Genomic DNA, 288,358 nt, shown 5'->3' on the forward strand with positions numbered 1-288,358 from the left:
AGAGTTTCACTGGCATTCATGTATTTATGGGGGAGCTACAAACACGAAACCTTAATTGTCCCACATTAGGCAGTGTCCCACTTTAGGGCAAATCACCCTATACCACAAATCTTCAATATATGGGAGATTTGTTGAGGTATTAATGCTACATGTGTTGCTCCAAATGTGAGTCTCTGTAGAGTTATCCAAATGTCTACAACATGTTTATTCCTGTGGATGCTTTAAATCTAATACTTTTGTAAGCACAGTTCATTTGAAGCAGGGTGTTGCAGCACTTTGTGATATCTCACCTGACCTTCTGACTCTTCTGACCACCACTTTTGTGTTTACCCAAGGCTCTCAACACTGATGAATAATGAGACACATTTTTAGGATTGTGTTTGTATTGACCTTATTAGTGTGTCTCCACATTACCATGCATCCCCCAACCCAGCTGCTTGCAGAACAGCTGTTTCAAGGAATCAATGAGACGTCTCAGCTGTGATTCAATACTGACTTGCATTTCTGCAACAATAGCACCATACCGTCCCCTGTGTTCTGTTGAAGAATGTCCCACCACTGAGAAACAACCACCTTAAGCCGGCTGATGAGAAGTTCAGCACCTGAACAACATGCAGAAAACATGCTGCCCATGCTGACCCAGAATCAAACTTCCCTGAGAGTAATAAAGAAATATTATATTTGTATTAAAAACTAGTAAAAAGTTTAGTAAAAAATGTAATGCATTAAAATTCCACAAGAAAAGCAATATGCTGTTCTTTTGGAATTTTAATTCATAAAAGAATCATGAGAAGAAAAAAAAAGAAATCATAAAATATTAGGCAACACATATTGTTTTGAACATTCATAATAATAAGCAGCATTAATAATAAATGAGCACTAGTAATAACTGAGCACTAATTCTGCATATTAGAATGATTTCTGAAAAAAATATGTCACAATGAAGACTTGCAATCACAGGAATAAATTATATGTATCATTATAATGTGATTTATTCCATTGATCTCTTGATCTGCTCACCAAAGGTCCATTTATTTTATCAGTAAAACAGTAACAATGTGATTGTGTAAATGATAATTTATGATGTTATGTTATTCCAATATATATATATATATATACATATACACTCTAAATATATGCATCTACTCACACATATATACACATATATAAATGTACTCATTCGGTTCTTTTTATTTACTGTGTAAACAAACCACAACCAAAAAGGAATTACACCTAATTCTTTTTCTTTAGGTTTCTAAAAGCAAGTTCATCTATTTCAAAGCCTAGAAGGCCAAGAAGTCACATGAAAACATTCACTTGTTTAAGCATGCAAAGATGAACAAGGAATCTGTTAAAAATTAAAAAGCGTAATCGTGTATGATTTATCATAATCCCCCAGTAACCCCTTTAAATCTTTATACACACGTTTTATCAGCAGACATCATGTTCATCTCTAGACTGATGATGTGTCTTACAGTAATGAATTCACTTTCAAACAGACTCTTGGATTTTAAGCTCCTCTCTTATAGCAGAGGAATACACAAACCCCTCTTCTGCTCCACTTTGGTAGGTGATGTCGTTTGGTTCCCAGACAGCACATTGTGTGTATTCTTTCACTTCTTCACATTTAGTGACTTTCTCAAAGGTTGTTTTCCTGACAAACAAACATCCCAATCCACACATATCAACTGATATCAGACAGAACACTTGTTTTTCCAAAGCACCTGCCATTGAAAGATACATTCTATTTACATTCTCCTCAGTTGTTGCATATTTCTCACTATTGAAATGTCTTTTAGCTCAATGCATCACCCGGAGCATGCATGGGTTATATTACTCTTTCTCATTGCCATATGGTTTGTATATTTTGTACACATGCTTTGTTTCCCCTAAGTGCTTCTCAAACAATATTGCTGTCTCATGTTGCTCTAGTTTACAAGTGAAAACTAAATAAATGGATACTGCAAACAACTGAGAACAAGAGGTCCTAAAAACCTCATTCACTTTGCTGCAATGGTAAGCGCATGTGCCCATTTATGCATGTCTAATACAAAAGAAGAAAGACTAAATGCAGCCTGTCAGTGTTTGGAAAGCTAAAGTCATTCACTGAAATTGAATTCAACAGATATGTAAAAAGCTCACATGAAGCACAGGGTTGATGGGAACAACTTAGATAATTAATCTTAACAGATTTAGACTTTTAGAATTTGATTTACAGGCCAAAATAATATGTTTTAATTGTGAATATTAAACTTTGTTTATAATACACTCTGGGAAGTACAGTAGATATAAGCATGTATATGAAATAATACAAATCTGCCTCTTAAAATTACAGAAGATTGCAGTAGGCTACTTTTTTTTAAGTTCATGCTATATTTAAACCCTTAAAAATTGCCATAGTGCTCTCTGTTCTGTACGTCCGGCTTCTCCTGTCAGGTTATTGTAGAAAGGACAAATGAGACTGATAAAACAATAGCAACTGTGACCCAGAGACTAAATGAAATCAGGGTATTAGATTCAGTATCTCACAGCTAATGGACGTTTCCTGGTGCCCATCAGTCGCCTTGAGACTAGACAATACAGTCCGTAGTGCACCTATAAAGGGAATGAGAGCGTATATCAGTGCTGAGTGTGCATTTTAAAGGATCCTGAGAGAAATTAACCCTTCAAATATTATTTTCCAAGAGTAAATTCTTAGAATTTTTTTTTTTTTGAGCATGGCTATTTCGACCATTAAACATAAACATCTGTCTTGTGACAGTACGGCTTATTAGTTATTTAGCTTCTAAAAGTGTTGATCATTGTTATCATGAGATAAGCAATCAGTTGTATTCCTGTAGCTCAACTGGTAAAATAAAATTAGCCTATTGGCAATGTCAAGGTCAAGTGTTTGATTCAAATCAAAAGTGTACAGCTGATGCACTGTAAGATGCTTTGGATTTACAGTAAGTGTGTGCCAAATGCACGAATTAGAATCTTGAGTGTACAATAAAGGTTCAGTGTTGCGAGTCATTTCCTTGCAGCACAGTTTGCACGAGGACCCAGGTCTCATGGCCAGTATCATATATCAGTGATTATCCTGTGGCCACTTGCTGTCCTGCCTGATCACTTTGCACTGGTCTTTAATCACTATAGCAACTGTTTGAATGTGCCAAAGTGTGTAAAGTGATACCATGTTTATATGAAGTCCAGATACCTGAACAGCAAAAACAACAGAAACAGAAACAAGCAATGCAGCTAGTGACAATACTGGCTTTGTGATTAGATTGCAGTGTCATTTTTTTCTATATTAAAATGAGCGATGGCTGTTTTCGAAATAGCCTGCTGAATTTTTGACATTTTCTTTGAATCCTTTGTTTTGCATCAGTTCTGTGAAGCGCATAAGCTAACCAAAATCTAACTAAAATATTGATTCGAAAACAAGGCTTCCATACGTACTGTTTTAAAATTTTAGGGGGATTTTTCACAAATAAGTGAACCAGTATTAAATGTATGGTTGTTTTATGGTGACTGGGAGACATGTTCGGTTCACTTAGTCAAAGACTATAGAATACCCTTAATAGCCTTTAAGGGACTTTGACATAGTTTTGTCAAGATAAATAACTTGAAGGAATGTGATATATCGTGGCCACGAGATCATTTTGTCGAGGTAACGACATCTTTGTGAGGTCATGCCCTCGATATCCTATGGTTGAGGGAACAACATCCATTTCTCGTGGTCACGAATTCTTAGAAAACAACATATTTTTCTCATGGCCATGAGTTTAATACGTTAGCAAATCTCCTGTTAATTTCATTAACATCCCACCTTTCCTGTAGTCCTGCCCTGTCAGTTTTTTTTTGTGGAAGCCAGCTCTTGGTGTGGATTATCACTGAGATGGAGGTTATTCATTTACACCTTTTACACTGGTAATTATCCTCATTAAATCGAACCGGATTCATTCTCCTGATGTACAGCCAAGCCATTTAAGGAGATAAAAAATTAATTAGAAATAGCGACAGAAACCAGATTATGTTTGATGAATCTCCATGAAAAGAATAGCCGAGAAATTTTCTGTTAGCACGGTTGGAAAGTCTTAGATAGCTGGTTATAAGCTTATCATTCGGTGTTAGAATGCACGGATAGCGTGTTTGTGCGTGTGTGGATAATTGATAATGTCTGTGCTTCATTTAGAGTAAACTAACATTTATCATTCTGCACTTAATCTACGGTAAAGACACATTCATTGTTCACAGAATGTTAAGTAGTTTTGTCTTGAAACTGATTATAGGAAAATCTTTCTATTATAGATCATGTGTTTGTTTAGACATTGTTTTTGTGTGGTGTGTTTAAAATCCAGATGTATGACAATGATTATGTATTCCTTGACTCCTTTGTTGTAGGCTACTTTAAAAACATACAGTGGAGTCCTGCTTCAGATCACTGTTCACCTTTGGATGACCTCTAGTGAGATCTCCATCTCTGGAACAGCACTGACTCGCTGCCAATCATCTATGTGGTAACTGAATTCAAAAAGCTGGCACTAAATGGAGGATGTTAATATTAGGTAATTTGTTCTGAGGTGTAAGGGATGGAAATAGTCTTGATTACATTAAGGGTTTAATGGCTCCCAATGTGTCACTCAGTAAAAAGTTGGCAAGCAGGTGCACTTGAAGAATATCTAGCACTTACAGTTTTGTGGTTATCATCAAAGACACTTGGATCATGAATTCATACATGGTGGATTTCAAATAAAGAAAGGGGAAATTAAAATTTAGCAAGTAACATGAATTATTTCAGAGACACTTGGCCTAGATTAAATATGAGAAGAGTGTGGTTGAATAGTTCCAGTCAAAACATTTGCACACTGTCCCATCAGAAGGGCTAAGGGATTTTAAAAGATTAAACTTTAAATCTGAGAAGCGATTTCTTTCTCATGAGGCAAGAATCAAGACAGATGGTCATTTTATTTTTGAAAATCCATCTTCTCCATTTATTTCTTGCATATTCATATTTCTTAAACGCCTGTCAGCTCAAATAATCACTAACAGTATAGGTGGTTGAAATATATAGGTCACTTTTTTTTATTAAATTGTATTTTTATCAGAATCTTTTTTTTTTTTACATTTTATCTTAATCATCTGTTATGATTATTTTATGATTATGTTTTATGTAAATTACCTTGAATTACCATTGTTTATAAAATGTGCTCAATAAAAAACAGGCCTTGCCTCATCATCATAATAATAATTCATTAATAACTCAATATTTATTTATTTTTTTGGTGTATAATTTTATTTTTCCTTTAGGTTTTTATTTTTGGATTTACCCCAGACTTTGGTAGAGTTCACTAAACAATAAATAAAAACAATTCTGGCAACTCTAGAAGGTAATGAAACAAAAATACTAAAATTAACCATTTCAAAAGTTCAAATTCAGTTACAATTTAACAATTGTGTACATTTAGAATTAAAACAGTAAAGAAATAACAATTTAATAAGAATAACATAAATAATAAAATTAAATCTGTCTTAAATCTGACTAATATTTGAAATTAACATTTACAAAGTGCTCTAAAGTGTTTAGTTTATAATACTAAATTATATAATCGAGATATAATTAATAAAAAAAAAAAAAAAAAAAAAAAAAAACGCGCCCGTGTGTTGTGTGACGTCGCCGGTCACATGGCGAGCGTCAGCCGTGTTGCAGGAAGTGAAGCAGTCATGGCGACCCCAGTCGCATTACTCTCCGAATCTGTGCTCGGATGGTCTATTTTCACGATTGTTTTACTGGTGAGATATATGAAGTACCCATTATAACGTGTATTTACTAGTATTACGTTGTTGAACGCGGGATTTCCGCGTGTATTCTGTCACGTATTATCCTGGTCGATGTGTATCTTATCCTGGTACATACAACACATAAGTGAATAGATCTAACTATTATGATTATATACGCCATATCATAAACCTGTTTATGTTTGCAGCTACAGTATATTTGCAGATTTTTACTAAGTTGTCACACTGAACTGTTTTACTAGAAATCGATGTTTCTAAAAATAGACGAATGGAACTGTTTTACTACCTCCTCCAGTTTCTATAATATAGTGCAGTTTATATTCAAGTACAAGTATATGTGTTATTAATATTAAAACGATTTTACCTACCATATTTTTTATGTATTATTTAACTGTATGTCCTTAACTGCATGCTTACTATTACTGTTTATGGGTACTATTACTTCATAGTTTTCTTTGTTTGAGGCGACTATCTGTTTGGTGACCAATGGCTGAAGGGGGCAATGTTCAGGAAATTGTATTGTTTTTGCAATACCATTTAGTGGTACAAACACACCGCACTATTAATTATAATCTGTTTTATTCTACCTGGTCGAGGCGTTTAATTAAAGTGCTGCCAGAGACTTCATTTTCTAATTAAAGTGCATCCTTCTCAAGTTTATCAAGTGCAAAGAGAGCAGTATTTCCTGTTATATAATTGATTCGGTGCATCCTGATTTAAATGCAGAGCGTTGGGTCATTATCTGACCAGCAATTCAAACAGAATCAAATACGCATAGGGTTCTTAATTGATCTTGTCTGAAAACAGCATCTTGTAATCACAAGCTAATTTTAGCTGTGTCCTGAGAGCTTATAAAGGGTTGTGTTTGGAATAGTTTCTTTTTAAAGTTGAACTCTATTAGTGTTTTTTTTTTTTTTTTTTCAATGAAGTACTGTACATAATGCTTTCCAGAGACAGCTGTCTCAGAGGCTTCTAATTCTGTAGGCCTTTTTCTTTGTTCTTAGAGAGGAGCTATTGCCTGCTAGGCCAGAAGTGCAATATAAATTCACATTTTGAGTTATCTAAATAGCACTTGTAAGGCTTGCATGGCCTTTAAAGTGAGTTTGTGTTATGGGAAGGCCAGCTGTCTGTTATAACACTCATCGGTTTGACACCAGAGAGATTTAGGCCGGTTAAACCATAAAATCTATGTATGTGAGTTTAATAAATGATAAATAAATGATAAATGTATGCCTAGCTGATGTCCTTACCTGCACTCTGGTCAAACTCTTATGTTAAAAAAAAATTTAAATAATTAATAAACAAACAAATAAATAGTAAAGACATCTGAACAAAGACGGAATTGATATTTGTCTACAAAACTTATTTCAAGCATTTAACCATTAGCCTTTAGGCTCAAAAATCATGAGACTAGTGGTATTGTGCATAACATTAATTTAAATGGATTATTTTGATGCATATTGTTCCCTTGTATCTTCAGGTCATCGTTGCTTTCTGCTGGGTCTATATTCGGAAATATCAGAGCCGGCAGGAGAGCGAGGTGATCTCCACCATCACTGCGATATGCGCTCTGGCCATTGCGCTCATCACGTCGGCTCTTCTTCCTGTTGACATCTTCCTAGTGTCCTTCATGAAATACCCCAATGGCACTTACAAGGTAACCAGAATCCTGTACAGAGATGTGGTTTAATGACAACTATAGCTCTGTAGCTCCATTATCCATGTTCTCATTCATTGTTAATTTTGTTTTATTGTTCAAAACAAAGTAATCATATGTAATGAGAGCTCTGTACAATAAGTGATTTGGATGTCTGGCATGGATGTTATTGCTATTAGTAGTTTATTGCCACCACTTGTGGATACAGTGGCATTTCCTTTCTAAAACCTCCCATTATTCAATCAAATGCAATAAGAAGAGAGTTCAGTACTTCAGATTTGAGTTCACAAACTGAATTGAGCACATCGTTCTTTTACGCTTGAGACTCAAATGATCTAGTGGTTACTATGGCAACTGAATGGCATAATTAATGAACCCACGGCCCCAGCATTCTTCCTTACGGATAATGAATAATTAAGGATAGAATTACCTCCTCTGACATGAGATCTTTAATGAGTGCTTCACTTAGAACTTCTGTGTAACTCGGTTTCTCCTTGCGTACAATGAAAGCACATCATGACCCGAGCCTGTCAAGTTGTAAAATGGAAAAAAGTACCCTCAAAAGTAATTAAGACAACTTTTGCAAGTCTTCTGAAGTCAAACAACAGCTTTATATCAGGCCGACTTTTTCTGTAGCTCTCAAATCTAATTTGCACTTCCACATATTTAAACTTTGGCAACATAATACTTTCGGCAACATATTAGTTCTAATATTGTTGCAATAGCAATTTGGAAATGTGTTCAGATGAGATATTCTAGCTATGATGGATCTCAAAGAATTCTGTAATATGGCTTTATATGCACTTTTTTTTTTTTTTAAAGATGCATTTTTCAAATCCGAATCACAACAGAGTCTGCCTTTCACTTTCTTCTATAGGAAAAGCACCTCTGCATAATATATTCTCTGAAAGATCCCTCAGAAATTGAAACTCATAAGACTTTACAACATCTTGAGGTTCAAGAAATGTATTGTACACTATTTTACATATACTACCCTATTTTCATTTTTGGGTGAACTGTCCCTTTAATTGGAGAGCAAGGGCCAGAGACTTTTAACTCCAGTGTTTGTATTTGATTACATTACAGTACAGCACCGTGAACTTATGGATGCCTTTGCAAAACACATGGAATGTGGAATAGATGTGGGCCAGACATGAGGTTATTTCCATTGTTTAACCGTCAAACATGTTTTGACTATCAACAGTTGTCCGCTGTAAGGGTTGATCTAAAAATAAATACATACACACCGGCAGTATATTCACCAAGCAGTGTAAATCACTGCTCAAGTGTTTGTAATGTTCAGAATAAATTGAGATTGACAGACAGTGCTGGCCTGGTTTTCATTTGAGATAATGAGCAGCCCTAGGATTGTTAAAAAAAGGTCAGGACCAGATATTACTTTATCAGAATTAGACGAGATTCATTACTGGTTTCATTTCGTTAATGGGAAGTTGAGGGTTTTGAAGTGTTCTGAAGAAGACGGACTTGCTTGTTCATATCAGAGATCATCAGACTAGGCGGAGGAGGTTAACCTAAAGAGATTCTCAGTGACTCTATCGGGTTAATCAAGATCTCTGGTGAAGCGGCTGATCTTTCTGTAACACACTTCCTCAAAACATTTGAACTTTTAATAGGTTATCTTGAGTCATAGAGTGCTGTTGTCTAATGTATTGAAAAGACCAGCACTATACAGTACACAGAGGTTATATTATCACGTAAATTGGAATGAAGCATTTCAATATTTTTCATTCATTATAGTCTGAAAAGTCCATTCAGGAAAAACTTGATGGTTCTTGATAATATGAAGATGTGCAATGCCTAGGATAAAGCCTAGGATTCTATTTACCTACAGTATAGACTTTCCCAGGGTTGACTATTTCAACTTTTAAAAGCTATTTATAGCTGTTCAGAAATATTAAATTTGTGTCTTAAGTTGCTGTGGTATATTTTGAGCAATAGCCAAAAAGAAAAAAAAAAAAAAACATTGTATTGGTCAAAATTATAGATTTTTCTTTTATGCAAAAAAAACATTAGCATATTAAGTACAGATAATGTTCCATGAAGATTTATTTATTTATTTTTTTTTTAAATTTCCTACCATAAATATATCAAAGCTTAATTTTTGATTAGTAATATTCATTGCTAAGAATTCATTTGGACAACTTTAAAGGTGTTTTTCTCAGTATTTAGATTTTTTTGCACCCTCAGATTCCAGATTTTCAAATAGTTCTATCTCGGCCAAATATCGTCCGATCCTAATAAACCATACATATATAAATACATCAGATGATGTATAAATCTAAATTTTTTGGATTTGTGTTTGCTAAGGTGAACTATTGCTTACATAGAGTTTTACAAGGATTAAACTTCATTTGTGTAACGGACATAAATGATATCTCAAATTGTGTGGGTTGTTGAGTAGGGTTGAGATTTTATTGATCGAAGTGATCAACAGATTTACATAGAAGTATGGAGTTAGAATTGTTGCATATTTACATATTAGATAATTCAATTGATTTTGAGTCACATATAAATGTCACAAATATTAAACAAATTCACAAAAATATTTCTTTAATATATACAGGAGTTTCACAAATTAACAAATACGAGATTTACAAATAAAAAAAAGTATCCTCAGATTTTCACAGTTGTTACAACAGGAAATTTCCCATGTAACTTTGCCTAAATTCATTTTTGTGAAACTCCTATAATATATATTTGTGGATTTCATTCTTTATTTGTTGAATGTGTTTAACTTTAGTGAATCTTTTTACATTTATTTGCGGCTCACAATCTATTTATATTCTATAAAATAAGACTTTCTGCCCCCATTCTGCCCCCATACCCGAGCTATGAAGGCCCAAGAATATCCCAGAAATGTGAAGTTTTGCTGTCGACTTGTATAAGACTCATTTGCCCTTGTTATAGAGTGTAGAAAGGTATTTATTCTAACTGTTCTAGGAAGCTTACAGCAGATTCTGATGAAAAACGCTCACCCAAATGGGTGGGAAAATGTCGCTTGATAATCGTTCTGAAGCCGCTGTGATTCACGTCGCATAATAAATCAGGCAGACAGGTGTTTTTTGTTGTAGGAGGTTGAGATGGAAGGAGCCATCAAGTCTTGGATAAACATGTAAGATTATGGCAGCGATCTCCTTGGCTCCGGCCTTCCGGTAATCCGTTTTTCTGATGTGACGATCAAATGTATCTCTCCTCCAGTCGAGTAAGCTGGCTTAATGGGCAGAGGAACCTTCCCGACTAAACATCTTCTTAATGCAGCCTGTGCACGTAGGACTCTGTAGGTTTATTTCTGTTTCTCTGCCCTAAAGAGATTACAGCAATGATTGACAGGCCTGGGTTTGGCTAATGAGGATGCAGTCTCTCTGCTAAACTTGTAGCAGTACTAGAGTTTTCTTGATAAATTGTTGTTAAATCAGGCTTGTTTTATTCTACAGATCTTTGTTATTCTGTAGGTGTTCTTTGGAAGCCCACAAAGCTGATCTGCTTACACTAGGAGACAGATTTGTGGCACCTACAGAGGCCTCAAGAAATATTTGGACGATTAAAAAATGTCAGTTTTGTTTACTGTGTTGTAGTGAGATCCTGTCCTCTCCAGTCCACCCCCCCCTTATGTGTTTTAAATAGCCAGTATGGATACTGGACTTAACATTTATTTTAAAGGCTTTATTGTAAATAAATAAGATTTGATATAAAATAAGATTTTAAATAATTAAGATTTTTGTTATAGAAGTGTATTTATTTATTCTGCAAGGGTGCATTAAATTGATCAAAAAATTACAATAAAAATATTTTTAATGACAAAAAAAAAAAAAAAAAAAAAAAAAGGTAAAAATGCTGTTTTTGGAACTTTCAATTCATCAAAAAAATCCTGAAATAGTGTTTATTTTGTATCATAGTGATATTTCACAAAATTACTGTTTTTACTGTATTTCTTTTTTATCAAATAAATTCATCCTTGTGTAAAAGACTTCAAAAACATTTAAACATTTAACATTTAAAGCACATACACTACCTTACATTATATTTATTTATTTTAGATATTAACAGAAATGGCATGAGGAGCAAAAATAATAATTCCATTTTCAGAGTGCCCATGGTTGTGGACAACTTGGAATATCAGGGAAGTTTAAAATTGTTAATTACATGCTTGGAAAACTGGAAAATTAATCAATTCTTAAAAAATGTTAGCTATTACAGCTAAAAAATTCTCTTTGCGAGTTTGATATGAAATGATTCTCCAATAATCACAGGTAACTGGCAATTTCATTGAAATTCATAGGTCAACATATATTTGTGAAATATCTGATTATCTCTGGACCTGGTTAGATTCATAAAGGCTGACAGCAAGTATCCAACAATGGAATTATGTTTTTCTAGTGCTGGTGTAGCAATTATGGGTTTGCTCTTTTGGCATGATGAAACGGTGAGTTATGAATGTGCGATGGAGTTCATCGAGACCGAGAGAAAGGAAGAGAGAGAGTGATTTACTGCGGCAAGGCAGACAGCAATTCTCTGGCATTTGGATCTACTCCGAGAACCTGTGAGTCATCAAAGTGTCAGGTCACGTTTTTGATGGGATTTTTGACACACTGGAAATAAAAAACACACTGCACCTGTAGAGCCACTTCTTTGTATCACCACTGTCCCATGGCACCATTTGAAGTCCTGTCATAAAAATCATGTTTTACCTCACTGTATAAAACAGAATATTTGTTGGCCTTGTTTTTATCCTTACATGAGATACAAATCCTGCATATTATATTGTATTGCACTGTGTATCTTATATATATATATATTAACATATTAATGCAGTATTAGTCATTTACAATATTGAATTAATCATGCCACCTGATATTCATAAAACACCTGTTTAATGATATGGCAATAAAGAACAATTTATTGATAAAAAAAGTGCTTTTTATGTCTGCCACAGTAATGTTTTCAATTATATAAAATTATAAAATGATCATAATATATATATATATATATATGTGTGTGTGTGTGTGTGTTTGTGTGTGTGTGTGTGTGTGTGTGTATATTTGTGTATATATATATATATTTGTGTGTGTGTGTATATATATGTTTATATGTATATGTATACATGTATATGTGAGTTTATGTTAATTTTATATATTATTAATTAATGTTATTTATTATTGTGTGCTAAATGAATCAACAGTGATGTGATTAATTTGATTAAAATATTTTTATTACTCAATTGACAGCCCTATAATCTAAAATATATTAAAGAAATATCATGATTTGTCTGTCATATTTTTCAGACATTGTTTTTTTTTTTTTTTTTGTGAATCCAGGAATGGGCAGCAAGCAATGAGACCAGGCAGCAGATCGAAGACACTGTTTTGTACGGCTACTACAGTAAGTACCAAATGACACTGTTTTGGTGCAGTAAATAAAATGTTCTTACCTTGCATTTTAGAAAATGTTCCATTCATATTCCTTCATCATCTGCCCTTATTGTTTGAGTTTCATTGTGGGAGGCGGCACAGTCCAGTCCGCAGCTCATCGTTAATGTCCATTCACTCGGGTTATAAATTATGGTGCGTGCACAATATGACATTGGCCTACAAAAAGCTGGCAGTTCAGTCGCAGGATGATTTTATTTGTGTGGAACCGTCTTGGTCAAATTGAGCTAAAATGAGTGCAGTTTTCGGCTGAATAAATCTCCTTGAACAAGGTCGGAAGGGCTCATGAACATGGTTGAACTCAGCTTTTTGGAACTGCATCCTCTCTTTATGACTTCATAGCGTTAAACATGTCTCAGTGAAAGCATGCACGCTTTAACAGAGTCCTCCATTGCTTCCACTTTAAATTATATTTTTTAGTAATGCTGGAACAAGGTAACATAAAATTAAGTTTTGACACAGTTGCTTGATTATTATTAGAGTTTGCAAACAGATGCTGCGTGGAACAGGCCGTCAGTAGTAGAGCTGCGTGGCATCTGTTGAGCAGCGCCAAATGTACTAGAGACGAGCTGTCAGCCAATACAAACCAGCCAATCAAAACCCCTCTCTTCCACAGTCAGAAAAGCATCAGAAGATTAACAGTGACTGCAGGTAGACACGTCGCAAATCCCCTGTCCAGCTGTCGGCCCCGGTTCTCCAAGAACAAAACAAAATATGATTTTATGCTCAAAATTGATTCGATGAAGTCTATAAGATATACTTTGACAACAAAACTTTTGTGATTTGTGGCCGAACATAATGCAGGGAAAATATGCTGTTTGTAGATAACTTGAAGCATTTACATGCAGTGCATTTACTGCAGCATTTCAGAGTGAAATAGAATATTCAGTGTGAAAGTACAAATTATTAATGGCATAAAAAAAAGTATATTATGAATGGTACTTATTTAGGTTTAAGGCTCATACTTAGGAGCCCTATCCATAAGAATTAGGATTGATGTTTGACTCGGCCTGCATATTTATGTTAAAAACATCTCAAATTATTTGACTTGATGAGTAGTGGTGTGGTGTTCCTTCTCTAGGTGTTTTTCTTGAGACTTGACTTGGTCCGATAAGAACCACACAATCAATGTTCAATTAATACTTTAGTAACTGCATAGTAACTACCTTTTCCTTTTCTAGTTGTTTAAAGGGATGGTTCTGTTATTTTTACTCACCTTCATGTTGTTCCAAATATGTGTGACTTTCTTTCTTTTGCAGAAAAAAAAAAAAAAATATATATATATATATATATATATATATATATTTGTTGATACCACAGACTTGAAAACATTCTTCAAAATATGTTGTTTTGTGTTCCTCCGAAGAAAGAAAGTCACTGTACTTTTAATATAATTTGTTTCATAAGCACGACCTTGGTGATGTCAGGAAAACAGAAAAGTGAGATGCAGAGAAAGGTAGTATTTTTAAGAAAGTCATTAAGAATATAAAAACATCAATTTCTGTTTCTTTCAGAACACGTAGTGATGAATTGTGCACAATGAGAGAAGGGGCATTCATTAAGAATGCATCCTTGGGCCGAAACCGTTTTACTTTAGTGGTTTAAAACGACCTGAGCACAGAGAAGCTGGAAACATAACCATGTCTCTTGTGCAAAAATCTTCACTACAATGCATGGATTATAAAATTTAAAGTTTCTGAAGATCAATTAAATAATTAATATAAAACAAAGTAATTTCCTGCTGGTGGTATATATATATATATATATATATATATATATATATATATATATATATATATATATATATATATTTTAAATCCATAAAACAGAGAGATGTGATTCTACAGTGAGATTATGAATTCCAAAATGAAAGTTGATAAACTGTGCTTTATAAAGCCAAATTCCACAGAACCCCAGTTCAGACTCTATTTTTAAACGCATAACTTCCACATCTTGTGTTGTTTGACACTATTCTTATGATGTTCTCCTCATGCTTTCTTGTTTCTTGTCGCATCCCTTTTTTTGTTTTTTTCACAAAAAAGTCTGATTGCTTTATTTCTGGGTTTTCTGGAAGATCAGGGGTTGTACCATGCTGACTCTGCTCAAAGAGACACCGGGGATGCTGCATGTGTACTTCTAGAAGAAAATGAAATTTGAAAAGAAACGCCGTCCTGTTGTGTCGGGTGGTCCTCTGTTGAGGCATCATGCGTGGAGGTGGGATAGAGTGATGAAAAATGAGATACGGGGGACTTTGAGTTTCTTAAGAAGATTGAGGATGGGGAGAGACGGCCGTCTGATGACGTGTGTGATTATGACTAACACAGCCTCAGCTGCAGAACGATCTGTTCACTAGAAAAATGGATATAGGGTGCAAATACGTAGGCGTTGGCTTTGAAGACCTTTGTGTGGAGGGGGTTTGAGTAGATGAGTTATGCCTGTGAATAGGTGCTGTATATGTCTGAGTCATTCATGGAACAGGTGTTGGAACAGGGAATTCGAAAGGACGTTTCTGTAAGATGTATTCTTAAATATTTTGATCTAAAACACATAAAAACAATATCTTTAAGTTCTTCTAAATTGGTTTGTCCAATCTTAAGATAAGAATAAAAAAGACATCAATATGAAAAGACATCAATATGCGGAAATAATGATGAATATGGAATTCTTGATGAGTTCTATCAGCCAAATGTCATCTCTTGAACATGGCTCGTGGAAACTTGTCATTTCTGCTTAATGATCCTATTTATGACAGTTCAGTATTTCTATATTTTCAGGTAAATATGCGGTGTGATGGAGGAAGCCAGCATTCACTGGCAGATAAATAATCTAATATTAAAAATAATAATTTAAGTAATTTTTCTTTAATAATTACATTTTCTTTATAACTGTATACACACACACGTACATGTACAAAATATTAATATATAGTTAATATATAGTTTTCTTTGGTTTTCTATATATGTATGTATATATAACAAAACATATTAAACAAATTGAATTAAAAAAATATATAAAATAAATATACTAAACAGTATTAAATAATTATTATTCACACTTAAACATGAATAGGGAAAATCATTTACAGTTTTGCTATTTTTCTTTCCATATGCTCCTTAAAAAAATAAAAATAAATAAAATAATAAGTCTGAAATACATTTTGAATTCATATGTTTAAGCCTTGTATAGTACACAATAGCCAGTTTTGCACTTTGTTAAATGTGGACACAAATGGTATTTCTTGCATGGAGTGACTCGTGTGCGCTTTTCAGTTTCCTTCTTTTTATTTCCAGCATGCTACAGTCATCGGGAACACGGGTTTATTCGGCAGTGATTTAATGTTTGCTTTTGTATTCCTGATGACAAATGTTTGACTTCCTTTTCGTTTGCTCTCGAGCTCATCCCGTTGTGCTCGTGGGGATGGACAGAGAGAAGAACAAATGTCTCATCCAGAGAAACGCAAGCCAAGCAGGAGGAGGAATAAGAAGGAATTTTAATCAATTGCAAAAGTGTGGTGTCAACACCTCTCAAGAGCTCATCCGAGGAAAAGTGCTTTTGTTCTCGGAAAAAGATGCGGCACGCTGCTTTTCCACCATCCACCATTAACACTCAACCATCTGAGCATTGGGTATTTGCATTAAAATCACCTGCTGCAGTGAAATCTAACGGTAATTAATAGATTGTCCTGAATCAATAGCTGTATTGTGCAAGCTGCTCCCGCAGTCTCTTGCTCTCAGGTCATTATACTGCGATTAACGTATGTAGATTGTTTTCACCACAGACAGAACTGCAGTGCCTTCAAACTGAATCATCCTGCTGCTTTTTTTCCTTCCTCTTGGTGGCATTTTCGTTCTGCTGCAGTTCTTGAATTAGTCGCATTGATTGCGCCCCCTCCCCATCTCTGCATCATGTGCAGAAGAGAGTTCCCAGCAGCCTGTAGGTGGAGATCAAGCTCCATCTATCACAGCAAAGCCGAATCCAATACATTTGAGGAGACTGGCAGGTCAGAGCCTCAAAGGCTTCTTTACAAAGCAGAATCTGAGATCCCTGTCCGCCCATGTCTGTGCAAACGGAATAATTACAGCCCTAACTTTATCCCTCCCTAGTGTGTGGCGATCACCACAAACTTGTCCTAAAGGAGGAAGAGATTGCTTTCTTCTGAAACAGTTGGGCTCTACAGACTTGATTGTAATTGTTTTATTACAGTGTGATCCCTTTGTCAAACTTGCTAATCAAGCATGATGTCAGGTGCAGAAAAATTCTGTGTTTAATTAGAGGAGTCGAATACGAATTCCAACATGAATCCCTCTCAACATCCAATGACCTGCTCAACAGCCCCTTCAAGAGTTTTTTTGCTTGTTACAGCTGCTCAGTTTTAATCAAACGCTGCAGTGCTGTGTCATGTGTTGAGCAGAAGATGGGTTTGTGCTTTTGTGTATGACAACACTTTACATTGTAATCGTGTGACAGCTTTCAAACCCTGAAACATATGAACTTCATAAATCCTAGAAAAATTAGACATTTCCATGCATGTTTGCAGACAGCCATACATTTTAATTTATATATATATATATATATATAATGAAGCCTAGTATTTTTAGAGTATCTCTTGACATTTTAGTTATGTTATAATTATATAGTAAATGTTTTATAAAATAAAAATAATAAAAAATTATAATTACAACAATAATGCATATTTATAGGTTATATTTTTATTTTTATTTATTTTTATATTTATATTTATGTATAAACCTGCGATAGATAGATAAATAGTAAATATTGTAATTATATAATAATCATATTATTAATGATAATACATATTTGTATTTATATACACACCTGCTCTTGTGTGAATTGAACTCTTTAACTTTTTTTTTTTGCACTATTAAGAAAGAACTCTGCACAGTTGTTCGTAAATGAGACCCTGTATGAGCATAAATGTGTTTTTTGGCTTGCTCTCTGTTCTTCGTGCATGTTTCAGCACGATCACTAATGGAAAGTGCAAGTCGCTGGTGGCGCCCAACAGCAGCGAGCACTGACAGATTGTGCATTTATTGAAGTGGGCAGCTGTGCATGGCGCAAGGTCCTTGAACCTGCTGAGATGAGAGCTCAGGCCAAAGCATACACAGGAAGGATTCAAATGTCGCCCCGCTCTGCCTGCCATTAATGCCCGGCCCAATTTCTGAGAGGCACATCATAGTGCATGTGCCTCGTGGCAGGGATTTTGATGATTGGGAGTGGGATGGTAAACCCAGATAGATTGCAGCTGAAGCCCCCATCCAAGACATCCCTGGAGATTAACCTCTTAGGTTATGCAATTAAAGGAAAAATATGTATTTGTTCAGATGGCCTGGGGCCAAGTCCTCGGGCAGCATTTCTATTTAATGTAGTGTTCTTTAGAGTGGACAGCCTCTACCTTAAGGTTTGGCTACACAATACAAGGTTAAATGGAAAAGCATCCCTAAAAGTCCCTAGATACATCCGGTATCTTGATCTTAAAGGCTTCCTATCATCCAGCCAGGAGTCTGCTAGCAAGCCACGAGTTTTTTTGAAATGTCAAGACTACTTAACAACTGAAAGCTTTTCCTCCATTTTAACTTGAAGGTTTTTGAACTTTCATACACGGATACCAGAAATGCTTTTGAGTCTGAAAGATAATCAGATCCAACTGTTGAGGAGGCACTGAGGTGTCCACCTCTGCACATTTAAATCTACATCTCTGGAAAATTAGACTAGGCGTTTGCTTCTCTGCTCGCTCTCCACTGCATCTTTTCATGTCCTCTCGAATAAGTAAAGGCCAAAGTCAGTCAGGTGTGTCCTTGTGCAGAGCTTCTGGACTTAAAATGAATATAAAAGATAAAAGTGAGGTAATTTGCACCCATAGATACAACTCTCTTGTTGATCTGTCTGTCTGTCTCTCTGTCTGTCTGTCTGTCATTATATTGATATATCTGTTAAATCTATCATAGCTGTCTGTTGTTATATGTGTCTGTCTGTCTATTGTTATGTATTTGAATTTATTTGAATTTCAATTTGTTGTAATTCTGCTTCTCTACATTCAACTTTGAATTGCAATTCTGCATCCTGTCTTCCACTTCGGTTCAAATTCCTTCAGTTGAATTGTAATTGAAGAGGCTTCTTCAGATCAGTTCTGAATGGTGCAGAACCCTGGTGAATGTAACTGTATTTAGCACTCTGAAATAGTGCCGACAATCATATTCTGCTGCTTTGTGACTGTATACTGAATATTTGCAAAGTTCATGCAAATCTGACGTATAAATCCTCTTGAATTGCAAAACGTAATTCTTTTTCATTTTATTTTTTATATATATTTTAACCATTCACTATTTAAAAGTAATATTCAGCAAATGCTTCATAATGGGGCCTTTGAATGCATATTTAAAGGCATGGGTTGTGCAGGGAATAAACTGTGAAATCAATTCAGGAAATAGTTCGCCAGAGTGCCAGTCTTCAGGGTTCATACCTGTACCATACCTTTATCTGTAACGTGTTGCATGAAGATGATCTTACCTCCCTTTTCTGCTATTTTCACATTAATTCACTATTTGTGGCTTGTATTACGCCACCACTTCAGGAAATTGATGCCCTTTTCCTTTCTGTAAATGGGAAAAGGAATCCCATCGAGTCGATGTACACCGCTAGGGGTACAGTGCTTTCTTTTCATCAGATGTCACCTGTTCAGAGATACATTTCAACTGCCTACATTTCTTTCTCTTCATTTTTTTCATTTTTTTTCAGATCTTCTGCAAGATCTGATATCTTTTTGCGAGTCCATGTCATTTGTTAAAGCAATTATTATGCTACTTGAAGGACACCTCTCTGCTCGAATGAAGAAGCAGAATGCTGTTTTGCTTGCTTTGGTTTGCTAGTATTGTGTGCTCTGTCACAGTCTCTTTCTATGAAGATCACTGAACCCTCCAGATGCAGCACTGTATTACCATCAGTATTCTTGCAGTGCTCCTGTCAGAGAATGTTTGGCCCCGAGAGGTCAGTGCTTCTAACAGCCCAATACAATTGAAAATTATTGCCTGTGCTGGTTTATAATCCGACAGGCCCCACATAGGCCAAAAGGCTTCGCGAACTGCTAATTTCCAATCTGGTGACAATCAGTTGCCGGTTCTCCACTGAATAAGTAGACGCCCCCTTCACATAAACCACCTGTGACATCTGGGCACGTTTGGAGTTTAAGTGCATATCTCCAAATGGATAGAGGAAATTTTCCGACAAACCTGCTTGACCTCGTTTAGCGTTCAGTGTTTGGCCCCCTGCCCAGATAAAAGACTTCTTGTGATGTGAATGCATTGTTTCACCTGTCATAAAGCTAACAGCTAACAAAAGAATATAGTGGGTTGACTATTTGAATTGTCTTACAGGTTCTAATAATAAAGGATATATACTAATGCATTTACAATTGATAACATTTCTTATATTATTAGTATTGAAAACAGTTTTGCTTCTTTATTTTTGTTCATTTATGATACATGTTTCCATTATTGTTCATGTTTTCTATTGTTTTTCTAAACTGATGGTTGAGTCTAAATAGATTTGTTTAATACAGCTTACCGTTGTATATTACCATTATATTCTTTTATATTTGCCAAATATGCATGGAGAAATTGAAGACTATTAATCCAGAGTTTAAAAAAGGATTACAATGGACTCATGGTAAATGAAAAAGAAAGGAAAATCCTGTCAAGCTTCACACTTAAGGGTGATATTGTCTCACTGTAGAGAGAGGTGAGCTTCAACCAGGGATTGAGCACTGTGTTTTTTCTGTGACATTAATGTCCCATTGCCATCTGCCCTATGGTGTGTGGGTCCATGTGCTGCTGACAGTTTTACAGGAAATGAAAAGGTAAAGCATGCCATCCCATGTGCCCCATGTTACAGAGATACTGAAATTTACTCGTATCTTCCTAGTGCTTTGTCAGTTTTTTCCCCCTAGGCTTCTCCTGACATCTCATTTTCACATCATTGTAATGTGTTTGTGCATTCTGGGATATGTAGAGTTTGGAGGATGATGCCCTTGCGACAGACTCCTTCCTTTTACGGGACAGCAAAAAACAAGTGTCTGTCAGACCTGTCAACAACCAGAGTTGAAAATAATAGTCTAAAACAAACACATTATACGCCAAATAGCCCAAAATTTACCAGAGCATGGGAAAGACTTTAATTAATTAAAATTTTTTACTGGTAGTATCAAAACAGTGAGTAGTTGTCTTTAAACTGACATAATTTATGTACAGAGAATCTAGGAATGGGCAACATAGCAGCAGTGATTGACATTGACAGTGATAGTTTTGGAGAATTATGGTTTTTATGACTTACAAGTGACGAGGCAAACAAGTTGCTGAATACAATGTCTAGAACCATTTAAATTAGACAGATTCATTTTGCTAATGAGATTTAAACCAGAAGCCCTATTAAAATATCTCTGTCTTCATATGGACATATTCGCAAGAAGCAGGACAAAGTGAGAGTGTGAAACTAGCCTGCTGCTGTGTGCATATCATAGCAAATAATTATTTTTTTTCACCAGGAGAAAGAAAATCAAATGGGTTTGGAAAGACATGAGAGCAACTAAACAATGACAGAATTTGGTTGAACCGTTCCTTTTTTGTAAGATCATTATGATATTTCTAGTGCTGCTATTGGCAACACAATCACAAACAAATAAGCTTTAATTTAGCAGCGGTACATTGTCAGTGGCTATTGAGTTGATTACAGCCGATTAAAGTTGTAAAGGAGAGAACAAATTAAATTAACCAAGTCCCCCCGGCAGACACACTTGCAGATTTAGTTTTCAAATATCATGTATGTTAGTTTAGCTTGAAGGGATGCATGACTCAGAACCCTCTTAAAATGATAACCATCAACATAACTGTTTCCAGGAGATGAGTCTGAAGACTCGAGTGTGTATTTATGAGACTGAACTGGGTGTCTCGCAGTGGATTCATCGACCCTTTCGTCTCCGCACCTGAGGGGGCATCGCTGCAGCACTATAAATGCAGCCAGAACTTAGTGGAGGACCGAGGTTGGCCATTTAATTATTTAGCTCCCTCTTCTCTTTGTCAAGGGGATTAATATGCTAAACTTTTCTCCCCAGTCAGGTGCTTTCCCATTATATCTGGTTAGATTGAAATGGATGATCTGCAGTAATGCAGTGCGGCTTATTCCCTCACCGTGTTAATATTCATGTTGTTATGATTAATATTACCCACTGGTTGGGTGCCATGAACTCAGACTAGAGAGGGAGAACAGTCCTGCAATGTGTGCCACTAGCATTGGATGGTTCTGCTTTAGTGCCTGTAGGCATGAGTCCATTGTTTTTAGCCATTAAATGACGACTTGTTGAAATAAATGCATTGCTGCTTTGTCTTAAGTCCATGTTATCCATATTTGACGAGCAATGATGAGTTTATTTAACAGCAAATGGAGATGAATTGTGCCGCTAAAGATGCACTGAAAATCTGCCACTAAAAATTGAAGTCAGTTATTTTTATCAACGTCAAATCAGTTTTGGTGCTTTTATGAAGTGAATTTATAATACAGTACAGCCTTTTTAAAACAATTAAACAAACCAAAGCAACCATAATCTCACCAGGAGCTGCAATTGCTGTCACTGAAATGTTGACATTTCCCTTTTACATATACTGGCCCTCATTTTCCCCAGCATGTTGTGTATTTAACCAGTATGCTCTTGATACTTCAGTGCACTACAGGGGCCCGGAATTAACGAAGATGCACAACGTGGTTTGTGAGGAAGGACAAATTGGGTTTCTTTTTTTTTTGTCCGCTTCATTTGTCTTAATTAAAACTCTTTGGGATTCTTGGGAGGAGTTGAATGTGTTAAAAGACAGATCTATGTTGCGAGTAACCTATATACCGAAGTGCCTGCCGTAGTCGTGATTGTCTGATTCTTTGTTTTGTTTGTTTGGCTTCATGTTCTGAATCATGCTAATGAATCACGTTATCACCTCGAGAAAGTATCCAGCCATGCCTCTTGCATCATGGTTATTTTGGGTTTACAGGGCCTGACATCCATTAGCTGTAGAGACCCCCCCCCCCAAGCCTAAAATAGCTTTTTAGCCCCTCTAAGTGTCCGCTTCCCATGAATTCATATTGCCTAGTGGTGTTATCCTACCACATATAAGAGGAGCTTCGCTTGGGGACTGCATATTGACCCATCCATCCATCCATCCACGTTTATGCATTTTGTTGATAATGTTCATAGCATAAACTGATATAAATGGTTCTTCAAAACTCAAACCTCAAGTGCTACAGAACCAGGGATGCTTGCCTTAGCAAACGCCACTAATTAACCAAACAAACCCTTCTGACAGATACAATTTAAACTGTTATTGTATTTCTAATTGCAGCAAATTGATACCGGCTGTCTTGGATTGGAGTTTGATGCATGTGGTTTGCCTTGAGAACACAAACTGTGTGGTCGTTCTCTCTGGATAAAGGATGGGTTGAACGTCTTGAAAGCTTTACACGAACACTAGAAAGCACGAGGAATTCTTTAATCAGGCAAAACTGAGCACTGGTCAGATGCCACAAGGTAAGCTGTAGCAAGAGCGTGTGAAGAGTTCGGAGTTGATCTGTATAAGCAGCTTTGATCCGCTGAACTCACGGATAAGAGCCATATGACCGAATCCCGTAGTAATCCAGAAAAAGTGCAGCAATCAAAAAAAATGAAGTTTTGAAAAGCACACGAACAGCTGGCGAAATCAGCCGCGGGGCTCATGAAACAATAACAATAACCGTTTTCACCCCATTATGTTTTTATTTTAAAATGTTGCTGCTCTGTTTTCCTCCTCGCCTGCTGTTAAAAAACATTTGTGTTTTACCCGACAGAAACGCACTCGGCTGTCCTTTTCACACATCGATCTTTTGGAATCGAAGCATTTATTAAATTAACACACATGTACACGTTTGACTGATGTGTGCGGAGCATGTTTACATGTTCTCGGAAATGAGCTTTTTGTCCTACTTGACCGCAGACAGAATGATGGATTCTTTTTTTTTTCTGCTCGTGGTAGGTCATTGCAAGCCGTTCTGGTGTGTTGCCAGTGTGGGAGACAGTCTGTTTGATTACAGACCTGTTTCTATTTGGAGAAAGATGTTCGGGGTGTTGTGTGATATGGTTTTGTCTTGTGTACTCCAAATTTTATTTATTTTTCTCATGGATCCAGCTGCAGTTTCTTAATCCACTCCATTCATGTATACAAATATATCTGCAGGGCTTTATGATGACACATTTTCCGAACTAAAAAAGGATGTATTATTAAAATAGCCTGTATCAACTGACCTACATGAGATGTGAAGATGACAATTTACAGGGTCACAAAAGTGTGTGATCCGCTTCAGGACTGAAATAGGCCAAGCTGACAATGTGAATTCATTGCATGACAGGGAAAGGGAGGAATCAACAAAATCACTTTCTCTGCCTGTCACAGTCTGTTACGTGAACTCTTGCAATATCAGTGATCTTTGCTCCTTTAACTTGATTATTTCAGCTTGTCTGCGCTTTGGGGCTTAGGACTCATCATGTGGCAGTTTTATTGGATTCTTGGAATCTTTACGTGTTAAGACTTTGATTTCACTTGATTTGTGTTCATATCCTTTATTCTATATATTTTTCACTTCGTGTTTTCATGTCATGTGTACTTGTAACAATGTGTACTAGACAATAATTTGTTTTTGATCTCTTATAAAGCCTATTTAACAAACCAACTAAAATTTGATTGAATTGATGTTTGCTATAATTAAATCCTGCTTTAATTTTGGGATTCGGTTTGATGGCTTTAGCCTTTTACATCCTCAATGGAAAAATAAGAGTTTTAATGAAAAATAAAATCTATGTAATATGTAACTAGATGTAGATAATTAGAAACTTGTTCTTTACTGTTATCTATATTATTTATATTGGTTTTATAAAAAAAAAAAAAAACACTTTTATACCATTTTACCATTTTGGTCATATATATATATATATATATATATATATATATATATATATATATATATATATATATATATATATATATATATATATATATATATATATATATATATATATATATATATATATATATATATATATATATATATATATATATATATATATATATATATATATATATATATATATATATATATATAAATTAAATTAAATTAATACATAACATTTTATAAATATATATATATATTTATAATTTAATTTAAAATATTTATAATTTAATATATATATATATATATATATATATATATATATATATATATATATATATATATATATATATATTATTTATAATGAACTATTTATAATTTAATTTAAAATATTTATAATTTAATATTTTAATATATATATATATATATATATATATATTAAAATATTAAAATATTAAATTATAAATATTTTAAATTAAATTATAAATAGTTCATTATAAATTATAATATATATATATATATATATATATATATATATATATATATTCTCTACATATATAAAATATGTATTTTGTAATTTATGTAATACTTTTTTTATATATATACTTTAGATTTTTATATATGAAATGTTATTTTCCAAACGGCTTCCTGCATCTTATTCCTTTTGAAAGATCTCATGCAACCTTGACATTTTTATTTCTGGCACCGAATTTATTCAAAATTCAAAAATAATTCATAATAGAAGAGGCATAGGTCATCATGTGTACGAGTTGCATTTTTTATGTTTTTAAATACATCTGGACACAAAGTGAATTCCACTTCATTGACCCTGTAACATCTACATACATTATGCATAATCTGCTGTATTTAATGTGGATCCTGACGGTCGAGTGTGCTCCAGGTGTTTAACTGGCCATCCTTTTCTCTTTCACAGCTCTGTATTCCATCATTCTGTTCTGCGTCTTCTTCTGGATCCCCTTTGTGTATTTCTACTACGAGGAGAAAGATGAAGACAACAGCAACAAGTGCTTGGTAAACCTGATAGTCTTTCCTGTCTATCTAGTACACCCATGCATCTCTAAAACAGATTGTCTTTCCAGTCTTACAAGATAATTCACACACAAAATGAAAAACTAGGTGGGAAAAGAGCTACGTCAAGCTATTTGTAGTCAATAAATAGTGTGTACTATACTAGTATGTAAAGCAAGGCTTGCTGTCTAAGGTTATAAAAGTTATAATGAATCATATCAACAGAAATGTCCTTGAAATATTGCTAAGTGCTATTTGCCTTATTACAGTTATGGTAGTTCATTTATAATAACCCAGTGAGTTCACATAGACTCCATCTGCAAGTAATAAAGTAATAAAGTGACGAAAAATGCAATCCTACTCAACTATATTGCTGCTCACTTCAAAAGTCAAATATTTTTCTCTAAGGACACCACAGAGATGTGCAAAATGACATGCTGAGGAGCTTCCTCCATCTTCTAGAAGTTATTTAGATCTCTTCCCAAACTTTCCACTCCTTCTTCTCCCTTGGAACTCTCAGAAGTGGCTTCGTTCCAAAACTATAGAGCCTCCTATGTAGGCACCATTTTCAAAGCATCATAGGTACTGTCCTGAGAGGGAGGCAGGATGATAATGCTGCCTTCTTTTTTTTGGCCCAATTTTCACCAGGGTTGCATATATCCTTCATGGAAAGTATAAACCTATAATGCATTTATTTTATTTTATTAATATGATATAATATTATTTTTCGTATTACTTTAAGTAAATGTATTGCAGCATGGCATTGTTAGTTTAGCTATAATAAGCTAATGCAGAACTAACTCAATTGTTAGTTGAGTTTATCATGTGTTATGACTGCTGTTTGTAAGCTGCACAACGTTGCTCATTTAATGTAGAACGTTCCAAATCAGTCACTTGTATGGTTCCATCTCAGTTAGGACACTGTGTTAGCTCAGGTTTTGGAACAGAGCCACAATGTCTTCATCAGAGAATGAACTAGGGACACTGTGTTCCTGACTGTTAAGTGCTGCAAATATGTAATTATATGCCAGCCCAAAGCCCCTCTCTACATGAAGCATAATTTATCACGGATTGATGACTTGATGAATGCAGTTTAATAAACCTGTTTTTTAATTCTCTCCTTACAGCAAGTGAAAAACGCACTGAAGTATACAATAGGATTTGTGATTGTGTGTTCAGTGCTGCTTTTGATTGGGTAAGTGCAAACTGTTGGAGTATAGTATTCTGTGTGTGTGTGTGTGTGTGTGTATATGTGTTTGAAGAGGTCGGTGTGAGCTTTACTACATCATTCACTCGTCATCTTCAACCAGGTACAGCAGGTGTGAGAATGCTGGAAAATTGCTGATAGTAACCAGCATTTGCCAAATTTATACTAAGATTACTTTTGTGGAATTGGAGAATAAACTGTAGCTACAATCAGAGTAGCCATTAATAGTTTAGTAGAGCGATATCTTTACAGGGGCCCCATCAAATGTTTATAATATTACATTTCTGGGTGATAACTTAGCAATTTGCAATACAAATGGCTCTAGCCAGATCATGAACAATGATTATTAATAAATTTAGATCGGCACCGATAATTTTAACAATTTTAGATCAGTGGATTCTGCAATCAATATATTCTATTATGAAAGTAAACAAGTAACTAAGACAGTTTATTTCTGGAGAGTCAGAGAGCTCTACATCTACTGCATGACATCAAATTAAAATTAACTTGAAATCAAAATTGAGCCTATATTATGCTTGCTGCTGATCATATTGTGTATGATTCCTGAGCGCGGGTTTACCCAAATCTAAATATGGGTCTTTTGGAGTCTTTATGGTCTTTTGTTGCTCCATGCACTTCCGTTATTTCTGATGTCTCAAGTTCTCCTTATTCTGTTTTTAACATAGTTCAAATATTCCAATTCTGTTTTTTAATAAATGTTTCTCAAGCACCGATCGGCTGACAATTCAGCTTTGCCATCTCAGTAAACAGTTATTTTTTAAATTGAAATCATATTTCGCAAATTCAAATTATAAGGCATCCATAAACCTGGCCATTTTCAAGACCTTGAAAGGTTTTGTTGTCAAGCCCTGTAACAATTTCTTGTCCAATTGTTGACCGAACTAATAGCCAACATCAAGTCTAAATCTGTACAGATACATGGCATGGCTTTGTGCCGTTTAACCTCGAGTTGAAACTTTTTGTTCTCAGCATAGACATAATGGATTTTCATTGCTGCTGCAAGAATAACACGTCTGCTCACCAGGTCATATAATTTAATGTGCTCTCAACCATTAAATAGTGTTCCTGTGGGGCAGGATACCTTCATCACACCTTCGTGTCATATAGACCCAGTGGGATGGGTTACTTTGATCGCAAAATGGGAAGAGGGACATGCCGTGGACCAAATTTAAAAGTGGGGATAGCACTTCGGACAGAAGCAATTTGGTGTTCATTTTACTTTTTGAACTGGAGCAGTCTTTTACCAAGAGTATTGTGTCTCAGGGTTCCTGATGGGAGAGGACATGATGGCCTTTTCCATCGTCCGAGTCCCTGTGTTTGTGATTGTTCATTTGGAGAGTGACTTCTTTTTGTTTGCCTGTTGTGATTGGTCTGTGCTAAGAATGGGACTTATAAATGGAGAGCTGACCCTTCCCAGCCTCTGTAGTCCCATTCAATCTATCGTACCCTTCGAAATGTCTCGAGAGCTCTAAGTGCACTCTATCAATGGCATACTTGGTCTAAGCTCTAGACACTCAGGCCCTGTCCCAAATGGATGTCCTCATGTGGACCTGCATTCACGTGGCCTTCTCTAGTGCATCTCTGTGAAGTCCACGAGACCGTAAAGTGTCCCATTTGTCAGTTTAGGTTTCAAAAGGGTGCTCACGAGGACATCTGAGATATATCTTAAGTCAGTAGACCGTATTTGGTCTATTAGCCTGCAATTAGCCACCATTCGTTGCTTACAAATTAGGCTGTGTGCTTTTAATTTAGTGTCTAATGTGATATCATTCAACTGGCCGAGTAAAAGATAACCATAGACAGTGACATAGTATTTTGGAGCTTAGTTGATGATGGCAAATGACAGGAAAAGTGGACACAAAGGTCAGATAAGTGTGAAGTCTTTGAGCTTGTGTACCTTTGCATAAACCTTCACAGAGTTCTTGGTCGATTTATGAATCCGCGTCCTGCTGAGTGAACAGGTTACAATGTAATTTACTGACACCCCTAAAAGATGACATTTTCATGCACGATGCAGCATTGCTGAAATGACACGTCAATTGAATTCGCTCTGAATATGCCAGCGATGCTGAATGATGTGGCTGCATTTAAAAAGAAAGTGTCCTTAGTTTGCAACCATTTGCATTTGTTGTGATTTGAATGCGGACATTTGAGCTTCTGAAGTAATTGGATGTTAACAGTAGGTATTATCTGTGTCCTTTTAGGGCTGCATGATTATTTCGTTACATATTGTGATCGTATATTGTGATCAACAACATCCTGTATCGTTGCTTGGATATTCAGACAAATAATTATTGTACATAAATATAAGTGTGCATATGCTGTATATCAGCATTAATAGTAAAATGTATTATAAGTACCTCTGTAATAATAATAATAATAATTTAACTTTTTTACATTATATTTAAATGTTTTTGAATCAAATTGTTTCATTTTGATTTTAGCTGTTTAGCCCTAATCTTTTTCTTTTCATCCAGACATTTAATAGTCCATTTTTTTTTAAATGAACATACTGTTTGACTTGCATATTTGCACCATTAACTTGGTGTGTTATCTGCACCATAATTATTTTTTGGAATAAGCAGTGGTCAGGCGAAAGAAAGAGCCATATATAAGCTATAATTGTTTGAGATAAAAACTATAGAATTGATACAGACTAAAACGGAACCTTATGGTTAAAACATGGGATTTTTTTTCAAACCTGCTATAGCCTGAGGTATTTGCTTATGCAACCTAACCCTGTGAGTGATGTTCTTCTCATTGGAGATTACTGGCTTTCTTCGTGTTGCAGATATGTACTGAGAAGTTGAGCATACTGTATTCTCAGTTGATTTTAAAGCTTGCGGCAATACATCACATGAGCTGTATAGTACAAGAATCTACATCATAGTCCACAACAACAGCCGTCAACCACATCCATCTATCTATCTATCTATCTATCTATCTATCTATCTATCTATCTATCTATCTATCTATCTATCTATCTATCTATCTATCTATCTAGACATAAATACAAGACATTTTACCATTTGGGTTAGTGTGTGTGTGTGTGTGTGTGTGTGTGTGTGTGTGTGTGTGTGTGTGTGTGTGTGTGTGTGTGTGTGTGTGTGTGTGTGATTTCTGAAGATTGGAAAATTCAGCTTTGCCATCACAGCAATAAATAACATTCTAAAATACTAAAATAGAAAGAGTTAGAAATCTTACCAATCCCAAACTTTTAAATGGTAGTCTATAAATGATATCATGACATATATGAATTTCTGTTTCAGGACATTTGTTCCGTTGGAATCTCCACCCAACCAGAACTCTACTCAGTGGGAGAAGGTGCAGTATCTGTTCGAGGAGCTGGGTAGCAGCCGTAAGTACCATAAAGACCTCTTTAGATGAAATTGCAGTTCAGTTTTACTGACACTTGCAAAGAAAATGGCAGAAAGAGCTTTGTTGAAGCCTTCCGGGGCCACAACACCAAAGCGACAGGTGCTTTTTAGAGAGCGACGGATGCTGCCAAGCCACGAGCAGAGGTGATGTGTGGGTTTGGCAGCACTGACATTTAGCCTCGTCAATGTCAACAGACCTCATTGTGCTACCTAAATTTGCTGTCTTGAAAAAGGAAAGGCCTGGCTGCTTTTGACATGTCTTCCATTTGAAGCACGAGTGGCAGGCCAATGTTTGCACCTGCACTTACACACATATGTGTGTGTGTGTGTGTATGTATATATATGTATATATGTATATATATATATATATGTATATGTGAGTCAATGTGGTGTTAATATCCACCTATTTTTCTCAATATATACATATAAAATATAAACATATATATATATATATATATATATATATATATATATATATATATATATATATATATATATATATATAAATAAATAAATATATATATATATATATATATATATATATATATATATATATATATATATATATATATATATGCATGCACGCACAGACACACACACACACTAGGTTTAAGATTTATATATATATATATATATATATATATATATATATATATATATATATATATATATATATATATACCAAAAATAATTAACTATTTACCAATGCAACATTTCTTATTTTCACTAACTTGAAATAACTTAAATAACTAAAAATAAAACTGGATGAAAACTAAAAATGAAGAACAACTATAAATGGACGAAATTAAATAAAAATGAAAACAGAACATTACAAATAATAATAATAATATTAATAAATACTCCTAATTGATTTAGTTTTCATATGTTGTATTTAAGTTCAAATTTTTCAAGAAAAAAGTATAGAAATCAATGCGGTATCCACCCTGCCGAGCATGAAGGATCATCCCTTTTCAAATTTTTTTTTTTGTTTGTTGTTTTTTGTTACGTTTCTTTTTTCTCTTTTTTGTCTGGTTGAGCAAAAGAAAATTAGTCTGTGAAAGGAAGCTCCCATATTATGTCCAGTGTCCATGTCTAGAGCCTTTCTTATCATCATCTGAAGGCTCGTTTGAAGGTCAAATAGCATGTCATTTTTTCTTTCCAGTAAAAGTCATTTTTTTGTGCCATTCTTTGTTTTGCGCTGTAAAAGCAAGTGTGATTCAATAACACCATGGTGTTCCTTCAGAGAAGTTTCCTTGTTAGGTTGGGTCGTGACTTTTGCTTCACTTTCCCTTGAAAACCCTCAAGTTTGCAGGAATGGAGCCACTAAGGCACCCATCCTAATCCAGTAATAGCCTGGTATAAGTCTGTGGCTCTTTGAGACAGTGTCTTATTCCTGTGTGGGGGTTTTAGAACTGTCATTGGCCCTTCCCAGAAGCCCTAGCTTAATGAATGGAAATCAAGCAAAAAGTCTTGGTGGAAGGAACATCAGAAAAAGGCCCCTTTTGAAAACAGGCTTGTTTGTCAAAATCTGCAGCAGAGCTTGAGGTTGACGGTCATGGTACCCTGCTGCTCACCCCCACTCCACCTGTAAAATTAATAACAGGACCGTGTGTGCTATATAAGGAGGATTATCATGTCCCTGAGAAGCCTCAGCTGCTGAAGGAGCATCATGACCCAAGCGGCAATACAGGCTGATGAATTCCACCCAGTGTCATTGAATTCTTCAGACATGCAGCAGTTCACTTGCCGGTTCCCTCATGTGAAACAGACATAAAACGTAAAGCGAATGCAATACCCGATTCCCCATTAGTGGGTAAGACTGGGGCGAGACGGCGAGGAAGCGTGCAGAAGGGGAGACAGCTGGAGATCTGATCTTATCACAGACATAGGCTTGAAAAAAAGGCTCCACTTAATTATGTAGCGGAGCCCTGGACCCAGAATCCACTCAGGCCGCTCTTGTTCTCTGATTTAACTTCCCACTGAGCTGAATGTGTTTCAGTGAGAGACACATTTAAAATTGGAGTTAGAGTGACGTAGTGTGATGAGAAGGCACCAGCTACGCCGAATCAAATTTAGATTTCATCACAATTTTGCATTCATATCTGTTCAGATCTGTTTTAAGGGTGTGGAAAACGTAAGGTTTTTAGGAAATCTCAAAATGAATATCTATTTTAGTCTTGTTCATATAACTTTGTGATGCCTGGAATCACTTGTAGCATTTAATTTTCTTTTTTTTTTTTTTTTCTTACACTAAATAGAATTTTTATTCTCTCCAATTTAGAGAGACTGTTTATTTTTTATTGGCTATGTAATAACATGAATATAATAATTTTACATTTAGACTGCAGTCATCTAGCATTTTTTGCATTTTGTTATTCTTTTAAACCACTAGTAATTTAATAACACTGTTAAACATATAATCTCATAACGAATATCAATTTTTCATTCTGTACATTATAATGTTGTGATGCCTAAATTCAACTACGGCATTTCAGTGATTGATTTTAGATTGTTGTTTTTATTAATTTATTATTATTATTTTATTTAATAAGAATTGTATAGGATTTTAATGTTGTAAGTTTATTCTTTATTGGGTAACATGAATATAATTTTGATTTTACAGTATAGCGTTTATTTAAAGTTAATCTTTAAAAACACTATTATTGTAATAATATTGTTAAATATGTCTTTAGAAAATCTCAAACTGAAAATATATATATTTGATATATATTGTACATTATAATGTGATGTCTTATAGCATTTAATTTTTTGTGGATTTTTTCTTTTTGTTCTTTATTCGCTATCATAAATATAATTTTCAATATTAATCGTAATTTTGATATTGGTGCCCCGTTGTCTGTACAAGAGTAGCTAGCTACCTATTATATATAGGCCTAGCATATGGCTATGGCTATGCTAAAACATAAATAAGATTAAGATAAATCTCTCTCAGTCAAAATAGTTATATATTGCATTGAGGTTTACGCCACTTTTGTTTGATAATGTTTATGTCTTTAATTGTATGGGAGCAGTGTGTGTTTTCTCTTTTTCTGTAATTCAGAATCCAGTGAGTGAGTTGGCTTTAGCAAGCCGCTTTCCATCTCCATGAGGTTATCATAGCAAGCTCATGTTGTGAATACTGCAGCTAAGAGCTCTTTAATATACACTTCTCAGTGGCAGCGGTCTCCTCTGTGCACATAAGCCCGAGGTGCTCCGTGCATGTCGAGATAAGGGCCTCCACTCTCTCCAAGTGCCGAGGAATCAGCCGCTAGAGCAGCTGTGGAGCTGCCTCAGATAATAAACAATATATTCTCTGTCCAATCCCTCAGAAAGTCTTCCGGGGAAGCGACGGAAAACGTAGGTCTCCCTGCATTGTGAGGAGTTCATAAACAGAGCGGCTTTCCGTACCAAACACGAACGCCATTGTCTCCGGCATCGCGCCTTCGCCACTTAACAAAAGCTGGGACATCACAAAGGGAAACACCTATTCAGATGTAAATGCTCATTTCAGCCATCAGACATCAAAGCGTCTCTTCTTTTTATATTCCTCCGTTTGCTACATTAGGAAGCAGGAGTGTAATCATCTTCATTTCTTCTCATTGGCTTTTGTGTCCTGGGGCTTTTTGTGTATGAAACGTGGTGGGTGGCGCAGCAAACACTTCTCAGACTTCATGTGGTTCAGCAAAATGGAAAGAAGTCATTTTGTGAGTGATGTAAAGTAGTTCCTGAGGAAAATAAACAGAACAGTAGGTTGCATTCAATTGAGGTATGCTGCAGGCAGACGGGGGCTTTCTGGGCTCAGGGCTGCCAGGATGCTGTGTTTTGCTCCGCTGGGCCATAGCTCAGAACCAGAGGAAAGGGAAATTGTGTGAGTTTGTGTGTGTTCAACTCTCCCGCTCCCTATGACAGGTGGGATCCTAACAGGGAGTGCGGTGGCGGTCACTTCCCATAAATCTGCCTCAGCTGGCCTCAGATCTGACAGCTGGCTTCATGCCCTCTCCTCTTTTCACTCATTTTCCTCTTCTTTTTTCTCTCTCTATCTCTCTCAGTTCCACATTACATCTTGTGTCTTGAGGACTAGGGATTCACAAAATGTCAAATGTACTTTACCAAGCCTGTACTAAAAAAAAAAAAAAAATTATATATATATATATATATATATATATATATATTGCAATTTCTTTGACGTGTGCCTGTTAAATTATGAAAGAGCAGAAAGATGGCAGTTTCTGGTTGTTTCTCCATAGATTTTTTGGTTAGTTTTGTAAGCTAGTTTTTACACTGTAAACATAGGTCAGCATTTTTTCTTTTACTGCACACACTGTATATATTGTCATATTCAGCATACTGTAAATTCACTATATACTCGTGAAAAAAGAATAGTTTGAATAATGAAGGTTATTTATAATATATTTTTATACACACACACACACACACACACACACACACACACACACACACACACACATATATATATATATATATATATATATATATATATATATATATATATATATATATATATATTGGTGTGTATATATATTAGTTATTGTATTTCTTGTCATTTGTTTATTAAATCTTTTTAATACTAAATGTATTTTTTTTTCTTTATTCTTCCTAATTGTTATAAGTGTTTAAGGTACTTTTGCATTTCCATTGTTTAACTATACATGTTTATTCTTATATTATGTTAATATTTATATTATTATTATTATTATTATTATTATTATTATTATTATTATTATTATTATTATTATTATTATTATTATTTATCAACAACAACATCCGTATAAACTGTTTAAATGTTTAATTTGTTGTATATCTCATATTTTCTTTATTTATTATTTGTAATAATTGAATACATTACGTTTTAATTAGAGCAGAATGTTTAGTAGCATGTAAGCTTTTGCTGTGGTATCAAGAATTGTGAAATTTTACTGGTACTGATATCGACTACTAAATAAAGACACATTTTTATTGAAGAACTTTCCGGAATGTTCTTTATATTTTCAACATGTTATTGTGACTATTAAAATTTAGAGGGCAAAAACTTTGCTGACCTTTCAGTAACTATGCCAGAGTAAGAGGAGGTTGGGAGAGATGGTAGTAAGAGAGGAGAAAAGATGAGGTGCATTGAGGAATTTCCCCGGGGGGCAGGAACTGCTCTGAATATCTGGCGTATGACCAAAACTTTAACAGAGCTCTGCGTTTGGCCCATGTCATAAATAAATTTCCCCTCTGTCTTGCAGATGGCCTGGCCGCCCTGTCGTTCTCCATCAGCTCGCTCACCTTGATTGGCATGCTGGCAGTGATCACATACACGGTGAGTGGCCAACAGAGAATTGGTAATGGTGGGTGGTTACTTGTGCCCCATCGATTTGTATGCCTTTAAGAGGGTTGTGTGAAGAGACTGCTCTGCACTGTCATAAGAAAGCAGTTTTAGACAATATATGCTGCTTTTTAAGTATGTCACAGTTGAATTCTGTTTGTCTGTTCTTTTATAGGCTAAAGTGTTTAATTTCTGTACCACTAGTATCATAAAAAATGCAAAAACACAGCCTTATCGGTCATTGATTGAAGAAACAGATAGTCCCGCCCTGAACTCATGCCTTTGGTTGAACAAGTGTCAGTGTTTTGACTATATAATGACATCAACTAGAAAGTGTTTTATTGCTATTATATATGTGTAAGAGAATAGTTTTCCTGAAGTGACTGTAGAGTCCATATGGGTTATCATCATGCGTAGGTTTCTCATATGACACAAAAGCCACCTGTATGGAAACAGTCTTTGATTATAGTGATCCTGAATGATGAAGCGGCCCCTCAGCGTTTGAAATGTTTTGTGATTCTAGACGTTTTGGCCTGCAATCGCTCAAAATGGCATGCTGTCACTTTTTCACCGATGTGTGTGGACGTGTGCCTGAGATGTCGGCATGATGTATATGCCCTGTTATCTCTCTTCTATTTATATATCTGAGCCCGAAGGCCATTAATAAATGACAATATTCTGATTCCTTCAGCATGCTGTAGCTGTTCTATTCGAATGAGATAAATTGATTGTACTGTAACACTTGTTAATGTCATCCATTTTTCATCGCCAACATCACGAGTAACCGGGATATGAGAATCTCCGCTTTATCAGGGATTGAAGAAAATGAGGTGGAATATCTTGCACTGAGGCACACTATTTTTAAATAATTATTGAAATATTTAAATTGAAATAAAGGAGCATATTCAATAGCATAATTCATTTTTTGCAGTGATAATGAAATCGGGTGGTGTATGTATAATTATATTATGTGATTATTTTATTTTATTTACGATTATTTGATGAATAAAAAGTTGAAGGGATATTTTATTTTATTTTAATAATACGTTAAATGTAATTATAATTTAAATTTAAATAAATGTTTTCCTTTGAAACATTTTATTTAACACAAAATCCAAAAAAAAAAAAATAACAATTTCCAAACTAAAAATAATAATGATATTAATAATTAAGCAGCACAACTGTTTTCAACATTGATAATAAATCAGAATATATTTAATTAACATAAGAGACTTCTTTAACAAAACATAAGACTGTTCCCAGTCCTTAGAAAATGAATGATTTAATGTTTAAAAAAATTAGTATATACAACACATTACATGTGCACGTTTAGTTTTTTTTAGTTGCATATTAATTATGCAAATTCTGTAAAAAGTACAGTATTGGGATACTGCTGTCATTAAATCACTATTAAGTCGTGGCTCTAAGTGTGTTTTTCACATAATTGTAGTACATAAGAGGGACTTTCAGGCTGTTGAATACAGCCCTGTATTAAAAGGTTTGATCATTTTCAGAACGCTCTGAAGATGGTAATACTCTCCTTTCTGACCTCGTGTAGTCAGAAGCTCAGAGAGTGGCTTATGGAGAAAGAAAGACTCCTAGTGTGCTGTTGTTTTTGATCTTCTCAGTCGTGGTACAGAGACTCAGAACCAATCAAAGATTCCTTGACAAAAACCATGGGTTCACTCAGTCAGGCTGGCCTTACTGCACTTTCTCTTCCCTACTGTTTCTTTTCTCAGCCCTCCTCCCCTTCTGCACCAATGAAGCCGAATCACCCATCCTCCCCAACCCAAGTTTCCAAAGCAATGGGTGATTTATCATACTGGCCTATGTGTTATTATTATGCATGATTAACCTAATGGAATCTAAGTGATGGGCGCCGTATGCAGCCGCAGTGTTGTCCAGGCTGGGCAGGTTAATTTATCATTGCACTTTGAGCCAAGGTGGCCACTTGCTCTTAATTCAAACCACTGGCCGAGATGTAAACTCATAATGACAACACCACGGCCGGCTGCGTTTCAACTAAACGCTAAAGCAAGCATTTCAGAGCTTCAGCACTTGATGTTTTTGGCCAATATCACACTTTGCTGAGCTACTGGGAAATTAATATTCAACCTAAGCACATACAAACAGGAGCCTCGGCTTGTTAATAAGCCTCTGAAGTGCCATATGGTCAGGGCGGGCGAAGCTAACTTACCTATCAATGCTTGGATGGCCAGCTCTTAAAAACAATCATGCTAGGAGTTTTAATCGTGCTTTTTAAGTGAAACAGCATGATGTTGCAAAAGTTTGGTTATTTCAGGCTGTTTAGGGGTGAATCGCTTATTCAGAAAAATGCAGAAGAGCTCCTTCTAGGTAAATGTTGCTTGTTCTTTGAACTGGAGAAAGTGTTTTTGCACATCTTCTTTTTTTTTTTTTTTTTTTTTTTACTTCCTGCACGATGGCTCATGTTTTGTTTTAATCCTCAGAATAGTGAATTCAAGCATTTGCATACTTCTTTTAAACCTTCCACCAATAGTTTTTAAATGACACATCACTGTTGTGTATAGTATATGTTGGCTCTTGCTACTTTGTTTGAAACTTTTCCAATTAGTATCACCAATCACCTTGAACTCGTCACCTCATCCACGTTTAGCGTCTGAAAGGGCCCTCCTTTTTTGACACCTTTATGTACTCGTAGACCCTCCTTTGTCCTGCTCCAAGAAGCCTTTATCCCCCTCAATGTTATGAGGTGCAAAAGTGTGTTTTATGCTTGATCGGGTCCTGTTCTGCTCAAAGCAGTTCCTGACCTCCCAACGTCTAAACCGGTTGCTGTGCTTGAGTAGTTTTAGACCTCAAAAAACGCCTCTTGCATTCTCACCTGAACCCATTAAATTGTCCTTCATTGGCTAATGTAGATGCTGAGGTCTTATATCAAGCTCACTTTGCTGCTGGTGTGACGTTACAATGAAAATTATTGACCCGCTGACTTTTTAATGTGCATGTAATATTTGCATATGCATATGAGCGTATATCACGGCTCTTTGATCCATCAACTTGACCGTGGGCCGTCTCGGTCCCTGTGCTGCGTGACACAGAGTGGTGATTTAAAAGTTTGGCTGGCGCGCTGACATTCAGCCCTGCAGAGTTCCTCTGCCTCTTAAATCTGCGGCCCAAAGATGCTGATTCCCAATGAGAGGGTGACCGCATTCATTTCCACTGATTTAATCATACTGCTGCAAAAATGACCTGTGACTGGCAAGAGAGCCTCTTCCTCCTCCTCCTCACTGTCTCGGGTGCATCTGAGGAGCCACTTCAACAACAAATTCCTCAATTCAAATTTTCTCAGGTCTCCTCTTCTATGTAGTTTCTTTTTCAGTATCTAGAAAATATGCCTTTTTCCGTCTGTCTTTTTAATTAGTTCAGTTCTTTTGTTTGCTTGTTTTGTTGGTTGGTTGGTTGGTTGGTTTTAGGGTTATGATATGCGTGCGAGTAATATATGTAAGTAAATATAAAGTTATAATGACAGTATAGATTAGATATCATGACTCAGCAATATATTATAATATATTATACAAATAATTGTTAGTTCATGGTGCTTAATATATGCTGTCATTTATTATTTATAACCATTGAATTGCTTAAAAGTTCCTAAGGAAGTTGTTTGATGGCTAACAGTGGCAGGGAATAGTTGCACACTAACTATGCATTGACCAATCAGCATCCAGAACCAGAGCTGGAGCATGCGTTTTATAAAACGTTTTAGATATTAAATTAATTTAGTTTTCACCATGACAAGTGACACAGATGTGTTTCTCTCTAACACTGTGCTCCACACCTGCACGGACGGTATAAATTGACAGCGTTATATTTACAAAAGCAACAGCAAATAGAATTAGCCTCTCATTCCCAGCAGTGTAACATGTTGGAATTTAATTTACAGACAACAAAAGGGACAGAAGAAATACCGAAACACCATCTGGCAGAAGACCATTGCTTGTTGCATGATGAATTCTCCATATCTGTTAGCATTATTTATTTTGACAGTTTTTCTTACTCTCGGTGCCCGTAGTATGTTTTTGTGACATTATGTGCATAATTACAGGATGCTCCACTGACATAAAAAATATGATTTGATGTTCATTTAAATGACCTCAAAAACAAAGTTAAGGTTTGAGCTGTTAACTCAATATAATCAAACCGCTTCATGGTTGTGAAAAAACAATTTTGGTTTTTATATATATATATATATATAATATATATTTATATTTAGAAGAAACTCAGAAAGCGCACACTTTTCCCAAGCAGGCTGTTGAACAAAAGCATCCTTGTGTAAGGGGGTGTACGCCTCCACTTTTACTCTTCTCTCTCTCTCTCTCTCTCTCTCTCTCTCCCCGATCCCCACTTTCATCCCTCTCTCCTCCAATCTCCCAGCTGACAAACACAACCACTTCATCTTCTATCTCTCCACCTTTCCTCTTTCTCTCTTTCTCTTCGCCGTCCTTCTCAAAGCATCATTTTCTCTCTCTCTCTCTCTCTCTCTCTCTCTGTCTCCTGCCTTGGGTCTCCTTTTCCAATCAGCACGAAACACACCTGTTTTTGTTTGGAGTGTCTCTTTTTTTTATTTTTCTCACGCTTGATGGACTGCAGGGGCGAGGAGGGCAGGAAAGAATGGGAAAGAGGAGGTGAAAGAGGAGGAGATGTCTCGCTGGGGCTGCAGGACAGATTCCTCTTTTATGAGGAGCGCTTGGTATTCGGGACATGGTCCGGCCTTTAGAACCCTCGTGATTCATAGCAGAGGGTGTCGCGGCCCGTGGCGACGGACGCACGCACGCATGCACTCGGCTTGACTCGAGCAAATTATGGGTTTTATAGCACACGTCACTTTCCCTGCTTTAAAAGCATCTTAGGTAGAGAAGATAAAAAGGTCACCAGATTTAGCCGCCTTCTGAAGATCTAATTGTGGCCGCTGATTTTTGTCAGCATTTTGATATGAAAGCTTTTGAAAATGGCAAAACCTCACGAATGTAGGTGCATTTTTCTCTAGGTGTGTGTGGAGGCACAACCTGGTCTCTTATATTCTCTTCCTGTATTGATTCGCCACCAGTGGAGTATTGAAGATGGTCTTTATTTTTAATTAAAGTTCACAAAGCCCATATTAAGAAGGCTAGCAGGCTTCTGACCCAAGCCTTTCTCTGCTCACCGCGTAAGACCTGCACTTTCTAATGCCGAGATGGGGAAAAACCCATCAATGAGTTCAGGGCGTTGAAATAACCTCTGATTTACAGCCCTGAGAAACTGCAGGGTTTTATCATATTCCGTACATGAGCTCAGATATTTCTTCTCTGATGCATTGTGCATGTGAAATTGCGCTTCATGCCGTCACATGGGGGCACTGTTAGGCTGTGCATTGCAGGAAATCAAGCCTTACATCTCAAAATGGTTGCTGCATACAAACACACACTCTCACACTCTTTGCATTTCCTCTTCTTCACCTTCATTGCACAGAAAACACATACATGCATTCAGTGGGCTTCTGAATGACAGCATTTAGAAAGTGCTCTTTTATTATCAAGTGCCATAATGAAGCGTTCGGCGGGACTCTTGGTGAAATTGTGGTGGCCCTCTGCCTGATGACTGTGAATGGTTTATAATTGGTCTTTAATGCGCTTTCTTTCTCCATGTCAGGCGTATGGGATGTCCGTCCTGCCGCTGAACCTGATTAAAGGCACGCGAAGCATCCTGTACGAGCGACTGGAGAACACTGAAGATAAGGAGGAGGTGGAGCACCAGATAGACAAGCTCAAAGCCAAGGTCTCTGTGCGTATGAATAGAATTCATATCAGAACTCTGCTCACTTTATTTAAGATGAGCTGCTTGTCTGTTGCTGTCCTTGAGGTCAGTGGTTCTCAACTGGTGGGTCGCGACCCAAAATTGATCTGAGGATGAGAATAAAGAATGCAATTTATGTACTACTGTTCAAACATTTGGGATACTTTTAATACTTTTATTCAGCAAAGCTGCATTAAACTGATAAAAATGACAGTAAATTACTGTTTTTTAACATAGATAATAGGATAATAAATGTTTTCGTGCAGCAAATCAGAATTATTTCAATGATCTTGTGACTGAAGACTAGTATAGTTTTTCACAATATTATTGATTTTACTGTATTTTTTATCAAATAATTGCATCATGGGTGAGTTTAAGTCTTCTTTCAAAAAACATCTTCCTGACATCCAAATGTTTGGACAGTAGTGTAGTTAAGATAAAAAATAAAAAGGCTTAAAAGCAAGGAGAAAACTCTTTTCATATCTACCTATATGTTGGTGTCAAAGGTTGTAGATAATAAGGTTAAGGTTAAAACAAGGCTAACATGGTTAGGTTATATGAAATCCTTTGTCTGCATAAACCATGAACAGAATTTCATAAACTAAAGGAAAATATGACCCAGACCACATTGATATTGGTTTACAAACAAACCTGTTGCTGTAACACTATATATATATTAATTAAATCATCATATGCATGAATGTAAACAAGGATAAACAATGTTTTGTACCAGCTTCAGCTTTCTGTGGTAATTAATTTGCTGCTGAGAAAATAAAACCATCAATATTAAAAGACATTTTGAATTTGAAACCATACTCCTAAACCAGTATGATGTATTTTTTCTGCAATAGTCAGTTATTATTTGTTTCTTCAGTGTGCTGATGGGCGTCCTCTGTCTATGAGAGACCGGAGGAACCTCCAGGATCTTGAAGCTAAACTACAGGTTCTGCATCGGCGGAGCCGTCACCTGGAGATCGCAGAGAGGACCTGCTGCAATAAAGTGGGCTCTGCTCTCCGGCCTATGAAGGTGTGTTGAGTTTTGCCTCAAATGAACTTTATTTTCTTCCTACATGTGCCTTTTGAAGTTTCGACAACCTCTGATTGGCCACATTGATGGCCACATTGTTCTGTTTGTGACAGTTTTGCAGTGTGTTTATCTTTTAATCAAAAAAGAGGTCATGCAAAAATAAATCTACATTTTTATGATCTTTTTTTTTTATTATTTTTTAATTATTTTTTAGTTCAGTGTACTCTGAAAACATTAAATTGTTTTATTTTTCAGACATCTCAAAGAGACTGTCTATTGAAACTAAGATGTCTGGCTCTGAATTTGTACAACTTTCTGACAATTGAAAACGCATTTTCACATTCACTATTCATTTTTCAAAAAGGGGAATGCACAAACTGATAATATGTGAAGTTTCAAGACTATGTAAAAGCGTCTACCAAATGCATAAATATGAATGTAAATTCCTGCATTAAAAACAGGGCTGGAGTTTATTTCGACAAGGTGATACAAAAATGTTTTAATTCTTAAGGTGAGAGAAAGACTAAATTATGACAAAAAAAACTCAAATACACTTGAATAGAATTTGCAGTGGTTCTAGATCACTATTTTGCTACTCATACTTTGCATCAAACAATAAATACTTCAAATCACAAACAGCGGTCTTCCCACGCACGGACACAGCTGAATATCCAGAGGTGAGAGGTCTCAGAGTCAAATGATCCCACTTGGAGTTCAGCTCTTTATGAACTGCAATCCTCACCCTGTTGCAAACCCATTTTATCAGAAGTCATTCAAATGGGTTGCATTTTCTCAAAATGGTTCAATGTCATGAAATCAAAATGAACCCCAATTGTCTCCCACAATAAGTGTTCCTGGTATTTATCAGAATGTGTATCTGCATCTAAAATAACTTTAATTTCTTCATACTGTGAGGGTGTTTTTTTTTCTTTTTTAAAGGTGAACTACTCAAGTTTAAATCAAGTTTTTTAAGGTTAACTAATCAAGTTAAAATCAAGTTTAAAGTTTAAATCTTGCCAGATTAATAATCTGGTAATTTAATGGCTGTTACCATTTATTTAATGTAGGTTACTGCAATGGTAAATACATTTAGAGGCTGTCTGCAAACTCTCATTCAGGTCTGTTTGAATTTCCTGTTTCACTCTTAAATACATTACATTATGGAAGTAAAATGGGTTGCAGGTGCTGTTTCATGTTTACTTTAAAACATTTCCTTGGTTTTTTAATAAAATCATTCTAAAGTTTTTGTGCTAGTAACCATTACACTTTCAGAACAATTGGCATAAAGTATGATTTACATAAAGTTTTTTTTATATATATATATATATAAGCTTAGACTATATAACATTTACCCTTTCTATCCTTTTTTCCACTTTTGAAGGGTTTTTCTTTTTTTAAGCATTTTCGTCATCTTCCTATTTAATTATTCCAATATGTCACTATCCTATCTTGCAAAGTCTAGGAGGAGGTGTGAAGGAAATTAATTTTCATGGTGACTTTGATGTAACTTGTACATTATGACTTTATTAGAATGCCAACACGTATTCCCAAGAAAATCAAGAAAACCTTTGGGTTTTATCACTTTGGCACAGATTTGCCACACTGAGCAACCACTTTGCTAGATGCATTATTTCACCTTAATACATTGCTTTCATCCAACTAATGAAGCCCTTTTTTTATTTAATATATAATATTTCTATTTATTTATTTGGCAGCTTTTTCAATATGTGTGCTCATTGAGATCTTGGCCTTGTTAAATCCATATGCTAACATGCTCCTCCTGTATGACTTAGTAAACTGAGGCGATTGAGCTTGAAAATAACAAAATGTGGATGAGTAAATTATGACAGGATTTCCATTTTACAGAGAACTGTCCCTTTAAGTATACACAGTGATGCAAAAAATAGCTATGACTGTCACAAACCTTCTGCACTCCTCTAGCTTATCTTTAAAATGTTTGTCTTCTTTCATTCGTTTGCTGTTATTCTTTGCATCGTTTCTTCTCCCAGCATGCTCTGCACCAGAGGGCTTCCTTGTTTCCATCTTTAGCGGCCTACTAGCAGCAGACATGAACATAGCACTCTAATGATAGACTCCAGACTCTATTTATACCTAAACTAGGCTTGAGATTTACTAATTTTCCCATAACAGCTTCGGGGGAAATGCATACTGAGAGGAATCTGTCTGCCAAATGTATTGTACTATCAGTCACTGCCCCTTGTTTATGCCGCCATGATGAACTGCACTTGTTTTAGCATTTGTCTTTGATTTACGATGCAAATGTAACGATTTAGTGCAGAGGTTTTCAGAGTATTTAAATCTATCTGAGGTCAGCATCTCCTTTTCATATTCTACAAGGGCCATTTTCAGGCTCGATTTGTGCTCCCTGCTGCGAATTCTCACGTTTTTTGTTGTTGTCACTAGCACAACATGTGTACTGATATTCAACAAGCTTCCATGCGCCTTGCTGCAACAGCCAATAGCATTACGGAATAGAGTCGTGAGGCCCAGTGGGTGGTGTTAACTGTTGCATGGGTGGTCCGATGGGGCGATTTAATACGTGTGAGTCCCTGCTGAAGAGTTTAGTTAAATTCAGCTGTCAGCACAGACTAATAGATGGCACACATGCATGTTTGTACACGAACACATCTATTACACTTTAATGTGGACCCACTCGGCAGATGTGATTGATTCCATTAAGAGAGCAGGTTAATTGACTTAAATTCTGTATCAGATTGATTAAGTTTGATTGATTTTAATTATTGTGTTTACCGTTGTATCTACAGCGGAAATTGGTTTGGAAAATTGAAAGTGGTGAATTGGAGGTGCTTAGGTATGTTAATGAGCCTCGAGAAGATAAAACGCAACATTTGCCATGCAAATTGGCCATATTTTCTCCTTTTGCGACAAGTAATGAGCACGCTGGATCTATACGTATAGTCGTCACGGTGGTTCGCTTGTAGCTGTAGTAGATATGCGCGCAGTTCCACACATGTCAGGAGGTTTGCACATTAGAACCCAGCAGGCCCCGGGAATTACGGCAGTGGCAGGTGGTTGCAAGACCAATTATAAAATGAAATAAACCTGTTTATGAAGCCTGTGCATGTGTGATGCCTATAGAGACTTTCAATATCATTCAAAGGATATAAAAAAAAAAATCTCTCCCTTAATGCACTTTTAGACAGTGCCCTGATAAACCAGCCCTTGGCAGAGCTCAGAGCAAGGACGACTATATGACCAGGGGCTTCTGACTGCCAGGGGCTTCGAGTGGTCCGTTATGGCCAAACATGGGGAAACAAGCCACTGCAGATGTAAAAATGATATAGATAAACAAACAGAGCTTGAAATTGTGCATAATGTGAAATAAACACACATAAGATATGAGAAAAGTTAACCATTTGCTGTACCTTCCTCACGGCAAAAAAAGCATCCTTAACATTTTATATCAGTTTTGATGTTGTATAGTTCATGGGTACATTGTGTTCTATTTTGAAGACCGTTTTGGAGATTTTGTTCTATTTTGCTCTCATTTGCATTTAAAGGCACCTTAACACAGCCAATTTAAGACTGCTCTTTGTCCTGCTCAAAATTTAGTGTAAAGACGCAATGCTAGATCAATTGACAGACTAAGTTATGCTTGCTCAGACCCACCTTAGCCCCGAGTATAAAAAAATACAATTGTAATTATTGTGTAAATGCATTTAAACCACCTCTGAGCAGCATTAAACAGTCTGTGTACTTCAGAAGTGCTTTATGTCATTTAAATTGGGCATAATTGTGCCTCTAAAAATTGCCTTTTCATAAGGGGAACAATAACACAGGAAAAACATTCCAAACATGTTTACATGTAACCTCATGTATAGGAACTTCTTAAATGAATTTAAAACAGGCACATATGAGTTTAAGTCGCTGTGTTTATGCTCTATCTTGAAGGTTGTGTAGCTGAAGGAATGCTGAATAATGAATTGCTCGATGCTGTAATTTTTGTTATTAATGTACTCCTTTCTGTAAAGTTAAAGCTCTGGCTGTCACGGTTATTACAGCAATAACTGCAAGCGTTTATTATTGGTGTTACAGCAACAGCTTGAGACATAAATTCCTAATATACTCTTACAATAGCTCCAGCTGTGTTTTTAACCACAAAGCGCAATTCTAGCATCACTAATAACTCGCAGTACCTCGTTTGAATTAGTTATAGATTATGTCTCGAAGGAGGATTCACGCTCGTTTACAAATCTATGTTCTCGCTACAGTTCACAATCTGTCAGATTGTTCTTGAGGGAAATGTGTGTCCAATGCGAATGTCACTTGCTATTGTGAATGTTCGTTAGGAGTCAAAGTTGGTATTAGCATTGTTTGGTCTAAACATTTCTAGTTATGTAATTATTGCAATAAACTATGTTAGCATAAATGTGAAATATGTACTCTGTATTATAATGGAGGAGCTGCTCTTAAAATTAGAGATAGATAGATAGATCTCTAAAAAGTATTTTCCGCTTGTTCTAAATTATTATAGATTTTTTTTATTTTTGCCACCACTTTTCCTTTGTTTTGTGAAAATCTGGAGTGATTACTCCACACGCGTCAGGGTTTTGTTTACTCTCTCAAGTCAAGTCAAGCAGTCGTGAGCTCCGGGAGGCCAGTCAAAGGCAGCCATTCCTTCTGGCATATTGGTTTTGTTTTGCTTTGTGGGTTGTGAGTGTTTGCGTCTCTGTCTTTGTTCATTTACCCTTTCATCTGCAGTTCAGTCTGTTCCTTATTTAGAGAGCTCGTGACCATGTCGTCCATATTACTCTTGGTGACTGTGTCAGTCTGTGGTGGGTCACACCATATGGCCATGTGTAAAACGACACAACCTCTGGGTTAGACACGATGGACCAATAGGGATAGTAAATTGCTAGTATATCTGTGTTTGTAAATTATTGCAGAGGAGTAACTATGTAGTATTGAATCAGTTCGTTCAGGCAGGGCATTTTAACGAACCGCTTCAAAAGAATCAATTCAGTGATTCATGTAAAGGTACTGTTCCTCCTAAAATGAAAACTCTGTCATTTTACTCAGCCCCATTTCGCACTGTCCACATGTCTTGAAGAACATCCAGGTAACTCTTTTCAGCATTATGAAAATGAATGAGAACTGGGGCCGTAGAGCTTCACAATAATGAAAAAACACAATAAAAGTATTATCAAAATCATGAATCATTCACCATATTCCAAGTCTTCTAAAGTCATGCAATACTTTCTGTGAGGAGCTATCCTATATCTTCATATGACTATAGAAAACTTGGAAAATAGCTAGAGCATAAGTCAGGGGGACTAGTTTTATGGTACTTTTATACCTTTTGTAAAGCCTTTCAATGTTTCTTCTCTTTTCCCATTCAGTATGATTGCATTGAAACAAGCAACCATTTCATTATTTAATTTCACTCATTTAATTCATAAATTATCATAAGTAACATTATAGACTTTTACAATGTTACAACACATTTCCATCTGAAATGAATGCTGTTCTTTCTATTCATTAAACAATATTATCAAGGTTTCAAAAATATATATTTATGTGTGTGTGTATTTTCTACGGTTGTGCCTTTTGGGGATATTCCACTATTCCTTAAAATAAAGTTACTAAACTCTTAAAAGCACTTTGTCCAACTCTTTGGTAACTTTTTCAATTTTTTTGTTTGTTAGATCTTGCTTGGGGTCTTCTTCATCCTGGTGGCCCTTTTGTTCTTCGTGACCTTGTTTATCTCCAAGTAAGTTCCATCAACCTACACAAAATATCACTCTTGATCAGACTTTTGCCCATTTAAATTATCTTTCCCACATACACACGCTTCCAACAAATGACTCACCCCATTGAAATGCACAGGAAGAATGGCGTCCCTTCAGTGCACAGTGCATTTGAGCGACACTTTGATTCAGTGCAGGAGTAACCATAAATCTGTTGTTATTGTGCACACACATTCATCAACACCTGCAGTGCTGTAAATTGGCTCACACTTACAATAATATACCATCATTCTATAGCAAACCATGGAGAACTGTAGTTAATGATGTTTTTAATTCAGTCTCTAATGTGATGATGCCGTTAAATGTGTTTGTCTTGTTGCAGTCTGGATAAGGCTTTACATTCAGCTGGCATCAGCACTGGATTTATCATCTTTGGGACCAACCTAACCAACCCTCTCAATGAGCTACTGCTGGCACTGCAACCGGTGAGCAGCATTCTCTTTTTCTTTTGTCTCAGAATCACATTAGGTTTGAGTCCCCGACATGAGTGCTGGTGACAGTTGTGTACAACCAGAGTTGTGTAATGGCTCGGGAGGAGAAGGTACCAGAAATGGAAAGCATTGTTCGCTTTGGTTTTACTACAAAACTTAGTAGCAGAATAACACTGGCCTGCGCCTGTCATAAGAAATGTGAAGAATGAGATCTGCTCACTGTAGACAATTTCTGCCAAGAAAAGCAGCATTACTCTCTAATTGGCAAGTGTACACTGTCAATCAAAAGTTTGGACACACCTGCTCATTCCTTATTTTTGCTATTTTTAATGTTTCTTCATATTTGAATGACAAACTATAAAATAGCAAAAATGTAAGTATGATAATTATGTAGTGGCCAGTAAATGAGATGCTTTTAAATCAGTATTGAAGCGTTTCTTTGTAGGCTGCTTTTCTTCTTCAACTTTTTATTGATTAATAATAACTATAAGAATTCAAAACTTAGTTTCCTAAAGAAATTCATACACTACCATTTCCACTTTCATCTGAAAGTGTATAAGCAAAAGCTGGCAGATCAAAAGGTTTTTACCATAATGAAAAACATAAATTTACTCAAAATTTTTGGCAGGCAGTGTACATCATCAATAGCAGTTTACTTCCTCTAATTAGGCTGTATTGCCTGAGCATAAAACATTCTCAAAGACTAAATTCGTAGTGGGTAGATTTGAATGCAGGATCAATTTGTATGGACAGTGAAGCCCAACATTATTTTTCAACATATTCCTTGCTCACTCTTTTTTTTTTCACAATCAGATTTTAAGCTCATTTCAGTGTATCTGAGATTCATAATGCTTGACAGGTGTAGTTTTAGGTTCATTTGTGTTTGCATTTATGCATCTTATCTGCTTAAAACAGAAACCAGGAAATGTGATGACACTGCACAAGCAATCTTCAAGTATGACAATGTCCAAATCCTTGAAATATAAAAGACCCTGAACAGTTTATCGTTCTGTCTGCAGTCTGTGGCCGCTTGCCGCATAAAAAGATGTGATGACCTCTGAATTAAGAGCTATTTATGAATCAGAAATAAGTGTGCTTTACATATTTAGTGCTTTTGGAAGCGATTTCAAATCCTTCAATATACTTCAAGTAGCAGGGTGATCAGTTTCCATGTGCTTGAGTAAAATATGATCACTCGCTACTTAAGATGGCTTGATTAAACCAAATTGTTCAGGAATCCATTGATTTCTGCAATTAGGCCAAGTGAAAAGGAAAAAAGAAAAGTAACTTGCAAAAGGATGAGACATGCAGGCCGGAGAATTATTGCTCATGCTTCCAGAAACATTTCTAATTTGTACTTCATGATGTCACTGACCATGTTCCGTCTGCGATATGAGGCCAACAGGTAAGTTCAGTGTGTGTTTTGCTCAGTTCAGCTCCAGTGGAGTTATGGAGGACAAGCTGCCAACGGAAGAGGCATTGCTGTTTCTACGAACCTACAGCTCTTCCAAGAACAGGAGGAACATTTTTTTAGCTTGACTTTGAAACAGTTCTGCCGTGTACTTCCTGTGGCTCTTTTGAGATGAAATGCATTGAAAATAGTCAGGATTGCTGAAAGATCACTTCAGAGTTGTGCAGCGATACATCTCTAGCACAGGAGTGACAGTATTTTAGGCCACCCCTGAGAGTGTATATTTATATAACTTTTGTGCCTCCAGCATTGTTTGGTTTGTGAAACATGCATCACTTACTCTGAAAAACCACTCTGGTACGCAAAGAAAAAGGCAGTGAAAGTGTGCAACACTGTTATGGCCTTCCTGCCATCTTCATTGTCAGGGTAATGGTTCTTTAGTCGACACTAAGGCCTGAAAAGTGTGTGTTGTGTGTAGATGAAAAGAGACTGCATAGTAGCCCTGGTGAATGGCTGAAATAGATCAAGATGTCATGCAAAACTGGTTGATTTTTCACTTCTTCCTTCAGGTTTTCCCACTGGACTATGTTCTCATCACCATCATCACTATGTACTTTGTCTTCACTTCCATGGCCGGGATTCGTAACATGGGGATTTGGTTCTTCTGGATACGGGTGAGACACAAACAGTCTCCCACCTCCAAATTTTGTCCAACTGCTTTATTAAGCATTTTAATGCTGTTGTTGTAGTGGATTTGTATGATTTAAATTTGGACATTTAGTTTGCATAGGCTAAATGTATGTACACTATGACTGCAAAAACTTCCTCTTTTTTTCCTAACAGTTTTTTTTAATACTATTAGTTAAGTTATATGCTGATTTGTGTTTCTATAAAAATTCAGTTCATAATATTTTATATAATACATATTTAACATAAAAAGAACTAAATCAATTTTTTTCTACAAGATTTTAATAAAATAATAATTTCATATAATATATCAACAATAAATATGGTGTATATTAAACCATATGCAGTACTTGTCAAAAGTTTGGAAAAGTTATGTTTTTTAAACATTTTTTAATGAGATATTTTATGCTCACCAAGGCAGCATTTATGCGCTAAAAACTGAGTTAAAAGTTTAATATTGTGAAATGGTTTGTTTATTTAAAATAACTCTTTTCTATTTTAATATATTTAAAAATGTAATTTGTTCCTGTGATGCAAAGCTGAATTTTCAGCATCATTACTTAAGTCTTGTCACATCATCCTTCAGAAAACATTCTCCATGTGCTGATTTGCTGTACTGTATATAAAAACAGTAGAAAAAATATTAATAACGAAAAAATCATCATATTTTTTATATGTAAATACAAATAATCATACTTGCTCTTGCATTAAAAAATACAAACCCAACATAAAATATTGGGCAAGGATTGTGTAGCAGACCTTAGTAATGCAAGTGTCTCGATTTTGACCCTCTATTCAATTTTTGCAGCTCTGCTATACAGTATATATCCTTGTTTTTGTTTATCTTAATGCAACATTATTTGTATAAAGCATTTCTGCGGTTCAGAGTACTGTACACTCGTAGTATTTGCTCAAATGAGTAATATAAGGATGTTTTTGTTTCTTTTTGTGAAGCTGTATAAGATCAGGCCTCAGAGAACCCAACCTCAGGCCCTCCTCTTCCTCTGCATGATCCTCCTCCTCATCGTCCTCCACACCAGCTACATGATCTACAGTCTGGCCCCGCAATACGTCATGTACGGCAGCCAGAAATACCTGCTGCAGGTGAGATGTGGGTTTGTTTGTGTAACAGTCAATCCCCTGTGCCGCACGGCATCAGGATTACAGGATTACAGCTGTCGTATCCCGAGCAAACAGGGCCCACGCCGGTGACATAAGTATGTAATGATCAACCCTTTACAAAGCAAGTGTTGGAAAGCCTTTCAAAACCTTCTCTCCTGACTCCCTTCAAAACCCATTAACTTCCTGCATCTGTTATGTATTGCTTTTTTCTTCTTCGGATGTCTGTACATTCATATGAGGTTTGACCTGATCATATTAAGTGTGAAAACTTGCCTGCATGTTCTTTATTGTGAATCTATACCATATCTTTCTATATGTAGCCTAGCAACTGCTGATCAACTATTGGCACAAAATCTGGCCAGGTTATTCTAGCCGAGATCCACCCACTCAGACCTAGATGTGATGCCTTTGAATACACTTTTTTTGTTTTTATGTGCTAACTTGAACCACAGTGATAGAATATCATGAACAAAAAAAAAACTCATCAGAAAGTTCGATAAACCCTGCCAGTCTAGGTTGACATGGCAATTGTCAGTCAGCGCTTGCCATTTTTATCCACACAATGCATCAGGTGGTCACGGAACAGACTGTGAGCGATCCGTGGCTGAAACTGACAAACTCTTCATCAATCAAATCGGATTTCTCTTCACTTTCTGGAAGGGCAGGCATTCTGCAGTGCTTTCCGGTGGTGCATTTTATCCCATTTGATTACATCCAAAAGTTATGCTGCCTTTACATAATAGAAGCTCAAATGAAGAGTAATTTGCTGTGAGGCTGACAAGCTGTCAGAAGGCTGATGGGGCAAATCGTCTTCTGAGGACAGAGAAGGAAGAACGGCTCGCGGCAAGATCGAACCTGTTCTACTCAGTAAACATCACAACATGTGTTGAAATCTGACCAGTTACACCCATCCTTCGCCCCTCTGCAGCGTTAGATGTAAATACTGAAATAAGCATAAATTAAATGCATATCTTGCAGGGTTGTGTTGAATTTAGGGTGCTTTTTAAATTCCAATTCAATCCCTGAATTGGAATTGACGTAGCAAACAGGATACAGAATTGGAATCTAAATCGGAATGGTAGGAAGAGTAATTTGCAGCAGTTCCAGTTCCATTTAAGTGCAGATCCAGGAAATGTAGTAGAAAACAGTAGTTTGCATTAGATTTGGGTTTGTGAAGAACTGTTTTTTTTTTTTTTTTTTTTTTTTTGGGCAATTCTATGCTCGTAAGATTCCTCAAAGAAGAAATATTAGTCATTGGTGAAACATCTGCAGTAATATAATAAAATATATATTGTGTAAATAGCACATATACATTTAAGAATCTTAATATACTAGAATAATAAATCCTGCATAATGCAATGAGGACTGTGTATTAAGACAGTAAATAGTCACTTTTAAATGTGTGCAGTAATAAATGGTGAAGACTTTCAGAATGAATAAGATTTCTATATAATTACAAATAATTATTAGACTCCTAATTACACCTAGATAGTTCATGTATGTACTTTTTACAAATAGGTTTACTCATTTCATCATCCAGCATAAACAGCAATGCATTGTTTCAAAGCACATGGAATGTGTAATTCAAACTGTAATCATATTTCTGAACACATTCCCATAATGTAATAACCAAAATATAGTCAGTCTGCCTCTTATAATTAGTACGTGTCAAATGAAATTAGGCAGAATGAGACTTTTTTTTTTTTTTTTTTTTGCTTTGTTTTTTTATCAGTATTCTTGTACAAATGTTCTTTATACTCTAGTATGTTTTTTTTGCATTAGTTTACTGAAGGAAACTATGTCAGTTGGGTTCGATTATGAATCAAGTCTTTAAAATGACTTAACTTTGCTCAACTGCTTATTAGGTGAACATGAACAGTGTTCAAGTCCTTACATATGTTTATGTGAAAAACATATTTCTTATGTTTACTTCCATGCATTTAGAGTGCTGTTGTATAGATCAGATTGGGCTTATAGTTTTTTGTTTGTCCCCAGACCCCTCTGCCCACAGCAGACCCATCACAAGGCAATCATTCCACTGCCGTCACTAAGATATGTGACGCGGACGCTCCTGAAGGTAAGACTCATTCTTTATCACCCACAGAATAACCAACCTGAATTGATTATGCTTCACCATTCTATAAGGAATGGTTAGTGAGGAGTTTTAAAGAGGTGATATCATGGGAAATATATACGCTTTGTCTTTTATATTTGAAGATTAGATTTGTTTGTTTTTTTTGCCTGCAAAGACACCATTAATAACAGAGGTAATTTACATATGGGGGTGTTCAATGTACAGTAGCAAAAACATCCTGTTAAATTCTAAGGGTCTGAAATGCATTTTTTGTGCAAGTGGTTTCTACTAACATTGTATAGTAAGTGGACTTCAGGTAAAAAAAAAAAAAGTATTGCCCATTTAAAGAGTCTTTGGCTGGGGAGCGCTACTGTGACTGCCCACGCTTTTCACACTTGGTTCATATTGTTCCCATTCATTTTCTTCGTTGTGATTAAAAAAAATAATTAAATCAGTTAAGCCATGAATTAAACCAATCAACTCTGAAAGGGAAAAATATATAGTATAAAATATAAAGTTTGGGGCCAGTAATGTTCAAAAGTTTGTGGTCTTTTTGAAAGAAATGAATACTTTTATGTGGCAGTAAAAGTCAAAAGTAACCTCTTTACATATTTGTTTATATTTCAAAATTTCAGATAATAGTTCTTTTGAACTATTTTTAAAATAATCTTTAAAAAAAATCTCCTATGGTTTGTACAAAAAAAAATTTCATATTTTAGTATTCTTGAGCACAAAAACAACACATTATAATGATTTCTGAAGAATCATGTGACACTGAAGTAAGGGCTGCTGAAAATTCAGCTTTGACATCTTATGAATATATAAAAAATATGTAAAAATGTTTGTGTAACAATATTTCACAATATGACAATTTTTACTGTATTTTTATTTAAATAAGTGCATACTTGATAGCATGAGATATTATTTAAATAATCTTACTGACCCCAAACTTTTTAAAAGTGGTTTATTTGCCTTTAATTTATTTGGCCTAACTGAATCAAAACTCATAAAACTATAATGTATAAATATAAAATCAGTGTATTAGAGGCTCTGTTGCATCCTTCTCAGTGCGTCATGGGAGTGAATCTCTTTTGTCAAGATTTATGTTTTCATGGTAGCACCAATTGGTGTCCTCAGAATTATGGGTAGTTTAGTTCTTCACTGGGAATTTTGCAATTAAACTCGACTGAAATCACACTTACATGCGCATACATCAACCATTAACAACCTCAGAGCTCATAGTAGGTCTGTTTTTAGAGGTTTATATTTTATTGTTGAATGTTGAGCATCAATTTCTCTATGGAGAAAACGAACAGGGTTTTTGTTTTTTTTTGTTTTACTTCTGGAACCCTACTGCTCTGCTCTATTCGCATCCATTATATATGCAACAATATGATATTTGTTCTTTTTTGAACTGTTTGTTCTCTCGATTACAGTGCTGGCCATGCAGATACAAGTTTGACTATATATCAGTCGCTCCCCGATGCAAACAGTTCTAAATATTTATTTGTATGTCAGTTATGAAGAGATGTGCAGCGTACTCCATAAATAGAACGAAATGGATTTTGCAGAGGACAGTTTGAAGAAGCAGTAGCTATTAATGATGCTAGGTGTGAGATGAAATCGTAAACCAGCTGGAGACAGACTCAGAATCTGAATAGGAGATCAAAATAGTTTCAGGTGTGACGGACCATTGCTTTTTTTGCGATGCTGTATCTGAATGTATCTAAATGTTTGGTTTTGTGTGCTCAGTCAATGAGGAAAGACTGTAAATAGTCTTGACAATACAAAGATATGAGGTTAGATGTCATGCCTACAGAACATGACCCTTGCAGCTTTTCTCTGTGTTCATTGCGAAAGGGGGAGACAGCAAATAGAAGTCTGAAGGAAGGAGATCTACATTAATTAAAATGCTGTTAAATTAGTGGTTTAAACCAGCAAAAGTGTTAATTACGATCTATAAGGTTAATTGCCTCCATACATTTGTGGTTAATTGCAGATAGATCTGTGTGTTTTGAGTGCGCAGTGCACAGCGAGGAATCAAATTCAACATATTATAGATACTGATCCCAGAGATTTTATTTTCATGATTTTTTTAAGAGAATAAAGGTGACTTAAAATACTAAATGATTGTTGGGATTTACTGTAAAAGCTTTGATTTAGTGTTTTAACAGCGTTATATCATGCTCTGCATTGTGATGAGTGATTTTAAGCTCTATAACATCTTGTTAATTTAATACCAGGTCTGTCTCCTTAGTGTGGTTTTGACACATTTGTTTTATGAGATCAGCTTCAAAACCTGGGAAATAGAGGTATAAGTTATTCCGTAATGTCATGGTGGATTCAAATCCGATTGGTTATAGTTTTGATATACTGCCATCCAGCCTGAGTGTGCAGCCATGATACTGTTTTCTATCCAGAGGAGGGCACTCCGATATTACATTCCAGTCTCATTGGAGGATATTGGAAAAATAATGAAATAAAAGATATTAATATGCAATTGGATCAGTGAACCAAGAAGAAGTGGCCAATCTTCCTTAAGACGTGTCCCCCATCAGCTCTAACCTTTCTTAAAATACACCTCTCTATGCTGGGCTAAATTCCACCTGCTAATTGCTTCACACCCTCTTCAGGTCCTCGGATTGTGCCAGAATATCAGACTGACAGGCTAAGAAATTCTTCTGCTTTCCATTTTTATAGACCGCTATTAAAAATTCAGGTCATGTTAGAGCTGACTTTAGCCACGAACTTGACCGTATTAGCTCGATTGTTTACATTTTCTGCAGAAAATGCTCCAAACTCACTCTCATAGTGATAGGGGTGTTCTGAATGGTTTTCAGCGTGTTTCTAATGCTGTTGCTAGGGTGTTCTAGGTGGTTGCTAATGTGTTCTGAAAGTTTTTTTTTTTTTTTTGCATGTTTATTTGAGATTGCTGGGGTTGTTGTTACACACTGGTTTTAGCATGTTTCTGTATTGATTCCTAAGTAGTTGCTAGGTTGATTGCTACATGAAAGCTGTTTTGAAAGATTTTTGGCATGTTTTGTGCTGTTGCTAGGGTGTTCTAAGTGGTTTCTAAGGTTAATTGTTTTTGGCATGGTTCTGTGCTGTTGCCAGCGTGTTCTAGGTAGTTGCTAAGGTAAATTGTTTTGGGAATGTTTCTATGCAGTTGCTAGGGTGTTCTAGTCGGTTGCTAAGGTGAATTGTTTTGACATATTTCTGTGTTGTTGCTAGGGTGTTTAAGTCTTTGTTAAGATTACATTTTTGGGCATGTATTTTTGTATTTAATTTTTTTCTTGCAGATGCTAAAATGAATTGTTTTTGGCATAGTTCTTTGCTGTTGTTAGGGTGTTCTAGGCTGTTACTAAGGTGAATTTTTTTTTCTGCTGTTGCCAGGGTGATCTAGACTGTTGCTAAGGTGTTCTATGCAGTTGCTATTGTGAATGGTTTTTTGGCATGTTAATTCTGTTGCTAGGGGGTTCTAGGTGGCTGCTAAGGTCAATTGTTTTTAGCATGTTTCTATGCTGTTGCTAGGGTATTCGAGCCAGTTACTACACAGTTGCTGTGCAGTGTTCTGAATTGTTTGTCATATTTCTGGGCTGTTATGGCTCAGGTCCCTTCAGTGTAAGTAAATGCCACTCATTTTAGCACCTGCCAGGTGAAAAGAAAAAGTTAGATTGCTCTGAACAGTAATAGCACACCTCTTCTCAACAAGCCACATGATTTGAAGTAGCATTCAAGTTCATAGCTGCGAATTGTATACGCTGTTCAAATCCCTAACCTTGGCTATGAGCAACAGTAATCATGATGTTTTTTTTTTTCCTTAGCAGATACCTCTAATAAAAAGATAACAAAAACAAAAAAACAACAGAAGTCAGTTGTGTTGCAGTTTGTGCCTGCATGAACGGTTCCCCATATGCCTTCTTTAAACAATGCTCTGTATCATAACCCAATTAAGTCTCTCAAAGCCAAAATGAGGCACTGTCTCGCACAATAGAGGATAAATATGCGCAACAGAAGTTGCTCTGCGGGTCACCCAAAATTGATCCATCTCCAGTTGACTCGCATTTTAGAACCAGCGTAGTTTTAAGCCGTCTGCTTGCCAACCAGCACAGCCTCCCAATCTGTCTGTGTGGATTTTGGCCTTTTCCTATCTGCGGTCAGTTAGCGGAGCCCAGTCATTGTGTTTCTGCCACCTACCTGTCATCATTACTGTTTTCAAATAGAACAGTGCAAGACAAAGCAGTACATTGTCCATTAGCACGGGATTGTCTATTGCTTCACAGTGGGAGACGTGATTTCCATTTGCTTTTATTACAAGTGCTGTTCACTATCAGTATGAAACGGGGTTTGGGCGGGGGGCTGGTGCAATTAAAGGTTTTGGACCATCTACATAAATCTGGAAGCATTTGAAATTTTCCTCAATATTAGCTAATTTTATCTTAACAAAGTTTTTTTTCTACTGTGGTTTGGAACCATTAGGCATGCTGAGTGAATTTAAAAGCTCTCAGCAGTTTGTTTGTGTTACAACTTGCGTATTTCGTTTTTTTATTAATTTTATATTTTTCTGAATCATCTGTCTTCATCTTTCTCCAGATTGCGTATCGCAACAAATTTTGACTGTTCCTGAGGTTGCCCCTGATATTGAGACTTTCCCCTCACTCATTATCAGGGTTTGATTTCTGTGATTGGGGTCGCTCTAGCTGTGAGGCGGCAACCCGAATGATTTCTCGGATCTTAGCAGAGAAGTCAGATTTGTTGTTTTTGTTCTGGAGAATAGAACGTGGCTAACAGTTTATTTTATCAGTCCAAAAAGGGACAGTTTTTGATCCTCTTGATGCCGTGAACTGGTCAGCTTGGTTGAGGGAGTCAGTGTAAACGTTTGTTATTGTTGGCTTGATTTATGGCTGTATTGTGTCCGGCAGAGGTCATTCACATGACCATCATTCAACAGTCACTTGACAGATGAAAGATAGTCCAGCTGTAACAAATGAAGGCTGCTTGATATTTGGGCTACTGTATGAATTAGTGTTCAATGAGTTCATGTTAATCATATTACATACATATGATGGCTGGCTCTTTTTTTTTAACAAATAGGGAATGGTTTGATCTCATTCCTTTTTAATGTAATTTATTTTTTTTAACTATTGGATATGTTTAAGAAACTATTTATCTGTATCCCACATTTTGCACACCTGTCACTGCACAATTTCCCTTGTATGCGTTCATCATGGTGAACCGTATATGTAGTCCAGATTACATAATCATATTCCAAAAATTAAATGCTTGTAATTAGGTGATATTATGCTTTAAAATATTCATAATCAAACTATAGTTACTATTTCATTGCTTACATGATTACATCATGTTTTTACATTTTTTTAAAAAACATTTTAAGATTTAATTATTAGCTTTTCGTCGATTTATAAACCCCCACAGTTCATTTACAAGCATCAGTTTGCAAAAACACTGATATAATGTAATGTTCAATGCACTTCATGTAGTTGATTACAAGAATGGAGTTAATTTTATTTCTCTTTTGCTGTTTTTATATTTATATTGTTTTTCTTTTTATATTAATAAGATACAAGATTATCCTATTCAGGTCCATTTTTATAGACGAGTCAAAAGTGATCAAAAAGTAATCAGACTAAAGAATAAAACTAAATGATTAAATGTATAAAAAAATAGTTTCAAACTCTTTTTTTGTGTGTGTGTGTGTGTGCCTGCAACACAATTCAGCTCATTTTTGCCCCAGTGGTTTGGATGCTGTTGGTCATAGTCTTTAATATGATGCTCATGAACACAAAAGTGTCCCTTGTTGAGCTTTTTTTTTTTTTTTTTTTTTGTCTTAAAGAGAAATGAAGACTTCTCCTTTCCTCTTTTAAAGAGTAATAAATGACAAAAGCATGTTAAGACAGAGTGCCTCAAGTAGCCGCTTAATTATTGTAATTGAATGAGTAATCAATTCAGCCCCTTCCCCAATTCTCTCCAGACTCTACTCTCAGCATATCGACTGTCACTTTGAGACCCTTGATGAGATGCTGATCTTCCTGGCCCTATGTCTGTTCGTCCTCTCGTAACTGTTGACCTGCAGCACAGAGCCGTCCTGCCAGCTGGCCTGTAGATGAAAGAATTGAATAATATCGACTTTTTCTTGCTTTCCTTTTCTTGCCATTTTTCATCTGCAGTCCTCTCGCTCTGCCAGATCTTTCCCTCTTGTGCAGCAACCAGAGTCGTCTTATCACTCCGGAAGCTGCTCTGTCTTGCGTAACAGCCATTGCACAACCAGGCGTGAGTGGGAGGAAGTGTCAAGCAGGGAGAACACATGCGACAGTGAGGGCGCGGTATCCAGCCGAGAGCATCTCTCCCCGCAGGGCCCGACCCGTGCTCTCGAACCCCGCCGCTCTCACGCCTCAGGTCGACAGAGCAAGAGGCGAGTCCTGCTTCACAGAGCACAGCTTGGATTGGCAATAATGCCGGGGTTGGGTTGTCCTTCAAGCTCCTGCAGGAAGTGCTTTGGGTTTGAGTGATGGAGAGTGTCAATTAGTGCCGGCCGGTATGATGGGATACACCGTGCGACGGCAGAAACGTGTCATCTGGTAGAGATTGTGCTGTGAGCTGGTAGATACTGTATATTTGTGTTGCTAGTTGTGTGTAGGACTGCTCTACGTTTTACTTTAACTTGAGAGTGAAATATGGATAAATGTGAAAATACTGAGCATGACGTATCCTAAACAAGTCAGAACGTGGTAGAACTTGCTATTATGGGGTGTTGTATTCAGAAATTAGTTGTGCATGGTTGCCAAAGCAACGCTGTGACTTGACACAGTTTATAGACACATTTTTTATTTTTTTATTCTCAGCTATGTATAAAATATATTTTATATAATTAATAAATATTATAAAATATTATATATATAGAGAGAGAGAGAGAGAGAGAGAGTTTGTGTGTGTTTATAATGTAAAATAATTTTAATATAAAATAATATGAATAATTTAATGCCATTTAATTAGATTTATAATTTAGTTTAATAAAGATACATATATATATATTTCAATAGTTTCACCCCAAGTTATAACACGGCTCTGTGGAATACTTGATTCTGATTGGTCAGTCCCGACATTCCGAGGTCTGTTATCCCTGGATAACAACCGGTAAAAGCTAATAACACTCATCCGGGTGTTTAATCATGTCATCCTGGTATCGCAGACTCGCTCTCGTTTTATACAAACGCAGCTGCTGCCATTTTGCAACGATAGTTTTGCACACTGTAATGGATTATAAGAGAACTAACAAACTAGTAATGTTTTAAAACATTTTTGTATTAATTATTTTATTGCTTTAATTATTTTGTGGTGAAATGTTGTGTAATACTTGGTTTGCCTGCACCATTTCCCTTAAATGTCCGTTTAGTTTGAATTTGCCGCTTGCTCACAACGGCTGTCTTCACGGAAGCTTTGCGTTCAAATATTTCAACTCAAATCAATATTTTGCATTATTTACTTATGTGGCAAGTAGCCACAAGTAGCCCTCCGCTTCGCATTGGGGTCCTGATCACCCTGTCTGGGTTTATTCTGTGAGAATAACCAGCTGGATGTATATTATCCCTTACTTACATAAAACCAGCAGAAAAAAACATACATACATACTGATACCGTTATATAAAATTAGTCATGTTGTGATATAAGATTTCGGTCATACCGCCCACCATTAATGTCAATTAAACAGGCGTTATTGGATCTCGTTATGCAGGCAGAATTTGAGTTCAAACCACTGCTGAACTCATCTGAACTGTTGAAGGCATAGCTAAGAAGTTCATTTGACAAAAGGCAGTGCTTATGTCTTTATATGCTTTGTTATGCATTCAACAGGCAACTGTATTATCATTTTCCTGATCTTTCTTATTTTCACTATCTTTTGTTTCTCCGATTTATTTTAGCTCCTGCATGTCTCTCTTCCTGTCTTTCTCTCTGCATTCATATTAATGATATTATATCAGTTCGTTTTAGTTCAGATATATGCAGTGTATCTGGAGGATCAAGTGTTGTTGCCATAGCTACCATCCACCAAGTCGCTTGCCAATAGATTCAGGAGCTGCAAATTAAAATGAAACTTGCAATGTTCTGCTCTCCCGTTCAGTCGGCCAGGCATAAATTTTCTCATCCTGTCAGATTGATTTCTTACCGTGGCCTAATGAACGCATGATGCTCGTCTGGCTCTCAGCAAATGCACAGATGTGGTCTGTTTGGAAAAATATATCCTTTTGATTTTGAATGCACCGATCATAAGAGCTCCAAGCGCTGTTGAAACAAGCAAGAAAATAAATAATAAAGATTTTAATGTTTATTCCTCTGTTAAATTATTAGCCATTTTCAGACACTCAAAAGCAAATTAAAATATACTTTAGTCTTGCTGTGAAACTGAAAGGATCAGTTCTCTTCAAAAAAAAAAAAAAAAAAAAAAAAGTCATTATTATGTTGTTATTCCAAACCTGTTTGAGTTTGTTTTTTATCTCCATGGAATAAAAATGAAGATGTTAGCTAACTGTTAATATTGCCCTTTTCCATGCTGTGTTAATTATGTTTAGTTTTTCTGCCAAGCTCAGAAAAAGCACCATAATATTAATCCATATGACTTGTGACTGTGAGTGAGGTGTAGAGTCTTATAAAACGGATAGTTCTGTTCCTTGATTCTGATTGGTTGAGCCGTGTTCGAATCTGTTGCAAATTACTCTACAAACATACACCTTTGTTTACTTCTGTGTGTTGCTCATCAACCACTTTGTTGGAACCACAACTGTTTCTGAGGAACTACATTGTTTGGTGGAAGAATACAGTTTTTTTTTTTTTTTTTATATCATTTCACTATATTTGCTCTGTTTTATTCTGTGATACCTTACTGCAGTATGTCAATGAAATAATCGTTTTATAAAAGCAATAAGCACCATGAAGCTGTGGTTTACAGTGAGCTTACTTCGCTTCGCGTTGTGCCTAACAACGCCCTTTAGCTGTTATAAATTCACTATAAACCATGGCTTCTTGGGGCTTATTGCTTTATTTTCTAAATTCATAAGAGTTGACTTCAGGCTTCAGAAGACTTGGAGTATAGTATAGAAGTTCAACATTTCTAAGTGGTTTTTCATGAAAATATGACAGCGGTAGTGTTTTGGAATGACATGAGATCGGTTCTGGTTTCTGGGTGATTAATTATTTTAAAATGCTTAAGCTTCACGCTTTAAGGAATACTTCACCCCAAAATGAAATATTGTCGTCATTTATGCATGTGTATATATATATATATATATATATATATATATATATATATATATATATATATATATATATATATATATATATTTTTTTTTTTTTTTTTTATGTAATGCATAGCATTATTCTCTGATAATAATTCTCCTCTGCTCTCACATCTCATATATTTTTGAATTTCTAACATTTACACAGTAAAAGTAAATCCCATTAATCAACTTTACCTGATTAAGTTTAATGTCATTTCTCAGCACGCATTTGTTTTCTCATAAACCTCTCAGAACTTTAAGAAAATCATCTAATCCGCTGTTTATTTAAATTTTCATTCACCAATCCTGCCTCTGTTTGACTGAAGGAAACAAAATCGGCACTTAAATATCAAGCACGCCTGTGACATTTTAATATTTCAGCACATTGAATTGAGGGAATTTAACAATAAGTTAAATAAGTAATAAAAGTACCAAAAGTTCCATTGTCCTGCTCTTTTTTTGGGCAAAGTTCCATGGAACTACCTGCTTTTTCATTGTTTTTTTTGGAAGTACCATATAATTGTTTTATCATTTATGTGACTGAATGACTCAAAAATTACATGGTACTTAAAAACAATACAATGATGTATGACAGTGCATTAACTGATAGTATGACACAAAACACTAATAAACTTTGTTTTAGTTGAATGGTGCTTTAGAAATATGATTGCATAAGGGTCATAAGTCTGACATGGGAAGGCAGGACACATATTTTAATGCTGAAGAAAAGTGCTCACCTCACTGTCAGGATGGTTTCCTAGCAACAGCATCAGTGATGTTAAGGAGAGAATGATGTTTGATGTGTTCAAAGATGGCAGATACTTATGCTCATGTTTTTTTAATACAGTTTATTTTCTTCAAAAGACAAATCACTGTTAAGTCATCATCTGAATGAATTGGGTCTTGTTCTCACCGAGGTCAGCAGATGCCAGTCATTCTGTTTGCTCCTACACTTGCGATTCTTCACCACATTGTGTTCTCCTGTAGCTTCAGATGCTGCTGTAATGAAGAGACAGAAAGATATTACACAAATGTCATTGATTGATGCATTTTTTTGAAGGACGGAACAGAAATAAGTTGTTTTATGATAGAGTTCTATCAAGGGTGCTTGTTGAATGAATGACAGGAAATGTGTTTTTCAGAACAGGCGAAGGCCACAGTTGTTTCACTGAAATATATTTATGGCATATTGTAAATGAGGAAGGACATTTACCTGGAAATATTAACATCATCCAAAAAAAGTGTCATCTAACATAAACGTACCTTCTTGGCCAGTGTGGTTGAAACAGAACGCTTTCTAACTTTAAAAAAGTGATTGCTCAAAAAAAAAAAAAAGAATAAATGGGGTCTGGAGCGGTCAAGCTCTGAAAATGAATAAAAAGCAGCATAAAAGTAGTCCACATGACTCATGCACTGAATTCCACATCTTATGAAGCCAAACGATCATCTTTTTTTCTGAGGAACAGAATGAAATTTAAATGTAAAGGTTTGACATCAATTACGTGGGATTTGAATGAGATTTGAGAGTTCTGTCATTTCAACGTTTGCACTTTGACATTTAATATACAAAATCCTAAAATATCTGGGGAGCCATAGTGTTGAAGAATTCTTGTCTTATTAAATTCATGAGGTTTAAGCTAGTTGATTTCTACTTGTTTTTATACATTTAGAAATGATTGGTCTTTTAATGCGTATACATTAATTAATTGATAAATTATATATAATGTCTTGTATATACACTTTTCAAATGTTTGGGTTCTACAAGGTTTCTTTTAATGTTTTTGAAAGAAGTCACTTTTGCTCATTAAGGCTGCAGATGATCAGAAATACAGTAAATGTTAATTAAGCAGTTGTTAAATATTATTACAATTTAAAAGAACTGTTTCCTATTTGAATACATTTTAAAATGTAATTTAATTTTTGTAATTTGATTTTCAGTATCCATTACTCCAGTCTTCAGTGTCACAGGTTGCTTCATATGCTAATTTAGTGTTCAAGAAACATCATTCCTTTTGAAAACAATTGTTCTGCTGATTTCTTTGTAGAAACCCTGAATTTTCAGTTTCTTTGATGAATAGAAAGTTCAAAAGAACAATTTATTTCAAATAGATTTTTTTTTAACCATGTAAAAGTCTTGACTTTCACTTTTGAACAGTTTAATGCATGATTGCTAAATAAAGTCAATTTATAAAAAACCTACTGAACGCAAACCTTTGAATGGTATTTTTTTTTTTTTATGGGTTTAAATCCATTATCGTATTCAAATTCACTACCATTCCTTGATGCATTTTAAAGATATAAGTATGCACTTGTTCTATTTCTTTCTCCATGCACATTTACGCAGAGAGGTGCTATGGATGACTTGTGTGAATCACGAGTCACGTGAGTCTGTCTGTTATATTTCTGCTATAAATATGAGGACTGGTAACAGGTGAGACGGCAGCTCTGATGTCACTCATGCTCTACTGCTGCACTCCTCCACTGCTCTTTCAGTCTGATTTTATTTTAACCCCACTGGATTATTTGTAGTGAAAAGTGCCACCCTTTGATTGTATGCAATTTTGCACTTGATCTGACGGCCTCCGATTCTGCAGTTTCCACAATGTGAACATTACACTCACCTCTTCTGCTGCGTCTTCTCTTCCTCCTTGAGGTCATTCTGGAAAGCCCTTGCCTTCTAGCTGCCTGTTTTTTGCTCTCACTTTTATTGCTTTGTGATGAAGATTAGCAAATGTTCCAGTTAAAGCCTTTTGAGAAATCGGTGCCATCTGTTGGCAAAAAAAAAGCAGATCCAAAGACAGAGGGAAGAAAAAAAAAAAAGGGAAAGTGAAGTGGAAGTGGAAAGTGCATTTACTTCCAATATAGAGACTTATAGCTAAACTATTTCTGTCTGTTTAAGCATAGGAGGATTTGTGATAATAGTTTTCATTACAGGAATAGTTTATTTAAACGTTGAAAATTTAGTCTGCATTTACCCTCATGTTCATAAAAACCTGTATGATTTTATTTCTCCCAGAGAACACAGCAGAAGACTTGTAATAGTTGCTCCATGCAATTGCTTGCTTATTTATTTTTAAAAACAAAAAAAACAAATGTATATTTTTTTGCCAAATGTTCAGGCCCTTTCACACCGAAAGTAAATTTCTAACTTCAGTCTGATGGAAGTACCTCTGCCTCTACACATTACTTCCAATTGTGTCAGTGAATAAATACGAAAAACAAAGAAAGTGGTCTTACTTATTTAAAAAGGTAACTCAGGTATTTTCTTATTAAAAGAGAAATTTGTTACTTTACTAGTTACTTGTAAAAAGTAGTCTGATTATGTATAACTAACTTGTAACGCATTACCCCCAACACTGGTAAAGATGGACTGTTCGATTTTAAGAGGAACAGACCAACATGTAAGTGAAAAAATCATCGCTTCATTCAGTTTGCAAATGGTAGTGATCTAAAGAATGAATTGTTCTTGAATGAAACTGTAGTAGTGATGTCTGATTCATGAGTCATGACTGATTCTTTCCTTTTGAGCCTGATCTTTTCAGTGCATCAGTTCATCCAGTTCACAAACCCGTTTAAATGATTCCAATGAATGAATCAGATTCTTAAGTTGATTTGCTTGACTCGTTGATCTGGTCATAGAGGTTAATAGCTCACTTGGGAAAAAGACTATCAAAAAATAATAATAAATCACACAAAGCTTTCATATAACTTCATAAGACTTAAGCATATAGTGCATGCATGATATGGACCAATTTTATGATACTTTTATGATGCTTTTACTTCCTGTTAAAAGCAAACACATCTCAGTTTCCATTCGTTTCAAATGCATTGAAAAGAGTGACCAGTGCAGTGCAGAATCCTCTTTTGTGTTCCACTGAAGAAAGAAAGTAATTCAGATTTTAGATGACATGAGAGTGAGTAAATGATGACAGAATTGTCTTTTATTGGTTGAACTATCAGTGGTTGATTCCCCCTCTTTGTCGGTTTCTTAGTCTATCTGTATCTGAATTCACTCCCGGTCTGGCACATAGAGAGCTGGCTATAATTACTCAGCTAAGCACTAAAACAGAGCAGATAATTAAGGAACACTTTAATTAATAGCTACGTCAGGCACAGTCTGGCACGAGCCCATGCTGCCATGTGCACCCCATAGTGTTACTTTACTGGTAGATGTGGACCAGTGGTACATAGAGAGAATCTAATGCATCTTAATGGAGTCTCATTTAAGCTGATTCAGACCCAGTGCACAGAGTTCACAGATACATGCTGTTACTGAGACTGCAAACAGCTATACAGTAGCATTTGTTGCACATACATTGTGATTGATTTAACAGACCTGCATTTTCCATTATAATGTGTATTAATAATGCAAGTAATGAAAATGATAAATTAAAGTAGTATGTACTGCAGTATCATGGTTGAGGATGACTGCACCATGGATAGCTTGTTTAAGCCTGTTTTATTAGTACAGTGGATCTTTAAGTGTCAGATATAATTGTTAAGTTTTAAGCTCTTTGAGAACTTTGAGATTAAAATATGAGATATGAGAAATTTGCATGTACAGAAGCAAGATATTGGCTTGTAATGTATTTTATTTAGGTTTAGTTTAGTTTTAGTGTAATTTTTAACCTTCTAGTTCTTGTGTTTATTGTAGTTTTAGTACCACATTTAATCTGTTAACTGGTAAATTTTTAAACGTTCAGCTGCATAAAATGATATTCATGTGTAATGCAAGTGAAGTGTAAAAGTTTCTGGGTTTACAACACAGTGTATACATTTGTGACTAGTTTTATTTTATATATTTATATATTTTGTAGATAGATTGTATAATTGTATATACTCTCAATATACTGGCATCTCTTTTGCTTACCAAGGTGATATTCATTTCACATTGTGAAATATTATTCGAATTTAAAATAACTTTTTTGTATTTTAATATATTTAAAATTTAAAAAAAATTCCATTCCATGTTTGAGCCATACAGTATATTATTATTATTATTATTATTATTATTATTATTAGTGTAATGTGTTTGTGTGTGTATATATATATATATATATATATATATATATATATATATATATGGTAAGGAAATCCTATATCTTCTGTTGTATAATAATTCGTTCAAATGATATAATTATATGCATTGTGTCATTATTATAACGACAATAATATAATTCTAATGATATTATGTAATATTATGACATTATTCAACCAATTTAAACTGGATAACACTAGTTTTTTTTTTTTTTTTCATGTCTGACAAAAAGGCTTAAAGATTTGGAATAAATTTAAGTTCATGAGTTTTATCTTTCTTTCTTTCCCTGGCACTAGCTGCGCAGTGGTAGTTCAGACAGAAATGCTTACTTCTGCATTTCACAGACAAAATTACAGCATTCAGATCTGGAAAACATAAGGGTGATGAAATGTAAATGTTCATATTTGGTTGATCTATCCCTTTAACAGTCAATTCCCCAAACCCCCATAACTACACAATAGTACACAAACAGAGTGAGTGGACAGGCTGCTGGTCTGAATGGCAGGCGTTCTCCATCAGCGGTGACTGCTATCTGAAGGTGACCCGGGTCAGTGATGTACACGATGATTTGTTTAGCCAGAGCACTGTTGAGAACCATCTGTCCTGTAATTCAGGTGAGCATCTGCTGGGCTGCAGATGGCAGGAAAAGTGCACGAGTGGAGGACTCAAACTGGTCTTTGTTTCGTTTTTTTATGTCTGTTTTTTTCTTCACTTCTCTTTTTTTAAGCAGGTCTTCATGCCTCAGCCATTCTCCTGTCACATGCCTGGAGCAGCTGATTATCTGAATAAACACTATCAGATCTTTTTCTCTACTTCTCCTCCCTTCCCTCTGTAGACAGCACTCTGTAGGGCCAAAGCTTCACAAGCAGCTCGACAGTTTGAGCTGATAACAACCCTCCTGCTGCATAGTGACACTCACCCTGTTCGATCCATGAGCCTGGATGAACCTCTTACATTAGCTTGTTTGCTGCCCATTTGATTGACTGTTTGACTTCTAAACGTCAAACTAAACCACTTGAGTCCTGGACTGTTCATTAGTGTGGCTGATGATGCTGTCAGATCATTTTTAAAGCAGATGAAATCAAATGTCAAATGTCTAATGTTCACTGTTTTCTTTATTTTGTTCAGTTAAGGATTCAGGCATCACATTGTACATCTGCTTTAAAGGGAGAGTTCGTCCCCCTTAAAAAAACTATTCTGTAATTAATTACTCACCCTCATGTCGTCCCAAACCCGTAAAACCTTCGCTCATCTTCAGAACACAAATTAAGACATTTTTGATGAAATCCGAGAGCTTTCTGCTCGTAAACAAGGTGCAGCTCATGTGTTGTATGTCAGCAGGAAGTGTGTTATAAATAAACCTTAATTTATTCAAATACACTGAATTCCAATATTCAATAAATATTTCATGATATTTGGCACAAATAAAAAGTAAATATATTTGTAATCTTTAATAGGATTGGTGAAATTATTAATATTAGTACAATAGTAATATTTCTTATTTTATTTTGTAATTGATATATTTTTATTTAATATTAATAATAATAATGATGATGATAATAATCTTAAATTATAATAATAACCCTAAACTATAAAAATAATTTTTATCATTAATTTTGTTGTTTTATAGCCATGTTGATAATATAATCACAAAAATACTACATACAAGCACAGCAAGTCTGGATTTTTAAAAAATCCCAAAAAGTCCCAATTGCAGTTTTTATCAGAAAAAAAAAAATCCCTAAATTATTATGCAGTCCTGTTTATTTGTACTTTCACTAATAAATATTTTTATTCTCTGCATTTCTCCAAATGTTGATTATTTTGGTTTGCCAAGAAGCGTTTAAATATTTATTTGTCATTTTTATCCAAATGTGTCATTGCTTTCCCTGGATCCCTCATTTATTTTCTATGAAATGGTCATCAGCTTGGTTCTGGTTTTCTGGTCAGTGTGGCAGGTCAGCTTGAGACGGCATCTAGCTAAGAGCTTGTTAGCACAACCCTGTAAAGCATGGCTGGTGCAATTACACAAGGCTGTGTGCCGGCTTTTACTGTGTCATGCTCTTTGATGAGGACCTGTACTGTTGTGCATGTGTGATTACTTCTGCACGGCGGCAGGGTGAACACTAGCCTGCTGACCTTCTGACTCTGCTTATTCCTATTAGACTTACATTAAAACAGGGACCAGAATATTATAGAGAGTAAGCTAGCAGCTAAGCAACCACAAATGCAATGTATGAAAAAGCTAAATTTTCTCACATTTTCTTCAAAATACAAGTGGAATTTACAGAACTGTACAGAAATGTTTTCCTTCCAAAAATGAATGAAAACTAAAGGTCAAATTTTCTTCACATTTTGTTTTCCAGACCAGTGCACAGTAACAAGATCGTACCTGTTCCTGCACAAATTTTGGTTCTTCAGCGCTATCTACTATTTTGGCAACTGGGCTTTCCTTGTGGTAATATAAATATATATATATATATATATATATATATATATATATATATATATATATATATATATATATATATATATTTTTTTTTTTTTTTTAAATTCTTTGTTTCTTTCTTTCTTTCTAGATGATATACCATTTGTAATGATGGAAATTATTTAAATGAACACAGGAAAATGTATTAAAAATTAGGGGTGCAAGATAAATATCGGCCGATAATTAATGTGCATCTCGTCAGTAAAGCCGGTTCTCTAATCAGCGGTAAATTCCATCAGGTGCGTGATTTCACATAGAGAAGCTGTTTCTACACAGAGGCGTTGTTAACTGACACCCTGTGCAATTCCACGCTTATGACGAGATGCGCATTAATTATCGGCCGATATTTATCGTGCACCCCTACTAAAAACTATAATGATAACTAAGAATTATTGTTATTGCTACTTGATTATTTCAAATGAAAGAGATAATATGAATGAACAAAGGTTAATAATAATAATTATTATTATTATTAAATAGCCTTAACGTGTCTTTTGTTGTGTTGCAGGTCTTTCTTATTGGGTTGGTAGTTTCATGCTGTAAAGGCAAGAAATCTGTGATCGAAGGGGAAGTTGATGCAGATGATTCAGATGTCAGTGATGATGAATATGTGCATTAACTTACTTAAGTCCTGTTTTATCTTGGTTTCATTACTAGTCAGAGCTGGAATGAAAAGAATTGTAAAACAGTTTTTCATATCTTTCGTTCATTGTTCAGAGAGAGAAATACTGACGTTCTTTAAGACTGAATGTGTTATGATGCCAAATAGATTTTGTGACACTAGAGGCATTGTCATATTTAACTGATAGTAGTAGTCTGATATGCTAACCCGTCTTTACTACTGACCCTTACTACTAACTAAGGGTATATGCATGTCGTTTTGCATTGCTGTCTAAAATAATTCAACAAAAAAAAAGTTTTTCTCTCTAAACAAGACCAAATTTAGTTTAAAATAAGTTAAAACGGTACAAATCCTTATGCTGATTTATTTATTTACTTTTTTTTTTTTTGCTAGGCATAATGCTCCAGTGTTTCTGATGTGTGCTTTTTTAAATGTTACTTTAATCCCTGAGGTTGAATTCCTGTCATACTGCTTGTGGACACATAGATTTTTACTTTAGAATTATTGGATTGTACTGGCAAGAGAGCTTGCGGAGTTCTAGAGGACTGATGCAAGATTAAGCAATTTCTGTAAAAATTCATTTAGCATACAGTATTGGTATGTTTTGTGGTTTTCTGAAATTAACATTTCTCTTGCAAATGCTTCTGTATTAATGCAGGTTTGAGTCATTAATAAAGACTAAAAACAATATCTCAGATTTTAAAATGGATCCAGTTGTTTATTTATACTTAATTATCCTAAGATAATTCAGAAGGTGGATTAATGTTAAACATGCTTTATCAGAAATAGTACCATCATGAGCTTAACTTTGATCACCCAATGCTAAACATCACCGAAAAAAAAAGAATGAATCACAAACCCTGAATTCAAGAGTGCTGCACACTGTACAATTCAGCCTTAAATCACTTGCACTGAGGACCCCTAAAAGAAGACCCCCTTTATTACTTATTCCAGGACTCCTTCTGACTAAATACAGCCTACTTAGCATTATATGCTGAAAGTTTCGATGATCGTTTAATAAGCTGACATGGAGAAGAGCGATACAAAAGTTTTGTGTTTAATATAACTTTGTTTACTCATTGAATTGGATTTGATTCATCTCTGTTCTGTGATAAGATTGTTTGTCTTTATTTAGAGCTGGAATCAATGCAAATGCAAACAGCTGTGTAAAAGTGCTTGTGGATCATCTGTGTTTACCCTCACTGACATTCTCACAGTTAGGAATAAGACTTCTAACTGAACTGAAGAGCAAAGCAGACTGTGCTGCTCCGAGTCGACAGTGCTCACATACTGAGAGCCGCTTGAGTTTGAGCATGTGACTATGTTTGTGTGCTTATCATGTTCTCACCTGGACCAGATGTTCATATGATTCATGGCCCAGGAACACACACCAGCCAAACTCTCCTAACAGATGGTGCAGTCTTTGGAAAGAAAACAACTAATTTTCTAAAGCTTGCTAGTATAATCGACCAAAAAATAGGGATTGGTGACGGCGCAGTTACCTGGTAAGTGCAATATTTGAAATGTATTTTTATATACAAGTATACATAAATTGGTGGCCAAAATTTATGAAAAAATTATATTAAATTAGATTGATTTCTGAAGAATCATGATGCAACACTGAAGACTGGCGTAATGGTTACTGAAAATTTAGCTTTAGCATCACATGTATTCAGATAGAAAACATGTATTTAGATATTTGGCTGATGGAAATTCAGCTTCTCATCACAGAAATAATATTTAAAAAAATAAATAAAGTAGAAACCATTAATTTATACTTTAATAACATTTCACAAAATTTCTCCCCCTCTATTTTTAATCAGATAAATGCAGCCTTGGTAAACATAAGATACTTTCAAAAACTACAAGTCTTACTGATCACAAACTTTTGAACAACAGTGTGTATACATATATGAAATATAAGAATGATGTTAAAGCCACATTCATTTTGAAACATCAAGTGAACTGCTGGAAGACAGGCATCCTTTCTTCTCTTCATTCATCTTTAAATGGAATATATTCTTCCCAATAAAAGGTTCTCTCTCATGCACCAGGGTGTTTTAGACCAAAGATTTAAGGCAGTCTTCTGGATCAAGGGGATTTTCCAAACAATACTTTAAAAGCAGTTCTGCAGCCTCTGACTGATTTACTGTTGAAAGTGACTCAGAGAGAGAGAGTGCTGTTAGATTGAAGGTAAAGTTCACAATCACACACTCCCACAGGAGTTCCTGTTTGCTTGTGTTTATACAAAGTGGCTGCATTCATCTGGAGACATCACTCTTTCTGCAGCCTTGCACGATGCATTTAGTCAATAATGCTCGGCTTTAAACCTTCCAATTGATTTAGATATATTCATATCTAAATCTAAATACAGGATTCTTTAAATATCTGTCAATATTATACACCCAGTTTTTTTTTTTCTTTTTTTTTTTTGTGTGTGTGTGTGTCAAGAACAGACAGGGCAGAGAGGAGGATTTCCTTTGCTACTGAAAGAGCATTAGGCGATGGTTCTCTGAGGACAGGCATCCAGCAGAACGATCACTGATGCAATAAAAACACTCCCAAGACAGACTGAAATGTACATCGTACTGAAACATAGACTTTTACTGTTTGCTTCCCTCTGGATTTTTCATTTTAATCAGAACACTTTAGGCTGACAGTAGCATGAGATATTGTTCTGTTTGTTCTGTACTTCTTGGTTTTGTGTGTTTTAGTTCTTTATGCAATAGTTTTCCTCTTTTAGATGAATGTTCATGAATTGTCTTTTTAGTTTATTTTTAGTATTCTAGTAAGTAGTCAGCATTTTGGTAATTATCTTAAAGCTGTTTAAATATTTAATATTCTAAAACTAATTATGAATAAACTATTCCAATTTAATATACCTTATATTGAAATATAAATAATACATATTAAAATATGTAAAAATAACAGAGTATATAAATATACACACTACCCTTCAAAAGTTTCAAGAGTGCATTCAGTTAATCGACAGTAAAGGCATTTACAATGTGTAAAAAAATAACATTTATTTGAAATGCTGTTGTTTTACACTAACTTTGTATTATGTTATATTAAAATATATGAGTATTTTAATACATAATGCATATATAATATACAGTATAAAATAAATTTATTTAATCACCCCCCGCAACCAATCGTAGACAAAAACATATATATATTATATATAAAATATTAAAATTAAAATTAAAATATTAATAATATCAAGAGGTAGAAGTTTCTTCAGCAGCAAATTAGCATATTAAAATGATTTCTGGAAGATCATGTGACACTGAAGACTGGTGTAATGATGGTGAAAAAAAAGTTAGCTTTACCATCACAGGAATAAATTACATTTTTAAATACTTTATAAAAGTTATAAACGTTTTTTTTTTGTTTTTTTTTACTTTTGCAGCCTTAGTGACAATTAAAAAAATTACCCACCTCAAACTTTTGAAAGGTAATGTAAAGCAGCTCTCTTTAAGTTTAACCTACTTACACAAAGGTACCAATATAAGTGTAGTCTGATATGATACAGCACAGCTTGTATGTTTGGACATGTTGTTTAATTGAGGCCAGACCTCAGGGAGGATGTGGAAGTAAGCATTCAGTGCTGTAGTAATGTCTGTTTGTGTTGGTGCTCCGCTCTCGGCTCTATCGACATGTTAACCTCTCTGCCCTTTTTCCAATGGGAGTCGCTACAAACACTCCCATTGAAAAAGATTTGAGTCTGTCTAGTCGAGCTGTTTCAGCACAAACTGATAGTTACAAAGGGACTTCCCTCTAACATATCTGCCCTGCTCCTTCTCTTTATGGATGCTGAAAGTCTCATGAAGGCTCAGACTTTACGGTTAAACATTTGGCTGTATCAAGTGTGTGATAGATTAAGGCAATTCCAAAACCATACAACTTTCTTAAGGTTCAAAGCTTAATAGTAATATTTTTTTTAATACAATTCCCATATTTTTTTCTTAACAATATATATATATATATATATATATATATATATATATATATATATATATATATATATATATATATATATATATATATATTGCAAAAGAATGAATAAATAAATATCACAATGCCAGTCAGCCCCCCAAATATATCATGCAGATCTAAAAGGAAGTATGAATGATTAACATATAAGGTTAATCACTGCTATAATTGTCCCCTTTGTCACAACGACCTGATCCTTTCACTTTTTGACCATTTCTTGAAATAGCAGTAGCCCATCTTGAGAAGAAATAGCCATCCTTGTGGGGACGACAATTACTTGGTCAGAGGTCAAAGAATAGAAACTGGTAGTTGCTGTGTGATGTCCTGTGCCATTATGAGCACTGTTAAACTGTGTCCATAAGGAGCTGCTGGCAGCTGGGGAGTCATACAGCTGAATAAAACACAAGCTCATCCTACAGGGAGCCATTAGCAGAGGCCTCTACTTCAAAGCAATTAGAGAACGTCTTGGGACTTGCAGTGTTTATTGAAACAATTGAATGTCCCCTAACTACAGTATGTACTTCAGTAGAGTAATACATGTTCACGCCCTCATAGCAGACTGTATCATAGGACACTTGGCTTATAAAAGAAAGATTGTTTAGCTTCTTAGATTTCAGCTTTACAAGCAAAAATGTGTTAGGTTAGATTAATTAGCATGAATCGGTTCGTATATAACATTATATCATATATTCCATGGTTTATTCTCAATGCAATGATTTACTCTGGTAATTCTACATTCCTGCCAGGGTTCAAGCTATTATAAATGTAAGATTAAGCCTTAGATGTCATGTATTGTATGCAAAGTATAGTATCCAATTTGTCGTTGATCTTCATATACAGTGATCCCCAAAATATGTCACACAAAAATTTTTGCTATATTTCTTCAAAATAAATGCATCTTGGTTTTTTACTTTATCTATACAATTACATGAATATCTTTTAACAATTGCAAATGTTATCTATAACTGCACATGCCGCTGTCCATGGTGCTGAAACCACACCTACCCAAATAAATACTAAATATAGCTTACAAGTTAGACAATTTGTTTAAAATACAATAATACAATAAAAAATTTCTCCTTGAGAAAATCTAATGCATTAAATCATATGACAAACAGCACGATTAAGATGAAACAAGGAAACTGTTACAATAATTTATGAAAATATTTAATGCTTGACCATGTACATTATGAATACCTTTATAATGCATTGTACACAAGGTCTTAAAACAAAGTGTTACCATGATTTCTTACTATGACCAAGCTTAAGAGTTCATTTCCATGGACTCTGGAATATGTGACACAAAAACAATCATAAAATAGCAGCAGATCCTCCATAAGAAAATCTTTATGTGTTCACACTGACAGCAGTCCCTTCTGATCATGAATGGAAGTTGAGTACAAGTGAGAATACAGTCTGTGTTGACATACGCTTCAATTCCCTCTCCTGCACGTCTGTCAGAGATGAGTCTGATCCACCTCTCCATGTGTCCCCTGCTGGACTTACAAGCACCCACAAGGGCACACTCACTGTGTGTGTGCTGAATTTCATCTGCCGTGATTTCCCGCCGGCCTGTAATGTGATGGATTTGACGTTTTGATTTGCACATTGAAGAACAGAGGAGGACAAAGGTATTTTCATTTTAAGCCGTGGAGATCGGAAAACGGGGCCTGGGATCCATTGCTTGTGTGCCATCATGTTTGGTCGCTGTCATAATAGGCTTTATTATTTTTAATACGGTGACATCTCCAGTCAATGTCAAGACTACCTGCCTCTTCCTGTACATCTCATTACAGTGTTTTCTAACCTCGGAGGTCAACATTTGTGCACTAATGAAAGCTTTGTCTGTTAATATGCATCATTAGTTTGCAATCTTCTCCAAAGTTAAACTAAGAATCACTTTACATGAGCATGTCAAGTTGTTTTTCAGGCTGTCCGCTGTGTTTGAGACAACTAACAAATTCATTCTTAATTACTTTAAATAAGTTCTTGAGTGTCATCCAAACTTCACAAAGTTCAGTTTTCTGTCCTATTAATTGTGAAGATTTTGGCTCATATTTAACAAAAACCCACCATTCTCAACAAAGTAAGATACTTACATAAGACCAATAAAAAAAAAAAATGGTGAATTGTTGGCCTTCTGGAAGGTTAGTTCATTTACTGTACATGTACTCAATATTTGGTAGGGGCTGCTTCTGTATTAATTACTGCCTCTATTCGGCGTGGCATGGAGGTGATCAGTTTGTGGCACTGCTGAGGTGGTATGGAAGCCCAAGTTTCTTTGACAGTGGCCTTCAGCTCATCTGCATTTTTGGTCTCGTTTCGCATTTGCCTCTTGACAATAGCCCATAGATTCAGGTCTGGTGAGTTTGCTGGCCAGTCAAGCACACCACACCAACATTTGGTGCTTTTGCCAGAACGGGCAGGTGCCAAATCCTGCTGAAAAATGAAATCAGCATTTTCAAAAAGCTGGTCAGCAGAAGGTGCATGAAGTGCTCCAAAATTTCTTGGTAAACGGGTGCAGTCACTTTTCTTTTCAAAAAACACAATGGACCAACACCAGTAGAAGACATTGCACCCCAAATCATCACAGACTGTGCAAACTTAACACTGGACTTAAAGCAACTTGGGCTATGAGCTTCTCCACCCTTCCTCCAGACTCTAGGGCCTTGGTTTCCAAATGTAATACAAAACTTGCTCTCATCTGAAAAGAGGACTTTAGACCACTGGGCGATAGTCCAGTTCTTCTTCTCCTTAGACCAGGTAAGACACCTCTGACGTTGTTTGTGGTTTAGCAAATCCCTTGACACATCTGTGTGTAGTGGCTTTTGAGGCCTTGAACCCAGCCTCAGTCCATTCCTTGTGAAGTTCACGCAAATTCTTGAATCAATTTTGCTTGACAATCCTCATAAGGCTACGGTTCTCTCGGTTGGTTGTGCATCTTTTTCTTCCACACTTTTTCCTTCCATTCAACTTTCTGTTAACATGTTTGGATACAGCACTCTGTGAACAGCCAACAGCCAGCTTCTTTGACAATGAAATTGTGGCTTATCCTCCTTGTGAAGGGTGTCATTGATTGTCTTCTGGACAACTGTCAGATCAGCAGTCTTCACCATGATAGTGTAGCCTAGTGAACCAAACTGAGAGACCATTTTGAAGCCTCAGGAAACATTTGCAGGTGTTTTGAGTTGATTAGCTGATTGGCATGTCACTATATTCTAATTTGTTGAGATAGTGAATTGCTGGATTTTTGTTAAATGCAAGCCAAAATCATCACAATTAAAAGAACCAAAGACTTAAACTACTGTACTTTAGTCTGTCTGCATTGGATTTATTTAATACACAAGTTTCACAATTTGAGTTGAATTATTGAAATAAATTATCTTTTCACGACATTCTAATTTATTGAGATGCACCTGTATTCTTGAGGTGCAAAAAAAAAAAAATCACTATTATTCCAAACTATTGTCTGCCAGTGTATAAACCAACCAACTGCTTTCCACAAGGAAAAGTCACTTCAAAAGAGTGAAGGATTAATCCGGGATTTACATATCCGATTTTAATGGAAATCTACATGTGAAATGATGGCACTTGAGGCCCATATCAGAAGGTAAACTGAAGTTTAGGAGTATAATCCCTTTTAAACCGCTCTTACTATCCTATCTGTCATCAGCGATCCTTCAATCATATCCGGCAAAAGTATCAAATCTAATCCAAGCCAGCTCCACAACTATCTCCCGGGGTATTGTTTAGGTCCAGCTTGACAGGCCTGAATCATGGTCTCTGGGACTGACGAAATGTGTGAGTCATGACACGAGTTTGTAGACACAGTCTCACTGTTCAGAAAGCATAATTATACACCAGATTTCTAAAACAGTAAATGTTAGCAGGATGAGTTATAGCACTAAACAGATGCTCCTGACGTCATCCGGAGCTGCAAATCTATAAGTAGCAGCGGCGCGTGACAGCACAGCCTTTTTCTGTATTTGGGTTTCAGGTGAGCTCTACTTATTCGTCTTTTTGTGGGAAAGAGCCTCTTCTCTTCAGCTGTTGTACAAATAACACTAATATGAACGAACACTATCAGCCTCATGCTAAAGTCATAACAGTTCTGCCTCCAAATATTTTTCAATGTTTCGAGGGATTTAGATGGTAAAATATCATTCCATTGGAAGAATGCACCATTAAAAACAGAAAACAACTGTAAACTTATCTCAAAATCCAAGAGGTTTTTATAGTACTTCTGGTTCAGTTCTCTCTATTCTATCAGCTCCTTGTCTGATAGCATAATTGCACATAAGGTACGCCATATGTGGCGCGGCTTTACCCCGAAGTGACTACTCTTCCTGTTATTTTTAGCTCTGCTGTGTTATTTTTATAGCCAGTGCAAAACAAGTCGGCTCCTTTCCACTAATGGCCGTTAAAAATACCCTGTTGTTATTAGCCTTTAGGTTTGAGGATTTTTCTGCTGCTGTTGAATGAAGGACCTTGAGATTCAGAGGATGTCCACAGTGATTCGAGGGTCCAGAAAGAGACCCGCAGCACGACACAGGAGTAAGTCGACAAGTTCTCTGAAGCAGTACGAACATATTTCCTCTTTTATTTACATTCCTTTTTCAAATGTTAACATTTTTTTCCGCTATAACTCTCATCAAGCTGGCATTTTCTCTTTTCTCATTAAAATAAACTTGGCACAAGTAAAACATATGTAGACAAAAGTTTTATTTACACCATACAACGTTTTTGATTTTTAAATATTTTATACAGGGCTGCAGATGAGAGAGCTTTACTGAGCTTCCAGGCAGATTCTGCAGTATTAAAGTTTTGAAATATATTATTCATAAAAAAGTGAGTATTACCTTTATTGCATTTAAAGCAATGAAGAATGTAGCCTGACAAACATTCATTTTTAAATGACAGAAAAAAATCCTCTTTGCCTCGGAATAGTTTCGTCTTTTCATATCATGAAGTAAAAAGTGTAGTAATGGCCAAACGGACTTGTTATAAACTTTTTAAAAACCTGCGCAAGTATATACAAGTGTTCCTGGGCTCGTCTCCCGCCGAACAAAAAAACGAACCCAGCCGCCGCTCGTGGGTGGACATCACGTCGTGTCGTTTTCTCCTCGAGGTCTCATTTGGAAAGCTAATGCTTTTGGAACTGATTATTTTCCAACTGGTTTCTTTTGAAATACATGATGTTCGATATTGTACATGTCTGACCCCCACTAAATACACGAGTGAGAATACAAAAAAAAAGATAACACAGATTTTTTTTTTGTCTTTTTCTAACTGTCTTTCTATCCGTCTGTCATTCCTTGTTTTAAAATCTTATTGGCACATATTGTCCCTGCTATACTCGTAGAATCCAGATATGTCTTTCCAAGGCTGCATGAGAAGTCTTCCGCGTTTTTGTTCAGTGCAAAATATGTCCACCTGCTAACGCTTCATTATTCCTCAGACTTCTGTCTGAAAGTCTCCCTCCTGGACGTCCAAAGGGAGGTTGACACACTTTTCCCACTCAGCGTTAGTCATCTCCAGAGAGTTCTTTGTGTCTGATTCAAGTACATTCATTGTGGCGTAGTTCTGATATTCACTTGCCGGGTTGAAGCTCTCCCAGGGGTTCTTGTTTGGCATTGCCTTGTCCTACGGAAAAGGATGAGAAGCCGCCGTGTTAGAAATACTACATTTCTGCAATATTCTTTCATTATAGTGGATCGTTTTATGATACTGTCAAACACTGGAAGTTTCACATGGACATGAATCATCAAGCTTTAATTCATGTTCTCTCACAGTGGCCCTAAAAATATTTGGACGCTTGAAATGTATGAAAGTCGCCCGCATTAGATAAAAAATATCACACCAATCTTGAAAATATATGCCATGTCACTTGGCTTGGTATTTTGTTAATTAACACAGTGACATTCATACAATTATGTCCCAAAAACTTTTTGGGGCCGCTGCACATACACACCCAGAGCTCGCTGGTCAAAGTGTTTGACCTAACAGCATGTTTGGAGTGTTTCCAGATTCAGGAACATCTCAGATTTTTCAAGGGAATAAAAACACAAAATCATTTCTTCCATCCAGCGGTTACTAAGCAACAGGAAGTGAATGGCAGTCTGCAGTCTGACTGAACACGGGTAAAAGGAAGCAACATGGCCAACCAGCTACCAGGACTAGGACTTCATACACCTGACATAAACATGCATTTCTAACACAAACAAGAAGGTTCAATTTTAGCTAATGCATTAGGGTTCTTGAATTAAAAATCAACCATTCTACACTATTTCTTAGTTTAGGTTAATTTACTAATATACTATAGTTCATTGGCAATTCATGTTCTTTCATGATACTTTAAAGTCTAATTCATATGACTTAAAATGTAGAAATTAGCATTAGCCTAGATTAATAAATGCATTAGAGGACTATTTCATTGTTAGTTAGAGATTGCATTAGTTAATGTTACAATATAGAGGCCTCACTGTAAAGTGTTAACCACTGATGGATAAATCAAAATGCTTTCTGTTATAGTGACTGCCTAAAACGCCATTCAGTCTATTTCCTACTTTCGAAACAGTCTCACAGTAACGAGTTCTAATGGGGATAACAAGTGAATACAATGGAAGAATTATTATTATTTTTTTTAAAGTGCCCTTGCACTTGCAGTCTTTAAGTAGAATAAATCATTAAATCAGATCGCAAGACCACATTAACATTTACACCTGTATGAATAGAATCAGAATGTATTTTCAGTGCTCCGATCACTGCGTCTGGAGTGCATTGGCTTCTATTGAGTTCGAGACTGTTTCAACTGTGATCCAATCACTGGAAATGCATACTTCTGTAATAGCAGGAAATTAATTTTAGGGCATTATACCGAGGCTGAACTAATTAAAAAACACATCTAAACATCTCTTCATTGATGATCAGTGTGAACCTCACAGTTCCTGTCAGCTGGACAAAAAAAATGACACTGAACGTTCTTCTGCTGCATGCTGCTGGATGATGAAATGCAATTGTGTTGCAATTGGCCTGCTCTAATCAGAAAATCCCACCAGCCCTACAATTACAGATAATTGGTGCATCATACTGCGGAAAGCACAGAGAACCTCTCCAATATCTGAAGCAAATCAAGTGTTTTTTGTCCCTCGCATTTGCCAAGCAGTGATTAGCCAATAGAAAAGGAAATAATAAGCATGTTAGCAGCTTACAGCCTTGTGTTTGAATGAATGCATGAGAATGGATCACAATGATGGCTCAGTCACTCTTCCTCTTCTCTTCTTCCTCTTTCATCTCTTAATACCTCCTCTTCCACCCACCCCTAACCGGGTGCTATTTTTCCACGTGAATATTCTTGGTGAACAACTATTAATTCCTTCAGTCTCTCACTTCCTGTGCACAAGATTGGGGCGCCACCAGAAGACACAGCTAAACATAGACAACGCGGCACCCCCCCGCCGGTACTCGGTAATGAGACATACTGAAACCCGTTTCCTGTTACTCACCATGCCGCCCATATTTGGTATGTCTCGAAATCGGTCCAGGGTTTGAAATTTCTGATTGAGTTCCTGGAACAGCTCCATATGCCTTTTCCTGGTGTGCATGACTTTCTGTAATGGCAAGGATGGGAGGGGAGGGGAGGGGGGTGGGATTTGGAGTTCAGTCAAGCTGAGAACCAGAACTTTGCAACAGGAAAAAACCTGGCTACTTTCAATTTATCACTGTATAAAAACGGCGTGCTCACCCTGCAAATTTGGCTGAATGCTATGACAAGGTTATGACAAATGGCATTGGCATATATGAAGGGTCAGTAGCACTTGACATTCAATACATTTTTTTTTTTGGCAAAGGGCTGAAATGCTCTGGGGGATACTGCAAGTGATCTTAAAAATGTAAAAATATATAAGCTATTTTTTGATTTTCAGCTTGAAGTCAGGGGATGTAAAAGGATAACATGGGAATATGTGGTGGCTGACAGCATTGCTTTTACATTAAACCACACAACGCTTCATAAATCGCAGTTGTGTCAGGACATGCTTCTCCAATAAGCTTAAGTGCTACACAAAGTAGTAGTAAATTAAAGGGGCGAAACACAAACGCAACAAATGGCCCTGAACATGCACTTCACAAAGTAAAGGAGTTGCTCACCTCGAAGTCTAGATCCTGGTACCTCGACTTTCTTCTCTGTAGAACCAAGACAGAAAGACAAAAATTCATGTAATTAGATATTATAAAACCTAGAGGAATAATCTACTGAAATCTGGTCCCATCTCTAAAACATATATGAGCAAGTATGTTCCTTCCGCATCAGAGCTAGACTTGTATGCTGTGAGGCTTTTTGCAGAAAACGGATCCGGTTCAAATGTCTACCCGTCTAAAAATTATGCAAACGCAGGCACAAATGCTTCTCCAATCATTTAGTCCACTTAAACCCCTGCCTAATTGATTATAAGCTTGCATTTAGATCTGCCTCCATCAAATCAACAACCCATGCACAGAACTATCTATTGGTTGTTGACTATGTACATCAAAATATGGATATACAGTATTACTTCCGCTACTAATTCTTTGAAAACTGACCTTTAACATCTTTAAGTTAAACATCTCATGTAGTGTTTTCATCTTTGGCTTAATTTGGAGGATTAAGACATTAGGGCACAAGATTCTTTTCAAACTGGCCATATAGGAGACCCACTATAACATACATTTGGCCAAACTAAAAATGCATTATGAATTGCACTCTTGACACATTTTGGTGTGCATTGAGTAAAACCACTCATGTATCTAGATGGATCTTTGTTCATGTATTTGTGTACAGTTTACTTTAGTCTAACTGTCTACACCCAAGGCCAGACTCAAACTCGCACCTCTAAAGAGCTCATCGATATAGTTGAACCGGTTTCGCTACGTGACATTCCTCCGCTCTCCTCCATTTCCGCCAGGAAGTTCTTCACAGCCGTGCGTGGCTCGAAAGGCAGATTCTGCATGTGTTCGGACTGGACGGGGTACTGCTGTTCCATTCCCATGTGCTCCATCCCAGAGTGCCCGAGGTTAAACTCAGCGCCCATCTTGTAATGCATCAACCTCTCGTGTGACAGAGAGTCCATGGTCATGCTCATCTTGCTGTCGTCTTTCAGCAGGGTGGGAATGCTGCTAGACCCAGCCGCCGACCCCACCGCGGACCTGCTAGGCAGGACAATGTAGTCCGTTTCCATCTGCCCTGGCTGAGGGTGGCCGCTCAGGTCATGGGCGCTCAGCTCCTGCTCGCTCTGCCTTGTGGTGTCATCTGTACACAGGTATAGAGTTCGCCGCATGTCTGTCGTGCTGTCTAAACACTGCTCTCCCAGATCGCCCATGCCCATGGACATGTGAAGTCCAGAGGGCTGCTGGATGATCACTTTAGACATTATGTTGCCAGGCAACGTGGAGTAATTGAGCCCCTCGGGACCTTTCTCTTCCTCCTCATCATTGAGAGAGATGCGAGAGAGGGTGCCGGTGATGGTGGCCGCTCGGCAGGAGCCCATGTCTTTGTGGAGGGCTGCAGGTAGGAAGGAACATCATTAGTGGAAGTGAGTGATGCAAGACTGAAAGCTTAAAATTTTGATTTAGAACTGAAAATAAATTATTTTAAAGCAAAAAGCAATGCAGCCAATCAGACATTGATCATTTGAACGCACAGCTGAAGTGATGTGTACCCTACACCCCAAAAACAAGTGATCATAATAAATAAAGTTACAATTCTAGTGGCAAATATCTTGAAAAGGAAAGACTCAAGCAGATTCAAAAGAGAATAACTGAAGCACATATCATGTTGTGGAACGACTAGTTTAGTACGCACGAACCTACTTCACTTTAATTCAGTCAGCTTTTAAAATAGACCAAAATTATGCCTTTAGTATATGTATACCAACTTCGTAGATTTTGTTAAAAATGGAGAGCTGAAGATGAACAGGTTAAATTTCAAGACTTGGTTGACCAGTTCAGTGCTGTTTGAACAACTTGAGTTTTGATCTAGTGTATGTCACTTTTTTGGTTTTGTTAAAAATGGAGGGTTGAAGATAAAGAGGTTCACCAAAGAGATGCTGTCCAAACAACTTCATCACCATGTTCAACAAGCATGGTTGTACTAGTCCATCAGGACTAACCATCTAAACCTTTTCAGCAAAGACTATCAATACAAATGCCATTCACCACCATACAATATCTGCTGTTATAGAAGCATGTCCTTTTTCAGACTGGATTGATTCTGTTCACCTGAAAGAGCCACACACACTAGATGCAATGACAGAAGATTCATCATTGTGAGAACAGCCTGTCCTCTGCAGCAGAGCTCTATCTCCAAGAATCCATAAGGGAATTACTGCCACTGTTCATAACATAACAAGGAGACCAGAGGACAACAACGACTGGTTGAAAATCCTCCAGCTCTGATGGTAGTTTAAACTAATGCATCACACAACATGGCGTCTGAAGAGCACAGCAGAATACTGATAGAAGAACACAGAAAAGGGCTTCAGGCTCATGACACAGACTTTCTGCGTGCATCTTATGAAATCTGTCAAGAACCTGGTCATATTACACCCAAAATTGATAAATATATTGTAAGTTCTTTACACTTTTTTTACCACACAACTCTCATTTTTATAATGCAAAATTCCCAGAAATAAAAACTTAATGAAACTGAAATTCCCAGAATTTAAATTAATATGTAAATATGTTGCACATCTTTATTTATTTTACTGTTGATTTTTATAAAAATCTAAAAATTGTAATATCTAAAAATAAGAAAACTTTAGTTAACTTTTTGTAAGTTAAAGTAAATCTTGGATTAAAGTTGTATTATGCTTTCCTAATGAAGGACACACAATGTCCCACAATATCACCCTCTGAGCTGATCTTAATCCAGTTTTAATGAAGAACACAGGGTCAGGGCGCTGTTATTACACTCATTTTCAAAAGAAAAACAAAAAGGTTAGCAATTTGTGTTACTAGCTGCATTTTCAGGGCTATAGCATAGTCTAATTATCTGATTTACTATGCCCTTCTTTCTTAGCCAACTAGTTTTCAGAGACTTTAAATAACGTGCTGTAAGTGAAGATACACACAAACAAACATTCAAACAACTGTCATGACATCACATTATGCAGTTAAAGCAATTTAGCAGCTCATATCAATGTCTAAATGAGCTCTGGATGAGATAAGTAACACGAAATTTTATCAGTTGCTTGGTTTCCATTTATGTGGCGTCACACTGTGTAGACCCACCCACAGTGAAATCTCATTGGTTTAAATCCCACACATAACCGGCTAATAGACTGTGTTGCATCATGCAAGATTTTCACCTTCAGACAGAAAAACAAATCCAGTTAGTGCTTTCAGGAAGTGTGAGAATAGTCACCATGCTGTCTAGGGGCATAACAATGCTGCAAACAAACTGAAAAATGGCTGTAATGAAGACTTCATGCTGTTTTGAGCTTTGTTGGCTGGATGTCAGAAGAACTACATTTTTTTTTTAACAACAGTCTTTCATTATAACAATAAAACAATTCTGTCTAGATCTTGAAACAGAAATCTTGTTTTGAACCCATTTCCAGGGACTAAAAAGCTTCATTGTTCATCACCAACCCTTTACTTAGGGGAGACAATTAAAGAGTAAACTCATGGATTTCATGGTCTATCCCATACAGCAGCTAGATGAAGAGGAACTAAAGATAAAGGAGAATAACAATGTGGAATAAAATAATTAAGACTAAAACATATTTTGATATGTGCAATATCGATGTATGGACAGTTTCTAAAACATAGATCTTTTTTATTTTGTACTTTAGAGACATACACACTTTTTAGTTCTTGAATATTTTCAAGAGTGGTCAGTACTGAAATTGCCAGTTAAGTGTGCTTAATAAATTTTACAGCATTGAAAATAATTTAGTTAGGTTGATGTATTATTAATACAATTCAAAGCAATAGCCCATGAATATAATATTCTGTGAATGTAAAAAGAGGATGGTTCAACACTGATATTGTACGTATCAGTATCTATCCAAATGTAATAAAATCCTACACTTTAAGATTGAATACAGTCCTGTTGGATGATTAGCCAGGTGCCACTGGGACTCCATAATTCTAATGTGCAACCCGAATGTTTATTCTCTTGGGCCTGTTTTGGCCCAGGAGAGGAGAAGTAATTAGGAAACACATTAATAGTGCACCATCTGTTTCTTACCTGATCGACATGCGATGTCCACGTCTTTCTCAAAATCCGTCTGTGGGGAAAAGATAAAAATAAATAAATAACAGGAGACAAAGTGAAATTTAGACATGCAAGAGGAGTTTGATTTAGACAGAACTACAACAAAAGTCGAAACTTTACATTATTGTTGATAGTGGCAGACACACACACACACACACACACACAAAAGCATTTTCCTATCTAATTGACTATGTAAAATCAGAATAATACATCAATTATATAATAGGCTATCATATCTATGTTGTCATGGGATTCTTCTCAAATTGTATGATTTTGCTAGCTTGTGTCTGCGGTCTAACCACATCCCACAGAGAAAATAGTCATCTGTTAAAAGCACTTGTAAATAGAATCGGATTAATCAGGTATCACAATAGAGGTGGCGATAGAGGAGCCATCAACAGCAGCGAATCAAAGACAATCTGCACAAACTGAGGTCTCATTATAGTGAAATGCTTCTAGTTAAGAAACTTTCAATCAAAACAGAAATGAGAACTGTGATCATTATATGCCAATGGTTCTGCGCAGGTCACACATCTCCAGAACCATTTTAACAGTAATCACTCCCTCAAACCAGTGAAGGATGAGAAAGACCGGTGTGAAAAATGACAAATGGGTCCCATCTGAGACGGGCGAAAGCCAAAGGACATGGATAAAAGATTTGGTGCTGTTAAGCAAAGACAATTCTGCATATCCTGTCATAACTGTATAAGCATTAACACTGTATAACAAAGACTCATACTAGGAAAAAGCACTGCATTTAAATCCATCAAGAGGACTTTGAGAGGTCACAGCACATAATTCTGATAGCACAGATGCCAGATGCAAGTGATTTCACAGCAAATTTATAAGATGAGCATATTCCAGCTTGTGAATGTACAGTTCAGTGTAAGAATACTGAGGTTACAGGAGGCGAGTGTCTTACCATGATCTGTGCATGCCCGTTGGGAAATGTACCAGTTGCATCTGCATTGATGGGGCCATGACAGTTTCTCAGGCGACATCTGAAGGCATCTTGAACCTATGAACCATCATTTTAGTCACTCATCAAAGCGAAAGTACGGAGCCCTGCACATGACATGCAGGTAGAAAATAGTATGCTAAATCGTGTGCACGATTTACTAATTCGTTCCCTCAATGTACTAAAACATGCACACGATTACTATTGCATTCCTTCAATTTACTATTTCGTTCACTTGATTTAAAAATAGTGCACCAATTTACTAATTCGTTCCCTCGATTTGCTAAATCATGTGCAAATCGAGGGAACACAATAGTTAACTGAGGGAATGCAATAGTAATTGTGTGCACATTTTAGTTCATTGTGGGAACAGATTAGTAAATCATGTGCACAATTTATTTACTTTTTTCTTGCATGTCATATGTGGGGCTCCATATGAAAGTATATGCTAGTGCACAAAACAATTCAGTAGAGCACATTGCTTCAGGATCTGAAAGTTTGGGTTTGGAAAAAAATCTCAGCGAGACTGGATTTATTTGTGAAATATTTGTAAAATTTAAATTTAAAATTATATTTTATTTTTTTGATGGCAAAGCTAAATATTCAGCAGCCATTGCTCCAGTCATCAGTATCACACGATCCTTCAGAAATAAATCTAATATGCTGATTTGCTGCTTAAGAATCAATTCTTATTATTGTCAGTTTTGAAAACAGTTGAGCTGCTTAATATTGCTGTGAAAGCAATCCATTTTTTTGAGGATTCTTTGATGAAAAGGATTTATTTGAAACAGAAACATTATGTAAACTTTTAAATCTCTCTACTGTCACTTTTGATCCATTTAATGTGTCTCTGCTGATTAAACTATTCAGTAAACTTATCAAAAAAAGTGTAAAAAAATTCAGAAGCCAGCCAAATGAAATATAGCAACACATTCCTTTCATCCTTCTTTTTATGTTCAACAAGCTCTAACCCTTTCAAATGCTGCAATTTGTAACGTCCATATTACTGATAGTATGGTTGGAAATGTAACTCATAAACAGGTGTACGCTCGTGGTGATGTGTGCCTGGGTATGAAAATGATATACTTGAATTTTGCACATTGGTATGCACTATGGTATGCACTATTTTGCACTATGGTAACCTTATCAATGTAATATATATTGTTAAATGCAGTGTTATTTATTGAGTTACAATTGGGAATACAAATGTGAAATCCATGGGTACTGAGAGTCTTGTACATAGGGGTAGGCGCAAATAAGCTTCCTTGCTTCAGCCTACTCCTTTTGAGCTTCCATTACTGTGTAAGTTTATGACTTCTGTAATATCCATGATTCTGAACAGCTCAAATAAACTAAACTAAAAAAAATAAACTAAACTATGTTCACTGAAATTTCCAGAATGTTTACTGTAGGGGGGAAAAAAAGGACATCCAACTATCTAATATCTATTTACTATATCAGCTGGGACAAGCGGGGGGTTGGTTGGGGGGATTGGAGATGTGTGCCCGAAGTGTGAGACCATATAAGGGAAAACAACTAACGTTTACTAACTGAGGATGATGCGAATGATTTTCAGACTCTCAGTACCACCAGCAAACATATAATCTTTTAAAATGTGTGGTAAGTACTGCTGCTCCATAGTGTAAGCAGAGTACGTGTGATCACAAATCTCGAAAGTGATAGTGAAACTACAAAGTGATCATGCATTCAAAAAGGGGCGGGGGGGTACATGATGCCAGTTCAACATCGTGATGTCTATCAGCCATCGACGATGGATGGTGCCATCATGTATTGGCCCAACCCTAGTAGAAACATGTAGGGATTTGGTTTTAATTGGTCCTGGAAAGTGGCTGTTACATACCAGAATGGGTACTAGTGGATGTGATATCTAAATAACATTTTAAATGAGATTTTTTTTTTAAATAAGAGGGCTTGTTTATGTCAATCCAACAGGAGAGTTATTTTAGAGGAGTAGGTATTATCAGAGAGATTTTAAGGGTGAGTTTGGCTCTTCTGAATGTGGTTTTCTTTAAATGTATAAAAATATATATTTTTTGTTTCACAGAAGCAAGAAGGTCATCAAGGTTTGGAACAACATGATGGGGAGTAAATTATATCAGAATATTCATATTTATCCCTTAAAGTAAGACTGGACAAGGCGTAGAATAAGCTTTAAAAAAAATTAAAGACAGTTTGCTGAAATGCTGAAGGAAAAGAGAACAAAAAGTAAGGGATTATAATGGATCCAGCCCTACCTCTCTTCTGAGGATACAGTGGACCATGACTATGACAAAGCCTTGCAGGGAGTCAAAGACCGCGAAGAGGATCTGGAATAGAATTGAGCGTTTGTCCGTCATGGCCAGCACCGCAGACATCCAGGTGAGAGCTAATAAAGGCAGAACGACACAGGAACTCCACAGGGAGGCCCTGAGACAGAGAGAGAGAGAGAGAGATAGTGGACTGAACAACAACAAAAAAATATTAATTTTTGGCCTTTGTCCCAAAAGTATTTTTACCCATTCATTTTCTCCAAAGGCATAAAAAAAAAAAAAAAAAAAAAAATGTATGACAAGCTCTAAGCCTTGAACAAACCATCCAGCTCTGAGATGAATCATAACATTACAGTCTTTGATTTGAATAACAAAAAAGTAAATGAAAATCTGAAAAAGACAAAAGACAATTCAATTAGTTTATGCGAGAATGAGTTACTCATAATATATGACTAGTCACTGACAACAAGTATAAGTAAGGGATATGCTAGCCATGCATTATCTTGCTCATACCATGTCATTTGCCACTACTGACAAGTTTTTAATGCGCAATATCTCTCTCTCTCTCTGTGCAAGTGATGTGTGTGTTATTGCACATAAAAGAAAGCAGTGTATTAATATAGAATGGTGATTAAACTGACTTGGAACTACCTGTGCATTAAACAGTTTTAATGCATACCTGCCAGCCAATCAAAATCAAGTATTCATACAGACCATTGTATAAAATACAACATTCTTGTTTATTATTATTATTATTATTATTGTTATTATTATTATTACTGTTACATTTTATTGCAGTAATAAAATACTTTAAAATACCAGTCAATGACTACAGATATAAAATAACTAAAAAACTATAATAATTATTATTGTTGATGTTGTTATTGTTATTACTGTAATTATTACTACTAATACTACTACATATTTTTTATAATAAAATAAAATAAAATATGCTAGTCATTGACTACAAGTATAAAATAAATTAATATAATCTAAAATATTAATTTTATTAAACTGTATTGCAATGATCATAATAAAATAAATACAAATTTACTATTATTGGAATATTTTACATACTAGTTAAACTTGTGGCTTCTGACATTGCTTAACTTCAGATCTCAAGGTTGATCTGTCTAGAAAGTTTTATATGGTATTGTAAAATAGTGTTTCTCTATGGAGAAAATAATGGGGATTTTTACTTTACAGAAGACTACTGTTGAGCTTTAAAGAACAAACATGATGAAGATCAGATAGGTGCACTTTGTTCCAAATGAAAGCATGCACATGCCCAAATTTTCATTAATTGCCATCAGCACATAAATGAGTCCAGGAGCACAAAACAACCAACACATTGTTCCAATAGAGTGTTGTCGACATATCACAGACAAAGAACAAGAGCCAGCTGTCCATTTAACACCTCCACAAATCTCCTTCCCTGAGGCAAGGGGAAGTACACACACGCATAAAGTCACACGCACACTCTTGCATGCAGCTTAATCAGCATAATCGATCTGCTGAGGCATCGGTGAGCACTTACATGGCGTTGCTGGCCGTTGTTGCTGATAAAGCAGAAGTTGAGACGATGCCACATTTGGCACATTTTAAAGTTAATCCAGTATGGGGCTCGCTCATCTGCCTGCAGAACAGCCAAATAACCAGACAACACAAAGGGAATGTATTTACATGGTGGCCTGACTGTACCAAAGCAGAGGTGGAGGCAGATTTCTGCACCTATAGTAGCACCAGAATTGTAATCTGTTAGTCTGAGCAACTGGACTGGGATGGAAATAATTGTATTGGCTCAACTAATGTAAATTTGGGACGAGGCTCCCTTTTTCTGCAGTACACTTTAGCTCTATTCCCAAACCTTATGAGGTCTGCAGCCTACTGTCAAAATAGGCAACTATCTTTTAAAGCATTTTAGCATGAAGCTCAAAGTTGATTCCAATACAGTTTGGTGTTAGCATGTTGCTTAGAAAATTTATGAGTTTGACATTTTTCATATATATGTGTGTTTGTGTGATGTAGTTGATTGCCACTTACCCTGCTCTGTGTTTTAGTTTCTTATCCAGGATCCCATCTCTTGAAACCAGTTTATTAAACACTAGAATACCAATCACCATGTTAACCTGTAACCACACACACAGTAGCACTGTCAGGGCCCGACCTCATCAGACTGCAGAAAATTAACAACAGGGCTCAAGCAAGTCTTTAGTAATGACTAAACGTGAAAGCTTTCTTTGAACATAAAAAATGAAAGTGTTTTCCAATGCACTTGAGAATTTTACAACTACCTTCAAGCTAGACTTTAAAAATGCAACAATATAGATATAAATCTACTGTTTTGTATTGTGTAGATGCATGGCAGTGTGAATCTGTGCCACCATTAAATCTTGATTCAGCTTAGAAATAAACTGCTTAATGGTGCACATAAATGACTGGGATCACAATCTTCAAACCGTACTACGATGAAGTGAGGCAATTTTCTATATCAATGTTGGCACGGCGGACTAGTTCAGTAAATGACATAAAACATTATAAAGGCACTGGTGTGTGTAGTTAAAGTGTAAAATTACCAGCACCACTGCAGCAGCAGGTCCCACAAATGCATAGAGAAGACCACCTTCCAGAGATAGCCAACAGCTGCAAGCACACACACACACACACAAAAAACAAATATCAGCAAATCTTGCATACAAATTTAACATCCGGCATCAACTTAATGGGGCATGGCAGTACACAGTCGTATCATCCTTGAGTGTCTGGGGATCTGGTGCCATATGTCATGGTTCCACATGGGAGACTTTTAGTATGGAACAAGAACTCTAAAGAGATCTTAAAACACTGTTTATTCCCAAGTATCCTCGGGAGAACTAGGTGGGACTGTTGCAATCTCATGGCTCTGAGTCATTACTTCATACTACTGTTTTAATTGGAAAGATTTTCATGGGCTATGTGCAGGGTCTTGTAAGTTTTCTGGGTAAGCATAAACAACAAAGAAGAAGAAAAAAGGTTGTCTTACTATTGGGGTGTCCCGTATCCTTTTGCTTTTGTGAATCCCATTGAGATAGCGACCACTAAAGCAGGTAATCCTTCAAAAGAGACATATGAATGATTAAAAGCCACATACTGGGTAATCCTTCAGGGTTGGAGACATTCACAGAATATGTACAGTAGCTCCAGTAGGAGGTGAAGAATGAAAAGAAACTAATACGAGTGCTGCTTGTCCATGCAAAACCAGCTGCTATGATGCTAAAGGATATAAAGGATAGTTTGTGGCTGATTTATTCCTTTGAAAAGTGCTAAACGGCTGACATTCAAATTGCATATCATTTTTCTATAATATAATTATATAAAATATAAATTGCATTGTATATAAAAAATTGCTTATATATATAATACGTGTGTACAATGTAACACATTTCAATTTCAAATAGTTGTATTAACTGAGAGTATTAGCTAGGGCTGCACGATATATTGAAATTATCTAAATATTGCAAATGTGAATATCACAATATGCATATCGCAAGGGCATGCAATATCTGAATCATTTTAATAATAGGCTACTTAAATCAAAAAGTTTTAGTCTGACAAATATAGCAGAGAACTGCTTGATGTTAAAAAGAGTTAAGTGCAATAACTTGCAGGAAACTACTCTTTGCCGTCTCGTCTTGCTGTCTGACTCACACCTGAAGCTCGTGCACAAGCCACATCTCAAACAGTGTCTTTTCAGTTCTGCAGCACATGTGCATGTGCGTGCCCATACACACAGACAGTGCAAACCCTGAGTTGATTCGTCTTTTGCATCTCCTCATGTTTGAACAGACACGCATACACACAGAATTATGTCGACAGTACCCGTCTCAGTGATCATTCTCCTAAACTGAGTCAGTTATGTTATAAATGAATGTAAACAGCTGAGAAAGAAACCGGATGTGTATCACTATACTGGATCAGTGCAGTCGGATTGAAAGGGAAAGCAGCATATAAATACATGCTGCTGAATATGTCACTAATGTTAATCAAACAACAAAACAGCTATAACAAAGTTTAATCTAAATTTAATTCATACAGTGAACACAATGCAGTGTTATTTTACAATGCAGTGTTAATTTTTAAATTTCTGTACCTGAATACTACTGTTTATTTTATCTATGCTTGTAAATTATTATTATTTTTTTTTTTTACTTTCTCAGACTATAGTTTTTGCAGAGGTATATGAAAAAGTACTTAAAATGTATGGAAAGCAAAGTTACAATTATTTTATATATATATATATATATATATATATATATATATATATATATATATATATATATATATATATATATATATATATATATATAAAGAAAAAGCTTTTTTTTTATGTTCACACTGATGTTAAAAGGACATTTTCTGATTTGTGACATTACTTTTTATGTACTGCTAAAACACTGCTGGTCACTTCCGAAGTTAGTGATTCTTTCTTTTCCAAGAGAGAATGTGAAACAAATTGGTTATTTAATTTTCATGTTTAAATATTTAAAAATATAATTGAAATTTATTTTAAACACTTAAGCTATATCGTATTGCATGTCAAATATCGAATATCACATTTTTTAACAATGTATCACATATCGCGTTTTTCTTTAATATCGCAAAGCCCTAGTATTAGCAATAGTAAATGCTTCTTCCCTTAACAAACATGACTTTAGGCTTTCAGAAGCACATCAGGTATTCAAGACACAATACAACTTCTAAATTGTTTGTGAAATGAGAGCAGGTAAACAATCTAATAAGAATCCCTGGAGTTTTACACTAAACCCAGCATGTGAAATGCAATTAGTACAACAGATTTTGAACAGAGAGGCTGAAACGATCAAACAGGTCATGGGCTGATAATACTAGTAATAATAATAATAATATCATATCTGCTATCTTTCCAATCTTCACTCTCTATTTCTCTGTCTCTCATCTTTGCTTGTCTTAAGCAGGACTGCCATTATGAAAGGGCTCTTTCTGCTCCTGCCACTGTCCTGTGATCTGAATATTAACACCGTCCCTCTCTCACTGGTGGCTAAATTTATTGATGCAATCAGCTTGTCTGAAGAACCAGCGAGGGCTCTTGTGGTGCCCCCCTCCCCTTGTTGAGTCTAAACGAAACTCCGCCCCTATCCACCAAGCAGTTTCATCCTCAACCAATTTGAAAGCACACTGCAGTGCACACAGCACCACTGTTTGTACCACAAAGTTAACATTAGTCTCCGGATGGACCAAAAAAGAAAGAGTATCTGAGAAGGATTAATGTATTTCACCTGGAAACTGTCCGTGATGATATGGTTGTTCCATCACAGATACAATTTATACCTGTGGATTTATAGTTCAGCTGAACAAACACAGCATAGCCTGCTAGATAGCGAGAACGACGTGCCTCTTGTGTTCCTATGACCTGAATAAGGGCCATGCAATTAAGGAAACGAAGCTGTTGGTTTTTGATCCTTAACAGATGTTTCAGATTAGTACTTCTACACTGAGGACACCATTTATCTAGCAAAAAGAGAAAACATTTCACTTGAAAAGCTTTTATCAGACCACTAAATTAACAAAAAACATTACTGTACAGTTGTTTACAATAAAACATTCAGAGTTAAAAACTTATTTTTATTTATTTATTTATTTTAAGTTGTGCTGCTTTATATTTTTGGTTTACACATTTAATCATATATAATCGTCTAAATAACAATTATTTCAAATATTTACTAATAATATTTTACAATTATTTATACAATATATATATATATATATATATATATATATATATATATATATATATATATATATATATACACACAGTACAGACCAAAAGTTTTGAACCATTACTATTTTTTATGTTTTTGAAAGAAGTTCTTCTGCTCATCAAGCCTGCATTTATTTTATCAAAAATACAGAAAAAAATGTAATATTGTGAAATATTATTACAATTTAAAATAACTGTGATGCAAAGCTGAATTTTTTGGATCATTATCACATGATCCTTTAGAAATTATTCTAATATGATGATTCATTATCAAAGTTGGAAACAGTTCTGCTGCTTAATATTTTTTCAGAACATGTGATACTTTTTTAGGATATGTATAAAAAGTAAAAAAAAAAAAAAAAGCTATGTTTTTAAAATATAAATATTTTGTAATAACAATATACACTACTAGTCAGTAATTTTGGGTCAGTAATTTTTTTTTCTTTCTTTTTTTCTTTTTTTTTTAAAATAAAATCAGTAATTTTTGTTCAGCAAGAATGTGAAAATATATTATTAGAATATATATTATTAGATTTTGTTTTTTTATAAATGCAGTTATTTTTAATCTTTTATTCATCAAATATATTAGACAGCAGAACTGTTTCCAACACTCATAATAAATCAGAATATTAGAATGATTTCTAAATGATCATGTGATAGACTGGATGTTACATGTGACACTGAAGGCTGGAGTAATGATGCTGAAAATTCTGCTTTGCATCACAGGAATAAATTATTTATTAAAGTATATTCAAATAGAAAACTATTGTTTTAAGTTGTAATAATATTTCACAATATTACAGTTTTTTCTGTATTTTTGATCAAATAAATGCAGGCTTGATGAGCAGAAGAAACTTCTTTCAAAAACATTAAAAATAGTAATGTTTCCAAACTTCTGGTCTGTACTGTATATATATATATATATATATATATATATATATATATATATATATATATATATATATATATATATATATATATATATATATATATTATTGCATATCAATAAATAATAAGCGTGTCGTGTCATGCTAGAGGTAGACATTAACAGAGGTATAATGATCTGGAAGGTGGCTGCTGGCGTCCTTTATTTATTATTTTTGTCTGGTCTATTCACTGCTTAGCAACTGTTGTTATGGCAATGAAGTCATGGACTGATACAAAAGCAGGAGCAACAAGTTCATTTGAGAGCAGACACCATTTATGAATTCCAACGCCATTAAGCTCTGAGATACTGAACACAAACCACTTATGAGCGGCACATAACCATATAGATCTAAAATCTCGAGTCTTGTTAAAAACAACCACTGTACGACTGATGCATACAATAAACATTTAATGGATGCCAATAATTTAATTAATCCACCATCACTGTTTATCAGAACAGCCAAACTAATAAACGGTTCACATATCTGTATTTGTCTATCTTCTTCTGTCTTGTCTTTTTGCTCTGCACAAAGCAAAACACTGCACTGATGGAAAGAGAGAGCCTTGTTTGTTGCTAGGTAACTGGAGGGATGAGTGTTAGCTCTTCTGTAATCAATTAGATGTGTGTAAAGTGGTCCTGTATAAGAAACCCTGGGGAGGTATGGAACATACCAGATGATATTTAAAAATTACCCACTCACATCGTCCACATTTGAGAAGTACATACCGTCTGCATGATGATGATCGAGCAGTAAAAATGTCCATTAGTGAACAAATAGAGACTGAGAGAACGAAAGAGGGAGAGATGTAAAGATACTGTAAGTGTTATGGACATCCAAGCACTCACCCCATCCCAGGCAGAGGAAGCGTTTCCGGATGAGCCTGGTCCGAACTTTCCCCGTCACAGCCATATAGGACTGCCAAGCTTCTGTCAAAACCCAGCAGAAGGATGCCAGGAAAAAGAAGTGCAGAAATGCAGTTGTCATCGTGCATATGCCCTATCCATTTAACAGAGAGAGAGAGAGAGAAGGAACTGGTAAAACACTTTGAAACATTCTAACAAGTCTAAATGAAACATTTGAAATAAGTCTAATGAGGGTCTTTGGACTGTCAGTGGAATATAACATTGACTGAGGCTAAGGTTGGATAAAAAGTACTTCATTTCCCTCATTTAAATTAATTAAAATCACAAGGAATAAATCCGAAACTCACTGAAACCAGCATGATTGAAAATCAAAATAATAATACAAAAATACAAAATAATGGATCCCTCATTTCATCTACTCCCTTTGGTTTTCATTCAAAGTGTCATGAAAAGTTTTACTAAAAAACAACAACAACATTGCAGACAGATAACATGTTTCACTCCAGACTTGTCTAGACCATCATAAAGGGCTGGGCAGTTTGATGGTATGCACTGGGTTGTAGAAATGTGGTCTTGTAGGTACTTGTAGGTATTATTTAGCAAGTATGCATTAAATTGATCAAATATCAAGTGAAATATATATATTTCAAGTAAGTGCTGTGGATTTGAACTTTCTATTCATCAAAGATTCCTGAAAAAAAGTATCATGGTTTTCCCAAAAATTAAGCAGCATATCTGTTTAATATTGATAATAAGAAATCTTTCTTGAGCAGAATATTAGAATATTATCTATCTATCTATCTATCTATCTATCTATCAATCTATCTATCTATCTATCTATCTATCTATCTATCTATCTATCTATCTATCTATCTATCTATCTATCTATCTATCTATCTATCTATCTATCTACCAACATCTCATGCTTCTAAATCCAAATCTAGGAAATCTCGCTGCAATGAGAACATATGCGCTCCAGACCTTCTCAACACTTTGTCAACAACAGTGAGCAGTCAGAGAAATGACTTCAGCACCAAAACCACAAAATATTACCATCTTTCTCACCAAATGAGTATCTTCCTCACTGAATTTGGCAGTCAACGTGTTCCATGCAAATCCATTATGACTGGGACGACCAGCATGTGACAAAAACACCTCTCTCCTCCTAAAACCGGGGTTCCCACCACATTTGACAAATTAAAGTTTCGTGCCACTTACATTCACATGTTCATATTTTAGAGAAGGGCATAATTAGAAATATATAATACTCACTTTAGAAATTTTATAAATCTTACTTTCTTAAAACATTTTAAGGGTGGTGAACTTGGAGACAAATCCACCCACCGGCTAGCCGCCGACAAAGTGAATCTGACACAGGGAGAGCCTGGATGCTCATGGCACAGAAAAGAGTTGGGAGCATAGCTGACATGAGTCAGAGACTAGCTGGACGGGACATAATGAAGTCCCTGCTTCCACCTGCTCCCAGTCCACCTGACGAGGCCAGGACGAATGCTGTAAAAACGAATCAGCTGGCAGCATGCAATCGGACACCGGATACTGATGAGCTCTCTCACGCTGCCATAAAACCACAATTTCTCAGTAATCAGCTTTCATGAGTTCATACATAAAGAGTCTGAGAGATTCAGTTTGAAGTTCACAGCCAGTGAGCGTCTAAACCAGACGACCTCCTGGACCAATGTTCCCTTTTACATGCACTGTTACTTGACCTCTAGAAGTAGAAGGGCATTATGGCCTATTTGTCTGTGAACGGTTTTTACTTTCACTGTTGCCTCTGTTTATGTAACACTGTAAAAGAAAAAAAGTAAACTGCCAACACCACTGTGTCTTCTCTATTAATCAGTCTATACAACAGTGGTGTTCTGAAATGAGGAGGCAAAGTTTTTAATCAAATGCAAATTCATGTCCCAGTCACATTTTCTAGGTGAAATAAACATTACTTATACTATCAGAAAGTTTTGTTTTATATCTTTTTTTTTTATTGTTAACGTAATCAATATTTTATTTATTAAAACCAAGTATAAATCTAATCAAGTTAGCATTTTTAAGCATTTTACATTTATTCCAAAATCATAAATCAAGGCAGTAACAATTTAAACAATATATTTTATTCGTGAATTTATGTTCAGCTATTATAATTAATAATTAACTTTTAACTATTTTTGAATTTTTTGGATCATCAGTCATCAAAGCTAGGTAAATATTAGTCACAGTAACCGAGATTTACCTTAGATTTCACCAATCTGATTACTTGCTAAAAACTCCCACAGATCATGTTTTCAGGCAATTTCAAGTCTTATTTATATCTAAGTGTTTATATCTAAGTGTTGTTTGCTTACTTTTTAAATTAGTCTTTCCCCATTAAAGCCATTATATTCTTAATTCAGACTGATTCATTCAGACTGACCCAGAGAAAACACCCCGGCTCTACTATTACTCTACAACTTCTGTGGCTTTTTTTTGGGTCATTTTTATATTGATCTACTTCTGTTCTAAAATTTGGGGTCAGAAAGACTTACTTTCATACTAAAATCTACTTTTATTTAGCAAAGATGCATTTAATTAATCAAAAGATTGTTGCAAAAATAAAAACACTGATAAAAATAAGTAAAAATAAAATCAATGTTTCTTGAATGCCAAATCAGCATATAATCATTATTTTGATTTCTGAAGGATCATGTTATACTGAAGATTGGATTAATGGCTGCTGAAAAATCAGTTTTGTCCTCACAGGAATAAATCACATTTACATTTTAAAATACATAAAAATAGAAAGCAGCTATTTTAAATTATAATAATATTTCAGAATATTACTGCTTTTACTGTATTTTTGCTCAAATAAATGAAGCCTCGGTAAGTGTGTGCTAAATGCAAAGCCACAGCCTTTCAACAAAAATGTCACACTTACATGAACACCTATCTCTGTTTGGATTTACTTTAAATTAGAGGTAGATACTTTAAGACACTTACAACTGGATCTCAACACCACATTTTCAGAGACACTAGCACCAATGAAGAGCTAAATACATGTACCAATTCCAATCAAAACTGTTTTCCTTTTTTCATTTCTAGGCACTGGATGCATTTCATTCTATTTCCTAACTAATGCTAGCTGCTTAGCAAATGAGATGGGAGGTGATGAGGCTCATGGCACATGCATGTCACCGCAGGACCTCACGACCATATGGGCAACTGCTAATCACTGATGAAGAAACACTTATGCCACACAGAGCATAAATTAACTACTATAAACATAGTAATGATTGACACTCTTAAGTAGCTTGCATGACTGTTTAGGCTGTGTTTATTACTGCTGGTTAATGGGCAAGCACAATACAATATATATATATATATATATATATATATATATATATATATATATATTCTGAAGGCCCGTGTGTCACTAAAGTAATGACTAGAGTAATGGCAAATGAAAATTCAGCTTTGCCATCCCAGGACAAAGTTACATTTTACAGAAAACATGTATTTTAAACAGTACTGATCAAAATATCACTATTTTTACTGTATTTTTGATATTAAAAATGCAGCCTTGGTGAGCATAAGAAACTTATTTTGCAAACATTACAATTTCTACAAAAAATATTTTGACCACTTATGTAGATAACCTCAGACAGAGATACTCAAATGAATTTAGATCACATATGAAGGTAATTGAAGGCATATGACACCAAAAGCACCTAACCTGAGTGGGAATTTGACTTGTATCTATAAGTACCAAATGTACTATATCTGTATGCATGTGGGTTTAACTGAAGAGCTGGGCAGCAGAGGAAGTGGAGGGGGTGGCACACAGCCTCAGCTAAAATCCTGAGTACACCCTGCCCTTTACAAAGGCAAATTGCTGGGAGATATTGAGCCCACTGTGTCTGTAGCCATGGCAACAGAGGAAGTTCAAGAGAACAGTAAAGTACACCATAGCTGAAGTAAAGGGAGGCGCGCGATGATGTCAAAGGGCCCATGCTGTTGTGTGCTGCTGGGATTCATATATGTGAGCGTGAGGCCAGGGAGGGTTCAAGACATTAACTATAAGGTTTGCAAGTTAATTTTCATACATGGACATTTTCATACATTTCATGACTCTCTGGTGTAATGCTAACTCACTTCAATAAGCTTCCGGACACTTAGTTTAGGTTGAAAAAATTGTTGAAAAATCTGAAAATAAATGAGCCTACATAATGTGCTGTAAATTATGAGAAATATTAAATAAAAGTAATAAATAAAAAATAGACAATCAGAGTTGAAAAGAGGATCACCCCCTGGTGTAAGTGTTTTTGTTGAATCACCTTTTGCTTTAATTACAGCCTTTAGTCTGTTGGGAGATGTCTCTACTAACTTTGTACATCTAGACTGCAATATTTACCCTCTCTTCCTTACAGAACTGCTCAAGTTCAGTTAAATTTGATGGTGAGATTTGTGGCAGATTTTCCTCAAGAATTTGACGGTATTTTGCCCCATCAATTTTTCCTTCTTTCCTGATAAGTGCTCCAGTCCCTGCTGCAGAGAAACAGCCCATAACAGGATATCACCACCTCCATGCTTTACTGGAGGAATGCTGTTTGTTGGATGGTGAGCTGTACTGGATTTTCACCAGACATATCGTTTGATGCTGAGGCCAAATAATTTGACTCTTTAATCATTTTCCCAACCGTTTATTTATTTATTTATTTTTACATGTTGGTGTTATATCTTTTACTTGGATGTTATAAGTTGCACTAAGGAAAGATACAGTTGGATAATACAAAAACTGTGTCAGTCTTAAGGCTGAGAAGCAACAAAAGAAAGTGATTATTTTAAAGTGGGTGATAAAATAATAATAATAATTTTAGATCAAATGTAACTTTACTGTAACTGTGCACCAATGAAATGCACACACACAAAAAAATAAAATTAAAACTCCATGTTGTTAAGAGCTTGAGATGCATTGTCAGTCATTTTGGAATCAGATCCTTACTCCCTGAATCCAAATCGTATTGTGACGTGCCTAAAGATTTAATTTCCCTTAAAACAATTGTCATCTTAAACTTCATGGTGATACTTTAAACAGCTCTGCTCTCTTGGTTTTCAGTGTACAGGAATGCATTAACGTCATTCTATCACATCACATATTGTGCAGGAACCAAGCTGTCAGAAAATATTTAAAGAATACTGTGTTCTTCACAAAGCTACTTAACTAAAAGGCTGCGGGGGGATATACCACCCCAGATAATATCTACAGATGCCAGTGTCATAAGTTTGTCAGTGCAGTAGGTCAGTTTGCCCATTAAGCTGTCATTAATTATTTATCATTCAGCTGTTCAAACATTAAAATGACTCACTCATTTCACCCCAAGGCAAAGTTATAGATAAAACCAATTAAAGAATTTTTATTATTATTGTTATTATTATTGAAATCTATCTCTACTGATCATCAAAGTGGTTGATGTGTCAGAAGCATTCAAATCCTTGACTTTAAGTGCAATGATTTGATCCATGAGTCATCCGTCATGGTTTCTTATCAACACAGAATCCTTTCATTTCAGACGATTCTTCGAGGCAGCTTTAATATTCTCTCTGAAGATGTGATTAAATGATTCCATGAATAATAATAAAAATACTATAGCATCTAAGTAATTTAAAACCAAATATTGATTGGGAATACAAGGTCACTGCACTCTGCACATGAGATACTACCAACTGAAATAAACCTCTGATAGTAGGACGGACTTCATAAAATAATTTAAACATTTGCATAATTACCAAAGTCATTAATTCACTACTGACATAGATCATTTTCCTCAGTAGCTAAATTTATTAAGTAATAAAGAGGGCTTCAAAACACAAATCAAAACTTTAGATATGAGATATTTTATGGAATTATTCAACAGCTCAGCCAACGTAGTCCACACTCACTATATTCCAAGTCTTCTGAAACCATATTCTGTAAGGAACAGGCTAAAATCTAAGCCACTATACACTGATACCAAATCTCTGCTAGCAGTGGATGCTTGTTAATAGTTCAGTGCTTTCACAAATCAGCACAATGTAGAGGAAGTGTTGATGCTATAAGGCATAGCTAAGAGTCAAACTGGCATGATGCTGATATGCAGGCTATTTAAGCCAGACTCATTATGCAAAAGAAAGCAATATCCTTTAAATGGTCCTTTTTCCTAGTCTGGATATTTCAGTGATCCTGCCTTCATTACACTCTTGAAATGTAGTACAATATCTCGTTTTAACAACTATTTATTCCAACTCTGTCAAGATTATTGCCTGGAAATGCTTTTCTCCTCGCCAATTAATGTTACATACTCCTCACATCTACCCTGAAACAAACAGCACTCTTCAGCTGTTTGAGCAGAATTGCTTCTGTTTTGACATAAATGCCTTTCCTACATTAATATTTATGACAAATGCTGCAGCTTCATCCAAATACAAATATATTGCTTTCCATTATTCAACAAGTGAGGTAAAATAAAAGCACAGACACTAAAAGTAGCATCTAAACAATTCATAAACTATGGTTGCACCGATCTTTCCTTAATATGAGAATATATAGAATACATACCACAAATAACCATACAGCATTTTCTTCTACAGTTTCTTTCAGTGCTGACTGAATGGACTATTACTACTGTCATCGTTTACAAAATGAAAATTACACAGGATTTTTTTTTTTTTTTTTAACTCGGCGAGGGAAGTACGTTTTAAATTATGAATGCTTTACATCATGTTAATTCAACATTATTTGGAACGGTTCTCTCCAATCAAAATCCTTGATGTTTGTGGAAAGGTGCTGTGGGATATCCTCACATCTTACTTGAGAAGATAAACAGTAAAATAAAAAGTCCCCAAGTGATCAAAAGGAAGTTGCACATAAATACAGACACTAAATTATAGACTCGTCTTGAAGGTGAAGATTAGAATCATTTTATGATATTTTTAGGTCTGGTGCAAAAAGATATCGAAAAATGTTTTGGAAAGCTGACCATCATTCTTTAAAAAAGCAGCTACAACATGATGCTTTTTTTCCTGTCCTTTAAAGTCAATATTATTTACTTTGTAATGCACTTTTTCTGATCTTACTGTGAATGGTTTATCAGTTTACATTATGCAAAAATGTTTTGTAATCTTCTGTTAAAATACACTAATTAATTAGTCTTTCTAACAAATTTTGGCTAACCTCAAAATGTTTTTGCATAGTACGAAGCTAAATTTAGAATTCAAGTTAAATGCTGGATCAGAACTGAATTGCAGAATATCAATTTGAATATTAGGAAACAATTACAGTTTTTCTCAGTTCCTTTGGTACATTTCTCGAATCATCCTTGAGATTTGCAAAACAGTAAGTGTATTTCTCAAAACAAAACAACAAATAGAAAAACACCATGGATTCCCTGCAAAAGCCAGTCTCTTGCTCAAAATACTTAGTTCATCTCTCAAAAATAAATATCTGTGTCAATGAACATGTCAGTGCCATCAGAATGAAAAGTCCTTGTGTCATAGTTTACGGATAAGACAGTCAAATTGCTTAGTCATGTTGTCAATATAACAGTGTACTCTGGAGGGATGTTCTGATGTAAACTATGGCAACTGTTTTGGATGACAGTTACTGTATTGAACAGTATGCCATATGCTTATGTATGCCATATATCCATTTCAAACGTAAAAATGTACACATTACTGTATGTGAGATATTGATTGAAAGAGACTGGATAGAATTCCCAGTTACACTTTTACTAGTGGTCTGACCCAAAAATAATAATAAAAAAAAAAACTAATACAATGCCTTTGTGATATAGAAAAGGACAAATAAATATGGGCACAAAGATGAAAATAAGTCAATTTTCAGAATTTGTAACACTTGTGTTGTCCTCTGTCTATACAGTATAAACTTTCCAACTGAAGACTCATGAGATGAACCTTTGAGCTGTTTCAGAGAAATGGTTTATCATTGGTTTATCATCTACATTCTCTTCATTAGATTCACTTGACTATTGCACAGAAAACTATATAATAAATTTTGAGCGACACAACATTAGCAACTGATAATGTAGGAAACTGCAGATAAATGTGCATAATCAATTGCATGAATGTACAAAAGCAATCGCAACTTGTTCAAAAGAATGAGAAACTTGTTTTATGATGTGTATAAATAACTAGACGGTGTGGAGATTGTACAAGTAGTTTTCAGAATTTCATTTCTGATTTGAGAAATGCACCAAAGTAACTGAGAAAAACTGTAAAATGTATTGAAATTCAAGTAAAATCGTACAGCAATTTTTGACTAGAAAAACAAGACATTTGTCAAGAGATGTCATACTAATAAGATACATACAGTGGTTGGTGTTGCAAAAGAAGGAATGATAAAATGATAAAACGACAGACAGACAGACAGACAGACAGACAGACAGAGAGTCAGAGAGACAGACAGACAGACAGACAGACAGATAGATAGATAGATATTCACACTGTGGCTGTCAAAGCAACATTTAATCTTGCTCAATTAAATTATCCAAACTCCATCAAGATAACTTAAGGCTGAAGTACTTGAAAAGTCTCCTTTAACACTGACCAACTTTAACTTGAAAATAAACTTTCAGTGCCTCAAAGTGAATCAAGTCTGGTTCATATAACTCTGCCGTTTCATTTCCACTGACAGCTACATACTGGCATTCGGATACTTTACAACGCACCACTGGATTAAATGGCACTTTTTCTTGCAGCGAGAGATAAGAGGAAGTCTTGGAGCACCATTTAATAATCCTAGAGCCCCATAAGACACTTCAGGTGCTGCTAATGGAATAAGCACAGACTCTCTGTCTGTCTGGCTAATACTCTTAAAAGAACTACAGCACAGAATGTCTCTACACACACTAGCAGAATACACATAGTAATTTCTCATGGGTCTCAAAAATGGTCTATTCCACAAAAAACAATGACAAAACGTCTATATTTGTGCCATGTTTCAGGTATGTATCAATGGCTACTATTCTTTGTTATTTGTTGCATGTCCTCAGTATTTCTTTCCAAAAACCTGTGTTTGATTCACTAACAACCTGCAATCCAATAGAACAAGGTATAAGCATGTTTGTGTCTGGCTTCTACTTTTCGTAGCTGCCATTAGTCTAACCTTATGAAGATCCAGACACCAGGAATAAGAAAAGCACATTTTAAATTACTGACAGGAGACTAAACTGTTGTCAGCGCCTTAATCATTTTGTGGGAGGATAGTAGAAATGCTTTACATCTTTGATGCAATTAGAACTATAATACAGATTTTGCTTATAATGATGGTTATGGATGGGTCAACATTGTTTCATTTTTAATTTGCAGATATAAATGCATATTTGCAGTCATTTGGGAGAAATGCTGAACCCTCCCTTGTGCTAAATGAAAAATTATTTAGTGTGGAATTAAAGTGGAAGATGGGAGTGTGTATGATCAGTCCTGACAGGACTTCAGATCAGCTCAACATTTAGAGGAGCCGCAGGCTGAGGGCTTCTTCCTCGCATGACAATCACGTCATATGTGCGACCTCCATCTGGAGGCGAAAACCTGCACCCTCTGAAATACGCATGCATCTTCTTCACCAGCACGATGAAGCAGGAATTACTCTAAATTGCTTCTTTGGAGCGTGGCAAATGGCTGCAAAAAGAACTGGCAAGACAGTGATACATTGGAGAATGACATTTTATTGTCATGGTAACACAGACGCACTGACCGTTTAAAATGCTGTACTGATGCCTTCGATTTGGACAGAGCGGAGGTAATTATGGTCCATTAATGGTGGATCTGACCTGCCACACTCCAGTCATTAAAACTTGCGTTATACGTTCTTAGAATGATACGGTCAATAACTATATATTGTACCATAACCAGCACAACATAATAAATAAATAATAATAAAATAACAATGTAAATAGCATGTTTAATGGTAAGCAACCCACCAAAGTTATTTTCCAAAACATTAAGGCATTATAGGCATGCTCCCAAACACAAAAGCTGTTCCAAAATGTAGGCAGCAAAACTATTCTACCTTCTAAAATATCTCATTTTGTCTAAAGACTGTATCACAGACAGTGCAATGCACCCTAATGTGCTTAGTAAGTTATTCAACAAGGTTGATGGATGAATGGAAAGAAAACTGAAAAGCATTAATACAAAATGAAATTTACACTATGCAACGAAAAAAATATTCAAATATTGATTTGAGTAATGTACTGTACTCAAACTAATTATTGAATACATTTTCTTTGAACAGTTTTACGTTCATAAAAGTGCTTTTAAACTAAACCTCTGTTTTCATTATTTCAAATATAAATTTTAGAATTATTGAGTCTCTAAAATAATAAAAATGGAGAGAATACTTTCCTGCATGCTGCCAAGTCCTTATATTTATTTAAACAGGAATGATCTGTCTTACAACCATTCTATACCCGAAGAAGCATTACTGTTTAAATAAATATGAAGATTTTATGACAGTGTATGGGACTGTTTATATAAAATAAATAAGTGTTATATATACACACACTCACTGGTCACTTTATTGGGTACACTTTGGTAGTACTGGGCTGGACCCCCTTTTGCCTTCAGAACTTCCTTAATTCTTTGTGGCACAGATTCAACAAGGTGTTGGAAACATTCCTGAGATTTTGGTCCATATTGACATGATAGCATCACGCAGTTGCTGCAGATTTGTCGGCTGTAAACTGATGAAAAGGACATGGTCAGCAAAAATGCTCAGGTAGGCTGTGGTGTTTATTGGTACTAAGGGCCCCAAAGTGTGCCAAGAAAACATCCCCCACACCATTACACCACCACCACTAGCCTGAACTGTTGAGACAAAGCAGGATGGATCCATGCTTTCATGTTCTTTACGCCAAATTCTGCACCTACCATCTGAATGTTGCAGCATAAATCGAGACTCATCAGACCAGGCAACATTTTCCAATCTTCTATTGTCCAATTTTGGTGAGCCTGTATGAATTGTAGCCTCTGTTTCCTGTTCTAAGCTGACAGGAGCAGCACCCGGTGTGTTCTTATGCTGATGTAGCACATCTGCTTCAGGGTTCAACATGATGTGCATTCAGAGATGGTATTCTGCATACCTTGGTTGTTACGAGTGGTTACTGTTGCCTTTCTATCATCTCCAACCATTCTGCCCCTCCCAGTAGATCAGCAGTTTTTGAAACACTCAGACCAGCCAGTCTGGCACAGAAAACCATTCCACGTTTAAAGTCACTTAAATCCTCCTTCTTTCCCATTCTGATGCTCGGTTTGAACTTCAGCAAGCCATCTTCACCACATCTAGATGACTAAATGTTGATTAGCAGCTTGTGTTACCAAGCAATTGAACAGGTGTACCTAGTAAAGTGGCTAATTCCAAGCAACAAAAATAAACACTGCTATTTATATAAAAAAATAAAGGTATAATATATATTTATTTTTTATTTAAACAGTAATGGTTATTTTTGTTGCTTGTAATTATTTAATAATGTTTTAATTAAGTACTAAACAATTAGAATAATTTCAAGAAACATTACTATAAAAAAGAGAAAATTGGTCTTTTAAAATGTTTTATAGAGCCAATAAACAGCTTAATTAAAGCCTTTATGCTTGTCCTAAATGCATGCTTTTATAACCCATACAACCTCAAGGTGCAGTCAGAGGAATGCCAGCCAATCATTTCACCAGGTTTTGGAACGGAGCTATAGTCAAAGTCATCTTTTCAGAAGTTTACTGTAACAAGAAATTCATTTGTTTTAACCTTGGGAATTCATTTCCTTCCATCCCAGAATGCGTGTTAGAATTAGAATTGGAAAAAGCTTGTGGCCTGTGCTGCCTGTACTGAAATGTCTGATTGTGTGACTTGAGTAATGTCTTATTCCCACAAAGGTGTTGACTCACTCCGAAGCCCTATCTGTGTGGGCAGCGAAAAAGTACCGTTCCACTCTGTGTAAGCCCTCCTCAGATGATAACCAAAAAGCACCAGCTGTGCCAGCACAGTGAGACAGTAAGCAGTGAGAAATCAACCTCTTCTATCTTGTTTACTCAAACGAGGGCAAATGAGCGTCATTTGTAAGCATGAGTGTGAATAATTAATCTTTGTTCTTCCGAAGTTCTACAATTTCCCATATCCAATCATCTCTGATGTTGAATTTCAAATGGTGAATGTGAGAAAATTTGATTCTAGGATCTACTGATCAGGATCTGCATCTTATAATTACATCTTGAATGACTTATATACACCATCTGCTCACTGTGAGCTGAATATATATGTATATATATTTTTTGAGCATTTCAATCTAGCTGGGAGACCATTTAGTCCTTTTTTTTTTTTTTTTTTAAATTGAAGAAATGTAAAGACCTTTAAGATGCTGAACTTGAAATGTTCCATTCACCATGGCACCAAAATGACTTTTACTTCAAGGACTTTTACTGTGATGCATATCTACTGATCATCATCATATTCAGGACAAATGTTATTTAAAGTCTTGCAAATAATGTAATATATCAAACAATGCTCACTCCCTGCTTCCCTGTCTGAACAGCATCTTCGCTCAGCCAAAAAACCTGTTTGATGATGAAAGACTGTTTATTCTTCAGGGAAGCCGATAACTCGGAAAGAGGTTAGGATAGTTAGGATAGATTTTGACGTCAAAACTCAGCATGAACAACAGAACTGCAGCATGTAACAATGCCAATTTTTCAAAGAACATTTCTGGTGTAAGCTTTGTCTCTTGTTTGTAATCTATCTGTGGTCTACATAGACACAATAGTTTGTGTCTCTGACATGTGTCTGTCCATTTTGCATTTGCACTGTATAATTCAGAATGCATCCAGCTGGATTCTGGCTAATGTATTTAGTTGCTTTGAACAAAGAGGCATCATAATAATTTCTCCTTGGCATTGGACACAGAGTAATGTATTCATTCTCTAAAACTAACGTCTATGGCTTGTCGAGTACTAATTTAAGACTTGTATATAATCTATTATACTGATAAACCATGGAGAGAATGCACAGAAGAAACACTATAGATTGTCTTACATATTACAAATCAACAAGAAAGGACTACAATCACAACACAAAGGTATCATATTTTGTGCTGTTTTAGCTCGAATGCCACATAAAATGCTTTTATAAATGAGCGATTGGTTCTTTTAGGTTCGGTTTAAATGAATCTCTAACAAGCGATTCATAAACCAGTTGCAAAATGAACTGTTTCTTTAAATGAATTTAGGGGTACAGTGTCCAATCCGACTGGGAGTATAAAAATATAAGCATATAAACATATTTAAGGTACATAAATTGCTTCCCAACAATATAAGCATATAACAGAATACGTAGCTCGCTACACAAAGACTCGAACATCTGGATAGGTAGGTAGGTCACTTCAGAGAAATTTAGGACAGGCAGCTTGAATTTAAGTGAGTCACATTACCTCGAAATAGAGGAATTAAAACAATCTGATGGGGTGGTATGATATACAAACAGCAGACAGAGAGATCTTCACTAGTTTTAAGTCAAAAGCAGTTTTTCATTTACATTATAAACCCTGAAACATCTAGATCAGCATTATATTAGTGCAGAGATGCTGCCTGGCATTGAACACAAGCTTGCAGAATCAGCCCACACGCAGGCCGAGAAATAAAATGAGAATCTAAAGTGGACGTTTCGTTCATGTACAAATCAAAGTTCACTCTCAATGAATGCTGGCTGGCCTGTATCACAAAGTCAATCTAATCTGGCAATATTCAAGTACAACACATTAGAGTTGAAAAAAGAATTATATTTACCGCATTGTGTGTCTGCGTCTGTCCAACTAGGATCAGGATGTTGGAGCAGATGATTGAAAGGCAGAAATTGATCAGAATGGTTGATCTCTCCGACCTGATGTACCTGAAAATAAATTGTTTATTAAAGTTACATTCCCCCAGACGTCCAAAGGCATTATTTGTAATATCCCTTGTACATCTATGCACTTACCCCCATAGAACAGCATACACCACGGCCAGTGTGATCAAGGCCAGACAGGAAAGACCACAGCCCACTATCAGTGTCACAGATGGAACCCCTGAGTACTCCATAGCCTGTGAATTGCACACAAGAGCTTCAGTGAGCAACCCTCGTACCACTAATAAAAGCCACTTCAGTGCCTGGTAATAAAGCACATTACAGGATGCTTGCTTGTTGCAGCAAAGGCATTTATACTGCCAAAATTTAGAGGATTAAAGCACAAGTTTTTTTTTTTTTTTGTCTGTAATTAATTCCCCCCTATTCAATATCCCTTTCACATAAATAAAATCTATCTAGCCTCCATTCAAATGCACATTATTTATTATTAACAGATAGGAGCCTAATGCCACAAAGCATAATTAACTTAAATATATCATCTCTAAAGCAAGTTAGATTATTCAGATGACATGTTTGTAAAGCCCCAGGCAGGTATTTCCAGTCATGCAAGATCAGCTTCTTCAAAACTGAATGTTAATGTTAAATTCTAATAAAAAAATAAAAAAACAACAACTATGCTGTCATACATTCATCATGCAAAATAGTGGTATTATTAATGCACATTTAAGAGTGAACAAAATGGCAAAGTTTCTATGTAAAATGTGTTTAACTGTCGGGCGGGACTTTCATTTGTCTATCAAAAAAAAAAGTGATTGGCTCTTTAAACTACTCTGGGAGTTTTGTGGACATATTGAGTGTTAAAATTTGTCTGATACAATTTTCTCTGGACTGTCCCAGCACTTATAATGTCTCCCGTTCTGTCGTCTTTGAACATAATTGGGAATCAGAAACGATCATGAATTAATTGGTCATCAGAACACATATGACTACCTGTCATCTTAAATTGTTGCTTGTATGAGGTGCATAGGCCTTAACAAAAGCTCTCATAAAGCACATTTATTCATGGCTCTCCATCTATTCCATCTAACAACCCCTCAATCCAGTTCCCAGGAGTCACAAGTCATTGTGACATATCAACCATGCATTGCAATGATAGGAGTTATCAAACGTTGCCCCTGCTGCATCACCGAGACAGAGACAACACCATCATTTTCACACTGGAGCCATTTATTCATTGACTGGTCACATGGGCAGAGAAAAAATGGCTGCCTCTTACTCTGTAGGGTAAAACAATCATATCTGTCTACTGAATTGACTAATGGGACCACAGCTGATGGCATTATATCACAAATGTAAATCATATTTAAATGTTTCAAGATAAAAGAAAGATTAATATTAAACTGTTACATTTATCTAAATCAACAAAACAGTGAACTGTATTAGAGGAGGAAGCCATTATTACATAATATGAAAGCTATAATTTATATGCACAATCCTGGTATAGCTGCATAATATCTCCCTGCTAAGAATTATTTTATTCATGTAGCAAATTGAATACTGAAAATGAAGAAGCCATAGCTCCTGCATCTCAAATGTTTGTGTGTGTGTGTGTGTGTGTGTGTGTGTGTGTGTATATATATATATATATATATATATATATATATATATATATATATATATATATATATATATATATATATATATATATAATATTAATACATATCTCACTATTTTAATCAATGTTTAATATCAATTAGTAAAACAAGAGATTCTGAGCTCGAGCTCGAGCTCCCTCACATACACACGCACACAAGCTTTGCACAGGTAGATTTTAATCAAATATGACATAGTTTTTTAGTTTTACATTTTAAACGTCCATTTAAATACAGCCCACATTTTAATCAATACAGCATCCCTAGAGATCCCCGGCAGAAGACAATTCCAATACTTACTATTTCTCTGGGTTGTTGAGCCAAAATGGCGAAGGTAGATACCCGATCACATAAGCATTTGGTGTGGGATGCATCGGTGAGCACAGTTCTGCATCCTTTAGAGCTCCAGCTGCCCCAAGAATCGTTCCTACACAACACAGACAAGATTAAATCGCTTTAACAAGCCTTTTCTCTCTCTCTGTGAATCCGTCACTCTGAATCCCCAACACTGCGCTCTCATCTCATCCACTTCACTTCTTACTTGAGCGACAGAAAGTAAACGCAACGCATTTCAGCGCAGCTCGTGCTGAGTGCGACTGAAGCGCTGAGGCTCTGTGGTGCTGAACTACTCACCGCTCACAGATTCACTCACAGCACACAAGAAAATAAATCCGAACCTGCGATTCCTTTGACACCTTTCCTCTTATTTTGCTTCAGCTTTCTGTCATCGCTTTCTATCGATATGTATTTCCTCACGCTTTTCTAATCAGCGCCTTTTGGAAGCTTTCCTGAGGGAAAAAATCAGCCTAGAAACGGTGGACGGCATCAGATTGATACTCTCTTCTCCTGCCTCGCGCTGCAGCGGAGGGGGAGATACCTCAGAAAGAGTCCCCGTTTCTTGTTCGTTCATCCTGATCTCGGCATTTGTTGGCGAAAATCTTCAGTTTATCCGATTTTATAGCATTTTATTTCAAAACATGCTTTTCCTGAGACGTAAACGGCAGGGGGAAACGGAGAGTAACTGTTAACCACCCCGTGAAAACGGGCTGGATGGTAGCAACCAATTTCTCCTTCTCTGGCTAGCGAAATGATAGAAAAGACATCTCACCTATTTATTAATGCTTACACATCTTGGCTGATATTGCAGTGGTTACATCAAAAGATCAGTGTGATACAGTATGTCTTAATAAATAAATTAAATATTTAATATTTATATAAATATTAAATAAAATAAAATACAATATTTGAATAAGCTGATAAACATCATCCAAGTTTGCATTTACTAAGCTTAACTGATTAATGTTGTATAACATTGTTTATCTTGTGTAAAATAATGAAATTGAGCCTCTGGAATAACAAAATAAGTTTATTAGCAAGCTGATTAGCTAGCTGAATACAGCTACTGTAGTTTAGAAGCAACATTAAATGATGGTGCCTCCAAAAGTTGCGTAACAAATGCATCACTTTTCCGGAGGCTGTATGACATGACATCCTAAGTAACTTTTCCCTGAGGAAGACTATGAGGATCTCCATAATTAAACCGCAGCAACTGCTCTCTTTTCGAGGTTTAATTAAGATTTAAATCTCACTCTTTTTTATATGCATGTATTAAAAGAGAGTAATAGACATTAGATAATAGCATATCTTTCATTTATATTCATATGTACTTCAATGTAGGTAAAGTACTTTATTGCACTTTACCTAAGGATCTCTAATGATCCATGAGCATTGCATGCATAGCAAATCACTCTTGGTTTTGGATCATGTTTAGCTCCAGATATGTGTACAACATAAATCAGACTGGATTGATTCACTCATGGAAGACGGAATGTGGTCCTGTCCAGTCGACAGCAAGCCGATAGCGACTGACTCCAGGCGTTTATTAGGGCGTTGTGGAATGGATTGCTGTGGGTTACTGTGTCAGCAAACCAATCTGATTTGATGCACTCAATATGCAGTCAATTCAGCTGATCATTGACTGTATATGAAATTAAAGAAACAATATTACCTTATGATAATATGATAAATAAAATGGCTTTGTTAAAGTAAATTGCATATTGGTACTTTGGTAATTCATTCTTGGGTAATACATTGGTAATGTACATAGCTTATATATGGAAGTCTGATATATTTTCTACCAGGGAGAAGGCAATTTATTTTCTGTTTAGTTGCATCTGTTCTCTTGTTAGTCACTTGGCTCTTCCGGTCTGGGAGGAATTCGAAAGACACACAGTCTGTGGAGGAGTCTGTGGGTGTATGAATTATGCTAGGCTCAAGATAGACACGGTTTCTAGGCAATTGTAAGAGTAGAGACTAATGACTTTTATTACCCAAGATGTGGCGCTGTCCATGGTACTGAATCCCTACATTTAGGCTAGCAGAATCCCACTGTAACAGATTTGCATACAATTCTGTCATTTGAGAATTTGTCTTACACTTAAAATTATTAAATATATCCTTTATATTTTATATCAGTTGTACTGTTTGGATGCCAGGTTACTGGCAGTAATGCACTTAATGTAGTGAACTGTGTGCTTTGAATTGTGAAAATGTTGCAATCAGTGGTCTATTCATGTCCTTTGCAGTTATTTTTGGACTGTTCATTTTATACATTAGCCTTGAGTCTAACAATAATACTTTAAAGGCACCATTACACAAAGCAAATCAGGATATGCCTAATTCAATGCTGTATGAAAAAAAGTAGTAGTACTATACACCTGACAAAAATACAGCAAAAAATGCTCATCAACCACACATCTTCAGTCCTTGATTCCAACATCAATAACATTATATAGATATTAAAATATAAATATTATAAATAGATACAGATAAAAATATAGATATTAAATATATATATAAATAAATAAAAAATGCAATAAATATATATTAAAATGCATAAAACTAACATTATATAGCACTAAACATGCAGTTAATTTTTAATAATTCTGATGTCAATATTCTTCAAGATGTGAACAGGTAGAACAAAAATAAATAAATAAAAATGAAGGAAAAAAGGCACTTCTTTTGAAGGTAAAGTAACTATTCCATAAATGCATGAAAAAAATTATCCATAAATGTTTGAAACATGTACAGTAATATACCACAATCATTTCCAAGATACTTTTATGTTTTTAGCAAATTTACCATGAACAATTTTAAATAAAATTTCAGGATACATGAAAACAGAAAAAAAATTCACCATTTTACATCTATCTACATCCATTTTCAAACATCACTACTTAATTTTAAATGTAATGGTCTAGTTATGTAACAAATTATTATTATATATTTTTAATATTCCATATATTCTCTCAATTAATGTTAAGGTCATAAATGGTCATACTAATTATAAAACAACTGGGAAAATACTAATTAAAATAGCTTAAGATTGAGTACAGCATTGCAAATTGCAGGATTGTCAGTTGCATATTAGATATCCATAAACCAAAACAGAATGTCAATGACATATAAGGCCATCAAAATTAATACAGATTCTGAGATTCTGTATTTTTTATGTTTTTGATGGAAACACATGGTCAGGAATTCTGCTATGAATGAATGAATGAATGAAGTAGATTTTTATTTTATTCTTTTTTATATAAAAAGAGGCACATAAGGATACGATTAGAAAAAGAGCTAACGTCAAACCATTACCAGACTTTTGCTATCCTAATAAACACCTCTATCCTTTTTGAGGAAAATTTCTGAGGGAAAAATTGAGATTTATGCCAAACTGTGGCCCTCCTGTGCTTTTTCATACATACAAAAATGTATAGAGTTGTAAGTATTCAAGCAAAAATCTGCATGACCAATGCAGAGTTAAGCAACATTTTCTTTCCTGTTACACATTACCATAATTGTTTTTTGTAAAACAGTGTTTCTGTGCACCTACTAATTTCTTGCAAAATAAACATTGTTTTTCCCCCACAAATACAGTGTTAATGGCGTTCAACAATATGCATTCAAGTCAACATGATTGAGAAATCCAGTCTAGACAGTTTAACCTCAATTTGTCCTCAAACTGGTTTTTCCAAACCTGTATGACTTTTTTCTTTAGTGGAACACCAAAATAAATAAAATAGGCTATGCCAGCCCCGTTTTTCATGCAATTACAATGAAAGAGGAACTAAAGCTTTCAAGTTTCAAAAGGAGGCAGAAGTTGTTCTTAAAAAGTGTGCTATATTAGTCCTTTAAATGTTCCACTCTGCCTGAACCCAGAATGTCAGAGGTTAAAAATGCACACTGAGTTTGTATAAACTAGCGTATATATAATGACTTCCAAGAAGAGGCACACAGGGTTATGATATGAATGCCATCGAAATTAGCAGCTGTTTTCCCTTGTTGTTTGGAAAAATCTCTTGGGGCTAATTAAAATTGCACCTCAAAATATGCACAATCATGTCAGAGAGAGCTGATAGAGTTGTGCATTTGTTTTCTGTAATTGTTTGCTTGCACGGGCCAATTTTAATTTTTTTGCAAAGAGTAAACACGTTAACGAACAAATTTATTAATGAACATGCGTTCACATACATAATCATGCAAACAGATTAGAGACTAAACTCAACAGCACATTTATTCAAATTTATCATGTATAGGCATGAAATCCACATTATTAAAGCCCATTAAGTGCAGCTTTCTTTTAATAGCAAATATAAAGCCTGTTTATATTCCTGAGCGTTTCGGGCAGAGACCCCTCCCTCTTCATAAGCCGCATATAATAATACCACAGAGCTATAATCCATTCCAGTGGCTCAAATTACAGACTTGTGTGGCGCTTCATTCAATGAAAATTGAATTTGGTAAATACGATTTCTCTGTGTTCTTATCGGTCACCGCACAGAGGCCTGGCCCTTACTGCCTCAGAAGCACCATGTAATTTTCATATTTGAAGATGATTAAGATTAAATAGAAGCCATTTTCAATTTACAGCATGGGCCAGACAGGACTAAGTAAGTAAACCATGAAATGACTGGAATTATACAGATATCATATAATTATTGAAAGAGATCATAAATAAAAAAAACTTGAATAAAACAACAACAAAAAAAGAGTCTTGTATAGAAATAAAGGTTGCACTTTATTTTACAGTACGTGTACTTCCATGTACTTATAGTGCACTTACAGTGTATTTATCTAAGAAAGTTTTGGTAATACAAGGTAACTACATGGGTTAGGGTTAGGTTTAGGGGTAGGTTCAGGGTTAGTACCTAGTTATTACATAGTTATTGTAATAAGTACATAGTATGTACATGGGGAACAGGACTGTAAAACAAAGTGCTACCGAAATAAACTATGTAATAATACCAAAGAACAACAACAACAACAAAAAATGCACATGACATGGTACACAGGGTACTAATTACTAATTTAAATAAAACTTGTTAGTGCTCCAGACATCTCTGTGTGGCTAAACCTGACTCCATTTCTAGAAAACATCCCTTCAACAGAACCTGTCTCTGGACAGCCAGCCAAAAGAAATATGTGCTTTATTAATTGCACGCTAGGGAACAAAGGGGAAAAGCCTGCCAAATCCAAATGGACTCAGATGAAAAGCAAAGACAAGACGAAATGTCTCTAAAGAGGGTCTACGAGCTATAGTCACAAGCACAAGTGACAACAGAGGATATTAGATCCACCACAAAATCCATCACACAATATTTGTTCTATACAAAGAGAAGTTGCATGATACTGCCAGAGAATTTAATTTAGTGCTTAAAGACCTGAGCCCAAAGATTGTAGGTTTAATGCTGGTAAGCACTGATCTGTGAACCGTCACAACTATGCCTTTAGGGAATCTTCCAAGTAGAAAATGTACTGTACGTCCCTTTAAATAAGAAAACCATTTCGGAATGGCAAAATCTCAAGAACAAGTATTAAATACTGGGCCACCACTGTTTCTACTTCCTGTGTCATGTATCATAACCTGTTTCTTTGGTTCAACATGTACTCTACCATCCAAGAGGACTACATATTTTTGATTGAAGTCTCTTATGCTCACCAAAGCTGCATTAATTTGTTTAAAATAGAATAAAAACTCAAATATTGTTGTATTTTAAAATGTATTTTATCCCTGTGATGGCAAAGATGGGTTTTCAGCTGTCATTCCTCCAGTATTCAGTGTCACATGATCGTTCAGAACTCATTCTAATATGCTGATTTGCTGCTTTAAGAAACAATTATTATTATCAGTGTTGAAAACAGTGCTTAATATTTTTGTGGAAACTGTGACACATTTATGTCAAGATAATTTGATGAATACAAAGTTCAAAAGAACAGAATTTATTTGAAATATAAATCATTTGCAACATTTACTGTACCTTTCGATCGCCTTAATGTAAACTTGCTAAATCAAAGCATTAATTTCTTAAAATAAAAAATAAACCAAGCTTTTGAATGGTAGTACTGTACTACTACTACTTCTTCAAAAAATAAATAAATAAAAAACACTTCAAAATTGGGAAGTGGGAAATTTTATAGCTTCTATATAGCATCATAATGTTACCCCACATATAATTTTCTCCTGCTATAAAAATGATTGCGGCAGGGCCAGCTGTAATGCCTTGTGGTGGTTGGGGATTTGTCCGTTTCATCTTTAACTCATTCTTTAGTGACACTGGAGTAATTATTCTCAAACAGCCTTTTAAAGGCCACTGGTGGAAGTGAAAATCTCATTCCGCAGTTCCGTTTCTTGTAGAAGCTCGTGTTGAGGTGGGTTGAGGTAACAGGAACTTCTGGATACTGATGCTTTCCAAGTAGTTAAGTGTATTTCTCAGTAATACAAGGTCAGTTTTCTCAAAATCAACATGAAAAGATGTTTGGATTAAATGAAATCAATAAAAATAAATAAATAAATCCAAATTTTGAACACAATTAACGCAGACAGATTTAAGTACATAAATTGTACATTTCATAAGGTGTGTTCGATTTGAAGAGGCGCTGTGCAGACCAACCTTCAACCTTTTGCAAAAAAAAAAAAAAAAAAGCGTAACAGCTAATGCTAACTCGGCAGCTTTGGTGGTACGCAGGGATGGAGACCAGAGGCCGTTTTGTATGTATGCTTGTCACTGGAGGATAGGCTTTCCTATGCTGAATAAACAGCTTTTGTGAGAAAAACAGCTTATCTTTTAATTAATCAACAGCCTATCAGCTAATCTTCAACATGTTTTACACTCAAAATAGTTTTGGACTGAACTTTTTTGATTTTACACCAAAAAATTATGTCGTTTTATAAGAGAAGTCACTGACTTTTTGCGACAGGTGGGATTTAGCTCATGGCACTTCTCATTCCTTCCTATGGTATCCTTAAACGACAACTGAGTGTCGCACAACTGCCAAAAATTAAATGAGGTCAAGGCTGTAATGTGATTGGTAACAAAAAATATAGAATACCCAAGACATGTCACTTGTACAGTTCTGAATAGAATCGAAGGAAGCCGAAAGTAAACAAAAAAAAAAACTAAAATCTGTGTAGAAAATGACACGGTGTACTTCTGCTCCATGTGCCCGGTTCACTTGCTGTTCCAACAACAGCTGATTGAAGTTACTTCCACTCCATCACCAGCTTTAGTAAAATAACCTAATAGCTGGAGATTTTAATGACTAACCTATGTTTTTTTCTTCTTCTGTTGTTTGTATTTGAAGTTTTTCATTTTTTGAGCCCCTCTCTCAGAATTGCTGACATTTTTACTTATCGAATATTGTTCTTTGCACAACCATTTCCAGATTACTCCAGAACGAAGTGAAGACCAGAGGTGAATGCAGACATAGGCTACTGGGCAGCAATCACCTGATAGATACGTGCACATAGAATAAATGTATTTGATTGGTAAAACAAATTCAGACTTTACACTTCAATCTCTAATGTTATTGCATGGAATTTACAGAAAAGCTCAACTAAATAACAGCGCCAATAAGTTGGGGGCGTGTTGGCTTTGGCAATCGGCGTGCCAGTCAATTTACCCCACAGCCAGTCACGGGCCCCCTACTTGGCTTCAGCCTCACCTAGCCCAATGGTTAAAACGGCCCTGCTTATGTCAACCACTGTTTAAACTCAATTGCCGTGGAAACACACTTAAATGGATACAATGGCTGGATATTTCAACAAGCACCACTATTTATTATTGACCATGAGGTTACTGTATTAAAGGCTCATTTTCACAAATCAAAACACAATCTAAGACACATACCATTTACACACATAAAAATGAGTTTCACTTACATAATAGAGCTGTCCCACAGTGCACAGAATGGATTCATTGTTCCCTGCAAGAAAATAAACACATACTGTGAATGGACACACAATACAATGATTAGACATATCACAGTACATGCCAATAAACAGACACTACGATAGCCGATATCGCAAAACATAAGTCGCGTAATTTAAAAGACAAACAAGAAAGGGGGAAAAGCCTTGTGGAAAAAAAAGCTGTAATCATCTGGGCCATATCTTGATGAGACAGTGAGGAGAGAAAAAACTGGTGATGGCAAATTAATTATTGGACTAATTACTGCTATTTGTCTGTTGATTAATGAGCCTGAAACAAATGACAGAGGCATTGCAGAGCTCCCTTTGATTGGCTGAAGTGATTCTAAGAGGAACAGAACACATTTCATTACGATTCCTTCTTCTAGCTTCTCTTCAAAAGCCCATGTGTTTCATTACAGTAATGTATTTACTTTTTACATCAATTACACAACTACAAGGGAGGATTTATATCAATTTGATTAATGTTACAGACAGTATTGTACGCTGCAGAACCATGTATATAAGTATATACATAAACATATTATTTTGGAAATCAGCATTTCTTTTATGTGTTTACAATTGCTGTTTTCTATAGCTTGACTGGTTACGATGCATATGATGCAAATAGATTACTGTGAGATAGATATGTGTTAAAGAGAACAAACCTCAGATAGCTGTGTACTTCTTTACGGGAAATTAAATACATTTTCAATAGATTTGGGAAATTTTAAACAGAAAAAAAGCTTCTTTTTTTGTTGCAATTAAAAATATATAAATATGTATTTTGAAAATAATAATAATAATAATCCACATGAGATGCAGGAGGGGACTCATCTCTCATAATCATTCTCCACCTGATCTATTTAAAGGATTTTGATGACATCCACAAATGGAGGATTTTTTTTTTATATAAAGGCTGTATATGTATATTCCTTCCCTTGTGTCCAAAACTAGGAAGTTTTTAAATACATGTGACCTCCATGTCAGCATTAATTAGCCCCTCTGGATTGTTTTGGTGAAGCGTGTTGAGATCTGACTGCTGCTTACATTAGCTAGATGAGCTAACTCAATCTCCAGCTGGGCTTCTGTAACCCTGGGTTCTGGTCGGACAGTCACACCAATCACTTTTGAGTTCACAGCAGTGTTATTCCTGTGGGTTAGATCAAATCACACACAACAGTCAGTTCACGCTTGAATGAAGAACTGCTCATTTCATTCATTTCAATTCTTCCATTATCACCAGCATTGATTTTTGTTTAAACTCCCCATTCTGCACATTTGAATGGAAATGGCTCATTTAGCACAGAACTTTGTCTTTCCAGGTTGGACTTGCTGTGAGGTCGTGATATTTAGTTTTTCACTACAAATTAGATACTTTCTGCTAGCAGTGACCAGAAATTATATGCTTGATGATTTGAATTTTAGAGAGTGAAATAAAAAAATAAAATAATGAATAGATAGAAAGAGAATATAAAGAACTTTAAAGAGCTACAGTATATTCAACACAACAAATTGAAACATGTTTAGTTTCTGATTAACTCCAAATGAGCCCCTCTCATGAGATAAAAAAAAGCTGTCAATTTGTCATTACTACACTCAAAAAAAGTTACTTCAAGCACTTTAATACTTTTTAATTTCATGACCAAAAACATTATTTGTTGGCTATGAATAAATGTTAAACATATTCAAGTGATCTTATCTAATGCAACAAGGGTGCAAAAATCTTTTTGATATGAAGATTCAAGTACACTCAAAACGTCTCTCTCCTTACTTCCTCCTCTAACTAAACCAATTTTCCTTGTATAACATTAGTCAACTTGAACGGTTTAGGGCATGATTTCACGGTCCATTTAAAAAGAAGCAAAGACAGAAAATAAATGGCCAGCAAAAAGCTTCTCAAGAGTCCAGAGTGAAAAATAATAATTTCTTAAAGTAACGACAAAGATGCCACATGTTTTTTTGACATTATTTTACAGTCTGTCGATCTTCATTTTTGATTATGGTATTCAGAACACCTGGACTTAAGCCATGGAAAATAAATGTGTCTTTGTAAATAAGCAGATTGTCCTAAAGCCAAAAATGTATCCTTTCGAATGTCAAAAGACATTATCTGTGCATGGTTAACCAGACTCTTAGTTTGATTTAATCAAGCAGAAGTGGTGTTGTATGGTGTCATGATTGTCCACACAGCCTGAAAGGCATGAAATAACACAAGAATCTTAAAGGGGAAGTTCATCCAATATTGAAATTCTGTTCTTATGTAGTCCATCATGTCATCATGGAACACCAGGGACGTTTTTAGCCTTTCATCTTGGGGCACATGCTCACCATCAAAAAAGTGAGCTCATATTTTGATACCTACTTTTAATTCTGTTTTAGATTTGAATAAAAGCTGTTCACAAGATGCATGTGCAAAATAAGAACTGCTTTGTCGTTGACAAATGATAGAAGACATCTTCAAGTTTTGTTTCCTACAATGGATTGTAGGTAAATATTTACCCCACCCAGAGCTCTTTTTGTTTTCTGTCTTATGATAATATATTGTTATTATTGCAGCATGAGAAACCATTGCAAACGATTCAGTGCATGAGTAAACTGTCCGAATGAGTCAAACTGAATGGTGAACCATTCTTTTTACAAAGCTGTTTGAGTTATTAGATCAAAAGAGTGATTCAAACCTGCTACTTCTGATTCTAAAAGACTAAAAAAACATACTTAAGTGCTGAAATAACATCAGAGAAAATGATTCTCAGGTTGGTATACTTCAATCTCACTGACACGTAAGAATTACTATAATAATGTATTGGGGTTCAGTGGAATTTTACTGGAGCACGCCCCTCTGGAACACAAAATATTTTATTTTAAGGGCCAACATATTGTTTGTTTATGCACATATCAATGCCTTATTCTGAATGACCTTATTCTAGATCCCTTAACCCAATTAACAACTAAAGTAACTTAACAACTTTTAACAAGAAGAAAACTTTCCTAATCTGAATTTTTATTGTACAGTGTTTTATGTTTTGTGAACATGTTTTACCATAAAATGAAAGTAAGGGGCTCAAAAAAGATAAAAATATTATTAAAGTGGTCCATATGACTATATTTGCACACAACATTATATTCCAAGCCTACTGGAGCTATAGAACTGCCTGAAATGTTTATTTACACTATAAATTAGCCATAGTCACTCAAAAGCTATCACATTTAACATTCATATTAAAAACATGGATCCATACTATATACAGTAACTGTTCATGCATGATTCTTGTAGTATGATCAACAGAGTATTTTGTCTTGTGATTAAATGTTCAACAACATGATCCATCTTTACAAATCCCTCTGCTATGTTACACTGTTTTTGTTTGCTTGTTTTATGGTAACACTTCTCTTCTGTTATCTTCCACTGTTTGTACTGATTTCCATCTCCCTACTGGCTTCAGTGGATCCAACAGATCTCAAGAACAGAGGACCGCCCTTTTTCTCTGTTCTTCCATGTCTCCCTGTCAGCAGGGATTCCATGGAGGAATCATACTCAGGTTTGCTGAGATTAGACTGACAGCTCAGAGCCACACCAGGAAAGGTCTGTTCTGGCCTGTGTGTCTCCGGAGGTTTGAGTGGAAGTTCTAAAATGGAAAGGAGGTTTTGATCCCAAGCTTCAAGATGGACTCTGAGAATAACCAAGAATTTTCATTCTGACTTGGGAGTGAAAACACTGTAGTTTGTTGTATCAGCTTCTTTTTTTAAGACTAGAGGAAAATCACAAGGAATTTGAGAAAAAAAAATAGCTCCCAAATTGTTGTGTACAGTATTCAACAGGCTTTAAGACATTAGCCACATAATTTAGTTTCATACAAGGACAAATTCCTTATTAATACCAAAATAAACAATGACATGTGAACCAAAATCCTGGAATAAAGCTGTAATCACATGTTGGAATTTCTGTAATTAAGAGATTCTCCTTTGAGCAGTTCTATTTTCCTTAGAAACAGAAATTATTTGTTTCTAAGGCAACATGCATGATGCCAATTTTAGCCACCATGCAAAATCTCCATCACTATATTAGTTAAAATCAATAGTGACACTGGTTTTAATATAAAGCGGAATCCCTGTTGAGGCCGCTGTCTTTTTTAAAATAAATTTTTTATTACATTACTTTTATTAAAAGTCACTGAAAAGTAAATTACAGTAATTCCAACATGACATAAATGTAGCATAATTCCTTATAATTAAAGGTTACTGATTATATAATTATATACATTTATCAAATTAATACATAAAACTGGAAAAAAACTTTTAGGGGGAAGTCGTGGCCTAGTGGTTAGAGAGTTTGAGTCCTAACCCCGGGGTTGTGGGATTGAGTCTTGGGCCAGCAATACCATGACTTAGGTGCCCTTGAGCAAGACACCGAACCCCTAACTGCCTCCCGGGCGCCGCAGCATAAATGGCTGCCCACTGCTCCGGGTGTGTGTTCATGATTTGTGTGTGCAATTTGGATTTGTTAAATGCAGAGTACGAATTCTGGGTGTGGGTCACCATACTTCGATGAATGTCACGTCACTTTCACTTTTTTCAAATCAGGTTGAAAGTTTCAATTACGGATCTTTTTTTCTTTTCTTCTTTTTTTCAAATGTTAATCATCATAAGTCTTTGATAGTATTTGGTTGCAACCAATTCATGAAAAAAATATAAATTCATTAGTTTTTCAAAATTTGTCTGATAACTTTGATCACTAAATCAACAATAAAATAAAAACAAATTTAAACAATCACTTTACTGCACAAGCAATTTTCTGATTTAAAAATATATTAAAAAAGTACTTTTTAATATATTTTAATAATCATATAATTGCACCCATTCAAATAAAAAAAGGGGAAAAAAATATAACAAAATAATAATAACTCACAAACTAAGAAATACATTCTGCTATGGGTTTGATTTTCATCATGTTTTGATTTTCTTTCTATAAAAGGGAACTTTGATAAAATGAATATGGTAAGTTATTTGAATCAAGACTATATAACAGAATATATATATATATTACAGGTTTAATAAATAAAAAATCCAAGTAGGAACCTTCTTAAGTACTCCCTAGGGTACACATATCCTTAGTTGGGAATCTCTCCTCTATAATATCCTCTTCTTATCTTTGTATTATGATATCTAAATGACTGGAGATGAATGAGTCTTACCGAGGAGCAGGCAGCATAAGGCCAAGAGTCTTGTAGAGAACCGTTCCAAGAATGAATACAGAAGATCCATCCGTATCTGTCAGAAAACAGTCTAGGTTAGATGATACGATCATCACATTACCTAATCATATCAAATAGCATCTCCACACAAAGGTGTTTTGCTCAGCTCCCTTTTCAACTTTTCATTCAGCAATGTGGATGGTTATTAGATCATCTGGAGTGCCTTTTTTTCCAAAGGTAGACAGTAGAAATCCTCTCTTCATACCTTCTCACTTCCATGTGGGGATCTTTTAATCCAAAGAAATTTAACAAGATTTCTATTTTCAAAGCTACAGGAATTAATTAACCTCCAAACCGGCAAAATTCTCATTAAATATCAGGTCTCTTGCCAAACAATATTCCTGACAGCTAATCCATCATAAATTTGTGGTAGATCAGGCTATACTAGCAAGGTTATTGATAACTAGAAGGTAAAGGTCTTCTTTGCTGACAGGAAGGCTAATCCTGGTTCAAACAGCTCTGTACAGCCCTCCAGTCAAACTCAAGGCAGGCTGGAGTGAGTTATGTATTCAATCAATCCTTCATTACTTCCCTCTGATACACTTCAGATAAGACCGATCACACTAATTAAGTAAATAGTCTGGTGCGCTGGTGCTTAGCTCTCTTTACTATCATTGTTTGAGAGGATACAGTGAGTGCTGTGTCATCTGAATTGATGTGGTCGACCAAGTGCAGTCTCCTCTAAAACAGGCAAATGGCAAGCGGTTGACATATAATCTTGTAATCTTAAAGCTATTCCATTAAATGGTCACACCGTGTCACCGCTTTGAAATCTTAACACAATCATACGGTAGCGATCACAAAACTTTTAATATCCCACAGATGATCCGGAATAAAAAAAAAATGCCATAATTTTTATGAACTGATAAAAGAAATAATACTGCCAAAACTTTATACTTTTGGTCAATACGCGCAAAATATGCTACAGTTGACATTATATATATATATATATATATATATATATATATATATATATATATATATATATATATATATATATATATATATATATATATATATATATATATATATATATATATATATATTGTCTATTGCAATACAGTGACAGTTTGATTTTCATGCTGATGGCCTGCTTTGTTGAATGTAAATGGTGCTGAATGAAAACCGGCTTTTACAATCTATTTAATGTAGCCTTATTGTATTTTATGTTTTATTGTATGTAGCCCTTATTGTATAGTATCATCAACTTCAACAGTGTAGCATCATGTACATTACCTGCTGTCTGGGGCACAAAGATTCCTTTGGGAATGACAACTTTGTCCTCAGAATTTCTGGCCCAGTCCACCATCCCTTTCCGTCCCTTCATGGGAAAGGTAATGTCAGTCGTCACAGATACCGCAGGCAACCGCTCTATACTTGCAACTAAAAAAAAAAAGTACAAGAAAAAACAAGAAAAGTTTATTCCCCATGCACTTTCAAGACAGGAAACTCTAACACAAGGTTTGTGACAAAACATACATAATTACATCAATAATTTTGACTGTTATTTATTTCATAATATGTAGAATACATTTTTATCACCTAATTATATTTTGTTTGTTTTTTTTAGTACAAAGTACAAAGCATTACAAAACATTACATAATTAAGTTTTCTTTGCAATGGTCTATAAACTGAAATTTGTCTTATAAGAAACATATTGGAAAATAAATGCACATTTCTATTGTTTGCATAAAAAAAAAAACTACAGTTAAATGAATATCTTTGAAAATCGTTCAATTTTAACTGTAATACTCAATTTCCAAATCAATTACAATTTAACATCATGGGCCCTATCTTGCACCCAGCGCAATTGACTTTGTACACCGACGCATGTGTCATTCCTATTTTGCACCTGCGCAAAGCGCGCTTTTCCCTCCACAGAAGCACGTCGCTAAACTAGTGAATGAACTTGCGCTCCCTGGGCAGTTCAGCGCAAAAAAGGAGGCGTGTTCCGGCGCAAACAATCCCTGGTGCTATTTTGCTGTTCCATTAAACAATTGCGCCACTGACCAGAAAAAACCTAGTCTAAAGTCAGTGGCGCGTTGCGTGTTGTTCATTATGCTATTTTAAGGGCGCATGCTTGACCATAATGTATAGCGTGCACAACGCGCATACACTTTGCTCATGTAATCTACACAGATGCAACAGTTATTTTTGCAAATCATAAATTGTTACACTTAAAAAAAATATTAACACATGAGATGACGGAAATCATTGTGGTGTGCCACGAAGATGTGAAAAAATAGGCATAAATCTAGCTTACAAATTATTCAGGCTAATTGTAGTAATTAAGGATCAGACCTGTTATATGTATATAAGGACATCTGACAAATTGGTTTGTCCGTCAAGAACCAGGAAAAAAAAATTGATGAAACAATTGTGGCTATTTCCTCCCACGCCTGTTTAACCGACGCTATTTTGGGTGGGTTTCTCCCATCCCCATACAACACAACTTCTCTGTCTTTCACTGCTCTTACAAGAACATCAGTCTCCTCGGCTGTGAACCGCTCCTGGCGTGCGCCTGGTAAATACGCCATAATAATAGCAATCCATAATGGAACTTGCGCACCTGCTTTTAAAGGGAATGTTGGATGACGCTCCGATTGGTTTATTTCACGTTACGCCCAAACCACACCTATGAATAATGAAGCTACTTCAGACCAACCCATTTTAGATTTGCGCCGGGCGCAAGAGCCATTTATCCCGCCGGGAAAATAGCAACAGCGCCGAGACCCGCCCACAAACTTACTTGCGCTTTGCGCTTTGACACTTGCGTTTCAGATCGTTAAAATAGGGCCCTATGTTTGAAACCTCAATTAAAATTCCATGATTTTTCTATTTATATTGACAATGACTTAAATACCATTTTAAAGGTGCAAACCCTGATGCATGACTGGTCTATCCACAGGGTTCTTGTGTTTGTGAGTGTGTGTATGTGTGTGTGTGTGTGTGTGTGTGTGTGTGTGTGTGTGTGTGTGTGTGTGTGTGTGTGTGTGTGTGAGGAGGAGGAGGACAGTGGCAGTGCTGCCAGCTGCTGTGTGTGGGGAGCCGGAGGGCATTAGTCACAGGAGCACATGGGGTAGAACTGAAGAATTGTGGGTGAAGCAGCTCACACATTAAGCTCTACTACAGCATGAGATCACAGGCCATTTAGTGAGCTTTACCTCAATCCAGGCTTCTCTACTCACAGAAGAAATCTAAACTTAATCATTTACACGGTAAAAACTGTAATTGTAAATAAGATTAAAAAAAAAGTAAAGTTTAATTAAACATGTTATCTGTCATCTCTTTGCGTGAGTGAAAGTTGTTTCTATGCCCATTTTATTTTATGTTTATGCTACAGTTAATCTTTTAAAAAACACTAATAATTCAATAACACTATCAAATACTGTATATTATGGTATTGTGAAATTATTTTGGATCACTTAAAAATAACTGAATTTAATTGTTAAAGGGGGGTGAAATGCTATTTCATGCATACTGAGTTTTTTACACTGTTAAAGAGTTGGATTCCCATGCTAAACATGGACAAAGTTTCAAAAATTAAGTTATAGTTTGAAGGAGTATTTTTGTTCCAAAAATACTCCTTCTGGTTTGTCACAAGTTTCGGAAAGTTTTTTTCGAGTATGGCTCTGTGTGACGTTAGATGGAGCGGAATTTCCTTATATGGGTCCTAGGGCACGTCTGCCGGAAGAGCGCGTGCTCCCATATAGCAGAGCACTGAGAGCACAACAGACTTCACTGATCAGAGCGAGAGCGTCGCGAAAAGTCACAAAAGAAGTGTGTTTTTGGTTGCCAGGGCAAGACAACCCTGCACAGATTACCAAAAAAAAAAAAAAAACAGCATTAAGGGACCAGTGGATGGAGTTTATTTTTACAGAGCATCAACAGAGTTGTGCAAGTGTTTTTGTTTGTTCCCTGCATTTCGAAGATGCTTGTTTTACAAACAAGGCCCAGTTTGAAGCCGGATTTGATTGGGCAGCCAAATCACCTGACCTGAACCTCACAGAGAATCTATGGGCTATTGTGAAGAGGAAGATAAGTAACATCTGACAAACAATACAGAGGAGCTGAAGGTCGCAATCAAAGCAACCTGAGCTTCAGTGACGCATCAGCAGCTCCACAGGCTGATTGCCTTCATGCCATGTCACATTGAAGCAGTAATTTGTGCAAAAGAGCCCAAACCAAGTATTGACAGCATAATTAAACCTGCTTTGGAGATATTGAACATTTCTGTTTTTGTAAATCTTTTTTTTGATTGATCTTTGAGAAAGTATTCAAATTTTCCTAAGCTGTAGGTTTAGGGGCGGGGTTAGGTGCAGGTCATTCGTACAAATGTAATCAAATTTTACAACTTATATCTACAATTTAGCAAAAATCGGATTCAAAAAAATCGATCAGATTCACTGATCTATGCTAAACTAAGCTAAAAGTGCTACTGCCAGACCCGGAGATCAGATGAATGGATTAGAAAATGGTAATATCAACTGTTGTTCTCTAGGGGCGTTGGAAAATGAACCTATTTTCAAAAAAAGTGGAGTGTTCCTTTAAGCTCAAGCAGCCAAATTGGTTTTGAAGAGGAGTAAAATAGAAAGCAAAGTATTAACATACATTCTGAAATTTCTGTTTGAAATCTATATTGTTGTTAACTAATATCTGATTAAAAAATAAATAAATAAATAAAACAGTAGTACTGCATTCCAAACTAAAATTACCAAAAGCAAAATGAACAATCAATTTTAGAAAAGCAGAAGAGTATGCACATCAAAAAAGTTGAAGAACAGTTGAAGAAACAGGTCTTCTCTTACACAAGTTCTAAACATCTCGTGCAACAGTGATTTATTCAGTATGTTTCACTCTGCTGTGAGATCTTTTTAGTTGGGATGTGCTCAGAGCTGTTTTTTAAATGCCGCTGTGAGTAACGGTCCTCAGGGAACCCAGCCAGGAGGCATCGGCACCTGCGCCCACCTGTAACTAATGAGCTTAATGACTGGATCCTACCGAGGAATAACAGGCCATTTCTGGCACGTCAAAAATTTTGGTGCAATCTCGGCTAAATGTGAAGGTTAGACTATTTATTGGAGTAGACATCAGGGTCTCTCAACTTATCTAAGCAATCAATGCACACAAATCAATGTCCATTAAACACATTAAAAAAAATCAAATTTTAGCTTTAAAGAGCTGCAAGTAAGACGGAGTCATTGTTTATTCTACGAGCAGACATGCCACGGAAAAGGGAGCCACTGCAATCAAGGTTATTTGGCTAAAAGCCGACACAACAATGTGTCACATTGACAGAAGGTATTTATTGTGGTGTCAAGAATGTGCAATAAATTTAGATAGAAATGATGCTGCAATATCTTACTATGACAGGTGATTTTCACTTGGCTAGTACAGGGCAGTACCGCTTTGTTCTTTTAATCAAAGAAAGCATACGCTGGCTAAGATGGTTGTTTAATTTCACTGATAAGGAAATTGAAAAAGCTGAAAAAGTTTTTTTTTTTATGTCAAAATGAGGATTTATGGTCACACTTTATTTGAAAGTCTATGTCCTGCCATTCACAAACTATCTATAACTATCTAAACTATGGAACTTTGCCTCAATATACTACTAATTTTAGGTATTAGGCAATATACTACTAAAGTTTAGGTATTGCGTATAGGGATGTATAATATGGTCATGCATAATATGTGTTTTATAACTACCAATATGTTAATAATAGACATGCTAACAAGCAACTAGTTAATAGAGAGTATTAATCCCTATACAAAAGTGTTACCGGATTTACTTTATATTTTTGTCATTTAGCCTATAATTGATTGAATCAAAAACATTATTACAAGATTGTAATTGTAATGATAGTTCCCAATATTATTGTTTTATTGCATAAAAAAATGAAGCTGTATTCAAATATAAATAAATAAATAAATGGCGATTTGGTGAGCATAAAAGACTACTTTAAAAAAAAACAGAAAAATGCACAAATATTTTAAGCCATATTGCCAGACTTATTAAGAGCTTGCACCAGAGCAAACCCTCTTTTGTCATTAAAAAATGACTGTCAGGATTTACTAAAGACACACAGTGAAAAATTTGAAATGAAAAGGCATGGATACAGTCATATTTAAGGCTACTCTTATTGCATATGTATTTGCAGGAGTGTCCCTTTCAGACACAAAATGTATGGAAAGAGAATATGAAGAGTTTGGTTCCAAAACGCAATAAACACCTTTTTTTTTTACAAAAAAAGTTTTCACAAAATCAATATGAAATCTGGTTGGTATTGAAAATTCAGTTTTGTATTGTACACCAAATGTAGTATTCGCCAAGTTATTAGGTCATGTTTTCTCCCTTTTTTTCCAAACATCGACAAACGCCAGTCTCCCTTTTTTGCAAAATGCGCTATATCCGCTCAACCAATCACCTTAATTCCACACACTCTAGACAGTAATGGCGGTGCTTTAAATAGACCTAGCATCCTAGTTTTCCTCATCTACTTTGCACTTTGGTGATCAACAAAAAAGGGCTGCACGATAAATCGCATGTGATTGTCATCCGCATCTTGTCAGTAAAGCCGGTTCTGTGATATATATTACTGATAAATCTCCATAACATGCTTTAAGTTGGAGCGGCATTTAATACTCTGAGGCATATATCACTGACAAGAAACACAATATCGTGTTCATTAGATGAATCGCATTCGATTATGAAAGCTTTCTGTATTTGAATTTGTAATGTTATTATAACCTTAAGATGCTATGTGAAAGTTTGAAACAGAAAATAGTGGTTTTCATCTACCCACTTTCTTGGTAAAGAAAACTAATTTTTACTCAAATTAATCAAAATTGATTTATTGCATTTTGAAATCAATCTCTTCATATTTAAATGAATCATGCAACATGATTTACTAAGTTTTGCAGTAGTCTATTTACTGGTATTTGCGCCATTATTCACCACCCTCATAAAAGCATGTCTTAACCCATTTTGCGCTTGACATGGCTGTGATTGTTGCTGCCAGGAGGAAGCCCGCAGAGAACAGAGCATGGTAGAAGGGAGAGAATTTATTCCACTCATATTAATATATTTGGAATTCCAGAGGAAAACATTATCCAAATATATCCTTATGCTAATTTGCACTACTCTTGGAAGATTGCGTTGGTCATTATGGAAATTAGATATTGTCTGCTGTCTTTAATTTGCACATTGTCAGAAGATCACCCACAGAACTTTCCACTCCCATCGGCACTTTTATGGAATTGCCTTGTTTAGTAAATCTGGCCCTTAATTACTCCAAACACACACCATTACAAAGGCAAATGTGTTTAACTTGGATTCCGAATTCTTTAATATGTTCTACAGAAGCTTTTAATACAAAAAGGTTCTGTCTCAATATCACCTCTAAATCTTTAAGTAATGGAGCCTTGAGGTGTGTGTTTGGTTATATGAAGAGTTTGGTTCCAAAATGCAATAAACACTTTTTTTCTTATTATTGAGTTTCTGCCAAAATCAGTATTGTTTCTTGTTGGTAAAGTGTTGGTATTCGCAAAGTTATTAGGTCATGTTTTCTCTCTTTTTTTCAAAACCACGACAAACGCCAGTGTCCCTTTTTTTGCAGAATGTGATATATCCTCTCAACCAATCACAGCACAACATTTAATGCACTGTAAACTGTAACAACCAATCACAGCCCACTATCCCACCCACTCTAGATAGTACACTCTGCTTCTTAGTTTTACTCATCTACTTTGTACTTTTTGATCAACAAACAAGGGCTGCACGATAAATCCCATGTGATTGTCATCCGCATCTCGTCAGTAAAGCCAGTTCTTTGATTAATAATACCGGTAAATCTCCATCACATGCTTTTAGATGGAGCGACATTTACTACACAGAGCCATAGATCACTAGCTGCGTTTACATGGACCCTACTAATGCAATCTTAATAGGACTAGAAACACAATCAGAATTAAAAGTCACATGTAAACAGGTCAATTGGATTGAATTGGCCAGATCTAACAAAAATTTAGATCGGATTGTTTATTCCTTTTTTTTAATCTGACCGAGAGGACATGTAAGCACTTGATCGGATTGAAAACCACAACTGGAAAGTACTGCGCATGTGCAGTGACGTAAAAATAGACGTATGACGAGCGGAATGAGCTGTTCTTCCTGGTGAATAAAGTGTCATAAATGAGTGTTTAATCATCATAAAACTCCCCTTTTCACTCTGTGAACGTCTGTGAAGTGGAGCAGGACAACATCCCACCAGTCATTGTTTAAGACTGTTTAAGTTGTTTGGGTGCAGAAAGGGGCGTTTTACTGTTTTATCATGTAGGCAGTACTGCACAACAGTTAATGTGCTGGTCGTCACCTAATTAGAACCCAATAGATGAATAGCACCTGTGCTTTTTAAAACAGTATGCGACAAAAGCCGGGAAACTCTACATCAGTGGTCTCAAACTCAATTCCTGGAGGGCCACATCTCTGCAGAGTTTAGCTCCAACCAGCTCCAAATCACACCTGCTTGGAAGTTTGTAGTATAATCCTGAAGACCTTGATTAGCTGGATCAGGTGTGTTTGATTAGGGTTGGAGCAAAACTGTGCAGAGCTGTGGCCCTCCAGGAATTGAGTTTGAGACCAATGCTCTACATATCCATGCAGTGTGCGTATGTCAAAAGAATAAATCCGACCAGAAGCTTGTAACATATAAAAGCCCATATCAACCCGATTCCATTATTCAGCGTTCATGTAAACCGGATTCGTCAATCAGAATGAATGAATTCCGATGGAAGCCAAAAGTGTCCATGTAAACATACCTACTGAAAATTCTTTAGATGAATAACATTCGATTATGAACGCAATATTGCATAGCTTGTCTGTGTGAGTGTTTTTATTAATGCAATTTATGTTTTTGCTAGTACAGCACAAAGCACTAGTCAACTAAATGATTGTTACATGGCAAAGATGAATGCACTTTCGGAAGTTGAATGTAAGGGAAATGTCAATTTGGAATTTCTGTGTTCTAATGTGATATTGCTGTTCATGTTCTTGATTAAATTTTTTTTTATTGGTGTAATTAATTTATACCATTAACAAGACGACCTGTTGAATTCATCTTGGGAGCGATTTTTAGTCCAGTGCCTGTATATAAGATTAGTATTGACCTAGTTCAGAGGCTGTCATATGTGAACCAAATTACTATGTTGTGTTTTTTCATCAGTTTCAATATGAAACATTTTATGTGGTTTTCGTTATATACATTTGACAGTCAGGATGTAATTAATATAAATTACACTTCCATAATGGGAAAAAAAATAGGGCCTAAAACGATTTTATTAATATGGCCAATGAAAGTGTTTGACCTTTAAAAATCTCAGAAGGTTCTTTGCTTTTTGGATACAACCAAGAAGGTCAAGGTCATTAAATTTAATACTTAAACTGCTTTTTAGAAAGTCATGAAAGTGTACTGTATTCTTGAAAAGTGCCAAGAAAACTATACAAAATCTGATAATGCAATGCATAATTTTCAATGATTTTTTGCCCATACTAAGAAAGCTTTAAATGTCTTGATACTTCATTGTACTGTACATAATATAATGACAGCACAATCCTGTCAATGCTTTATGGCAAGACACATAAAATAAGTTAACATTAAAAAAGATATCAAAGGTGCCCTTCAGTAGAATTACCTTTTTAATGATAGTTGGGTGTAAGCACCATTCCAAACATTATAGACTCTGCTGACATATAGGAAGGTCATTCTTTATCCATTCATTTCATATTTGTTGAGCTCTGCAATTCATGCAGATTGCAATTTCATGGGTCAACGTTCTGTGTGCTCGGATTACAAAAACTAAGCAAATGTGCTTCATCACTGGAAGCAAAGGGAACTTTTTAGCTATTTAACTTTGATTTAGTTCAAATGACTGGAAAGGAAATCAGAATTTGACATTTAGCACTGGATTCTTTCTGTGACATGGGATATTTATGGGAAAATGGATGTTTAAAACCTTTACTTTAGAAACGGAAATAAAAAAGCAATTAGGTAAGAGGCCGAAATATTTAGTTTTTGAAAATGAGAATCAAAGCACGCTGCAATAGATATAACCAAACCCTAACACAGTCTCCTCTTACCCGAGCTGAAATAAGATGAGGCTGTTTGCATTAGAATTTAGCACATTAAGTGGAAAGGGTTTGATTTTAATTAACATTATCGACTGGCAATTGTTTGCCCCCCTCCATGCACCATTTATCCTCAATTACTGACGACACACAGAACTGACTGGAAGAGTCAGCAAGATGAGTGGCTTGTGGGAAGGTTTCTGCGGCTCTGTTACCCAGATTTCCAGTCAACAGGTAGGCATTGTGGAAGTCCTTCATTCCCAGCCCGACGATGTGGATGAACTCTTCAATGACCTGCATGAGCTCCACAGACCCCGGGTAAATCTGGGGAAAAAGAAACATAGGGCACAAAGGAGAGAAATGTTACTCTTACCTGCAAATGCATATCAAACACAATTACAAATCTGAGGGATTTTAGATGGATTTGAAATTCATATTCATATTTAATTACAAGAAACTAAAGAAAACTTTTGGTGTCAAATTGGAAGGTTTAAAAGGTTATAGCTAAAAGATGAATAAAATGATACAACGAATGACAGACAAAGAAAAAACTGTATGAATGATAGAACAAACTTGAACAAACATTAATTAAACAACAGAACAGAATGATAGAACAAACTATGGATGACTGAATGGATGGAAGATGATAGATAGATAGATAGATAGATAGATAGATAGATAGATAGATAGATAGATAGATAGATAGATAGATAGATAGATAGATAGATAGATAGATAGATAGATAGATAGATAGATAGATAGATAGATAGATAGATAGGTGGATGGATGGATGGATGGATGGATGGATGGATGGATGAGCCTAGTAAAGGCACTTCGACCGACTCTTTCGAAAGGAGACTATAAAGAGTTTTTAAAGGGCACTTCCTCTGTATCTCATACTGAGTCCTTCACAAAGACAACCTCATGCAGCAGAGTGATTGTGCAGGGCTCAGAGCCTCTCTAGTGGACCAGCCATCAGTGTCAGAGCAAATGTCCTCGCGATTCCACAGCCTCAGCCTGTCAAAGCACCTGCTCTCTTGCAGTCAATAGCATCACTATTCAGCTAACCTTCAGGTAACTGAACTTGGCTATTTACATCTGCCATCAGATTTTTATAATTTGTTAATGATTTTAGCATGAGCCAACAATATTCAGTGAAATTTTTACAGCATTTAACCTTTGTTAGTAAAATGTAATGTAATGTATGTAAAATGTTAGCTTACAATGCATGAAATAATGCACATATTTTAATGCAATTACTATACTTTAATATAACTTTTAATATTTTTAAAAATGTATTACTAAATGGTGATAAGATTAAAAGTATGAAATATGGTATTAAATGAATCCTTACTGCAAGGTTGTATTGTAACCTTGTTGTATATTGATCTTTGTCAGTGTTGTTAACAAACTAAAATTATTTAAATATTTTTATTAATTAAAATAGTAATCTTAAAATAGTAAAATAAAATAAATTAGAAATGTTGCCTAGGCATCTAAATGAGATAAATTGTTTAAGCTGAAGTACTAAAATTACTAAACGTGAAAAAAAGCAAAAACTAATAATAATAATAAAATAAAACAAACAATTACTAAAAAATTATGAATTTGAAAATATAAAATATAAAAGCTAATTAGATATGTAAAAGAAAAAACACTATAATACATTATAAATAATAATAAAATAACACTGCTTGATTTTGATATAGTAGTTTAATCAAGACTTTCACATGCCAAGTTGTCTTAACTCTTTTACTCAGCAGATTTACAGTATGGATTTACATGCCATATGACAATGTGCTTCCTATTTCTCTCATCTCATTAGCATCTGAACCCCCTTTCCTCGTGACAACAAACAGAGCACAGAAAAACATTGCCGCCAATCTGAAAAAGTAAAAAATACTGATAAATAAATACAAACATGGGTACAGAAAAAGAGCACTGAGTGACATTTCATAATTAGCACCCTTAGTGAGGTGCAGAAACAGGGCGATGGAGTCACATATCTAATAATCCTCTTGGCAGGAGTCAGGCTCTGCATTCGCATGGGGGCCGATCTTGGGCCAAGCCAATCAGACAGGCTGCAGACAGGGAGAGAGATGCTGAGGGCACGCAGGCAGATCAGCCCATCCTCCCTCGGTCAGACTGCTGGGGGACAGCAGAGAGCATCCCTCTCCATGGCAACAGCGCTGGGCTGCTGAAGTGTGCAGGGAAGACAGCAATGCGGGAAATGGCCGAGGTTGACGGCCATTAGATGAACCAGCACTGTTTCTGCACTGAGTAACATGCAAATACAGTAAATTTTGTGCTGTCATATATATTCTCTACTGTCATATTTATATTTCTTGCCCTTTTGTACTCTTCTGCTATTTATATTTCAGCCATAAGTATATCTAACTAGTATATGCTAACAGGTACTGTATGAACGTAGCACATTTGCACCAAAATACCAAGGCAACTGTCTTTGCTAACAGAAACACACCAAAATAATATTACCAATATATCTATATTTATATATATATATAAATTTTGTGTTAAAATTTTTGAATTATATTAAATGTATAGTTATGGCTTTTATAATATAATATATAATTATTTTTATCAATTATTTTTATTTTGTTTATTTATATAACTAACTAAATTGTAACTCTGTACTTTACAGATTAGGATCCATTATACTCTACTTTTAAACGCAACTTCCTAAATAAATAAAATATTTTTTTTCCAGAAAGAAAATGATAACTATAATACATTATGTTTTTATTTTATTTTATTTTTTATTTAATATACGGTATAATATATTACAAAAGCTATTATTATCATATATTTAACTAACTTCTATTGTTAAATTTTTATTTGTATTTTATATAATATAATATAATATAATATAATATAATATAATATAATATAATATAATATAATATAATATAATATAATATAATATAATATAATGTAGTATTACTCCTTTGCTATGGATGGATGAGAAAAAAAAATAAAACAATGCAAATTTTACAAAATATATCATTAAAACGTGTATAAATCACTCGTTTTTCTAAAGAAACACTGAACATTACTGACACCAGCAGGTAAAGTTACAGGGGAAGTCTGTGTCTCTCTCGCCTCCCCTGAACCCAATGAGGTTTAAAAGACCCCCTAAAACTTCAAGCAATTTTCAGGGCCGGACTATCGAATTGAAAATTTGAAGGGGGACCTATAAAAGTAGAAATTACATTTAAATGCATATTCATATATAACCACATTATATATATATATATATATATATATATATATATATATATATATATATATATATATATATATATATATATAATATGACATAACATTTTTATATATTCTTTTAATATGAATTTATTATTATCCTATGGATTAGGATATGAAATAAAATGTATCCCACTACTATCTAAAAGCAAATAACAGCATCAGTTAAAGTAACTAATGAAGCTGACTCTAAAGAAGAAGACAAGGCAGACAGAGAAGACCAAATCCTGGGTGATCTTAAAACGTCAGGGCTTTCTAAGGTCAATCATTTGACAGAGCTGGTGAAAACCGTCTCAGATGTCCTTTAATGAATTTGAGGAGCTTGAAGATCCAATCTGTGATAAAGCAGAGGAGGAATGTGAATGGAAACGGGAATCCCCTCTGTTCTGAGGACAGATTTAACCAAGCAAAACTCTTCTGGCGAAACAAGCAACCGGCTATGTGACCTGATCTCCAAACACACTCCTGACTGAAAAACATACTACTTTCCTTTAAAAGCCTTGTGACACTTCTCTACTGTAAATTCTTGTAAAGGGCTAATTCGGTTGACGCACAGCACCCCAATTCGCTCAAGGACACGTTTTACCAGAAATCGGGTGATAAACATTAGACGAAGGAGCTCCAAAGCAGCTTACGTTTGACAGACAGTAACATTACCACCGTCTGCTTAAGAGGCATTACCAGTTCAGGCTTAAAGGAAAGAAAGAAACATTTAAGACACGCAATTTGGTTCAATGCAATAATAATGCAGTTGGAGAGTTTCTGCAGAACATTCAGCCTGTTCAAGTCCAAATCCCTCAGGCTGCTTTTAGACTGTCTCTCTGAGAGAAGTGAGAGTGAGAGAAGACTGCTGATGGAGGGAGGGCATGAGAGCTGGACATATGCTGCCAATGCTGCTGCCACCAAGTGGCTGCAGTGGATATTGCAAACGTCCTTCCACCAATAAACACAGCAGGGAAGGTCAGTATTTGGCAGAGAAGGTTTGATTTGACACAGCCCTACCTGTGGAGACAGGCACCTCTTTGACCTGACAATTACCTAAAGCATCTGCACCGGTGATGGCAATCGATTTGCCGAGGGCTCATCACACAATATACAGCCTCAGAGTGACACACAACACCAGATACTCTCTGCGATGTGACTATAATAAAGCAATCTCGACCCCAAAGATTCAAAAAGCACCCGTTCACAATGTTCAGACCCACCTGTTGCGCGTCTTCCCATTTCTCTCTGTTCTCCTCTTCCAGGAGATTGCTGATGATCTGAAAAAAATTCTGTAAAGAGAAGAAATTGCACTTAGTAAAACGCGGCTGTCACAGGAACAGGCTGGTAACATCTTATTTCAGTCAATATGCTTTGAAAGTTATATAATACACAGTTGTGGTCAAAAGGTTACATATACTTTGCAGTATTTGAAAAAAAAAAATCTGAAAAATAAGAGGGATAATACAAAATTCATGTTATGTTTTATTTAGTACTGACCTGAAAAAGATTGTATTATATTATTATTATTTTTTATTTATTTATTTATTTATTTATTTATTTATTTGCAAAAAAATATGTTTTGAGCTCCAAAAAAAAAAAAAAAAGAAACAGCTCTGGCTCATCCAAATAACAGTATTAAGAATCAGTTGTATGTAAACCTCTGAACTGGGTAATTTTTATGAATTCAACTATTAATTTCTCAACTGGACTATATGTAAACATCTTTTATGTGAAATATCTTATTCAAGTCAGTACTAAATCCAAAAAAATAGCATGTATTTCGATCCCTCTTATTTTGGTAAAATAATTATCATTTTTCTGATACTGATAAAGTGTACACTTTTGACCACAACTGTATAATGTATACAGTTTGAAAAGAATACATTTCAAGAGAAATCTGTTTTAAAACTTTTTTTGTGTGTGTGTGCTTTTTAAAGTTAAGAATATATTAAATTGCAACCCTTTTCATTAAAAAAAAAAAACTTAATATTGAATTTGAAAAGTGAAATAAAATTATAAAAGAACATAATAGATCATTTTGATTTATTCCTTTAAAGAATATAATGCATTATATTAAACATGGATGTGGTTGTTGACCATGTGTTTTAAAGAACTGTGCTTTTAAAGGAATATAAATGTATTAAAACTGCATGATAACTAAGGCTTTAATTAATCATGACAACATTGAAAACAAATTCTGAGATGTGTTATAAGCTGTTATGAATGACTGAATTCATTCAGAATAACTTTATAATACATTTGAGAAAATGTTATGTTTATAAATCACTGCACAGCACCCACAGAACTGTCAAGGAGTACGTACCATAACGGATGGGTAATGTTTAATGAATTTGCATAATAAAACACAATTTGTGACCTTAATTTTTATATTATGAAGCATTATAAAAGCAATAATGTACTTGAGGTTGTGGTATTGTGAGAATTTTGCAGTGACTGTATTCATAAAAATAGCATGGTCTATACTGCTTAAGTATATTAAATTGACTTAAAATTTGAATTTTACCTAGTCCTGGAAAAAGCTAACTAGAAATGTGCATATCTGGATTGTCTGAGGAAAAAAAAACTACTCAGTGTTCCCTGAAAAGGCAATGATGAAGAATCTCCCCTACATTTCAAAAGTCTAAACAAACAGTGTCTCTGGGAATTACACCGAGGATCACAGCACTGATTTACAGTGAGATGATGGGAAACGTCCAGCGGTCTCGGCTCTAAAACGCACCTGGGATTTCCTGCTGCTTTCAATTCAGGGATTGGTTGATCACTCAAATGTGCACAGAATTAAAGGGGAAGAACAGAGAATTTGAAAGAGCTTGGGAGAGCTGTCTTCTACAAGACTGGAAAGAGAGCTGATGTTTGCTGCGGTGACTGGGCTGAATGAGATATCCAGCTGGACATGTGCCTGTCTTTTTTTGTTTGCTGCTCTGTGCCATGGAAGGCAGGAGAGAGGCAGTGTCTTGGCTCCGGCACGCTTGTTTTTCTACTTGAATGCTTATGCTCCCTCTTGTGGTAATGTGTCCACTTAAACACAGCATTAATACGTTCCAAAACACACAACCCACCCCGGCACACATGCGTGGGGAGGAGAGGCCACACCAGTTCACATCAGGGCCTAGATAAATCCTCCTACACCAACCCGACACACACACACATACACGCACAAAATCACATTACACTCCATATTATGTAAACATACTCAGATTCTCACAAACAGGTCATGAGAAAAATCGGTTTGTTTCGGCATTGGGAAGGTTATGACAAGGCTTTGAGATGGAATGATACAGACTTAGTTACTATCTCCTATCAGCAGCTGGCACACGGTGTTACAATCCCATAAGCTCTCTGTGAGGGGCAACAGCACCAAAATATGTATCAGTCATGGTCCCAAGTAGTGACATTGCCATTTTGAAGGTGCTGTAAGTGATTAAGCGCCATTTCGCTAACTTCACCCAAATGGCTGGAATGTCTGGAGAGACCTGTCAGTACTCCCATTCATCTCAACGGCAGTTCCTTGACTTGCATGTCACCCTCTAGAAACACGTGACTGGCATGCTGCTTTCTTTGCTCACAGGCATTCAGTTCTGGAGATATGCATTTAAGAGCCATGTGACGAATCATTCTGGTGGAAAATAATGTCATGACAGCTCTAATAAGCTGATGGCTCCATAAGACTGCATACAGTCCCAAGTCCTTCACTAGCGTCTATGCTGAGTTGTGATGTCAAAGACAGCAAAGACAGAAAAATATAGTTGCTCTAAATGCTTGCAATATCCAATTTCAATTTTTCTTGAAAATCATATAATTAAATATTCCCAATTAATTTTACCATTCAAACATTTGGGGTCTGTAATGATTTTGAAAGAAGTCTCTTATGCTCAACAAGGCTGAATTTAATTGATCAAAAATACAATAAAAACAGAAATAATATGAAATAATTTATTTGATGCCAAAGCTGAATTTTCTAGTATCCAGTCATCAGTGTCACATTTGACTTCAGAAATCATTATAATATTCCTATTTGCGGTGAAAGAAACATTTCTTACTATTACCACAGTTAAAACTAATTGTGTTAGAAACCATAATACATACTTTGGGCAATATAAAGTTCAAAAACTGCATTTTGAAAAAAAAATATATATATATATATATATATATATATATATATTTACATTCTAACAATATTTTGTAACATTATAAAAGTATTTTGATTGATTTAAAGCACTCTTGGTGTATACAAGTATTCGTATCTATGTGTGAAAATTACTGACTCCAAAATTTTGAATGGTAGAGTATTTGCTGTTAGTAAAAAAAATATATATATATATATCTGATGTCTTGTAGTGCAGGAATGTTCTGTGTGCTATCACTTTCAACCTGCATTACTGACATTCAAGACCTAAGATAAATTGAACACAATTTAAAACATTTACAAGATGGATATAATCATTGAGGTTAGCAAGAAATGTAATTATTTTCTCTTTTACCTGAACGTCATCAGAAGAGGGTTCATAGCTGGCCCTTTTGAAGGTTTCTGTGACGTTTCGAAGAATCTCCACTGAAGAGAGAAGGTCACCTGCATAGAAATTGCGTCTTTGGGTGAGGTCCAGGAGGACCTTCGTAACCTGTGACATGCCATCTCCTGCCAGATTCCTCTGACCTTTAGCAAGGTGCCCCTGGACCTAAAGACAGACACAGGGAAAGAGACTGGGTTCTGTGTGCACTTCAAAGAATGCAACACTAACACAAAGTTATAATATAAAGAACTACCATTAGTTTTTAAAGGTGAAGTGTGTAATTCCTCAAAGCATTATTAAACGTAACTTCTATTATTCCTCAAACACTATCCTGTCTGATATTAGTCGTATGAGCAGATAAACCCGCCACAGAGTAGTGCCTTCAACACCTTTCAAAAACATAAAAATATCGTACCAACCTCAAACTACTTGAGCAGTAGTGTTTTGCCCTAAATTTTAAGCAGAAATAAGAGCATCAAAAATGACACTTCACCTTTAAGCAATAGAAGGATGAAAAAGCATGCATAAGTCACGCAGGCATGATGTAATACACACTGACTCGAGAAAGAGGCTAAAGAGCGTAGACAGAAGAATGTGTGTGTGTGTGGGTCAGGTTTTGCCTGCACTGTGAAGAACAAAAGCCCCCATCAGGATAGTAAACCCTGATTGCAGACCTCTTAATAAAAAACAATAAATAATGCCTTAATTAAATTTTTTAACGGCAAAAAGGTGTGAGAGCTAGAGGATAGAAAATATCATTACCTCAGTATAAAGCCAATACGAGACAATGGAAAGTCCCCACCATACTTTTGCATGTGTGTGTTGGTGTGTACCTACTTAACCATATTTTGGGGACAAATTTGAACCCAAAAATTAACAAAACCTGACAACATCGCAAGACACCTCCATTTGGGGATGTCCTCATTAGTAAAACTGGTATAAAAATAAAGTAAATAAAGTAGGGTTAGGGGTAGGGGTGGGTTTAGGTTAAAAAGAGTATAACTATCTGTATTTAAAAACAATAGAAGTCTATGAAATGTCCTCATTTAGATAGCTACGTAAATGTGCATGTGTGTGTGTGTGTGTGTGTGTTTGTGTGTGTGTGAGACACACCCAAAAGCTTGGAAATAACCCAACTTATTGCATTTGAGAAAGAATCAAATAAGAGGAAGATGAAAACAAGAACGAAAATCATTCATTCATGTCGAGCAGGTGCGTTCCCAGAAAAAGCTCCGGTGAAGCTGGAACTACCATCTCCAAGATCTTACAGGAAATTAGAGCGAGTCCTCCATTAGAGCGGGGTCTCAAAAACTGCAATACAAGCGGTTTAATTTGCCTTTCCGATGATAGCAGTTTATCTTGCAGACCTGTGTGGTGGTCTGCGTTGCCGGGTGGGAAGGGAATGGGCGGAAATAGTTTGGGTGATCGTGACGACTGCGGGGGTAATTTATGGCACGTCACAAACAGAAGCAGAGCACGGGAAGCTGACTTTGCACCTACTGATTGCTGCAAGTATCTGTATTCATTTGCAATGCATCGAGCGTAGCTGGGCTGCTCCCAATAGGCCACCCCGCGGTGATCCAGTGAGCAGCGTCGACTAGTGGTGCCTGCAAAGAAGGAGGAGGGAGAAAAGAGAGATACAGAGAGGAGGTTTATATTTGTTCTTGTAAGTCTTTTTTCCTTTTTCATTCCACCTGTCAGCCCACACATCTTTCAGGGAGAGGATGAAAGCAAAAGCCTTCATCATCACCTAGATGTGGCGGTTGCCAGATCACATGTGCCTCACATGTGCCACTGCCGTATATGCATACGAACAAACCAAACTGTAATTATGCGCTTTAAACAACTGGTTATAATTCCCGCTCACAGAATTACAATGTTAACTGAAGCCAGCTGTCATGCACCAATTTGACTTTTTTGTATGACGAATGCGAACCGAACCCTGCAACCTGAGATACTTACAAGTCTGCCGCCCACATTTGAGAGCGAATAAACAAATGCACAAAATTCCTCGCCTCCGATTCGTCAGAGCGTGTCCTACAAGTATCGTCTCCCATTAAAGACGTTTCCTTGCCTTTAGAACAACCTCATCACACCCGCCCGCACCCCTCTACCACATACGTCTTATCAGCTCTCGTTCTAACACGGTTCCACCGCCTGCAACCCAGCCAGCAGCGAAACACACTCAGCCCACCTGAGACACAGCTGCAGCCAGCCGTCTGCCCTCAAGCTGAGGCATCCAAGCAGGGACATCCAACCCACAGATCACAGAAAACTCCCACAGAGCCGGATCAAAGCGGACGCACTCAGAACTCAGCATTAAAATACATGCTGCCACAGAGGGGCCTGACCAGATTGAATCTCACACACACATGTAAAGATCACACAAACCTCGTCCAATCACCTTTGCGCACAAAATAGGAAAAGGCAAACGTGAAAAGATCTCATCCTGTACATTTTATCGTCAATCATTCTTCTACATCCAAACGTTTGATTCTTGTCGCTTTCATTCGTTTTTGTTGGAGTTTAATTGAATTCCCGCCTCATAATGAATGAAGTTTCTCCAGCATTTCATGCTGCTGCCGTCAGATCCCACTCCAGTGCTTTTGCACGACCCAAAATTTCAATGTGAGTTATATGGAAAACAAACAAGTAAATGTAAATTTAACTAATTCCACCCACGGGTTGACACACTTTGTCTTTTATGTATAAATGAAATAATTAAATGTTATCAAACCAAAATAAAACATTTTATAAATTCAAAAGTACATTCGGGCCTATGGTGGCAGTCCACCCACATAATGAAATGTATCCACAAAAGACATTAATCCATCTATGCACGCATTTGCAGTCAGCCTCTGCTCGCCTAGTTCTAGTTATGCTGGACTGTTCGCTGTTATCTCTGAGTCTGTGCTGCCCGCATTTTTTATATTACTTCCAGCATCTGCCATTTCAAGGACACTGTAGCGGCGATGCAGAGCATCTTCACAACAGGAGACAGCAGGAGGTTACAGGATCTCAACAGAGAACAGTACAGCACCTTCTGCCAATTTCAGACCACAATCAGTAAGGCTCACACCTCAGACCAGTCCAAGGAGAGAGGGAGAGAGCGCGAAAGAAAAGGGACACCTTTAGAGTGTCAAAGTAGAATATACCCGATGGATTTTATTGCTTTATGTCTCCTCTGCAGCTTCGCAAAGATGTTGACAAAACGCTGGAGGGTTCAATGGTATGCAAATGACAAAAATCTCTAGGTACACACAGCATACGCCATTTAAAGGCAGTCACAGCAGTGCTGAATATACTAGTGAGAAACATTTGTCATAGTAGCCTTCTGAATTTATGAATAAATTCAACATCATTGAAATAAATGTGCTGCAAAAGAAAAGCTGATAAAAAAAACATAAGCTGTGTTCTTTTTCGGTGACGCAGTTCTATTGCTTCTTTGTGTCTTTTTGTTAGGCTGAGTGCTCTTCAACGGCTGACTGTGGTGGCTTTTCTTACCCGTGGCATTGGGAGGACACCTGTTGAAGGCCAGTTCCCCAGAGGGAGTTCTTCTCCACAGCATGGACACAGCATAATCCTCAGGGCATATTTCATAAGGAGCTATAGTTCAGGAATAAAAACACACATTTGTAATTTTTGCAGACCGTTATTATTATTAAAAGGATATTAGAAAGATGACAAAAAAAAAGGATGCTGATGGAGAATGGGGGAAATGGATCAGAATATAATCAATTGTACTGTAGTTGCCCAGATATAATTGCCACACCATTTTTGGTCATATGAATGCTGCAATATAATAAAAGGAAATACTAATGCATTTCTAATGCACATATACAATTAAAATTTTTAATGTTAATATAGTGCAAGGTTATGTTAATTTCACATTGCCTATTTATGAATTAATAATAATACAAAATCTTAAAATATTATATTATATTATATTATATTATATTATATTATATTATATTATATTATATTATATTATATTATATTATATTATATTATATTATATTATATTATATTATATTACTGGATTACTGATAATGATACTGGATTGTTTTTAACATACAAATTATATTGTAAACTGAAAATCATACATCTCTGGAAATCCTTACTTAAAAATGTTTTTCAAGACAGTCATGTTCCATCTATTTGACCGCAACGCTAATTTCAAGCATTTGAGATTACGGGAATGGTTAATTCAGTCAACATTATGAGATTCTATAACTGTCCTTGTGACAAACCTATGCATGTATGAAAATGCATGTAGATGCATGAACATAAAGCTTTGTTTCCATGGAAATTGCTTCTAATAGATGAGAATAGCATGACATCATTTATGTGACATTAAATATCCATTACTGGTGAAAATTGTGTTGACCATTCCTCGCTGGAAAATACAATTATGGTATATGTTCATTATTTCTCAAACAAATAATGATTTAGTGCAAAAAAACACTGGACATGGATTTCTGAACGGAAAAGATAATTATCCCTGCATCCGTCTCTCATTCACCCCTCTCTGCCCATTCTGACATAATTGACTCTTAGGGCTCAATTATTCGCAGGTTACCTGGGCAACGCTGCTCGCTGCATCTGCGGACCTCCTCCCCGCTGCCATCGCATGGCTGCCCCGTGACCGCCAGCCCCTGGCATATGCGCACCCTCCGCTGCCAACCACCGTCACAGGACTTAGAACACCCACTCCACGGAGCCCAAGTGTTCCACTGTCCGTTAGCTGAAAGACAGATACAGGCGTTGAACAAAATAGTGTGAACACCTACTGTAGAAAACGGGCAATATTTATTTGTTGAAGTGCTTTACCACCATTTACCTTTAATACAGCTTCCAACCTTCTTAGAATAGATTAATACAACTTTTAAATAGTCTCCAGTAGAATTTCATTTATCAGAACAAATGCCAATTACTTCAGAATTGTTAGAGGACTGGGAATCAGCTTCTTTCTCTTTTCTCCAAAACTGACCACAATAATGGAATAATAATTAAGTCAGGTATTGAGATGGCCAGGGTAGATGTTGAAATTCATCTAGGTGCTCCAGCTCCAGAGATTTTATGATCATGACACTATCATTTTCATACTTCAGAACTGGTGTCTGTGATTAGAGTTTTAGTGACTGCGGCTCTTTCATGGATGTTGGCTTTGTAAAGTTTTCTATGGTCAGTTTTTGTGCAAACAGGGTCGTCAGGGTGAATATTGAAGTTTGCTTTCAATTTGCTGCAGTAGTTCTGTGCCTTTTGGACACAATCCTTCTAAATGTCCAATGGTTTCAATCATTCACCTTCACCCAATTATTTATGCCAATTATTATTCTTTGCTGAACATAGCTTGACATGCTTTTTGTACACAGTCAAAAATGAAAAGACGTTAAAGTTTTTCTTAAAACTTTAAACATTTGGGCTGTTAAGGTTAGAGATGCTCCTGCTAAACAGGCTAGACACAGCTAGATACTGTACATTATAAAGAATACATATGGAAAGAGTACAGTCACAGCATTCCCTTTAATGGCAACCTACACAAATTATATTAACCTCTATAATAATGGATGTTCATATTATTTTGTCCAATCCCTTTACATAGATGTGTGGATCATCTCATTCTGTTCATCGTTTCTTTCATTCCATCTCTTTCAAGCTTGACAATGACATCTTTATGTGGATGATTGTGCACTCTTAAAAAGTTATTTGAGCCATCTTCTGTGAAAGCTAAAGATTTACGAGAAATATAGCGTGGAACATTATAAAACACACTCGTTTGCAGATGAGTGTTTGGAGCATTAAAAACCATCCAGTTTCTTGTCATGTTGACATGCTCTAGAGGCCAGAGATGCAATAAAACTAGACTTTTGGCAGAATTCGCTCTTGATTTAATTAATAAAATCATTACCACGATACTTGCAATGATCTGATATTTGTCTCTGCTTTACGAGCGTGAGGGTGCCCTGCAACTGGGATAATAATTTTCCTCACTTTGCCAGTCTGAAACACATTTTATGGTAAAGTTTTAAAAGGCTTCAGAAAATGTTATGGGCTTCTAATGAACGGGGTTAAATATTGTTTCTTGCCATTGCAAAGGAAAAAAGACAGATGTTACCCTCAGCTGTGCTATAAATCATGCGTGAGAAAGGACATGTTCACCTGTAAACTAGCATTTACCTGTGCTGAATGTACACTAGTGTTCAAGGACACATTTACATTAACATTTAGACTATGTGGAGGCTGCTGGAATGTTATTCTGAAATCAATAAATATGGTCAAATCATATAAAAGCACTGAGAGAAGTATTTGACCTCTATGGAGCTTCATAAAATATCTTTTAATCAAGCGACCTCAATATAAGTGTCAAATGGTCCAGTTAAAAAAAAGCTTAAATATCTGAACTCGTATAAGCATTCAAGGAAATATTCTACCACTCATGGCAAAAATGTCTCATCCTCAGTCTATGTAAAGCTTCTCTTAAATGACCTTCATCTATCCAGTAAGCAGATTTGCATTTGCATTTGTTTGTCAAAATCTATGACAACTGAAATAAATATGAATCATTTTGACCCTTTTTGATAGTTCTGAAATGTCACAATGTGTGATTCAAAAATTATATTTTTATAAAATAAATCATAAATAAAGTAAAAGCAAAAATATATAACGTTATTTTTTGTAGTTTGGACTTTTTATCTCACATTTTCATCTCATATATCACAACTTCATGGTTAAATATTTGCAAGAAAAACATTAAAAAAAAATAATACGGCTAACTAATACAATAAAACACAATGAAAACATGATAACATCATTAAAAAAAAACATGATTTAAAAAAATGTGAAAACAACAACAACAACAAAAAAAATCAGTTTTAGCAAATAAACTCTTCATATAGACATTTCAGATGTGAACTCTGGAAAATAAATAGTTAATGTAACATTAATTTTTTACCAATCCGATGCTCTGTGGTATAGGCACATGATAAACAAAACTTCTTCCATTTTAACTTTGATGCTACAATATAGCATGTCTCACCATGTAAGCAGCTTCTCACTGAGACTCTCTGTTATCATGAACCATGTAGAGCAAGAGTCTTACAGCTTACAAGCATCATGCTGAGGGGCCCCAGTGTGTTTAAAAAAATACCTGCCAGGCATACTGAGTATGCGTTCTCAAGCAAGACCCACTGCTAGGGTCTATCAACACAGACTTGAGCTAATGCTTGACATACAGTATATAGAAGAGGCGCCTTTACCATTGATATGATATCATACTGTAGTTACCCTAGGATCAAAGAAATCAAAGTTTTATGGTAATTTTTCCAAATCTGATGCTATATTATAAAATATTACATTAATATAAAAAATATTTTTTTGAAAGTACAGACATATTTTTTAGCAAATACACACTTTTTTTTTTCTGTCCTTTATGCATTGGCATATTCTATTCATATTTTGAGAGAAAAAAAACATGGCCACAGTACATACATTGTTTCGTGACGTGTATAAAAAATGAACCAATGGCTTGGCAGAACTACACGAGTCTATGGTGACAAAGAATGGGCACGGCATCTGGGTATATAAGCGGGCATCCGCCACAGGATTCTCAGGTTACTTCGACTGAAGCAAACCTATTCGCTTTACTGATGCTAGAAGCTGAGCAGTCTTCAGCGATAGTGACTGAATGTTGGTAGACTGTAGTGGCTCAAAAGCACAGTGGGAAGTTCCCATAAAGGTATGGTTAGGGGAAGAGGCGGATTCAACCTCCTGATGCTGTTTCTGCCCACCGATTGGCCCGCAGCTGCTACCAACAGTTGAGTCAGGAGAACCTTGTGATTTTGTTCACTGATTCACCTGATAACCTGTGGGATTAGGGCAATCGGGGGAATTGCATAAAGAAGGAGTTTGGGCCAATAGTGGGCCAACACGTACTTGGTCTTTGAGTAAAAAATTAGGCAGTGAGAGCTGTTTCCTGAGGCGAAGAGGTCTACCTCTGCCTTGCTGAAGATCTCTCAGATCCTCTGAATCCTCTGCGGATGGGGCGTCCATTCCTCTGAGGGGTCATTTTTCATTGATAACATGTCTGCTTATTGATTACATTTGTTCCTTATATGCGCCGCTTTCAACAAGCGCAGGTTGAGTTGAGCCCATTCCAGGAGGTGCTGTACCAGAATGAAAAGATGTTTCAAGGAGAGGCCTCCTTGGTGATTTATGTAGGACACCACTGACATGTGGTGTCCTTTTAGGACACATTTCCAGGCAGTTTACGTGGAAGCTTTTCTCTGTCTTCGACCAGTGGCCAAAAGTCGGTTTGCCTTCGCACAGTGCTCCCCAACCTGTGCTGGAGGAATCTGTCATGACAACTGTCCTTCTGCAAACCAATTGCATGGTAACACCCTGTTCCATCCAGCGAGAGCTCTTACAGGGGACCAGGGCTGTTATACGATTTCTGTGCCTCCGTGAAGCGCTCTGTGAATCCTTCGACTGCCGGTCCGAAGAGATCCTTGGGAGACATTGGGAGACATTGGAGCATTAAGGAAGAGGATTTTAGGCTGGCCATCAATCTACCAATCGCCTGAGCTTTGTTGTTTGTGGTGCACAGAACCAAGTCAGTTTGCGCTCCTCAGCTCCCGGAGGATCGCGGGGTATAGGCCAGATTCATTTGAGGATGTGAGGATCTTGTCCTGAAAGACCAGGAGGACCACCATTAAATGAAGCGCCGAAGCCACTTGTCTAGCTGAAATGTAGGTGCATCCAGTGAGATCTGAAGTGGTCCACAGCTTGGATGGGTGAGTGGCATTTGTTCTCCAGCCAATAGCCATGGGCAGGCAGAGATGCACGGCCATAGACTCATCCAAGTGAGGCAGCTTATCGTACCTCTTCTCTTCAGTGTCGTCAATAGAAGTGAGGGCCGATGAAACATGGAGGTGGGCGGAGTAGGGAGCGTGCCACGATCTGGTGAGTTCGTCATGGATCTTCTGGAAGAATGGAGGGAAACGCTGACTAGGGGCCTGGCGGCACCCCAGCAGGTTCCATTCATCCAGATGACTGCAAGAGGGCTCCTCTGGGAGAGACCACCCCAACCTAGCTCTTTGAACCCGCTTTTGAGACGATACAGTTAAGTTCATCATCCATCCTGTCTTAAACGGCGATGGGCAAGGACAATGGCAAGGGGGTAGGGTCGGTCATCGAGCCCAACAGCTACGCCGCATCCAAGGCTGTTAATGACAAGCTTTTATCAAGCAACTTTTGCTCACTTCCCCTAAATGAGACCAGGTCGTTCGCACACTGGCAGAGGGATGCTGATCAGACCCTCTCTGGGGGGAGGGCAAGGCACATGGGATCTGAGCCGATGTGAGCTCACTCACAGCCAGACACTCGAGTCCTCTCCCCCGAAAACAGGAGGGTGCGAGGAGTGGAGTCGCTCTCTGAAAAGAAAGTGATCTGTGAGCGAAGAGAGGTGGGACTGAAGTTCTCACAGTGAGAACATTCAGTTCCCGAAAGCACAGCTTCCATGTAGGATCTCCCCAAGCAGGAAACTCAATCATTGTGGCCGTCATCGGAGTGCAGGGTATACTCAGTAATGACCCGCCATTTGCAACAATGCCAGTTTGATCTTTTAGTAAGCTCTTTTAGAATTGCCAGATGGCGGCAGGGGAAAAGGACCAGACCTGCTGCGTCCCTGAAGCAGCGGGAAAGCAGGTCAGCCATGTTGAGAGGTCCCAATTCCAGCTGCAAAGGTGTGTCAATGGCGAGCAGGCTTCGAATCAGCATTGAGCATAGTTGTCGCTAAAGGAGAAGAAATCTGAGAATCCTGTGGGGAACGCCCACTTATATAGCCAAATGCCTTGCCCATTCTGACCGGCTTTGGGGGCTTTGTCACCATAGGCTCGTGCAGCTCCACTGCCAAGCCATTGGTTTGATTTTTATTTGCAGTTTCACTGCATGATTGAAAAAAGGCTTCAGTTCAGGTGAAAAAAAGCTTTTTCCCATAGCGTCTTAGCAGACGCAGTACAAGTGTAGTATCGAAGGGGACCAGGTTAATGCTAACTTACCATATAGCCTACAAAAATATGTATTCACTGCAGTGCTCTATAATAAACATGTTTATCAGATTCATGGGGTTATTAAAACTGTCCTACTGCTAAAAGGTATTTATTTTTCTCCTCTTTGGATTTTCAAGAGAGAAAATCCCTTAAAAAATACTGAAAGAAAAATATACACCTTGATTTTGTTTTGAGTTAATGAGATTTAGAAGGATCCTGAGTCGTACCTGTGCATTCAGGGTTGGAGCATTCTCTGCTCTCCGCCCAGTGTCCTCTGCACTCAGATCCCCCATGAGCAGCCGCTGAGCACTGCCTCTTTCGCTGTTGTGTTCCGTTGGCACAGGTCACCGAGCAATCACTCCATGCACTCCACTCCTGCCACTGCCCATCCACTGACAATTTTGAGAAAAGTAAGTAAGCTGGGTTTGGAAAATTTAGGTTTAGCATCTTCTGATTAAGTTGACTTTACCTGCCATATTGTGCAAATATAAGGTGAAGTGTGTAATTACTGTGCCACTAGTGGTACCAAATTGAACTGCAACCGTTTGTCTGGTCCTACTTAGAATAACACCTACTCACATAACAGAGCATGTTGCTTGCAACAGGTCATGGGTTTGATTCCCAGAGAATGCATTAAGTAATAAAATGCATACCTTTTTAGTGCAAAAGGGTGTGGGTAAAAGCTTTTCACATATGCATAAATGTAAATGTTTAGAAACATTAGTGGTGTTTTAATATTTCATTTGCAGAAGAACAATTACTTTTCTATGCAATGGTGCGTGTGATTTTGGACATAAGTAAACTAGCACCCACTTAGAACACCTTAACAACCTCATTGCAACATGCTAACAATAAAAAAATAACACCTAATCAATCACATAGCAATGCTCAGGAAACTACCCACAACAATCTTGCACCAGGTTGGTACCTTCAGCCCCTGCAAGAACCCTTCATATTTTTTTCTATAGATATGTAATAATCAAGTTTTATCTGTAATTCTGTTTGGAACAGAAATTACACATTTCACCCTTCAGGTTAACTTTCTCATATATGGAACATTTCCTTCTTTGTAATTTCTGCTAGCATTGAAAAATCCACAATGATTTGAATATGAGTGCTTCAATTAGAATACAATCAGGATTAGGACAGATATGATATATGAAACAGAGAGAGAGAGAAAGAGAAAGAGAAAAAAAGATATACATTTGGAATTACGACTACTGCCATTAGCCCCAAGGAAAGAGGTAATAATACTGCCTAAGTGAGGCTCACTAACTAGCCGGTGAATATATTGGGCTAGTGGTTCGTTCCACTTACAATCCAGAAGAAATCTGTTGAAAACAGTGGAGGCTTTTTATCACACCTGAGCTCTGAGGTCAACTTTAAAAGCCTCAGACCAAAATATGCACGCCAGAATCTGGCAACAGCACAAGCTCTGGGTGAGTTCGTGCTAAAAAACACAACACAGAGGTGTTAAGTGGGGCTAATTGCATCTTTTTTTGCCGAATGGGATAAGACTTTTAAAGCATGAGACCAACAATAACCAAGATTAGACAGTCTGTTACAGTACTTACCCATCTATAGTTTATAGTAACTCTAAGTGGCTATCATTCACAGGCAATTGTGCTTATGCAATTTTTAGTTTAGCTCTATAATAGGTTGAGTTTGAAACTGTGTTTCTCTCAGCCTTGTGGGTTTTATTGCACGCCACACATGGCTGCTTTCAACATGCCAAGAAGCCTTGTGAACACATCCATTCCCTCTCTGTCCCACGTAATAAACTATTCCGTAATTGATCATGTAATGTTCCACCGCTGGCAGCTGCTGCTTACTCCCCAGAGCTACCTCCATGTGATATGAGCTTTGATTCTTTATAGATGGGATCAAACATTGAGGGGCTTCCATGTCAGGCTTAATTTCACCAAATCATTCTCGGAGGATGGTGGCTCATAACCACATCCAAATTAGTGGAGTGGTCTTCAATTTACAACAAAATTGATTACAGTTAGAGAATGGCTAGAAAAGCAAAAGGCTCAGGGGAACATGGAGGCATCAGATTCGGAAAAAAGAGAGAATGACTCAGTAGAGACGAGAGACGAGATGAGAAAAGAACAGAGGACAAAAGGAAAGACAAGAAGAGAAAAGCACAGGAATAGCAGATGGGATAAGACAAGAAGAATGGAAAATAATAGAAGAAAACAATACAGAATTGAACAGTAGGTTAGAGACAAGAGGAGAAAAGGAAACAAGAGAACAGATAAGGTGAAGCAAGATGAGACAGGATGAGGCGAGATGAGAATGAGGATGGGAGAAAGCATTGCATCTGAAGCACACAGACCTGGGCAGAGGGCAATGTTGCAGAGTTTGCTCTGGGTCTCGGGTCCCTCACACGCTCTTCCTCCGTGCTGGGGTGGAGCGCACGCCCTAGTGCGGGTGCGATGACCCCGCCCACAGGTGAAAGAGCAGAGGCTCCATGGAGACCACTCTTCCCACACACCGTGCACTGCCAAAAGAGGATAAGAGTTAAGACACATACACACTGCTCATGGCATGCACACACCCCCACACGCATCCTCATTCAAATGCAGCAGTGAAACACCTCCAGCATTGACTCAGTGAGCCTGTTTATCAACAGCTGTTACACAGCCGCAATGAATCCAAACAACTGTATCATTTCCCCTTTTCTTTACAATTTACCTTTACCAATCCCATACCACTCCACCCCCATCCCTAGCACCACGGCTGATGACATTCTTTTGTTTTAGTGTGATGAAAAACGTGCCGTGAGGGCTGCCGCAGCCGCGCTGAATTCGTCTCAGCTCTCTTAGCTTACTTATCAAAGTCCCAGGTGTGTGTTCTGCACGCACACTTACTGGGGCTAAATCCAGTCATCAGTGTCAAGACTGCTGGGCACCGTTTCCCCTCCAAACATCAAATCCCCCTCTCTAATGCTCTTACTGTATAATGAAAACTCCAATCCCACTCAAAGAGCATTAATTAAAAACCAACTCTCGTTAAAGCACTCATGGAAAGCCAGACTTTACAAAAACCAGCTCAATGACAGCCATTAACAGGAAGCTTTTTTATTTACTTTTGGACTCTCATCTATAAAGATAAAAGGCGATGTCACCAAACAAATGCCATTCTTTTGACTTGTAATTAAAAGTATACAGATGGACTAGTGGTTTGTAAACCAAAAATTGGTTTTAATGGAATAGCAAAATAAAGGATTTTTTTTTTTTTTTTTTAAAAGTCTACAAAGTCTGTACATCCAGTTTTACAGTACTTTTGTGCTAATGTATTTGAAGTTAGCTACAATACCAAAGAAATTAATACTTATATTCAGCAAAGATGCTTAATATTTTTGATTTCAAATTTGATTATCATAAGATGTCACTTGAGAACCAAATCAGAATCCTATAATGATTTCTGAAGGATCATGTGACACTAAAGACTGGAGTAATGGCTGCTGGAAATTCGGCTTAACCATAAGAAAAATGTATTACATGCTAATATATAAATAATAGAAAACAATGATTTTTAATTGTAATAATATTGTACAATAATTCTGATTTTACTGTATTTTCTATCTATTATTGACTGGTAGTATAAGATACAACATAGTCAGCCATCATAGTCAAATTTTTTGACGTCCCCTCATCAATGAAAACCAAGGAAAAAACTATCCAAGACAACCAATTATCCTATTTATTTTACTCTATCAAAATTATTTCCTTTGAGGACATTGCTGCTAATTTTATGGACTGTGTTTGATAAATACTTTGAAAAAAAAAAAACTGATTTGTTCTCAAAAGATGTCTAGAGGGGAATGTGGATTCACTGGGATGAGTTGCATTTTTATTTTGAATTTCTCTATATATGCAGCTGGCTACATGAACTAATCTATAAAACACATACCCTAGTGTGAAAGCCTTGTGTACTAGTACATAACCTATTCCCCTAATGCTTTTATTTTGCTGCAAATCACAGTAAAATGATGTAAATAAGTTTAACTTTTGAGGTTGCCCTCAAAAGAAAAGCAATGTTGTGCTCAATTAGGCTGCTGTCCAAGCTAGACCAGAAGGGGAATAAATAGTTTTATTTGATCATTCAAGAGACATGGTGGTCTTATTTCCAAACCCTTAAACTCTGGTCTAGCCTTATGTCATTTATATGTGCCTCCAAGCCATTTCCAACAACCAAACTGGATATATATATAAACAGTATATGTCTAAATATATATGTCTTTGACCATGATATATGTCTATATCGTGGTCAAAGATTGCTGTTTATCAACTAAATTATTAAAACTACCTATGGTTTCACTATGAATAATCATTTATTTATTTTATTTGCTGTGTAAACCACATTGATTTAGCCATATAAAAAGTCTTAAAGAGCTGAATTGCCACTTTTAGAGCTAATGGTGTAAACAAAACAAGTCTCTTTTCATGCCCTTTTACTTCAATGCTTGTGAGGTAACGTCTAAACAGCATTAATTTACCAATACCAATAGTCCTAAAAGAGCTGAACTGCATTTTCAAAGCTCATGATGGGGGGACAACAAGCCTCTTTTCACGCCCTTTACTCGAAATAAAAATCCAGTTAGCCCGTGACAGCAAGTTCAATGGTGCTAAAGTATCGTTGAACTCAACTCCATTAAGATGGCACCTCAGAAAATGATTAATTAAAGGTCGATACCTCCAGTAATTAAAGATTTTAAAAAGAGAAGGTAATCCAGGTCGCTTTTCTGGCCACAAGGGGATATATTAGTCTTTTTCACCTTTCTTCTACATTTTACATCTGCATGCACCAATAAACACTCTCTCGCTTCGTATTAGAGCAAGGTTTGTGTTGGAATTATATAAAAAGCTCCGCTAAGTCACACATTGTGAAGAGGGACATGAAAAGAGTGGCAAAAGAAAGAGAAAATTGATGAAGCAACATAAACCAAACAAATGACAAGATGAATGACTAAATACACAAGTGGAAAAATCAGAGCAGACACAGATAAATAATAATTCTGAAAATTATAATAATACATTGCACATAAAAAATCTAACATGAAGCAATAACAGCAAACAAGTGGAAAACGACAGCAAATTTCTGCCCTGAATGATGAAAGATACAGATTCTGAAGGACAGTCCAGTGTCTGTGACTAACACTACCTGGGCAGGGGGCAGTGTTATTGCACACCCTGGATTCTCTTAAAGGGCCGCTGCAGTGTGATCCGTATGGTGAGACACATGTTCTTGTTCGCACCTGCGACCCTTGACCGCATGTAACTGAGCAAGAGCTCCACTGGGACCACTCCTCAGCACCAGGGTCACCTGTAGGAGAAGGGTGACACCAGTTAAAAGCAGTAACATGGTCATGTGACACCCCGAGGGGGTGGAGCCAGTAGGAGCAGGAAGGGCCTCACTAAGTTACATACTAAGAAGCCAGAGTAAATCTTAAAGGCTCCAAGAGCAATTGGGATGAGCTCAAAAGGAGCATCAGGCCTTATTTGATATGATCCTGCCTGAATGACTTTCAATGTCCAAGAGCAGAGACACCCAGTCCTTCTCATAGAGATCTACTTTTCTGCAGAGTTCAACTCAAACACACATATTCATTTAAATCCTTGATTAGCTTAGTTTAGATGTGTTTGGTTTTCCAAGACTGGAAAAATGCCAACATCCTTTCTACTAAGTTTAATTTAATCAGAAATGGTCTGGTCTTAAAGGAACCGTTCACTCAAAAATGAGTCTTCATTTACCCACAGTCATGTCATTTACTTCTATTTGAAATAATTTTTCAGCCGCTTTTGTCCATTAAATGAAATTTAGTGCATTTCAGAATAACACTTGACATTACTGATTTGCACTGTATGGACAAAATATACATAAATAATGGGCATGTTTCAAAATATCTTCTTTTTTGTTCCACAGAAAAAGGTCATTCCGGTCTGTAATGACATGAGTGTAATAACTGATGAGTTATTAATTTTTGAGTGAACTGTACCTACTTATTTCTTACTATCCTCTGTGTGCAGTTGCTTAAAGAAATAAACATTTTTTCCTGACAGAGCATTACAAAAGTTTAGTTTATAAATATAATTTATAACTTATAATGACATTTAAAACTGAATAACTTGTGATTCCATTTCAGCTGAGAAAAAAGCATTAAATATTCATTAGGTTATTTCTAAGCCCACTTGAATTTGATCTAAATCATTATATATGACATTATGGTGCGGTTTCACACCAGTTTACTTAGGAAGTACCTTCATACGGACATGTTGTCTGTTAAATCATTGACTGACTGGGAAGCAAAATCTGCCTTTGGTTTCAGACACAGTTAAACTCTGCAGGAAGGAAGATTTCTAGAGGCACAAATGTGCAAACTTGTCCTGGTGGATGGCCCATACATAATAACGGCATTAAACATAATACAATCTACAAATATATTGAAAGATTTAGATCAAAACCTGATTGGCATTTATACATTGATACATCTATGCATATTCAAAACAGGATCATATCCATTTGAATATGTGGCTACAAAATACATATCATAATTGAAGCTTTTATTATATTAGCATCCTAAAAGTACTAAGGTTTAAATTCATATTTATATTTTAAAATCATACATGCAACCAATTAGATGAAATAAACTGAAAGGAAAAAGGCAAACAAACTAATAGATGAAATATATAAAATATGGTAAACTATGCAGAATGCATGCAACATGGCTTCTAAAAGTTAGAGAATGATCTTTGATGGGAGTTAGTTTTCTACTAACTAAAGCTGCACAGAAGAACAGACCTCTGGCCCGCTGTCTAGACTGCGCTTCACTCTTTTAGATCTCAGATCTTCTGGATTTATGCTAAAGCTTCTTGACTCTTTGAAGCGAAATCAATTAGAATTGAAGATTGTAGAGAAAAAAGGGGATGGTTTGCATGTCCCCCAGCATATTCAGCAGATCACTGCAATTTTCGGCAGAGCTAGTCACATTTGAGAATCACTTGATGTAAGAACTTTTTTTTTGTAAAATCCAAACAATCAAAGCTGTTAGAAATACCCGTTGATTATGGTTCTGAGCTGGAAAGATTATGATTTACCAACTGTAATGTCAATTCAATCATTGGCATTGTTTGCTGGCATTAGAATACAGGATTACTGAATAAAGTTCATATAATTGTTGGTTTGAAAGCATAGGCTGCTTTCTGGCAAACACATTTTTGAGATTAGCTTTGTGTTTTATATCTGTTCACTAAATTTTACACTCTGGATCGCCTGTAATTCCCAATGAGCAATTGCATGGCCAGACCAAGCACTAATAAAAGACATTTGATTTCCAGAGAATTTGACATGTACGAAAACTGTCTCCCTAAAAGCACTTTACCAATATCCACAATATAACAATCCAATTGCCATGTGATGCTGAATAAAGGGATAGTATGAGAAGGAATATATTTAACTTAAACATTTAATAATTGATATCATTAAGTTTTATTCATTTTTATTATTTTTAAGTCAAATCTTGTTAAAACAGTTCAGTTAAAGCCTTATGAGCATTAAATAATGTAGGCTTGTATGCTCAAAATGTATGCACATTTTTGTTTGCTTGTACACTGAAGACTGGTTTGTTTGTTCTAACATCTTGAGAAACTACTGGCAATGACCTTGGGTACATATGGACAATTTCCTCTGCCATTCTCAGAGATTAGATTAGATCGAAAGGTGGATCAACTCTGGATGAAGTGGTACAACAAATCAGACAATCTGAAATGAGAAACTAAATGCAGGATGAATGACATTCTGTACCGATTTTCATTTATAAATGGAAATAAATAAACACATAAATGACTGATTGGAATGGAAACAAGGTTGTTAAGGTTTAGTATGTACAATGATTTGCAACTTAAATGATATTAAGTGCTACACAAATGTCACAAATATACAAAAGGTGCAAAACTTAAAACAAAATAAGATGGCTGCTTAACGTCCCTCCCCATAATAGCTACAGATCATCTAGAGTACATGCAGGAAACAAATGAAATCAAAAAAGAAAAACAGGGAAATTAAAGCAAAGGAAAATAAAAGGAAAAAATCTTAGTTTCTACAGGCCTTGTTTTTTTTTTGGCACTTTAAAAGGTAATATATAAGGGTTATTTCACCTCTAAACAGCTGGATAACCACAAATGTTTAGTGTTAAATGTTTACCATTTAATTGTCACTTAATTAATCTCTGTTTTAACAAGTCTGGCCTATATTTATTGCTTTTAGTGGTTTAAAAAAAGCCTTCAAATCCATCAAAACAAATAGAAACCAGAAGTCCAATTGAGCATGGTATCAATTTGGAGAAATGGCCAATTTTGTCATTTTTTCCTCTGTATTTACTAAGTGGAAGAGGGACAAAAAAATAAATATGGTAAATAAACATTGCCACTTAAAGGTGCAGTACAGAAGATAGCATGCAAGTGACTTAAGATGAAAATTAAGTTTAGTTTACATTGGAAAAGAAAGAAGCATAACTATTGTATTACCAGTTTGTGCCATAAATTTAGCAGATTCATCTCGCTCCTGTAGGCCCTTTGTGTCATGTACTGATCTTGGCCGCTGACTTTTTACTGTATGTTCTCCGATCATTCCATATTCTAGGGACAGAATAGAGGTTCATGAAAACTAGACTTTGATACAAAATCTTCAGAAAGAGAGAGAGAAAAGGGAAAAAGAGCTTAGCACAGGTGGCTCGCAGTACATGGTTTTAAGACAAAATAAAAGGATATCACACATGGACAACTTTACTTTACTTGTCACTCTTGTACTTTAGCTTTAGCCTTTCTAGGAAAGCAAACAACAGTGCACAGAACGGTTTATCAGTGGTGAGCTGGGAGTATTAATTGAGCTTAGAAGCACAGCTATGACACATAGAAACACATGCAAAATCAACTTACATTAGCTTTTTAACAAGACGTTGAATTAACCTCCACCCCTCCCCTCCCAAAAAAAAAGAAAGAAAGGATAAAAAAAGAGAAAAGAAAATGTGAAAGCCGTTGGAAAGCCACAGAGGAAGGAAGGGGGGTGTGGCGAGGGAAGGGGTGTCATGGACATGCTAGATTGATCCACAGTGCCTGTAACAGATCCAGGCTTTTGGAATAATTAGTTAGTTAAGACCCAGAATTAGTAAAGGAATTATGTGCTGTTATATCTATCAGAATATCAAAAGATGAATTATCTCGCAATTGTATGCTAAGCTGTGTATCACTCATTTTGGATTAATTACACTCTTTTCAGCACAACAATATGGCTAATTTCTCTTTGTTCTTATCAGAATCAATTAATTCATTTGAACTGTTTTGTCAGAAAACAAACAAATGTCCCCATCCGAAAAGCCTCACTGGGAGCGTAACCGTTACCCTTTTAGAATCTCCCTTCTATTTTTACTTGTCTCGATCCATGTATAAAACATTTCTTTTTATCTTTAGGGGGTTGCAGTCTTGTTTTCAGTGCATGCTTTATAGATGGAGTTGAAACAGATCAAAAGCAGTAAGACACAGCCATGCTTCCATTGCTAATTGGGAATTACTTCACTGATGTGAGAGGTAAAAGAAGGCACGATGTCCTTTACCTCAAGTTTAACACCCTAAAAACAGAAACCTTGATGTTACAACAGCGAGAAGTAAAGGTTTGAGGTGAAAGGCTGTGTTTAAAAGCTACACTGAGTATAATGCAGAAGACTTCAGGCCTCCAAGAGCCATTCGGTCATTCACATGTTTATGGCTCTGTCCTTGACCCAGGTGGGCCCAGAGCATTTCCCCACTCCCTTTCTGCTTTCTCCAGTACAACTTAAAATAAATAAATAAATAAATAAAAAATGAAAACAAATTCAAAGCACTGCCTCGCCCATGCCCACAGAACAGAACATACTGTATAAATTATAGCAATGTCACTCTGCAACATAAGTCACAAAAACATTAGTGTGGGTGCAAGGGGCTGTCCTCAAGCAACACATTTTTATTTCCCTGACACAATGCCACACTGGAACTGCATTTGAAGATGTTACAAGTGGGAATGTGTGTATGGGTTATAAATAAGGTATGTTCTACATTTTGCTGCTTTAGAGAAATATGCAGAGATCCAAAAGAGTTAACAAACCAATGTTGGTGGATTTTGAGCTCATTGGCCAGAAGTGACCGTTTAAGTTAATAAACCTTAAAAATAAGGTTTAATTGACATTAATTGATGGACTGGATGTTTTAATCAGCTGTAAGTACTTATTCTGACAACACCATTCACTGCAGAAGATCCGTTTTGATGAAGAAACAAACTCATCTTAGATATGTTTTAGCAAGTTTTCAGCAAATGTCTTTTGTGGGGTGGGCTCTTCCTTTACTATCTCACCTAAGTAGTATCTCACCTAAGATAATGAACATGCTATCATAATTTAATCATGTTGTTCCAAACCCACAACTTTTTCTTCTTCCGTGGAACAGAAAAAGTTACAATTTGAAGAATGCCGGCATTGTAGCATGTGCTGTCTAGCTCTAAAATGGAATAAATGCATCATAAAAGTAGTCCATACATCTCCTGTGCTATATATTCCAGGTCTTCTGAAGTTTTCGATAGCTTTGTGTGAAGAAATGACTTATATTTGAGTAATTTCTAACTGAAAATCATAACCTATGCTAGCTCTCAAATGAAATATGACACCTTCAGACACAGGGACAAGAAATTTAGATGTCACTGGGAGCAGCAAGGGGAGCTCATGAGTAAAAGAGAAGATAATTTCTTAAACGGAACTTTAATATGAGAACAACGCGACAGTTTCTCAGTTAATATTTTGTCTAGTAGAAATTAGTCAATAGACAAAAACATAAGCATACAAATGAATCGATTAAAAATACACCATACCATAAGTGCAATACAATGTTACTAAATGTTTCGACCAGATTCATAGTTAGACACTGACGAATTAAGAGATTTGAGGAATACTTTTTGATTTCTTCAGGTGGCTGCAGACAAAAATTGTCTACATATTTCACAGCAGACATAACTATAATTTAAAAAATATAAAAGACAATTGAAAATAGCTCTTTAGGGAATAGCTCATGTAAAAAAAATCTGTCATTATTCTCTCACCCTCATCTCATTTGAAACCAGTATGTCTTTCGTTCTTCTGTGGAACATAAAATGAAAATCAATGGTTTCCAATACTATTATGGACCATTCAAAATATCGTCTTTTGCATTTCACAAAAGAATGTAACACAGGTTTGGAACAACATGAGTGTGGTTAAATCATGATTTTTCGAGAGAACTGTCCCTTTAACACCAGGCTTGTACCTCGGATAACTGAAGCTGTAATCTTCATTTTCTCAGCTGAAAATACCAGTGGTCATCAGTATATATTGTGGGATTGCTGGTGCTCTCATTATGTCAGCTAATTAGTTCATTAACTTCCACTGCTCTCCAGCTAGAGTAGTATCGACACAGCACAAACCAGAAAAAAAAAAAAAAGACAGGCTAGTTTATTCTGGTCTTTCCAGCAAGGGATGACAAAATATATTTTGTCAGAGAAAGAGAGGGGGAGAAAATAAAGTTATACAAGTAAAAATAAGTAAACATAATTTAAAAAGGGATTCAATAGTGTAGATTCATGGTATTTTGCTTTCCATCAGCAAACAGTTATAAGTCAGTGAAATGTCAAGTAAAAGATGCTAATAGTCATTCATATATAACAAATATAACTTATGTGGATCATTAGCATTATTTTAACTGAGCTTGTTAGTTAATGTTAACACTTTTCTGCAAAATTTTAAATCACATGCACAAATAAATAAAGGCCTACATTAATCATTAGGAGTGAGAACTATGTTGCTTCAGTTTTCACAGATTACAAGATTTACAATAGACTTTTCTAGACCAGCTTAAGGGTCATGTGCCTTCATGCATTGTCTGTGAGTACTAACAAACATTTAAAGATCAGAAAGGTTCAAAATACGCAGGGGTTCAACAGGGCCGGGGACATCCATGGCTCAGGATGGTAACTCATTAGTGAACATTGGACACAGTTGGAACAGCAGCTACGCTAAGCTCCAGTCTGGATCCAAAACACCTGAGAAGAGGTTATGCCAACCCCTCAGAGGACCTCAGATGATGCTAACCCTGAAACAACATACAGAACCAACAAATATTGCTATGAGTGCATCATATAATGATTGCTGTTAATAAATGTTCTTCGTCTGGTTGACTACGTCTTGTATTATTTTTTTCAGAAAATTCCTGTCATATGCACATAAACTGTCAGTCACCACTGATAAGCTACTTCTAATATTGTAGAAACTTAATTGTCTGTTAAGTTGCTTTGGAATGATTTGCATCGTAAAAAGCGCTATACAAATAAACTTGAATTGAATTGAATTGAGTTTTTGGAACTGTTGACAAAATATATCTGCACGTGTTTTTAAGTCTTGCCAGTTTAAGCATTCATGGTTTTTAAACCATTCAAGTGCAATAAGCAGCAAAAGAGTACGCATTTCAGAACTCACGCACTTTCTGAGAGACGGTTTACTGTAAGCATGCACCCAAAACGCGCACACATAAAGCTGCTTCTCAGACAGCGCGCAAGTACAGAATTGAGTTCTTTTTCACAAGCTTATTGTGTAAATGTTCTGACACATATAAATGTGTCTCGGAGAGTATTCACATAAAAACAGTGAGTTATAGCTTCAAAGAACGTAAACAACTGAAAAATGTAAATACATGTGTAACAGTGCATTAGAGCCGTGCATATACACATTAATCATACTGTCCTCAACAGTATATTAGATCCTGTTTCATTTTTAATGTTAATTAAACAACAAAAGACAGACAATCACTCACTCCTCTTTACTGACATTTGCAACTTTAATTGGAAGGTTTCATATGTATTTGTTTACAGCGAAGACATTTGATTACTTTATTCAAATTCTGTAGTATTTATGTGTCTGAATATTTCCACTTGACCTATCTGAAAACTTAACTTAAGGCACTGATTTTACTGTCATCAGATGTAGCTTTGTACACTGTCAGTATCTAGAATGATTTTGAGCATTTTAGTGTTCATAGCAGAGGGCTCCCTTAACTTGATATGTTTTATAGTTTGTCATTTGATATAACATTTTGTAGGCTTTGCATACACATGTGTATCCCTTGAAAGCCTGAAATCACAGACCACCCCCCACCACCACCACCACCACACACACACACACACACACACACAAAACAAGTTCCAATTTAACCCCTGGTAATATGTGTCCATTTGGAAATCAAGTTGGAACTGATCTGCAACCTTTTTTTACAGTAAGCACAGCTGAGGTCAGGGGTTGAAATAACGGATCTCAAACCACAAACATTACCTTAACAAAGAGCTCATCAAACACATCCCCAACATCACTGAACAAGAGGTGCTGCTGAAAGCTGTAATCAAGGCAGCTGTGAGGTTTAAAGTGTGAAGAATGATGTGAAGAATACGGAGCTCTTTAGTCAGTGTGACCACACATGAGACCTTTGCTCTGAGAGAGTCCATCTCTCAGAGCGCTAGAAAGAAACAGAACTGTTCACTACAAATAAGGGTGTTTCAAATATTCTGGCATGTTTGGCTCGAATAGCTCCTATATCAAATGAAAACCCGCCTTCTGAAATACAAATTGTGCTGTGATTGGTTAGCTGTGCCAGTGCATGGTGTGATTTGCAGAACTCTGCGCTAGGTCGGGAAATATCTTGCCCCATACCATAGTCGCCTGCCAGCTTCAGTGTAAATATTGCTTCAATAGCAAATCAATTTAAGTTCAACCAGATCTCATCCAATTCGTCTGTATTTGCTATGTCACAAATCCCGAAAAATATGCATGATAGTCCAAACGAGTCGTCTGTTGTAGTTTTTAAAAAATGATTTCTGTTAAATAAAATAACTCCTTGTTAGGTGGATTTTGAACTTTGTAACTTTGCAGATATTTTTTATGCTCAAACAGCAACATTACAGCCTAACTAAAGTTGAAAAAGTGAAAAAGCATTAAAGAACCCCTTTAATTGAGGAAACAAATATTATGTCTTATCGCAAAACGAACATAAATCAAACACAACAGAACTATAGGCCTATAATGTTTTTTTGTGAGCAAATTTAAACTTTAGAAATAACACTTTAATAAATTTAAAACACTACACCACATAGGACAAACAGACATGCCAGGTACTTACTGACCTGATGCAGACACATACTGTATAGCTGAAGCTGACTGACATTGTCTTAGTCTGGAGAGAGATAACATAATGTAAAGTAACGTGAAAATAAGTGGGGGAGACACAAAACTGCTCAAATGGCTCTCAATTAGAGTGTGCTGCAGTTCTACTTTTGACCACAGATTTACATTGTAAAATCAGTGGGGCGCTGTTGAGTTCGGGAGGACACCGGCCTGACCACCATCTAGTATCATCTTATGTACCTGCTGAAGCTTTAAATAAATTTTTATATATCCTGTGGACTTTATCACGTTATGAAATACGAAAACTATTTGTTGCAGAATGCTGAACACATTTACAGTTTATTGTTTATTCAGTTTATATATAGTGATCTTTGTTTTAGGATCTGTCCCACCTGCCCTTACAGACGAGCTGCGCCTGGGTGTCATACAGTAGAAGTATTTTGACATCCTTGACCTCCCACAAAGTCTTATTTTTATTATTATTATTAAATGGCCAAATCCTTTTTTTTTCTTGTTTGTTGTTGTTTTTTACACTTTTTGAATGATTTGTCAAAATCACAGCTTCACTACAAATAAAAAAAAAATCTGTTCACAAGTGATATTTACTTCCTTTGTTGTTTTCACACCTCACATTTCACATATTTCATCTCAAGATGTTCTTTACTGACACTGCTGTCTCCTTGGTAACAAAGTATAACTTTTGAAAAGACTAACTTAAAAAAAAAATGGTACATCATTGTTGAAATGTGAAAGGACGGGCATATTTGGATAAATACTGCAAGCATTTTCACAACAGTGTTTGTTTGCTTGTTTTAGTTTTGCTTCTGTAGATTATTCTTATAAATCATAATTTTAAGTCTTTAATAATTATTATTTTTTTAGGCATAAATGCAACTTTATATTTAAATTATTATTATTATTTTTTTTTTTTTACGAAATATTACAAATCTGTGCACTGGTTTATGTGGTTTATGAGGACACAAACTTGTATAATGACATGGGTATGACATAGGTATTACAATGTGAAGGTCATTTATGAGGGCATTTTTATTATTATTATTTTAAAATCTAAAAATGCAGAAAATGTTTCTCTAAGAAGTAGGTAAAATACAGTAAGTACAGTATAAAAACCATTACGCCTATGGAAAGTCTTCGTAAAGCAAAACTTTAATGTGACCTTCATATAAATCTAATAGTTATAATAAAATCAACACCGTGAGATATAAAAATATCCAGTAGTTGAAGAAACATACAGTCATTACACCCGTAGCAGAGTAATTATTTACATGGCTCTTTATTTATTTTTATGCTGGTTTGGTGTTACCCGTGTGCTGCTTTTGCCTTGATATACAGAAGTGCAAAGCTCTTGAGGTCTTGAACTAAGACGAGAAAACATCATGTGAGATGATGCAGGGCCACATTTAAAAAAAAGAAACAGTTCTTGCTTGATTAATGGTTTAAGAAAACTCAGCTGCAGCTACCACTGTCCCTTTGTTCCATCTGAGGTTCAGTACGGGGTGCTGTCAGAACAAACCCAGTGGCCCACAGCAGCTGTGGTGATCAAACATGAACCAGAAGCACGGAGCTCAGTCCAAATGTTCAGCTTCTGATGCTGGAACAGCAAGAATTTTGTGCAGTCTTCCAAAGTAACTACTCATGATAGATGGCATCCATGCTATCTTTATTAAGTCCAAAGCAGACAGCTATCTATGTGCTGGCCCACTATCCATGCTAGATGGGAATGGATAGCTCTGCTCTTTACTCTGACAATGACTTGAAAAATAGGGGACATGCCATCTAAAGGGATTCACCCCGAGTGATTCAGACTGCAGCTCGCTTTTTTTGCCGTTGGCTAAAGAGCAGCTAAATTATATTTAGGTTTGTTCTGACAAAAAAAAAAAAAAAAAAAAAAAAAACAGATGCTGTTCTATCCAAACACCCAGAATGAGATGAAGTAGATGAGGGGTGAGAGAAAAGCGAGCAGGACCCCCGATGGAAAAACAAAGAGAAAAGAACATGAAAAAGAGACATGCATAAAGGCCTCAAGATCCATTCCCAGTGTCATACATGAAGGAGAAACATGCATATTCAAAGCACAGGAAGCCTTTTAAATTATGATGATGTTGAAGTCCTGCATAAAATGAGGGAAGTGATAAATGTTCACACAAGATAATGATCCAGAGAGAGGGAGAGTGTCGGTTGGATGTTTCAAAAGGTTGCTTCTGCACGCTGTAATCTTGCAAAACACACTGAAAGCTCTTGCTATTGAGAATACGCTCTGTGAATGGTTTTCCAAGGGCGAGAGGTGCTTAACGGCAGACCAGAGGCATGAATAGGGCCTTGTGAAACTCAATGAAGTCCATTATTCTATGAAATATTTACTTACAATATGGTAACAGCTACAAACAGTGACAGCGCAGACGTAGCTACATGACTTGTTCATGTACTAAGACAAATCTATGCATACTACACTTGACAACACAATCTGGCCCACCAATCATCTTCATCCGGCCTGAGGAAAGACTTCTGGTGAGAGATAGCAACACACCAGAGGAGAACACAGGTGCACTGTAAAATAAATAAGTAAGTAAATAAATAAACCTTAAAATAGAAACGGTCAGAAAACCTAAAATTTGTGTCCAGAGGTGGTGACAAAATCTCTCTAGAAGTTGTCCTTCTAAAGTTCCAAAAGGACAATATTTAATAATGAAAGTTAGCATACTAACAAAAACGAGGAAAACCAGTGGGCAACTTCAATGCTATCAATATTACTACACACAGCTGAAACACACTCATGTCATGGTTGAGGTGGAGGTGTGAGACATGGCCAATGTCATAAGTTTCCATTCAAAACTCAGCAGCTTCTACTTTACATCAATAGACTGTTAATAAGATTAGCATTAGCTCTGACAAACGTTTGAAACTGACATTTCAAATTCCTCTACAGTAAGTATCCAGAAAGAAGGAGGTTGAGGCACTGTGAGAGCTTATACATACAATTAATTTAGTTACATGTATTCAGTTTGTCAGATTACATCAGGGTTTGTTGGAAAACCGAACCAGACTGCTTAAACAAGTCTTGACAAATGCATGTTCAGCCGGTGAAAACACACACTGATCCAACAAATGTTGGTGTTTGAGGGGTACTGCGAGATAGCTGCAGAAGTTGTAGCTTCTTTCTAGGGTAATTGAAAAAAAAAATCCCTTTGGTTTGCTGTTTTATGCTAGAAGGGATTTCCCTAAGTTTCAGCAATTCAGAAAGTGCTGATAGGTGCTTTAAAATGAATTTGAAATGAATTCTCGGCTTCCTTGTGCATGATCAAACCTTCTCCCATCAGAAAATACAACTGATAGCCCAGTGTCTGGGTTGTGGGTCTTGCTTATAGGTTTATCTATTTTTAATTGCCTACCGCAAAAATAAACCTCTCTCTAAATGATCCATTTTGTCTACTGCAGTGTACGCGAGAGAATGTGATGCAGTACTCACCGACTTTCCGTATACCGACCTGTCAACCCAGAGAAAAGGAAAAGACGTTCGTGCTCCAGCATCTAACTCGGATTAAAAGCAGCCAGATGGGAAGACAGAGATTTATCAACACCTTAAAGAACCTTTCAAAGCTGTGCCTCGTACATCACTTTCAGTTCTTTCAAGACAAGCAGTTCACCCTCCCATCCAGTCACAAATCTCGCACCATGCAACCACCTCAGACAGAAACAAACCTCATTTTCAAGGCGCACTTATACCTGGTTAACCCAGAATGCACCAGGAATTACTTAATGGTCAATGAATCAAGACAAGAATGGCTCTTTCAGAAACAGGTCTGCAGCTTTTATCTTCACTTGCCGTTGTACATCATACTGTACTTTCAAAGTTTCTGAAAGATTTCAGGCCTCTTTTGTGGCGAGCAATTGTGCTCGGCCTTGATTTAAGTGGAAAAGCTTTTTTCAAAATAATTCAGCGATTCTTTTCGAAAGGGTTATAGCATAAGGTGGGAGGACATTTTTTTCTGACTCGAACTGTCCGCCCACTGCTCTCGCTGCTGGCAATCACATTCAATTCAGCCTAAACGCTTGTTGTATAGAGCTGATGCTCCACGCTGGGGACACGGGGATTTAAGCCAAATAAGCGAGCTCAGATACAATTGTTACAAAACTGCTGTGGTGGGGAGATGAGATTCATGGTTGCTCTAAATATTTCTCAAGGCGTCACTATACAGAATATTTCAGTACAGGCCAATTACTTAAATTACAAAAAAATATAAATCAATAAATTAACGTAAAACGAGCAGTATTAATCGCAGTCTAAAGGAGCGTCATGCAATGATCCATTAAGTTCAGCTCATCAAGTCAATATTTCATTCAGCCAATGATAATAACAGTAATAAAGCATATGGGCGCAGATCGCAGACCTTCTGTCGAAGAGGGAGGTGAGAGAAATCATGAGGTTCAAATGACAAATGGCCTGCCAGTCAACAAACCCTGCGTACTCATATTGTTTCAATATAACACTGACACACAGATTCCTCCAAGCACACAGACCTTTGAAATAGTCTTTTACAGGAAAGATACACACTTCCACAGATCCACAAACCTAGTGAGCTGTCTACTGCCTACATAAGCAGCTACCTTAAGACAACATCCTAAATGAAATATAATGCTCTGTACAGTTAGGTCAGAAAATATAACATATCAACATACTTGAGCCACAAAAACACATTTTTATGAAGTAAGTTCTGCCCACTATTTTCCACACAATAAAAGTGTTTTCCTCCACCGAAGCTCTTAAATTGACTACATATCAGAACTGTTTGGACTAACTGCATGTACTGTAAGCAGAAGATTTTCAGTTAATGATAACTTTTACGGCCTATTTCTTTCATAAAGCTTGCATACGCCTTCAGAAGGCTTGAAATATAGTGTATAAATTGTATTGACTAATTTTATGATATATGTGACCCTGGACCACAAAACCAGTCTTAAGTATATATATATATATATATATATATATATATATATATATATATATATATATATATATATATATATATATATATATATATTTTTTTTTTTTTTTTTTTTTTTTTTTTTTTGAATTGAGATTTATTTATCGTCTGAAAGCTGAATAAATACGCTTTCCATTGATGTATGGCTTATTATGACAATATTTGGCAGAGATAGAACTATTTGAAAATCTGGAATCTGAGGGTGCAAAAAAAATCTAAATACTGAGAAAATCGCCTTTGAAGTTGTCAGCAATACAGATTACTAATCAAAAATTATTTTTGTTTATATATATTTACTGTAGGGAATGTACAAAATATCTTCACGGAACATGATCTTTACTTAATATCCTAATAATTTTTGGCATAAAAGAAAAATCAATACATTTGACCCATACATATGTTTTTTTGGCTATTGCTACAAATATACCCCAGTGACTTAAAATTGGTTTTGTGGTCCAGGGTCACATATTTCAGAGTTTGACCAATTCAATCCCCTTTCACTAACAAATAGAATAGCAGCTAAAATGTAACTGAATGTAATTTCTGGTCCACAAAAGAAAAAAAATATCATATGTGGAGTGAGTGAATTACAGTATTTTAATTCGTAGGTGTACTATCCTTTAAGTGAAGTGTTTATAATTCTCTAACCCACTAAACACATAGTTGACACTTTAGGCAGAACTTTATTTTACCATCTCTCCAGGAGTCAAATATAATGCTTGAGTGCTCTGATAGTCAAGGAAGTGGACTGTCTGACTGACTGACTGATGTGTGCATGACCTAACCTTGCATGGAACTCCTCCCAGTCTCCAACAACCCTGATCTGAGCTAGTCATCTCATCGCATTACTCTGTCCAGCATGCAGCTCGTAAGAGGTTCCACACAACGGCAAAGAAGTTCTCCACTTTAAAGCAATGAAAAGCCACATCTCGACCTTTCTGTATAAGCTGGGAGCATTCTGGCATCCACTTTGAAGAGCGATGGCAAAATCAATCCGAGATGGCTCGCAGTTTTCAGACTTCACAGAGAAAGGGATGGAGTTGTTGGCAAAGAGCGCTGGCTGTACCAAAATGTTGTTTTTTGGCTGATCAAAGCTGTGTTACGGGTAACGTAAATTTCAGAGAAGTGTATTATCAGAATAATCTGGTGAATCAAGCATGTAATTGTTAAAGCCTCTTTTTACAGAATGCCGCATTCCCCTTAACTCAGATTTTATACAGCACGCTAGGCATTATAATGATTTTGGCCAGAGTGACGTTAAAGATAGGCCCTGTTTCATAGCTCACTGAGTTTACATTTCCAATATCAGGTCTGAGTTTGTCCCATGCTCAGCTTACAACAAAATCATTTTCACATCACTCATGACCAACAAGTCACACACAAACACACACACACACACACACACACACACACACAATCTCAATAGGGAGGCAAGGAAATATGCCTCAAACTCATCCATCTGTGCTTCTGTAGTTAACAGAAGATTACTAAAACAAAGTAGTTTGTGTTTAAGATCAATTTGTAAGAATTAAAATGAATGGTGCCATGGACAAATGGTGCATCTGAAATCTCATACTGCCTGAGTATGTACTACATTTGAATTTGAACTTATTTTGTGACTGTTAAAAAGATACTTTCTATAAAGTATAAATGTGGGGAATATGAATGAAATTTAGATGTGCTACATCTTTATTAAACTGCCATTCACAAAAGCTCCCCCGTGGTTCCATGGGATAATAAAGTGTCCATGTGCACTTCAGAATCTCAGCGGAAATGTTTTTTCATCCATATATCTTTTGTCTACTGTTTTTCGAATAATATGTATTTGGACATACTTTTGGCATACTGTTTTTCGCATACTATGTAGTAGGGAGGTATTCAGTTTTGGACATAGCAAAAATCTCCTCCATAGCATGCTTGCCCTCCGTGAAATATAAGAAATGGAAATATAATACATAAAACCTGTTTTCTGTATATATATATATATATATATATATATATATATATATATATATATATATATATATATATATATATATATATATATATATATATATATATATGATTATCGATAGATCAGTTATGTATTCTTTAAAGGTGATCACAATCTTTTATCAGCTTTGCCTGACCACAAAACATCTAACAAAGTTCCAACATCCTAACGTATGTAAAACAGCACACTGTTAAGTGTCAGATAGCAATAAATCAAATAATTTAATAAATTCATATAAAAACGTAATGTGCAGTTTGTGGTGGACAGCTTTTAAAAAATAAACTGCAGACAGCAAAACATTAAAAAAAGAGAAAAAAAATCAAAAAGGAAAAACATAGAAATCAATAAAAGAAATAACAGCAACAAATAAAAAATAACAACTGCGGACATCAATAAATAATAATAATGATAATAATAAATGATAAAGATAAACCTGAATTCAAAATGTATTGTTTGGTTTGGAGTCCATTCAGAGAGCCAAGCCTGTTTAAAAATTGACAATGATCTCATCTGGCAGTACCATGTACAGAACCTAGATGGCACTCTCTTGTTGTCTATGCATTGCTGCTGAACAAGCCCTGTTGCTGAGAGAAAGACAGCCACCCACATGATGTTGAATATACACACACCCACACATAGTTCAGACTGTCCAATGCCAGTTCCATCACAGACTGCCTCGGAGAGCCGTGGCCCGATTCTGTTTTTTCTGAAAAAATAAACAAGTGCATTTGAATGCAGCCCACCGATACTTACAGCCTAATGCACGTCAATGAGGCAGTAAGCTGCAGCGCAAATATTCGGCTTTCAGTATTTTCATTCCTCCTCACTTAGGTGCCTAAAACATTCACGCAAAATAAATCAGCCAGATTTATTATAAACGGAGCTCATGAAAGCGCAATGGAAGCACTAAAGCTGCTGAATATACCCGCGGCCCAGGAAACTGCTTGGGATTATGTTTAAATGTCATGATACCATTATGTAGTCCGTGAATTCTCAGAGACTAGTTTTCATTGAAATACTAATCTGTGCCATCACATCACGTTAAGAAAGGGTTTTTGAAAGCTGGCATTTCATAAAAAGGGAAAATGTTAGGTATAAATAAATAAATAAATAAGTAAATAAGTAAGTAAATAAATAAATAAATAAATAAAGCATTATGTTTAACATAGCTTTAACAACAGGTCTGTGCCTTGCTCCTAATTGCAGTCACATTTCACCTTACATTAACATTTTTCCACTATTCAAGGTGCAGTTTTATACATAAAAATAAAATGAGATCTGTTGTTCTTAGCCCGTATAGAACTGTTTTTCTGTTTATGATAAGTGCACGCATTGTGCTCGGGCAGGTTATTGATGTTGAGCAATGACTGAGCTTGCAAGATCAGTTTGCTAATGGTAGTGATCGCAAAGAGCTGAATGTTAAGAAGATTATGTGTGAGAGGAGCATAAATTATCTCTTATGTAACAAGAGATTCATAATAGGTTCATTTCACTTAGCATGCATCAAATGCGATTCCACTTCAAGTACTCTAAATATTTTAATAGGTCATAAAGTAGAATGTATCCTGTGCAGTATTCTGTAGCATCCTGTATTCATATGTATTCATTTGGTGGACATTTCACAATGCATTCCTGGTCTACTTAAAGGGAATCCAAACCATAACTTGATCTACAAGCTACAGGTGTACTGAACACAGAAGATGCCCTGTCATGATGTCACGTCCTGGTGCAGGCAACAGCTATATTTTAATTGTTCACAGATTTTTGAGTTATGCAATCTCAGGTTTCACTGCTTTGTTCACTTGACATTCTCGTTATTTCACAAAATGCCACCTCGCCTCTCTTGCTTGCTTATATTGCACAACATATTTTCTCTGTTAGCTATTCAACGCAAAATGGTGCATTGTGGGTAACAGTCTGCGAGGGCATCCACAGATGCGACCTGCAGCTTCTCAACCTCCCACAGAATCTGATCAGCTCCGAGTGACTGTTTTGCACAGCAAATGGAGGCTTTATGTGATTTTGAATTCATACTGGGAGCTCTGCAAACACTGAGAAGTATAAAAAATCTTCAAAAATATACCATGCCCTTTTATCATATTTCAACAAAACAAGACAGAGCTTTCAATCTCTATCTGCATTATTTAAGCTTGCTGTTGAATCATTGGGTGAAGATATTGCACTATTGTCCAAAAGAAAAAGAAGAAGAAGAAGAAGAAGAAGAAGAAAAAACAGATACCAAAAGATGCAAATATATTTGATAGGTGTAACTTTTATCTGCACAACTAGTGAACAAGAGTTAAGCATGCATGAATCATTTAATGTACAAGCTGATTACTGCTTAATTTGCAATCGATATGGCAAATAGTCCATGCATAATTACTGCTCGGCTGTCCAACCTGCATAACTCCAGTCGACACTGATGAGGGATCATTTTCAGGCCGTGTCTCATTCCACTCCCTAGTTCCCTATGACGTGAATCAGTATATCATGAACACAAATTCACTAGCAAGTGTCTTTATCCACTAAACACTAACCCACTGATGCCTCAATTACCTGGACAGCATAGCTGTTATCATTTCACTAAATGGGAGAAATTGGGTTCTAAAACACTCCATTTGGCCTGAGGAATATAATATTTTGACAGAAACAGAGAGAAAACAAATCAGTAATACACAGCCCAACAAATAAAGCAATACAGTTAACACTGAAGACACAATATCTGTCTGATTCACACTTATTTATTTAATTAATAAAATTAATGTTTATTCTATTTATATTCTGTAATCTCAATAAATATACACTATACTGCTCAAAAGTTTGAGGTCGGTTTTTTAAATGTTTTAGAAAGAGGTCTCTTATGCCCACCAAGGCTGCATTTATTGGATCACAAATACAGTTAAACAGTAATAATGTGGAATACTATTGCAAACTAAAATAACTTTTCTATTTTATTTTATAATTCTATTCTAATTTCATGTGACGCAAAGCTGGGTAGCCATTATTCCAGTCTTAAGTGTCACATGATCCTTCAGAAATCATTCCAATATGCTGATTTGCTGTTCCAAAACATGTATTATTATCAATGCTGACAACAGTTGCAAGTGTTTTTGTGAAATCTGTGATACTATTTTTTTTATTATTCTTTGATGACTAAAAAGCTCAATTTATTTGAAATAGAAATCGTTTGTAAAATTATAAATAACACTTTTGAACAATTTAATTTGTCATTGAGTAAAAGCAATAATTCTTAAAGCTGCGGTAGTTAACTTTTGACGCTCTAGCGGTTAATAAACAGAACTGCTTGCGTCTTGCGGAAGAACATCTTAGCCGGAACTACTTCTCTCTGTTTATGTCTATGAAGAATCACAAAGGTACTGGGTTACTCCGCCGCGGTACCCCAGAAGCAATCTAAAATAGTCCGAATATAAACACTTATTATAGGTGCACCCTAGTGCTTCAGGACAAGCCAAAAACACGGTTTGGAAAATGGATTCACCGTGTACTCGCTTATTATATACATTTTTCTACATTTTGAACACAAACAAAGTTACGGACCGCAGCTCTGATTGGTTGTTTCTTAACGGGAGCGATGTATTTCTGCAAATGGCAACAGGACACTGGGAGGAGCCAGAGGAGCTTGATTTTTTCACAGATTATCTGTCTCATATTCTACTGTCAGGACATAATGACAGGTTTAACAAATATGTAAAAAAATATATATTTACAAAAGTTACCTACTGCAGCTTTAATACTGTAGTTTACATTTAGTGTAACTAAAATTGTTTCCAGAGAACCAATAGTGAATTGAGTGTATTTTTCTCACCCTATTGGCAGAAAGTATAAATCTAACAAACTGTAGTGAGGTTTATCTGAGGTTAAACAATTAAATGCTTCGGTAACCACTAGAATTACTACTGAGTTCTTGATTTTCCAGCACCGAACAGATCTTGTGATTGACACATCAAGGAATACGCACTGTCTTCTCCTGTAATGTCACAGACTTCAAGAGACAGGCTGGAGGAACATGGCATGAGCCAGCAGCAAATCAACCATTTCAAGCCCTTAATATTCCGTAATGGCCACTGCCAAGACCAAAGAGTCCATGCCAAGAGCTGCATCTGTCATGTGAAAAACATGCCACATTTTTTTTCCACCTTTAATGTAGAAAACATCCCTTGTGGCTTTGAGTCATGAGCACGGATATACAGATCTTAAAAAGCATTCCTACAGAATGGACAGTGAGAAAGCCCGCATTTAATGGACCTGGCTTATGCACTCAGACTATTATAAGAGCACCTTCCTAAAGTACCCCGACTGATGGAGCTCCCATAACTCATATTCCCACTGCAGTGCTGCTCCTGTCACCTGCATTACACCCTCAAATTCAACAATCACTGACCACCGTTCAAGATCTAGCAGACAAAAATATATATTTTTTTCAGATGCACAAGGCAGCCATACGGAAGATGTCCAGTGCCAGACTCGCCTGGGCTCATTGATAAACCTCATGTTGAGGCAAATATGCTTTACTCAATCCATAATTCAAAGAGACGCTAGAGACAAGGACAAAGAACATTGAGAAGACAGCCGCTGGAGCCTCCCTGGCCATAATATGCAGATGCAAATTCATTAGAGTGGACATTATCACACTTAAGGACATAAAAAAGGTTCGCTTTTTATCATCAATGTTAACAACATATTTTTTTGGCTTAATAGTTGTGGAAACAGTAATAAATTCAGGATTCTTTGATTAAGTTCAGAAGAACAGTTTATTTGAAAGAGATAAATGTCTTTATTAATAATTCTGATCAAATGAATGTGTCCTTTTCTTTCAAATCTAATAATATTTCACAATATTAATGCTTTACTGTATTTTGATCAGACATATGCACCCTTGGTTAGCATAATAGACTTCAAAAACACTAAAATATCTATATTCTAAATTATTCCATTTAATTTAAACTTTTGGCCGGTAGTATATAAGCTTCAAATCATTCCTAAACTCATCCTAATTGCTGGCTATGAGTCAATTATATCTTGCATTTTGAGATTTCATAAATTTTAATAATGCAGTGCTCATTATTAGGGCAAAAAGTTTTTTTTATTTTTTGGTAAAACATTATTATTTTGTAGTGCCATTAAGAAAGGATTATTATTAAGATTATTACCCCAGGAAACAATGGAATCATATTCCATTTTTGCAGCAATTAAAAATGCAACATTAAAAACAGCACGCTTCACAGCATGTTGTTCAGATCGTTACTTTCATTAGAAAATAAATAAACATCTTCATCAACTGAGAACAGGAACAGATGACAATATTAGATTGCTACCACTTTGAAACAAATATTACACGTTATTGATCAGTTTCATTAAAATTCTTTGTTTCTCATTAATGGCGTTGCTGCTAAAATATAATCTGTAACCTCTGGAAGAAAGATGGATGTAAATTGTCTGTGATGTGAACTTTGAGAAGTTTCTCAGTTGTAAAATACCAGTCTGTTTGCGTTCACCAATGTCATCTTCTGATAAATTGAATTGCACCCAGACAGGAATGTCTGTGATTGAAGCATATTATTTTTCCACAACAGTTATAATATATTTTGACCTTCATCAAATACCATAACTAAGGGTAAATTTGCCATTACACTGCCTGGTGCACCTTCATTATGGAATTTGACCTTTTTGACAACGTTCTCTGCAAATAACACTTGGTTGGAGTATGACTGGTATCCCATCATCTGCAGAAGAAACAAAATGAAATCACTGAAAATCACTTGCAGCAGTGTGACATATGATATATTGCGGGTTTGCAAGATTGTGTAATGTTTCTGAAATAAGTCTCTCCTAAGGATGCATTATTTAATCAAATATACTAAAGATAGTAATATAGTAAAATAATATATAAAATGTTTTCTGCTATAATATATTGTAATGTGTAAATAATTCCTCCAATGGCAACGCTTTCAGCAGGTATAACTCTAGTCTTCAATGTCACATGATCCTTCAGAAATAAGTGGAATATGTTGATTACAATAGATTTTATGATGCATTCAGAGCATGTGACCCTCATTCAAACAATAATTCTTCCACAGTGCATAGAAAAACTTGTACCTTTTTAAAATAACATGAGGGTGAATAAATGATGAAAGAATTGTCATTGTTTTAGTGAACTTTTTTTTTTTTAAATAACAATGACAGATACGCCAATCTCCACCAAAGCAGCACATGAAATCAGACTTATGTTAATGCATGCAACTGAAACTGAAAACGAACACAATCTGAATAGTATCGCATGTTGCAATAAGCAACAGATATTAGCACAGACGTAACATAACATATAGGTCGGTTTGCCTAGAGGGGTTACTCTACCAGTGCAATGTTAACAGAGCAGATATTTCAGGAGTGTGTGTGTGTGTGTGTGTGTGTGTGTGTGTGTGTGTGTGTGTGTGTGTGTGTGTGTGTGTGTGTGCGTGTGCGTGTGTGTGTGTGTGTGTGTGTGTGTGTGTGTGTGTGTGTGCGTGTGCGTGTGCTCTTGTTTTTGTGACATATCAGGACACAGCTTTGTATAATGACATGGGTATGACACAGGTATTACAAGGAGAGGGTGACTTATGAGGACATAACCCTTGTCCCCATTTTTCAAAACGCTTATAAACCATACAGATTGAGTTTTTTTATTTTTTTGAGAAAATAAAAATGCACAAAGTTTCCTTTGACGGTTAGGGTGAGGTGTAGGGTTGGTATAGGGCCATAGAATATACAGTTTGTACAGTATAAAAACCATTACGCCTATGGGATGTCCCCACTTTTCACAAAAACAAATGTGTGTGTGTGTGTGTATCCATAGGTTTATGGGCAAACACAAAGTGACTCATGTAGCCACTATGAGCTATGCAGCTCCAGCTGAAAACAGCAATACTCCAGAGTTATTAAAATTCTATCAGTGCTGCTTTCACTCTCACTCCAAACACACACACAGTCAGACACACACCTTGCACGAATCAGCAGGACATGAAATATTCACTCCGTGGCTTTCTAGGACATATTTCAATGATGTACAAATAACGTACCATGCAAGAGATGACTGGTTTTAATACCTATAGCAATTTCTTAGTGAATAAATTCACAAGGTTAAATGATTTTGTGTCATCTTGCTTCTAAATGTGCTTGAAGAGATCTCAAAAGACACATGAAATCCACTATAATAGCAACTGCTCGGGTTGCTCCATCCTCACAGAAACAGTACTTGTGAAACAACATCACTGCAAGCATCTGATTTATTCATGTATCCGAATAAGGATCTGCCTCAACGCCGCAACGTCTCCCAGACACACCGGGATCTGAACGTCCTGCTAAGAAAGTACACAGACAGCTGGCAGAGTAGGACAGACTGTCCACAATGTTGTCCGTTTTCTTAAATAGGTCACTGTTGATGAGGAATTTTCTGAAACATCCAGACGGTCATTCCCTGACACTTATAATCTTCCCGACTGCGCTGAAGCTCACATGACCATCAGATAAGTTACAGGGCTTACTGATCTTCATGGACCTATGTAATCTCCAAAAGGCTGCATTACAAAATGAATATGACAGTCTAGTGATGCATACAGAGTAAGTGGGGTGGGGGGAACAATGCTTTTCAGCTTTTGCTGAGCATCCCTCATGGCACATGGTCCAGGACAGCTTTTAGTGTGGCTCTTGTAAATGAAGCATGAAATGGCTTATCATTGATGGACTCCTTGTTCAAAACAGCCACGGATGCAGTCAAGAATAGCGGCGCTATTGGAAATGAATTGTTTCTTAATGCGTACCTTTGCACATGCCCACCATCGCAAAGTTAAGTCTCATTAATGTGTGTAATTAACCGTCTGACATTATCTGCTGGTCACAAGCAGTTAGTGCGATATATGGAACTGTTTATCAGTCCGCACACTTCATCCTGTAGTGACACTGAGAAGCAGAAAAAATATGGTGGGAACAGAGTTGGGTCGAATTCAGAATTTAATAGTTCAGCTCCTTCGCAATTCATAAGTGGGAATTTTAACAGAATTGGCCGTGACCCATTGGTATGAGAGGAAGTTGATTTTTACATCCATATAGAAATTTCATTAGTAAAACATAAGATTCGTTACAAAATATTAATACGATTTGCAACAAATCAGGAATAAAGGTAATTTTGAGTCATTATGTATACTTATTGGCTAATATATTGAATGCATTCTTTTCATGACTTATTAGACAATTTGAACTGACTTTGAATATTATTTGAATATAAAGATTTAAGTATTTTTTTCATCATGGTTGGTAAAATAAAGAATAAAAAAATATATTATTCATGATATATCTATGCCTTTTAACAGTTTTTCCCTAACATGTTCCCTGGGAATCGAACCCACAACCTTACGCTGCTAACGCAATGCTCTACCACTTGAGCCCCAGGAACACATTATATGCATTGCTAATATATGTAACTCATATACAGGCCTGATGGATAGATAGATAGATAGATAGATAGATAGATAGATAGATAGATAGATAGATAGATAGATAGATAGATAGATAGATAGATAGATAGATAGATAGATAGATAGATAGATAGATAGATAGATAGATAGATAGATAGATAGATAGATAGATAAATAGAAAGATAGATTTAGACATTGAATCAAAACGAAAAATCCTCTAGTCTCTTTAAAAGATATATGTACATGCATACTGTAATTTGAACACCATCCTTCATCCATAATGTTCACATTTTTAATATTTGCTCAAAATAATTAAATTCAGGGAACATTAGAAAAAGTCCCCTTTGCTCAGTTTCAAAGCAGTGTCACCCGCTGTGATATTCAGGAAGACTGAAATGCATTATCTTCCCTGCACAATGTGTCTGTTCTCCCAGGCATTGAGCGAAGCCAGAGCGCTGCTGAGCAGCCGAGTGAAAGAGACACCACACAGAGCAAAAAGTGGAAGGGCCTTTTGACTCCCTAGATCTTCAATAACTGCTCTTGAATAGCCTGACTGACCTCCTGTCAGCCGGGCTGCCTTACTCCCAAAGACCCTGTCTGACACATTCTCTCAAATCCCCCATGTCTCCCATTCAATAGGCTAAAGGAATGTGTTTTTAAATAGGATTCAGACACACCTATGCTTTCTCTCCTTGGAGAATGTCACACACAACAACAGCCCTGTGTGTGAGTATGCTTCAAGGAGACAGACGAGCAAAACCGGGGCCTCCTAAAAAAGTCAGTAAACTAATAAAAAACTGATACTGCAAAGTATGGTTCATTTATCCAACAGAAATGACTGTGTTAGGGTTGTGGCTGCTTAAAGCATTGTCTGAAAACAACAGGACTGCAAATCGTGTGAACACCTAATTGCTTCCTGTATCTCTAGCATCACTGATGGCTATCTTTACCTATAAGACAAGGTGGTATTAAGCCGAAGGATTGATTGCTTGCATATGGGTTTTTACAAAAACAGAGAATCTGTTTTTTTTTATGCACCCCTCTATTTCCCCCACACAGAACAGAAGATCATTAAGCAATCAATACATTTATTTTGCACAAATGGATATGGCCATTTCTTTTATCTTAAACAGCAGTTATGGGCTCCAGAGCTGCGTTTCTAACAAAAACTGTTTTATAGAGGATATGTAACGGCCTCTAAATTGCAAAAACATTTTCTTAATCAGTATGTGTGTCTTGTTTTCCAGTAAAATATCTAAACATCCTAAAAAATATAAATTGAGTTGTGGGACAAAACTGCATTCGATAATATGACTTGAGTTAGGTTTATTTGTCATACCCCACAGCTATTTTTTTTTTTTTAATGTTTTAATCATACAAATCAAAAACAAAATATTAGATATATGAATTAAACATTTGCCAGTGGGGTACGAAAAATAATCTTAATGTAATATTCTTTGACAACATTGTTAGTTATTTTATGCAACTGCTTCTCGAGTCCTTTTTCTTGTTTCAAGGATATTTATTTATTTTTAAACTGTAAAACATTAAAATTATTTTAAATAATATTTTTTGTGTGTGTGTGTGTAAAAAGGCTGTGTCCTTGGAAATACAGCACCTTTTAATCTAATTAGAATTTATTAAACTCTGCACAAGTTGAAGGACATAAAATGAGGCCAATTGTGTCTTCTTTGTCTGGGTCTGAGAAGTCAAATAGCCTCTCAAGATACACTGTCATAGTCATTGATTTCTAAATAAATGAGCATGAATCTGATCACCTGGGAATGGAGTTAAATGCAATTTGTTTTTGTTGATGGACGTAAATCATTTTTTGAAACTATCTGGCCATTATCTCATCATATATGCTATCAGAAGAATTGTAATTTGTGCTGCAGGCAACCAAATCAGTTCAGTCCAAATGTGCAGACTTTTCAGTAAAATTCTATTTAAACATCATAAAATGTGGTACATGGAGAGTTTTACATACTTACTGGTAGATGTTGGCATGATTGAATGAGTAAATGCAATTCATAAATTAATACAAGATAAATTAATTTATATAAATTTTAAAATAAATAAACAAAATATTATACATTTATTTATTAACTCCATCTCAACTAAATTGCTTTAATTAATTTCTGCCACTAAATCCAATTAAATTCAAGCAATTTTCTTTGCTGTATAAAGTCTTCTAAAGAATTATTGAGTATAAGAACTTGGTTTCTTTATTGACAGGCTTTGAATTTGTTTCTCTATGCCTAGATTTAAAGTGTAGATAACCTGTAGAATAGTAAAACTGTATTTTACAGTACCTGCTTTCTTAGAATGCAAGGAAAAGCAGCACATTTGTAAAACTGCATAATTTATTGAAGACAAATGAATTTCAGCTGTATATGTGCAGCAGGGAGATATTGTGCTGCAAGATCTCAAGAGGATGGGCCAAAACCAACACCACTAGTCTGGGGCTTTTGTTTCGGCATTCATTCTTCAAGATGCAAAATACACCACAGGCCTAAAAGCTTTCACTCTCCATCTGTAGCATACAAACTGTTTCCAACATGTGGATTGTGAGTTATCAGACTTGCAGAGCTAGACTTTGGAATACCAACACTATTTTTTAGACATTTAGGGCCGCATTAATCTGCAATCAATGAATCCACAATAATGCAACAAAGTGGTAATTTGTTCAAATAACTTGGAAGCTGTCTCCACAAATGGTCAATTTGTGTAGACTCCAAAAGTCATGAATGCATGAACACAATTTTGCACTGCATTGTGAAAAAAAAAAAAAAAAAAAAAAATCCTTTATCATTGTAAAAAAAAAAAAAAGAAAGCTTTTATCAAAGCCATGAATTCGACATACTTTGGTAAATCATCCAATTCCCAGTTTTTATTAAAAAGTATTCAAACTACTTTATGTGTTACAAGCCCAATGTTGTAGACTTGGATGCTTATGTTTCTTATAAAAATATTTAGGCCAGTATAGCAGTATTTACCTCATTAAAGGGCACATATTATGCAAAATCCACTCTTACATGGTGTTTGGATATAAATATGTGTTGGCAGTGTGTGAACCCAACCACCCAACAATGATAAAAAAATCCACCCACTCCATATTTTTTAATCCCCATTAAACCAAATCAGTCTCATTAGACCTGACGTTTTGATTCTCTGAGCATCGCATTGTTTAGACCCCGCCCACAGTCGACGCCCACTCTTCTGAAGATGGGGCGGGAAAACGCAGCTCATTTGGACATTTAGACATGCCCCAAAAAATACATTTTCCACATGTTATAATAAATTATCTGTGGGGTATTTTGAGCTGAAACGTCACAGACACATTCTGGGAGCAACCAAGACCAATATTACATCTTTTAGAAAGGGGAATAATAGGTTAGAAGAACAAATAAATGTGAAGTAAGTGACTGAATAAACCACAACATTTAATGAAATTGGGAGTCAGTGAGGCCTGACACATCAAACCAAAAGCAACATGATGCTCTTCTGCAGTGTTATCAACAAAATAGAGGAAATCTTGCCATAACAACAGTGACTACACTCTGTTGCTAGTTCTCAAAGTCGAAAGCAGACCTATTTTAAGTAAGTAGGTCAAGCGGGAAGAGGGAATGAGTCCCGTAGTCGACTAGTTTTATAATTCAGTCACATCTAAACACATCAACTGGTTTAAGTAGGTCCCCTGGCAGAGGAGATCCGCTAAATGCAATTAGGTGGAGTCTTTAGACAGTTCTCAATTCAGCCAGATGAACGGATATGAATAATGCCACATACACCTGATAGATTCACTTCATTAAACGTAAAAAAGGACATTGGAAATCAAATAAATGAGGGAATCATTTACGAACGGAGGAGGTGGCATATATATAAAACATCTGAATGAAAAATCCTTCAAGATTCAGTGAAAATGAATTGCATAAGGATAGCGCACTATGTTTTCCTTTTAAATATATAAAAAAGGGATTTAGAAATGCTAACAGGCCAAGACACACTCACGTGGTATTTAATTCAAGTTAATGCAAAATCTCATACTTTCATTTCAAGTCGGCACGGTCAGCATTTCTTCGCACCCCAGGCATCTCACTGAGGAAATATTCATCATATATCGTATTAATAATTCATCTTGCACGACTTTGACCCTTTCAGATCTTAAAATGAATGCCCTCCCATCATTTTCAACAGCCGCGCTCAGAAGAAGACACACAAAGCCTTACGAAAGACCCAAACCCAAGGAACATGTCAACCATCCCCTCATATACATCCACAAACAACCACAACAGCTTTCATTCTCATCACACACATACACAAGAGACATTGAACATTTCCTTGGCTGACTGAAGATGTATCAAACAAAAAAATGTTTCAGTATTTTCCTCCTTAAACTGTTTTTGTCTCACTCTCTCTGTCTCCTGTCTTTCTGCTCTTATACTTCCTTCTCTCTTCTCTTCAGTGCTTTACAAAGTCCCCGTTGCCCAGTTCCTCTCTCTTCCATTTCCATGCCGGTTTAGTGGTTTGAATGATTAATAAGCAGCTGGGAGCAAGGATCAAGTCGCATCTGTTATGCCTTAATATCTGAAATTGCATTTTTAATGGGAAAAAGAGCAAAACTGCAGTCCATTCTAAAACATTTTCCCTAAATGATCATCCCAGAAATCACTATCAATTCCCATGTGCTTGGTTTAAGTGTTCATAATATACAAGTGTTTACTCTATGTGTCTGCAGCCTTGTAGCTGTGATGTGCTTTCAGCTAAAAGTATAAAACACAGCATGCATCCCATAGTACAAACAAACAGGCTGAATTGTTGTCATTAACAGGGGTTTAAAAGGTATTTAAAATATATTAATGTAAGAATGTCATTATAATATGTGCCTTGGACCACAAAACCAGTCTTAAGTCACTTAAGTCATATTTTTAGCAATAGCCAAAAAAATAAATTGTATGTGTCAAAATGATCGATTTTTCTTTCATGCCAAAAATCATTAGGATATTAAGTAAAGATAATGTTCCATGAAGATATTTTGTACATTTTCTACCGTAAATATATCAAAACTTAATTTTGGATTAGTAATATGCATTGCTAAGAATTTGTCTGGACAAATTCAAAGGCGATTTTCTCAATATTCAGATTTTTGCAGATTTTCAAATAGTTGTATCTCGGCCAAATACTGTCCGATCCTAATAAACCACACATCAATGGAAAGCTTATTTATTCAGCTTACAGATGAAGTATAACTCTCAATTTCGAAAAACTGACACTTAACACTTAAGGTTTTGTGGTCCAGGGTCACATATCCTACAATAAAAAAGTCAACCCAATTTATAATTTTTTAATTGGTAAAAAATGCAAGCACTGTTCAAAATAAATATTAAAACCCATTCTGAAATGTTGACACAAAAAATGGAACTGAGCAGAGCTCTTGCATTTGCAGATAAGGTTTGGTTTGATATTTATCTAATGAAATGACGATCATACTGTTTTAAGGATCACTTAAGTTTCCAAAAATGTACAAAATACTTTTTAGGCCTGTGTGTTTTAGTGATAAAGTATATATCAGGAATTTGTCATCAGATGGCCATCTTGGCTAATTAACAACTGTTTAAGTGTTTGTTGTTTTCTGTGTCTATTCTAAATAAGAGAAAGCTCCAATTTATAATTAATCATTTATGTACAGAATTGAATAAATATATTGTGTAAAATATGTGTTTGCTTCATGTCCTCAAAATATATTATATACTGTAGGCATTATATTTGCAGTCGTAAAACCCTCATCATATCAATCCCTAATATCTTTCAAATATCACCATCATTTCAAAACACATAAAAAATAAAGCCTTCTGAACCTTTAGTAATGCAGAATAAATAATCTGTCAGTCTACTGACTGAGCGTTATTGTATATTTTATGTTCTAATTTGCTGTTTAAAATCTATGTGTTGCACTTTTAAGAAAACCTTGGCATTAAAAAAAATTAAGATAAAACAAGATATGACACAAATTAATTTAGCCTTTTTCTTCATTCTGGTACATTCAGTACATAACCACTTAAAAGTACTTGACGGTCTCAAAAAACATAAATGAATGCATTCTATAGTAATAGATCAAATGAATACGACGTGAACAGATGGAAAAATGCAAAGTAAATAAAAAACGATGTACCTAACATACAAAAACACAGATGTTCAAATGCAAAGCCAAAACAAAGTTAATAGACGACTGGCTTTTTTGCCATGTCTCCACATCTTATTGTTACTAGGCAACCAGATTCGAAAAAAGGTACATTCCAACCCAACAGTATGAAAGACTGCTCTTAAAAGAAAGGAGATTCCTTGTCAGTTTTGCCCGAAAAAAAAAAAAAAAAATCCAGTATATGAAGGGCAGTTGAGTGAGAAGCGATGCTGCAGATCAGAGCGTGAAAGAAACCTGTTCCCCCCCCCCCCCCCCGCTTCTCTCTCTCTCTGTCTCTCTCTCTCTCTTTTTGGAAGAGAGAGCTTATTCGTCTGGGAGGCGACATCCTACCACAGGAGGAGGGGTTGTGACCAGAATGGAGAGTAGCTGAACTGAATGGACTGGGCCATAAATGCTTTTGGTGGAGAGGGAGGAGAAGCTGTAGAAAGAGACAGTGAAGGGGAGAAAATAATGAAAGAGGACAGAATGCGATGTGACTGGGTGGAGGGTTGAAAAGGAGACAAAACAGACCTACAGAGTTTACCACCACGATGTGACAGAGTGGTGAGTCAATGCATAGTTCCCTGAACTAAGCGGGTATTGACTGAGCTTTAGTCGTCCACCACTGCCGGTGTCAGAGAGGCCTCTTCAAAAGCAGAACTTGTTCAGCCACAAATTACATGACTTAAAATAATTAAACTACTGTCAAACTACACCACAAGCTACTAACAAAATGTAGCAAACTATACTGAATCACTTAAATGCTATTATAAAATTAATGATTCAATCAGAGCAGTATTTATCTGGACATGGGTGTTTGTGAATTAATTTATTCTTGATTTGGGTGACAACCATTCAGTTTGAACTAGAAATTAACATACAAAACAAAAATCTGTATAACAAAGCAATAAAATAATTTATAAAACAATTAAAATAATATATGCTGCTATAAAAAAAAAATAAAAAAAAATAAAAAACTTCTTTTCTGATTTATTTTCAGTCAGTTCCATTTATATGAACCATCCAACTAACAGAGTCACTAAAATGATACAGACTGTCCAACTGCTGATGCCCTGATAGATGTTATTGAATTTTAAAATGGAGAAGTGCATAAAAAGAACTCAGTTTCACTGGCATCTGAGGGATAATCACTGGCACGTGGGCAATAAGGAAAACTGTACATTTTTAGGTAATCAGTAGTGTTAGTCACACAGCCTGTTAAAAACGATAAATAGTATTAAAGTGTGAAAATCAACCTGCGGTATTCTACCGATGTGCATTGCTAACAGCACTCGTCAATATAAAAATAATTGAGATGGGCAATGGAATTAAAGTAGGCGGGGTTTATTGTTCACAGAAGCAGAACAATGTCAGAATGTCTGAATGTCAGCGTCAGTTTAACGTTGAAAGAGAGAGGGATAAGATGGAAATTTGCAGAGTGCAAATTGTTTAATATTAGTGAACTGTTTTATGATAGAAATGTTATGTAATATAATGCTTGACTTCTTTTTCTCAAATATGGTCATTTTGAGAGAGAGGTTTGGGGGCGAGCATCTACAGATGATATGTAGAGCATCTACATCTTGAATTGTGTTTAAGAAGACAAATAGACAAGTATATGTAAATAAATAAAAAAAAGAAGAAAAAGATATTTCACCTATTTGCAAACATGCACTCCAATCTTGTAAGTTTGTTTCTTTGCAAGAGGATGATATTCCTGACAATACCTCCTACCCCCAAAACGGCTAGCAGCTCTCTGCATGACAGAACACCTAGACATGAAACGCATCTAAATTATGCAGTCGCTTAGCACCCCAGCGTTCGCCATCCCACCACCTGGTAAACTTCTCAATGAACAGGCTCATGCAGGAACTTTTTGCATGCTTCCCATCTCATGAGTTTTCACAGGGCTTTGTCTCCTTTCGGAGGTGCTCACTACTCTGCTGTGACGGCCTGTCAACGTCAGCCTGCAGATCGCCTGCAGCCCCTCTTCAAACCATTAATCTAAATTAGTGCTCTGACAAAGTGTCAAAACATTGAAGCTCAAATGTGATGTATGCTCCAGAGGACCCCATCCATTTTCCCCCCATCTCATGACATTGACTTGTGTAAACGAGTAAAACTACAAAGGATAATCAAAATGATTGCAGGAAAATCCAAGAAATTGGTTGGAATGGGACTACAAGCAATTTTAGCGATGAGTAGCAATCGGTGATCAAGCCCTTGAGCTCTCAAACTCTCCCCATGAGGAATGACAGGAGTGCTTCACTTTCATACTGTATTAATAAAAAAATTATAACTTGTGCGTTCAAACACCTTGTCACAGATAACAAAAAAAAGGAGCTCATTCTAGTGTTGTACTGATAAGATGCGAGTTTAGAAGAATAGTTCTCTCTAAAATCATAAACCACTAATGGAGAAAATCTGCATAGAAAATGTTTCCAGTAAACAACAGTTATGCAAATCTATCATATGTTTTTAGAACAACTGGACAACTACTAACCCAATTCACTGTAACGTTTAATAAAAAATAACCAATATTAATAAAGATGGATGGATGGATGGATAGATAGATAATTATAAACCTACTTTGTTTTAATGCAAATCTATCTATGTGTATCCTCTGAGTAAAATCAGTTCAGTTGGCTTTTGGTAATCTAGATGTTTCAGCAAAATGATTCATACTTCAAAGGACGAAGTGATATTTAATAATTTATATACTATATGTGAGTGCGACCACTTGCTCTTTATATCATTAAAGCTCTGAAGAAAAATGGGTACCATGGTTGCTGTTATAGCTAAACAGTTAAAAAATGAATTGGTGCATGATTTTCTGTTTATTCAAAGCATGATGTGCTTTGAAGTTATATCCACTCTTTATGTGGTCCATATCAAATGTGAACGTCTAACAGTCCATAATATCCTCCAGAGCAGGGTAAGGCTGCTGTATTTTTTCTTTCGTTTACTGACTGAGTTTCAGCGAGAACTGTTGGTAAGTCAGATATAGTGTTAGCAATGCTGCTCGAATCAGTCATTAATACTGAAACTTGGAGACTTTTGGAAAATAAAATATTTAAAAGTTGGCTTAAGGTTCTACTATGGCAGCAAAACAAAAACAACATTAAAAATGCAATAAAAATATCATGAAGAACATTCATCTCTTGTAAGTTGCTTTTGATAAAAGTGTCTGTAAAATCTAGAGCACAATTAAATGCTTTTAGAGGGTGTTTTTCCATCTGTTAAATAGTCGTGGTAATATTGTTTCTCACACATCACTGGTGCTAACAGGCCTCAAAGCTAAACTAATCTATCTAATTACTTCTTGCATACATTTGCATCGCACAGAGCAAAGCCTTTGCACATAAACAGCTCTGGCTCGACCTACACCTCGTATGACACAAATGATTCATTTCCAATTCACTACTCTCCTTCTTGCTATAAATAAACACCCCATGACCACAAATTGCTTTTCCATCTTTTATAAATGTCCGCGTGTACTGTGCCTCCCCACGGAGTGACACAAGGTCACTGTCCTGCAGGACCAGGTGGCACCTCTTGGCTGAGCTGGAGGTATCACCCTCCTTAAATATCTATGGTAATGAGGTGGAAGCCATTCGACAGTCCAGCCAATGGGGAGACAGAGCATGTCGGTGACTCAGGTGTGGGTATGAAAGAGTCAGAGAAGCAAAATTAAGGTTCTGAGATGTCAGGATGACTTCAACGACACGCCAGGGGACATGATAATTATAGCAAATGGAAGTAAAGCAGGAAATGTTGATGAATTATCATCCGAGTCTATGCGAGATGGGAACTCTGGGAGGGCGATGTGATATTAAACACATACTGGAGAAAATGGTGAACAGTTGTTTCATTTCCTGTACTGCACAACAAAGCCAAGTGAGAATAAAGCAACAGAAGTAGCTGGTTGGTTCTACAGAAGGGCTGATATTTGTGTCCAACACATAGATTTCCCAAAAAATCAACACAAATTCTTTAATGTTGTTTTCTTTATCTTTTGTCATGAGAATGTCGTTTTGGCCTTATGTATTTAAAAAAAAAAAAAAGAAACGATAAACAAAAATCTATAGTATCTTATCTTTAAAGGAGCATTCCGTAGGTTCTGAAATTTCTAACCGTTACTGACACCAGTGGCCGTTAGAGGAACTGCAGCCAGTCTCATGCTCGTTCTCAGTGCGCAGAGGAGCACGCTCTTTTTTTTTTTTTTTTTTACTTCGAGGAGTGTCCGTGGGTGTCTGAATTGTGCTGGAGGCTGGTCGCTTCTTTCCATTAGCAGAGTCCATTTGAAAACACTATTGCTGCTGCTTACTATAATGGCTGGCGTGCCGTACAGTTGTAAGCTTGTAAGCCCAAGTAGATGACAACGCGCATGACGTCACATTTTGTGAATTTTCACGCCGATTCGGGCCCGACTCCTCCACACACAACCGACGCTACATGCTGGTAGAGGCAACCGTGGTGGACAGTCGAGGTGTCATTATTTTTTTACATCATGGTTGGCTCATACATGTACAAATGAAAACCCTATCTCAAAGATTTTTTTAAGTAAAAACCTCCACATAGCTCATTTAAAAGGATAAATAGGAAAGCACTAAGGTTTATGCAAGTCTACTAAGCAATTGCAACTTTTTATCTCAGTGTTTTCTTTCTTTCTTCTATTTCTCAGAATTGCAAGATAACACAAAATTGCAAGTCTGAGAAAAAAAGAAAAAAAAAGTAAATAGGAAATAACTATATATGTATATATATATATATATATATATATATATATATATATATATATATATACAAAATAGACAATCGATGGTATTTGTGTGTACAGGTCAATAATGTAGAAATAGATAGATAGCTTTACTTACTATAACTAATAATGCACACACATACAGTACATAGGTACATACATACAAATGTTTACAAATAAATGTTTACAATCAAATTATTAATAGGAAAGAGCACTTTTTTTTTGTCCCGACTAGTAGGTACTGATTATTATTGGTTTAAGTAATTTTTATATTTTTCATAATTTAAAGGTCTGTAAAACCTCTTCCTGAAGGTCAGTCTTTGTCCACGATCTTAACTGCTCTTTGGCATAAACCAACATTTCCTCCAGCCCATCCTCCAGAGTCTTGCTGTTCTCAAACAGCGCAACTTAAATGTCAGGATATCAACTGCTGGTATTTGCACATCCTTCCAATCAGTCAGCTAGACAGTCTTTAACTCCATGTCAAGGCTCTGCTTTGCTAATAATGAATCATACATGCTGCACCAACTGTTTCTTTACCACCTCACTGCATCTAACCTCATCCTTCAGAAACAAATGAGCGTCTGCTAACAAAAATTAGCCAGTATGATTGATCAATTCTTTGTATTTTCAGTCGTCTTCGTTCCATAATTAGGAACAATCACGTGTCTGCTCCAAATGTTTTATGATACTGTAGGTCTATATTCCAGTACACTTAGTTTTGGATGAACAGTATGGCTCAGTTCAACCTATTGATCAGAAGTCTTTACATCGAACAGACATGTGATTACATCAGATCAAATAAATAGATTTAAAATACTGCACACTTATCTAACTAGTATTCCTAAGTATTCATTTGTTAAGTGTGGTTCAACGAGTGAACCTTGTGGACAATAATGATATTTCACATAATGTTTAAATAGCATAATAATTTTGTACATTTTTCTTATTTTGGTCTATATGGCTCATGTTTTTCAGGTGAATGAAATACTTTACAGATCAATAACAGCTTTCAAACAGTGACACACTCTAAATTAGACTGAATTTGGTACTAAAAGGCAGAGCATTTATCTTTCATATCTGAGCCACTTCAATGTTAATTTGGTCTTGTGTTTATCTCGCCTATAAAGACTTTCTCTCGGGCCCTAGTTTTTCAGCAAAAGGAAGCAGTTCATTTGCACCATCCATTCTTCCTTTGATTTGAACAAGATGCCTATTCCCTCCTAATGAAAAGCAGCATGATCTTATCAACACAGTACTTGACTGTAGGCATGGTTTTTGACTCATATGACTTTCGAAAATATTGCCTGAAAGGTTCCATCCTGCTCTCATCATGGCCACAAAAATCATTTCCCACATTCCGACTGGGTCACGGTTATGCTTTTTGCCACGCTCCAGACGTGGTTTCACATGGATCTTTTTGAGTAATGGCTTCTATTGTATAACCCTCCTATACAAGCCAGTGTTATGTAGAGCTCTAGATTCAGCTGACACTTTTACTCTTTTCTCAGTTACTGAACTCTGTAGCCCCTTCAAAGTGATTGTTGAGCTGCCGCGACATCTCTCCCAACTCTCCATCATGTTCACACAGGGAGTTATGAAAGATGACCTTTCCTAGACAGTGACTCTATTCTTTGATGTAGCTTCAACTTCCTGATAACTGAACTAATGGTGCTCATCAGGACAACCAAACACCCTGTGCCTAATTTATTTGTTTTACTTTAACTTTTTTGAAAATACTTTAGTCCTTATTTTCACAGCAGTCATCCTGATTCATGAACTGTAGGGTTGTCTCCAAAAACTGCAGTAGTTATTTTAATGATTCACAGGTAGAAGCCAATTTCAGGCAATTGTGTTCCCATTAGGGCTATTTTTTCCCATCTTAAATTTCACAGCTTATGCAATACCAACATGATGTCATAAGTATTCTTTGGTTTTTGTAAATAAAGTTAGGTTCTTGCACACTGTCTTTTTAAAGTTTGGATATAGAATGAGAGGTACAACATAAAATGCACTTTTACATACAATGTGTGCAACTTGGGAAACATAAATGTTTAAAATCCTTGATCCTTCATCTAAGTTTTCTATTTAATTGTGTTTAAAAATTGGGATAATAAATGTAACCATTAATTAAAAAAAAAAAAAAAACTGGTTTTACTTTTCAAATTAAAACTACTATTTTCTGTGAACGGTGATCCAAGGCTCTTAAATCATGATTTGTGAGCAAACACAATACATTTTAGTTATACTTTATGTTGGGGACCAGTTCTTACTATTAACTAACTATTAACTACAACTTTCCCCAATAAACAAAAAATGTGCTGCTTATTACTAGTTAGTAAGTTGTTAGGTTTAGGTATGGGGTAAGATTAAGGGATGCAAATTATTTTCATACAGAATAAGGCAGTAATAAGAGTTAATATTAATAATGTATTAATACCAATATGCTAGCATTATTCATGCTAATAAGCAACTAGTTAGTAGTGAGAACTGGACCCTAAACTAAAGTGTTATCTATATTGTATACTAAGCTCCAATGATAAGTACATATACAGTATATATCTATATATATATATATATATCTATATATATCTATATATCTATCTATATATATATATATATATATATATATATATATATATATATATATATATATATATATATATATATATATATATATATATATAAGTACAAAACTTTCACTGGGGCGGAACCTTTTTGAAAGGGTACTAATGAGGTGCTAAAATGTACTTTTAAAGTACTTATATATACCTTGTAAAAGTAAATAAGGTACAAGTTTTTGAACCTTATGGTACCACCATAGGGACAGCTTTGTACCTTCTTTTACTGAAATTATATGAACTATAAAAAGAATGTAAATTACTTTACTCTTCTTACAATTCCCATCTTGATTGCCTTATAAATAAATTAGCCATTAATGCATTATTCAGAGTTTTTCCATCATTTAATGATAAATGAGTCCTGCTGGGATTGTTTCTGAATACTGAACTCAGTGACCTATTGCAGTACCTTCACAAATGTTTTGTAATTCAGTTCCCACCAGCATTTCATTGACAGGACAGGTGATCTTTAAAAGTCTCTAAAGCTTTACATATGTATAAATGGTTATATCTGATATTGTGTGTTTCAGTGACAAGTATGAATATAATATAAAAATACAGTGAATGCAATGTCACATACATGCAGTACTTAAATCTGAGTGTCTGTGATTTAAAATAAAACATTTTTTTTTTCAGTAAAATGCGAAAATATGCAAAGGGTGTATATGATTTAAAAAAATTATAATAGTTGAAATACATGTAACCCCTTAATTTGCTTTGCTAAGAAGAGGTCAGGTTTACATATGATCTGCGATAACCAGTGGAAATCATCATTTGATGTTATAATGGGCAACATATGGCATTTGCTCTAATCAAGTGTGGACAAGTTAGTATGCATGCATCTGTTTGGACTGTTGGCAAGACTACCAGGTCATGCACAATAACATGAAGCAGAACAAGATGCTATTCATATCTCTCTGCACAAGAGAGATTAAAACGTCCTTATCCTATAAAGCAGTTCTGAACACAGCAACAACATGCATATCAAAACATTCATTCACAGATATGTATTAATTTTTAGAACAGAATTTTATACAACCAAATCTAGGTGAAGATATCTGTAACATTTGAGTAATGAATATGTAAAAGAGATCACTCAATAAAAATCTACAATGCTGCAAAAAGTTGCTTTAGGTTGCAAGCATCAAGATATGACATTCATAGGATCTTGGGACAATGAAGTGCAAAACCTTAGATGACATAACTCCGTAGAGATGATTGTTTTCATATTCAAAACTGCCGTAAGGAAAGTACATATATTTTATAATGTGGCCATTAATTCTCCTGCACTGTGATATTAGTTTAGCTTTATTATGGAGTTCTGTTGCATCTCAGTGAAGACAAGAATAGTTGCTAGTACATATCATAAATGATTCACAAGTCATCCATTATGAATGACTAGGTTAAAACCAAGTCATAAACAAACAGATGAAGACCAATAGACTAAAATATCTGTGTATGTTACTTTGATATATTTGTATACACACACACACACACACACACACACACACACACACACATAGTGGAGACCAAAATTAGAGAACAATTCATAAATACTTAATTTTGTCTAAAATATTGTTAATCTTTATCACGCAAGATTTGAAGGACTATTAGTCATAAGTATATAATCACTGTTCTACAGTACTAAATTTTTTTGAAAAATAACCAAGCTGTTTCAACAAAAACCTTTATTTTGTGGAAAACACAGTAATCAAAATTAGGGAACAGTAACAGCTGTAGTACTAAAGAAGATTACGACAATTGTTTTAGATTTACAGCTGTCAAAAACGAGTAGGAAGTGTGGAGGCCCCTGCTTTGAATGAGTTCAGGACATCACTAGTTTCTCACACTATGCCGGTGTAATCTTGGTCCACTCTTTGTCCAGTTTCTTCCATAGTTTGATAACTTAGTAGTTTTCTTAGCCATAACTTTGTCGCCAAAGATTTTCAATCAGGTTTGGCTCATGACTCTGGGCTGGCCATTTCATTATTTTATTCATAAAATATTTTTTTCCATTTTGCTGGGTGAAAGGGAGCATTGTCTTGCATGAACATTGTAGGCTGATTGGGAGATGCTTACAGGGAAAGAACCGTATGTTGCAGAAGAAGGTTCTGACAAAATTTAGCATTTACCCCGCCATGTATCTGTAAGAGGCCCAACTCCTGTTGCAAAAAACATCCCCCAAACCATGACACTTCCTCCTCCACCTTTCCCCAGTTTAACACCGAACACAATGTTTCCCATCTAACCCAAATAAATTAAACTTGCTCTCATCATTAAAGAGAACATGCAATAAGGGCAAATCTAGCCTTTTGATTTGTTGTGCTGATAAGAGGCTTGGTCACTGCAGAGTGTACTTTCAGTCCGGCTTCACTTAAACAGAGTCTCTGTATTATCCGGTCCTCTCATGCAATTGTTTTATGTGGAAGGCCAGCCGTTTTGGGGGACTTGAATGAATTAGTGATATTGTAAAGCTGCAATATTCGAGAAATCACAGATTTGGAATAACCAAATTATCGTGCAATGACTGAAAGAGTCACCCCTTTGGCTTTCATCTGGACAACCGCCTGTCACAGGGTTTCAGTCATCCTAGAGTTGCCCACAATCTTGCAATCTCAGTGAAAATTGGAGGTATGCTGCGAGTTAAAAAGGGTTTGTATTAGAATTTAGGAAACTATCTCCAGGTGCCAGATTAACACCAATAACATAGTAGGTAAAATAGTAGGAAAGAACTATAGTGAATTAAATGGTCAATTTGATTCATTCATATATATTCATTCAAGACGTCAACTGACTAAACTGATTAAAAGAAAAACTTTTAATGATTTGTTTTAGTCACACCTCAGAACTTTTTACCAAAGCCTATATACCTGAAATATATAGACTTTTCTGAATAGATTGACAGAGATTCTATGAAATAAGATAAAAGCTAAGACAGAGATTTGACTTTCCTTGCACATGAAAACTCATTTTCACAATTATATATATCAAGTAATCGCACATGCTCAGTTGATCTCTAACACATCTGATGTCTGTTTAGGCGTGTTACATGCAAATCTACGTGCAAAGTCTCTGTACAAATCAGAATGGTACACATTATGTTATCATTACTAACTTATTTAATATTCAGTACATATGCACAAAGTGTAAAACGACAAGGGCATGGTTGCTGCGGTTCTGCCATTCCTCTGTGGTTTGCTCGTCAATTGCGGTTATTGCAACAGGCTGAAATGTACCTATAACAATATTTACAATATAAACAATGCTACAAGTTGGGTTATATGTATTTTTTTTAGCTAAGCCAAAAACCAATAGTGAATAGTATTTAATTGATTCACTGAAACAGACATATTGAATCGTTTCACACAAATGATAGATAGATTTGGTTTTGGGCTTTCTTTCCTTATCCATTAGTGTAACACACAATGAGGACAGGATTTTTCACACCAAATAAATGCAATGGTTTGCTGATGCAATCCAACCCAGAGCACTGCGAGTGACAAAATTTCCACTGGTCACATGATCTGACTGCCAAATCTGCATATATCCCTTTTTTCGCATTATTGTCCATAGTCGTACTCCTTAGACTGATAGTCGGATCCAGAGCGTTTCACATGGCTGGAACAATTATTGTTAATCCATCATCATAACTAGGGGCACACAAAGCAGAAGGCGCTGCCAATATCGCTCGTCTGGCAATGCGGAAACATGCCCTCACATTGCTTTCATCTCTGCATGCACGTAGATTCATAATTTATTATTTGTAAGAATTAATGGGGGGGGGGGGGTTAGGCACAGCAATCTCTGCTGTGCAATTCATCTAGGCATGAAAGACATCTAAACATTAAGGTGTTGTGCATTAAGAAAAATTAGGAGGGAGAAATCTTTGTGAATCAGTTCTTTTAAATTATAACAAAAACATACTTAACTCAGAACTCTTGAAAATACTTGAATTTTGTGCATAAATGATTAAGGTCTGAAAAATGCATTAGTGCTAATTGCTTTTGATTTACAGCCTATTTTTAAATGCCCTTTCATGTTCAAGTTTCAAGTTCACCAGCTTAAAACATTTATATGCTGCTCCATAGGAAACTTTCAGGGCACTGAAATTACTGCAAAAAAACTGAAAGTTCATTAAGTTCGAAGATATTATAAGCAAAATTCAAATTAACAATGATGAATGAGAATGTTGATCTGCAGTGTTAGATCTTAACTTTTAACTGCTACTGACAAGATTTTCCATCATTTGTTTCCATTTGAACTTGAAAGTCAAAAGTTCCAAGTAGGTACCTTTACTTGAAACGCCACAGTGAAGCTGGTGTTTCAGCTCAGAAATGTAAAGCCCCAGAACTGCAACAACCCTAGAACCGCAACAACCCTGACTTCACAACCCAAAATGGCTGCTCAACACATCAAAAGTAAGCAAAACAGTAGTAATATATTGTTTTTAATTGAATAGTATTGCTAACTATGGATGCATCCATTTTGGTTTTCCAAACTGTGTACAGAAACATAGTAAACTTGGGTGACACATCCCCATTCCCAATCCCCATTCCCAGCTCCAACTTCAGAGGTAAATGGAACACAGAAAAACACAATTCTGGCAACATGTGTTTTAGCAGTATATACTAAATAACTAAATAATAAAAAAGCAAACATAATGTAAGTTAACTGTGTCCAATATGTCTTTAAACCAGAAATCATTTAAATATCAAATAGAAACGGAAAAAAAATTATATTGGACTAAAAATAAATGTCCAGTACACTTAAACCCAACTCTGCCAAATCTAAATGCGGTGATTGGTCAAAATTGCTCCAAGAACAACAATGGATGCTGATCCAGGAACATGTCCTACTTTGTCTTTGTTATGCGAAATGGATAAAATGATGATGACATGATAGAATGATAGAATGTCAATGTCCCTTGTCCTTCCAGGATTTTAAAACTAAAATAACTTTCAGTTCAAGCCACTTTAAACGCAGACAGCAAATGCAAGACCTGGGCTGTTCAATAATTCAATGGAAACCTTTTTGTCCTCTTCGGAACAGACAGACAACATCCGAAGACAGACTTTGCTTCGGCTGACACTCTCCATTCACTCACAGAAGGCCTACATTACTTTAATGGCACAAAATGATAGTTTACGATATGATAGTGTTGCAGAGCATCAGGTTGTAAAGCATTAAGCATCATTACGCTTGCTTTATATAAGTCAATCACACAGCTGATTGTTGAATATTGGGCCAAAGTTTGCACAACCTTAAATTAAATATGGAGAAAGAGCAAAAGCTTTTAGAAAAGACACTCAATAAAAGCCCTTTCTTTGTTCCATCTGAAGCTGAAGCTGACACTAAAAACCTCCATAAAAACATTTATAATCTTAAAACATTTCTTGAGAAGGGCTTTGAAAACACCCACGTAAGTGAAGATTAATGGTCACAAAGAAGAAACTGTGAAATAAAAAGTAAAAAATCAATTTGATCACTGTGCACAAAACTTTATGTACTTTACACAGTTGTATGGTGCTAAGAAAAAAAAAATAATAATAATAAAAAAAAATATATATATATATTTATATATTTATATATATATATATATATATATATATATATATATATATATATATATATATATATATATATATATATATATATATATATATATATTTAATAAATGAATAAATTAAAATAACAATAATAATAAAATAATCATAATTTAGTAAACAGTGTGAGAGAATGCAATTATTTACTTCTCTACTTTGCAGTACTCCTAAATATACATACAGTACATGTACCTCTCTCTTTCTCTCTCTATATATACACACACACACACACACACACACTCACATACATTTTTTCTTATTAATTATTGGCCTATTTATGAAACACATTAATCTGACAACATCCACCATCTTGGATGCATTACTCTTTGCAATGCACTATGGGATTACTGCCTTCACGAAGGACATGTCATGCTGCCTTAGAGTTTGGCCAAAATGAGGCATCTCGGGAAGCTGCATAATCAAGCCTATTATGCCTATAGATTTTGGAACAGAGCTAGAGAACAATTAACTACGATTCAGAATGCTCTGGAAATACATCCACTATAAGCTCTGATGGGCAAATCATACTGAAGAGAGCTATTCAGACCACAAGCATCTGCCTGGAGCTGCTCAATCAAAACTGTTCTTGGAAAAGCAGACACACGAGATTCTCTCCTAAATTTAACAACCGTACTGACGCATTGCTATCCAGCCCAACTGTTATTTGTGCTAATTGTTAATGTACTTTACACTGACAATGCATCTGAAATCTGTTATATTCAAAGTCTGTGAGCTGGAACAATCTGGATGTGAATTATTCTACTGGCACACTGAGAGTAGCTGTAATAATCAGTGTTTGAGAAGCTTAAATATGGATAATATGCTAGTAAGTTTGTCTAAATTCTTACTAAATATACCTTACAAAAGTTTAATGGAACAATTGAATAAATGGAATAATTGCTATTAAATTGAGAACAAATACATGTGTTTAAAAAAATTAATGTTAGCAGACTTGACTAAAATTAAAGATGTTCTGCATTTCTACAACATCAAACGGAAAAATAAAAACTGCTTGCAAACCGCATTCTTAGCTTCATGCAACATGGTACATCTGCTGATTTGGAATACAACTTCCATAACTAGTAAATGTCTTTCTTCATTCTTTCCTTCCTTTGTTTCTTTGGAAAGAAATTAATCATTTTGAGTGAGAATGCACTAAGATGATAAAAAATTATCAATTAAAAAGCAAAGACTTTATATTTATATAAATGTATATTATATGCAGATTTTTTCCACAGTTTCCACAAAAATATTAAGCAGCACAACTGTTTTAAACAATGAGAATACGTTTTTTTGAGCATCAAATCAGTTTATAAGAATGATTTCTGAAGGAATTTTTGGCTGCTGAAAATTCAGCTTTACCATCAAAGGAATAAATCATCTAAAATAAATAAAGTTCTTTGAAATTGTCATAATATATCACAACATTACTGTTTACTGTATTTTTTATTTATATACTTATTTATTTTTTATTGTACCAACCCCAGACTTTTAAATGGTAGTGTATATTTCAAAATAATCTCTCTCTCTCTCTCTCTCTCTCTCTCTCTCTCTCTCTCTATATATATATATATATATATATATATATATTACAGTAAGCAAGCTTGCAGAAACCTGTTATCTCTTTTTTACAATAGACAATAGAAATTACCATTAAACAAGTGACTGAATTACAGCAAACTCCTCACTGATATTTACTGGATAATGCTGTTCAGTGATCTCATTCTTTTAGTTCGAAATACTGGGCCTTAAGCCATTTATAAAACAAACCAGATATGACATTATAACTTAAAAGCAAAGCATTTGTTAAAAACTATTGATTCTGCATCTAAGCAACCCTCTCCGTGTGTGTCCTCCAGCACCCTGTTGTAGTCTGGGATAAATGCGCCAATAAGCTGGAATTCATTAACCACTTCCTCTAACACCTTACTGCTGTGCCAGCAACATACAATATGTCAGGAGCAATCCAGCTCAAACAATGGCTCATCCCGTCCAGCATCCATAAGCAATGCAAATGATAGAAGGTGGAAGATGCACTGGAGGGGTCTGCATCATAGATGGGAAATGGAGGGTGAAATTCACCTCAAGGATGCAACAGAGATCCCACATGTACTGCCACTCTGGATAAAAGGTCTGTGCGAGTCTGCAGCCCTCTTGCATGCCCTGCTGTGATAAGCCTGGACAGGAGAGTGAGCAATCACTGATTAAATCTGTGATTTAGCCCACGCCAGCACCCACCCGCAGCCTTGACCTCTGGGTTAGAGACTGCAGCAGCTATCTGATCATGAGCAAAATAGCTCTCAGCTGGTGAGGCTCCTGCGCTTGGGAATTTTTCAGTTGGGGTCAAAGGTGTGATCCATACGTACCCGTAGGGGGCTGATTCGGGAACAGCTGTGAACAAGACTCCACCGGAGTGAAAACAGCACTGATTAGCCCGTTACACTTGACCACACTGACAACAACCACAACTTTATCGCAATCACACACACACACACACACATAAAGCATTTTTGATGCTAATGAAAATAAATCCCTCTTTTTGGCATCAGAACTAGTGATGGGTCCTTTTGACACTGCTTTATGAAGCTCCAAGATCTTTGTGGATCATTTGTTTTGAACCAATCATTCAGAATGTGTATCAAAGTCACGTGATTTCAGTAAACAAGGCTTCGTTAGGTCGTAAGAGTTACGAAATTTGAAAGGTTTGCCACTAGGTGGTAAATATGTGTCTATATGGTTTTTACATGATCTTGGATCAATTGTATCAATTTGCAGCAAGAATTTTAGTTATAAGTCTCTTATTAGCTTGATTAACTCTTCATTTAAAAAATAAACAAATAAAAACATAAGCACTACAAATAAATTAGCAGTAAATGGCATGTGTGTGTGTATATATATATGTACAGACTAAAAGTTTGGACACACCTTCTCATTCAAAGAGTTTTCTTTATTTTCATGACTATGAAAATTGTAGAGTCACAATCCAATTCCAAAATGATTCTTGATGGATCCTGCGCAATCATATGTGCTGAATACTGCCATTATATTATATAAGTATTTATAAGATAAAAAAACGGCATTCATTTAAGCTCCCTATCTGACTCGTTTTAGAGTTGCTAATGAGTTTTGAAGTCAGCAAAAAGCAGCGTTACACATAGGCTAATGATGAGCGATCGTCTTTACATTAACAGTCATCGCTGTCCCTTCAGAAAACTTGTGCACATCTCTAGTCCTCCTATGTATTACATGTATTATATGTCGTTGTAATGCTTAAATATAACAATTAAATTGAAATAACCCAATAAATTCATTAAATTATTCTTTTTTTTATTATTATTTAAGACAAGTCTGGGGCTGTCCTAAATTTAAGAAGTTATTTACGAAGATTTTTAAGAAGATTCTTTTCAAGAATTTGAATTCTTCTTAGGTTGTGTCATTAAGAAAAAAGATAAGAACATTCTTTTTTGGGGGGAATACTAAATATTCTTATATTTTTCTTAAGTTAGAAAATAAGAAGAAATTGGCAGTTAAAAATATTTTTTTTCTTAAGAATGTTTCGTGAATCCAGCCCCAGATCAGTGTCTTATCTCATGTTCAACTAATATTGTTTTAAATTCTATCTATCATTAAGCCAGTGGATTAGCTATTCTCTCTCTCTCTCTCTCTCTCTCTCTCTCTCTCTCTCTCTCTCTTTCTCTCTCTCTCTCTCTCACACACACACACACACACAACACAGAATGCTGATCCCTCTCACTATCTGTTTTTCTCTCTAATTTGTCACTACTAATCAGAGAAGAAAGCTGCAATCATTGCACCTCAGTGTTGAAGAAACATGCTGATGACAGCCAAGGTCTTCTTCACTGAGCTGATGAGCGTGAGAGATGCAGTGAAGTACACTTGTGGACTTGAAGACTTGTATTCCCAGATTGGGACAAGCATCTGTTCGCCTTGAGAGTTGCCATCTTACATCAAGAAATTGCCAAATAGAATTCACTAAGCTTGCTTTAGTTAGATCTGTATCATTGATATTATCACTGCAGTTAATTAATTAATATATATTTTTATAAGCTCAAGGTGTGCACACAACACAAACATCAAAACTTACTGATGTTTGTCCCACTAAAATTAATGTCACTTTCTGGACGATGATGGACAGCGTTTTGTTACTTAAAAGCATATTATTAAATAATAAAAGGATAATAAATGTTACAGAGGACATAGGAAAAACATTTAAATGAATTACCAATTAAACATTATTCACAGGGTTTGTATTAAATGATTTGAACGAACACCTTAAAATTTATGAAGTGCTTAAAAATTGCTAATTTGTCTTTTTTTCCTCTTCTTACAGTTTGCATGATTTCCATGTATTTTATTTTACAAAATATTTAATGTTATCAATTTAATAGTTTATTTGTATTAATAGTTAATCTATGGGATGACCCATAGATAAAACTGTGCATGACTTCAGTCAATGGTTTTCTTCCTTTAGAACCACAAGAGTCACACCAGGCTAACAGCCTTGATGCATTTCCACTGCAAACAAATAGAATAGTGTAAATTCCCATTATTGAACAACCTCACGACAGCATGACTAGTATAGAGGTTATTTGCATCATGTACGCATTTAATGCAGTGCATCAATCTCAAAAGGAGAGCAGTACCATACTAACCATCTAATCAGTTGAATTTATGCACCATGGCTGTTTTTCAACATCCCTGCATATTTTCTCCAGCAACCCGACAACCACACACAAAAATAGCCATTTAAATTATGAAGCACCATATGCCCGTACACTCTATGGATTTCCTTACCGTCCCCAGTGAAGCCACAGAGAGCTGTAGCCATGCAATTAAACACCTTTATTATCAAACTGCCCTTTCACCACAATAAGATAAATGTTAAATTTAAAATGCAGATTCTATTATTCAGTCGTTTTTCCCCCAACCCAGTTCCATTCAGGTTCAGAATGGTTGCCATGGAGATAGAGATCCTTAAGAAAATAAATAAGTGCCATTGATGAGCTAACAGAAGGTATACAGTGTTCATCAGAAATACTCATCAACAAGCTACCATGCAATTCTGCATAAAGAAAAAAAAAAGTAGACCATACAAGAACTGTGAGGTTCAAGGTTGGAAGAAATGAAATGGCTGTGAAGTTATGGTAAAAGCGAGAAAGAGACCACTTTAATAATCAGGATGAAAACAATCACTATGTCTCCTTGGGGACATGTTTGTACTGATCAGAAAGATATAAGAGCAGCGTAAGATAGTGTGCTTTGTTCTTGTTAAATCGAACATTCCGAAGCTCAAATGCAATAATGAAAGCTGTTACATTTCATGCCATTTATTTGCTTTTGGTTGACATATTACATCCAAAATGAATGTCTTTCCAACTTTCTGTCTGTTATGTCTGACTGTTAATACTGCTAAAATAAAGAAATACAGAATGTGGGGTTATGAAAGCCAGTTTCACCTAAGAGTAAAAAATACAACAAGTAATTGTAAGATAGTGGTTTAGATAAAAAATTTTTATCAGGATTATTATATAGTTAACAAAAATTAAACCATAAAAACTGTTTCAGTACTTGAAATAAATGTTATCTGAAATATATTACAAGTTATAAATATATAAATATAATAAAAAATAAAATGAAAGTTTTAAAAATATAAACCAATAATATTTCAATTGCCAGGGCAACATTTCATATTTGAATTTAGTTTAACGTGTTGTACTAAAAGAGCTAAAGCTAAATCTGAAAACTACAACTAAAATAAATATTTATACAAAATAAAATAATAAGAATAGACATTTTGTTAAAAAAAACAAAAACTAATGAAAATATTATAACAAAAACTTCTAAAGTGTTAATTTACATGTTTTTACACAAACTGTTTAATGCTGCCTAAAGGAGGCATAAATGCATTTGAACAGAAATCACTACTGTTCTGTATACTTCGATACTAATGGCTGAGGTGGGTCAGCGCTGGCATAATTTAATCTGGGTTTTTTTGTACAACGCAGCATCTTTACTCTAACCTTTAAGCACACACAGAGCAGCCTTAAAGACACCTTAAAATATGTAAAGTTTGAGAAATAAATTCGCAAATGTGAGATATAAAAATCACATTTGTGAGTCTCTGTGACTAAAAGTCAAAAGTATGAGCAATAAAGTTACAGTTGTGAGATATAAATGCGAGTTGTATTTACCTTTTCAGTTGTTTTAACTTGTATCTAAAGGCCCAGTGGAGCAAGTTTATGTAATGCATACCAATATTTAACCAGACTAACAGATTGCAGTGTGTGTGTGTGTGTGTGTGTGTGTGTGTGTGTGTGTGGGTCAGAGTGATTTTTTGCTAGAGACCAGATGATAGGGTAACAGGCAGATTCAATCACAAGTAAATGTGCTGATTACTAAGATCACAGTCTTGTTCTCTCACACCCGTCCCCTTGAGAAAATCACTAAACTACACATCAGCACTGTCACTTAAATTCACAAAGCGTGAGCAACCCCTCCCCCCGGACCCAATGAGTGGGCTATAACACAAGAGACCTTTTAGTGGACACTTTACACATGGCCCAGGACAACGTTCATTATCTTGTCCACATAGATTTAGCTTTGTTCCAAAACATAGTATGCTCCTATAAGGAAATATAAAATATGACATATGTTGCCATGTGATCTATATGGCGATATTAAAATTTCTCAAATATACATTCTTTGGGTACATGAAGATGTACGTTTATAACATATATGAAATTCCCATATAGTGAAAATGTTTAATGTTTTTTACTTCATATGACAAATGTATTTAATATGGAAATTTGGGCAGCTTCCTTGTCAGGCAACATCTAAATGACTGAATTGAACACTATTCATAAATTGTAACTTAGTTAACTATTATTATAAATCACAGCTGATTCCAATAAAAGCTAATACACTTTACACTATATACAATACACAATACACTACATACACTATATACACTAATACAATACACTATATATAATTTTGCTTTGCCATCACAGAAAAATTACAATAAAAACATTTTTTTTATTAAAATGTAATAATATTTCAAAATGTTTGTGTTTTATTATATTTTTTTATAAAATAAATACATCCTGCACAAGACTTCTTATATGCAAAATGAAATATATAATACAGTATATACTGTATGCGGTATAAATACAGTACATTAACGTATATTGCATATACACATTTACACACACACACAATATACATAGTAAGAGCACTTTAAGAATTTTATATATTTAACAAAGCCTCTGCACAGAACACTGCACATGGATGAAATGCAGGATCCAAATGCACTCTCAGATCAACATGAACCATCATTCGATGCACAGAACACAACTTCTTACATCAAATATTTACATCTCCTTGGCACCTTACTAAACGAATTCCAGACTACAAAAGTCTTACATGAAAACTCTTGACCTAAACTGTGTTTTATCTTTAGATATGCATGAAAAGAGGAATTAGATTTCACTCATCACATCACAAAGAACATGATACCAATTAAAGACTCCTTTGATCTCACATACAACCGCTATAAGGAGTAAAACCCATTTTCTCAACCACCCCTCAAGAAAATGAGCTGAGGCTGTGGTCCAAAACAAACAGCAAATCCTATACTACAAGAATCACTCGGCGTGACATACACAGAGAAACATGCTCAATTGCCAATTAATAAACCCACACAATGACCATTTCTACTGGAAAACCTGTTATATATATATATATATAACAAACCCTGGGTTTATTTATTTATTTATTTATTACTTAAAGTGTTTTTGGATATGTGTGGTCACCTGTTTGCCTCAAACAGCATCCTGGTTTTTGAAAAAAAAAAATATATATATAGATTTTTGGGAAATTGTCTTCAGCTTCCTGTTACCTAAAAGAATGAGGTATCGAGATAGAGGGCAGGGGAGGAGAAGGGCTGCTCAGGTGGGCTGTTTCTATTGATTCTTCATGTGGGGACTATTTCCTGAGTGCCTCTGATTTGTCTGTCACATCACATTATGACTTGTGTGCTTTGAGTTCCATTTTTCTCTGTGATACTGCATGAGGTGTCGCAGACTTTTATGTGCCACCAGTATTGAGAGAATGTATTGAATTCTCTGCGGTTTGGTTATTATTGTCTGAGTACTTGATTTACTCATCTGGGCGAATTTCAGAAAGCAATACTGAAATGCTGTAATCAAGTTACCCATTGTAAAAGTGTTTCTGTCAATGTGTGAGCAAGATGGCAGGGGGCATGTCTGGCTTTTAGACGTCTCGCTGTGCTGTGGTCTGGAAGTGCTGGCAGTCATGACACAGAAAATTGTCATGTAGGAAATATTGTATCTAACCAATAAAAATCTTATTGTGACTTTAAAAGCTTTAATGCATGTGTAAAACCAACAAGCCTCATTACTATGGAGGTAAAAGGTTCAAATTACCTTCCTTGCATAAATTAGGATTATGCAACCTAATATCTATGCATAGAAATATTGATCAATATAATGCAACAGTAAAAGTACATTCCACACATATGTATTTAATTTTTTTTAGATGTTAGATGTATAATAATAATATCAATAATAATTTAGACTATTAAGTTGCATGATTATTGTGATTCAAAAAGGGTTCTGATAAAATAGTTTGCTTAGTATAGAAGATCCAGTTAAATTAAAATGAACTTATTAAATTAAATACATAAAAAATAAATTAAAATATATAATATTTTTTTTGTTTTAATGCAGATTGTAAGATATGAGAATTGGATAAATAAAATAAAATAAAATAAAAATAAAACGGAGAAAGTCATTGTTTACTAAAGAATCAAACTCCCTTAAAAGACACCTGCCATCTTTCTGCTGTGTAAGAAACTTTTTGACACATTTAATAAATCTGCGTAGGGAGCTCAACAGGCAAATCAATTTAGCTAGCCTTTTCCTGAGATATCTCAACCTGCTCGCTTACACCACAATGCACGTGTAACACAGACCGCAGGCGATTTCCCGTCTTCCTCCTGTAATTGATTGTGATCAACCTTGAAAAATCCACATCTGAACATTTATCCAAGGCTTTTGGAAAAATAAATGGACTAAACAAAGTTGACAACTTCCTGCAAAAGTGCCACTGCAATATTTGCATTTGACAGGAGGACGCCACCAGAATTAGGATCATTTTCATAAACATTGATGACATTTCTTTCATGTCCCAGTTTCGGTTGCATCAAAGATGATTCTAATAGATAATGCCAAGGTTACTTGTGATAGTAATCAAAGGAATAGTAATTGTAAAAGCGAGCGGAGACTGCTTATGCATCGGGTGTAAATGAAATTAGCATTTGTTAGCATAATCACATGGGAACAAAGAGAAATCATCATTTCCTTTAAGGATTATGCATCAGAGAATAATGCCTTGAGAAACAATCTCAAAAAATAACTCAGGCCAAGGTCAGTGTGTGTACTTGTTTTCGGATGTAAAATTATATACACTCTAATTGTTATTCATCTGGGGAAAAATCATCTGTATATGCTTCGCTTCAAACTCTTGTTGAAAGTCATCACTTTTTCACCTTCAGCACAGAAATCTGCATCTTAACCACCTGCACCTAACCATTTAGTTTACCAAGGAGGTAAATGTATTAACACAGCATTGCGCCTAAATTGCCATCCACATTTTTGTAGCCCAAACACACTTCGTTTCTATTCAAATTAGGCTCATTATATCTTGTGTCTTTATATTTATGGCGTAAGACTGCAGAAGTCTGCTGCATCGTTCCACAACGTAGCCCTCAGAACCAACCTATAAAAACGAGAATTGTGGCATGCAAATTGCCTTCAGATTTTGTGGGTACGTTAGCGCCATTACCTGATTTGCATAACTCGTTTAGCGAACCTGAAAACAACACAGACAGTGCATGAAAAAAAGTGTGCTATCAGTGAACCAGCGAATTCCCATACAAATTGATCCTGCTTACAAATTTTGCGGCCAAGTCGAAACATCATACTAAGCTCTGCCCTGTCTGTCACGTTTTAACAGATAGAGCAAAATGAGCAAGACCGTCTAGGAAGTCAATTAAAAACGAAGTAATTAAAATGTATTCAGGGCAAAAAAATTCTAAAAGCGCAGTGATCACCAACCTTAAAAAAATCTGCAAAGCTTCTGGAAACGAAAGTGTCCTGAAAAGCTTTTTGTAACATTTTGATGATCTCTTTTAAGAGCTAGATTTACAAACTTAAAGCTGAGTATGCTTTAAAACACACACATACTGTATAATTACAAATATCAGTCAAACAAAATAATTTACAAACCTCCATAACAGGAGCCTAACCGGTTTCTTACTGTGCATCACCCTATTATAAAAATATATGGTTTCATAACAGCTTGTACACGTACATTTAAAAGTGGCAATTTAATTGCTAAGTGCTACTCACAGAGAGTTGTACTACACTTGCAGCAACTGTCGCTAAGCTATAATTGCTTTTTCAATTGCACTATCAGCATATGACAGATGCAACAGAGATTTATATTCGATTCTGAAGTGAAACACAATCGCGTTTTTAATTTCAACATGGCATAACATGAAAAGAAATGCAAATTATCTTTCTTCTCATTATAGTTATACAGCTGCTGAACAAACAATGTCCTCAAATATCCCAGCTGAGAATATTGCAGAAAATAATAACTTTTGAAGCATGCGGACCCCCGACTATTCGGAGGCTTCCACGTGGCGGCCCAGGGTGACTTTAAAGTGCAGCCTTGCTCGACTAAGGTTGTGTCAGTCTGTGTGTTCATCAGCTCTCCCCGGACGCCCAACCCTCCATCGACTCGTCCTTGAGAAGCACTCTCATCTCTGTGGTTGGTCCTATCACATCACTGTTTTATGGCTGTAACATTAATAATAGGCCAGTTAATCTCATTGCCCATTTCTGAAAGTTCCCTCTCTTGGTGACTGAATTTTATTTGTGCATGCATCCTACATTATAATGAGGGAGAAAATAAGCCTGTTTCCATTCTGATGCTTTATTAGGCTAATGAAATCCTTTTAACTTGTTTATTTTTGGTCTTTCATAACAGCATGAAGCTGTATACTGTGGAATTTTTAAAAGTTAATTATTCATGTCCTTGTTGTATATCAAGTACTGCACTTCAATGCAAGTAAAATTAGTTTTTGATTTCATTTTGATCTATTTTATCCTAAACATGTTTTTATTTTGAGTAAGTTTTCACTTTTTTATCGATTTCTATCAGATCTCCAAGGGATATCTGTCAAGGAAATGTCCAAAATAGTATGATGCACTTCACAAAAGAAGTCTCAAAAGACTGAGTTGCACACTTACACTGACTTCTTTCACCGATGCTAAATTATCTCTCAGTGGATGCTTCCTTCTGCTCAGTTGGGATATTACAGATAGCAGAACAGTTTTTGTGACTGACAGTCTCATTTGGTTCGAATACAGGTTAGATGTTAATGGAAAAACCTCTTTTATGCCCACTGTAATTGCCATGGTACGATTTGCAATTGCGACAATGGAACGCTAGATGATCTGACAGTATAATATATGCTGGAGTATTGCTCGGCAGAGAAAAGTTAAAATCTTTGAATATTCATGGTTTTACTGGATGTGTGACAACGATATATGGGGGAGACAACAACTGTGTAAAAAACAAGGCATAAAACATGGATTTTCATGGCATGCTGTGAGTTTTTTTGTTAATTTCTCTACAAAATGGCACAGGTGTTAAAATGGAAAAAAAAGTGCATACGGTATGAATTGCATTCACTACAAACACAAAATTCAGGATAAAGCAAATCACTGTATCTTTAGAGACACATTACTGGCAGCACATATTCATACGACACTTGTGTTTGAACTATGAAGGACAACGTGAACACAACCACATTTGGTTCTTGCTTTGATGTAGTGGCCTCAGTCATCATCTATTTCTGAGGACAAAAAAATAAATTAATAAAATAACTATTCGTTAACCAGATGCAATAACTTAACATGAATACAGTATTTTAAATATTAATGTGATTTTTTTCATTTATTCGGTAACTGCATTCTATAACACTACAATATTTGTCATAATAACCATAAAAGACACAAAATCTCACACCACGAATATACCCCATATTAATATTACAAAACAATACAATATAATATAATCACTTTTTTTAACAGGTAAAAATGTTTACATTTTTAAATTAAGCATGTATGATAATTGAATATGAGCCATACTGATTAACCACTAAATATATCCACAATGAAACACACACACAAAATACGTATCTTTTGCTTTGAAGGGAGAAAGGCAATGCTAGTTTAGTAATCGCATTTCTACAGAGTAAATGTCTTAAACTTTAAACAGGAAGCGTAGCCACATTCCATAAATCCTCTTCTTCCAGTTATTTTCTCAGTGCATGACAAAAACTTTCCTTCAGAATGATATCAGCACTGGGCGGATGTCATTATTATCATTACAAAGAGTCTGAGGCAGCCATGAATTATCCAGCTAAAGGCTCAAACCCATCCACTGTCCGTACAAATCAGTTCAGCTCATTTCACACTTGGAGCGACTTATTGTAAGCTATTCACATAAAATCTGAATCAAATGCATGTTGGACTAGCCCGAGCGGCCGAATATTTTTTGATCAGCTAAATAACCCTGCACTGTATCACACTTTTAAAGTGCATGAACAGAATCAATGCCATGAGCAGTCCATTGTTAGCCACAAAGACAAATTTGAACTCCTCAAAAATTACTTTATATAATTCTATATCATATCTGTGCCAAATAGATGCAGAACGGCCTCCCAAGAGATGCCAAAGAACAAAACTCCCCAGTACTGCGAAACAGAGGATGTGCTCATTATTTCTGTTTCAGATAAATAGAGGTAAATGAATATTAATGGAGGATTTATCATCAGCCTTTAATAATATGAGCTTAATTTCCGTCATGCAGAGAAGCCTCAAAATGTCTAAATAATTTAAAACACAAAACTCAGGATCAATTATTGTCCGCAGTTTTGCTCCACCCACTTTCCTGCTAAAATCATATGTCATTAAACTAACTACCAATGCTGTTTTTCATACAAAGACAACTATTCAAATCACATTTTTATGAGACCAGGAAGACCAGAAATATCACTGGCCATTTGGTTTGTAAAGCTCAGAGGGGCATCATCATCATTTCTGTGACTAAATATTAATTTGTGACAAATTAGTAATTTCACACCTGCCTTCCTTTTATTTTATTTTTTTCTTAAACTGTACCAACACACAATATCTCTCCTCCTTAAATTACTGAATTTGCAAAAACTGCAACATCACATCACAGCAACAGTGTCTCAACCCATCTTTTTGTCTGACCAGTACGAGGAGTGTCTGGTCAGACTAATTTAAAAACAGCCAGTGCAATTCTGATTTATGCCACTAGTAGTGCAGAAATTACACACAGCATTAAATACAGAGCTGTAACTGTTTCAGCAGGATATAAAGGATATGACCTCACAGGCTTCAAAGAGGGAATACTTTAATTAGGAGCATCTATGCTGTTTATTTCTGCAGGTTCAGAGCTTGTTGTTATCTGCAATCCCTTCTAATCAGACAATGACAAACGGTAGGTCAGCATGGCCACTGAACAGGTTCATCCCAAAGCATAATGAATCAATGAGTGTTTTAAAACATTTCAGCCTAATGTGTCACCGGAGAAAGACTCATGACAAATACTAATGATAATAATGGTATTTTCACTTACTATACAGCGGAGTCCAAAAGTCTGAAAGCACTATTGAAAAGATTTCTGTTTTGCATTTCATGTGTCTTTTGGGATTTTTTTTAAATAAATAAATATAAATTTTATATATATATATATATATATATATATATATATATATATATATATATATATATATATTAGGGATGCACGATAATATCGGCACAATATCGGTATCGGCCGATAAAAGCTTAAAATGACCATTATCGGTATCGGCCGATATGAATATTTCTGCCGATGAGCCAAACCGATATTCTCCAAGTGAAATAATTGACCTGTTTTTCAGATGTGAATGTCTGTCTACATTTGTAAAATAATAAATTTATGGTAGAATCAGTACAGAAGAGATACATGGATTTCTCTTCAGTAAAATTAAAGTTTAAATATATCAGTATATATTTGTATATATATCGATATCGGTATCGGCATCGGGCAAAATTATTTTGAAAATATCGGCATATCGAATATCGGCCAAAATCCAATATCGTGCATCCCTAATATATATATATATATATATATATATATAAATATATATATATATATATATATATATTTATACATATATACAGTATATATATATATATATATATATATATATATATATATATATATATATATATATATATATATATGTATATGTGTGTGTGTGTGTGAAAAGTTCAGATGCAAAAGCCTCTAAGTGCCATCTGAAATTTTCATTTAAAATTTGGATTTTTATCAAGCTCCTATGCTAAGGTTGAGTCATTTTACTTTAATGGCAATGTGCAGGTCCTTTTCCAGGCTATTAAAGTGAATATATATATAAATCTTAAAACCTGGCGATTTTCAATTAAAAATATATATTCTGGGCTTTTGGAGCCCATATATAGGAATTTCCACTAAACAGTCAAATCAGAGTAAAATAATCCTGACAGATAAAAGTCACAGCATAATCACAGACTAACAATAATCTTATATCAATGTTTTGACAACATAATCTTCCTAAAACTACAGAAAATCTGATATCGTTTTGATGTAACTACTTTCAAATAATCTGGAAAGCCCAAATATTTTGGAAGCCATGACAGAACTACCAAAGCTCTTGTAAAGTTATGTCTGAAAGGCCAAAATGAACGGAAAGAACATGAGGAACATTTTGCTTACTCTAACAAATAATCACGAACAGCCTAAGTGTTCTTTTTACTTGCAGTTCTCAGCATTTTTGATGTCCTAGTCACTGTGCTCGAAAGCTGATTAGATGACACTTTCCAAGTTTAATTCTCCAATCAGAAGCCATCAATTTTCTTATGCAGCATGAGAGCATCGTTTTGATGATGATGGTAGTAAAAGGACCATATGGTCATTCAGCAGTCAGGGACCTCCCAGGAAATCTAAGCTATGAACTTGCCAAACATTTGTGGGATGTAACTGACTGGCAGAGAACAGATTCAAGCCTACCAAAGAAGAGCGTAAATGAAAAAGAAATGATTTGGGACATGCAAATCGGGTCATTTGCATAAATATTACTTCATGCCAATCAATATTAATTAAAAATGGTGATGAAGGAGAAGATTTGGTTAGAATGAAACCCATTTGATTTGTCTATAACTAGAAAAAAAAAAATAGAATATTCTCAAATCACATAATTAATCTGAACCGTGTTATACGGGCCAAACCGGCCTCGCAGAGTTCTGAATATGCAAATGCGAATTTCGTGCTCACTTATTTATTTACACAAAACATTTGAAATCACAACTGGTGCCTTGGGATTTATTGTGTGTCCACGTGATCAATTACAGCTATCTACCTAAATTTGACTCTGTAAACACAGAGGAACGTATGACCCAAATAATTACAAATACTTTTGCTTAGGGCTACCTTTCCCTTCATGTTTTTCAAAGTGACAGAGAGGAGCCCAATTAGATTCAAATTTGATTCAATATGCACCCGTTTATAGCTGTACTGTCTAACAGGAAAATATGCAGGATAGAATATTTTTTTCTAACATGACAATATATAGAGCGTTTTATTATTTTAAAGAGAAATAGCAGCTGCACAGCTGGAAACATTTATGGACTTTGGGTTCAAGTTGTACCTTTTTACTTAGATAATATTTATTAAAATAATATCTAGGCTATAATAAGAGACTTACATTGGAATGAGGCCAGTCTGTTGAAAAAATATAAGCACAATACATAATATGGATGCTAACATTATTTTCATGAAGAAAAATCTTGCTTACCTTTTTTGTGCAAACTTAATGCAAATGTAATAATTGTCACCAGAGCAATATCTGCATATGTGCATAAAAAACAGACCATTTGTGATACCACCCACCCCAGCACAAAAGTGTAACTTATCCATAATAAAGCAGTTTAAATAGTTTTTGTTGTTGCCACTGTCTGAAGCCGCATACCTGTGATATCTAGAAACTGCACTAATACATCACATATAAAGGTTGAACACACTAGAGAGTTCGCAGCATCTATTACTTTTTTTTTTCTTGCTGGCTTTGCAAAAACTAACACGGGCATCATTATAAAAGGCTTTAGAAGTAGTTTTACTTATATGAATTTGATTGATATGAGCTTCACAAATAATCCATGTACCACAGTGGTTTTGCATCATATCGGTAAATACAATTTTCATGGATGTATGCTAAACACTTCCTCCTACCTATATCAGAGTCAGAATCTTGAAGTCGGTAAATAAATCAAATGGATCCTATTTACTATATAAATGCACAATCTTGGCGCCTCTGTAATCTTGTATCAAAATGCAGTAACTCGCTCTGCCTCTGAAACATTTCTTTTTAGCTGCATCGATAATCCCTTTTACTTTTCAACCATTCTCCTCTTTTCCTCTGGTAATAAATGCTATATATACATAATAAATACTATACAGTATAATAACTTATTTTAAAAATGTACAATGGGTTGTGAACTGAATTTCACTTTGACATTAAACCTTTAATTTTGCATAAAGCAAGACACCTGAAGCACAAAAATAAAATTAGATATTATATGAAAAAACACTACAATAAAGACTGATGCACACATTCTCCCTTCAAGAAGTGACTAGAATTCAAGTTGGCCTCCAAGTTGAGGGAACAATGGTGATCAACATGATGCGCTGTGACTACTGATCAAATGTGAATAAAAGACTGCACTATGCAGAGGAGATGTAGAGCCTTCTCATGGCCCCTGGCATCCATAAAAGGGGCCTCGCTCTTCTAAACTAACAATAAGCAAGCAGTGTTATTTTCAATATCTTCTTTGGATTGCAACAATAAACCCAAAGGGTTTCAGAAAAACTTCTCTGCAAATGCAACAATAAGAAAGTCTACAAATAATTCATTGGGACAATGATGCAATCCACCCAACACTCGGAGGTCAGAGAATAATAAATAAATCATTTCACTCTGCGTTCTCATTTGTAACCATTCATGTTTCTCTGAAATCTGACATTTGAAATTCCAGTGGGAGTATATTATCACACGTGCATTACTCAGCACAAACTGACACATTGTGGACGTGCACTTCATTAGCATCAGCCAAATTCCCCCTTCTTGCTCCGCAACAGGCTCTGGAGCCCTGGGCCCGACAAGGGTCGTTTGCACAAAGTGACAGTTCAGTTCCCCCACAGATCCGAGTGCAAGGGGCCCGGACCCTGCAGTGCACTCAGGCAAGTTGCTTCTCCAGAAATGGTCAGGCAAAAGAGCAAACGGCCACTGATGGAGCAGGGCAAACCAGTGGTGGAGAGAGAGAGACAGAGAGTAATGAGAAACAGCCTCGAGACGTTGCTCATCTTCTCCAGCAGGGCTTCATTTGTGACTAATTTAGGAGACACAATTCGGAGCGTTTGACTTTGAGCCATCACATCAAGTGTAACTGTGCCTGGAGAGGAGATGATACAGAAATAAAGAGAGAAATGCCACTTGCCGATAATGAGAACGTGCGATTGCCCGCATGTCCCATATATGGCCACCACACAAAAGCAAGGAGCCCTATGGGGACCACTGCTTAAAAAGATCATCCATAACAAGACTGTGGTACAAAAATAACTCCGTACCAAGTAAGATATGAGTTACATTGGTGCATGAACAATATAAAGCACTATATAAAAAAAGAATATAATGCTTAAATCCCTTCTGATGGTCAACATTTCAGCATAACTTAATTCAAAGCAATTTTATCTGTTCTTTTTTTCACCAGCAAGTCCTTTATGTCACATCAGACAACCATGCCATATCAAGTTGAGTGCTGGAGCTGTGAATAAATTGTGGCAGCCTACTTTATAGACTAACTTGCAGTGCAAAACTAGCCTTGGCATCCCATTTTCCCAGCCGCGGTTTCATGGCCAAGGTTGACATTTCTACAGAAATCACTAGTTTTAAAAGTATGAAGGCTGGTGAGATGGATTTCACTGCTGATTATGTGTGGGTGACGTTCAAACTTTTGTCAAAATGTGCCACATTCAAAAATGGCTTGCAACTCTGAATATAAAGTTTCAAACATTCAGGGTATAAAAGCCTTTCCTGGTCACATTCTGGCTGATTGAATATGTGTCCTCAAACAAATGACTATTCGGCTGATTTAGATTCATATCTGTTTGTTGAAATTATGGTTAGTTATAGCCAAATACATCAAGCTGTTTGAAGCCATGTTCAACAAACCCAACGTGTTAATACACCAACAAAACCATAAATCCGTTGCCGCAATATTCCTACAATCAGCTAATGCCTGCTCAAGTGCGTTTAATGTGCACCAACATCGTAATTATCCATTATGCAAGTCTAATATGTTTTTACATTTCAAAACATTTTACTTTCATTCTTGGCGAGGCAGCATTTGAAACACTGATGTTATCATAAATGTATAATCAAGCTCATGTTTTTGCTGGCTTGCTGGATATCATCCTGCAGAGTGTAATGAACCAGAAAACCAGATCCTCTCATCGCCCCATTCAAAGACCACACTTTGTTACCATGCACACAACCAGGCGTGAGGGATATCAAAGACAACCATTTATTTTGGACCCGCTCAGTACAGATCTTTTTTTGTCGAGGCTGTTTGAAGGCGTGCGCTGCTGAACGCTCATCCGGGAGGGCAGAAGCCTCATTCTCACACTACAGCGGGGCTGTGTGCTCTTTTAAACCTGTGATAGCAATCCACTAAAGCCTCCGCTCTATAAATAGAAGCTTTCAGTGTAATCTTTAAAAAAAAAAAAAAAAAAAAAAGGAAAAAATAAGCTGGTGCGTTTAAGCTTCTCTAAACATGCAGATAGCTGAAAGTTACTGAAACATTACTTTTTACTAGTAAAACTATATTTCCAGTGCCTTTGATGATGACTTTATACAAAAATAAAATAGTTTGAGATGGGAGTTCTGTTTAAGAATTCATAGACTGAGAAAGAGTGATATCAATTAGAGTCTGTGATATAATAAAACGCTCGCACAATAACTGGGGGACAAAATAATCAATGGCTTAATCTTAATTTCAAGCTTGATTCATATTTAAAACATTCCTAAATGAAAATCACTCTCTGTTACAAGATCGTAAATGGAATATGACACAGTTTTGGAATGGGATATAAAAGGTAATTTGAAAAGGGGGATGAAAAAACGAAATTGGGGGCCTACTTAACTCAACTGAACCTTGACAATTCCAAAGCACTGTGTTCCGCTTGAACGGGAAAGCTGCCACCTTCTCCCAAGGGGGTTATTATTTTCAGCTAGTGAAACCAGAATGCTATAGAATGGTTACTCCCTCTCTTTCTCTCTTTCTATCGCCACCTTATTATTCATTCTTTTTGAATCAGTGTGCTGGGATTGATGTGAGACTGTCAGCATCCTTTCTCGGCCAACCTTCTCTGTGTGCTGTTGTCCTTTCACAGTAGGCTGGGTCATCTCTGCCTCCAGTTGATCTCTATCTCTTGCCAGTTGTGAAATGTTACAGATGCTAATTAGCTGTAACATCGGTGACCCCGATACTGCTCGATTATACATCATCCCCCCATCAGAAATGTTTATACTGCTAACAAATTCCTTCGAAGGCATTTGTGGCAATCTGTTGCTGCCAGCATCCATGGCAGGAGACAAAGCTGGACAGCAGAGGGACGATTGATCGCTTGTCACTGAAGGAGGCTGACAGCAGCATAACAATTACATTTGGGCCAAAAGGCTAAGTATGGTGTAAGGTGCTTTAGGTTCAACCGACCCTCTTCATTGCCAAAGCTTTTCCAAAGATAGTATTCAGGAATTTTGTATTGCCATTTGGATTTGCAATTAAGGAGATAAAGGATATAACGTGAGATAACATGATGTAAAAGTACATTAGACTGTTCCAAAAAAACAAAAAAAGGGTGGGGGGGTAATTAATTAATCTCAAACCAGGTGGTTACACTTCTGACATAACATAAAAAACATAAAATCCTGTTCTGTACACCCAGAAACTGTTGTAAAACTAAACAAAAAAGTCAAAGACATCAGTAGCAGAGCACAGCGAGCTGTATTTGGTGTTCTTTTAAGTGGAAGGGTGGAGGAATACAAGGGGGCATCATAAAGGCAATGTAATTGAGCTGTGAAATGATCTCCAGCATTAAAGGCCTGCAGCTGTCTGGTTCATACTCACCCTCCTTGGATGGGCGCCGCACCTCCGCGCTCAGATTGCACACCTGCGCCGAGCGCACCTGAGGAGTCAGGCATCCTTCGGTTTGGGGATTTAAAGGCAACACCACGTTACTGAGCATCAGCACACTTTCAGATTCCCCATCGCCTAAATGTTGAGGGCAGGTGCATTTAGCGTAGACTATTCCACACGATTCAGCTTTCTCTCCTTTCAAGCAGTTTTCCAACCACGTGCATAACACCTGACATCCAAACTGACTTGGGCTCGCCTTGTTTAAAACCACAAACTCCACCATAGACCTTTCCTCCTCTTCGGTCTTCTTCGTCGTCAATCCGTTGTAATCATAGGCAAACACTCGCCGGAGCTGCACAAAATTTTTGTCGTAATGCAAAAACACGTAAATATTCTTGGCGTCATCGCACAGGTGCACGATGGACTCGTTGATCCTCAACAGCTCGTTGATCTTCTCGTGAGAGAAGTGATCGAACTGGTAAGCCAGCAGAGAGAATTCAGAACAGCTAATTTCTGGTTTGTAAAGTTTTAGGTAGATGCTGTATTTGGTAGGATCTGGGTTCTCCAACGTCCAAGTGCAGTTTGTGAAGTTCTTGGGAAACATTTCATTTATCGAGTAAGATCCATAGATAACTCCTTTTACCAGTGTGGAACACCAGAAATCTTGGGCACCAGTATATCCAAACATAACCAGGAGATAGGTGGAAAATATATAAATCAACAGATTACGAACAGCCTTCATCCTATGTCATTTGGCCTGCAAGAGAAACAGAGATGCACTACGTATATTGTCAGCCTATATGGTGTGAAGTGATGCTTTCTCAAAGAGTTTCAGTCCAAGATCTCCTAACTATCCAGTTTAGCTTTATGTTAAACACACACTTACCTACATTGTTCGTTTGCACCACCTATTTTCAATCATAAACCACCATCCTGATTTTATAGAGATCCAAATGATCCTTTCCATGGGAATGTAACACATTTCGGATAAACATTGCCACCTTGTGGTGTTTAATAAATTGGGGGTAATAACTTTGGGCATCTGCTGTGGCAGGATAGAACTGCATAATGTTTAGCGATCAAATTATCATTTAATATGATCATTACACACTGAATGATCTTTACCGTGTTTGAATGACTGACAGTGTCGGACACAATGATCACTGACATTCAGTAGCTTTATGGTGGTTATATTAAGTAGCGAATCGTTCGTTTTGAAGGATAAAAAAGGTTGGCATTGCATGTCACGAACAAAAAAGACAATAAAACGCTTTGTTTTTTGTTCATTCGAGGGTAATGTGTCGCAATTCTGCAGTGATCTACATGTCTGACCTGATAATAATCATCTAACTAGATATCTGTCTGCTCAGGCACTGTTGAGATTTCTATAAAAAAAATAAAAATAAAAAAAATAAAAATAAAACACATTTACTAAATACCGTCTTTTATATAAAGGGATCATATCCGATCGGACTATAATGTCGTGATCCATGCAAGGATCAAAGCAGTGTTACTTTCATCATTTAATTCATTAACTGAACGCAGTCTATGATTTTCATGAAGCAAAAACTTTGATTTCGATGTAATGATTTTCTCTCTGTTACGATCTGCTATACGTGTCTCATCATAATGTGTGCAAATGTGTTGAATTCCCACATATTCTAGAAGTCTGAAAGAAAGGCGACGGAGAGGGAGAGAGAAAGAGAGAGGGAGATCCAGCAGATGAGAAAAGCAATTCGATGTCCTGTTTGCATGAAACCTGCAGGCATTGCAGCTGTGTGCAGTGTCACAGCATTCCCAAACCGAGCCGTTATTTTCATTCTTTGATCACCTTAAATGCGGCACTACTTAAAAAACATAGCAAAATGCGTACGATGCAATGTACAGAGGGCTTATACACGATTACAGAGGACGAGACAGTATTGGCGAACATTGCAATCATCGCGCGCTACTTTTCCTTTAAACCGATGTCGCGTCGCACGCTGGCACTTTTCGTTCATTATCACGGGAGCGTTCCAGATTGTCGTGTCGCGTCACGATCAGTAATGAACGGAATAGAATGGGGGGGGGGGGGTGGAAGCTAAATAAATAAAAACTGCAGCGACGTCTTTTCATATTCACACTCTCCTACAAAAATAAGTCTAGCGTGATTGTCAAGTCGTCAGATTTTAGGGGGTGCAAACCTGAATATGGTCACCTAACCGGATTTTAAGATATAGGCTACAGTCGGCACCAAACTCCATTCTGTGTCATTTGCCTGTGAAACTCGTCGTTCATCGTTTAACTTCCCACTGGCCCTGGTGTAACGTTCGAGTCATCTGAAACATTGACGTAGTTTGTATTGCATTAATCAGAATGAACCGTGGAACTCAGATCTTTAACTCGTTTATGCATTGTAGAGGGGTAAACTTGGGCGAGGGCCATCTCAGTATCGTTTATACCCAGGCTACATATTTATCCATCTACTTAACTATAATAATAATACTATTATTATTAATAAATATAGGTCTTACCTTGCACTCTGAAAGCTATGGCTATTTTTCCCACATACTCGGAAACATCCTTTAGAAATGAAACGTGTCGCTCCCCTGCGAATCGTTATCTCCCATTGCCTATGAATAGAAGTCTAGAGCAACACGATGGTCAATGAGCAAAAATGCACTAGTCTCCAGGCTGGATCATCATCTCGCTCCTTTTTTTTTTTTTTTTTTTTTTTTTTTTTTACCTCAACGCAACCAAGTGATGAGAACGCAACCGAAGTCAGCGGACACTAGCGAGGGCTGAAAATGTTGTGAAATCTCGTCTGAGCATTAGTCGTTGTCTGGCCGTCCCTCAAGAGATGCCCAGGTCGGGTAGCAGGTAGAGCGCAATCCCTGACGGATGGAGGATGCTGCTGACTCGCTGTGGAGTGAGATGGAAAGCGCTTTCTCGCCGAGCCTCAGGACTGGAGCTGCAATATCACGTCACTGCCACTAAGATAAGGCACGTATGGACGTCTCGAGCTGCGTCTCTCACCATCTCACCCCCCTTCCTTTGGATAACATAGAAACTCTTTTTTATGGGAAAATCAAGGCAGAGGAATGTCCCTCGGACTGGAGCTAACAACACAGTGTCTTTTCTGCGACCGCATGGACTTTTTTTTTTTTTTTTTTGGTTGGTTTTTAGCAGAAGCCTCTGGAATAATAATTCATAAGAGGCTTGTTTTCCATGGGATTGTATTTGCATAAGATTTTGAGATATGTGTACAGGAACTCGTGAAGTTGCTTCATCTTCTTCCTTATCGAACCATCATTAAGAATTAGATTTTTTTTTTTTTTTTTTTGGTCTCGAGAAAGAAAATACTGTATTTTTCTTCCAGATATAAATATAGATGTTGAGAGAATTTTTTTGTTTTTATATTTGGGTTTGTAATTGCAGTCGGCTGTGGTTGTCCGTACAAGAATTCACCAGGAGACCTAGAGTTTCCAACCAACTATCAAAGGTACAGTTATTTTTCATACTAATAATAACTAATATTACTAATAATATTAATATAGGTCTAATACAAAATATTTAAAGAAAAATTTTATTATATTTGTTTTCTTTTCATTATACAATTAACAAAAGCAAAAAGACCTCTAACACTAGCTTGCAGTATTCTTTTTTTATTTATTCTATTATTTAAAAAAAAACCTTGCTATGTGTAGCCTACTGTGTTAAGCTAACTGAGACTTCATTATCATCACTATCATTGCTATTTTGTTGATTTTGATTGCTTCCATTGTCCATATTTGTAAGTTTGCTTTGGATAAAAGTGTCTGCTAAATGTGTAAATGTAAATAATAAATATTATAATTTTATATTTACAGCTCTTGATTTAAATATTCTGAAGAACACATTTTTAATGGTAGTAATATCTGTCAAAAAGTAGCAATGTTTAAATTATATTATATTATATTTTATCATTTTAACAATTATATCCAATTAGTAACATACATATTTCTTAGTGTAGGATATCTTTAGTTTTATCATTCATTATCTTCTTGTCGATCCACCAGTTCACATTTACAACTGCTGTTTTCTGCTAAAAATAATTTACATATATATTTACTTTTATTAACTGAAGCACCACCTGAGTCTTCTTCTCCCATTTCTAAAGGTGATCACTAAATTCCTTCCTGCAGTACTCCCTGCACACATATATGATTATGACACATAAAGATTAAAAATACATGAGAAATACAGGAAAATATTTAAATGGTATGATAGCGTGATAGAATTGTAAAATACAGGAGAATCCCGGGGAAAACGTAAGGGTTAACAGGTAGGCCTGGTCCTAAATGCAAAGCGCATGAGCAGCGTACCTGGGTAAAGTCTACTTTATTTACTGACAAGTGCAAATGCGTAGGTTAATCTACAAACCCAATTCCAAAAAAGTTGGGACACTGTACAAATTGTGAATAAAATGCAATGATGTGGAAGTTTCAAATTTCAATATTTTATTCAGAATACAACATAGATGACATATCAAATGTTTAAACTGAGAAACTGTATCATTTTATGGGAAAAATAAGTTGATTTTAAATTTCATGGCATCAACACACTGTGTGGCATCCCCTCTTCTTTTCATAACAGTATGCAAACATCTGGGGACTGAGGAGACAAGTTGCTAAAGTTTAGGAATAGGAATGTTGTCCCATTCTTGTCTAATACAGGTCTTTGTTGCTACTGTTTCAGGTCTTCTTTGTTGCATCTTCCTCTTTATGATTTGCCAAATGTTTTCTATGGGTGAAAGATCTGGACTGCAGGCTGGCCATTTCAGTACCCGGATCCTTCTTCTATGCAGCCATGATGTTGTAATGGATGCAGTATGTGGTTTGGCATTGTCATGTTAGAAAATGCAAAGTCTTCCCTGAAAGAGACAACATCTGGATGGGAGCATGTATTGTTCTAGAACTTGGATAAACCTTTCAGCATTGATTATGCCTTTCCAGATGTGAAAGCTGCCCATGCCACATGCACTCATGCAACCCCATACCATCAGAGATGCAGGCTTCTGAACTGCGCACTGATAACAACTTGGGTTGTCCTTGTCCTCTTTAGTCCGGAAGAATAGGCGTCCCAGTTTTACAAAAAGAACTTCAAATTTTGTCGTCTGACCACAGAACAGTTTTCCACTTTGCCAGAGTCCATTTTAAATGAGTCTTGGCCCAGAGAAAACGCCTGCGCTTCTGGATCATGTTTCGATATGGATTATTTTTTGATCTATAGAGTTTTAGCCGACAATGTTTTCTGGAAGTTTTCCTGAGCCCATGTTGTGATTTCCATTACAGTAGCATTCCTGTATGTGATGCAGTGCCGTCTAAGGACCTGAAGATCACGGTCATCCAGTATGATTTTCCGGCATTGACCCTTAGGCACAGAGATTGTTCCAGATTCTCTGAATCTTTGGATGATATTATGCACTGTAGATGATGATAAATTCAAACTCTTTACAGTTATTCTCTAAGAAACTACTTTCTGATATTGCTTCACTATTTTTCGCCACAGCATTTGGGAATTGGTGATCCTCTGCCCATCTTGACTTCTGAGAAACACTACCACTCTGAGGGGCTCTTTTTATACCCAATCATGTTGCCAATTGACCTAATAAATTTCAAATTGGTCCTCCAGCTGTTCCTTATATGTACATGTACATTTAACTTTTCCGGCCTCTTATTGCTACCTGTCCCAACTTTTTTGGAATGTGTAGCTCTCATGAAATCCAAAATGAGCCAATATTCGACATGACATTTTAAAATGTCTCACTTTTAACAATTGATATGTCATCTATATTCTATTGTGAATAAAATATAAATTTATGAAATTTGTAAATTATTTAATTCCCTTTTTACTCACAATATTTACAGTTTCCCAACTTTTTTGGAATCGGGTTTTTAACACTGTCAATATTAAACCATTTGAAAAACACGTTGGAAACGAAATACTTGCATGGAGGGATTTTAATTTTTTAATTTTTTTATTATCCCTGTAGTATTGGTAGATTTAGGTTTAGGTGTGGGGGAGGGATTAGGATTAGAGGTTGGGTTAGGATTGGAAATCAGGAAGATGTCAAAGAGGGGGGTGATAATGTAGCATGGTGTCGAAATGGGCACAACGGCTGTTTTGGATGATCCGTAAACTAGTCAGCCAAATAAAGGGCAATGAATAATAATAATAATAATAATAATAATAATAATAATAATAATAATAATAATAATAATAATAATAATATATATATATATATATATATATATATATATATATATATATATATATATATATATATATATATATATATATATATATTATTATTATTATTATTATTATTATTACTATTATTATTATTCATTGCCTGTTATTTGGCTGACTAGTTTACGGATATATATATATATATATATATATATATATATATATATATAAGATATTCAAGATGTCTATTGTGAGGAATCTCGTGTCTCATGTCAACAATACTCAGAAGTGAGGTAATTCGACTGGTTTGTGTGTGTGTGTGTGTGTGTGTGTGTGTGTGTGTGTATAAAATATTTTTACGAATTAATGTAATAAATATATTTCATTATTTTATATTTAATAATGTAAATAGTTTTTACAGTTTTAAAATGGATACAAGCAACCCACGGTAATATTTTCATAGCATACAGATTAAAAGATTTGTATAACTACTAAATTATGGCTGTAGTTCACTAAATGGCTAAAGGTACAATATTCCATCTCATGAACACTAATCATGTCTTTCTCTTGTATATTTATCCTGTGACAAGGTCATTACAACATCAAACTAACCTGATCAGAGAAAAGCTGACCACAGCCTCGAGCTTTCATCTCTTAGAGAACTTAGTCTTTATTTCAGCCCGAGCAACAAAAGTATAATGCTTTTAATTTAAGATGGCTTGGACGAGGAGCTGACAGTGTCATTGAGACTTTGACCTCTGAGAGTATCTCACATTATTGTTTGCTTTATAGGTTCAGCCTTGGGAACTGTCCTCATGTTGTTGTAAATCTGATTTATTTTTGAAAGAAAGTGTCTAAAGACCTGCTCTATTTATGCCTACACAATGAGTAAATAAAACTAATAGGCCACACGGTCAGACCACTTGGGCCTGGTTTTGTATTCTTGTAATTCTTCTGACATCCTTCCTTGACTTGTTTAATGTATCATTCTCATGGTTTAATGTGTCACAGATGCATTTACACAAATCATGAAATTGTCAGTAAAACATAGAGATGTATTATAAAGAAAAAAAAGTACAATACAGATAATAAAATAGTTATCATACCCATATAGTTCCTTCTGTGCAACACAAAAGATCTATACAATAAACAGGAACAAATTTGTGTGTGTGTGTTTTGCAGAATAAAGCAATGCCTACAGGTTTGAATGGGTGCAGGATCATATCGTTATATTGCTTACTTAACTCTTGCTAGTTTATGACTTATCTTGCTTTAGACTTTATAAAATTTCCTGTAACGTTTGTGATTCTTAACTTAAGCAATTCTTAGGTTATTTGCAGGTAAATATTTATGTGGCATGAAACATGGCAAAATATCTTAATTTATTAAATAATCTCTTCATGCGGTTAAAGTCTTTAAGTGGACATTCACAAATTCAGTGTATAGAGTTGACAAGAAAAATCTTTTAATAAAATACCTATAAGTGATCGATTTAAATGTCAGTGATGAGTGACATGTAAACAAAAGAAAAATAAGGCATAAAAATAATTAGTTACATAAACATTTCAATGACGGTGTCATTTTTTTTCTTCTGTTAAATAGAAAAGGTTTTATACACTGTGCCTGCAACAGTCATTTATAACTGGATAATTGACAGCATAAAGTGTTTTTAAAACCACTGGGAGGTGTACCACATATTTAGAGAGAGGACACAATTATTGCTGTCATCTATAAAATCCATACAAAGATTTTTATCAGTAGCAATCTGTCAAAGCATACACACTAAGAATCAGGACTGATATAAGACAGCAGACAAAACAGACTTACACGGAACACTTTATAGCAACTAAATGTGGGCAAGTCGTGGCCTAGTGGTTAGAGAGTGACTCCTAAGGTTGTGGGTTTGAGTCTCAGCCCAGCAATACCATGACTAACGTGCCCTTGAGCAAGGTGCTGAAACCCCAACTGTGGCACAGCATAAATGGCTGCCTACTGCTCTGGGTGTGTGTTCACAGCTGTGTGTGCACTTTGGATGGGTTAAATGCAGAGCATGAATTCTGAGTATGGGTCACCATACTTGGCTGAATGTCATTCCACTTTTTCACTTATATATATATTTGCAATTCTGATATGCATATCATAAAGTTTTGCAAGTAATGGAGCTATCATCTTAACGCTTTTTTATGCAGCAAATGCATGAAACTTAATAATTAACATCCATCATTTCTTTCTTGTTCGACATCAGCTCCTTCTCATTACCATTAGTAGAGAAAATATGGCAAATGCATATCAGACAAGATCAGAACCTATCACACCTGTTCTGAAATCTGTGCACTGAATAATTGCAAGTGAATTATACAAATAAACAAAAATACTAAAGGATGCCATTAAATTATGCAATAACATTCCTTAGCTTGTGCTATAAAGTCAAGGCTAAATTTTAATCTGAAATTATTGTAATTAATAATTGACTACCTTTGAAATTCATGAATATGATTTTGACTTAAATTGGGCAAAAAATAAAATAACAAATACATACATAAATAAAGTTTTCTGGAAATGAAGTGCTCCACCCCCTGGTACACAAAATATAATTATTACATATTACTATAGATACAAATAGATACACATTTCTGTAGGTGGAACTATCTGTAAGTCATATACCCTGTAAATATATTTTGTTCATTTAATATCAATTGTATTTCGTGACATCCAAATTCTGCAACCTGTTCATAACCTCAATTCAAATCAAACTGGAATTAGATTGGATTGGAATTTAATAACCTTTTAAATTCTTTTTTGACTAGCAAACAAACCTGGTTTGTAGCTTTGTTTAATTCAGAATGCCAAGTGTTGATATCTTGTTGACAACTCATAATATAAGCTCACTACAGTTAACAACAACTCAGCTCATCACAACAGCATTAGAAACACTCCACCCTCTATAATTGCATATAGGAGGTTGTATTGTTTCAGTAATTCACATAGAGTGTAGATTGCAAGTTGATGAGCCTTAAGAGTCAATCATAATGCAATAACCCAGTGCAACCAATTGTGTTCTACTTTAACTCCATTACACCAGTCTAGAGAAAATTGAATAAAAATAAGGTCTGAGTTACAGCCAAAGGAAACCATAACAAAATTTATATTTTTATCTTCACAGCTTATTTATTTTTGCATGTTCTATGTATTCTATGTATAATATAAGTCCTTGAGCACCATGCATGATGTCTCATCTTTAATACAATCTTTCATAAGCTGAATGTCACATTGTGCTCAAAGGACCTTAAAGTTCAACAAAAGCCTCTATTTTATTACCAATAGTCCTTTTACATTTAGATCAGAGAAAGAAAATAATAACATTAATTGCTCAAGGAAATAGGAAGTACTAACTGTATTCAGGAAAAAGCTGAAAATGAAACCTAGGATCTTTCAGTCCTAATCCACCCCCCTCAAAAAGTCTCCAATCTCAAATCACCACTTCTTGTTCATTAAAAATCAGTGATCTCTTGCTTCACAGATTTTGTTCCCCTGCCTTTGGTTGTTCTGGCACGGCTTGTGAGTGCTGCATCGAAAATCCTCCTCAGGCGGCCAGAGGAACATCAGGAGTGACCCGGAGGCGTCCCACATACAGCGGCCATAATGAAGAGCGGGGAGCTTTGGGAGCTTTCAACTCAGTGAGCTGTGATGGTGGGGGAGAACTATTCAAAGTCTTATTGAAACATGAATACACTGAGAAGGTTGTCTCCTGTGACGAACAGGGGCCAAATATCAGGCTGCAGGAGCCGCAGCGTCTTTCTCTGCCATGTCACGAACGTGCACTTTCCCCCCCACAGCTGCATTTGCTTTTGGAATCAGTGTTGCTGAAACTACTGCAAGTAATATTGTTCAGAAAAATGGTGTCTGAGCATCCACATGTATTACTTTCAAGATCTCCAACCTCCACTTCACCAACCAGATAAACACACACACAAACCAGTCGAATTACCTCACTTCTGAGTATTCTTGACATGAGACATGAGATTCCTCCCAATAGACATCTTGAACCAAATGAGTTAGGAAAACTGAGATGAAAGGAAAGTCAGAAACAGAACTGAGTCTGGAGGAGAAAAAAACTTTACTATTTATTTGTTAGTTACATTACATGAATATCATAAATAAGTTGAAGTCCAAATCTGGAGTAAAACTGAGGTTAACAAACAGGATTTGAATGGATGTTAAAGTCCTTCCTCCCCTGAAATCCCCAACCACAAAGCATGCAAACAACAACAACCATGAAAGATTTGCAACAATATGGAAATCATTGGGCAATATGGCACAGCCAAAGCATGGAATCGAACTCTTACTAATCACACCATTCCAGAAATATCTGAAACTTTGAACTCTTAGAATTAAAGGTTCTAAAAATGAGTTTTTGCAGCAATGTGAACAGAATACTTTGTTTTCTTATAGTGTGAAGAACATTTGAAAAATCTAAAGAAGGTTTTTCCTCTATAAAGATCCTTTTATGTGATGGAAAGGATCAATGGACGATAAAAGTTCTACATGGAACCTTAGATGCCAATAAAGAGCCTTTATTTTGAGCTGTGTATGCTGTATTTGGCTATAAACAGAACTGAATGAATTGAATAAACAGAGGGATCTTCTCTGGCAAATCCAAGACAACACAAGTAGCATTCTGTCACACAAACAACCTCTCTGGCAACCTGTGATAGACATGAGATGAGACATTTTAGTTGTAATACATTTCTTAATGTTTGATGGGTGAAAAATGGCTCCCCTGAAGCAGGACTTGGTATTTTCCAATGACGTGTCAGCTTTCCCCCTAAAGTCCAACTTCTTATTACTTTGCTTCTTATTTGCCAACGTTATTGTTTCAGCCCACTGCTTTCCCCAAGATGAACCAGCAGCTATTATTCAAAGCGGTGGAATTAATTGGTAAATGTCTCACATGCTCTGAGAAATGAATAGATCTACATAATCAATTACACAGTGTGGGATGCTGCCAACAAAACTTTGGAGAAATGTCTGCTTCATGACAAAAGAAGAACTGCGGGGAGCACAGGAAGAGAACGAAATGAAGCCTAGCTGACAGGGAAGTATTGGAATTTCATATGAAGCGGAAAAAAAAAACTTTGTGGACTAGTCTGACTGTTTGCACTCTTCTACAAAACTACTGCTCCTCATTTCTGAAGGCCCGGTGTGGAAGCTGTTCAGCATCGGTGCAACGGTTTCCTCTGGCTGCTGATGAAACATCATGACTTGTAATGTTCTGGCAGATGGTTGGGTTTTCATAACATGGATGAATCTTACTGTGCCAATTAGTGTTTAGAAGACTCAGAAAGTGATAATCAAGCTTTGTTTCGGGTGTTTTTCATCTTATTTTTGATGTTATGATATTGCATGTCTACTTTTAAATGTTATTGTCTCTCTCATAGTGAAACTAATTTAACTTTACAAAGAATATGACTTGCATAGATCTGAGATTAATTATATGATGAAAATCGTGTATAATGAGATTTATATAAGGATGTTAACTATTGAGTCCATTTTATGCAACTGAGCTGCAATTATATGTTCTATAAAAGAAAGTAATGTACTCAAGCAATTATTGCCTTTAACATACACTCGAATTGCTCATTTTTATTTTTACACTACATTTCCTTCATGTAAAAACATGCACAACCAATTCATAGTTCATAATTCAAGTTTTTCATGATCAGATTTAAGGCTGATGTTTTTTTTCCCCACTGAAGCACATTAACGTCACACATGTGAACGTGTGAATGTTTTATGGAAATGTAGCCATTCTTGAATCCTACCCTGAAAAAAAAATTTGACAGGATCTATTTCACATGTCTATTAAAGAGCTGACATTTACATGTTTGTCTTCAAGCTCTCGCATTAGGCCAGCACTGATGCAGCTTAATTTCCTCTGTCAAGATGCCATGGTGCCTACAGGCGATTCTGGCATGTGGCGTCTCTGTTCCGCTTCATCCCCTCACACCTGAGGCATTGCAGTCCCTTCAAGCGTATCAACGGCCATTTCACAGCCCACAAAAATCTAAGCCATATCTATTTATAGTGTAAAATTGTTTCAAAGTTATATATTATGCCAACTGGAGACATGCTTTCTTTAGACAAAATGAATCTTTTTGAGGCTCAATAGTCACATTTGACATTGGAACATTTATTATAATGTTATGATGGATCAGCAGCCGGAGTGGAGAAAGCAAAACTTAAGGGTTTTTGTGCAAAAAACAAAAAAAGAACATTGATTCTCAATAAAAGGCAAAGACAAAAAGTAAAGAAAAAGATCTAAAAATAAAACACGTAAAAATGCATAATAAAATAACTATATGTATATTTCACAAATAAAGTGTGTTTGCAGAACATGAAGAATTTTTTAAGTTTCCCTTCTTCTACATTGTTGACTAGTAACGAGATAAGATTAACTTAAAGGTATATTTAATTCAAAAATGAAAATTCTGTCACTTACTCTCCATAATGTTTTTCCAAATCCTGTTGTCATTCTTCCTTATATGTGCCACGTTACGCTGCTGTGGGAAGAACGGGAGACACGGAGTAGAATTCAGAGTTTTTAATAAAGAAAACACAGGATAATACACAATAGGAGCTGGGCAAACACATAGAAACAAGTAGACCCGACAAAGACAGACTTCTCAGACGGGGGGCCAGGGTAGAGCCGAGGTGGAGCTGGCGGGAGTAAGGAGCCCAACGGAGCCCATGGGATAGAGCAATGAGGTTCAGCTGGAGGAGTGGAGTCCTGAGATGATGGCGGGTCGACGCCCAAACATAGCAGAGCTTTCTCCCTCGTGACGGGCGTTGTCACCGGCTCTTGAACATGGTCTGACGGGTTTAGCTGTACATCTAGGGCGATCCTCTGTTTAGTCATTCTGCTTTTCGCTGGCTCGCTGATCGCAGTGGGAAATGAATCTCCATCAACGGTGGGCTCGAGGTGATACTAAAAATCGCAGGGTGATGGTGGGCTGGGTTCTGGTTCGTGAGTGTTACTCACCAGTATCCACTTCACAAAGCCGGTGAAAAGAGTGTGTCATCTGGGTAGCTGGTGGTGCTTGCTAGCAGCTGGAACAGTCTTGTATGGTCCTCGAGCTGGATGAGGAGATATTCCAGGTGAAGGAGGGCATCCATGAGGGAACAACGGATGCAGGGACAGACTTACCCATTATGCAAAGGTAGTCGAAGACCTTGGGCCCCCTAAACAGGGGCACCCCCAAAGGTATAAACTTTTGCCACCCCTGTGGCCACCCCCAGGATTATTTGCAGTGGGTACTATTAACTTAAAGGCAGAATGTAAATTCACAATAGTTTGAAAAAAAGGTGAAAAAAAAAATGTGGCACAAAAAATATTGCAGATTGGCGCCACCAGAGTAGCTGCACTTCCCCCTCGCCCTCCCCCGTCCAAACAGAGTGTGCACACACATTACGTGATGGTCTAGACTAGTTCTCATACGCATTTAATGTGCTCTTTCACTGGAAATTTAGAATTATCAAATTTTTCAAGATATGGGGAAATTGTTTTACAGATCTATATAATTTATATATAATTTATTATATAGTTACTATCACACGAAGAGTGACATTTTTCTCCAAAAGTCAACATAATAACAAATGTGATATTGATTTTATACTACAGTTCAATAAACAAGAAGTTAATATCAAGAGACTTATGTTTTAGACAATATATTCACTGTTTTTGTTCTATTTCTATTTTGCTGCATTTTGCATATCTGAGCAACATAATTGGGTTTCATTCCTGAATGAATCAACCATTTAAATGATTCGGTTCAATCGCAATGACTCACTTATTAACAGTGACTCGCTGCCACCTGGCGGTTTTTCAAGTTTCCTTTTCTTTTTTTAATAATAATTTTAAACATCAGTTTTCAATGTTTTATGTTTAAAATATCAAAACATTATTTATTCATTTTTAACTGCAGGTTAAAGTATTCCATGTCCCACAGAGCTGTAAAAAAACATCTAAATGGCACTTCAGATGCAGCTTCTGTTTTCTCTGCATTGCAAACATTAATTTTGTTGATACCAATTGCATTTGCTTGGTAACAGTCCAAATACAACTTTTTGACCTAAAAGATGGTGCACACTTTCAGAAGAAATGGCGTAAAGGTAAAAATAAAAAATTTAGGAATCAGCTGTCAGCACAATTAGATATAAGATATCAGCACAATAACACACTCAGCAAAATATTGTCTAATTATCGCTAAAATTCAATAAATCACAGATATATATATATATATATATATATATATTTTGTCAATATTGCAAACCCTTATTTATTTATTTTTTCTTTATTTTGATGTGGCACCCCAAGATTTATTGTGGCCTCATTTGGCCACCCCTATTAACATTTTCTGAGGAATGCCACTGCCCCTAAAATATAGGAGTTGTGCATTAAGTGCTGACTCATGAGAGGTTGCCGTTACGGTGCCCCGCAAACATTTCATCAGTTATCATAAGCCTGTGTGTGTCCCGTATTTCTTTCAACTGAACCAGCCATGCCATTAATTATGAATTTATCAGTCTTTTGCATGCCAAAGTCAATTTCTACATAGCAATATTACGACAAATAGAAGCAGAATATCATGCTAAATGCACTTTCATGAGATCGGGTTAGCCTACAACAATTAATTTTCTGGCTATTTTACAAATGGAAATACAACGAATTCATGACATGGATAAAAAAAAAAAAAAAAAAAAATGCCTTATACATAATTCACATATCATACAAAATTGCATTGCAGAAAATACTTTAAATGTTAAGATATTCAGAACAGAACAACATAAAAAAAATGAGAAAAAGCAGCTATACAATTATAGGACAAAGTTTTACATAGCCTTTATATGCCAATATAATTGGTGTTTAATTTTTTTAATTGAATGGTATAATAAAATAAAACGCTAAATATAATCAGACCTGTTTTAGGCTTTTCCTTTTTTAGATGTCCATCAAAATTTTAATTTAATTTTAATTTTAATGTTAAGATATTCAGAACAGAGCAACATAAAAAAGAGAAAAAACAGCTATAGGACAAACTTTTACAAAGCCTATGTATGTAATTTACATTTTTTATTTATTAATTTGTTTTTCATTGTATGGTATAATAAAATAAAACGCAAATTATAATCAGACCTGTTTTAGGCTTTTCCTTATTTTTATATTTTAGATATCCATCAAAATAATTTCAAAGAGAAATGCACGAATTACATATTGAAATAGTTTCTATTTTCGATTTGAATTATTTAGTTTTTCGTTAGTTTAGGTTCATCGTGAGGCGTTTCTGTTCAAAACCTAGATGGCAGAAATCGTTTGTTTTCTTTATTTTATAAAAGCACAATGTTTTGACTCAAATCCACTTCATCCAACTAAATGTTTTGTTCTCATCTGTGAGCATGCTCTTGATATATGTATTCAAAGCCATTTAACATGTAAATGACAAAAATGGAACCTCAGTGTTGATCTAAGAAAATGTGTGAAAATCTATAGGGCCCCATTTCTATATTTTACCTGGGGCCCCCAATTCACTAAACCCACCCCTGATGGGATGACTAATCAAACTAAACGAGGAGAGGAACGTGACCAAATAAGGAAAAAGAGAAACATAAATAGGGGCAAAACACAGCACAGAACAGTCCAGAATCCTGACAATATGATTATCTAAAACAATGCCCCAGCTACTTTTTTCAATGGCGAATTGTGATCATGGTTATCCTTAACTTACACCATATGGAGGAAGAAAGTCAAGTCAAGTTATACGAGCCGTTTGGAACTACATAAGGAAAAGAAGTACATCAATTAGAATTTGTAAAAACAGAATTTTTGAATTCTGGATCTGAATCTATTTTAATTACATTGAGTTTAGGCAAGAGTAGGCATGACAAACATTAAATATCTTTAGCTGCATTTAGTATTTGTAAGACTGATTCATTTAATTAACTTATTTGATTCAAATGAAGCAGTTAAAAAAAATTGTTCCATGTTTCATTTGAGTGGTTTATCTTCTAGTTCAGCTAACTACTTTTTAAATGGATAGACTCACTGTAGCTTAGCAACTTTGAAACTATCTTTTGAAGCTGCAAGCTAATCATATTTTAAAGTAGATTTCCTTACTACTCATATACCAAAGGGGATACTTTTCCCTCGTCCTAGCACAATATAACAATTTTATAACTCATTATCCTGAATGAGGCTAAGGTCACTTACAAATTTGATGGTTTTTTTTTTAAGAATAACAACATATCCTCTTAAAACTGGGATTATGTTATTTAATTTTTAATTTTTAGTGAGAGTAAACAGCATCTTTGTGCCCATCTCCTTTTATAAGTTAATAAGCTTTTTACTGAGAAGAGGTTTCTTTGTATTTGACGCTTTCATGAAATGTGGATTCAATCCAAATAGGTCAATTTCTACCAAAGAGTGAGAGTAATCTCTGGAGCACACAGAGTTTATTCACAACCCCTTAATCTGTCAGCAATGATTATGCAACACAGACATTGTTGATCTAATCATATAATTTTATTCTCTAATTTATTGTTAAACATATTTGAATGGAGTAGAAAACATTTTGACTCCTGTCATAAATATATTATACTTAAAAGCTATTGTTTCTTGTATTCTAGTCCCAAACACCCAGAGCAAATAACATGTGCCTATAATTTTTAACACAATATCTTCTAAAGGATCCATGTTGTTTACACCTCCCACCCCCCAATATCTTACCTAACACCATCTTACTAAATTTAGCACTATTACATTGAAACCTATGCTGAGAAAATGACCTTAAATGAGATTTTGAGAGCATGTTTCATTTTATTCACCCCTCTGTTTCTCATTCTGCACACTTGTAGTGTTCGCCTGAGCCATGGCTGGATTTGTAAGCGAATTTTATATCAAGGCGCTTCTTCCCCAGCAGTGCTCCTGTTTTTCAGAGACAATGCTCCAGCGCCACATGAATCTACTGGGTCTTTCGTCTTTTTCCTTTGAACACTACACCAACCACTGGGCCCTCGGCTGCCCCAAACCTCCAAAACAGTCTATGCAAATATCCTACCAGAAGCTGCCCTCACCGTACGGATGAGAGACAGATGCATCTCAAAGTATCAGCGTTTCTCACAAGAGGCTGAGATGGTCCCTTGAACGGGCATATGGCAGCAGCAGATGTGTCTGTTTGGAGGTCAATTTTGAGATGGTGGATGAATATGCTTTGGATTCAGTTGTTGCTCAAGTCACTGTATTCTCTCGAAAGAAGAAGAAATTTCATAGATTTTTCACAGCCAATCAGAAGAGAATTCTAATGTTTTTACTGTCACCTGACTGAGATTGTCTCCAGAGTGGATGTGCTTCTCCTCTTTATTATTTATTTATTGACTTTAAAGTCTATGAATTTAATGGATTAGCCAAAAGATTTCAGAAATGCACACACAAAGGATGGGCGACAGGTAATGCTTAAGCATTAGCTCAACACACAATTTCAAGAACTACAATTCTGCTCATGCATCCCAAAACAACTATGATGCCTATACACCTAAAATATCCCCCTATTTTGACAAAAATAGAGACCAGAGAGAATTTAGATTGTATTTCTAAGTAAAAATAAATAAATAATAATAATACAAAGTAATTCACATTACTCAAATGGCAAATTTAACTATTATGGTTTTAACTATTAAGTTTTATGTCACTGTGGTTCAGTTCATTCAATAACTGTGTAAACTTCATTGATTATGAAAAAAAGTAAAATTCAGCTATGAGCAGCTCCACGTAATAAAATGATGTCATTATTCAGCTTAAGTCAGTTCTATAACATTGTTGATGTTGAAAAATCTGCCTTCACTCCTCCTTTTATCCTTCCAGAGCTCCTCCGTGGGACTCAAGACTAGTGGGTGTGCAGGTGTCGCTCATTATTTTCACTGGCCTCGCTTCATTCCCAGGGCTCTTGGCCCCGTCCCACTTGTCACAATTACTATTTGTATTCAGCGTCTTCTTAACCCCAACTTTGCAAGCTATGCAACAGGGGCAAAGAACCCAAACTCCATCAGGTGACAGAAATGGAGAAAAAAAAAAAAAAACACTGGGGCTGAGTAGGAGGGCCACTTCGAAACCACAGGTTTAAACACAGAATATATATATTGATATAAAGTAAAATGTCTGGTAATTATGGCAAATTACAATAAAAATAGTAAAAATTTTACATTGAGAGTTCATTTAGTCAAGCATCAGTTTGGACATCGGAAATTAAACAGCATGGACCCCTGAAACCAGCTTTGTAACTTCAAAAGGACATTACATACAAACATAAAGCATTATATGCTTACAAACTTCTAATGTTAAACAGGTCAATACACAAAATAGAAAAAAATAAGGAAATCCTGTACCAAAGACAATGCAAATCACTGCCCTACATTTCTTGATTGATGCACTTGTTACTATGAAAAGCTTTCTGCAAAAACTCCTACCTTACATTTTTCTTTTCTTAGACTGAAAGGAGCCAATTAACAGCTGAACTGCTTCTGATCTATGCATCTGATGACTCACAACGGAACTGATTTCCTCCAATGTTGATAAGACAAAAACTGACTCACTTTAACAAATGAACATATTAACGGCTAATTTCCTTCAGTCGTAAGTTTTAACGTATTGGAGATAAAAGAGAGCACCATCTTCTAAAGTGAAATCTTGAAGCAGAGAGCAATTCACTGGTTAGCAGTAACTATTTTTTTATTATTTTAGCCAACTGCACTGGTTGTCACAGTTCGCTCACAAGGCATCTGTTCAACGTTTGGGAAACTTCTCTCACTCACAGCTAACCTACGGGTAATGAATAAATGATTCTGAGTATGTCACATGTGACATCCATCAACACTTGTGTAAGAGACTTGCAGCGCTAAGCACTGCTCTAGATGCAGCTAATTAAAATTTTTGTGATAAAATAATTAGCTTCTCTTGCAGACAATGGGCTGGAAAATTCCTCTTCCTAATAATTAAAATAAGTAGATAAGAAAGTGGGAAATAGTCTTTGTAAAGAGTGTGGCAGCAATCCATTGCAGCTTTTTGTGCAAAGGATGCTGGGTACAATGATGAGCATGTTTGACAATTATTTTGTAACAATATGCGTCATTGAGAAAAGTATAAATGCATCAATATATAATCCACTGATCAAAGTGGCAGCATTTACTTGAATGGATTTTATAATCATTTTAAATGCATTATGGGTTTCCTGCAAAGGTGAAACCCATTCTCTTTCAAATTGAATATTCTTATGAGAACAAAAGCAAGATCCCCAGTTGAATAAGAGCTTTTCTTTGTTATGAAATAAATGACATTTTGTCAAACCTGATGCTCAATTGTCTTGCTCTGTGGGGTTTCTTGAGCAAAACTTTGCAGCGGGACCTGACAAATGTGGTGTACAAAAAAATTGGAGAGTGTTGCAACAAGAAAAACGAATGCGCATCAAAAAATGACTGCAGTGACAGTTGTGAAAGTATTACATTTTAACACTTTACAATACAATATTGTTAATCAAAAAACTAGCATTTAATGCCAGTTTGGGTAGCATTCAAATCAGAGCAGGATCCAACACCCACTAAACATCTCTGCATGTTTCCATGCTGTGAAATTTTATGACCCATGCAGGCAGTCTTAAAATGATGCACTATGTGCCAAAGATGGTCATGATCTAATGCAAAATGTTGCTTTAATGATCCAGCACCTTATATACTGTCTCCTGTTGACATATTATCGTATTTAGGCTGCATGAAGCTTCACTCATTCAAACACTGCAATATAATTTTCTCTTGTATTGTATTGCTTAAATCTATCAAGACCAAGAAAATGGGGGGAAATGGAATGTTATGATAAGAACAAGCTTATTGCCGAAGCTCTGATAACTACTTGTGGATTATTCCTCTGCTATTGAAGGGAAGCATTGTTGCAATCACATCAGTTAACACAGAAATTTGAGACAAAAGACAAAGAAATCACGTAGGATAAAAGCAAAAGGCTTTCTTATTACTCTCTTTTAGGAAATCCTTGGAGAGTTCTCTGTTCTTTTAATCTCCTAAAGTCTGAATGAAGCAAAAAGTTTACTCATTTAATTTTTTTAGAAAGTAGTTTATAAAAAAATCCCACGCTCTCAGGCCCTATTTTCACAGCCTAGAAGACAACTTCCAACCAAGAAATGTGTTTCAAGTCATTAAAGTCAACTGCTTAGACATCAGTGGACAACTTACAGTACCCATTCAGAGCCCAGTTTAGTACACCATCAATCTGGCTAATGGAAATTAAACCAGCTCTATAAGTGTAACAAATGGACATTAAATATGAAAAATCAGAGTATAAACATATGTGTGCTCAATCGTTATCATAAAGTATAAATACCATAGTCAGTTGTGCATTAAAATATGTGAACATTACTCTCAGAAGTTTTACCATTAGAATATTTAGACAGTAACAAACTAACAGGCTCTTGTTTCATTTAATGGAATGAAGGTAAAACAATAAAATAAAAAGATCTTCTTAAACTACTCCTGTCTTACAATCACCCTGTTAGGTATCAATTATTAACAGGAAGAATTGGAAAAGATCGCCTCCATATAATCGGGTGGATGTTTTCTTTTTCGAAACCTCACAATCATTTTAGACTCAATTATTTTAAAGCTTATTAAACAGAGATTGTTAGGTGAGACTTTGGGAATATGGCTTAATTTAGCTTATCTCATTAACAAAGCTGAACTTTAAAGGGAAATTGCAAGTGTATCCATGCTGTTTATGTTTATTTTCTTCAGGGGATTTGTGAAAAAGTAGCTTCAAAGTTTTCCAAGCCTCCTACGGAGTCTACATTTCTGTGCATGAAGATATAAGAGGTGTTTGGTTAGATTTTTTGTAATTTTTCAAGTCCAGGGGATTTCAGGCATTATTCATGGTTATTGATACAAGGGGAGTGTTTTCTAATGGATTGTTATGCTAATGAAATAAACTTGGCAATAGGCTAAAGGCTACAAATGAACAGATTTCATTTACAATTATTTGAACCGTAGACCACAACGTGGCAACCTGATGTCCCTCAGATGTGCTTTTTAGTCCATTCTTGCAAACAAACTGGATAAAGATAAAAGTAATGCGATTAAACCGAGAGAAAAAAAAAGAAAGAAAAAATACAATTAAAACATACAGCTCAACTCAAAGTATAATGGCTACTTTGCTAACATCGCATTCAGTCTAATGCACTGCTATTGGGCAAACACAAAAATCTTCTCTGCATGGGGTATGCGCGTGTAATTGATCAAGAGAGGGAATGAGAGAGAGATCTCCCATTCACAAATGCTCTGAGTCACTCCATGCCAGCCTTATATTTACCAAACTCCTTTTCAGTGGGGCTGGTTGTTGTGTAAGCTCGAGGCAGGCAGCTGCATGCAAATTATGCAGTGTGTCTTTGCACGCCTTTGTTAACGCCAGGTTTTGCAAGATATTTTAAGATCTGGAGCAGTGCTGAGAAGCTCTGCCGGTGCTGTCTGACTCTTAAAAACATAGCATTTCCACAGGTCATGATGTAAAGGTGGTTACATCTGTAACTCACTGATGCAAACACACACGCGCGCACACACACACACACACACACACTGCTGTGACTTCTGTGTGTGTGTTTATAAGAGGTTGAGGGCTCACTAAAAGCACAAACCTTCTCAATTCAAAATATAAAGCCATGTTTTTATGGTCGTTTTACGTGCCTCTGTTTTCATCTTACAACAATACTTACAAAAGTTTTTAATCTGCATTTATAAACAGCATCAAGCTTCATAAAGTTAGCAGGAGACCGCTGATGAATGATAGTGCCAAATTAGGAGGCAAGTAAGATACAGGTTACACATTAGAGATCAGTATACAGTAGCAGAACATGTATGTGCTAAGAATTGCTAACCAGCATTTATACTGCAAGAAATCACAGGTTCCAAAATAATATTTGGTAGCACAACTATAATAGTTCTAATAATAAATCATCATATTTTCATGATTTCTAAAGATCATGTGATGCTGAAGACTGGAGGAATGATGCTGAAAATACAGCTGCACATCACAGAAATAGATTATATTTTAAAGGATATTAAAATAGAAACCATTATTTTATATATTTTATTTTGATAATTTAGAATTATTACTGAAATACAACCTTTTTTCGTTTCAAACAGTTCATTGAACAATAATAAATGAAGTACCTGAAGCTGACAATGAAGTAAATGTATAATAAATAACAAAGATTATTAATTTAGCGCTGTAAACGCGGCGTGTGAGGGGCGGAGACGTGCCGCGAGCGTCAGAGGCGCGTGAGGACCAAACACAGCAGAATGGTAGGAAACTTCACTCCTCTTATTATTTCTCTTTTACTATAGCGATTTATTTTTAGATACGTGATCTGAGGCTTTCATCGATTTGTAGAGTTATTAGAGAAATGTAGTTATTTTTTACATTCTTTGGTCGAAGTTTTCAGATCGGCAATTCGGACCCTGTTCGCGACTCTGTCGATTCAGATCGGGACTTCGGAGCCTGTTCGCGACTCGGTTGATTCAGATCGGGACTTCGGAGCCTGTTCGCGACTCCGTTGATTCAGATCGGCACTTCGGACCCTGTTCGCGACTCGGTTCATTCAGATTGGCACTTCGGAGCCTGTTCGCGACTCGGTTGATTCAGATCGGGACTTCGGAGGCTGTTCGCGACTCCGATGATTCAGATCGGCACTTCGGATCCTGTTCGCGACTCGGTTGATTCAGACCGGCACTTCGGAGCCTGTTCGCGACTCGGTTCATTCAGATCGGGACTTCGGAGCCTGTTCGCGACTCGGTTGATTCAGATCGGCACTTCGGAGCATCTTCGCGACTCGGTTGATTCAGATCGGGACTTCGGAGCATGTTCGCGACTCGGTTGATTCAGATCGGGACTTCGGAGCATGTTCGCGACTCGGTTGATTCAGATCGGGACTTCGGAGCCTGTTCGCGACTCGGTTGATTAAGATCGGCACTTCGGAGCCTGTTCGCGACTCGGTTGATTAAGATCGGCACTTCGGAGCCTGTTCGCGACTCGGTTGATTAAGATCGGCACTTCGGAGCATGTTCGCGACTCGGTTGATTCAGATCGGGACTTCGGAGCCTGTTCGCGACTCGGTTGATTAAGATCGGCACTTAAGCATGTTCGCGACTCGGTTGATTCAGATCGGGACATCGGAGCATGTTTGAGATTTTTTTTAATTCAGATCTGTACATCGAAGTAGGAAATGTTTGTCAAACAGTTAATTGGTGATAAATGAATATTTGGACTTGAGGCTTTTTTTTTTTTACCTGTCGAGCATGTACATGGACCCACACACAAAGGTGGACAAACTCTACTTAATCATCAGTAGAGCTCTAAACTTTTCATCCATTGTTATTAAGGACGTTATTCATAAGTAAATATTGTTAGCTGATGCTTACTGTCTAGCTAACAAGCTTGCTTGTGCTAACTTGAGGTAATTTTTATAAATAATTTCCAAATATTTTTATTCAACCACCTATATATATATATATATATACACACAGATTACATCTGGGGAGAAAAGAAAGGATGTGATGTTCAGAACATGGTTACTACAGTAATTATCAAAGAGGGGAAGAGATGCACCCCGTTTGGCCAGGGGTGTTTTTACACCACAGACAAGGTTTGAGAAGGAAAAAATCATTATGAAAATATAATTTTATTTTCCTTAAAATCTTCAGGCCTTATTATCATGTCATATATAGCTGTAATGTTCTGTAAAACAACAAACTTTAAAAGTCTTTGTTCTTACTGGTGAAAATCAGATGGTCATCTCTGTTTTCTCTCAGGTACATCACAGTGTAAGCTTCACAGTGAACATTACTCTAATCAGCGTAGTCCATGTCAAAAACAAAAATATATCTTGACTTCATATAGTGGTTCTTTTGGAAAAAAATCCCAGGTATTTTGAGCAGTAGGATTATAAAAAAAAAGTGCTAATATAAAATTAAATTAGCCTATATAAAATTGCAAACATCTATCTTTCAGTACTTTTTTACTTAAGTACATAAAAAATCGAGTACTTTTGTGCTTTCACTTGAGTAAAATTGAAAAAGGAGTACATTTACTTTTACTGCAGTAATATTTTATTATATGTATCTGTACTTTTACTCAAGTACTTGATTTGTGTACTTCGTCCACCACTGTTTGGTAGAAGTTGAAGTCCTTTGAGTAAAAGTTAGGCCGGGCATACACTGTGCGATTTTCATCCGATTTTGAGCCCAATTCTGACTCGTAAACGAGAGGCGAAAAGCCTCTCCCGACCGGCAATCGGTTGGTCGGATGGATTTCTGACATGTCAGAAATTTTGGTCGCCTCTCGTGAGGTATCGCACTATTGAAGCAGGGCTACGAACCGATTTTCCGCGTTTCCCTCACTGCGTGTGCGTGAAACCATAAACCGAAACCATGGTGACACCTGACCTGACAGCGTGTAGTGTGGACTGAAGTGATGGAGGGAAAACTTGTGGAGTTATGGCAAATAAAAATAAAAATAAAAGAGGGGAAAAAACACCTGCTTACCTTCAGTTCGCATTGCAAAATGGATTGACCAAATTAGCCACGTCTTCCCAGCCACCTGCTCGTCTAGATACGCCGACGCCTTTTTTTTTTTTTTTTTTTGGACGTTTCAGCTCACATAATTGCGCTTTGCGCATATCACCAAAGCAGTGCGTTTATCCCGGGAAAGCATGTTTATTCTGAAACAGCCACAAACATTGGGTTCTGAGGGATCCTACGTGTTGATTCGGTTGATTCCTCACGTATAGTGTGAGCAGTCAAATCGCAACTCTGCAATCGGACAGTACAGTGAGCTCACAAAAATCGTGAGCTTTGGCTTTACATCGGATGCGATCTACCCGTACAGTGTGAGTTGGTACCTTGCCGAAATCGCACAGAAATCGCACAGTGTATTCCCGCCTTTAGGGATGCTCCGATCACGATCGGCCGATCGTTATGCGCATCTCGTCAGTAAAGCCGGTTCTTTAATCAGCGGTTAATTCCAACAGGTGCGTGATTTCACATAGAGCAGCTGTTACTACACAGAGCCGTTGTTAATAGAGAAGATGCGCAAATCCACTTCATTTTCAGCGTTTTTTGGCGCATCTCCTCAGTTAACAACGGCTCTGTGTAGTAACAGCTGCTCTATGTGAAATCACGCACCTGATGGAATTAACCGCTGATTAGAAAACCGGCTTTACTGACGAGATGCGCATTAACGCTTGGGTATATTTTCAGTAATACCCCAAAACCATTGTATGGGTCAAAATTATTGATTTTTCTTTTATGCCAAAAATCATTAGTATATTAAGTAAAGATCATATTCCAGGAAGATTTTTTTTGTAAATTTCCTACCGTAGATATATCAAAACTTAATTTTTGATATGTAATATGCATTGCTAAAAATTCATTTGGAAAGCTTTAAAGACAATTTTCCCAGTATTTATTTATTTATTTATTTATTTATTTATTTATTTATTTATTTTTGTACCCTCAGATTCCAGATTTCCAAATAGTTGTATCTCGGGCCAAATATTGTCCAATCCTAATAAACCATAAATCAATGGAAAGCTTATTTATTAAAATTGACACTTTTAGGACTGGTTTTGTGGTCCAGGGTCACACACACACACAAGAAAGTCATATGTATTCCCAGCATAGATGAACAAATGTTTTCAAAGAACAGTCAATCTCATCTGTGCAATTCAATAGTATGTCTCATTGATTCTCATATTAAACACATGGAAACATTGTGTACTCCTAATAAAATGAAACCAAGTCATATTATCATATTATACTGTTTCTCATTTGGGAGAAAAGACATTTGTGTTTCAAAATATTTATATTAAAAAAAACAACAACTTCATATTCATTATATATATTTTTTTATTTTATTTTTTTAACAGTACTTTTTTCAACATTAATAAGAAGAAATGTTTCTTAAAAACCATATGACACTGAAGATTGGATTAATGACTCCCTATAAATTCAGCTTCACCCTTATAGAAATATAGTACATTTTGAAATATATTAAAATAGAAAAGTAATCTCAAATTATAATAATACTGATATGTTTTGATAAAATAAATGCAGGCTTGGTGAACAGACTCTCAAAGAATTATTAATAATCACTGATTAATACTGTGGTATTTCAAAAGAATCATCCATACATTGACTTGACTAAAACCAAAATCAGTTCGCCCTTTAGCAAGGAATGTTTTGTTACGTTTTAGCTCAGCTTAATGTCTGTTTACTGATGCCATCCAATTCAACAGCCAGTACACAAACAGTACTAATTAGTGTGTCGAAGTATGTGAACACATTCAGGTCCTGCCTTGAACAATATCTATTTAGGGACTCTTAGCAGAACAATAAATAACGAAAGAAACAGAGCAAGGTTGCTCTCGTGAAGCGGCCTGCTACATCTCTAGTTGTCTGAGCTTTTTAATATAGCGCAGATAATAACTACACTTTAGAAATCACACTCACATCCTGAAAAATATACATATATTATAGTTTCATGAAACTGCACTTCATTGCTCATTGCAAAAAACGTGTGATGATTTTTTTATGCATTGCCAGTGCAAATGATGAAAACCATTTTAATGTAGTCTTTATATTAATGGCATCTAACTGATGTTATTATTATTATTGTAATTATTAGCATAAAAAGAGACACTTGTCTTATGATTAATGTCAAACTTCACATTTACATTCTTATTAGCCATGACTGTTTTTGACTGAATAATCATCCATTTACAAGTGGATCCACACTGACAATAATATAAGCCACTAGTGGCTGACAGCATAAGAGTAAATATATAGTAAAAGTAATTGATGGCTAACATTTTTCAGCTTGACAGCTGTGACTCGAAGGAGTCTGGAAATTCTGGATCACTGCTCATTATATCATACATAAACAAAATGAAATCAGCTCCTTAAGACCCTTTCACATTGTATTAGACACATACCTGTCATGAGCAACGGGGACAAAAACAGCGGTGGCAACAAGTGGAAACATGTCCCTAACATACCCACTGAAAATTACTATGGTCAGAGACTTAAGTCACAATGTTACATGAATTAATTCTAAGGGCCCTATCATACACCCGGCGCAATGCGACACAAGGCGCAACGCAAGTGTGTTTGCTAGTTTCAGTCCGGCGAGGTTCGCAATTTCACATCCAGCGCCATGTCATTTAATTAGCAAATGCATTTGCACCCATTTGTGCGCCCACTGGCGTGCTGGTCTAAAAAAAGAGGTGTGTTTAGGCGTATTGTTGGTGCATTGCTATTTTAAGGAGCTGAAAATAGACTCTTGCATAGACCAACTCAAACCTGGTCTAAAGTCTAAAGTCAAGGGCGCAATTTTTTTTTGACAGAACAGAATGACAGAATTATTATTATTTTTATTTATTTTTTGTTGTTATTTAAAGAGCGTTGGTAGAAAATGCACCTCTGGGCGGTTCCACAAAAGGATTACAGTGTAAAAGAATATTATCGTGTTGGGTACATATACAAAAGTAATGATGGATAGTCATTTCGTGTATTAGAATTAGGCTACCTATTTGCAATTCAGCCTATTACTATGATCAATGAAATTGGCTAATTAATTGAACAGTCGTGCCAATACACACACATATTAACGGACTCATCGCACAGAGCTTTGGTGGATTCCTGCTTGTCCCTTAGATGATGATCGGTTCTTCACTTGAGAAGCGTTCAGCTTTTCCGCCAACTAATTCCGCCATGAAAATAGAGATCCGCCATGGCGCGAGCGCATCTTGCTCTTAAAGGTAATGGGATATGACACTCTGGTTGGTTTATTGAACGTTACGGCCATTCTTCATTAAGAGAATAGGGACAACCCATTCCGAAAATGAGCCCCGGCGCACGGACCGTTTTTCCGTCGTTAAAATAGCAAAAGTGGATTTGAACACGCCTTGAGTGCACTTGCATCATGCGCTTTACACTTTGCGTTTAGATCATTATAGGGCCCTAAATGTAAAGAGTGGGGAAAAAATCATAAAATTCAGAGTGTGAAAACTGGGAGTTGGGAGTGTGAAAATCACAATAAAATATGCTGCAAAAATGCAGCTTCATCAATGTAAGGAATGGATACTTTTGAATAGGATGTATCTATAAAGAACTGTGCTGCTTCATGCCTAACACACCTATTCTAATATTCTGATTTGCTGCTCCAGAAACATTTATTTTTATTATCAATAATGAAAACAGTGCTGCTTAATATTTCTGTAAAAACGTCATGCGTTGATGAATTAGAAAGATCACAAGTACAGCATTTATTTGAGAAAAAAAACATAAATCAATTTAATGTATTGATAAATAAAACAAATGTATATGTATATATTTTTTAAAAATCTTACTGACAATATAGAATAGTGTGTTCACTGCCTACACTCCAGTTTACTGTTCTGATGGACATCTCAGTGAAGCTACTTTCCTTGTGAATTCATTCACATAATAAGAATTTTTGAAGTGATCCTCAAAATAGCTAAATCTCGTAATGGTTCTTTATTCTTTAAATCGTACATTTCCTGTTAATATGGCACCAGAATGCTTTTATACTGTAGTCCAGTTGACATCAGTGTCACTAGTACATTTCATCACTTATGTCAATGACATTTTAGTATACTTCAATAGATTCAATTGTCTTATCAATAACACATTTTGACTCATTTGTTAAGGAACTGCCTAGTGGAATAACACTGTGTTTTCAAGGCTCTTCTACTAAAAGATAAAGTCGTCATAAAGGGCATAAATGGAAAGGGCAAATGGGCTTGTAGGCTTTTTTTCTGTTTGTTTTCCATTTGTAAGTTTCCTCTACCAGCAGAGATAAGGCACTCTGCACCTTTGAGATGAAAACAGAGGAATCACATAAAAGGGCCAGACTATTGAATAAATACTCCTGTCAGAACTTCGACAGTAACTCTCTAATAATCACCAGGAGACCAGTGTACAGAGTCAAGTGGAAATGGTGTGCAGCTTAATGATGCTAATTCTATGAATATGAATGATTTCCGCAGAATTTTGTTTATTTATCTATTTATGATCAATACTCATTAAATGAGCCGAGGTTACATTGGCATGTTTCTTTTTCTTTCCCTTCACAGTGTTCTGACAGAGCACGACAGACTGCATCCCCTGGAGAGGGCAGATCGATTGCCTGGTCTTTATTGACAAAATGACACGGTTCTCCCTCCCCACATACAGCCCTGCAGTGGTTGCGCAAAAACGGTAATAGAACCAGATGGGGGAACATATAAATGCCCCATGCTGCTCACCTGGGGTCGAATTTATGCTCTCAAAAAGATTTTTTATTGTTTATTTTTCAATCCCTCTGCGGATAGTTTGGAGATATTAATGGGGTAATTTGTGCTGTGCATCTCCTGGGGAGCTTCACGGGAGAACTCCAGGAGGATTCATTCCTCACTTTTGGAGGATCTAATGCAGCTGGACTAAAACTGGACTCATTAAATGTTGAAATTACAGCCACTAGGCTCGAGAAAAGTGGTATCCTCACATGTCTGGTGCTGGTCGCTGGTGGCGCAGGGTCGCATCCAGCCTACAATCGCAGCATGAGAAACCACATCAGTCAGAGCAGTGTTGCGTCCTCTCGTTTAGAGGTTGATTTATGCTACCCAGGAACTGAAAGATGAAAACTTCAAGCTGTCTGGGAACATTTTGGATGGCACGGTTGACAGGGACAAACGTGGCAGAGTCATATCACATGCTGCTCTCAGCAGAGGGTCCAGTGACATGCTCACCACCACCAATTAAATGCAGCCTGCAATCACCTTGGATGAGCACAGGGCAGTGGTCTGTGCAAGCGTGCTGTGCTCTGACAAATAATATTTAGCTTCAGTCTAAGAGAGCATGAGACCAAGGAGAATGGATGTAAGCAATATACAAGCACACTGATGTTAATATTCAAGTGCGTTTACAAAAGATCGATTTTGATGATTTGGCCCTGCCAGTGCTGTTTTTTAACTGAATGAGCTGCACTAAAACATACAATAATAATTAAAAAAAACTTTCAGTTACACATTGAATTAAACATTAAATCTTAAAGTAGAAAAACTGAAATGCCCTGTGATTTGAATGAACTGTATTTTCAGTAACACTTTAGTTTAGGGACAAAATCTCACTATTAACTAGTTGCTTATTAGCATGCATATAACTAGCATATTAGCTTATTTTGCATGAACATGTTTTAGATCCCTTCATCTGACCCCATACCTAAATTTAAAGGGATATTTCATCCAAAAATGAAAAAAATCAAACAGTTGGTGGTTGCCGTTGACTTCCAACCACCAACTGTTTGATTACCATCAATCTTCAAAATATTTTCTTTTATGTTTAACATATGAAAGCATCTAAGTCGTAGTCAATAGTAAAAACAGGTCCCCAAACTAAAGTGTTGCCACATTGTCTTGTAAAAACTCAAATAATCTTTTGATTTATTACGTCCAAAAAAAAACAAAGATATATATATATATATATATATATATATATATATATATATATATATATATATATATATATATATATTTGCATTATTTTATTCACCTGTTTTAACCACCTGTTCACCCAAAAAGCACCATTCATTTATTTGCAAGTCGTTTCAAAACTGTTTGACTTTCTTTCTTCTGCAGAACACAAAATAAGATAGTTTGAGGAATTATTTGGTAACCAAATAATTGTAAAAAATAATATTTTTGTACATAATTACATAAAAATCTCATCTGAATCGGTAGAGAAATATGTACAGATCATTTAGTGTGAAAACAGCCTAAAAGGGTTGTAAACAAATATATTGGTGAATTTTTATTCGAGAGAACAACAGGCTTTTTCACTTTTCAATTTTTAGGTGAACTATAGCTTTAATTCTTCATTCATTGATTACATCAGGCTTATTATACACGCTAACTGCATCTATAATAAGGCTAATTTACTTTAGAATTGTATGTGTCTGCACTGAAAATAATGAAAATTCATTGTGCATGTCTATTGCATCATATTAATGCCTGGTTTAAATGGTTTGTGGGTACAGTAGCTAGTGAAAAATACCATGCACAAAACTGTTTAGTAAATTCACGCCCAAATTACTTTAAATGTAGATTTTTCTTCCATTTCACAACACTTTGAAAAAAAATTAAGCCATTTCAGGGCATAATACTCTCATGATACTCACACAGCCTTGCAGTTTTTAATAGCAGTGTGGCATAACACTGGAGAGATTTTGCATTTGCACAAAGCCTTTCATTCATGCTCATATCTACAGCGTGTCTTCATATTCTCTGTGAAGTCCAAGACTCAGATCTGGGCTGCTGGGAATTACCATGTTGGGCTTTTAATCAAGTAATAGCTATACAACACCAGGGAGTCTTTGTTTGCCATGCAGGGCTGAGCTAAAACAGGATCAACTTAGAAAAGAAAGTTAACACCAGAGGGTGCCAAAGCTTTTTGTGTTCCAACATATCAAATCACTATTCTTCCCTCCCCTCCCCCCTTTGTTCCTTATTGCATTTTATATATGTAAAAAGGGGGTTTATTGCCGACTATCACCATTTTCATAGAAATATACTGTACTGTATGTGATTTCTATCTCTGCCACCTCTGGGAAATAAACCTAGGAAGCTGCTAAGAAGCTTGGCCACATTCAACTGAACTGTTCAAAGGCTTTTTTGGCTGAATTTAAAAGCAGTAGGTAGCCTGTGTGAGGCCAACTCTCTGGGTGATAGGGTTTTTCTTTTTTCTTTTTTTTTTTTTTCTTTTTGCTCATGAGGGTCCACAGATATTGCAGCAGGCATTTCCACCACAGTCATCGTCGGCACTGCAACCCAGAGCTTTGCCATTGGAAATATGTCTCATCACTTGAATGACCTGCCAAATCGGCAATAATAAACTCTATTAGTAATCACCTCAAATGTTCTAGCTGTGGTGTTTGTGCATTCCTCCAGCTGCCAAAATCATTTGGGGGTTTGGAGGTGTTGTTGAAATGCTGACAGCAGCAAAACGAATGGAGGTATGGAGTTGGAGAGTACCAGATATGGGAAGTCAACTTGCTGCATGCAGAGTTGAAATGTACTGCATTTTCTAGGCCAACATGGGATATTTACAATTCTTTGGGTCTGATGGTACATTGGGAATTAATGCAAACTCTAGTCCTTTATGTCTACTCTTAATTGCTTATAGAATATGAACAGAATTTATAACAAGAATTTTATTAAGAAAGTACTTTACAGATGAACAAATGTTTACAAATCCATTTAATTAATTATTTATACTATAATAATCAGTGCCAATCCGCACTTAAAAAAATAAATTATAAAAGACAAAAATGCATCAATATAATAGTAAAACTAAACCATACAAATATATTTGTAACAAAAAAATAATATATATGAATCTTAAAATTTTAAATTTGTAGAACATGCTTTTTCTACTGTAAGTCCATATTGTACATTTGATGTACAGATGTGTAAAAGCTAGTTCACACAAAGAATGATAACTATAAAGATAACTATGACAATAATTATGTAAGCATCCATGTCAATGGATAATAATGATCCATTTTTCATAAACATGCACTGCAGTTTTGTCATGTGCCGCTTTAAACGCTTGAAGTCACGTGGAATCTGATTGGTGGTCAATGTTTTTTCTTTCATCAGCTGGAAAAAATATAATTCTGAAAATCATGCGAATTATTTAATTTCTCTGCATCATTGTTATTATTACCGTTGTAGTGCTGATGTCTTTATTCTTATAGAATTAGAATGATTATTTAACTGTATAGTTTTAGTAATGACAGGCCTTCAAAGTGGCTGGATTTCACAGGAACATATACTGCAGCAATTCATGGAAAGAACTGTGTGTGTGTGTGGTAGAGAAGATTGCTGCTATTGCTTTCCACAACTGATGTCAACCACAATGACCACTCAGCAAAACATAAAATAGAACTAATTTTGGTGCCCAATTGCCTCTCATAGAACCCATTAACAAAATTAAAACATCAACAACTGAAGATGTTTCATCTGTATTAGATACTACCCTGTACATTCTTGCCACAAGCTGTTTCATAATGTGGTGGGACAAAATCATCCAAAATGTCCCCACCCTAAACGATATGTATTTTTTTTTTCCCCCACAAACAATAATGAATTACAGGGATGAACTGGTGTGTCATCACATCTCACAGTGAGTGTTGCAAGTCAATATGTTTGCAAGCTAAACTTAATAAAAGTTCTGGCTGATCTATGGTTTGCCACAGGAGGTCGAGGATAAATTCTGTCGTGCATGTCGAAGACATTTTAGGATATCTGCTAGAGACGCTGCCAGGAACGGCTCCCAACATGGCAGGCGGCCGCTAGGAGTGACAGATGTCTGATATGCTGGCATGGATTTGCCAAACCATGATTTGAGCCTCCTCCCTGGCTGAAGAGTCCCATTACCACAGAAGATTGAATGCTCCCACAACCATATGCAGCTTATGATGCTCCACGTAAGTAACTCAAGCACATTAGCCTGAAGAGAATCTTTTAAAGACTCGGTGTGCAGTTACAGCAGACAGGTCTCATGTTGCTGATTGTCAAAATTAACCAATAAATACTCCAAACAAGTGCACACTTGTTTGTCTATAGGCTCATTGTATACATTGTCAAGATACTAATATATTGCAATGAGCACAAAAGTCCAAGATGGCATATAAAGTGAGACCATAAAGTCATAAAAGGAACCATTAAATCATTAAATAATATAAATAATAATAATATATAAATTATATATATATATATATATATATATAGAGAGAGAGAGAGAGAGAGAGAGAGAGAGAGAGAGAGAGAGAGAGAGAGAGACATACACATAGATACAAGCTGTAGACTACAGTTTATACATTTTTAAAAATCTATATTTTTATTACACTAATGCATCATTTCACTTCAGAAGGCCTTTATTAACACTCCGGAGCTGTGTGGAGTAGTTTTAAGATGGATGGATGCACTTTTTTTGGCTTTTAGGAACAGGGGCACCATTCACTGCCATTATACAGCTTGGAAGAGCCAGGATTTTTTTATATATAATTCCGATTGGATTCGTCTGAAAGAGGAATGTCAGATAAAACATAGGATGCCCTGAGGGTGAGTAAATCATGGGGTAATTTAAGTTTTTGTGTGAACTATCCCTTTAATGTCAGTTTCATTATTCTATCATTATTTTTAAAATTCGTTATGAAATAAACAGTCTCTAACCTCAGAAAAATGAACAATAATTATATTATTGTGCTTGTAGCTTGCAATCTTAAATTGCACTCGCAAATGCAGCAGCACACAGTGTATATCATTTCACTAAAGCGCAAAAGAAACTACAAGCATGCAACGTGTGAAATAAAAGTAAAGTATCAATAAATCACATAACTGGTACTTGGTACTGGCTGGAAAGGATTTGCATGAAGGTATGATATTCATTCTATTCAGGAACTGTTTTCATGTTTCAGTTCATGTTAGTATTGTGTATTCACCATTAATATATATCCAACTTTATATATAGATGTATGATACTAATGTAAACAATCACATAGCCGATATTTGCTATAATGGAATGCTATAACTGCATACAAATTAACTTTTTTTCCAGTATTTTTTAATAATTGTCTTGTCTGTCTGAGGAAACATTACTGGATTATTAATTGGATAAGTGGAAAGCCCTGATGGTTGAGGAAATAATGCTGGGAGAGTATGATTAATTTATTTCTCTGGCAAAGTCAAAAATAAATGATAAAACCTCTCTTCTAATGCAGAGTGAAAAGGTTTATCCTTTCACATAATGTTCTATCTAGCATTGCCCACAGTGACAAGCAGTTGAATTGAATTAGGAAGACGTTGCTTGGGGCTCTGCAACAGCTGTGGCTGTTTGATATGGGGTTTAAGGTGAGAGCGAAGCTGGCTGGACCTGAAAGACCAGTGAAGACACATTTAATATTAAATACCAGGCTCCAAGCAACAGCTACAAAATCGATTGCAGCCTTCCGTCCCGTGGAACAAGTCAAATGAATGTGGTATTACCAAATAGCCAAAGATTTGAATAATTAGAAATGCTTACGCTTACTTTTTTTAGACTGTTTGCATGGATCTTTTATTTTCTTGTAGTTGCAGAAATGATTTAGAGGACATCTGAAGGTGGATAGCTCACAGAATGAGCATGACAATAATTGTATTTGCATTCTCTAAACAGTGCATCTAAAGCTTCACTTTACTACATTTCTCTATTTAAACTACATCAGATGGCTTATTTTCATCGACAGCATCAAAAGGGACACTTCTATTCAATTGGGGGCACATCTTGAGGGTACTGGAATACAGTGGCAACAAGTCTAACATCAAAGACAGCTAAATTTACTTTTGGCTGCCAGTCTGAGGAGAACATGCCTGCCAGGTCTCCCTAGGGTACATGGCAGGGCCAATGTTTTTGATATCCCCCGCTCAAGATTGGTTTCAAAGTGCAGAGAGAAAATAGATATGGTCCCAAGGAGGCCAGCATGCTACACAAGTGCAATCGTCAGATTAACTGGAGGGGATGAGGTCAATGTTTTTGTGCACTGAACCAGTTTCTTATAGGCCATGTCATCAGTACTAAACTGTTACACTCACAATATAACCACTGCAGAAGGTGTCACATCTGTCTTTTGTATCAGAGTGTTCGGAATGGATAATATTCAAGCTCAAATTATGATTTACATCACATTTATATTTTACCTATGGAATGTAATTTTCAAATATGACTGCATTAATTGAAAAAAAAAAGACCAATCAGAAAAAGGTATTTCTTTTACAACACTAAAAAGTGTGTTTCCTTTAACCCTTTATGTTAAAAATCTGGGTATGATCGCTAATTTGATGGAGCTGCCTTTGTATCTTTTTTTTGTATGCGAGTCAAAGACATTAAGATGTCTGCATCAAAAGAAATGTACAAAAGTGATTTTGTGTCCATAGAAACCACATTAAATGTAAGTAAAATGTCTACTTTTAAGGTTTCAAATAAGTTTTTGGAGAATAAAATGTCAAAATTTGGTTGAAATAATGATACATTGTCATTCAGTGTAACACAATATTTATCCAAAAATTCAAACAACATGCTTATTCTGACGTGTACATATTAAAACATCTAAAAGAATGATGGAGCATACTAAATTTTATTGTGTTTTAAATTAGCAAAACGTTCTTACTGACAAATGGGCAAAACCTAGGATAGTGGCAAATGTTAAAATGTAAAATTACAACTCATTAGTGTTTGGGGTGAAAGTAATTACTCTTTTAATATGTCATAAATAGATTTTTGTTGTAAATATGCCTGACAAGCTTGTTACACTGAATGACATTTTACTGGGTGTCTCCTGTAAATCAGGGGAAAATGTATGATATTTATTTTTTGCTCACGAAAACAAAAACAAAATTGCAATTAAATAAAATAGAAAACGCCAAACGCCTACGTTGACTATACTATATTACAATCAAATCTAATCTAATCTTGACAAACTATATATCGTTGGAAAGGTCTAAGACTCCCAAATATATATTTTAACAATATTTTTTGTTAAAAATTATGTAGGAAAAGTAATAGATGAATTTATGACAAGAGTGCACCCTCAGAAATCTACATTACAAAAGGAGCTTTGACCTTTGTTTAAAAAAAAGACTTCCTCGTTGCCTTTTTCTCTATCACATTTTAGAAATCATCAGAAGTTATATGTCACTTGAAAACATAAAATCTCAAAATTCATCCTTCAAAACCCATTTTAAAATCAGACATTGCATTACCATGTAAATGGCACATAAAATCATGTTACAAAATGTTTTCAGTCATGAATTATAAAAATTTAGGTTTGTATCATGCACATTCATGTCTATCTTCAAAAACGTGAGTGACAGTTAACAGGTTAAACACTATTTCGTCTTTGACCCATGCACATTCCAGAATATCGACACTTTGCAGGCATGTTCATAATCCTAAATAAATACAAAATATTAAATAAAAAATAGCTGCCTTGGCAACTAAGAGATATAAAGTTTAATTTGAAGTACCTAAAATTCTAAAAACGGTAATAAAGAAAAATACAAATATTTTTCGAAAAAGCTGATAAAAATGACACAACGCATACATTTACTAAAACCTAAATTCAAATTCAAATTAAAAGAGAAAAAAATCTAAACAAAAGCCAATTAAAAATATTAATACATATTTCAGATAAAATTATGAAAAATTTGTTATAATATTATAAAAAATATATATTTTGATTTTTTTTTAAGCAAATTGTTACAATTCTTCAAGTTTGAACTGACATAAACTCTTGTTTATGGGTGAACTGTCTCTAAATTCAAAGGATTTATTCCTCTGTCATAAGCTCTGTGTCCAACACTGATGAAATGTGCACCCTTAAGAGTAACCATTAGCAATGAATCTCACAGCTGCGAGCTTGCAGTTTGCGCAGTATTGATTATACTATATACATCTTGTCAAATAGAGTCAATTTAATCAAAACATAAATGAGAACACTATGAGAATAGATAAATTTAAAAGGCATCTTCTTAAACGTAATTGATCAGATTTCTAAGTTTCCTAAGAGCACTTCCTGAATATGTGTATGATGCTGAAATATAGATGACAATGAATACATTTGTCCATCCACAAGCATCTGATCCGTTTAGTGGAGGGCAGCACATTCAAATCCTTAGGGTCTCTGTGTCTCTTTCCTGTCCATCAATTCTACCTCGCTGTTTGATTGCAGTTGATGGGATGTCTGAATGTCTCAGACACAAAAAGGAATAGGAAATCAGTTTTGGCTAATCAGTCATAAAATTGAGAGCTGCCCAGGGAGGAGAAATGGAGCCAGAGTGCATGCAAACAGGCATAAGTTAAGAGAAAATGAAAACTGACATTGCTATGGGAACCACAGCGCATGCCTGAATGAGAATGTATCACCACAATGGTGAAATGGATCAGCAGACGTTTCCAGCCAAACCTCAAATTATCTCAGATGAAAGAAGTACAAGATAATATTCAATATAGTCCAAATAATGGGGGTTTCATGACACTCTCTCACAACTTGTTTCTATGCATATACTGTAAAGATGCCTTAATGCGATTAAAATTCTAGTCCTTAATCAATAGTACATTTTTTTACTATTTATAGTAAGTATGATTTATAAATAAATTAATACTTTTTGAGGGATTCATTAAAATCTCAACTGTTTGTTTATCAATGCAAAATGTTTGTTTATCAATGCAAAATGTTCTATATTAACTGTCGTCTCCCAGCTGTAATCTGCTAAATGAAATTACTGTATGTGGCATCATGATTTACTGTATAGCTGCTTTGAAACAATGTGTAGAGTGCAAAGCAATATGCAAATACTATTTACTTGATTTGTATTCAAAACTTAATATGGCGAGTGACCTTGGTTTAGCTAGCCAATCATCTCTGATAAACTGATTATAGACAGCAAGGCTTTCTTCAAAACATAGAAGCATCCATACCTAAGGCATGTTGATGGGGAGAACATCCAAGTAAAATTAACTTAATATTTACTTTTCTATCTGCTATATCGCACCTTCAATCTGCAGTATAAGTCTAATATTCACCACTGATAACCCTTAAACATCCTAAAAACCCTAACCCTAACTCGTTCAAATCCAAACATAACAGAACATTAACGACTAACAGTGTCCATCACACTCGAAAACATCACAAAAACCTAGAATAGCACTTCTTTTATACATTAATTCTTCCCATTCAGCCTGATGCAAAGCTTGCTGGAAATAGGTAGAATTTTGTTGTAAAATTAATTATGTAGTATTTCCTCATTTTACTCGTGTAAAGCAAGCGAGTAGGCATCTAAAATTTGTGTTTTAGTTTTAAAGTACATTCTTATGTGTTATTCAGAGTCACATCTTGAGAAGGTTCACAAGATCATTGATTAGGTTGCAAAGGGCATTAAACAACAGCTGTATGTACAACAAAGACAAGCACATGCTAGTCAGTTGATTCATCCATCATCATTTTCCTAATGGATTTAGGCAGTCACCCATATTTCCACTGACAACACTGTGAATCCATTACTCATGCTGACACTTCCATCATCCAACCAGCCACGCTTACACCCAACATAAGCAATGTCTGCTTTTCTTTTATTGACCAGCTGATTGCATATTAATGTGTTGAGGACCATAATATTAATATTGAACTTTGAATGTATTTTGTTACCCGCTGAAAATCTGTCAAAAAATTACGTGAGCATGGCTTGCATTGCTAAAACCAAACCCATTTGTCTTGCCTGTTTCAGAAAACAGTAATTTTCCTCCTCTTTATTTTATTCTGCATGTTGATGGTAAACATTCTCAGATAATTTCTGTATTCATTTTTCAGGACACTCTTAGCTTTGAGCTGTTTGGCTGGTGATAAATTTTAAAAACCTGCCAATTAGCTAGACAGCGCTGAACAGCTTTCTTTGTTGCTCCTCGGCATTCATCAAAGCTGCGGTTAACTGTACAGCTTCTTCCCCAAATCATTCTTCTCAGACATCCTCGAGAAAGAGTACTCTCCAGTTGTTCTTTCTTACTAAGGGTGGAATATTACATTGCCTTATTGGCAAAATTGATTGAATATTGAAATTATGTTTGCCAAAACAGATTAAGTATGATTAATTCTGAAAAAAAAAAATAAACACATAATTTAATACATTTGGGGGGTGTAAAATGGTAACCCCAAAGGTAATTAAATAAAGAATTAAAATAGATTTAGGAAAATGAAGAAAAAGAAAGAAAGAACAAGAATAAGAAATTAGCAATCAATTTGAACTGATTGCAAATAACATATATATAAGTAACAAATATATATGCAAATAACATAATTATATATATATATATATATATATATATATATATATATATATATATATATATATATCTTACCTCACACTGAAGGAACAAATATCCTTCTGTTTCATCACTTTCTGGCTCCAGTGGACAACATAGTATCTCTGTTTGAAGAAACCAACAAATTGCACAAACTAATGGACTGAGAACAGTTTAGTAATTTGCAGTATGTAACGCCACAGGCAATAAATTGCACTACAAACATATATAGGATATAATGCAATGTTCCAGTCTCCGATTCTGAAAATAAATATTGTTCTTCTATGGTATAATAACTAATAATTTCCATTGGTTAGGGTCATGAGCATTCATCTGTTATGTACACTCACTTAATTATATAAACAGCTACAACACTGTGTTAAATACATTTTGCAACATGCTCAATTTGTTTCCTTCTTTGTAGGAGGTCAGATAATTGTTAGGAAACACACAGTCATTTCACACAATAGGCATATAAATATATATATATATATATATATATATATATATATATATATATATATATATATATATATATATATATATATATATATAATGAATTTCACTGTGAGACTATATCAGTGTTTTATATTTCAGTCATTACTGATGGTTTTGAGGGCAATTAATTAAACATGAGTTTGTTGGTTAAATGGTGTGTAAGAATGTAGTAATTTTACAGAAACAGATCAGAAAAAAAAAATCCAGATATAACTTTAAATAAATCTGGAGAGGAAAAAACAAAAACAAAAAGCGATGCATCATTGACAAAGGCTTTGGGTACAGACACATCAACACAATAATGATTCCTAACAAAATATGATGCATTTTGTTCAGTTGTTTTAGTCAGACATAAACCTTCTGAATTTCAGTACATGAATTATACTGGAAGTGTGAAAGAATGTCACCACAACTAAATCAAATAGCTACATTAAATTGAAGACATTTTGCCCCTCACCCTGTGCTTGTTTGTAATGTGCCAATTGACCATTATGTTGAAAGTAACAAGTTTCCACTGTATGGTGTAAGATGAAGCTTTTCACAACCCTCCATTACTTCCTGTTTAGGTATTGCTACTACATAGTGCTGCTTAAGAATACTTTTTATTTCCAAAGTCTTAGATGAAAGCATTTCTACAATCCAGGACAAGTGTAGGAATAGTTTTTGGAATAGAGCATGGTTTTATGCATCGTCCTGTGTAGGCTAATCAGTGTGTGCAGACCCACATGTGCTATATAGATGCCTCTTTAACACTCCAGTAGGAACAGTACTGCATGTTATTGTGTTTCAGTGATGAACAAATAGTAGTCAGTCACCCAGAATTGCAAAATAAATCATGTGTTTTCAAGGAGAAACCATAACACTCAATATGGCAGCTACAGTCCCGCCTTAGACTTAAAAGTGCCAATCGCCTTTATTATAGAGGAATAGAAGTCCCACCTTACAGTTAAATTAGCCAATCACTTCTTTCATTGAGAAATCATCTGTTTGCTCACACTTAACCCAGTTAAGTATGAACAATTATCTCAACCAGCCTGAAAAAAATATGGTTATTCTGAGGGATATGAGCTATTAAAAAAAAGGACAATTTATAATGCCATTGTAAAACATAACATTGACTGACAGTTTCAAAGCTTTTACATTTTTCCCATTCCTATTGGAGAAGTTGAAGGAGCTATATTTGCTAGATAGCCACAGAGTGAACTGACATAGGGGCATGATTCATAATTAATATTTTAGCTTTAGTGTGAAAGACTAGTATACCATTTTATCTATTATAAAATAAAAAGTCAGTTAATAGACCAGTCAACTCTTTTCAAAATCTGTTTCATTCATGATAATTTACAGTTTGTTATGCACAGCAACAATATTAATGTTACAAAGAAAAAACTTGTTGTCTTGGTTATTCGCCAGCAGCTGAACATTCACTGAAATATTCAGGTCTCTTGAGTCTTTTTTTTTAAGTTTTGTGTTAAATTTTTCCATTAAAGACGTGCATGTGCCTGCAAGTCACTGATAAGAGACCCCTGACTTGATACATATCTGAGGAGCATTTCAGGTGTGGGGATCAATAAGCCCTGATGCAGGACCAGCACAGACCGCTCATGCCCACCGACATCATTACTGAGGGGTTTAAGAATGAGCTCATTGGCAATTTAGGTTTGCGTGACCCAGTGATTGACAAGGCAGGTTAAAGGAACAGACAAGTGCTAATGTAAAATCAAAATGCTGCCATTCCTTTGTGAGACAATCTACTACATACCTACTGAAATCAATACTATAGTGCTTGATATACTTACTATGAAGCACAACCACACTTTTTGGAAAAATGTGTGTCAACATTTCTGAAAAATTATATATCGTTGCATCTTGCACGCTAAAACCGCATTTAATTTTATCCATAACAGATTAACACGAATCTGGCAATGTTATTTTATTGCAGCATGTGATATTTAAAGTGAAATATCCATGAAGTGAAATATAACAGATTAACGTGACTCTGTTGCAACTGATAGTTTAAAGGGGTGGTTCACATGGTTTTTTTTTCTAGGCTTGATTGTGTTGGGGTGCAGTCTTAATGCTTAAAAAAAAAAAAAATACAAAAAAAAAAAAAAATTAACCTACTTGACCTTTATTGCATTTGAAACTTGTTAATCCAATAGAATCTAATAAATATATTTTTACGAGCACCTCTATTTTTCTTCCTTTTCTCTAACATAGCAAAGCATGGGCTCACCCATTTGTTGCATGTTCCCGGGGGCGGGGTTTATCAGGGTTTGTGATGTCACAAACCCACCCAGATAGCATGTAGTAATTGGCCCAAGCTCGACTGACCTGTGACGCCTCCAGCTTAGACTCAGCATCTGCAAGTATTATCTAGGCCGACTGTTGCCCGCAGCTCACTCTCGCGCATGTGTTTGGGATTCGGCTGTAAAGAAATGGCCTAATTCCAGTTCACTGTAACCGGCCTGAGTCTGGCTGTAGAGTCCAGGCATAGTTCATTCATAGATTGTTACATTAATATAGCAATTATTAACATACAACTATTTTAAACTTGACTTAAGACTTTTAAATTATCTTTTAATGTTAACTATATGTTTAATGACGTGAATTTGAAACAAAATATCAGCGATAAAATGTAAAAAAAAAAAAAAAAAAAATTAAAAGGGCTTTAAAGAACAGAACATTCTCAGATATTTTGAACAATAGCAAATCTATATTTATGTAATGCAGCAGATCATTCTTTTATACGCTTGTATGTATATTGAACGAGCTGAATGTAAACAAAACAAAAGATTATTTACCAAGAGATATGTATGTATAGACTCAGTTCCATAAAACACTTCTGGTAAGTATTGTTGAGCATTCATTTTTAATATTTTACTAGTGCAGACACTTATAAGCTCATAAAGGAACTCGCACAGTTCACCTCACGTGCAAGACTGCATCGAACACGGCTTACTTGCTTTTGTGGGAAACGTAAGTTAAAAATAAATGAACAATATCTTTTTCGTCATTAATTGAATTATTGTTGTGTGGGCCTAGAATGTTTACGTTGCAGGAACTGATGAGCAACACTATTGTCTGCCAACAAACAGATGAGGAAGAGGAGGATGATGGCAGTCCAGCATATACGGGATGATTACTGACGGACAGCAAGGTATGTCAGAGTTAAGAGGTTAGGAGAACGTTCTGGGAACATTCAGATAACTTTAGAAGGTTCCCAGAACGTTCCCCTAACCTAAAGGGAACATTTTATTTATGTTAAAAAAAACTTTCCTGGCTAACCAACAGGGAATGTTCTGGAAACCAAAAATTGTTAACTGGGTAGTTATAATTCTGACTGAAACTGTAACTAGGATCTCTGAAAAACTGCTTGTGAATAGTGAAGTGACAAGTGGCCAAGCAGGGGCGGGAGCCAGAGAATTTTGATCGCAGGTGCTGAGGTGGTGCTAGATCATTGACTGGCGGGGCTGTGCAATCATTAGTAAATATGACTAAAAGATGATGTTATTATTATTATTATTATTATTAATATGAATAATAAAATAAATCTCACACTCGATTTTGTAACATTTTATAACATGATTATTTGGTTCATCACAATTTAATTGTAATTTTTCGTTCTATGAAATTAAACAAGTAACCTACATACAGTGGTGGTAAGTAACGAAGTAAAAATGCTTTGCTACATTACTTAAGTTTTTTGGGGGGGGGGGCGGGGGGGGGGGATCTGTACTTTACTTGAGTATGTTTTATTTGCATCTACTTTCACTTTTACTCCACTACTTTATTAAAGACTTTTTACTCCGATACATTTCCCCATGCCCGATTCAAGTTACACTGATTTTAGAAACCATTGAAAAATTAGGTTTTCTTTTGAAAAAAAAGAATGCGCGGCTTTGCGAGTTCTTTGCAAACATACGCTCACACAGCAGTTAGTTCGAGGTGGAAGATGACCGCTAAAATAGGTGATAGTGCAGCTCTTGCTGCCCGCAATGATCCAGAGATTCCCGACAGGGATCACCCATGGCCATATCTCAAGGATATGTTTGAATTCACTGAAGTCAAGAGAGATTCTTATTGACTGAGATGTCTTCTTTGCCTGCCATGGGTGCATGAAATTTCAGTAGGGCTGTGTCGAATGCGATTTTCTTGCTCATCTCATCAGTAATGCTCCTGTAATTAGTAGCATATATTTCCAGCACATGCGTTCAAATCAGGGTTGCCAGGTTTTCACAAAAAATCCTGACCAGTTGCTTCTCAAAACTAGTCCAAAACTAGCCAAAAACGCGTTTCAAGGAGGTTCCCCGCTAAAAATCGCTTCCCGGGGTTAAAATATACGTTTATTGGAAGGGTTGCCTTGGTAAAAGTCACATTTTAGGCGCTAAATCAAGTTATTGGGATTGGGGTTTCTTCAACCGGCGGACATGAAAAACAACCACGGATGTGGCAACACTGGTTCAGGTGGAGCGGCAGTTACTACATAGAGGCGTAGTCCACCGACAACTAACACAAAATCGCTTTCAAAATCGAAAAAAAACGATTTTGTGTAGATTGTCAGTGAATTATGGCTCTGTGTAGTATATGCCAACCAGTGTTGCCAAGTCTTTGGTTGTTTTTCATGTCCGCAGGTCGAAGCGACAATACCAATAACGTGATATTTAGTCCCTAACATTTTTTGGAGAACTTACCCCTGTTTCACACTGCAAGCGTGAGCTGTGCGCGAGCAGCGCATTCGCACAACTACATCGTCACTGCAGCAGCAGATTCTTGCGAGTATTCACACTGGAAGCGTGTTAATAGAGAAGATGCGCAAATCCACTTCATTTTCAGTGTTTTTTGGCGCATCTTCTCAGTTAACAACGGCTCTGTGTAGTAACAGCTGCTCTATGTGAAATCACTCACCTGATGGAATTAACCGCTGATTAGAGAACCGGCTTTACTGACGAGATGCACATTAACGATCGGCCGATCGTGATCAGAGCACCCCTAGAATAATCCAAATGAAAAAAGTAAATATACAGGAGTTGGAAAGATCGCTTGAGGCACCACAGATGCACTCTAGCTCCAACTTGGTAAACAAGTGATGAGTTTTTAATCTGGCCTGCCCTTATATAGGCCACACTCCACCCCCTTCACATGGGACTTCTGAAATGGGTAATAACAGACGGTAAAAACCCACTACTTCAGGCATTTCTACTTCTTTTACACAAATAATTAATACTAAACACAATCTCAAAAACATAATCAACAAATAAAACATTAACACAAAAATAATACATTTAACCATTTAATTTATATACACACAAAAACAAGGTACCTCCTACTAATATAAAATAATGGTTTGGCTGGTTTCCGGAGTGCTGCGGAAGTCATAACTGATCGCCGCTCGATCGCTCTGTTTGGCAGCGTCTCACACCGGAACACCGACCATCGCACGCCCAATTCAATATAACAAACACTGACGAGACAAGACAACATCCAACAATGTGCAGTGTGAGTGTGTAAAATGTCCGGGGTTATGAATATTGAAGGATGTGGAGGGGAAGATTAAATAATGTCCAACGCGTATGTGCCATCGGAACCGCGTGTGCACCCACGCTGCCGACGGCAGAACAGCAGGAGGGAAACGAGCGTGAGTTTTTACAAAGGTAAGTATTTCTGCTTAAGTGTGTGTGTGTGTGTGTGTGCGCACCAGTTTTGCCCAGCAGTGACAATTAGGTCAGCTTTGTCACACCAATCAACCAATCAGAATAGAGATATAACTTTTCTAGAAATATCTGTTTTAGGCTTAAAATCAGGGTAAGGTGTTTCTACACTCTTGTAATAAGCCATAATTTCTCAGAACTGTAGATGGCAGGTTTGATGAAGCTGGCACATCATTGAGCGAATCAAGCGATTAAGAAGACTGCACGTGCTGACTGAACTGCTGTGAAGAGAAAGATAAACACAGAGCCGAGCCAGATAATGACTCGTTCACGAGCCAAGAACCGGTTGCATCGGTTTCCGGATCACCAGTAGTTCTTTCTGACAGTTCGATTCAATAAACCGGTTGAAGAAAACAGTTCACCGGTTATTTTGCGCTCGACGTAATGACGTCATTGGCGATGATTGCAAGCCTTTGGTTTACCTGGGCTCATAATATTAGCACAGAATCAGTTCAGAATCAATCACCAAAAGAATCAGTTCGGTCCAGCGCTCTGTGTGTCGGTCTGCTTCACACTGAATCACACATGCGCAGTATCATCAGCTACAAATTCGTAAACGGTTCATGACTCGTGAACTTGTCAGTCTTTTGTTCATTATCTGGCTCGGCTCGGTGTTCATCTTCAGTTCTCTCTTCACAGCAGTTCAGTCAGTGTAGGCTACTGTTTGAGTAAATGAATTATTCCGCGATATTGGCTTGTTTTAACTCAGAGGGAGTGTCAGCCACATTAAAAAGTAAACAACTTAAATCATTTGTGGATTAATGCGTATTGGAGATGCGAACCGTTTAAAACAATTCAGTTCGATTTGGTGAACTGTTTAAAAAAGATCCGGTTACATCTAATGATTCTTTCGCGAACCGGATATCACAAAATGCTTTGTTTTGAACTGTCTAACAACAGACACGGAAGAGAAAACAATGCTGAATAAAGTCTTAGTTTTTTTGCAATTTTTTATATTTAACGGACCCTCTGATGTCACATGGACTACTTTGAAGATGTTTTTCTTACCTTTCTGGACATGGACAGTATACCGTACACACAGCTTCAATGGAGGGACTGAGAGCTCTCGGACTAAATCTAAAATATCTCAAACTGTGTTCCAAAGATAAACGGAGGTCTTACATGTTTGAAAGAACATGAGGGTAAGTTATTAATGACATAATTTTGCAAATTGTGCGAAATAACCCTTTAATCTGTTTGTTTACAAAAAGTTACAGTCAAAGGAATTGTGATTGTCCTTTAGGTTAATCATTTGAAATAGTAAAAACAATATGTTCAAACTTTTGACTACTTTCTTTAATAGCTACATAACACAATACTTGTACTTTTACTTTCAGTACTTGAGTAGTAAATTTTAAAATAGACTACTTGCAATACTTAAGTACAAAAAATGTTGAATAGTTTAGTACTTCTAGTGTGGTGCTTAAAGAGAATTCAACTTCTACTCAAGTCACTTTTTTGATTGAGCACTTGTACTTTTACTCAAGTATGGGTCTCTAGTACTTTATACATCTCTGTGATTTTAGGAATGCATTATGGGTAAGGTTAGGTTTAGGGCAGAAATTGGGATAAGCCTATATTTTTGGACAATAATGTTGATCCAGGATCATCTGATGATGTTGATCCAGGAACATGTCTTACTTGACAAAATCACGGCGACGCATACCATTCACCTGTGCCTTCACAATTATCTTGTGTGTTTAGCCCCAGTCTGTGCAGGCTGTATTTTTTGGTTCTGAATGTCATTGTGTTTCATCCTGTGGATTATTAAAGTCAGTTGTGTGTGAAATCTCTCATTCCTAACAGTTGGCAAATGTTATTCTTGTGACAGCTAACCAATTGCAACACTTTTTTTTTTTTTTTTTTTTGTCGTTTTTTTTTTTTTTTTTTTTTTTTGTAAGGGTCTTCACCAAGTCCTGAATTAACTGAGCTGTTTGTGCCAGGCCGGGGAGAACATGTAAATTATGTGAAAAATGTGTATAATATATGAAAGTGAAAGTGACGTGACATTCAGCCAAGTATGGTGACCCATACTCAGAATTTGTGCTCTGCATTTAACCCATCCGAAGTGCACACACACAGAGCAGTGAACACACACACACACACACACACACACACACACACTGTGAACACACACCCGGAGCAGTGGGCAGCCATTTATGCTGCGGCGCCCGGGGAGCAGTTGGGGGTTCAATGCCTTGCTCAAGGGCACCTAAGTCGTGGTTTTGCAGGTGGAGAGAAACTGTACATGCACTCCCCCCACCCACAATTCCTGCCGGCCCGGGACTCGAACTCACAACCTTTCGATTGGGAGTCCGACTCTCTAACCATTAGGCCACGACTTCCCCGTGGATATAATAATATAATAATTATATAATAACCACCAAGCATGAGAGCAAAAAACAGCTTATCAATAGGACCCCTTTAATACGCAGACCCATAGTTAGATGACAAGCTATGGCGTTTACAAAACCTCTGCGATCAGGACTGATATTTGAAGTAAATGGCTTTCCCCAACTGCACATGATCAGTGACCTATGCAGATTCTCATACAGGCCACACCTGCCTGATTACGCAGTTTTGAAATAAGCTGTTCTGAAACCCTGGAAAAAAGTTCATACCATTCAGTCAGCGACTTGCGAAATAAACAAACCTCTCAAAATCGGCCACTGCATTCATAAGCTCAACAGAATCATGTGTTATTGGTTATAATGTGCAGGGCTGTAAAAATGTGTCTGGCTCCGTGGCAGTAAGCAAACGCAGATTTGAATTTAGCAGCTAGTGATGTGCCCCACGTCAAACCTATGTGATTGTGTCAGAAAAAATTAAAAAACTAAAGATTTATATATATTTATATATATAATTTTTTTTCTTTTTTTTTTTCTGCAATTTTTTATCTTTTGGATGCTGCATTCAAAACCCACTTGGCTCAAAAATCTGAGGGGACACGTGATAAGGATGTCTGTATTTTGTGTGTGCTAAAGAAGTTCTCTGATATTTTCTCTGAAGCCTTAAAAGTCCATCCATTGTGTATGGCATGCTACTGCGATAGCGGCATGAATATAGCATGCTTGTTCAAAGAATACGGATCTATATATGTACTAATAATAATAATAATTCCTTACATTTATATAGCGCTTTTCTAGATACTCAAAGCGCTTACACAGTCAGGGGTATCTCCTCATCCACCACCAGTGTGCAGCATCCACCTGGATGATGCGACGGCAGCCATAGTGCGCCAGAATGCCCACCACACACCAGCTTACTGATGGAGAGGAGACAGAGTGATGAAGCCAATCAGCAGATATGGCCTCTAATGTTTGTTATATGTCATAGTACAGAAGCAAGTATAAAGAGTCAGAAAGAATTCTGAATTTATACTAAAACATGTGGTTTGGGAGCAGCTCAAATAATACATTAATGCATTTTTTCTAATAATTTTTTTAATTATCTGATCATATAAAGCACAAAGAAAGCTACACGATTTGATGTGTGGAATACTGCCACAGGTTTTTTTTTTTTTTTTTTTTTCAGAGAGAACCGCACGTGGGTAGCTGTATGGTATAGTTGGTCAGCCTACACTCTTCTCTAAAATATGATCAAATGCAGACTTCAATACATCTTTTGAAGATGTAGTCAAAGAAGCAGCACATTAACAACATGGCTGGTGTATACATATTGTTTGCTTTGAATTGCAATGCTTTTCAAAGGTGTTCAGATTTTTGAGATGCCATGAGGGAAGCAACCAATGATATAACACTTTCACAATGTCTCAGTTCCTGTGTTGCTGCTTAACTGAAAAACACATGTACACTCAAAAAAAAAAAAAAAAAAAAAAAAAAGATTCTTGCCAGTAATTGAAATGAAGTAAACTATTTAAATAAAGTATATTTAAAAAAGTATAAAATAATTATTATTATTCTTAATTACGCTTTCTCAACATATTCTCGAACGTAATGGATCCGAAACCAACCTGATCAAATCACATAAACCATGCCTAATTCGTTGCAGTAAAGTGCGAATACGAATGTTGCGCATGCGCAAAAACACACACACAAAAAAATACCTGGGTGCGTGACAACGGTGATTCAGCGGTGAGAGGATTAAGGAAGAACGGTTGATTTTGAGATTATAAAAGGTAAGATATTTTCTTCATGTATAATTGATGTAGACTTTAACATATAAGCTATTTTGTATTATGTGATCGATCTTGATTTACCATAGCTGCCAACTGCACTTTTTAGCGAATGAACCAGGGGCGGAGCCAGAAGATGTAAACATTCGGGGCTTAGCCCAAACCTAGGGGGCTGCAGGGGTGTACTCCGCAGGGGAGATTTTTTCCCCCATTTATGCCCACCAGCCCCTAATGACAACGACGAAGAAGATGATTTATATTCTTCTTCGTTAGTTTTTATCAGCAGTTGCCAAACAAGCGAAGTGATGCGTGATGCTTTACCGTCCGCCACAACGCACAGTAATAGAGCTTTTGTTTCTTTTTTTTTTGCCGCTCCAGTCTGACAGACTGAGAGGAAATGAAACAAAGTTGAAATTATTTTAAAAAAGCTAAAAGATTCGGGGCTTTTGACAAAACATTCGGGGCTTAAGCCCCATTAGCCACCCCCCGCTCCGCCCCTGGAATGAACGTTAGATATTTTCGTCCTTCCCTGCTTAACGTACTTTTTCTTGATCATTTTAACTATTTGAGTAACATTATGTAGGCTTACTAAGGCTATTTGTTTTTTGTTTTGTTGTTGTTGTTTGTTTGTTTTTTGCACTTAAGCAGATTAGGCGTGTTTTTTTTTTTTTTTTTGTTTTTTTTTACTGTCATCTAACATTAGACGTAAGTTACATTCACTTTGCAAATATGTTCGAAGATGTACGTTAAGTTGACTGTTAAAGTTAACGTTAGTATCTCGGGTAAAAACAAATATGTTATCAAATATATGCAAATTGGACCATTTTAAGGTATATGGTCGATTGTGTGCATCTTTTTAGGCAGATTAACGTTACTTGCCTATGACTTTTCTTTCTTTCTTTTTTCTTTTTTAAAATAATAGATTAGCCATCTCTATGTAACCTTCCATTTTGCTTTTCTATAAATATACTTTGCAACTACGCTAAAGCGTTGTACAAACATCCTCGACATAACATGAAAGTTGCATGTAAAATTTTGTAAGATGTCCTGTTAAAAAAATAATTTCCATGAAGTGGAACATTCATACTTTTCATGCTGAGTTGTACTTTCATTAATCATTATAAAAATCAAATCATGTCGTTTTTATTATTCCAGAGACTTTGTTATGACATAATTCCACATTGGATCTGATTAAAGTCAATCACACACTTATGGTAGGTATAGTTTGTTTTTTGTAATATGTTTATGAATAAAACGTATTCAGAATGCTGTGACTATCTTGTCTCTTTTAATTTAATTCTAGATTCGGTGTTGAAAAAAGTCTACATGAGCACACTTGCCCAAAAATGTGCAGGGGAAGAGTTTATGTTTTAATAAAAGTCAGGGGAACACCTCTCCCGCGAATTCTATGCGGTATGCTACTGGGAGCCACCACGGAAAGGTGAAAGAGCGCATGCAGCTCGGGAGCCACAGATTGCCGATCCCTGCCCTATAACAATAGACATCTGAATTAAACTGAGAGGTGAGTATGTAGATAGAGTTGGCAAATGATAAAAATCAATATAAAATGTTATAATTGCAGAATATTTCTAATGGCCTAAATGCAAGCTGCGACCCTTGGCAAGACACGGCTCTGTCTCTGCTTTTGCAGTTGATAGCAGTGGGTGTAATTATTAATTCTGGCACAAAAATCTCACAGTGAGACAAGCTGTAGTTGGAGATCTAAAGTCTGCCAACTTAATTTTTCCCAAAAAGACATTGAAAGGGACATGTTGGCATTTCACACGGGAATAGAGCTTTCAGATACTGATCATGAAATCGCATGGGAACATATTTCACTGGTCAAACCTCAGCTTCCTGTGAATGCGAAACACTTGCTCATGTGGGCATAATGTGGGTTCTTTTTTGTTGTCGTTGTTGTTGTCTGAATCTTCATAAATTTAACACTTTGAGAAAGCTGTCTGTATGTAAATTGAAATCTCACATTCCAGATTTGGTGACGAATTACACTGGAGTCAAAAGAAAAGAATATAATGACAGTGTTAGTTGGCTGATGGCACTACAAGAAAGCACAGAGTCCCAACTCTTCAGCAACTCTCCTGAGCTAAGAAATAATGAAATTAAATAATATTTGTTTTAATGATACAAGATTAAACTAAACTAAGATAAAATAAGAACTTTATTCAGGAAGATTTATACAAGCAACATCAATCCCAAATGTCTCAGACTTCCCATCAAAATATTCAGAAGTTATGCATTACGTTATATGGATAAAAAAGAAATATAATTGTTGAGGATGGTTATAAGTAAGATGTACATGTATTTGTCTAGCGGTGGTTTCAGTTTTGCACCTGAAATAGCATCTGCAGTGTGTGTGATAAATAGGAAGTATATAAATTACATCTATTTGAGAAATAAACGAACAGAGAGTAAATAATTTAAATAATATTAAAATGAATGAAATAAACTAAAATATACTAAAATAAAATAATGTTGTTGTTTTTTGACAATGAAAATATAAATGTGAAAAAAGAAAAATTTGGCTGATGTAAAACTTTCTATTTAAAATGCATTTTTTACACTATACTGAGTTTATTGCTAAGACCGTAATGAAATAGAATAAAACTGTTCATTTAAATCCTGAAGTGTTAACATGGAAATGATTGACAGATAACTAAACTAAACTAAGATAAAAAAAAAAATAAGATACATTTAAATAAAATAAAAATCAGTCCAGCAGTGCAGATGTGGAAATGCTCAACAGAAAAACAAAATTCAGGAGCAAGCAAGGCTAACTAAAAGCATAGCAATGCCATATGTCTTCTAATTAAGAATGAGCAATGATGCTAAATCATTTGTCTAAGGGCCTTTTGTATGAGTTTGGCATAGTTTCTTAGTTTTTTGTCCAAAGTGTATTTCAAATACATAACCAGGAGGAAATCTTTAAGAACAGTCTAGAGTAGAGCTTGACACATTCTCTGTCCGATACGATCTGTTCCTCACTCTCCTCAGGCAAGGGAAGTACTTCCCAGCGGTTGCACGAAAGTCTTTGCGGAGAAAGATGTAAAACACAGGATCCAGCAAACTGTTAAGGCTCAGAAAGCCTCGTCCTAACTGATAGGGCATAAACATAGCCTTTTCCCAAACACACGGACTGTTGTGTATAAGCAGTCCGACGTACTTCAAACAGCCGATGAAATGATAGGGTCCCAGCACCATGACAAATACGGCCACCAGAAGAGTGAGCAGACCCCTGATACTTCTCTTCTCCTCGGATAAAAGCCGGTTGATTGCCATCAGCGAGCGGACAGTCTCTCTATGGAGACCAACAATGAAGCTCAGGGGAATGATGAAGGACAAAAGCAGAGTAATTAGCCTGTAGGTGATAAAACTGCCCTCTGAGGGATACTTCTCGATACAAAGAGTGTAATTTTCCTGCTTGGGAAAGAGTTTGTTTAACGCAATGGCAGGTGGCACCGCAATTAGAATCCAAATGCTGAGTGCTATCCAGCGAGCAAACTTCAAGTTAAGGAGATACTTGAAACTGAGAGGTCTGGCGATGGCCAGGTGACGTTCTAGAGCAATGATACACATGAAGAAGATGCCTGAATAAATGCTAATGTAAAAAAACAAACCCATGAACTGACAGCTCTGGGGTCCGAAGCGCCAATTGTGTCCATTGGCATAGTAATCTATCCATAAAGGCAAAGTCAGAAGTTGAATCAGGTCTGCGATCAGAAGGTTGATGACATAAACTGGAAGAACGTTCTCCGACTGGATGAGTTTGTAGAGTCCAAAGAGCGCCAGCAGGTTTAAAGGGGTGCCGATGATGAAGAAGATTCCATACAGGACGGGAAGGAAGATGCCATCTTGACTGAAATCAATTCCACAAGCATTTCCCAGAGTCACAGGAACGCTCAGGCTGGTGAGGGCACTAACATTGAAGTGGTTCTTCATCTTTTGCCTATAGTGGTCTTGTGTTCTTTATATGGATTTGAATCCTATTCACAAAACAAAACTAGTGCCATTAGCAACATTTTATGTTAGTTTCATTTATAAATGAAGCACCGACTAAATATATGCAACATTATACACAGGAAATACATTTTTTTCAGAACAAGTATTTCAAAACACTAGGAATTTGCTTAGAATGAATTTCAACATTTCATTTCCCAGTTCTCATTTGAAATCATTCAAATCAGGTAAAGCACAAATATGCTTCACAAAATTCGCATTTATGCATTTGACAGATGCTTTTACCTAACCATTCAAGCTGTTTATTTTTGCACCAGTATGCGTGTTTCCTTTTAATCAGTCCCATAAGATGAAATGTGTTCATTAGTGTGATTTAATTTAATGTGATGCAAGACTATTTTAGCACATTTAGTGCCTAGATAAACTACATTGCACTTGGTAAAAATATAACCTAATTCCAAAAGATAAATATGAATAAATCTGAAATATGTACTTACCTAATATGTTCTGATAAGAAACGTGAATTTTTCATTAAGTAACTGTTGAACACAGAGACAACTCAAGTCACTTAGTTTCCTACAGGAACATGACCTCATATGATGCAAGGAAAACATAAAAAGCATAAAAATAAGCATATTTCTGTGTACATAAGCTCAGCACATGACTAACATGAACTAACTTACCAGAGGAAATGTGTCAGGAGGATATGACTTTACATCCTGGATGGCTTAGCCAACATTTAACCAACATACTGACCTTTTTTTTTTTTGGCCATGTCATGTTTGCCAGTAAATAAGAACTAATCTAGATAACAAAACCAGATATGAGCCATATACTGTATGCATGCAAACAATTAAAATAAATGAATATAGAAATTAAATAATTACAAAAATATTTCAGGACATAAAAATGCTGTGTAATTTTCATTTTACATTGACTAATGCAATGGTCACCTTGGACTTTTCTGACACAAAAAGTGAATTTAGCATGAAAAAGTCAACTTTAAACTACAGAGCAGTTACCCTTGCCACTGAAAAAATTGTCTATATTAAAGGCACTGTTTTTGCATCAAAATAATTAGTTTTACATACAAAATGAATATTTATAATCCATAATTTCATTAATTGCATTAATTTGATTCATTTATAATTTGGACCTGGTCCATGTAAAATAACTAAGAATTTTATTGAAAAGGGCATTTGAAGAAGCTTTCCCTTACCAAAGAGTAGTATACTTCACATTTATTTTATTAAGTATACTTAAGTAAAGTATATTTTAAGTATACTTTATGTAGCAAGTATACAAATATCAGTGTTCTACTAGTATACTTGTAAGTCTACTGTTTCAATACTCCTTGGGTCTAAATTGGCCCACTTTCTAGTATATAAAAATATACTTTCAAGTATAATTTTAAGTATAACAGTAGCAAATTTTGAGTACACAACTAGTTTACTTCTATGTTTGTAGTTTGTACTGCAATTATACTAAAAGTTAACTTATATGTATACTGACAGTTTATTAATTAATTTTTATTTTTACACTTTGTAGTATAGTCTCCGTAAACTACTAGTTTAGTAGTTTTATACTGTAAGTATACTCATAACTTTTCTTTAAGTGAACTTTACGTTATACTTTAAGTATACTACTATGTCCCTATTTAGGTTTTAATTTTCATATCTTTTGTTATATGCATATCTGAACATACAAAACATCCAAAGAAAGATCAGGGCATCTGCTTGTAAACAAAAACATACTATTTTAGCTTCAAGCATTCTAATGTGTGTAAGTTTCACAAAAAAAATAAAAATAAAAAAAATAACTAACATCTTAAACAAAAAGCTGAAACAAGTCTATGAATTGAATTCAGAATGATAATCAAAATGTAGATGGAGTCGATCAACACCCGAGAGCTTGATTGTAATTATTACCTCTTCATCGGCTGACATTTTATTCCATAATGTTACAGTTTTGGTGCTGTTTCATGTCTGATGATCGTGTTACATGTGTTAGTATCTGGTGTTTATTTTTCTTCTTCACTTGTATTTTTTTTTTTTTTTTTTTTTTTTTGGAAATTCTGTACAGAAGATGTGTACTAGCGCTCTCTACCATAAAATAATGAAAACACATTCTAGCAGAAGTGTAGTTCAAATATATTTAGACTTCTTGCAAGTAAAAGTCAAGTATACTTAGATGTCATTTTAGAAGTATATAAAGCCCATTTCTGAGAAGTACATAAAAAGTAAACTAAAAGCATACTTTCCTATTTTTGTTTAAAAGAAGTATACTAATAGCACACTTAAAGTTATTTAAAGCTTTGATTTGAAGGCATGTGTTAAACACTGGGACAACGACTGTCTGTTCATGTGAACAGAAATCGGTAAAGTGATCTCAAAGATATGTACAATGCTGGTGTCAGACAGTGAATGGCATCATCTTCATGGAAAGCATGAACATGGAGAGTGAAGGGTAGATTAAAGCTTGGAGCATTAAAAAACAGTTGGATGTTTTTTTTAGGAAGCTAAAAGCTGGCTCTACCTTAGATGTTCATAGTATTTTTCTTGCTGTCCATTACTAGTCACACTTAAGAGGAGAGATGATATACTTTGAAAACCAAGGCATGAGGCACTGATGGTAACCTGCCTGCCTTTGGAAATGGCATACATAATTCATACTCGCAAGCCTGGAAGTATAATACTGCAGTGCTTCTGTCTGATTTTGAAGGATTTATCAGTTCCCAGTTGATCTAGAATTTTGGTAACACTCTTCAAGCAGACTGAAGTGGCATTTCTTAGGGCTGTTGGTGAGTCCAGCCTGAGGGATCTCCTCAAGCAGCCTCTGGAATTGAAGCAGATGTCTGGCTCAGCCTTTGGAATGGATGAATACATTGTACAGTTATTGTACATTTCATATGGTGATTTCTTGTGAGGGTCTTTGAATAATATCCACAGGTCCTTTGAAAAGAGGAATGTTATAACCGGTTAAAGTCATGGGTTCAATCTTTAAAGAACACACCAACAGATAATAATAAATTGACCCCAAATAAGGTGATCATAAAATATCATAATATCATAAAATATAAAGGCAGCTATATATTTCCACAATATGAGAGAAAAAAAGTGTGATATAAATAACATAATTATATAATTGGCTTTTATATTGTTTCTTACCAAAGTCAATGGAAATTAATAAAATGTTTATTGTTAGCAAGTAATATATTTATACTTTTTATCACTTTCTTTTCTTACCCACTATCAGAGTAATGTTAAATTAATTTATTTATTTATTGAATTTTTAAATCAAAGTTCTTATAACAAATATTGTTCCAATGCAGAAGTGTGTTATAATGCATTGTTTATTCAATATATTCATATATTTAATAAGCAAGTTAACAGGTCAAACCCAAATGCATAAATTTAAACTAGATGTAGTAAAAGAATGCTATTTGCTAGCCACAAAGTTTTGCCAACACAACATTGCACAAGTGTATAACTGTCAGAATTGGCACCGCCGACATCCGACCTAAAAGCAGTTAGCTGTTCGTTTGGAGTTCATTCACCTGCAGATCAATAGGCAACAGAAAATAACCCTAAGAGGAGTGAACTTTCAATAAAACTATTGATTTCTACACTGAAAAGACTTACAATATGTCAAGGCGCAGCTCCGTCGATGTACACAGCTTGGTTTAAGTGTCAGAACTGGCCAAATGCAGTTGGAGCGAAAAAGCAAAGCAATATGTTCCCGGGGAGGAAAAAACAAGCACAGTGCACAGCATCCTTATGTCATAATCGTGTCCTTCACTCAATCAATACCAAAGCTTTCAGAGATTTTATGAAAAGTCATCAATGTCTTGAGATAATGCAATATTATAATACCCTGGAACTTTATTTCCTCATCCCAGCAGATGGACTCGTGTTATTAACATACATCGATGATTTAGTACACAGGTAAGTGATTTTTTTCTCCCTAATTAGAAAATCAATATGGTGATTGCTTTCTGCTGTTGTAGTGAAAGGTCACTGGTGTGTCTTTGTATGCTGAATGATTGAATTTACATGGATTAAAGCAATTTAGCAGAGGTTTAACATTCATCTGTGGCCAGACCTGTTAAATAAACCCATTGCAGGTGATCTTAATGCTGTGACACAATGGCCCTGGTGATTCATGCACAAACTGTAAGCGCTCTACCTCCGGAGGTCCCATCTGTAGGGGCTGCTTGCATGCAATACATAAGAGGTGAAATTGTAGTTGATGCATGAGCACTCATTGAACCAGTGGGATCTGGCCTAAAGAAAACAGCATGACAAAATGCACTTGCAGAGAATTCTGCCTCCACATTTGTTACAAGGCCGCTTGCAAGACGTAAATGAAAATGCTGGCAGAGGAAAGGGCTTGTTCACGGTGACTTTGACATAGTGATTTTATAGGTATGCTTTGCTGGGACTTCTCATGGTGACCCATTTTATTTAGTTGCTGTTCTGCTAAAAGTCGGGGGGTGTTCTGATAAATTTACTTTAAATGTCTAGACGGAACATGGAAATATATGGAATCATTGAACTTTTAAATGAATTGTGAACATGCAGTAATGTCAGTCTTCATGATCTAAAAACTAACTGTTAAGCTTTAAGATTCAGCTGTATTGCTATTTTACATTTAACCCTCCTGTTGTGCTATTTTTATATTATACTTTTTAATAGCTTGAAATATGGAAAAAAATATTTATTTTTTCTTAAAAAAAAATCTCATTTTAAAACTTTTTCATATTTAGCATCATGAATGTGCACGGAAAGTTTTTCCATTGTGTGTTTTTTTTTATATATTACATGAAAACCAATAGAGTTAAAGATCTCCAAATTCCAATTCTGTCATTATTAACTCACTTTTATGGTGGAAACAAATAATTTTCTTCTGTCTAAAACAAAAGGAGATTGTTAGGAGATTCACCTTTATTTGAAATGGAAAAGATCAGCTTGGCCATTCTGCCAGATAACTCATTTTGTTTTGCAAAAGAAATTCAATTCCACATGCAATTCTAAAGGAGTTTGGAAAACACATAAAAGTAAAAGGGATGGAGGAAAGTTTTGATGGCCTTGATTCATTGACTGTTCTCGTTATATCATGCTGTCTGTTCAGGTTCATTTATTTCACTGGAATTACTCTCAAACCTCATTTTCTTTGTAAATGTCCTTATGAATATTTACAAAACCTTCTGCATGCATTAATGGGTTATGGAGGACTTTACAGATTTGATATTTACAACTACTCTAAATATTTCTAAGGAACACAGAATGCTTGTGTTTGTTTTATCTTCAGAGGATGTTAATTAGAGTGTCCTCTCTGCAAATAAATGGAAAAATAAAATAAAGAAATTTCTATAAATAAACATTGACAAACGCAATCTACACTTAAATTGCAAGTCATATTTAACATTAAACACACACACACACACACACAGACGCACAAGGTAAACTATAACACTGAATACTGTGGGGAAAAAATGGCATTACTTCATAAAAACTAGCAAGAAAAAAAGGAATCTACCATTAGTCCTGTTGATGGAAAAATTATGTTGCACTTTCTAAAAATAGTGTGTTGAAAGTCAAACTCTCTTTCTTTAGAGAACAGATTAAGTCGAGAAATTCCAATCCAACTTCTGCTTTATGGCAAAAAAAATCCAACTTCTGCTTTATGACATTTGTGTTCAATAGCCAGCGTAATCACTGCAATATTCCATTGCAAAAGTTAGAAATCAAGATAAATGTTTTAGTTAATGCATTAGCTTAATGCATGCTAATTAGCAATAACAATGTGCAAAGAATTTTTACATATATTAATTATTGTCAATGTTAGTTAATGAAACATTATAATTTGATTTGTTTAAACAATGTATTAAAAATGTACTTACCAACATGAGCTAGCCACTACTCTGGAATTAAGATATTATCATACTGATTTCTGTAAATGTACCAAGATATAATGTTTTAAAGTCACAAAGATGTCACTCCTGAATAATTATGTCATTACTCAAATACAAGCTGCATTTTTTTTTTATTCACTACGTTTTTAAAATCAGATTAAAAGAAAAATGTCTCAGGTTAAGAATGTAACCATGGTTCCCTGAGTAGAAAACAAGACACTGCGTCCTCTAGGGGTCGCTATGGGGAACACCTCGTCGTGACCCATGTCAGAAGCATACATTGAAAAAAATACTAACAAGTTGGCCAGTGACAGCACCTGACGTCACTACCGGTGAGACTATAGATAAATAGGCGCCGGAAGAACACGTCATTCACTTCAAACCAGCTCATATGGAATGGTGCATCCCAAAACGATATGAGAGTCATCAATTCAATCTATGGTGATAATGCTGGAGTGCTCTGGGGGAAAAACAGAGAACTCAGTCTCACGGGAAAGGAGAACTCCGAATTCAGGAAGAGAGTAGCGCACTCATATGCAACCCTTTTGCTAAACCACTACCAGAACCGCCCTAATAGCCCTTCATGTTGAGGGAAGCGATGGTTCAACTGTATTAATAAAGACACACTGGCTGAGTGGAGCCCAAGGAACCAAGGTCTAACCAACTCACAGAAAGGGAACAAAGCTGAGCATGTAACCCTTACCGTACAGGATTTCAGATAGTGTGCGGAGTCTTGCATGCTCACTTACCACTTATGTGGATGTTAGAAAGTGCGCAAAGTGTTCAACGTTCACACTCACCACCATATGGATTTCAGAAAGTACACAGAGCTTAGCGTGTGTACTGAAAGCTTTCTAAGCATGGCAGAGGTGCCGAACCATACGGGAGGGGCAAGCTCAAATCTACAAACCTCTGGTGAGGGGAGCATTACCTGAGACAGCATATACAAAAAGACTCTTGCAGATGCCACCTTTAATTCCCGCTCGATGCGTCAGCAAGAAGGGATATCCAGGTGACCAGGAAGCCCCTCAGTGTGACCTGGCTGGACATACAGGAAATTCTTTGCAGTACCGTGCTGGGCCTGATGATCAAGAAGGATCCTGCAGAAACCTATGACCTGAAGCATGATACTGGAAGCATTAAGCCAGAATCAGGGCTATCAAACCGGCAGGACATAATATCAACATGTGTAGTAAACACTGCCATTGAGCACTGCAAAGAAAACTCACAGAGAATTAAAACACATATAACCACCAGCAATTTAATACATATATATGTATATTTAGAATGGATCATACTTACACACCCTGGTTCCTGCACTGGAACCCCGTTCAAGGGGTGTCTCCATTTAGTCTGGACCATCAGTAAGGTGGTTACTATGAACCATAGAACAAACCAAACACATCATAGGTCCAGCATAGGAGACTGTTATGCAAGAAGTTCCCACATAACCACGGACAGGTGAAGAGCTGGGGAAGATAAGGGCACAGGTAAAAACCCCAAAGGGAACGAGTAGATACTCAAGTATCACTCTGATTTGGACGGAAGCACTGATGATTCCTCTTACCCCTACCCACAGGTGGGGGAGGAGCATGAGTCTCGACACTGGCCTTCTGTGCCCATCTCTGATCCTCAGACCAAGAAGGACCAGGACCCCTATGTTGTTCAGGCTCAGACCTAGACCTTTGTGGAATGAACATTTTCAAAAGATGCTGAGCGCACCTTCGCCTCCATGAACTTCTCGACTACCATCTCAATGGAGGTACAGAAAACTTCGGAAGCTGGAACTGGAGCATCGAGAACAAAGGCCCTTTCTATCTTCACGATATCTGTCAGATTCACCCACAGATGTCTCTTTGTTACCACCTTGGCCGCCATAGACCTGCCCATGGCAGAGGCGGCCTACTTGGTAGCACGGAGAGAGAGAGATCTGTGGTGCAGCTAACTGATCAGGGGAAAGGCCCTCACCTTTATCCAAGTCTTTCAGCAGATCAGCCTGATAAGCTTGAAGCACTGCCATCATGTGCAATGAAGACACAGTCTGACCTGTTGCTGCGTATGCCTTGCCATTTAAGTGAGATGTATCCTGAAAGGGCTTAGATTGCAAATAGGGAGATTTAAGAGATCTCCCCCACAGAGAGATAAATAGCCAGCATCTCTTCTACAGGGGGGCCTTTTCTCATAGCTGCTTTTGCGCATCACCTTGATGTTGGCATAACTCTTATGCTGAAACCAATGGATGCGAGAAGAAAATGGCCTCTTCCATTCCTTTTCGATCTCTGTATGAAGATCAGGCAGAAATGGAAGGTTCAACTGAGCTGGAAGGCTATGGTCAGAAAGATAATGCTCGTTGAGATGACCTCGCTGCATCACCTTGCTAGCACGCTTCCGTAGCAAGTCCAACTTTGCCGTGGCACAATCTATAACCTCCAACAGCTCTACATAAGCAGGGCCAGAGGATTGAGAAGGCTCAGCTTCTTCACCATCCTCGAACATCTCCTGCTCTTCCTGGGCTGAACCCAGCAGGTCACTAGCCTCTGAATCAGAAAGTGTTAAAGAAATAACTTTATCCTCCAGAGGCTCTCTCTCATCCACAGCAAACAAGTGTGAAACTCCTCAGCCAGGTCCACCTGTGATCCCCATGAGCTCATTCTTCTCCGTGCCTCAGCAGTGTAGGGTCCTGAACCGTGGGAAGCAGATGGCTGCCCTCTTTCCTTAAAAAGAGAGACAAATTAGAGCGGAGCTTTTTCATTGAAAAATGCTCACAATGCATGCAGATTGCTATTTAAGGACATCATTCGCATGCTCTTCATCCAAATAAGTGTGTCTTTAGGTGTCAAATAAGTATGCACACACTGTCTAAACTCTTTGCTAGTAGTCGCCATGCTTGATAGAGAAAGATCGCTCTCACCACGATCAGATTCACTCTTCAAACGT

The 288,358-nt window shown here is 35.9% G+C and overlaps 3 protein-coding genes across 9 annotated transcripts; 1 reads left to right on the forward strand and 2 right to left on the reverse strand.

Moving 5' to 3' along the window:
- The first annotated feature begins 5,658 nt into the window (after positions 1 to 5,658).
- On the forward strand, positions 5,659 to 72,316 carry LOC128025991 (lysosomal cobalamin transport escort protein LMBD1). Of its 2 annotated transcripts, none has more exons than XM_052612644.1 (16): positions 5,659 to 5,772; positions 7,259 to 7,435; positions 12,772 to 12,835; positions 25,790 to 25,887; positions 27,012 to 27,079; positions 30,382 to 30,470; positions 35,739 to 35,812; positions 41,486 to 41,617; positions 42,504 to 42,656; positions 48,344 to 48,408; positions 48,768 to 48,870; positions 50,857 to 50,961; positions 51,929 to 52,078; positions 54,092 to 54,173; positions 70,868 to 70,959; positions 71,498 to 72,316. In XM_052612644.1, the coding sequence occupies exons 1-16, from the start codon at positions 5,665 to 5,667 to the stop codon at positions 71,606 to 71,608; spliced, it is 1,671 nt and encodes a 556-aa protein (XP_052468604.1). In that variant the 5' UTR covers positions 5,659 to 5,664; the 3' UTR covers positions 71,609 to 72,316. The 2 variants fall into 2 exon arrangements, with proteins under 2 accessions (XP_052468604.1, XP_052468605.1); XM_052612645.1 differs by having other exon boundaries at positions 41,486 to 41,611.
- A 7,868-nt stretch (positions 72,317 to 80,184) lies between these two features.
- On the reverse strand, positions 80,185 to 227,973 carry LOC128025992 (adhesion G protein-coupled receptor B3-like). Of its 5 annotated transcripts, XM_052612646.1 has the most exons (31): positions 227,442 to 227,968; positions 224,920 to 225,685; positions 164,182 to 164,292; positions 160,820 to 160,981; positions 157,989 to 158,153; positions 155,878 to 156,042; positions 150,181 to 150,345; positions 149,106 to 149,207; positions 147,102 to 147,208; positions 145,572 to 145,766; positions 142,290 to 142,358; positions 138,021 to 138,129; positions 128,918 to 129,064; positions 127,622 to 127,697; positions 123,477 to 123,579; positions 122,400 to 122,443; positions 114,482 to 114,608; positions 112,662 to 112,765; positions 112,472 to 112,574; positions 98,639 to 98,789; positions 94,111 to 94,180; positions 93,665 to 93,731; positions 93,132 to 93,217; positions 92,626 to 92,724; positions 91,074 to 91,245; positions 88,783 to 88,878; positions 87,834 to 87,873; positions 84,475 to 85,145; positions 83,756 to 83,791; positions 83,113 to 83,217; positions 80,185 to 81,250 (listed from the first exon to the last, which is right to left on the reverse strand). In XM_052612646.1, exons 2-31 carry the CDS (start codon positions 225,668 to 225,670, stop codon positions 81,062 to 81,064), a joined length of 4,587 nt encoding a protein of 1,528 aa, XP_052468606.1. In that variant the 5' UTR covers positions 225,671 to 225,685; positions 227,442 to 227,968; the 3' UTR covers positions 80,185 to 81,061. The 5 variants fall into 5 exon arrangements, with proteins under 5 accessions (XP_052468606.1, XP_052468608.1, XP_052468607.1 ...); XM_052612648.1 differs by lacking the exon at positions 83,113 to 83,217 and having other exon boundaries at positions 227,442 to 227,973; XM_052612647.1 differs by lacking the exon at positions 92,626 to 92,724 and having other exon boundaries at positions 227,442 to 227,971.
- A 49,720-nt stretch (positions 227,974 to 277,693) lies between these two features.
- Positions 277,694 to 280,195, reverse strand: LOC128025994 (G-protein coupled receptor 4). Of its 2 annotated transcripts, none has more exons than XM_052612651.1 (2): positions 280,005 to 280,195; positions 277,694 to 279,496 (listed from the first exon to the last, which is right to left on the reverse strand). In XM_052612651.1, the coding sequence occupies exons 1-2, from the start codon at positions 280,037 to 280,039 to the stop codon at positions 278,476 to 278,478; spliced, it is 1,056 nt and encodes a 351-aa protein (XP_052468611.1). In that variant the 5' UTR covers positions 280,040 to 280,195; the 3' UTR covers positions 277,694 to 278,475. The 2 variants fall into 2 exon arrangements, with proteins under 2 accessions (XP_052468611.1, XP_052468612.1); XM_052612652.1 differs by having other exon boundaries at positions 277,694 to 279,533; positions 280,005 to 280,194.
- Positions 280,196 to 288,358: the final 8,163 nt, after the last annotated feature.

This window comes from Carassius gibelio, chromosome A13 (genome assembly GCF_023724105.1).
Source record: "Carassius gibelio isolate Cgi1373 ecotype wild population from Czech Republic chromosome A13, carGib1.2-hapl.c, whole genome shotgun sequence".
Taxonomy (NCBI): Eukaryota; Metazoa; Chordata; class Actinopteri; order Cypriniformes; family Cyprinidae; genus Carassius; species Carassius gibelio.

What these genes read in the sequence shown, in the direction of transcription:
- LOC128025994 (XM_052612651.1), bottom strand. Translation starts at nt 280,039, where the DNA reads ATGAAAAATTCACGTTTCTTATCAGAACATATTAG. An exon ending in TTCTTATCAGAACATATTAG is followed by an intron (nt 279,497 to 280,004) that starts GTAAGTACATAT and finishes AGACCACTATAG; the next exon opens with GCAAAAGATGAAGAACCACT.
- LOC128025992 (XM_052612646.1), bottom strand. Translation starts at nt 225,670, where the DNA reads ATGAAGGCTGTTCGTAATCTGTTGATTTATATATTTTCCACCTATCTC. An exon ending in AGACGCAGACACACAATGCG is followed by an intron (nt 98,790 to 112,471) that starts GTAAATATAATT and finishes TTAAATGGATAG; the next exon opens with GGCATATGCACGATGACAAC. An exon ending in ACTGTATCCTCAGAAGAGAG is followed by an intron (nt 88,879 to 91,073) that starts GTAGGGCTGGAT and finishes GATGGTTCATAG; the next exon opens with GTTCAAGATGCCTTCAGATG.
- LOC128025991 (XM_052612644.1), top strand. Translation starts at nt 5,665, where the DNA reads ATGGCGAGCGTCAGCCGTGTTGCAGGAAGTGAAGCAGTCATGGCGACC. An exon ending in TGGCAGTGATCACATACACG is followed by an intron (nt 35,813 to 41,485) that starts GTGAGTGGCCAA and finishes TCTCCATGTCAG; the next exon opens with GCGTATGGGATGTCCGTCCT. An exon ending in AGCTCAAAGCCAAGGTCTCT is followed by an intron (nt 41,618 to 42,503) that starts GTGCGTATGAAT and finishes TTGTTTCTTCAG; the next exon opens with TGTGCTGATGGGCGTCCTCT.